Raw genomic sequence first — 288,358 nt, 5'->3', positions numbered from 1 at the left:
GAGAATATCAATAGTTTTAATTCCCTTTCTCCAAGGTGAATTTTCTTTCTTCTTCCTTTCTGTGTCTTCTATGGGATAAGACTTCCTCTGCAATGGGGAATAACAGTGTGGAACAGTTTTATTTTATTTTTTTCTGTTATTGTCTTGTCTTAAGGGAATAAATTTAGTTATTCATCATTAAATGTGATATTAGTTGAAAGTATTACTTATTTACCTATTTATTTATTATTTTTTGGTGATGGTCTTGGATCTTGAAGTCAGGGTCTGAACACTATTCCTGACATTTGTGTTTAAGACTAGCATTCTACCACTGGAATTATAGCTGTACTTCTAGTTTTTTGGTAATTAATTGGAGATAAGAATCCCATGGACTTTCCTGCCTGGTGTAGCTTTAAACTGTGATCCTCACATCTCATTCCCTGAGTAGTATGAGCCACTGACACAGGCTAGTTGATGAATTTTGATAAACCTCCTTTATCATGTTAAAGATATCCCTTTCTATTCCTAGCTGATAAATAATTATTCTCATAAAGGGGCAATACATTTTGTCAAGTCCTTTTTCTGATTATATTGAGATCTCTTTCTCCTTTTTTCTCCTATTGTGGTACATTATGTTGGTTGACTTTCCCATATTGATCACCTTGGATTAAAGAGAGATTTTTAAATGTTAAAAAGAATATTAACAAATGCATTTTCAATGTACATGTTAATACCATGAAGCAAATATGATGACTTATATGACTGGCCCTAGGATATTTAATGAATAAGTACATGATACAATTGCTCAGCTATGCAAAAAATATTCTAAAAATGCCTTCCTTGCTCTCCCAAAGCATAATGAGACCATTCCAGACTATTTCCCAAGTTCTAGGTAAACTGTATTTTTGATTCCTGGAATATTTTCAGTACAAGTTTTATTTATGTCTTATTTGGTTTTAACATAGTCCTGGCACACTGTTGACTGAGTAAAGAAAGCAGTCTTGATTTGTGTTTGCTTTTGACATATGTCATGATATACATGTGCTTATTGGACTGGTTCCATCTCTAAACTTCTTCCTTCAATTTCCAATGGCACAGAAGGTTCCACTTACAATTGCATATGCTCACACATTATTACTCTCCTTTCCTGTTTCAATCTTATCTGCAGTTGTTGTTATAATGATTATCATATAAACAGTCAAAATTAATTCAGACAGATTCTTGGTTTTGTGAAAGGATTTCTAGTGCTAAAAATACATATGTAATCATCAGGCTGCTAGCTGTAGGCAGAACTAGTTATATGTGTGAGGATTTATCTTCTCATATTAGGAAGCAGTAGGCACTGAGTAAGTATACAGATGGCTCTTTTGCAAGTGTGTCCCTACTTTTTAAACTTATGAAATTGAAACAATAATAAATTCTACAAGTAATATGAGTTTTAATTAAAGTGATGAACTTACATTTTCTGTTTAGTCATCATTTATTTTCCAGACCCTCCTTTCATTTTTCTAGTGGAAAGAAAAAGCCTTAGACAAGATAAACACACGTGTATCTGGTCATTATACATTGCATGTTTAGGTATGTTCTGTTCTTCTGGTCTCTCAGGCTATAAGGGCAAGGAATAAATAACATCATTATTTAGTCCCAAAGCTAATATGGGACATTTCAATAAGCATTCAGGGCATAGAATGAATTAAAATATTAAAGTTGTAAGGGAACATAACCAATTTGTAATATCTTCTGTAAAGTCACTTTACAATATAATTTAAGAAGAAAATTACTTGTAAGGTGGACTGTAGACAAAACAGTTACACACTGATGAATTAGTAATCTTATGTGATTGTTTGAATATGGCGACTCTATCTTTAAGTATAGGTCTTATCTGTCTCAATAAGAAAAACTAGAACTATAACCGGCTAAGTAATCATTTTATGATTTCTCTAACATATATAATTGTTAGATATTTTTCTCTGAAATATATAATCCAAATTCTACCTTCTTAGTACCTATTTTCATTAAAACTTCTTAAATTGATAATTACCTAGAATTTTTTTTAAAAACCTTAATTTTTCCCTTCACAGTTTCCTCAGGATAACGAGGCTTCTAAAGCCTGTTGATGTACTTTCAAAAAAATGCTTTGCAGCTTCTATTTTTATTGTACTTAATTGTTATAATTCATTATAAGAATATTACCAAAAAAAAAGAATATTACCAAAGAAAAGTTGTTCCACATAATAATGATATTTATTCATTTCATTTCATAGAAATAGACTAAATTAAAAATTAATGTGTTATGCAATCATGTTAACATTTTTATGATATCTCATATTCATAATTTACCATTTGTATTCCACGTGACTAGATGGGAAATATCTGTACTTCTGATTTGTATTTTAGTCATATTTTAGCACCCTAAATACGAATGATATACTGTACTCAACCTCCCCTAAAATGTAAAAAAAAAATATTTTCAATAGAAGAAAATACTGCCAACTGAGTTATAAAAGGGAAGATTTCAACTGATTCTTCCAATCTCACCACTATATATAAGAGGAAATTAGTAAATACTGAGAAAACTTTAAAAAATCCATATTCAGGCAACCATTTACTTGATGGCATATTTATAATCTGTACATTGGCAAATCATATGACCAAAATACTGATCATGGTTCATCTAAAACTGATTTTTGGTAATTCTTTCAAATTACAGAATAGGTAAAAGGAACTACATAAATAAGGCTAAAACTTACTACAGTTTTCTAAAAATTGCACTTCTGAGTGTATGGAACATGGATAGGGTGGAGTTATTTGGAAAGCACCAGGTTATTTCTTCAGACTGAAGAAAAGAGAACATAATCTTATTAATAGAAAGTATAAACTTGAACATGGTAGTTCTCTAAATGTTACCATTTTAGAGTAAAATAAAGATATCAGAACAGTCAATTATAAAAGGAAACAAAGTATATTCAAAAAGCACAGCAATTAATATAATTTATCAAATAAACACCTGCCTACATTAAAGAAAAGTAAAAAGAGTTTTGAAATTCTACAAATTGTTCTGAAGTGGATTTTCATTTGTTTTATTTACTCGTGCTAGCAGACAGGATTTGTCACACAAAATAAGTGGACATAAATTCAATTGAAAAATAAAAACATTAGAGTTCTCTAGAGAATATTTTGTAGTTATACTATCTCCTTTAATGAGTAAGTTATAAATATTCCAAAGGCAATCCTATTATAAAATAGTAAACAAAAATTTGAATTATAAACTTCTATTGCAAATGATGTATCTTTGTTTAAAAAACAGAACATTCACATAAAATCTTCAAATATAAAGACAAGATTAATAACATGATTGTGGTCAGTCAACTGATATTACCAACCACATATGTCTGAACTTATCCAGGGAAGAAATTTATTACATATGTATCAATTATATAGATATGCATATATTGCCAGTTAACAACACAGTTTATGTGTACAATGCAACTTGATTTATAGATTCACTGTAATAAACAACCATAAATTCTGAGACAAAAATTAGCAATGCTGAAAAATGTATGATATTAAAAATATATATAGCATTGACAATGATAAATATAATACCATAGCATAATATAACAACATGACATTACAAGTTCAGGCAATATGCATATTAATGTAGTTTACCTGAAGAATAAAAAATAATCTGGAAATGATAGGGTTTATAAAATCAATATATCAGCTAGGTTAGTGTTTTCTTTTTAGAAACAGGATGTTACACTATAAAATAGGGGAATGTGAGAATATAATTTTTTAAAATACCCAATTGAGCATAAAAGAAGATAAACATAAGTCAGTAAAGTTAATAGCAGTATAAATTTCCTCAATATGTCACCAGTCGGAGACAAAAAAATTCATTCCTTTTAAGAAATAATGAAGAAAATATATCAATAAAATAGACAAATTGTGAAGGGAAAATAACAAGTTGAAAGAAAATCTTTCATGTATGAAACAAATTATTAAAATTCCAGGTTAAAATTGAGATATGTTAATACAATATCTTTTTATAAAGAAGCATCTCAAAGGAACCTATTAAAAGGGAAGTCACAGTGTTAAATCAGCAGTAGAAAATGCATAATTACTTAATCCAGAGTAAGATAAAATAGTACAATAGTACAATAATCAAATAATCTGTAACAGTATAATAATAATCTATAGACTATCCCTAGGAAAAAATTTTGATTCATTCATCTACTGAGGGGCATCTGGGTTGGTTCCATATCTTAACTATGGATCAAGAAAATGTGGTATATATAAACAATGGAATTCTATGCCTCCATCAGAAAGAATGGCATTGCCCCATTTGTTAGGAAATGAAAAGACTTGGAAAAATTATATTAAGTGAAGTAAGCCAGGCCCAAAGAAACACAGGTCCCATGGTTTCCCTTATTTGCAATAACTGGTATATGTCTGAGTCAAGCAGAAAAGGTCAGATAAGTTGATGTTAGGGAAATGAACCCTAAGATATGTATTCAAATGTTTTTTTTTCTTTCAGGTGTGTTTCTAACACATTGATAAGATTATTTCTTTGTTGTTTTATATGTCTCTCCCCCACGGTATAACCCCTGCTTTCACTATATTTGATGTTGTTATAATTTATGGAAGGGAAGGAAAAAAAACAAATCGTTTAAATAGGGATACAGGTGGACTAATTGCAACAATGAGACCTACAAGTTGTTATGTCGAAAACGGACTTTACAACTTTGGTAGGGGCAGGGGAGGAGGGTTGGGTGGGGGGGCCAGGGGGAGGATGGGATGGGAAGGGGAAACAAAGGAGGAGGCTACAATGCTTGATAAGAAATGTACTCCTTATCTTGCCCATGTAATTGTAACCCCTCTGTACAGTATTTTCACAATAAAAAAAGAAAGAAATGTACTCACTACCTTGCTCATATAACTGTAGCCCCTCTGTACAATATTTTCACAATAAAAAACTTATGTAAAAATAAAAAAAATTATCAGTTACAAAGAAATCTGAGAAGTTGAGAAGGTAGTGAAAAGTGACCTGTAGTCAGCAAGTGCACAGAAAGTTAAAGGTTTCTTCTCATAATCTATCTAACCAATGGTTAGGGTGGGTGGGGTTGGGTCTGAAATTTAGTGTCTTGATCTCTTCAGTAGTTGCCTTTAATGTTTAATGAGGCAATTTTGTCTGTAGGAAAAAAATATGGACAGTATTTCCTGAGTTTTCTTCTTAAATGATATTCAAAAGAACTGATGTCTCTCTCAATCCTAGCAGTGGCAGGAGCCAAATGTCAAGATTTCAGCACTGACATGCTTAAAGTGATTATAAATCACACCTGGCCATGCACAGTGTGTCATTGTAATGCCAAATATATACCCACATATGATTTATTTATTTAAAAACTCCATGCCCTATTAACCAGAAAAATTCACAAATGTATCATATTGCAAACCACACATTAAGGAATATGTCTGATAGACTTAATTAAAAAAACAAAAGAGCTAAGACATGTCTTGACATGGAATGAGTAAGGTTTATGATAGCAAAATTTGGCTTTAAAAGACACAAAGGCCATTTTTCTTCCAAACCTCTAGACCAAAAAGGAAATTAAAAATGTGTCCCTGTGATGTTATCTCATTTATCTCCATAACAGTACAATTAAATCAGCGTAGTGATTTTCACTTTATATACACAAACATTGAGACTAATGGATGCAAAACTAACTTGTTCAGTGTTTCCCAAAGCATGGCAGAACTGACTATAGTTATATCCCAAGAGATGTTGCTAGTTCTTGAGTAGATTGAGGATGTTATCAAACTCATGTATAGAAAAGCTTAGTAGTGAAAGTACAGACTCCTAGGACACATTGCATTGCTTGTAAACCAGATCAGCAACATCTTAAGGTATAACCTGGCAAGTTCGTAAACTTCTACTTCATCATCTGCGTAGTATGCTTAATAAACTGTAAGCTATATTGGATTTTTTCTGAGAATTGCTTGAGTTGTTTATACAATTGAAACATATTTTACATGCATAACTCTGTGCTTGTCATTGTTAAGTAGCTTAAGCATACCTAAAGGATGACTAATTTCACATGCTGAGAAAAAAGTACTGAAAATACTTGCTGTACACATGTCATTGGTCTGCATTGCTTCTACTAAATTTCATGCAGCCTTTTGTTGTTGTTGTTCTGCTCCCATATTGTTGGTAATACATGGAGAGAGAATGTTTTGGGTTTTGCCATAGGCATTTCAGTTATAATTTAAAAACAGGGGATATTTTGCTGGAGGCCTTTGTAAGTTACAAATAACCAATATAAGTCAAAAATGTTTTACAACATGATAGTATTACTCATCATTTTCTGATACTTCCCATTTTTTTCTAAGATTTGTAGTTGACAAACTGTGCATAGATGATGGAGAACAATATTAATAAAAGGGATAACAATTGTCCAGGTAGCTTTGATAGTAATGTATCCCATGGGTATAATAAGAAAAGTTTGTGAATCATGTTTAAGGTAAAACAGCATAACATTCATCAGATATCCTGGTGTTGCTTCCTGTTTTATATTTCACAGGGACGTCTATAGTCTTTAGACTTACTGTATTATTCTGTATTCTTTATTTGAAAGGAAATTTATCGTGACATTAACTTATTTATGTGACTAAATGTACTTGAAATGGTAAACAGAATAACTAAACAAAAATTGTTAAAGGAATCTTCAAATTATATAAATAATATGGTGAATGTATATTTCCAGTTTTAATTATAACCATAATCATAAAGCAGTCACATACATTACCCAAATTAAGTCACTCTTCGGATCATCCTAACTGTATTCTATTCATTTGCTATCTCCATAATCTCCTTTAAAATAAGAAAACAGGTCAGGTTTCACCATGGTCATAATTTAACATCTGATTGCTGTCATGAAGGCACATGTCTATTTCAAAGGAGTGGCTGCCTTACAATATTGAATCTGAAAAGCATCCTAGTTCATTAGTTCTGGCCAAGAGAAAGACTTGGTTCATTAGTCAGAGGAATTATCTCATTCATCATACATAGTAATATGAAAAGTGGATATCAACTGCTATTATTTTCCTAAAGATCATTTCCTGTATAACATTTTTTATCATCTGTTGATAAACCATTATTTTTGGGACATCTCAGAGTGGGTTTATGAAGAGATTTATTAATTTGACAACACAAGTTGCCAATTATGTAGAATTCACTGGAATAGAAATACAAAATGTAAGAGTATTGATTAATATTTTACATTTTATTTTATTGCAGTTGATACAAGGAGATATTTTAATATATACCAAATGCTGCACATTGAACCTTCATGCACCTTTCTGAATACATATTATTCCATGAGATGAGAACTGTCTCTTTAATCCTCTTTTAGTCAGCTATAAAATATGACTTCCAAAGTTTAGCTGTAAGATATCAAAACTACGTGTAAAACTCTTATAATAAAAGTACTGTAAGTATTCAGAATTTTAAATATTGACTGAAAAGTCAAATAAGTATTTTTTCAAAGAACATTACCAGTATATGCTGACTACAGAAACAAAATATTACAGAAATTTCAAAGAATTTAAAGCTATGTTTTTGTATCTAGACTTTGTTTGTGGATTTACTGTATTTATTTATATTTATGTACTCTGAAATATTTTGCATGCATATGACTAGCCAAAACTGTAACAATGTATGTGCGATTTTTTGATACAATGAAATTGGTCATAGTAAAATTTAAAAATATTTCCATTTAATCTTTCTACACTCTTCCATGCACTTTAAGTCATCCCAGGATTATTTTTTACTATATTTTACAATGTATATGGTAGATAATATCTGTTATATAGCATTGCTCTAGAAAAACACTACTGGGGATATATATATATATATATATATATATATGAAGGAATATAAGTAAACATTTAATACAGATACCTGTTTGTTTCAGCATAATTCACAATAATCAAGCTCTGAAGTCTGCCCAGGTGCCATAAAACCAATTCACAGATGAAAAATGTACTTACACACAATCTAGCTTTATTCTACAATAGAGAAAAATGAAATAATTTCATTTGCAGGAAAACTAGTAGAAATGTATATCATCACATTGAATGACACAAAGCAAGGTCACAAAGATAATATCAAGTTTGGGGGGGGTTTCTGTATGCAAAAATCTAGAATTAAAATACCAACCACAATATAATAGTATCACATGAGGACGAATGGGTCCTCTTGACTGGACTGCAAGCAAGAAGAAATAGGAGAAATGATAGGATTATAAAAAGTAACTATGATTGCAGATACATATGTATCTATGTATATACATAGATTAATATACATATATATTCAGTGCACATTCTTTGCATTCATGAATATATCTCAATAATATCTCAATTGTGCAACTAATACATAATAAAGCAACAGATTACTTACAAAAACATTCTCAAAGAACTTTACTAAATAAGTAAGGGATTTGTACAATAATAAATTAGTTAACAAATAATCATTAACAGATATTATTATTATTATTTCAACATATCAGTTCAATATACCTTTATTTTTATTTGTCTTGTTTCCTCATCTTCTCTCCTGTCTTTTTTGATGTGTAATCATATCAATGGCAATCATTTTATACAGGTATACTTTAAATAGAAACTTTATTTCATTTATTGTTATTTTATTATATTCTTATAAATGAATGTTTGCCATTCTGGACAAATTTGTGATAAAATTTATTTTCATTAATTATATTTACTTGAACAGTCAGACTAGCCATGAGTTTTCTTTTTTCCCATTTGTTTTGATAAATATTTTCATTCTCTGACTTATAATTTAGAGGCAATAGGATTAAAAGTATTTCCTAGCTTTGTGGAAACTCTTTGAGGAACTAACAATCACTGTATCACCAAATGATTCCAAGGGGCCTGGAATGCCACCTTAGAGCATTTGTGCAGAGTAAAACATTATAGTCTTTTTTTCAGTGATTTAGTTATTATTTGTTTAATTAATACAGAGGGGTTACAATTACATGAGCAATGTAATGAATACATTTTTTATCAAGCATTGTTGCCTCCTCCTTTGTTTCCCCTTACCATCCCATCCCCCCTCCCAAAGTTGTAAAATTTGTTTTTCCACATAACGTCTTATGGAATTCATTGTTGCAATGGGTCCACGTGTATTCCTATTTAAACAATTTGTTTTTTTTCCTTCCCCTCCACAAATTATAACAGCATCAAATATAGTAAAAACAGGGGTTATACAATGGGGCAGGGACATACAAAGAAACAAAGAAATCATCTTATAAATATGTTAGAAACAATAGCAAGAAAGAAAATCCATCTGAGTCCTTATCTTGGGGTTCATCTTGTCTAACATCAACTTAACTGGCCTTTTCTGTTTGTCTCAGACATATACTAGTTATTGCAAATAAGGGAAACCATGGGACCTATGTTTCTTAGGGCCTGGCTTATTTCACTTAATATAACTTTTTCCAAGTCTTTCTATTTCCTAATTTTTAAATGGAATAATTTGCTTTCTGCTTTTATTTTCCCAAGGCATTGAATACATTAATGCTATTTTAAAGGATAATAACAAGGATGCTATTTATCTCATATTGAAAGGCAATGAAATTCATTCTGAGTTGAAAAACTGAATTTTATTTATTTAATAAGGGTAGAAATGACAACTGCATTGACAACATCCTGATAGAAATATCGGACACATTCATTAAAATAATGAAGGAAAAATTATTCATCAGTCTTAAAATATACTAATCCCAGTAGATGATAGCTTAAACATTAACACTTTTCTCTTTTTAAAACAGATTGAAAGGCATCTAAGGTAACTTAATTTACCTGAGAATTTAAAATTCTTGATGAGTTATTTCTCAAGAAGCTTAGAGCTTCTGGAGTTTTCTATCAAATCAAAAGGGCATTACTGTTATTCTTTGTTTGAGAGGTGCACACCTCTGTAGATATTTATTGTTCTCAAGGCTACATTGTTGATTCTATTGTCACAAATACATGGTCAATAAAATCCATAAATTAATAAAGGGTAACGTTTGTCTAATGACAAGCACCAAAGCTTCTCTGCAGTATTTTGTCTCCTACAGTGTGCTCAGTACCCTCCTTCCATTATTTCATGGGCAGTTTTAATTAAGTGGCAGTTACTAAGAGACAGGTGATTTTCCCGGGTGATAGTAGCAAGGCACTCTATTTGTTAGCATTTGCTTCCAGAGTTTCAAAGTGAATGTTATTTGAACCTTATCATAAGGAAGAAAGAACTGATTACCAAAAAGCAGATCCTGACTACTCTCAGTAATGCAATTGTGACAGCAATAATACAGACAAAAATGTGTTCATACCCTCTCACATTCCCATCACATCCTTGCACAAAACAATGTTACACTGTCTCAACAAAGAGGAAAAGATCATTCTTGGGTGCCAAATGTGATGGTTAATCCAATGTCTTCATTATTAGACTTGGTTATATTGTTATTAAGATGATGTAATTGAAAATTTTATTTTACATTTCTTAAAAAAGGAGTCATTTTTTGAACGCTTAGATATGTATTTTAATGTTTTTATTCCTTTCATGCACTTGTTTCTAACGCATTTATAAGATTATCTCTTTGTAGCTTTGTATGTCCCTCCCCCACACACAGTATAACCCCTGCTTTCACTATATTTGATGTCGGTATAACTTGTAGAGGAGATGGGGAAAAACAAGTCGTTTAAGGATACAGGTGAACCTGTTGCAACAATGAGAAATACAAGTTGTTATGTGGAAAATGAGCTTTACAATGTTGGTGGTGGGTGGCCGGGAATGGGGAGGATTGGGGGGGGGGGAGGCTGGGAAGGGATGTGAAGGGTAAACAAAGGAGGAGGCTGCAATGCTTGATAAGAAATGTATGCATTAACCGGCCCATGTAATTGTAAACGCTCTGTACAGTGTGTTCACAAAAAAATAAAATAAAATAAAGGAGTCATTTTTGCCTCAAGATTCTTGTAGGAACAGAGATATCCTTGGGCATTCACCATTGCTGATTCAAGATCTCATGTACATTTTGTTGATTGATGTTAGCAGAATCAATATGAAAATTATAAGGCATCTTTCCAATAAAAATATGTCAGAAACAATACAACATATGCTGTAATGAAGAAAGATGAGTATAACAACAGAGTACTTTTTATCCATAGGGTAGGCTATGGATATATATGTAGAATACAATCTGTTCATTATCACATGTCAATCATAATACAAGAAAAGATTTGTTTTATGTGGGTATGCCAAAGACACAGTAGAACTTTCTTTCACTAAAGTCAGTGATATAATCAACCCTAAATCTTTAGCAATTCTGAAATAATATTTGTATTTAAGATTTAGAGAAAATAATTATGATCAAATATATCTTAGTGAGTGAAAAGAATTAAAATAATTAAAACATCATAATTATTTTGTAGATAAGAAATGTTATTTGTATCAATGTGTTCTTTTTTCCATTTAAATGATACTTCACCTACAAAATAGAAAATTTTTACTCCAAGCCCAAAGCACAAGGGGATAATGATCTGAACACTAAATTATTTTTTTGTAGGTATGGCTTAAATTTCCCACCCCCCAAATTGAACCTGTGGTGATTTCAGATATATGTAAACAAAATTCTAACTTCAAATTTCATTATATGTGGAATTTTTTTCATAATATAATTGCAAACTGAAGTATTTTAATTAAAAATCTATTTATAATTAAGGTTTTATGTTTATATTTTAAGTAGAAAATAGTCAACTTGACTCAAAAGCAAAAATATAATTTTAGCTCCACACTTGTATTTATTTTTTCTATCTCATTAATAAACTTTCTGATGGTCACTGGTGGCTCATGACTGTAATCCTAGCTACTCATGAGACTGAGATCTGAGGATCATGGTTCAAAACCAGCCCAGGCAGGAAAATCCATGAGACTATTATCTCCAATTAACCACCAGAAAATTGGAAGTGGTGATGTGGCTCAAGTGATAGAGTGATAACCTTGAGCTGAAGAGCTGAGGGACAGTGCCCAGGCCCAGAGTTTAAGCCCCATGACCCATATATGTATATCCTGTTTGGGAAATATTTTCATGACATTTGGGGATTTGCATAATATTTTACTTCATACGTGATAAATATTTTATAAAAATGGTTTTATATTGATGAGGATGATGGTTATTTGTTTTCAAATATTCTGTTATTCAAAATAACTACTATAAATAATCCTGATTATTACATTGTAAATTTACTAATATATATGAACAATAATTTCTCATAACTTTGTTGGCTCTAATAGAACATATGTTTATAAATTTTATATATTTACAAAATATATTTCCCAGCGTTATTGCATTTTTGCACTCACTACCAAGATTCAGGAGAAATTCTGTACCTTGCAAATGGACATATTACTAACTTTAGCCAATCTATAAGGTGAAAAACAACATCTTGATGAGGTTTAATTTGCATTTATCCTACAGAGAGTAAAGGTCAGTATAGTCTACATGTTTCTGAACTATTTCTATTATTTTTGTTCAATTTACTTCTTTTTTAAGTTGAGTTTAATTTCTGTCCTTACACATTTCTTCCAGGCACTTCCACATTAAGGAGTGGTCACCAACTAGGCACTGATGGTTCACACTGTAATCCTACCAAGGTGAGGCTGAGATAGATGGGTACAATCTCATTTCAAGGTCAGCCTGGGCAGAGAAAAGTTGGAGAGACCACTCTTCTCAATGAAAATCTTGTTAACCTATAACCACCTTATCTTTGATAAAGGAGCTAAAAACTAGAATGGAAGAAAGCCTCTTCAGTAAATGGTGCTGGCAAAATTGGTTAAACACCTGTAGAAAACTAAAGCTAGATCCTTATATATAATCCTGAACCAGAATCAACTCCAAATGGATCAAAGACCATGAAGTCAAAGCAGAAACCATGACAACATTACAGGAAGGAATAGGAGAAACTCTAGGTCTCCTTAGCACTGGATGAAATTTTCTTAATAAAGACCCAGAAACACACACACACACACACACACACACACACACACACACACACACACACACACACACACAAAGAAAAGATGGATAAATGGGATTGCATGAAACTGCAGACCTTCTGTATGGCAAAGGACATAGCAAGCAAGATCAATAGAAAGCCCACAGATTGGGAGAAGATCTTCACTTGCCATAAAATGGACAAGGGTCTCATATCTAAAATATACTTAGAACTCAAAAAATTAAATCCCCAACAACAAATCCTCAACAAGTTGGCTAAAAACTTAAAAGACAAATGTCTTTAAAGAGGAAATAAGAATGGCCATTAGATACATGAAGAAATTCTCAACTTCTTTAGCCTTAAAAGAAATGCAAATCAAATCTACATTGAAATTCCATTTCACCCCCCTTAGAATGGCTATAATCAGGAAATCTAATACAACAGTTGGAGGGTATTTGGGCAAAAGGGAACCCTACTGTATTGTTGGTGGGAGTGTAAACTGGATCCACCACTTTGAAAGCAGTATGGAGGTTCTTCAAAAGATAACACATATAGTTCTTTTGATTTCTTTTATTATTCATTCTTTTCATAGTTTGAATTACAAGCAACACTGGTTCTCATTTCATGATTTTCTGCCCATTTGATTCTTTTCTCAGAGTGAATACTTTAAATTTTTCACAAGAATTTAATAAATTCTAACAAACCTAAAGTTCCTCAATATAACTATTCTGAACCAAAATTTTCTAAAAAATTGTCAACTCTAGGTTTGATTTAGAAAACATAAGATGCAGAAGATAATTCTGTGAGGGTTTTTGAAACACAATGTATGAAACTCAAAATGTGTCCCAAGTTACATCAGAAAGATAAAGGAAAAAAAGCACAGGATCTTTCCTTCCTGGAAATCAGAAATGTTAATAAGAATAATAATAGCAATTACTCTGAAAACATCAAAGGTGCTTTAATAAATTAATCTACAATTAAATCAAACAATATCCACCTAAGGAGTATTTTTATTTTGTAAATTGTAGCCCTTTGGGGCGGGGGGGGGGGGGGGGGGGGGGGGGGGGGGGTCCGGTCACTGTAGGGCCTGAAATCTGGGCCTGGGCCCTGTCCCTCAACTCTACAGCTCAAGGCTAGCGCTCTACTACTTGAGCCACAGCGCCACTTCCGGCTTTTTTTCTTTTTGCTTATGTGGTGCTGAGGAATCGAACCCAGGGCCTCATGCATGCAAGGCAAGTGCTCTACCACTGAGACACCTTCCAGTCCAATTGTAGCCCTTTTTAACTGCCTTCGTTATAGAACTGAACATCTCTGTCTAACCAAACCAAATAATAAGTGAATTTACCCTCATAAAATTAGCAATACTGACCATAAGAAAAGGATATTACAAAATGTGCTTCATGCTGCTCTAGCAATCGATAGTTAACTAATGAAATTAAAAATTAATTATGAAGAGAGGAAATGAAGATGGTGGAGCAGAGGCTGGGGGCTAAGCAACCTCTCCTGTAGAAACCAGAATTAGTACTCCAGTGGAAAATCTAAACCTAGAGAGACAAGAGGAAAAACTTAAGCAGCTTAGTTAAGGACACAGATTCAAGCAACCCAGGTCGGCAGCAGCACCCTGCTGCTGCTGGCCACCATATTGGACACAGAGAGCCCAGGACATAGGCATCAGAGCAGATTCTACTCACCACCAGCTAGGAGCAGAAATCTTCACTTGGCGGACCAAAGACAATAGGCAAACCGTGATCACAGATGACCCAGAAATCAAGGGGTAGTCGTGAGTACCCCAAAGCATCCTCACTCCATGGTGGGAAGGTAGCCCCTCCCCCACAACCAGAGAAAAACTCCATCTTTGTTACTGACACAGACCCAGCCAGAACAGCTAGCACAATTTGATCTGTGGCAGGGTTCAGCTCCACCCATGGGCAGAATTGTCCCTCCCAAGCAGAAGCAGCTCTGCATGGGTGGGACAGACTCTCCTTAGTGGGTAGAGAGAACCCCAGGCTATCCTACCCAGCTGCTACGCAGTAAGCAACTCCAGCCCTTGAGCAATTGGATACTTGGTACACATAAATCCTGAAATTGGCTCCAGCTGGGCTGATTGAGCATCTCAGGAGTTAGCCCATCAGGGTAAAGCTACTGATCACTGACAGGCCACAGCCTAGAAACCCCCATAGCAACTCCAAGCTAGAGGAAACAGCCACCTAGCTCTTTTGTTGTATTGTTGTTTTAATAAGTTTTTTATTGTGAAAATAGTGTACAGAAGCCTTACAATCACACGAGTAAGGTAATGAGTACATTTCTTATCAAGCATTGTTGCCTCCTCCTTTGTTTTTTCCCTACCATTCCTTCCCTCCCATCTTCACAACTACATTCCCCTCTCTTCCCCCTCCCGTCTAAATTGTAAAGTTTATTTTTCGACATACATCTCATTTTTGCAATGGTTCAACCTGCATCCTATTTAAACAATTTGTTTTTTCCCTTCTGCTCCCCAAATTATATTCAAAGTAGATCGATCACACTCCCACTGAACTAGCCTGGGAGAAGGTACATAAACTCCCGGTGAGGCACCTTGCTCAAACTGATTTAAGAAACCAAGCCAAAAGGCAATCAAAAACCACAAGCAAACCAGAGACTCCACCTCCAAGAGACTGTCTATGGACACAAGGGAGACCCAAGAACTGACCCCCCCACCAATTTTTTTTCGAAGAACTTGTTTCTACCTAAATTTTTAACTGTTGTCTCATTTTCTCATTTATTTTATTTTATTTTTTTGTATTGTTGTTATTGTTGTTGTTTCTTTTTCTTTCTTTTTGTAATATTCTTTTTATACTCTTTTTTCCTTTTGGTCCTTTTAGTATTTTTTCTTTTTCTTTTTCTTTTTTTTTTTTTTTTGCATTACTTAATTGCTGTTCTGTTCATCCCCAGATATATACCTGTCTTCCATTATTAGACCTTATCCTTCAATGTGTGCATACTTAATTCAGTTATTTATAACTCAATTCACAAACTCCCAGCCTTAACCCCACTAATTTAGAATTATTTCTTTATACTTATATTATTTTTAAGTGTTTTTTTATTTTTATCTTTCCTTCATCTCTCTTCTCTTTCCTGTTATCCCTGCCCTTTCTCTGAATCGTTCTCTCAATTTGCCTCCCTATATTCCTCCAATCTTATTTTCTCCTCACAATTCTCCTTAAACATATTAAGATATGGTCTGCTGACCCCTTACTCGAGTTTTCTTAGCTCATTGATCCCTAGCTCTTTGTTGTTGAACTAGATTGTATCTGTTGAACTAGATTGTATCTATACCCATTTTGACTGGATCAAGCAATCTGTGCAACTTGCCTGGAAATAGTGTTCTAGCTCAGAATGGGCAGAACAAGCAGAAACACAAGAAAAATGGCAAATTCAGGTATTTCAATTGCCACTCATGACGATCAGGCCACAGAGCAGTCAATGAATAACCCAGTGGAGAGTTCCCAACATGCTCTACAAACAATACTGGTAAACATGGTGAATTAAAAGTTTGAAAGCTTGCAAAGGTCTCACTGTGAGCTTGATAGGGAAATGCATAAGCATGAATAGGCTAACCAAAGATTAATACAGGAATATCATGAGCATGATGAGGCTAACCAATGATTAATACAGGAATTTAATAAGGGTGATGAGGCTAACCAAAGATTAATATGGGGATATTGTAAGTGTGATGAGGCTAATCTAACTTTAATAGAGGAATTGCGTGAGGGAGATGAGAATAGACAAAGATTAATTGAGGCATTCATGGAATCCACAAACAGAAGGCCAGAGGAATCCAGGGAGGACACAAAGGGAATGTTGAATGAAGCCCAATAGAAGGAAAGGGAGTCCAATGAATCCATAACCAATCAATTAAGGGATTTGAGAATGAACACTGAAAACCAAATTAAGGAATTAAGAAGTCCATGAAAGATCTAGAACAAATCTCTAACAAAGAATTTGAAACCATCAAATCTGATCAATTAGAAGGAAAGGAAATAAAATAAAAAAACGAAGTAGAAAGTCTTGACAGTAGGTTAAATCATGAAGAAGATCGAATCTCCAGGATTGAAGACAGCCTAGATATTATAGAGAAAAACAAACAACTGTTCAAGACAAATAAAAGAAATATGATAGATCTATCAAGCGTCTAGAAGACACTATCATATGGCCTAATTTGAGGATACTGGATGTAGAGGAGCACATAGAGACAGAAGTTAATGGTCTAGGAAATTTACTTAACAGGATCCTAGCAGAGAATATCCAAAACAAGCAAAAAGAAAGGCTATTCAAATACAAGACACTTTTAGAATCCCAAATAGACCAGACCAGAACAGGACATCCCACCATCAGATTGTGATCCACATAGGATCAATTCAGAACAAAGAAAGGATCCTTAAACCTGTCAAGGAGAAAAGATAAATCACCTGTAAAGGGAAACCAATTAGAATCATTTCATATTTCTCAGGAGAGAAAATGATATCAAGCAGCTCCTAGAATGATTTATGCCACACCCTAAAGACAAAACTCTCCTTCATAACAGAAGGTCAAATAAAAACCTTCCACAGCAAAGAAACAATGTATCTCCACCAAACCATCCCCACAAAATTATTTAAAGATATCTTACATATAGAAAAAAAACAAGAGCACAATAAAGGTCAAGAAACAGCGCCCAAACAGAGAATCCAAGAAGCATAGGAAGAACACAGTTGGCACAGCCCCCAAAAGGTGAATAACATGGCAGGAACTACCAAACACCTCTCAGTTCTAACTCTCAATAGTAATTGATTTGACTCTCCAATTAAGCAACATAGACTGTCCATGTTTAGTTAGATCAAAAAGCAAGATCGTTATAAATATGTTAGAAACAATCACAAGAAAGAAAAAATGTTTTGAGTCCTCATCTTGGGGTTCATTTCACCTAACATCAATTTATCTGACAGTTTCTACTTGTCTCCAACATATACTAGTAATTTCAAATAATGGAAACCATGGGACCTATGCTTCTTGGGGCCTGGCTTACTTCACTTAATATAATTTTTTCCAAGTCTTTCCATTTCCTAACAGAGATGATTTCTTTGTTGCTTTGTATATCCTTCCTTCACGGTAAAACCCCTGTTTTCACTGTATTTGATGTTAGTATAATTTGTGGAGGGGAAGGGAAAAAACAAATGGTTTAAATAGGGATACAGGTGGACCCACTGCAACAATATGATCTCAATAGATGCAGAAAAAGCATTTGACAGGATCTATCACCCCTTTATGATGAAAGCTCTGGAAAAACTAGCAATCCATAGAACATTTCTCAATATAATAAAGGCTGTGTATGACAAACCTACAGCCCAGCATTATACTTAATGGCAAAAAGTTAAATCCATTTCCTCTAAATTCACGAATAAGACAAGTATGTCCACTCTGTCCCCTCCTCTTCAATATAGTATTAGAATCCTAGCTTAGGCAACAAGACAAGATGCAAATATAAAGGGGATCCAAATAAGGAAAGATGAAGTAAAACTCTGCCTCTTTGCAAATGACATGATCTTGTATTTAATGAACCCCATGGACTCCACTCCCAAGTTTCCTGAGCTGTTTGGCAACTGTCAAATTATCAGGGTAAAAAATTAACCCTCAGAAATATATGGCTTTCTTGTATGCCAATAATGAGAAGAGCACACCTGTATCCTTAAACGACTTGTTATTCCCCTTCTCCTCCACAAATTATACCAACATCAAATATAGTGAAAACAGGAGTTATACTGGGGGGGAGGGACATACAAAGCAACAAAGAGACAATCTTATAAATGTGTTAGAAACAAATGCATGAAAGAAAAAAAACATTTAAATACATATCTAAGGGTTCATTTCCCTAACATCACATTATCTGACCTTTTCTGCTTGACTCATACATATATTAGATATTGCAAATAAGGGAAACCATGGGACCTATGTTTCTTTGGGCTTGGCTTACATAACTTAATATAAATTTTTCCAAGCCTAAGGAGCCCTAGAGTTTCTCCTATCCCTTCCTTAGTACAGGCAAAATTTTTCTTAATAGAGATCCAAAAACACAACAAATCAAAGAAAGGTTGGACAAATGGGATTGCAGAGCTTCTGCATGGCAAAGGACATAGCAAGCAAGATCAGTAGAAAGCCCAAAGACTGGGAGAAGATTTTCACTAGCCATTCAACAGATAAGGGTCTCATATCTAAAGCATGCTTAGAACTCAAAAGATTAAATCCCCCTGTGGACAGAAGGGAACCTTACTTCATTGCTGGTGGGAGTGTAAACTTGTTCAATCACTTTGGAAAGCACTATGGAGGTTCCTCAAGAGACTTCACATAGAGCTCCCCTATGACCCAGCTTTTGGGCATTTACCCAAATGTTTACAAACAAGACCACACAAAGCTACCAGCACGACTATGTTTATTGCAGCATTATTCACTATAGCTAAGATATGGAACCAACCCAGATGCCCCTCAGTAGATGAATGGATCAAGAAAATGTGGTATATATACACAACGGAATTCTATGCCTCCATCAGAAAGAATGGCATTGCCCCATTTGTTAGGAAATGGAAAGGCTTGGAAAAAATTATATTAAGTAAAGCAAGCCAAGCCCAAAGAAACATAGGTCCCATGGCTTCCCTTATTTGCAATATCTAGTATATGTATGAGTCAAGCAGAAAAGGTCAGATAATGTGATGTTAGGAAAATGAACCCTTAGATATGTATTTAAATGCTTTTTTCTTTCATGCATTTGTTTCTAAAGCATTTATAAGATTATCTCTTTGTTGCTTTGTATGTCCCTCCCCCACAGTATAACCCCTGCTTTCACTATATTTGATGTTGGTATAATTTGTGGAGGAGAAGGGGAAAAACAAGTTGTTTAAGGATACAGGTGGACCCATTGCAACAATGAGAAATACAAGTTGTCATGTTGAAAACGAACTTTACAACTTTGGTGGGGGGGGAAGGATTGTGGGGAGGCAGGGGGAGGCTGGGAAGGGATGTGAAGGGTAAACAAAGGAGGAGGCTGCAATGCTTGATAAGAAATGTACTCATTATCTTGCCCATGTAATTGTAACCCCTCTGTACAATATGTTCACAATAAATAAATAAATAATAATAATAAAAAAATAAATCCCCCAACAAAAAATCCTCAAAAAACAACTGCTTGATTAATAAGTGGGATAAAGACTTAAAGAGAAACTTCTCTGAAGAGGAAATAAGAATGGCCATTATACACATAAAGAAATGCTCATCTTCTCGAGCCATAAAAGAAATGCAACTCAAGAGAACATTGAGATTCCACCTCACCCCAGTTAGAATGGCTATAATCAAGAAAGCTAGTAACAACAAATGCTGGAAGGGATGTGGTCAAAGGGAACCCTACTGCATTGTTGGTGCGAGTGTAAACTTGTTCAACCACTTTGGAAAGCAGTATGGAGGTTCCACAGAAGACTCCACATAGAGCTCCCCTATGACCCAGCAATCCCTCTTTTGGGCATTTACCCAAACAATCACAAACAAGGTCATACAAAAACTACCAGCACAAACATGTTTACAACATTATTCACCGTAGCTACGATATGGAACCAACCCAGATGCCCCTCGGTAGATGAATGGATCAAGAAAATGTCACACACACACACACACACACACACACACACACACACACACACACACACACAATGGAATTCCATGCCTCCATCCCAAAGAATGACAGCGCCCTATTTGTTAGGAAATGGAAAGATGTGGAAAAAAGTATACTAGGTGAAGTAAGGCAGGCCCAAAGAAACATAGATCCCATGGTTTCCCATATTTTCAATAACTAGTACATGTTTAAGACAAGCAAAAAAGGTCAAAAGTTATGTACATATGACCATATAAGCTGATGTTAAGCGAAAGAAACTCCGGGACAGGAACACAAGTGGTTTCTTTTCTCCTTCTTGCTATTGTTTTTGATGTACTTAAAATGCATTATGTGATTCTCTTGTTTCTTTTGTATGTTCTTCCATGATGGTATAACCCCTGTTTTCACTGTATCTGATTCTGCTGTCCTGCATCTTGTATATACATTTATATAATTTGAGGGGAAGGGATATAACAAAATGCTTAAATAAGGATACAGGTTTACCCATTTTAACAATGAAATGTACAAGACACTATGTTAAAAATGAACTTTACAATTTCAGGGGGGAGGGAGGAAGGTGGGGAAAGAAGGAGTAGTAGGGGAAATACAAAGGAGGGGGGTAACAATACTCAATAGGAAATGTACTCATTACCCTACTCATATCACTGTAACCATCTGTACAACATTTTTACAATAAAAATATATATGGAAAGAAAAAATAATTATGAGTGGCTGGGCACTGCTGGCTAATACCTGTAATTCTAGCTACTTAGGAGGCTAAAATCTGAGGATAGCTGTTCAAAGTCAGCCTGGGAAGGAAAGTCCATGGACTCTTATCTCCAATTAACCACCAGAAAACCAGGAGTGGTACTTTGGCTCAAGTGCTAGAGAGCTCACCTTGAGCTGAAGAGCTCAAGGACACTGCCCCAGCCCACAGTTCAAGCCGACGACTGACAAAACTAATAATAATACTACTAATTATGAGTGTTGAGTATCACACAAAATAAAGACAGTTGTCAGCAACTAGAATTGCATTTTAAACTAAATTTGCCAGATTATTGAATGCCTGATGTTTAGTTCAAATGTCTGATTATAAAAGGTAAGGAAATATACTAAGTATGTTAAATATAGGAAGGATTTTTATTATATTTTAATTTTCCTTATATTTTACAACAAATCAATTTATAAGTACAATGCATTTTGATTCATGTCAACTCTTCATCTTACGGCAAGCCTTTAAATTGCCAATAGTCCAGCTACAGGAAATTTGGAGTGTTATGAGGACCCTCTTTACTCAATAAACAATTTTTAACAGAAAGACTTAAGAAGTGGTAAGATTACAATTTGAAAGGAATATAGTGGACATATTACTAGTAAAAATGCATGAACATGCATGAACATTCTTTGTGTGCTTACTCAAGAAAGTAAACTGTGTGCAAAGTCTATATGTAAGAATTAGTTTGATAAGTTTATACACCCTTTTCAAAATTACAGTAGTGACTGACGTTGATGAATTCTTAGGTCAAAATATTTTCAATTGAATAGTATAAATATTACAATTCATTTTAAAGGAATGTGATGGGGAGACTATTTCATAGAATAATAGAACAAACAAAATATTTAAGAATCCTTTACAATACTTTATGTGCAATACTTTATGTGCAATACTTTGTCTTTAATATTGAGATTTTCTTTTTTCTCTTTTATTTATTTATTTATTTTAATTTTTTTTGGAAAGGATCTTCCTAAGTAGTCTAGGCCTTCTTAAAATTTGCAGTCTTTCATCTTCAGGCTTCCTACTGCTGGATGACAGGTCTGTGCTACCATATTCAGCTGGAATGTTCCATCACAACATGCTCTTTTTTTTTTTTTTTTTTTTTTACTGTGCTTGACATAGGGTTTGAACTCTGGGCCTGGGCACTGTACCTGAATTTTGTTTTTGTTTTTGTTTACTTGTTTTCTCAAGGCTCGCTATTTGAGATATATCTCCACTGTGGCTTTTCAGTTCGTAGTGACAAGAATCTCATAGACTTTCCTGCTCAGGCAAACATTGAACTGTAGTTCTCCGATCTCAGCCTTCTGGGTAGCTTGGATTATCGCAGTGAACCAATAGAACCCGGCTCCATACACATAAAGTTTGTCAAAATTTTCTTTAGTCAGATCTTATCAGCACACATTATTTCAGATTTAGTTACCCTAACGTTTTTGGTTCAATCGAATTTAATTTGGTTTTTTGGGTAATAGTACATAAAAGATATGCATGCATGTGTATATATATATATATATATATATATATATATATATATATATAAATTTTGTGTCAATAGTTCACTGGTGACATTTTATTATTTTATTTGCCAATTTTTAAAAAGTTCCTTGAGGATGAACTTTATCAAACAGGATATAAAAATGTTCATCACCACTCTCATTTGCTACATAAAGTTATTTTCAGGAAAAAGCAGAAGATAAGCACAAGTCATATGTCAGGTATATTTATTGTTTTTCTTTTTAATGAAATGAAAATTAATGAGTGAGAGATATCAGTTCAGTGGCAGAACACTTGCCTAGCAAGTACAAGGCTCTGGTTTGATGCCTAGTTCTATCAAAACAGAGCAAGCAGAAACAAAGAAACAAAAACAACCTCTTCAGAGCAAACAACATTTTACACACTTTAATTGCATTTGTATTCTGCAAAACACTTTATCTTTATTTTGGTTAGCTGTGTTTATTTTCTGTAAGAGTTACATTTAGTATTGTGATTCTGAAATACTGATGATTTTGTGATTTTGAAATGTTTATCATTGGTCATGACTTCTTGGATATCTAGAATTTAAAATGTCATTTTTTACTTGTCATTTTCTTCTAAATGTAAATGAAGAAACAAATTGATTGTGAACTCTGAATCCTTTTCTCCCTTTCTCAATCTACTTACTCTATTTTTTTTTTACCTCCAACACATTATGCTAATTTAAACTAGCAAAGGATGACTATTAAAATATAGCCATGCATTAACATCCACGTTAATAGCAGATGACTACCGATTACCTCTTGGTAGTTAAAATCTAATAACTTTTCCCTAATCTTATCTATGTCATAATTCAAGATATTATCACTTTTAACTTAGATCCATGAAAGTCTCCTAACTGATCTCTTTGACTCAATCTCTGTCACTTATTGCCAATACTCCAGTTATTTCCAAAGATGTTTGTTCTTTTAATTTGAATATACATTTTTGCCTTTTCCAAGAATGTATCCTTAACAATTACACCATCCATGGTATAAATGAATGATAAATGAATGAATGAAGTGATATGGTAAACTGTTATGTATAATCCATCTCTATATTATAGTCTCTTTAGTAGCAATAGTACCATGAATTACTTTTTGTATTAATAAATTCAAGAAAACAAGAAAATCCATTTGTACATTAATTAATTTGATTATTATAAGAATAATTATGCAGATGATTTATATTTGAAGATTATCTATTACTTGGGTTATTTTCATAAGAAAACTAAGAAACTGTAGAGTTATTTTTTAAACTTTAAAATGGGATGGAGCAATGTGATCTATACCAGACATTCTGCATGAAATAACATTGCAAATTCATGGCTGATTTAGTAGCTGAAGAATGCCATTTTCTCCAGCCTCACTATGATCCTTGGACCATGGAAAAATAACAAAAATAGCTTTGGAGAGAAAGACAAAGGAATTTTATCTTTACCATAAGTTTGATATGGTTGTTTTAGTTCCCAGACATGTGGTAATGTTTAAAGTAAAACAAAAAACTCATTTAAGATTTTATGATTTCCATAAGTAGAAAAGCTTGGAATACTTTAGGGAAAATAAATTACTGCCAACCTATCAGACTTTAAACTGTTAATCAATGTAAGATTGGTTTCCTTTATATTACTTGAAATACATTTCCTGAAAATTGTTAATATTCTGATAATTCATTTTAATACTGTTGAAAAAGTTACTAAGGCAGAAATAGTCACTAGTACTTTTGAATAAAAGCTAAACAGCAAAACCCAGTGCAAGGTATTTGTGAAATGTCTATATTATTTTAAAAGAAGAAATCATATGTGTTTTGAGATCACGTCTACCTAACTATCCACTACGATCAATTTAAATAATTTTCAAAGTTATAATTGAAATACTGATGGATGTACCATCAATTGTAAACAACCAAAAAGCCCATCATCCAAGCCACAGTCAATTAAACCAGTGTACATAATGCAGCAAGAAAGATTCTTTCAGATGCTTCATTTTCAGACTATTCATGAGCGTAATAGACCATGCTATTTCAATGCAAACTGCAGTCAGCTCTTTATTATCCTCACTAATGGTGCAGATAATCCAAAGTGTTAGATAATCCCTAAACCATTTATTGTGCCATAGAAATAGACCTTTTAAAGTTAAAAAAAAGTCTTTCTGAAAAATCAAGGTTAGTTTATCCACTAACTGTAGACGAGACCTTTTTGTCCTTGCAGCCAGAAGACAGGAAAAAAAGGTTCTCATACCTTCTGCTTAGTAGCTCCACATATAGTATAATTAATCTTATTTTATTCGATACAGCATGATTTTAAAAAATATTTTCATACACAAATTCTATAGAATTTTGTATTGAGTGTGACTACATTTTCCTTTTCCTCAATTTTTTAAGCACCTCTAGAAATTGGTAATTTAAGCAGATTTTATTATATAGTGTCACAAGTGAGTTTCAGTATCATTTCCATACATTAATACCTACACTATATCTGGATCAAACTGACCATCTCTTTCTTCCTATCCTTCCCCTTCTTAAACAGTTTAAACACTTTAATTGTTCTACTTTCATAGATGCATTTAAAGTATATTCACCTTATTCACACTCTGCTGGCACTTCTCACTGTTTTATTTTTTTCAGCGTATATTAATTATACAAAGGGGTTCTATTTTTATTCCATGGTAATTTATACATGTATATGCTATAATATAGTCAGATTAACTTCACTTACTGATCTATCTTTTCTGATTATCCCTCACCATTTAAAGTTAAGTAGCTATCAAGAAGTTTCCTTATGCTTTCTTCTCATGCAGTAACCATGTATTTTGATGATTGTCCTCCATTAATCTCTTTCTCTCTCCTCACTCTCATTTCCCCAAACATATCCCTAGTCACATGTATGTTATATAGATATATACACATATATATCTGCATATATTGTTATGTATTTTTCATGTGTATGTATGTCATTCCACTCTAAATTTAACAAAAGAGTAAGGATATGTTATACTTGGCTTTTCTCACTCAGCATTACAAACTCTGACATCAACCAAGTTCCTGTAAATATTATAATACCATTTTTATTTGTGGCTGAGTACTATTCTAGAGAGAGAGAGAGAGAGAGAGAGAGAGAGAGTGTTCTTTTTATCTATTTATCAACTTTGAGGATCTTAGATTTATATCATCATTTGGCTATTGTGAACAGAGCTGCAATATAATGGCTATCTGAAGGTTTCTCTTTTGTATATTGACTGACATTCTTGATGTATGTCCAAGAGTGGTACAACATTTTTAACGTGTGTGTGTGTGTGTGTGTGTGTGTGTGTGTGTGTGTGTGTGTGTATGAGAGAGAGAGAGAGAGAGAGAGAGAGAGAGAGAGAGAGAGAGAGAGAGAGAGCAGATATTGGGGCATGAACTAAGGACTTCATGCTCTCACTCATGACTGCTTCTCTACCACTTGAACCACACTTAAACTTCTGGTTTTAATGAGCAATAAGGCTCTCATGGATTTCTCTGTAAGGTTGGCTTCAAACATCAGACATTACTCTCATGAATAGTTTGAATAACAGTCATGAGCCACCATCACTCATCCTGTTATGGTTTTTGATCAGAAATTTAAGGATTAAAGGTCGGCAAGACAATTTCATTTTATATGTTGAAAAGAACATTTTTTAATAAATTTTGCCTAAAGGTGTTCTGACCAGTTGAGTTTTTATTTTTTTTTTTATTTTTTTTTTTTTTTTGTCGGTCGTGGGGCTTGAACTCTGGGCCTGGGCGCTGTCCCTCAGCTCTTCAGCTCAAGGCAAGCGCTCTACCACTTGAGCTACAGCGCCACTTCCAGTTTTCTGGTGGTTTATTGGAGATAGGAGTCTCACGGTCTCTCCTGCCCGGGCTGGCTTTGAACCGCGATCCTCAGATCTCAGCCTCCTGAGTAGCTAGGATTACAGGCGTGAGCCACCAGCGCCCGGCCCAGTTGAGTTTTTAATCCCATATTCAGTGAGAAAAATGAAGAGTAGGCCATCAGCACTTGGCCTCACCTACTACAGGTTAAGAAACCATTCATTCAAAATGAAATTTTCCTTATTTATCTTGGTCTCCTTTGATCTGAGAATTGTGCTAGATCATAGTACATATCAAATACATATTTGTTAAAGATCCAGATTGATATTAGTACTTTCTAAAGATTTAATAAAGCAGTCTCAGTTATACAGTTTCTAAGAAAAACATATATTTGACTTGTGTTAATGATCACTGAATATAATACTTTTTTTCCCTTCCATTTTCTGGTGGTTAATTGGAGATAAGAGTCTCATGGACTTTCCTGCCCGGGCTGGCTTTGAACCATGTCCTCAGATAGCAGCTTCCTGAGTAGCTAAGATTATAGGCATTAACCACCAGCACCCAACAACTACTTTTCTTTTTATTGAATACAATAAATTTCATGTTCCTAAAGGACGAAGGAGAAATTATATGTGGTTCATTCTAAAGCTCTTTCACACCCAGATCATCACTAAATAATGCATAAAACAGTAAAGGGGTGAATCATGCAAACTATGTTTAGAACCAAGGATGTGTGTCACTCCCCTCTGTGTATCTAAAACTCATACTATGTAAGTTATAATATAAAGTTAAAAAATCTGGTCTACAAAATGATATTTGGGGAATTGAGAGAAGGAAGTACAAGGGAAGCTAAAGGCTGAGCTTCACAATGTAAAACTGTGATAAGATTTTTTTTTTTTAATTTGGGGATTAAGTAATATTTTATGTCAGTGTCTTTAGGTTCTGATTGAGTCTATGAAAAGCTCTTAGAGTAAAATATATGGCTAATCTTTAAAAATCAACTTTATGATAGATGTATAGGTACAAATATAGGCAAGTTTTCAAAAAAAAAGGGATGGCAATAAATTTTATCTTGGATCAGTAGCAGTTAAAACTATGTAGACTTGTGTATATATTCATCACTTAGATTTCTCCATGCAACTGGTAGCAAGGTTATAATTCAAACCAGCAGAAGCCAGAAAACTCAAATGCAAAGATAATCCATAATTTACACCATTGCATTTCATTTCCGTTTCCTGATTCCATTTGAAATTCTTCCAAAACTCTTGAGTCAAAGCTGTGTCTGGAAAGAGTAATCCTGAGTAAACCTAAGATCCTCTGTCACTACTTATGAAAAGAAGATTCCACAAGCCCGCAGAAGTGTGGAGTAATCCATTCCAGCAACATAATGTGCAGGACTCTTATTCAGTGGGAATAAATCCAACTGCATTGTACAACCACAATATATCTACTCAAAATGGAAGTTATTTTTGGCAGGACTTGCTCATTGTGGGGGTTATTTCCTTTAGCAATATATTTAGCAATTCATTTATGACTATTATAAATAAGTAAAACTAAGTGCAACCACAAAGATAAAAATCATTGGAATAATTGCTAAAGTATTCTGTAAGATAGACATCTCTATGGATTTCTTTAATAGGAAAGTCATTTTTCCAGTAAGACAGGGTTTAAGAAATAGATGTCTTCCCCTTCTTATTTAATCATATTAGCAATCTAAGTAAAACCTTCCAAATGCTTTCTGAAGTTATTGATTTCTCTTGTAGAAATCTATTGAACTATATCATAGACTCATTAGCAGGTAATGCTGTGCCTTACAAATTATGTACTAAAGGAATTTACTAGTGAGGGAAGAGAATCAAGATGTACTAGCCATTTGCTCAACTAATTGTTACTACTATGTGCATGTTAGTGCATTCAGCTTCTGTAAAACAGTTTTTAATGAGGCCATTAGTCTTTTCCTTATATTATTCCCCTAATTCCCTTCTATATTCTGTAAAACCCTAATCAGCAAAAATCAGTCACAAAGCTACTTTTTGAAGTAAAACAGTCAGCTTCAATGTGGTATCAATGGACTTAAGTATTATAACTTTAATGTGTGGATGCTGAGCCTCTCAAAGGCAGTCAATGTAATTTCTTTGTTTAGTAAATAATAATAATGAGCTTAATAAGGTACTATGCATATTTGATGAGATTTTAATGTTAAGCATATTTCCTAGTAAAGAAACATACCAGAAGTCATCTTTCAATTCTCGTAATAATTTTTCCTAGAATGTTGTTAGGAGGAGCTTCCAAGTGAATGCTAATTAACTATATATCAAATCCTTTCTGGAGAATCCCACACATCCAAAAGCATTAGTAGTAAATGTGAAACAGCTATACACAGTAATTATGCTTTAGACATTACAATCTATAGATGATGGTCTAAAAGTTTAACAATCCAATGAAAATGGATAACTTCTAATCAGCAATTAAAATTCTAAACTCAAGGATAAGAAAGAAACCCATGCAGGACTCTCCTAATTCAAATTTTCAAAAGAATTGAAAGAATTAGTATTCTTATGTCTGAATGTTATCACTGATAAAATAACCATGAAGACAGCATAAAACTCATATAAATATTATGTGTTTTAAATAACATGAAGAACTCACAATCTTCTGTACTATGTCTTAATTTCAATAATATTAAAACTTTAATTTTATTTAAAATATTCCAGTGGAAAATTTCCTGTGAATTTTTAAGCATTCATTAAATCTGTTCATTACAAGCTCCTCTTTTTATTTAAAAAATTAATATGTATATTTTTATCGTAAAGATACTGTACAGAGGGGTTACAGTTATATGAGCAAGGTAATGAGTCCATTTCCTATGGAGCAATGTTACACCTTCCTTTATTTTTCCCTACCATCCACTTCCTCCCCACCTCCCCACCTCCTCCCAACCCTCTCCCTCCTTACCCCCTCCCCTGAAAGTTGTAAAATTCATTTTCAACATACTGTCTTGTACATCTCATTGTTATAATGGGTCATCCTGTATCTTTATTTCAGCATTTTGTTATTTCCCTACCCCTCCCCAAATTAGAAAAATGTATATACAAGATGCAGGACACCGGAACAGTGACAACAAGAGTTGTACCATGGGGGAAGAACATACAAAGAAACAAAAAAAAAAATCACACAGTACATTATAAGCACATTAAAAAGAACAGCAACGAAGACAAAACATCTTGTGTCCCTATCTTGGGGTTCATTTTGCTTAGCATCAGGGTATATGGTCATATGTACATAGCCTTTGACCTCTTCTGTTTGTCATAGACATATACTAGTTATTGCAAATAAGTGAAACCATGGGACCTATGTTTCTTTGAGTCTGGCTTACTTCACTTAATATAATTTTTTCCAAGCCTTTCCATTTCCTACCAAATGGGGCAGTGTTACACTTTCTGAGAAATCTAATAATAACAGCTGCCAAAAGGGAACCCTACTGCATTGTTGGTGGGAATGTAAAATTGTTCAGCCACTTTAGAAAGCAGTACAGAGGTTCCTCAAAAGATTACACATAGAGCTCCCCTATGACCCAGCAATCCCACTTTTAAGCATTTAGCCAAACTATCACAAACAAGGCCATACTAAAGCTATCAGCACAACTATGTTTATCACAGCATTATTCACTATAGCTAAGATATGTAACCAATCCAGATGCCCCTCAGTAGATTAATGGATCAAGAAAATGTGATATTTATATACAATGAAATTTCCTCTTTTAAACACTGTAATAAATGGAGAGTGTATATGGAATATGTGTATGTGTGTTTGCATCAAAATACAATATAGAGAAGTGTAATTGTGTTCTGTAATGACCATTCTGAAAATTAATTTTAGAAGTCAGAATCATAATTTTACTATGCCTCAGTTACATTTCATGTATTTCTTCCATTCTTGAGATATGATCTTTATTGTGCTACTCTGCTGATAAATATGCGTGTGTGTATCTCTGCCCTATTTTTATTTACTTCAACCCAAGCTCATGGCAAACTGCCCTTTCATCTATTGAAGACTATATATATGGAATATATATATATATATATAAATGAAATAAATATATATAAATGAAATATAAAATACACATACATATATGAAAATCTTGTGGAATGGTCTGTAATTAATCGATTGAAATAGAGAATATCAAACTGAGAGAAAAGTATGTTCATTACTCTCATTTACCTTGGACAAAATAACAAAAAAGTATATAACTAAGAGTAAAATTTGATTAACTATAACAATATTAAACAAAACAAATATGTTGGAAATTAGTGTTAGTACTAAAAATTTAGCCACTTGAGTCTCTAGCAGATTTTAGTTTAAACTATGTAAATAGTATGTCTAAAACTAAGGATTCAGGTGGACCTGTTGCAACAATGAGAAGAACAAATTGTCATGTCAAAAACGAGCTTTACAATGTCCGTGGGGCGGGGGGAAGAGGGGGAAGGATTGGGTGGGGGGGAGGGGGGAGGCTGGGAAGGGAGGTGAAGGGTAAACAAAGGAGGAGGCTGCAATGCTTGATAAGAAATGTATGCATTATCCTGCCCATGTAATTGTAACCCCTCTGTACAGTATGTTCACAAATAAAATAAAATAAAATATTTAATAATAAAAAATAAATACAACTAATATACTTCAATGAACAAAATCATAGATTTAATAAAATAGGTAAGTTAAAAGCACCCCAATAGTATCGTCAAACATATTTTTGTAGTAAAACATACTCCAGTATTTTTGCCCTATTTTGATTGCTACTAGAGCAGATGTTTCAGACTTGCCTAACTTGCTCAAAATGAACTCAAATCCTTCAACTATGTTAAATAGGCTAACCTCTTACTGAGTGAAATAATTTATTCTGTTTTATATACTGTATTCAACAGATGTAAGGGTAGTTTGCCATGAGCTTGGGTTGAAATGAATAAAAATAGGGCAGAGATATACATTTCTGTGTGAAATTGAACTAGAAATCTGAAGGAATCTTGCCAGGAAACATTCTTAACACTATAATTCTTCTGTCATGTGAATCTGAAAGATCAATATGTTACTTCTAGGAACTAAGAACTTTGTTCTTTATTAGCAACAACAAAAATTATTTTAAAATTCTATATCATAGGGAAAGTAAAGTGAACTGGATTTTAAAATCCATCCTGAAAAAATAAAAGAAAATCCATCTTGAAAAAAATTTAAACCTATAAAAAATCAATAAATAGTCATACAATTAGTTTATGTAATGGCAATTTATTAAAACGCAAAAAGCTAAGATAGAAAAATTACTTAGAGCCCAGTGCCAGAAGCTCCTGATGATAACAAGAGCAACTCAGAAGACACAGATCTAAGGATTTAAGGGAGAAGCTACACTGAGCCAAAAAGTCTACAGGACTCTATCCTCAATTAGCTCGCCAAACAGCTGGACTGGATGTGTGGCTTAAGTGGTAGAGTGACAGCTTTGAGCCAAAAGCCTGTTTTATCCTATAAATTCATACTATAAATTCTATTTTCATTAAACATTAATTTCCTCATTTGCATCTTGTCTCTGAAGAGACCATTTGCTTGCCTTTTCTAACCTCTTAGTTTTCAGAGTATGAGAAAGCAAATTGCATTTTCCTTCCAAATTTTCTGCCTGCAAATTTTGTATGGCAACAAATTTTTGAAAAATATTGCCATTCTGCTGTGTACAATCTCTAAAACTAAATCATAAAAATAATTTTTCATCTCTATATTGACTTAAACATTTCATTTGAAATTTCAGTATGTATTATTAGTGTGAATTAGTGCACAAAGAACTTTAATTATGATATTTGTAGATATGCATATAATAATCATTGATCACATTCACTTCTTCTGTTACTCTTTCTTAAGCTCTCCTTGTCTTACATGCAGCTTTCTTACATAATTTTAATGACATTTTTATAATATACATATATAATTGCATATTTATATATGTATATCTGTGTTCATGTGTGTATATATGCACATATGTGTATACGTACATACACATATATGTACATATGTACATATACATATATACACATGAACACATATATACCTATATACAGATACATATGATATGTGTCTATATATACACATATATGTATATATTATGACATGTATATGTATACATGCATATATAGATGTGTACCTATACAATATATATATACACATATACACATATATACAAATATACAGATACATGTGGTATAAGTATCTATATATACACATATGTATATACTATGACATATGTATATGTATACACATATATATATATAGTTGTATATATACACACATATGCATAGAGCCATATCTATACATATATACATATATGTAACATATATACATATATTTTATATATCCCACATTTACATCTAATATATGCATATATATTGTATAATTATACTATATATTACATTATTACATAATTTACTATATACTATATAATATATAATGCACATGTCTGTATTATATAATACATGATATTATATTATTAATGTGTTATATATGTATATTATATATTAGAGAGAGAGAGATGGAACTATTCTAGCTAAACTTAAAGCTCCTGTTAGTATCTTGAAAATGGTCTTACATTGCTTCTTTCCACAGTGAGCCAGTTCTAAAACCAATGAAATGGACCTCGTTTTTCTCCCTTCATCTTTGCTCAACTCTCTTTTGAGCATACCAGGATGAGTGACTGGACCTGACATGTGGTATATCTAGAGTTAGACGTCTGGCCTGGAATCCTGTTACACCAGCAGGGGAACTGAAGATTTCTGAGCTAGAAATCAGAAGCTTTAAATTGAGTGTTAGTTCCATCTTTTCATAAAACTCTAAATGTCTTTAATCACTCTAACCCACATTTGTCTTCTACAAAATAAGTTTGATATCTAAAACATAAATAAAATAGAATTAAAATAAGTTCTGACCATATTAACTTTTGTTTTTCTTCTCTTCCTGGCAGTTCCCACCCTAAATAGTCTTTTATTATTATTATTATTTGCCAGTCATGGGGCTTGAACTCTGGGCCTGGGCACTGTCCCTCAGCTCTTCAGCTCAAATCAAGTGCCCTGCTATTTGAGCCACAGCACCATTTCTAGTTTTGTGGTGATTTATTGGAGATAAGAGTCTCAGAGACATTCCTGCCCAGGATGGCTTTGAACCTTGATCCTCAGATCTCAGCCTCTTGAATAGCTAGGATTATAGGCTTGAGCCACTGGTACCTGGCTTATAATCATTTTTATATCATGTAATATGATTATAAATATGATTATAAAATTTTTAGGTCTAGGTTTTGTCTGTGAGGAAAAAGATACAATATTTGGCTTTCTGACATTAGCTTATTTTGCTCAACATGATGATCTCTAATTCCTTATTCCAAATGACATAATAACTTGGAAATCTAGTCTGATTTCCTAGTTTGGCTACTGTGAATACCACTGTAATGAACATGGGTTATCTCTAATGTTTATTGATATACAGTCCCCTTAGATATACATTTCACTATATTATTAGTATACCCAAACCATTTGATAATCCAACTTGTAACGATTGCTTGTCCATGTGACAAAAATCATTATATATTCATGTGTTTGAAATACTCAACTGAATAAAAATAAAAGTTACTATTTATAGCACCTCATTATCATCAACCAAATGAAAATTGAAAAAACAAAACTGTAATGATCATCGAATCTGGATAGCCACTGTATTATTTCGCCAGGAAGAAAAAATGCTTGTGAAGTCCATAGTAGGAAAAAAACAAGTGTTTTCATATTTTATTTATTTTTCTTCTATTTCCTTTGGTATGTGTTTCTGTTATATGTATGTTGAGGGAGGAGTTCGTCAAGTGTAAGCTGCCCACTTCTGTACTACTTCCACTTTTCTTTCTTGTGTGGGATATTTCACTACACCACACAATGCTTTTTAGTTTGCGGGCCACAGAGGTTTCCACTTTTTGGGCAGGCTCCTTTGTTTCTGTTGTGCCTTCCCAACTTGGGTTTTCCTCCATATAAGTCTAATTTTAAAAGGAAGGGAAAATATAAAGGAGCATGTAACAATGTTCCATAGGAAATGGACTCATTACCTTGCTCCTGTAACTGTAACCCCTCTGTTCAGTATGTTTACAATAAAAATATATATTAAAAAATAAATAAAAGGAAGAAACCAAACAGTAAACTCTGTGCTTTAGGGAGTGAAATGATGGAATCAGATTCTTTACATGCCATCTCACTTCTGACCTTTCAGACTCTGCCTACTAGTTTATCACCATGGATGAAAGAGGTTGACAATATAAGAGACCTGGGTCCTATTCACAAGAGAGTTTTCAGGCCTCCCAGACTGAAGAGGGCCCTCAGATTTTTCGCATTTGTCATTCACAGGATTAGTGTTGTTATTACTGCAATCCCCAGGTCCCCAGATCCCCAGGTCCCCAGGTACTGGGTATTGCGCTCACCAGAGTGATGGTGCTACTAACCACTAAGCACTTCCCTATTGGTACTCCTGACACTGCTTCAGTTTCTAGCTTGGCTATATCAATCTCCCTTCACCTTTGTCCACAATCACCAGTTCGCTGATCATGACACTCTGTTCCAGCATTCCCTGCCTTAAAATTGGCTCCTTGTTTGTCAATTGCTCAGGGTAGCTTAGTCTCAAACTTGCCTGGATATTGACTCAATGTCAGCCAGCAGTTGCTGAAATCTGAACGGCTAAATGCCTAATTCTTTGTTATTGAAAAGCTTCTCTCACTTAGTAGGACAGATCTAGTTACCACTGACTTTTACTTCTGAAGGTATTTTCACTTTCACTAAAGATTCTGTCTCTCCCACCTTTTTGCTCCAAGAGTCTATAGCCAAGTATCACAAGTAAACTGAGTGGCAATTGCTCCTTATTTTCAGGAATCCTGAATACCTCTTTTGGACTAGAGGTCCTTCCTCAAAAAAGGCCTTACAAGATCTCATTGAGATATGAGGAGCAAAATGTCCTTGCTGGACAGTCCTGCTGGGGAAAAATTATCCCACAAATCAGAGGACTGTGTTTAAAAACTTGTGGGAGATGTGATTTGTCCCACAGTGATTTGTCCCACAGTGATTTGTCCCTTCAGTAGGCTAGACATACAATTTGTTTCCTACTTTACACTATTACCCTCCTCCTTTACTAGAATTTTCAACTGTGCTCTCACTTTCATCTGGATTGAGATTCTCTTCCTCTCTTGTTTTTTCAAATATAGTCTCTTCTTTGTTACCCAGATTCTTCTCATTCATGGTGCCTTATAGACTGTGTTTCTAGGTTTTTATCTTGTTGCTTATATGTTTCTTATTAGCATTACATAAGCTCAGTTTTACATTCTTTTATTAGAAATTTGATCACATTCAAAATTATAGTTATTCTTTGAGTGTTTAAAAATTTACCTACTGGAGTTCCGGGAAGATGGCAGAGGAGAAGCTGGAATCTGAACAAGCTCTCGCATAGAAAGCAGTTTTAGAGTTCAGTGAACAGTCCTAAGCCAGAGAATCACACCAAGTATTCCATCACAGGACAGAGAGTTAGTCAAGAGAGGGGAAGCCAAGGAGACACATCTGAGCGCCTGCCAGCAGCTGCCGCTGTAGCGGCAGGGTCGCGGCGGCGACCATCACCGCGGGGTCATACCTGAGACACAGAGAGTCCGGGAAGAAGGAGCCAGATGCAGGGGACAAGCAGATTCTACTCAGCACCAACAAGAACCGACAAGGAGCGGACATCTTCATCCTGCAGTTTGCAGACCAGAGACGACCCAGGATCCAAGACTCGGCATGAGTACAAGCCCGACGTCCTCAATCTTTCTCAGGGAGCAGAGGAGGGAAGGCCACCCCTCCCCCCCCCAGCACCAGTGATCTCCATCTTGAATACCGACAAAGCTTGGAGGAGCTGCTAGCTCCAGCTCAGGCCTTGGAATAAAACGAGTCATTTAGCAGGTCACAAGAACTTAATGGCGAAGTGACCTGCCAGACTCAGCTCCATCCAGGGAAAAGTCACCCAGCTCAGGCGCCAGCCATTGGAGTGGCTTTCCTCACTGGGTAACCAGAGCCAGAGGCTGCCCCTCCCTCTAGCAGCCTCCACAATCAATTGGAAAACAGAAACCCTGAGAATGGCTCCAGGCTGGGCACTGTGAGTTTTTTCACAAATAGCCCCAGGGAAAAGCTACTGTTTGTTGAAAGACCTCAACTCTACCCAGAACCTAGCCTCATCACTGCATCCCCCTCTTTTGTGATTCTCTAAGCAGATCACCCTCCCAGAAAACTAACCTGGGAGGGGGATCTCAAAATCTTGGGTAAAACAGAGCATTTTTCTGCCTCTTCCAACAAACCGACTTAAGAAACCAATCAAGCCACAGGACCTCAAGCTGACCAGAGACTCCAACAAGAGGCTGGTTACAGACAAAAGGGAGATATAGGATTCTTCCCACCCCTCCCCCCCGAAAAAAAATCAAAGAACTTTTGTTTTCTTCTTCTTCTTCTTCTTTTCTTTTTTTGATTGTTTTTTGTCTTTTTTGTTACCTTATATATATATACAAAAATTTTTTCACTTCTAAAACTTTTATTAATCTTTAATTTTTGCCTCTTCTGAAAAAATAATTGTTTTCCAGTAACTTTTTTTTTTCTCATCTTATAATTTTTATTTTAGGAATACGTGAATGAGCGTTTTCCTTTCTTTTCTTGTCTTCTTTCTCTTTTTCTTTCTTTCTTTTTTCTTTTTTTTTTTTTTTTTTTTGTCGGTCGTGGGGCTTGAACTCTGGGCCTGGGCACTGTCCCTCAGCTCTTCAGCTCAAAGCGAGCGCTCTACCACTTGAGCTACAGCGCCACTTCCGGTTTTCTGGTGGTTTATTGGAGATAGGAGTCTCACGGTCTCTCCTGCCCGGGCTGGCTTTGAACCGCGATCCTCAGATCTCAGCCTCCTGAGTAGCTAGGATTACAGGCGTGAGCCACCAGCACCCGGCATTTTTTCTTTCTTTCTTAATTATCTTTTTGTTTTTTGTCTAGCTCTACTGAACTTCTGATCTTTTCTTCTCCCTTTCCCATACTTTCTACTTTTTCCTCTCTTTTGTTCTTCCATATGTGACTTAACTCTTGTCCTGCACATCCTCAGATAAACCCGTAGTTCACTAGTAGACCCTATACCCCATTGTGTACACACTTAAGCCACAAATTTATTACTCAATTCAAAACCTCTGAGACTTAAATTCATTAATAGCAGTACTACCTCTTTATACCTATATAATATTTTAAGCATTTTTTTAAAGTTTTTCACATCTCCTTTTTGTCCCTCCCTTTCTCTCAACATATTCACATTCCTCTCTAAATAGATGGTTTTTTAATCGATATAATAACATTAATTTTTACATTTCTATTTTTTTTCTGATCTCTTTTCATTCCCCTTTCCCTTTCTTCTTTTTCTCTCTCTCTCTACTTGCATCCTACCCAACCCATTTCCTGAATTGTGATTAGGACATAGTTAACTCTCCCTGTGCCTCCCCACACCAATCTATTCCTATTTTTTACCCACATCTCACCCTAATCCTAATAATTTCTGGTTTTCCAAATTCTTTTCTGCGGTTCGAAGTCCTTTAACATATAGTTGTTTGATGTTGAATAGATGTATCTGTTGAACTAGATTGTATCTGTAGACTATTGACTGTACAAATGCAAACTTTGGTTGATGGTTGCCTTAAGATAGTGTTCTAGCACAAAACTGGTGCTATCTTCATCTCAAATGGGCAGAGTAAGCCAGAGAAACACAAGAAAAATGGCAAATTGGGGTATCTCAAATCTCAATCTTGATAATCAGGGATTAGAACAGATAATGAATAATCCAGAGGAGAGTTCCCAAATAGCTCTACAAACACTACTGGCAAACATGATAAATGAGAAGTTTGACAATGTACAAAGGACTCTGTATGAGCATGATAGGGAGAGAGAGGAGGCATCCCAGAAGTTTATACAGGAATATCATAAGCATGAGGAAGCTACTCAAAAACTGATACAGGATTTGCATGAACAACTTGAGAATACTCAAAGAGAAAGGGAGGAATGGTGTGAGCAGGCTGAGAACACTCAAAGAGAAATGCAGGAATCACACAAACACGAGGAAGCTAATCAAAGAGTAATACAGGAACTGAGAGACCAGGTAGAGAACACACAAAGATCACTAAAGGCATCCATAGAATCCATTAACAAAGAGCTGAAGGAAGTCAGGGAGACCACAAAGGGAAAGCTGAATGGAACCCAACAGAAGGAATGGGAGTCCAAAGAAACCATAACCAATCAACTAAGTGATTTGAGGACAAACACTGAACACCAAATTAAGGAAGTAAAGAGATTCATACAAGACCTAAAACAGAGCTACAACAAAGAACTTGAAGCCATCAAAGCTGACCAATTAGAAGGAAAAGAGATAAAAAACAAAGTAGAGAGTCTTGACAGCAGGTTAGACCATGCAGAAGATCGAATCTCAGGGATTGAAGACAGCCTAGATATTATAGAGAAAGAACATACAACCATCCAAGACAAGTCCAAGAAATATGATAGATCTATTCAACACCTGGAAGACACCATTAGAAAGCCTAATCTAAGGATAATGGGTGTAGAGGAGCACCTAGAAACAGAAGTTAATGGTCTAGGAAATTTGTTTAACAGGATACTAGCAGAGAACTTCCCAAACATGCAAAAAGATAGGCCTATTCAGATACAAGAAGCCTTTAGAACCCCAAATAGACCAGACCAGAATAGGACATCCCACCATCACATTATAATCCACACAGGATCAACTCAGAACAAGGAAAAGATCCTTAAAGCTGTCAGGGAGAAAAAGGGTAATGACCTATAAAGGGAAAAAAATTAGAATCACCTCAGATTTCTCAGCAGAGTCAATCAAAGCAAGAAGAGCCTGGAATGATGTATGCCATGCCCTAAAAACGAACAACTATCAACCAAGAATACTGTACCCAGCTAAACTCTCCTTCATAACTGAAGGCCAAATAAAAACCTTCCACAGCAAAGAAAAATTGAAACAATAAATCTCCACCAAACCAGCCCTACAAAAGATTCTTAAAGATGTCCTACACATAGAAAACCAACAAGACCACAATAAAGGCCAACAAACTGCACCCAAACTGAGGATCCAAGAACCATAGGAATAACCCAGTTTTCACAGCCCCCAAGAAGGTAGATAACATGGCAGGAACTCCCAAATAGCTCTCAGTCCTATCTCTTAACGTTAACGGACTGAACTCTCCAATTAAGCAACATAGACTGTCTAGTTGGATTAAAAAACAAGACCCTTCTATCTGCTGCCTGCAGGAGTCACATCTTGCCCGTAAAAACAAACACATTTTCAATGTTAAAGGCTGGAACAAAATCTACCAAGCAAACGGCCCCCATAAACAGGTGGGAGTTGCAATCCTAATATCAGATAAAATAGACTTCAAATTAAAATTTGTGAGAAGAGATAAAGAAGGTCACTACATACTAATTAAAGGATCTCTCCTTCAGGAGGATATTACAATTCTAAATATCTATTCGCCAAACAATGGAGCACCCAAATTTATCCAAGAAACACTACTTTCCCTCAAATCCCATATAGATCCAAAGACATTAATTGTTGGGGATTTTAACACACCACTCTCCCCACTAGATAGATCAACTCGGCAAAAACTCAACATAGAAACCGCAGATCTAAACAGCTGCATAGATCAACTAGACTTAACAGACATTTACCGAACATTTCACCCAGCAGCATCAGAATACACGTTCTTCTCAGCAGCACATGGGATGTTTTCTAAAATAGACCACATTTTAGGCCACAAAGCAAACTTGTCTAAACTCAGAAACATTGAAGTTATACCTTGCATTCTCTCTGACCACAGGGAATAAAATTAGAACTCAACACCAAAAGCCACTAAAGAAAGTCCGGTATTCCATGGAGACTGAACAACACACTGCTGAATCATGAGTGGGTCATGGAAGAGATTAGAAAGGAAATTCAAATGTTCATGCTATTCAACACAAATGAACACACAAATTACCAGCTTATCTGGGACAAAGTAAAGGCAGTACTCAGAGGCAAGTTCATAGCTCTGAGCTCCTACATCAACAAATTGGAGAGATCTGAAACTAACAATTTAATGACACATCGAAACCTCCTTGAAAAAGAGCAGCAAGATAAACCCCAATCCAGTAGACAGAAAGAAATAATCAAAATTAAATCAGAATTAAATGAATTAGAATCCAAAAAAACTATAGAAAGAATCAACAAAACAAAGAGTTGGTTCTTTGAAAAAGTTAACAAAATTGACAGACCCTTAGCAAATCTTATCAGAAAAAGAAGAGAACACACCCAAATTAATAAACTCAGAGATGAGAATGGAAACATCACCACGGAAACAACCAAGATTCAGAACATTATAAGGGAATACTTCTCTAAACTTTATGCTAATAAGTTTGACAACTTGACAGAAATGGACCTCTTCCTAGCAAATATTGACATGCCAAAACTAAACCAAGATGAGTTAAACTATCTTAACAGGCCCATATCAAGCATTGAAATAGAAACAGCAATAAGAGACCTCCCAGCTAAGAAAAGTCCAGGACCAGATGGTTTTACAGCGGAATTTTACAAGGCCTTCAAAGCAGAGCTCACACTAATTCTCCTCCAACTCTTCAATGAAATTGAAAGAGAAAGCTCACTACCGAACACATTCTATAAAGCCATCATAACCTTCATCCCAAAACCAGGCAAGGACTCATCAAAGAAAGAGAACTATAGACCCATTTCTTTGATGAACATTGATGCAAAACTTCTCAACAAAATTCTGGCCAACCGACTTCAACAATTCATCCAAAAAATCATACACCACGATCAAACAGGATTCATTTCAGGGATGCAAAGCTGGTTCAATATACGCAAATCAATTAATATTATTCATCACATCTACAGGAGCAAGAAAGAAGAACCACATGGTGATCTCAATAGACGCAGAAAAAGCATTCGACAAGATCCAACACCCCTTTATGATGAAGGTTTTGGAAAAATTAGGAATCCATGGAACATTCCTAAGTACAATAAAGGCTGTATATGACAAACCTACAGCCAGCATTATACTCAATGGTGAAAGACTAAAGCCATTTCCTCTTAACTCAGGAACAAGACAAGGATGCCCACTCTCTCCAATTCTCTTCAATCTAGTATTAGAATGCCTAGCTACAGCAATAAGACAAGATGCAGACATAAAGGGGATCCAAATAGGGAAAGAAAAATAAAACTCTCCCTCTTTGCAAATGACATGATCTTGTATTTAAAGAATCCCATAGACTCCACTCCCAAATTACTCAAGCTGATTCAAAACTTTGGCAAAGTAGCAGGGTATAAAATTAACCCCCCAAAATCAATGGCTTTTCTGTATGCCAACAATGAGAAAAGTGTGGCTGAAATTAGGAAAGCAACTCCATTTGTAATAACCCCACAAAAAATAAAATACCTAGGAATTAACTTAACAAAAGAAGTGAAGGACCTCTATCTTGAAAAAGGAAATCAATACAGAACTTAAAAAATGGCAAAACCTCCCATGCTCCTGGATTGGCAAGATTAACATCGTGAAAATGGCAATACTTCCCAAGGCTATCTACATATTCAACGTGATACCTATCAAAATTCCACCCTCATTCTTCAAGGAAATAGAAGAGGCAATCCAAAAATTCATATGGAACAATAAAAGACCTCTAATAGCAAAAACGCTCTTCAACGGAAAGAACACTGCTGGAGGAATATCAATACCAAATTTAAACTCTACTATAAAGCCATAGTAATCAAAACAACTTGGTATTGGCATAAGAACAGACCTCAGAACCAATGGAATAGAATTGAAAACCCATCTAATCATCCATAAGGGAGCTAAAACAATAGAATGGAAGAAAGACAGCCTCTTCAGTAAATGGTGCTGGCAAAATTGGTTAACTACATGTAGAAAACTAAAGCTAGATCCTTATATATCACCCTGCACCAGAATCAACTCCAAATGGATCAAAGACCTTGAACTCAAAGCAGACACTCTGAAAACATTACAGGATGGAATAGGAGAAACCCTAGGTCTCATTGGCTCAGGCCGAAATTTTCTGAATAGAGACCCGGAAACATAACAAATCAAAGAAAGGTTGGACAAATGGGATTGCATAAGGTTGCAGAGCTTCTGCAGGGCAAATGACATAGCTAGCAAGATCAATAGAAAGCCCACGGATTGGGAGAAGATCTTTAGTAGCCATACAACGGACAAGGGTCTCATATCTAAAATATACTTGGAACTCTAAAAATTAAACCACCCAACACCAAATCCTCAAAGAAACAACTGCCCAATAAATATGTGGGCGAAAGACTTAAAGAGAAGCTTCTCTGAAGAAGAAAGAAGGATGGCCAATAGACACATGAAGAAATGTTCAACATCCCTAGCCATAAAAGAAATGCAAATCAAAACATTGAGATATCACCTCACTCCAGTTAGAACAGCAAAAATCAAGAACTCTAACAACAACAGATGCTGGAGGGGATGTGGACAGAAAGGAACCTTACTTCATTGTTGGTGGGAATGTAAACATGTTCAACCACTTTGGAAAGCAGTATGGAGGTTCCTCAAAAGACTTCACATAGAACTCCCCTATGACCCAGCAATCCCACTTTTGGGCATTTACCCAAATGTTTACAAACAAGACCACACTAAAGCTACCAGCACAACTATGTTTATTGCAGCATTATTTACCATAGCTAAGATATGGAACCAACCCAGATTCCCCTCAGTAGATGAATGGATCAAGAAAATGTGGTATATATACACAATGGAATTCTATGCCTCCATCAGAAAGAATGACATTTCCCCATTTGTTAGGGAATGGAAAGGTTTGGAAAAAATTATATTAAGTGAAGTAAGCCAGGCCCAAAGAAACATAGGTCCCATGGTTTCCCTTATTTGCAATATCTAGTATAGGTATGAGTCAAGTGGAAAAGGTCAGATAATGTGATGTTAGGAAAACAAATCCTTAAATATGTATTTTAATGTTTTCGTTCCTTTCATGCATGTGTTTCTAACGCATTTATAACATTATTTCTTTGTTGCTTTGTATGTCCCTCCCCCACAGTGTAACCCCCCCCCCCCCCCGCTATCTCTATATTTGATGTCAGTATAACATGTGGAGGAGATGGGCACAAACAAGTCGTTTAAGGATTCAGGTGGACCTGTTGCAACAATGAGAAGTACAAAATGTCATGTCAAAACCAGCTTTACAATGTCGGTGTGGGGGGGGAGGGGGGTATGATTGGGTGGGGGGAGGGGGGAGGCTGGGAAGGGAGGTGAAGGGTAAACAAAGGAGGAGGCTGCAATGCTTGGTAAGAAATGTATGCATTATCCTGCCCATGTAATTGTAACCCCTCTGTACAGTATGTTCTCAAATAAAATAAAATAAAATATTTTAAAAAATTACCTACCATTGTTTGAATATATATTTTATTACAAATATTTTGACATTATAATATCTTTTTGTCTATGACTTGTTGGCAGAGTTTAATGTGATTAGAGCAGCAATGAGGCAATATGTGTTTGCAGTTTAAATTCACATTGCACAGTTTGAATTGGAAAAAATCATGTTATTGTGGTGTGATAGTTGAATGGGTATATATCAGCCCTAAAAGAAGGAAATGGAAATCTATAATTAATTTTTATGTGTTATAGCTTGCAGTGCTGAAATAAATATCTGTCATTGACATAAATGTTAAATGGTTACATGTCAGTATCTAGAGCATTGGAATTAATGTCCTCAATTAAATATCTATATGTTATGTAAGACCTTTAGTGTAGACATTCCTTATAATTCAAAATTCTTCTAAAGAATATTCTTATCTTAATGAAGATACTATCTTTTTTTTTCCTTCTTTTGAAAAGATTCCTTCTTTTGAAGGGGTCAAGGAAATGAAAAAAGTTAATTTACATGAAATTTGCAAATTTTAAACAGTAAATGACTCATAAGTCATCCCTCATTTCCTTTTAGATTTCAATTTCCTAGTACAATTAAAATCTGTTGCACCCCCCAACCCCCATGTCCCTCTCATTTTTAACCCTCATTATCAATCACTCTTGACCCATTCCAGTCCATTGAATACTAACAGGAAAAAATACTATACATAATCATAAAATTCAGCAGAATAGTCTGCTATAAAACTCAAGTAATTAAAATGTACTATTTAGGAATTCTAATTTTAATTTTATCACATAAAAAGTTTTTCTGTATGGTGTTAATTCTAATAGTTTCTTATTCTTATAGAAGAAAGAGTCCAATGTTGGAATAACTTAACTGCTGAATATTCCATCTCACTAAGCATTACCAGAATATCATAAACCTGTAATAAAATTGGAGACATCTTTTAGCATTGGTTTTCAATGATACCAGTTTTTGTAATGGTGTGGAAAAAACAAAGGTTAAATTTAGTGTTCAAATATTACATAAGATTTTCCTGGAGTCAGAATGGTTTTCAAATTATTTTTTTTAAGTAAATAAAACATCTGGGAGATGGTGACTCTGACTGTGATCCTAGTTAGTTGGGAGGCTGAGATGTGAGGATTAGGATTGGAAGTCAGCCCTGGCAGAAAAGACCATGAGAGGGCTGGGAAGGTGGCTCAGTGGTAGAGCGCTTGCCTTTCATGCTTGAGGCCCTGGGTTCGATTCCTCAACACCACATAAGCAAAAAGAAAAAAGCCAGAAGTGATACTGTGGCTCAAGTGGTAGAGTGTTAGCCTTGAGCGGGAGAGCTGACCGACATTGCCCAGGCCCAGATTTCAGGCCTCACAATCGGACCCAAAAAGAACAAAAAAAGAAAAAAGAAAAGAAAAGACCATGAGAGTCTTACCTTCAATTAACACCCCCAAAAGCCATCCAGTGGAACTGTGGCACATTGGTATAACCCTATCCTTGAACAATAAAAGCTCAGGGATAGTACCCAAAACCTGAGTTCAAGCCCCACAACAACAACAAAAAAAATGCAATAACCATAAAGAGGTGATAATTTTAATTTTGCTGATTCTACACAGCAAATGTAAATTTAGGCACATTATCAAGTGTAAATGATACGTTATCAAATGTAAACTGTAATTTCTTCTAATGTACTTTTCTTCTCAGATAAATACCTATATAACTTTATATCAGTATACATATAAACAGCAACACATATTCAGGTTTCCAACAATTTCATCCAAATACACAGAAAAGTCAGGATATTATATTCTAGCTGACATTACCAAAACATTTTCCTTCCACTTCTTTCCTTATTTTCTGAAAAATCAGACAGTTAGACTGGTAATATCTGCATATACATCCTGGCAAACACATATGAAAGTTGCTTTACTACTTTAAACACAGGACAAAAAGGAAATTGCTATGACTAAAAACAAGTTTTGAAAAAAATCCATAAATAATAAAATATGTCTGAGTTGTTTTTAAGCCCACAGCATTTCCACCAACTGAATCAACAAACACATAATTTAAAAGATATTTACTTTTATCAAGCAAATAAGAATGTTAGGTTCCAAAAGAAATTGAGATTGGCTCTTTCACATTGTAATATAGATACATATCTATATATGAACATTTCTAATTTATTAGCTGAGCATTTCTTTATTCACCATATATCTTTTTTAGTTTTAGGGTTTTTTTATTTTTATTTTTATTTTTATTTGTGGTTTATTATTATTGTAGTTTATTATCTTTATTTTTAGTAACTATATATATTCATTGTTCCATTTTTCATGAATATTTCCAGCATATCTGAATACAATGGGAATATATAATGGTCTGAAATATCAACTAGTTTTTGTATGGACTGGACATTCTAGAATCACTGCACACATATTTTCTTATGAAAGCTATACAATAATTTTAAAATGTTGGTTCCAATAATATTGATTATATATTAATACTGTGTTGAAAAATCTTTCTAAATAACCAATATTTTGTAGTGCAAAGAGTAGATGAAGAATCTATTTTAATTGAACTATTTCTCATTACTTTTGCCTTTAGTTATTTATATATGGGAATTGCTCAATGCTTTGTTTTGGCTTCAACTCAAAATTTAAAGCAAGAGTGATATAATAGAAATGCATATTTACATTGGCTTTTGATTCTCTTTTTCAAATAGTATAAGTTACATTACCACATTTCTCACTCATAACATATGCGAAGTAATGAATATTTTCCATAAGGTAATTTATAGTTCTATAATTCTCAAGATCCAAATACCTCTTATTCTATAATGAAATAGAAGTAGACATCTGTTCTAAGCATTACTTTGTGTCATCTGTCCTGAAATAATTAGTATAGTTTTAATATAAAGTTATCCATTTATGAAAGCCTGTGAACTAGAATTTAATTTTGTCTCATCTTCAAAAATGTTCACACAACTGTGAACAAATATATAAGAACCAATATCTAATAAAGGAGAGGGTCATGTGCACATTTGACTTCAGTTACATGAACACATTTGACTTGATAACAAGTCCTCCAAATTCATTTTTTCACCAAAAATGATTTTGATGACTGCAGACCCTATAGATAACTGATTAATTTTAATAATTGAAAATTATGATGAAAGTCCCACTATATGTCTGATGCATGTAATAATGCAATTTTTATACTTTGTAAATTGTGTTGGAGTGAGAATTGCAGATGTTAATAAGAAAAAATGAATAACTGAGGTAGATAAGAGCAGATTGCTGCACTTTTCTCTAAAATGATAGAAATAATAAACGTAAAATTCTGCATTTAGACTGTTTTTCTCCTCAAAATCTAAAAACAAACAGAATCATTAAGTATTCTTTTTTTGTTTTGTTTTGTTTTGTTTTTGTCAGTCATAGGGCCTGAACTCTGGGCCTGGGCGCTGTCTCAGATCAAAGCTGGTGCTCTACCACTTGAGCCACTGTGCCACTTCCAGCTTTTTCTGATTATATGGTGCTGAGGAATCGAACCCAGAGCTTCATGCATAAAAGGCAAGCACTCTACCACTGAGACCCCTTCTGAGCCCCAGAATTATTTTTTTCTTACATATTCATCAGAGTTAAAATATGCAAAAATAAAGTGCTATTCTGATTATTTCTCTGATAAACCCTAATCATTACCACTGCTGTTCCTTCACCATATTAAGAGGTCCATTAAAAAATGGCATCTGGGGCTGGGATGTAGCTCAGTGGCAAAGCGCTTGCCTAGCAAGTGCAATGTCCTGGGTTCGATCCCCAGTACCAAAAAAGAAAAGACAAAAAAAACATACAGTTAAAAAATGGCATCTGTATCCTTTCATTGTTTATTGTTTCCTCACTAAACACTGATATCAACTCTTTCTTTGATGCTGATCTGATGCTGGTGTATCTCTATGTGATGTGTGATAAGACAAGGGACATTTGTAAGATAAATAGTTGATCAAAAGGCTACTGATGTTTATCTACAGCACACCTACAGTAGATTATTAATAGGAACATTTAACAGAGACCTGAGCTCACGTTAATCAAAATAGCTTTCTGAGTTCAAAAGCTCTTTGGGGAAAGTTATCAATAAAGAATTTTATTGCAACATGAAATTGTGCCAGGCCATTAATATAAAACAAATACAGATAGCACTTACAGATTGAAATTGGAAGTGGATGGATGTCATTATGAGAAAATGGATTGAAAAAATTGCTGAATCTCAATAATCTAATTCTTTCCAGGCTATACTTTACAACAGTGACTGACAATGCTTACAAGAGTGATTTGTAGTAAGTTATAGGTGGATGTACAATCCTTTCATTCTAAACATTTTTTAAATTTAATTTAATTGTAAAGATGTTGTACAGAGGGGTTTCAGTTACATGAGTAAGGCAATGAGTATATTTCTTGTTGAGCATTGTTACCCCTTGTTGTTCTCCCACTATCTCTTCCCTCCCCCACTTCCCTCAGTCCTCCACCCGCCCCCCCACATGTTGTAAAGTTCATTTCCAATATAATGTCTTGTGGGTATCATTGTTGCAATGAGTCATCCTGTGTCCTTGTTTCAGCATTTTGTTATTCCCCTTCCCCTCCTCAAATTACATAAATGTATATACAAGATGCAGAGTACAAAAAACAAGTACAGTGACAACAGGTGACATACCATAGAGGGAAGAACATACAAAGGAAACAGAAAAATCACATAGTACATTAAAAACAACAACAATGAAAGACCTCTTGTGTCCATATATTGGGGTTCATTTCACTTAGCATCATCTTATATGGTCATATGTACATAGCTTTTGAGCTTTTCTGCTCACTTGATAAAATTATCCTAGATGTATACTAATTATTGCAAATGAGTGAAACCCTGGGACCTATATTTCTTTGGGTCTGGCTTACTTCATTTAATTTGATTTTTTTCCAAGTCTTTCTATTTCCTAATAAATGGGGCAGATTGGTCATTCCTAATTTTTTCCTTATCGCCTTATTTGGGAAATTTGTCTTAGATTGTCTTTCAGAGATAGAAATATCTCTTAATGTTATATACTTTCATAAGCTTATCTATCACAGTCTGTTTTCTATTCCTACCACAAAATAATGGAGACAAAACCATCTATAAAAAAGAGGAGTTCTTTTTTTTTAACCATTTGTGAGGCAAGGCAATACAAATATATGATGGTAACAATTCATGTTCAGTATCTGATTAGGGCCTTCAGGGTGCATCTGAGCATGACAGAGGATGTCAACAGACAGTAAAAATTAGCCTTTGAAAATTGCCAATTCCTCAATAACACATTAATCCATTCAGTAATCATCTCTGACCTCATGACACACCTTCAGAGTAATGCAGAGTTAAATACTGTTAATATATAGATTTGTGAATATAAGATTTGTAGGACACATTGGATCTATAGCAATACCTAAATCAGCAATTTTACACTTTTTAATTTGTTATTGCTTTATTCACTATGTTCTTTAATCTTAAATTAGATATAATAGTGTCTCTTTCATCATTAATCTCTATCAACTATTATTATTTCACAAAGTAAGAATCTTTATATGATTGCAAGTCATGAAAGTCCAATTCAACTGGCTTCAATAGAAACTAGTATGGCTGTGTTCCAAAGAATCATAGACAAATATATAACCTGTATTAAAGTCTAACAAGGAACTTAAGTCTAAATGCCATTGAGAACATTTTTCTCTCGTAACTTTAATCTGTACATGTCTTGTTACTGCAAGAGAAGGTCATTTATTTCTTCAAGATGTTGATGATGAATATTTTGCGCTGTACTGTAGGCCCTAAGAAAGTCTCTCTCTCTCAGAGAACCGGTGGCTCATATTTGTAACCCAAGCTATTAAGGAGACTGAAATCTGAGGATCAGGTTGGAATGCAGCCTGGGCAGAAAAGTCTGTGAAACTCTAAAAAACTACTCAGAAAAAGCTGGAAATGGTGCTGTGCCTCAAGTGGTAGAGTGCTAGCCTTGGAGCAAAAGAAGCTAAGCAACAGCACCCAGGCCCCGAGTTCAAGACCCAGGAAAGGCAAAAATAAATAAATACATAGATTAATAAATAAATAAATAACTATCCCTCCACCTCTCCTCTTTATATTCTCTCTCTCCTCTTTCTGTACCATTTGTATTATAGAAGATCCACTTAGGAATGCAATGTACATTACTTTCAGAAAGGGAATGACAGTTTATTTTAAATAGCTAATTCTTGGAGAAGCAAGTTTATGGATACAATTTCTAAAAAAAAATATGTAAAATCACATAAAGCACTATTCTACAGAGAAAATGTCTAGCTTCTGACACAAATATTTGCCATTTAAGCCACATTAGCTTTGTGTGGTAATACTTTCAGTTTTATCATGTCCATTTTGTATTAATTACCAAAATCAGAAAGTTTCAACAATTTTATTGTTCTCATAGTTTTGTAGGAAGAACTATCATTTTGATTTTTCAGCTTTTTTCTTGTTCCAAACATTCTATAGTTCAGCCTTGCTAAAGGTACAAGGTGAGTCTTTAGGTTATTTTTTGTTTGGTTGTTTGTTTCTATTTAAGGGTAAAAATCAACAGGATCACTAAAAAAATTGTGTATACCAATCTAAATATCTAATTGTCCTATCTAAAGCAGATTGTGCTTTAAGTACTTCAATGGCTCTCTAATATTTGCCAGGCCAAATAATGACATCCTGAAACTTTCCTTCTTTTCCATTGTAAAATCATTATATTGTTTTATCAAAGAAAATGTCATTTACATATATATATTTATACAACATACTAAATATATCATGTTTGTGTGGCATGAGAAAGAGAGGAGGAGGGAGAAGGGGGAGGGATCACAGGGAAGGGAAGAAAAGGAGCTTACGAGGAAGAGAGGGGGATAGGAGGAGACAGAGGGAGAACGAGAAAATAGGAAAGATCCTCAATGTCAAGGATCATTCCAATGAATTCTTGGTCCTTTGTTGGATTTTGTATTTTGCATTTACTATAGTAAAATACAAACAATTGATATTTATTGAAATTCTATCAAAACACGATGTATTCTGGCCCTAGAACTATTTTAGACAAAACTGTCTTAGCTGCAGAATACTCTAACCACAAATTGATCTTGTAATTATAAATGCTGTATGTAGAACTCAATAGTTTTTTAATGTTCAAATTAAGACACACTAATTACACAGTCATGCTAAATAACTGCCATATAATTTAGAGTTACACCAAAGACTTCTGCTCAGACTTTGATGCTTGTAATCATGGGGAAGACTTACTTACTCACTGCTGGTAAATGTTAATTTGATGAACAAATGGTAATTATCCAAGAAAAGATCTGCTAATGAAAATGTTGAATTCACATAATTTCAGGTATGTTTTTTCTTGACGTATTTCGAAGAATGTATCTTAGCTTTCATTTCTTTTGTTAATTTTTTTAATATTCTATAACAATAAAATAAAATAGATATATTTAAATATTGTTTATTAAATTCATCTTTTAATTTGTATATCAATTTTTTCTCTTAGAAACACAATTTGAGTATTGTTCGAGGTACAACAAACAAATTTCTTCTCTACCCTAATTTGCAATTAAATCTTACATGATTTCAATGTCTTTCAGTGGGAAAATATTGATAACAATAGTACAAATATGAAGAAAATTTGAATGAAAATTTGAAAACATACCATAGCCTCTGAATCTTAACAAGAGCATTAATAAAAAATTAAAGAGGTAGATAAAAGCTTGTGGAAATTTCTAAGCAATATCCAAGACTATCCATTCTCTTTTCCCATGATTTTCATTAGGACTAAATTTACTTAAAATATGTGACTCATCTTCTATCAAATATTGTTTTTAACTAAATTGTTATTTGATTCAAGATGGAATAAAATGAAACCAGAAAGAGAGGTTTGGGAAAGGCTGACAAAAATCTTTGTGGACTACATAGAAAACAATGAAAATGGAAGGGACAGAAAAGGATGTAAAAAATAATTTTCAGGAAAATATAAGAAAGTTCCTTGAGTAAAATAAATTGTAAGAGGAAAAATACAAGGAAATAGAGAAAATGATCATTGTTAATTTCCCTTGCATAGAAATGAATGCATAACTCAGGAAGTCAGTGAAGAATTACAGATCATTTGAACAGTATGCACTCTAAATACTGCAAGAACTCTTATAATCTCTCTCCAATCAGTGGTAGGAATAGGAAGAGTCCAGTCATCTTAGTGTATTTATAAATGAGAATGGAGATTTATCAAAACAGATAATTATTCATCACCAAAAGCAGGTAATTATTAGCATCTTATTCGATTGTCTGAAGGAACATATATATATATATGTTTCTATATTAATTGTGGAAATATATATTAATATTATTCTTATCTTCTGTAAGGTCCACCCTGGGAAGATGAAGCAGACTCCTCTCTCCTCTTGGCTAAGTCTTCATCCAGTACCTGTGTCACCTAGATAACTGGCACACATGGGCAGTCACTTCCCCCTCCTGCAAGGTCACATCCTGGGTTGCCCCCATCACACCTCCCATCCAACTGGTGGAGGGTCCCAGGCCTTGAGGTTACATCCTCATCTAGTGTGGCCACACCTTTTCTCACCTGGCCACCTCTTCCCTACTTAAACCCAGGCTGTTCCTCAGCCCCTCTCTTTTCAACCAAGTGTTCTCCACCAGGCACGCAGGGATAAGCAGTTCAGTAAAATAAACTACTATTCTTGCCTGAATACGGTGGTGTTCTCTTCATCAACTATCTAATTAAACCTATCAATTTAATTTACCTTACATCTTCAGTGTTTCATAGTCACACCCATAGGTTTTATCCTTGTGGTTTGCTTTCTTGTTATTTTTGATGATACTAGGGTTTGAAACCATACTCATAATGTTGATCCAAACTTGGCTCTTTAATTTTTCTTGTTATTTTTTTTTGCGATAGGATCTTGCTTTCTGCCTGGATGAAATCACCTAGGTTAGATTTCCTGGTAGTTAAAACAAAAGGTGAATGCCACCTCTCCATTGAGAAGGGCTTATAAAAACAAGTCTAGGCTTGCCTCATACTTCAATCTTAAGGCTCTCAAGCTGTCTAGGATTATAGGCATGAGCAAACAGCACAAGGCTTAGTTTTTGCATTTTATCAGATCTACTTGGATAACCATTATACAATCTCTTTTAAAAATAAATTCCAAACTTAATTTATTGCCTGTATGAAAAAATGTTTTGATTATTTTATATTTCTGTAGAGCTTTGGAATTGCCTCTCATTGTGTTTTAAATCACAATTGTTAGAATTAATCTAGATTTATCTTTCTATCTCATAACCTAATATCTTTAACTTGGCCACAAACTCTGTATCTATTTGTCCCATTTGTTATACTTTTACTTAAGAACTCTTGGATGGCTTGTAAATTGTAGAAATCATATGCTTCCTATTAAAGTTTTTTTTTTTTATACTGTGGCAGTCAGTTGTCAAAAGCAAAACAAAACAAATGGACAACCTATTAGGTTTTTAAAGAAGAGATTGCTGAGTAAGAACCACCCCACGAATGTGGTATTCAGGTAAGGGGTCGGTTTATTCATCATTCCGGCTGGCACCAGGCCATGTTAGCACTCCAAGCAGCTGGGAAAGGCCTGGGAAAGAGAGCATTTGTCCCTGGGCTAGGCCTTATCTAAGGTAGGGGTGGGGAAAGGTGTGGCCACATCCAATCCATATGTGACCTCTTCCAGGTGTGTCCATTGCCTAGGTAATGCAGGTGCAGGGTGGAGACTTTGCTGGGAGGAGGGTGGAGTCTGCTCGCCATCCAGGAGCAGACCTTACACAACCATTTGTGTGTAGAAAGAAAAAACAAAACAAAGCATGGTGGGCTTCTGTGTTTCTTCAGCTAGTTGTTTCAAAATCTTTGTGGTGTATTTCATAGTAATTCTCACCTCTTTTCCAGAGTGAATACTTTTTCTTTTTTTAAATTAATCAATTTATTTATTTATTTTATTGTAAAGATACTATACAGAGGGTTACAGTTACATGAGTAAGGTAATGAGTACACTTCCTATTGAGCATTGTTACCCCCTCCATTGTTTTCCCCCTATCATCCCTTCCCTCCCTACCTTCCCCGAGGTTCTTTATTTTTTTGATTGTGATTAAGTGATTACATAATTTCCCGAATTTCACAGTATTGTGGAATAATGATGCTCATTTAAATTCACAAGTTCATTCTAACTTTCCTGGAGCAAATTGTCTATCACAGTCTATAACATATAACGGTGTACACATGTTATACACCATACATGTGATCAGCAGCATGGGGATATTTAGTAGTGGTTTGACCAGATGAGTGGGAGTTCTTTGTATGAATACTTTTTCACTGAGCTCATGTTTAAGTTCCTTAGCTTTTCACTACACAAATATTTGCTATTTTTTAATGCTATTCAATCGCTATGTTGGAAATTTCTTCTAATCTCAGAGGATTAGCTATTCTGAATATTGATTCAATTAGCATGCATATCTGATAGTTCTCTTAAAGTGCTTAACAAGTTGCTTTCTTACCCTATCAATTTTGAGTCTTCCTCCATATTTCCTTTCCTTTAGGACATTATTTCTCATATGCATAAAAGGTGCAAAAAGATCACCAAGTATTCTGTATTAGCCAGGTAAATAATCTGACTAAAGGAGCCATGGAGAGAGAGGAAAAGAACAGAGAAACATCTAGCAGATGTGAATCTGTTTCCTTGAGTATAATATTCTCAATTAGAATTTCTTAGTGATTTCTTTATAAACAATGCCTATATTACACATATGTTGACTCCTTGAAAAGTAACCACATTCTGTTATTTCTTTAAAATTAACAATCATCAATAATATATGTAAAGCATTATATCTTAATACAAGGATATTGTAATCATTCTAAGTTTTCACAGCTGCTAATATATTTATTATATTCAATATATATTAGTTTAAGTATAAACATGATTTTCTAATTTTTGCTCTTTTTTTAAAAAAATGTATATATCTTTAAGAAGTTATAAGGAGTTTTAATTCAAATCAATTTATGAGACAGTTTATGTTGATCAATGCTACCATTTTCATAATTTTCTGATATCTTTTTCAACCCAATCCATCACCTCAATTGACCTGGATCAATTTTCACACACACACACACACACACACACACACACACACACACACACACACACACACACACACACACACATACAATTTTTAGGACATTTACCCCTTCCTCTATTTCTCCAGACTCTTCACTCCCCAACAATGTGTGATTTCTAGGTAGCAAAAAACCTGAATTTTGGTTAATATGTCTCAGTTTTAATAATAATCATGTTTCCATAGTTCTACTACTGATTAAGTCTCAATATAATAAGGATCCTTATGACTTGTCAATTTTTCACTTGAATATTTCACTTATTCCCCAATGCCATTTTATCTCTTTTTATGTAAAGTATAAAATTACTTCAATATAAAAAAATACAAGGCTCAGAATTTCATTTGTAAAATCTGTGCATGTACAAAAATTCCACATAAAGCTTATTTTCAAGTAAAATTCAAGAATAAATTTTCTTCTGTAAAAAATAAAGTAGTAAAAACTTAAAAATTAGGTGTTGCATGCTACAGACCATATCTGCCACTTGTTCTATGTTGTTGTTTTTGTTCACCTTTTTTAGGAGTAGAGCTCAAAGCTAGAAATCAAACTGAGCTTTTCTCATGTGAAGTGCTTTATCACTGAGCAACATCTTTCTCTTTAAAATAATTGTTGGTGCCCCATTTGTTAGGAAATAGAAAGACTTGGAAAAAATTATACTAAGTAAAGTAAGCCAGACACAAAGAAACATAGGTCCCATGGTTTCCCTTATTTGCAATAATTAGTATAAGTCTAGGATAACCTTACTAGACAAGTAGAAAAGGTTAAAAACTATGCACATATGATTATATAAGATGACACTAAGCAAAATGAATCCAAGATAGAGACACAGAGGTTTTTCTTGCTATTGTTTTTAGTGTACATATAATGTACGCTGTGATTTCTTTTGTTTCTTTCGTGTATGTTCTTCTTTCACCCTGATAACAGGTATAACCCCTGTTTTCACTGTATTTGATTCCGGTACTCTGCATCTTATACATTTATTTTTTTTTATAATTTGGGGTGGGGAAGGGAAATTACAAAATAAGAATACATGTTGACCCATTGTAACAATGAGATGTACAAGACACTATGTTGAAAAAGAACTTTACAACTTGGGGGCAGGGAGGGAGAATCTGGGGAGGTGGAGAGGGAAAGGATGGAAAGGGAAAAACAAAGGAAAGGCTAACAATGCTCCATAGGAAATTAACTGATTATATTACTCATGTAACTGTAACTCCCCTGGACAGTATCTTTACAATAAAAATATAATAAAAATTTAAATAAGTGTTGGCTTACAGACTGTATATAAATATGTGGAAGTTGCTCAATTCTGAATCTTGCTCATAATTTTCATTTGTAACATTTCTTTTCCAGCACCATAATAAAGATTGCATATTTTATTATTACTGTCTAAGATTGAAAAAAATTAAATTATATTTGCTATTGATTTAGAAAAGCACTGACATTTTTCCTTATTGTTCACAAATAACATAGGCCTGGAAAAGTATATTACTCAATGTAGCAAAAGAAGAAGATGGATGATATAAATGGCTCCTTTCCACAGTGATATAAGGCAAAATATTATTTTACTATTTGTCTATATAATTAAATTGATTTTTTGAAGTGGTAGACACTGTGTGTTTGACAGTCCTAGGGCTTGAACTTATGGCCTGCAGCTAGCTGTCTTTGAACTTTCTTGCCTAAGCTTAGGTACTTGACCACTTGAGCCCCAGCTCCTCTGCTGGTTTTTGGATTTCCTATCCAGGGTAGTATCAAGCTACAATTCCCATATCTTAGACTCCTGAGAGGCAATATTACAGGCATGTTCCACAAGAGAATGGCTGGAATGGTAAATGAGTTTGAAGTATACATACATACCTTTAAAAACAGGTCAATGAGCCGGGCACCAGTGGCTCACTCCTGTAATTCTATCTGCTCAGGAGGCTGAGATCTGAGGATCCTGGTTCAAAGCCAGCCTGGGCACGAAAGTCCTTGAGATTCTTATCTCCAACAAAAACACCAGAAAACCAGAAGTGTCACTGTGGCTCAAGTGGTAGAGCACTAGCCTTGAGCTGAAGAGCTGAGGGACAGTGCCCAGGCCCAGAGTTCAAGCCCCACCACTGACAAAAATAAATAAATAAATAAATAAATAAATAAATAAATAAATAAATAAAAACAGGTCAATGAAAGTAAACAAAGAAAGCAAAAATAGATCCAAATCATTCAATTAATAGTAGATCATTTTAAACAAGCCCTTAAAAAAACTGATATTTATTATTTACTTCCATAACTTAGTCTTCCAAGGTCAATAAATGAGGGATTTAAATGGTTAGGCAACAGTGCCTAGTAACAATGTGAAAATCTAGAAGTTCATACTGAAAGCTTCTACAGAAGCAATCACTAACTTTGAATTGATAAAGAACCAGTATTTTAGTGAATTTTCTCAACAATTTCCTATAATTTTGACTACGTAATTTATCAAACATTTATTAGTTTGCAAAATATCCCCACTAGAATACTGGGAAAAAAATCATTACTTTAGAAAAATAAAGGCAATTTATATTTTAGTCCATAGTTTGCAATATAAAATTCTGATGGGACCCTGAGCAGAAGGAGACAATTTTTCTTTGAGTCTTTGCTCAGAACTTCCTAACCATACAATGTAGACCAATAAGCCACTCTCTAATTTCTAATGTTTTTTTCTGTCATGTAAAAACAGTAATAGTCTCTGGCTTACAAGGCTACTTTAAATTTTAAATAAAACAAATGGTGGAAAATGCTTAGAGTATTATTTGACTGCCAACATGACCATTTAATTTTTGTCAGAACAAGTAACAGTGGTACAAAACTTTCATTTATAATTTGTCTTTGAAGAACACATATATAATTACTGATGGAGCCCTTTGCAACTTCCATTAATATACTTGAGTAATAATTCAGAGAAAATTAAATTCAGACATAAATGTGCAATATTAAACCCAGTTTGGTTTATGAGCTAAAGTCTATCACAGCAATCTAGTTTAAGGATTAAATATTTTTGAAAATTCTTTTATTCCCATCATCAATGAAATTTCATATTATTTCTTTCTTTCTTTCTTTCTTTCTTTCTTTCTTTATTTTATATTTTGTGTAGGTCATGGGCCTTGAACTCTGGGCCTGAGCGCTGTCCCTAAGCTCTTCAGCTCAAGGCTAGCGCTCTACCACTTGAGCCACAGTGCCACATCTGGTTTTCTGGTGGTATATTGGAGAAAAGAGTTTCACGGACTTTTCTGCCGGGGCTGGCTTTGAACCGCGATCCTCAGATCTCAGCCTCTTCAGTAGCTAGGATTACAGGTGTGAACCACCAGTGCCCGGCTATGTTATTTATTTTTAATATAACTTTAAAGACTTCGCTTCCAAAGAGGACTCCATTTTGGACGTTACAGTGATCACCAAACTAAAAATAATATGCCTCAATAAGAACAATCATATTATAAATCCAGATGTTAATCTATGAAATGTGTCCTGTTCTACCACAAAAAAGTTCATTTAAAAGAAAAATATAGGCTGGGAAGGTAGCTCAGTGGTAGAGTGCTTGCCTTGCATGCATGAGTTTGATTCCTCAGCATCACATAAGCAGAAAAAGCCAGAAGTGGCCTTGTGACTCAAGTAGTAGAGTGCTAGCCTTGAGCTGAAGAGCTGAGTGACAGCGCCCAGGTCCAGAAAGAAAAAAAAATTGTTTTCTTCCAGTTTTTCCACTGGTATTTTGTAGAAAAGACCAATTCTTTCTTCATGCAGTTCTCTTGAACCACTAATTGACTTGAATAGATGATCAGACAAGCCATGATTTAGTGCTAATTCAGGTTAAGGGTTTTCAGTGTTATGATCGTGGAAGAGCAATCCTCACTCAGTAAAAATCCAAACTTTGAACTTTGAACTGTTCCTAGGTTAGTGTTATGCAGTATGATACTCTCCTATGATGCTGGGGAGCTGCAGGAAGCCACTGTTCCCATGTGCCTCACAACGATAAGATAAATGCAAGACACTCAGTTTAGCTGGCTATGATGTTCAGTAGGTAAGATGTCTTAAATGCATTTTTATCTTCCAATAATTTCAACTTAAGATAAATTTATTGGAACAGAATTTCCAATAGATAGAAGAAATAAATTTTGAGATTTTGCACAGCAGGTTGACTATGGCAATAGACATTTATTAGATATTTAAAATATGTATGACAATAAATTTCAATTGTCAGATAAAAATGATAGGTAAACAGGGGATGGATTTTGTAAGCAGATTGATTTTTTTCTCATTGCACATTTTGGATATCTATCCAAACTACATTATTCTCTATAAATATATGAAATTATGACATGTCAATTGAAAATCATATTGAGATATATTGTTTTATGGAAGGAACCAATAAACCATTTATTGTGAAATTTAATTTTTATTACATCACTAAACTACCAGTTACAAGCCGCCCAAGCTTTACCCATGACTAAGATAAGAAAATATCCTTTATATCAAATATGTTTGCATTAATAATTTGTCAGAAATGTATTTTGAACTATCTGTTTATCCCAAGTAGTATTTTTCATAAGTTCCTGTTCTTGTAAGTAGGAAACACCTATGTTTTTATGGAAATATTACTCTTTTAAATCTGTCATAGTTTGTTTCCTGTCACAAACTTATAGCAGATTGATGAGACTACTATTCTGAAAGTACTAAGGTGACATGACAGAGGAGGAACAACGGACTCTCTAGATAAGAGTATGTTACTGACATTATAATGACAAAGATTTGGAACAAGTAATGGCATACAACAATGCTTCCCATTTATACTACAGTAAGCCTGTTGGCCCCCAAAGACAATTCCTTTCTCCAGCCCTTTTTGGTATGGTTCTAACAGTAAATATAAATAAATAGTAATTCACATGAAATCACATTTCACAAAAGGATTCTGCTCCTTTGACATGGCATACATGCTATCTTTCCCATCAGAGTCTGCTTGAAAATTGAGTTAATGTAAAAAAACTGACTTATCTGTAGAGTAGTTTATTAACACTCATATTTCTGCAGTTATGTTAGGCTGAAAACTGACTCCAAAAAGTATATCACTATCCTATGAGCTCTCATGAACTAATGTTGGAAAATGATTCTGTGTGAATATGATTTGGTTAATAACATTTAGAAAAGATCTTCCAATATTGTCCATGCAAGTTATTCCAGTGATAAATGTCCTCAGGAGAAAATTTGATATCATGAGAAAAGGAAAAGACACAGAAGAGGAGGAAGCAATTTAAAAATAGAGGGAGAGACAAGATGTTTCTGCTAACAATACATTCATCTTAGATGACTAACTTCCAGATTATTAGCAAACAAATGTACATTTCTTTAACCAATAAGTTGATAGTGATTCTCTATAGTATATAGCCCAAGGAAACTAATAGAGAAAATAGAATATATTCTGCAACTGCTTTTTTTTTCCCTTTTGATTGTCCAAATGAAATTGAAATTTTGGAGAAAATACTAAAACTAACATGAGTTCATTAGATATTGAATAATTTATTCAGAATTTTAAATGATGAGAATTCAGTCTAAGTTGACATTTGTAACAACCCCTCCCACCCATAACTAATTATATATTTACCTAATCTGCTCTTAGGGACCTTTTGGCAGAAACATTTGAAAAATATGGTATTAGATGACTAGAGAATCAAGAAGAAAATAAATAATGGTATATTTGTTTGCTTATAAATATTTAACTATTTATTATAAATCATAACTACTGAAGAGAAATTGTTACTCCTGTTAAAGAAAGTCTGATGAAATAAAATGAGTTCTGGTAAATAGTGTCTAAATTCTAAACATTCTCCTAACTAATTCACACTAAACACATAATTCTACTTAGCACTCCTAAAAAGTGTAAATGAGTAATCACTACTAAAAATTAAATGTAATCATTCTCTTATTTGGACCAGGTTTATTAGTAGATAGATTGCTAAAAGTTTTGGTTAAATAGTACCAAGAAAGAAAAGTCTACTTGCAATCAGTATATTTAAACCTCATCTTTTAATTTTTAATCAAAGCTATCATAATACAGAAAGGTTCAATTAAGTATATGTAGGACAAATAAATGGATTGAAGTTGAGGTTAATCAGGTTAAAATAAGAGTTAACTTCCTCTTAACCAATCTTTAACAAAAAACATCTATGATTCTTTTGGGATAATAACTCTGATAGTTGAAAAAATAAATGGTTTCTGCTAATTAACACCACTTGCCCCAGAAAGTACCAAAGTTTAATGTATGGTATAAGGTTCATGAGGGATGAACAAGTTGGTTATCAAACTATATTTTGTAATAGTAATCCTCTCTTAGAGATTCATAGTAAATATCACTAAAATATTCTGAAAATTAAAATCTAAAATAAAAAACTGTCAAGAAAACCTAAATGTATTTATTTGAGCACTGCTTTTTATACAACTGAAATATATGTTTATGTATGTTTTACATATAATAAAAATGTGTTTTATGCAAAATTAAAAAATGAGAAAAAACCATGGCTATGAGTAGCATCTTTATATCTCTTCTACTTAGCTTACCCTCTTGACGAAGTATTGAGTAATAATAACTTTACCATATTAATGGTAACCCTTACTATAATTGTAACCAGCTAAGGCTCAAAAACTGAAAAAAGTTAAATATTTCATAAGACTGAAGTAAATTGATTTAACACAAAAATGCCTAAGACATATTGTATTTGGATCCATGGAAACAGGATTAAAGCTTTTATGTAGAATCTCAAGCAAAGATACTCAACTGTCTAATATCATTTCACATACTCTATCTTCTTTAATTAAAAATTATGTACACACAAAATCTCACAAAACTAGAATGTGGCTTTTTTTCTAACCAAAATAAAATACTCCCAATATATATTCCTAAAAAATATCTGTTACACTTATTAAACTGGATGAGTTTGCCCAATGGTTTTATCTGGTATACCAGTAGTAACATTTGTGTTATAATACAACACTGGACTTTGCTGAGAAAGACCTCATCAAATGTCCTTTGTCACTTTTTGGCCAAATGATCATCATCAGCTGCATTCTTTTCCTACTTACTATTATATAGATATAATACATTGAAGAGAAAATATAAAAAACCATACAAAACCTAAAGTAGAACCTAAGAGACAATTGTGCACATCTGCTTCTGCGGGTGTTCTTTCATTTTTTCTCATTTATAATTAATGAAAAATAATGGTGCTGACATAAGTTAATTACTATGAAAAATTACAGTTTATGCTATTCATTATAATAATGGCAAATTACTTGAGATTTTCAAACACTGTTCCTAAGCAATTAGAAGTGTTCGTAAGGAGTTCACCTGTGAAATTTTTTCATCTGTTTTTGCATTATGTGCAGTGAAAGAACACTCAATGTTTTTCATTTGCAGCAGAGATAACACAGCCAGAGATATTAATCATAGAGTCCCGTACCTGGAAACATTTTAAACAAATTGGGATTATGTAGTTGAAGCAGGGGTCAAAATAATACACAAAGGTATTTATTACAACCAAACTTTTCTTTACAGGTTCAAAGGGACTATTAAATCTGTTTTGCTTAGTAACACTTTGGTATAACTAATTAGAATTATTATCTATCCCAATTTACCAAAAAATATTAAATTACTGATTTTCAAAATTAGAATTAATACCTTTCTAATTAGTGTATGCAAATTAGAGATTGTTTTCTCACGAATTTGCTTTTCTTATAAACCTATAAATTCTAAGATGAATGCAATAATCCCCAGGTTATTAAAAATAACTTATGACTAAAAACTACTAATTAAGCCTAATATGCCTGTGGAAAATGGGCAAAGTGAAAAATATTTCCATGAAATATTTAGTATGCTGTATATTCAGTAGAAAACTAACAAGAGAGAAGCCCATTTGGGCATGTTTAGTCCATTGATGAAGTGGCTATCCATATACATCTATTTGGTTCATTTTTTTCTCAAATGAATAAAGAAAAAAATAAATATCTGAAGTCAATGGCAAATATATATATATATTCTAGATTATTTAAAACATTTTTTATAATTTCAGTGATCTATTGATTTAAGAACAAAGTGTTATTATGTATAAAGATAAATAAGCCTTTTGAAAACAAAGCTAAAACAATAATGAGTGAATTCTGTTGTTACTTTGTACTAATGGCTTCTAAAATAAGTTTTGATGAAATTCATTAGAAACTACTTAAAATTCCTTCATGCATTCATCTTCAATACCCGTTTATTAGACTGGCAGTATATTCTACAGAAGTCTGCTTCCATCTCAGTTTTCTGGTACTGTCTATTTCCTTTATTCCAGAAGCTTCCATGTACCCTTCTCCTACAATGTATTTTCATCAGACTGAATTTGTTTAAACAGAAGCTGAGGGAAGATATTCATCTTTCAAATTTTAGATAAAAATTTTTCCATTGACAACCTCAATATTTCTATAAATATTCTAGCATTAAATAAACAAGTACTTTCCTCATGGTAATTTCATGCTGCACAGAAGTTATATATATTTTAGTGTACTTGACAAAGTAGAAAGAGGCGTTAGAGGAAAGGAGGTAGTATTTACTCAGTTCCCTCTACTTATCTTGAGTTAATGAAATATTATTTTACTACTCTCACCCTCATGACAATGTTACAGTGTTATCACAAAAAGGAACAAAAATTAGTGAAACTAAGTATTGAAGCATTGCTACATATATTTTTATGTTTACTTTGAGATGTTTCACTCAAAACTATGATTATTTATTTATTTATTTATTTATTTAGGGCTGGTTGAACTTAGTACCTGGTCGCTATTTCTGAACTTGTTTGCCTCAGGCAAGCACTATTCCACCTTGAGCCACAAGTTGTTAAATGGTTAATTGGAGATAAGTCTTATGGCCTTCTAGCCTGAGCTGGCTTTGAACCCAGAGCCTCAAGATCTCAACCTCCTGAGTGGCTAGGATTACGGGTGTGAATCCCCAGACCCGGTAAAACTTTGGTATTTCTACACTACCAATATTACCAAAAAGTGGCCACTTGAAGTGTCATATTTCTAAATCTTGGTGAGTACACAGTCACATGACATCATCTAGAATTCTCTATCATTCTATGGCAGGCATCTGACCAGTAACTTTCAAATAGACAATTCTATAAGCTCTCCTCCCATTTGACTTCTGGCCTTTTGGAATCTATTCTGCAAGTTACCATAATTTAAATATCCATCAATGACACTATTGTCATGAAACAGAAAATAAAAGTCAAGTCTTCCCTTCTATTTATTTAAACTTCTATTTATTGTTTTCAAAAGAAATGCCTCTCATACATTTTATTGTTAAAGGACTGATTGTTCTTTTAGATTTTGAGTCTGACTAGGAAGGTATAATAAGAAACAGGGGCTGAAGACAACAGCCTAATGATCATAAGGTTAAGATAAAGAGTTAGGCAAGTGAGTGAGGGATTACATGAAGGTAGGCAGGCAGAATCAGAGCCAGTTTCATGGAAAGAACAATTTGTAGCTCATAAAGATTATGGAGATGCCCTACGAATGATATGTGAGAGGTGGTCAAAGGGATAATCTACTAAGAAGAAACGAGGGTTTATTAGAGTTTTCAACCCAAATGGGCATATAAACTGCAGCTTAACTAAATATAAGGAATTGAAAGGAATAGAGAACTGAAGAATGAAATATTGACTTCTAAGTTTGAAGGCATCAACACTGAAGGAAGCCATGTGGAAGACTAGAAAGTGGTGGCAAGCTAAATGTCAGAGCAGAGGAAAGTGGTAACTCACATTGCCATAAAAGGAGTAAATCTCAAAATTGACTCAAGCAAAAAGTGCTACATTGTATTGCCTTTATTTATAAAGGGTTATGAAAAATGGAGATCAAAATGTATTCAAATTCTAGTTATTTCTATTTTCTTGATTCTTTGCAGAAATTATGTTCTAATAAATTTCAGTCTCTAGTAGGGAAGTGGCCATTAGATAACTTATGTATATCATTCAGGTGTTAATAAATTTTAAAAGTTACATTGAAAGTGTTACACACAAATATATTCTAGTATTTATAGTTTTTATAGGTCAATATAATTCTTATATTTACTCTTGTTTAAGTAGGGATACAGGTGGACTTATTGCAACAATGAGATGTGCAAGACGTTATGTTGAAAAATGAACTCTAGAACTATGAGATGGGGAGTGTAGTTGTGGAGATGGGAAGGAAAGGATGGTAGGGGAAAAACAAAGGAGGAGGAAACAATGCTTGATAAGAAATGTACTCATTACCTTGCTCATGTAATTATAAACCCTCTGTATGGAATTTTCACAATAAAAAACTAATTTTTTTTTTAAAAAGGACCTGTCCCTCAAGCCTTCATTTCCAGCTTCTCAAAATAACTACTTAGCTATCTCTTGATAAATAAATGGATTGATTCATAAAAAATATTTACTCTGATAAAATGTCATAGTATATTAGCATGTATAATTATTTTATGTATGATATGAGAATAGAACTTGCCTCAAGAATCTGACAGGAAGGAGAAAAACAAAGGAGGAGGTAACAAATGCTTGATAAGAAAAGTACTCATTACTCATGTAACTATAACCCCTCTGTACAGTATTTTTACAATAAAAATATATATGAAATAAAAGAATCTGACAGGAAAGGAAGAATGAAGGAATGAAGAATTGTGTGAAAAACCCGTTAATTTACATATAAATGTAAGTATTGCATTCACTACTTATAGGAATTTTTAAAAATTAAACTACCATTTAACTACAATTTAACATAACCATTTACTTGCTGGCATCAATAACATTGGAAACAAAGCACACTGTTTTTCTATTTATTATAACTGCTGAAATATAACAATAATTTGGAAAATATGAGATAAATTCTTAAGGCAAACACATAGTAGAGGAATATTTTCAATACAAAGATATTTTCAATATAAAGATAACATTCTAGTTTCTTTAAATTTGTGTACATAGTAGTGTGTTATATTATTATATTTTTGTACATGTAAACAAAGTTCTTTGATAAAATTTACCCCAAATGTCACCCTTTATCCAACTTTTCTCCCTCCTGCTGGTCCTCTTTATCTTTGCAAAAAGTATTTTTACAAATTTATCCTGATTCAGTTTATCAGCCCGGCTCCCATGGTTCACGCCTCTAACCCTAGCAGTTCAGGAGGCTGAGATCTGAGGATCATGGTTCAAACCCAGCCGGGGAAGGAAAGTCTGTGAGACTCTTATTTCCACTAAACCATCAGAAAAGCAGAAGTGGTGCTGTGGCTCAAGTGGTAGAGCACTTGCCTGAGCTGAAGAGCTGGGAGGCAGTGCCCAGGCCCAGATTTCAATCCCCATGACCAACAAAAACCATACAAACAAACAAAAAACAGTTGACCTCCTTTGTAGATTCTAATGGATTTCCTTAACTTGATGAGTTTTACTGGACTCATTAAGTCCATCCACAGATAGTTAATTTAAACCAATCAAGGAATTCTATTGTTTGCAAATAATAAAGTGCAGTTCTATGTTGACTCCAAAAATATTGATGAGTATACATCTAGAGTAATTTTAGCAAAGGAGCAGAATAGCTCAACAGCTATGCACATATGACCATATAAGATGACGCTAAGCAAAATGAACTCCAAGACATGGACACAAGAAGTTTTCTTTGTTGTTGTACCCAATGTTCTACATAATTTATGTCTCTAATTCATCAATGTGGGATGTTTTATCCATTTGTTGAATCTTCTTTTCATCAGTATTTTTTAGTTTCTGTAATATAGTATATATATATATATTTATATATATATGCATTTATATATATCATAATCCTGGTTAAGCTTATTCTAAATTTTTAATCCATTTTATATTACTATCAATATATTTTTAAAATTTTCTTAGTTGATAAAATGTTACTGAGTATTGCATGGTAATAATATTTAATCTTGGAACTTCACTAAGTTTGCTCATTTATTCTAGTAGTGTACATATCTATAGATTCCACAATTTAGGTTATACTGCTATGAATAGAAATAATATTGTTTTTCTTACTTGAATGACATTTTTTGTCTTGTTTGAATGCATTGCCTTGATCTTCCACCATCATCTTGAGTAGAAGTGATGAAATTGAATGTTTTGATCTTGGTCTCATAGAAAATACTTTTTATTTTACTTGAAGTATAAATTTCACTGTTATAATACTTAAGTTTTAAAAGAAATAATTTATATGAAAGTGATATGAAGGTTTTTTATATTTCTATGTGTTCTTGAAATTATTTTTATATTATTTTTAATATACAGTATATTATTTTTATATTTTATAAAAAAATTAAAATATATATCAGATGTTCCATAAATATACTTAAAGATACATTGACTTCATAAAAGTTTATTAATGAGCCAATACCAATTTTTTGCTCTTTAAAGGTCATTCATATTCATGATACCTAAAAACTTCCTAAAATCCAGTGGCATACAATACATTTGTGCTTTAAAAAAGTTTTGAAAGTGAGAACATATATTAAATCCTTACACATATTTTACTAGATTATAAATATTTAATTTAGATTTTGTTTCAGTTTGTTGTTTTGTATATTGAAAAGTTCTCAAGATAATATGTCAATAATATAGGACATTAATTGAAAGATGTACTTCATGTTAGAACAATTGAGTGAAAACACATACATTCAGCAAATAGCCTATCAAAATTCCTAAATCCTCCTAAATTTTACTTTTCCTCCTTTTAAACAGCTATTTTTAAACTTTTTTAATTTGGTCTATGATATTATTATAACCTCAATTAATGTAAATATTTGAATACATAATGTCCTAAAATTTACTTTTAGACATTTAAAGTAAAATGTGCATGAGATACTAATTTCTTTGAGATTTGTACTTAGCCTAGTTATGCTTGCAAGTTTTAACAGAATGATATTTTAATTTAGCCCAGAAAAAAATTGTAAGCTGCCAAGATTTACATATTTAATTCCATTGCCTTATATTACAGTGATAAAATCAGTTTGAGAATGCAGGAGAAACAGATCCAAGGAAAACATTAAAATTCAGAAGAAAATTAAACCATGTATTTTATAGCAACAATTGATTGTACACTCCAGAGTACTGAGCTCATGTGTTTGGAACTCTCCAGGCAGAAAAACACAATGGTAGGAAATGGCTTTAGTGTTTAATCACTATTGTTTCCTAATTTTTTAAGTGCAAATAAGGATGAAATGTTCACTTCTTCCTTTATCATGACTTAAAATACAGATGTCATATTTTAAAACATTGATATTGGAGTTATTGCCAGATACCTTCAATGGCAGTGATGGTGTATGAATTGATGGTTGTTTCCTTCTCACTGTATAAATAATTAGATGATCTGTTTCTATCATCTCACATCTTCTTAAGCAACAGATAAAAAAATAAAAATGTAGGTTCTTATTATAGTAAGGCTTCTGAATAGATAAGAGATATATAGTTAGTATAAAGGCAATTAAATATTGTAGTATTTTTTTCCTAAAACAGTGCATGTTTAATTATGGGGAAAGTTTGAGGAAATGATTTATATTATCACCATTCCCTTCTAAAAATATATATTTTACTTTTAGAGTTTCTTTTCCCCCTCTAATTAGTGAGTTCCACTCCTCAATATTTTTTTAAATTTTATTGTCAAGGTGATAGAAGGATTACAGTTACATAAATAATGTAATGATTACATTTCTTGTTTAACTTGCTACCCACTCTCTCATATTTCTCCCTCCTTCCCTCCTCCCCCAGTCCCATAACCCAAGTTGTATGGATCATTTCCAATGTATTGTCTTGTGAGTATCGCTGCTGTATAGGTTCCCACTTTGTTCTTTGTCTCACCATTTTGTTTTCCTCCTCCCTTCCCTAGTTTAGATAAGTGTACATAAAATACCCAGGGTACCAAAATCAAATTCAGTAACAACAGGGGATAAACCATAGGGGGGGAAACACCAAAGAAAAAATAAATTACATAGTACATTGAGTACAACAACAAAAGAAAAACTTGTGTCCATGTCTTGGAGTTCATTTTGCTTAGCATCATCTTTTATGGTTATATGTACATAGCTATTGAGCCACAAAGTAGCAAAATGGATTAACAAATGTAAGAAAATCAGGTAATAAGAAATAAGATTAGAGAATAATGTGTTAAAAACAGACAAAGCTGAATACACATAATTTGTTTAAAAATTGGCTTAAGGAAAGTGATTTGTGCTTTCAAGAATGGCAAGGACATACTTGGAATTCTGTGATCCCTGTGGTGAGAATTCAATGAACAGAATAATCCAGGTCACCTAATTTTCCCTGTCAGTTAATAAAATTAACAAAAGCTATTAAGACTCATAAATACTTACCAATATATTACTATATTCTGTCTTAATTTTTCATGTTTTCCTCAAATAATATTTAGAATATTTTTCCAAGAAATTATTTTAATTGTAAATAAATAGGAAAAAAGTTCATCTAATAAAATAACAGTTTAGATATTTTTCTTGTTCTTTAAACCTGCTATGATATCTATATCATAAATATAGGACCTGAAGAATACTCTGAACATTAGTGAAACAAATTTGAAATTTACAAAAATGATAAAAGGTAAAATGAGAAAGCCTTATATAAATGGCACTGACAGCTACTGCTACATTTGATGTATTTTCTTTGTGACCCTTTTCCTTACATTTGTTTATACAGGTGTTATTTTATGCTTGATTCTTTCTTTGATAGCATATCATATATATTTTTCCCATGAAGAACTTCACAGAACAGGAAATATTTGTTCAAAAGAAATACGATAGTCCTCTCCAATTTTTACCTTAGGACCTTACGCACAAAACTTGTTATCTATGAATACATACAAAGAAACATGAATTCAATAGAAATCTTTGGGAATTTAACTTGTTAGCTTTGTGCTTTCATATGCAACTCTGTTTTTCTTGTGTATAGATGAGACCACTTCGATATGAGTATGTTGCAAAGAGTAATTGTGAAACTTTATCATCCACAAAAGTGTAATAATTTCACCCATGAGTGCAATGTGGGAGCAAAACCAACTTGTCCATAAACAGACCTTCCCATTTGCAGATGCAGTATTATAAAATTATCATAGATACTAAATCAATTATGTGATTGATTTGCAAAATCTGTCACCTACTATAATGTACAAAGTATTATAGGATATTAAAGTCCAGAGGAGACATGAAATAAAATTTACACTACCTCCTAAAGTCATACCTGTTGAATTAAGTACAGTAGAACTATATGGCTATTCAAGGATTATTAAATAATTAAACAAAGGTGCTCCTACTTTATTTGTGACTTAGTATTCTTCTTATTAAGTAGTTGTACAAAGGATTTTAGTTCCAAAAATCAGATTATGAGTATAATGCATCTTGGTCAATGTTAATCCTTCAATTGTTCTACCCCATCTGTAACTTCAAGTTTGGTAGTTCAATTTTTACATAATGTACATAGAATATAATGACTGCATTTCCTCACTCTTCTTCCCACATTTTGTGCGTTGTTCCCAATCTTCTTGCTCTTTCTCCCCATCGCTTGACAGAACATGTTTCAGATTCCTGGAATTTCATTTTGTTAAAGAGTTTGTTAGCTGGGTACCAGTGGATCATGCCTGTAATCCTAGCTACTCAGGAAGATGAGATCTGAGAATCCCTGTTCAAAGCCAGCCACAGCAGTAAAGGCCTTGAAACTCTTATCTCCAATAAACCACCAGAAAACCAGAAGTGGTGCTGTGACTCAAGTGGTAAGCACTAGCCTTGAGCTGGAGAGCTGAGGGACAGTGCTCAGGCCCGAGTTCAAGCCCCATGACCGACAAAACAAATAAATAAACAGAAGTTAGTTCCACAGAGGAACTATGCCTTTGTACTCCTCTCCTGCTCCATCCTTTTGTCCATTGAGTCAATTTGTGTGTAAATGCTTACATATGTATTGATTTGTGTCTGTATATGTTTTCAATTTAACTTCCACATATGAATGACAGGATGCATTATTTGTCTCTCAGACTAATTTTCTTCACTTAATATATTTTTCTATGCCTATCTTATCCCTCAAATGATATAATATTATTTCAGAACGCTGAATAAAATTATATTGATATATTACATATATACATATACATATGTAACGTATATATATATATATATATATATATATATATATATATATATATAACATTTTTTATATAAACATTTTCTCAATCCACTTTGTTTTAGGGTGAGATGCCATGTTTTAAAAAGTAAGGAATCTGAAGAAGTGGGGGGTCAGGTGAAATATAATAGCCCAGATATGAAATTACTCATCTCTCATTGTCAGTCCCTGGGTTCTCTATTATTTCAAATGAGGATTTACAACTGTCTTGATTCAATCATAGTACTGACAATTTGTATTGGCTGCTTGGAACATGATTTCCAGGGAAGCTCTAAAAGGGTCTTACAAATGCTTGACTAAATTCAGGTTGAGAGAAGGATAAATACAAATACTTAATGAACTTGACTTACATGAAATTTAAGAGGATCAAAGTAAGTATCTTTAATAAGGGCACCATTTCCTGGGTGACTAATAGATAATGAGTCAATGGTGTGCCCATTCATGTTACTAAGGACATAGTATATTCCTTCTATACAATACACATGGATTCTCCCAAAAGTGTAGGTTTTGCAAGCTCAGAGATACCAATGGGATGAGTTTAGTTTAATCTTTCTGAAACAAAACCCTCTGAAAATAAAACAGAGCTCAACACTTAGCACATGAAAACAGAAAGTTTTGGGTAGGGAGATGAGACTGATAAATTAATATTTTTGTTGTTAGTGAAACAACATTATTTTCTTTTCTTTTTTATGATCCTGTGGCTTGAATTCAGGTCCTGCCCTCTGGCCTTGACCTTTTTGCTCAAGGTTTTCACTCTACTACTTGAGCTACAGCTCCACTTCTGGAATTCTACTAAATAATGGATATAGGAGCCACACAGATTTTTCTGTCTTGGCTGGCTTCAAACCATAATCCTCTGATCTCAGCCTCTTGAGTATCTAGGATTACGAACACAAGGCCACCAGCACCTGGCACAACAGTGTGTGCCTTTTAAAAAAAACACAATAGTTTTAAGATTTTGTATATATTGAAATAAACCTATATCCAATGAACAAAACTAAAGTATAGGAAAGAGGGTATCAGAAAACATAATTTGTTAGGCTCCTTTACTTTTTTCATGATACATTATATTTGCTGGATCCTGATGAACCATGAAGCATTAACTTGGCACAATTTAAATGTTCTTGTAATAAGAGAGAGAACTTCATGAGTTGTATAGTTTGCAGAGGTTTAAAAGTAGCTGACTAATATTTTTTCCTGAGTATCTTATATTTTATATAAAATTGGGTGCAAAGGATACAATATCAAATACAGCTTCTATAAAATGCTTTCTGTATCAGATAACATATTTCTCCTGATTGCTCAGATTATGTTATTTTCTTTTAGAAATGGTTGTGTATCTTCATTCTGCACTTAATATAGACCATTTTCCTTTTGAATCATATAGCTAAAAATCATGTAAAACTTAATTTTGAAACAATGAAATACTTTGCTGCATTTATCACTTGGTATATAACAGACTGATTAAGCTTTCAGCAATCTTAAAATTGATTTTCTTTCTTCTGTGGGACATGTTTATTTATGCCTACATTTCAGTATTTATATGAGTGTTCTATTTTTTATTAAATATATTTTTATTGTAAAGATAATTTACAGAGGGGTTACAGTTACACGAGTATAATAATGAGTACATTTCCTATCGAGCATTGTTACCCCTTCCTTTGTTTTTCTCCTACCATCCCTTCCCTTCCCACCACCTCAACTCTTCCCTTCCCGATATCCATAGTTGTACAGTTTGTTTTCAATATAATATCTTGTGCATCTCATTGTTACAATGGGTCAGCTTGTATCCTTATTTCAGCATTTTGTTATTTCCCTACCCCTCCCCAAATTAGAAAAATGTATATACAAGATACAGGGCACTGGAACCAAACACAGTGAAAACAGGGATAGACCATGGGGGAAGAAAGTACAAAAGAAACAAAAAAAATTACAGAATGCATTACAAGTACATTAAAAACTACAGCAAGAAAGATAAACGCTCTTGTGACTCAACCTTGGGGTTCATTTAGCTTAGTACCAACTTATATAGTCATATGTGCATAGCTTTGAACTTTTCTGCTTGCCCACTTTTGTGCATTCACCCAAACAGTCACAAACAAGGCCATACTAAAGCTACTAGAACAACTATGTTTATCATAGCATTATTCACCTAACCTAGATGCCCCTCAGTAGATGAATGGATCAAGAAAATGTGGTATATATACACAATGGAATTCTATGCCTCCATCAGAAAGAATATCACTGCCCCATTTGTTAGGAATTGGAAAGTCTTGGGAAAAAATTATATTAAGTGAAGTAAGCCAGGCCCAAAGAAACATAGGTCTCCCTTATTTGCAATAGCTATTTTGTTTTCAAGTTAAAAAACTTATGGTTCATGATGAAGATGAAAAACGATCTATCTCCCTTAACACCTTCTATTTGATACTAATTTCTGCAAGCTACCCTAAATTTATTTTGGAAGCTACTTCATAGTGTGTGTACCACTGCAGTATTCTAACAGTTTTAATAGTGATCCTAATCAATTCCATGCTTTCCAAAGTTCCCTAAAATGCTTCCCATAAGTGCATGAAGATTAGTGTAATATTAATTTTGTTGTTTTATTTCCTCAAGATGAAATGAAAGCTCTTTACTTTGCAGCTGGCTCAGCCTTCTAGATAAATGGCTCTTTCTTTCCTGCCAACCTGTACATACTCATTAAGTTTATAATGTGGAGCCGATTTAGTTTGTAAGAAAAAAAAAAGAAAGAAAAAAGGTAAGTGAAGAAGTAAAAAGAGAAAGTTCATGATGCCCGGGGTACAAAAATTGCTGTCTTTGGCAGGCAAAAGAATAAATTGAGCTCAGCTGCTAGAATAAAAAGCATCATTCAAAGTGTAACCATTGAGTCTTAACCCTGGACACAGTTTAATCCGGATTTTTGTTCCTTAAATAAAGAAATGGTAAGGCAAGTGTTAAGTCTTAATGTCAAAGCTAACCAAGGACATGCACTAATATATTTTGTTAACATTAGGAAATGTTTCTTTACAAAATAACAAACAATAGAATACTGGGAAGTAGCACCAACTCCACAGAGTATTCAGAGCCTTTTGTTGTTGACTTTGTTAATAAAAATATGCTTCTGATAATCTGAAGGAGGGGGAAGCCCATGAAATTCAAACTGATGTTTATTTTATTTAATGGTTTAGGTTTCTTTTCACAAGCGTGTGGGAGAACACAAATATGAATCAATCAAGGGTTCAGTAGCTCTCGCCAATTTTAGAATACTTGAAGCATAGGAAAATATCTAGCAGAACATTTTTCACAGACAGATATATTACCTTCCAAACTTGCAGAATAGAACATAAAAAAAGAGAGAAAGGAGAGAAAAAGAGACACTTTCATTTAAAGGAAATCTAAAGCACTATGTAGAGAATGTCATTATTTCTTTGAGAACTTGTAGTTACTGATCAAGAAATAATGATATCTGGAGGAAATACGTAGGGTTTGGAGAGATGGGGAATATGATGAAAAGGTGATATTGATCAAGCTTTCATTATACTCGTAAATTGATGGGTTGAGTTGAAGTTCCTTCATACAAGTCCTGAAAGATAATAAAGAATAGCAATATATAATAATTATCATAGCAAATTAAATAACAGAATTTATTTATTAAACTCAAATTGACAATGGTCAAAAAAGAAAAGGATAATTTATTGCTTCTTTTTTGTTTGTTACTGATTCTTCTCCATTTCCTTTCCTTTCCTTCCTTCCTTCCTTCCTTCCTTCTTTTTTATATTTGCTGTTATTGAGGTTTAAACTAATGTGTGTTCAATGTCTCTGATCCTTTTATCTCAGTCACTCTAGACGTTAAATAATAAATATTTGTTTCCCAGAGATGTAAAGGAGGCTTCTAAAATATGTTTGAGGCTAAATAAGCCTATTCTAAGAGGCTGCTGGATAAAAGAACTGCAAGGTAATTAGCCAATTATTCTTGCCACAAAATTCACCACCATCATCTCACACACAAGTGGGTAAGAATTAATCTGAATATCCATATAATTCATTATATATATATACATATATATGTATATGTATATACATATATTTAGAGAGAGAGAAAGAGAGAGAGAGAGAGAGAGTCTTATTCAAAAACCAGTGAAACTGGTTCAGGAGAAGAAAAATTCTTCCATGTTTGAAAGGTGATTCAAAGCCTGTAATCGTACTTGCAGACCTGGTCAATGAAGAGAATGGAGAGAAGAAACAAAATTTTGTAATTTTATTGGAATGAAAAGAAAATACGAAAATCAGTTTTTGAATTCTACAGTTTGTAATCCTAACTTATTAAGCTTACTTATTTATTAAGTAAATTGCAGCATGATAAAGAAATAAAAACTAGGAATTAAGGTTCACTGATTTGTATTTCCAAAGGACAGGTAACTCTTCTTACTCACCAATCCCCTTCAAATCTTAGTGAAAGTATGATACACCTGAATAAGTACAGAAGTATAGAAAATAATGTGACATGAAGAATAGTAAAGAGACAGTTGTAATAATCAAAGCACAAATCTTTTAACAAATGCCTACAAAACAGAAAGTAAATTTGGTTGAGGTAATTCATTTCTCTACCTTTTTTTCCTTTCCAGGAAGCAAATAGAGCTGAGACAAATGGTTTTTGTTTGTTTGTTTTAAATAAGTTTTTATTGTGAAAATCCTGTCCACAGGGGTTACAATCACATGAGAAGATGAGTACATTTCTTTTTTTTTCTTTTTTTTTTATTGTGAAAATACTGTACAGAGGTGTTACAATTACATGGGCAAGATAGTGAGTACATTTCATATCAAGCATTGTTGCCTCCTCTTTTTTTTTTTTTTTTGGTCGGGTCATGGGAGCTGAACTCTGGACCAGGGAGCTGTCCCTCAGCTCTTCGGCTCAAGGCTAGGGCTCTACCACTTGAGCCACAACGACACTTTCGGCTTTTTTCTTTTTTGCTTATGTGGTGCTGAGGAATGGAAACCAGGGTCTCATGCATGCAAGGCAAGCGCTCTACCACTGAGCCACCTTCCCAGCCCGTGCCTCCTCCTTTGTATTTCCTCTACCATCCCTTCCCTCCCATCTCCACGACTACATCCCCACCCCCAGCCTAAATTGTAAAATTCATTTTTCAACATAGCATTTTGGACATCTCATTGTTACAATGGGTGAAACTGCATCCCTATTTAAACAATTTGTTTTTTTCCCTTCTGCTCCCCAAATTATACCAACAACAAATACAGTGAAAACGGGGTTATACCGTAGGGGAAGGACATACAAAGCAACAACAAAAAATCACATGGTACCTCATAAATATGTTAGAAACAATAGCAAGGAAGAAAAAAAACCACTTGTTTCCTTGTATTCATTTAGATTGACATCATCTTACCTGAACTTTTCTGCTTGTTTCAGATATATATTAGTTATTGCAAATAAGGGAAACCATGGGACCTATGTGTCTTTGGGCCTGGTTTACTTCACTTAATATAATTTTTTCCAAGTATTTCCATTTACTAACAAATGGGGCAATGTCATTCTTTCTGATGGAGGCATAGAATTCCATTGTGTATATATACCACATTTTCTTGATTCATTCATCTACTGAGGGGCATCTGGGTTGAATCCATATCTTAGCTATGGCAAATAATGCTGCAATAAACATACTTGTGCTGGTAGATTTAGTATGGTCTTGTTTTTGATCATTCGGATAAATGCCAAAAAGTGAGATTGCTGAGTCATAGGGGAGCTCTATGTGGAATATTTTGAGGAACCTCCATACTGCTTTCCAAAGTGATTAAACAAATTTATACTCCCATCAACAATGCAGTAGGGTTCCCTTCTGTCCACATCCCCTCCAGCATCTTGTTGTTATTAGAGTTCTTGATTATAGCCATTCTAACTGGGGTGAGGTGTTATCTCAATGTTGTTTTGATTTGCATTCCTTTTATGGCTACAGAGGTTGAGCATTTCTTCATGTGTCTATTGGCCATTCTCTTTTCCTCTTCAGAGAAGTTTCTCTGTAAGTCCTTAGACCACTTATTTATTGGGCAGTTGTTTCTTTGAGGATTTGTTGTTGGGGGATTTAATTTTTTGAGTTCCAGGTGTATTTTAGATATGAGACCCTTGTCCACTGTATAGCTAGTGAAGATCTTCTCCCAATCCATATGTCCTTTGCCATGCAGAAGCTCTGCAACTTCATGCAATCCCATTTGTCCAACCTTTTTTTGATTTGTTGTGTTTCTGGGTCTCTATTATGAAAACTTCTGCTTGTGCCAAGGAGACCTAGGGTTTCTCCTATTTCTTCCTATAATGTTTTCAGGGTGTCTGCTTTGAATCCAAGGTCTTTGATCCATTTGGAGTTGATTCTGGTACAAGGTGATATATAAGGATCTAACTTAATTTTCTACAGGTGATTAACCAATTTTGCCAGCACCATTTACTGAAGAGGCTGTTTTTCTTCCATTCTATTTTTTTGCTCCCTTATCAAAGATTAGATGGCTATAGGTCTGTAGGTTCATTTCTGGGTTTTTCAATTCTATTCCATTGGTCCTGAGGTCTCTTCTTGTCCTAGTACCAAGCTGTTTTGATTACTATGGCTTTGTAGTAGAGTTTGAGATCTGGTATTGATATAAAGATCTAGCTTTAATTTTCTACAAGCAATTATCCAATTTGCCAACACCATTTACTGAAGAGGCTGTCTTTCTTCCATTTTATTTTTTTTTAGCTCCCTTATCTAACATTAGGTGGCTATAGGTCTGTGGGTTCATTTCTTGGAGGTATCTTCTGGTGCCAGTACCAAGCTGTTTTGATTACTATGGCTTTGTAGTATAGGTTGAAATTTGGTATTGATATTCCCCCAGTACTGTTCTTTCTGTTAAGGATCGTTTTTGCTATTCGGGGTCTTTTATTGTTTCATATTAATTTTGGGGTTGCCTCTTTTATTTCCTTGAAGAATAAGATTGGGATACTGATAGATATCACATTGAATTTGTAGATAGCCTTGGGACATATTGCCTAGTTACAGCAATAAGACAAGATGAACATATAAATAGGGAAAGATGAAGTAAAACTCTCCCTCCTTGCAGATGACATGATCTTGTATTTAAAGAATCCCACGTACTCCACTCCCAAATTATTCAAACTGATTCAAAACTTTGGCAAAGTAACAGAGTATAAAATTAACCCTCAAAAATCAATGGCTTTTCTGTATGCCAACAATGAGAAGAGCACGGCTGAAATAAGGAAAGCAATTGCATTCATGATAGCCCCTCAAAAAATAAAATGCCTAGGAATTAACTTAACCAAACAAGTGAATGACATCTATGATAAAAACTTTAAAAACTTGAAAAAGGAAATCAAAACAGAGCCAAATGTTTTTGAAGAAGGTACTTGAATTATCACTACCAATGTCAAGAGAACAAGTTATAAACATGGAAGAGTTAGCTAGTGGTCCACATCCATTTTTGCTACATTTCTCTAATCTGAGCTTCTGACTTGATTATTGTAAACATTAATCAACTTTTAGACTTACATATTAAAGAAAAACAAAAATACATACAAATAACTAACACTTCAAGGTTATCTCTTAAAATCAAGGGTAGAGCTTAGTGTTCTATCATGGATATTTTTCATTCAAGACAAATAGTTTCTTATTCTGGTTTTGGAGCAGCATAACACACTTTCCTTCTTTTCTAAATTCTGAACTCTAAGAATAGCATCTAATTCATTTTTTGCATTACCACTTTCATATATTTTCACACTTATTTTGCCATTGTTTTATTCTTTTCATCCTAAAATTCTAGTAATTTGCTAGCACCGATTGAAAACGTAGTTATTAATATGTTACATATTATTAATAATAACTATATGCTAATATAGTTGTTAATATATCTGAGAAATTCTTTCAACTGCTTTTTAACTCAGTACAACATGTATTTTACCAGATCCATAACCCATGAGGGTCTTCTAAGTTATCTGCAGAATATCAGTGTTACAATAACAATATTATGGGCATGGTATAAATGTTTGTATACAACAAACTAAATGTCTCTCTTTAATATTTTTCATAAATCTGACTTTCTCTTCACAAGGCAAGGAAATAATTTCAGTCCAAAGATAGTCCTCAACTCCCATCCCCCAAAATTGATGGTTACTTCTAGGGAAATTTATCAGTTAGCAATCCTACAGATTTGATAAGAACAAAATAAATAAATTTGAGAAAACCCACATAAGCCATTCAGAAAACTCCACATAATTGTTTATTATAAACACTCTTGAAAAACTAATACTCAATGGTACAACAAGAAACATTACAGACTTGGAAGAATCTACAATGCTTTGCTTTTTTCTGTGTCAATACAAGGACATAGGACATAGACCTGGTTGTATGCCTGTGATATAGATTTGTCTTCATGTATTTACCACTGAACATAAGAAGAAAGAACAGGTAGCAAAACTCAAGCCTTATGGATGTTGAATTTGATAAGGTTATCAAAGAAATAAAGACTAGCAGTATCTTAGAAAGGATCTTCATGAATATGGATGAATTTGACATGTACAATACCTAAGGCTCCCTATAATCATATGAATACTATGTGAACTATTCATCTGTAAGCAGTTAATATTTTATATAGTTTATGGAAAATAACTTTAATATGGAAAGCACAAAGAAAGAACAAACAGGTCACATTTGCTATTTTGCTCAATATTTTCCAAGTATTATGCATAGTGAGTGATAACTCTTGAATGCTAAAGACATTTCAGATTTAGGTCCATATATATTTATAAATGGAATATATGGGATAAAATCTTATTTTAGGAAAAAAAGAGAAATGTTTCTGTGTCACTTTTCTTTCCTTTATATCAATGTATTTCAAGATTGAGAAATCTTGTGCTTTCAGTCAACTTATTATTCACACACAGATGTGTTTAAGTATTGGTTACAAAAGCAGGAGGCTCCAGTGAAAAGCAGAACAGATGCAGTTGTATCAAAAGAAAAGTACTTAAAAGATTTAGAAAATACATTAGAAAATACTAAGCCAATGAAAATAAAATCACCTATATGATAGTTAAAACAAAATTATTAATATCATGAAAGTTAAAAAAGAAAGTTTTAACTTACATGATGCCCTGATTGAAGTAAAAATTGGAAGAGCAAAACATAGGCAGAAAAATGCTGACCTTTCTTCCTTGATCAAACTACAGTCAGATAGGCTCTGACATGAATTTTTTAGGTTTTTATAAAACCACCACGCCTATATGTCATTTGACATTTCAGGAATAATTGTTATTAATCTTATGCATAACCCAAAAAACTATGGTGGACAAAACTTTTATCAAATAATAAAGGAAAAATAAACTCTTTCAGTGACACTTCCATTTTGAATTACTTTCTGTAATTTTGGGAGAATAAATGATAATAAAAGAAGTTGGTCACTGGCAATTTTATTTTGATTGATTCACTATGGTGTGTGTTGGGGGTGGGGGAGTCACATGTGTGCCAGTCCAGAGATTTTAGTTCAGGGCCTAGGAACTGTCCCTGAGCTTTTGTGCTCAAGTCTAGCACTCTACCACTTGAGCTACAGCTCTACTTCCAGCATTGAGGTTAATTGGAAATGAGAATTTCACAGATTTTGCTGTCCAGGTTAGCTTCAAACTGTGATCCTCAGATACCAGCCTCTTGAGTAGCTAGGATTACAGGTGTGAGCCACCAGTGCCCAGCAGATCTTGATATTTTAGTTATATTTTTCTGTTCCAATCACTTAGGTGGCCTTTTTTACTAAGTGCTTTCATCTGTCCTCATGGCAAGTTTGCGGATGGGGCACCTGCATGACCAGATAAGGTTGAGAAAAAATCAGAAACATTTCAGTATGTATTATAACACTTAGGATGGAGTCAATTCAATGCATTTGGATTAAAATATCTATGTGAATTTACACGGTTGATAATTTTTCTGTTTTATATGTTATTCCAACGTAAAGTTCACCATGCTGGCCATCCATTCGAAGAGGAATTATCTTATCTGTCACCAGGAAATACAATTTTATGAACTATCTTTTAAGTAAACCAAACTAAAGAGATATGTACTTTATATTTTGTTTTGCATTCCAAGTTCAACTTTATTTGTTTTGAATTCAGGGAATCTATGGAAGTCCTAATTTTCATGAGTGTCTACAGATAATATATTTATGTTCTGCCTTTTTGAATGAGCTATCTTTGAGACTATGTTGACTCAAACATCAGGACTTTTTCTTCTCATTTCCTTTCTTTTGAATGCATCAGTTGATATTATCTATTTTGTGTATTTCTTTTTCTCTTGACAGAGTGTTTTTCAGTTTGGGAGTGTGCTGAAATTGTTCTTCAATAATAAACATAACTAAACACTGTGCAATTCTTCAAGAAAATAATTGATTTAGTTGGAGACAACAGAAAGACATAGCAAAAAACAACATAAATAAGGTAGCAAACTTTCTGAGGAAAATATGTTGTTAGAACTGAAAATGCTATTCCTAAGGATTTGAGTATTTTGCAATATTCCTCTAAAAGATAATCTATAAAGCAGTCCTTGAATTGGGCCAGAGGAGTAAGAATTATAAAAAGGAAGTCTTTAAAAATGAAGAACTGAATGGTATATTGATAAAAGTGAAAATATTTAAGTCAGAAAGCTAATACTTAAATCCTAAGAAAGAAGCTCAAATGTTAAATGACACTAATGTCTAAAGAATCTTGAAAGAATAGTGGAAAACAACTCAATAAATTTGAACTTATTAGCATGAACAATTTAGCCTCTTCCCTGCATGACTGAGAATGAAATTAAATATTCCAATGAAGTTATTATATAATTATATATTAGTAGTTTGTATTACTCTGCAAAAAATCTGTTTTATACACATGTCTGAAAAATACTTTATTTGTAATGAAATAATATTTTAGTGGAAAAGTTTTTCACTTTCAGTTTTGTTATGATTGTAAGAACTTATTTTATCTGACCTAAGATGAAAACAATATAAAAATATTTTGTTTTTGCTGTGATTAACTATTGTTTAAAAATATAGTGTATTTATATATCCTTATTTAATATTTTAAAAAATTGGAAAAAGCTAAATGTTTTCCTTAATTTAAAATATGAACATAGAAACTATTGTCAGGTATTAAACATTTAAAAACTTAAACACATTATTAGGTTTTTAAAGAAGAGATGGCCGAGTAAGAAGTACACCAAGCACGTGGTATTCAGGTAAGGGGTAGGTTTATTCATCATTCTGGCTGGCACCAGACCATCTTGGCACTCCACATGGCTGGAAAAGGCCTGGGAAAGAGAGCATCTGCTCCTGGACTAGGCCTTATCTAGGGTAGGGGCGGGGAAAGATGTGGACACATGGAATCCAGATGTGATCTCTGGGAAAGACTTGAGAAAGAGGGTGGTGTCTGGATTAGGCCTTATCTAGGTTAAGGGCAGGGAAAGGTGTGGCCAGGTAAAGGGAGGTGGGACCAGGTAAGAGGATGTGGGACAAGGTGGGAGAAAGGTGTGGCCACATCAGATCCAGTTGTGACCTCAGCAGATGCAGACTTGACCTCTTCCAGGTGTGCCAGTTGCCTAGGTAACGCAGGTACTGGGCGGAAACTTTGCTGCAAGGAGGGTGGAGTCTGCTTGTCATCCAGGAGCAGAATGGACCTTACACACAATTAGAATTGTGTGATGATAATTAAGAGGTACTAGATAAGAATATTTACTTGTAACATTTTTGTAAAATGTTTATTTTATTTATTGTAAAAGTCACATACAGAGGAGTTAGAGTTAGGTAAGTAAGGTGCTATTAGAGTAAATTAGACTCTGCCAGAAAACCACATGGACATCCAGGTAGGAAGAACAAAGGAAAGGTTGATTGCCAGTAAAGGGACCCCAAGACCACTCTCACCAGGAGAGAGGAAATGAGAGGTGCTGGCTATTGTCTCAGGTGACATTTTATAACCTCCAGGATTTGGGGGATCTGGCTGCCTTCCATGGTCAAAGGTATCTCAAAGGGCTGATCGATCAGGGAAAGGAAAGTAGGGGCTAATCATTTACTGCCTTTATTACATGGGCCTAGTGTTGCTTAGAGAAAGAGCATGTTAAGCTATGAGGGAGGAAGCTTCTGGTTTAACAGGTACTGAACACATTTCTTTTTGCACAGTGTCATTCCCTCTCACTTTTTCTCCCATTCCCCCATCCTGTCCCCACACCCCTCAAATTGTAAAGTTCATTTCCAACATAGTATCTAGTGAGTATCACTGTTCCATTGGTTCATCCTTTTTCCACCATTGCCATGGTTCCCCTTCCCTTCGCCAGATCAGATAAACTTATATACAAGACTAAGGGTACAGGGGAAAAGAACAAAAACAAAAACAAACAAACAAAAAACCCATAGTGACAATAGGGAATAAACCCAAGGAAAAAAAGAAATAACTTCAAATAGTACACTAAAACCCTCTTGCTTCCATTTCTTAGAGTTCTTTTTAATAATCATCATTTTACTATTGAGTATTGTGATCCTTTGCTAAGAATATCCTAGACATATTCCTGTTGTTACAAATGAGGGAGACCATGCAGCCTACATTTCTTTGGGTCTGGCTTTTGTAAAATATTTTAAAAATACCATTCTTCTTGAGTAATTTCTCCTTGGCTTTACTTATGAAAAATATAAACTTCTACATTTCATACTTTATTGGTAAGATCGTTTGATGAATGAAAGTTTAAAAATGCAAGCAGAACAACTAAAGCCAAAAATTTTGAAGAAAAAGAAAACAATGCTTGATAGGAAATGTACTCAATACCTTGTTCATGTAACTGTAACCCTCTGTACAGTATTTATACAGTAAAAAAAACATTAAAAATAAAAAAAGATTTTCTGATTAATTCTGAGTTTAAAAGATTCTGTCATCCTGTCTTGCTAAGTGGAGTAGCAGAAATTTTTGGAGTTATACATTCTGTATTAAAATTAATTTATTGATAATGATGAAAATTTGTATTAAAATGATAATGTTGGAGTTAATGAGGATATTAGTCCTTGGCACATTTTTTATCATCATGGAAGTTTTGGAAATTCTATCTTCCTGATTTGTATAAGAAAAACTTGAAAAGAAAGAGAGTAGATTAGATAGATAGTTATAAGGAGGGAAATAGTTATTAAATAACAGGTTTGTTCCAAGGTCAATGTATTTGTTTTGTTAGGAATTCAACTTCTAACCATTCAAAGCAATGGAGATAACTTTAGATCAACTCATTTGTCAAAGACCACACAACTTTGTGAGAGACAATTAAGAATTCCAACTCATCTCCCTGACTTTCAACATCTATAGGGATTCTACTATAACATACTCCCAAGATGAATCAACCACCCTTTGTCATATGCAGTGGAAGCTTCTGGACTGAATGAGTTCTAAATATTATTTAAATAGAGTAATATGGATAGACTCATGGATAACAATGATAAATAATTATGATTTTGATGTCCTTTCTATGTACAACTGGAGAACAGTTGAGGCAAAGATTTATAATTTCCTTAATCAGTTTCCTTAGTTTACCTTCTTTGCCATGAAAATAACCTGGTTTACTTAAGGGAATATATCTGCATTTTTCAACTTTTGTTGTAGAGTGGAGGACTCCAGTTACATGAGTAAGTAGCCAATTAGATATAACTAAACGTTCTTGGTTATGAAATCAAGAAAGTTCTTGATTAAATCTCTTCAAGGAGTTTTAAAGAACAGAGAGTAGAACCTCCGTAGTCATGGAGGTTCTTTTTCTTGTTTTTCTCATTGTCAGGAAAACTGAAACAAAGACCATAAGTAGGGAAATTACCTTGGAGGTAGAAGTCAATCTCCATACTTTAGGAATAAGTGAAAGAAATATAAAAGGATATTAGATACCTAGATTTCAGTCAGCATTATGGAGATATTTCATCAGTGGCAGGCTGGCTTCCTTTTTCCAACTGAATTATTCAATTAAAGGACAAAAATATGCATTAAGTGTTCTATCCAGCTTTTTAAAAATTCTATGCTTTATAGCCTAAATAGGAAGCTTAGATCATATGTCACAACACATGAAGAGAATTAAGTAATTGTGTCCAGAGAAATATAAAAGTCATGTTTTCTTCAATATCTAGACCTGTGTGTGCATGTGTGTATGTGTGTGTGTGTGTTTATGTGTGTGTGTGTATGTGTGTGTGTGTGTGAGAGAGAGAGAGTAACAGAGAGAGAGAGAGAGAGAGAATGAGAGAGAATACTGGAGTTTGAAATCAAAATTGAAATCAAGTCTTGGATACTCTCCCTTCACTTTTTCCGTGAAGCTACCACTTTGCTAATTGATCCATACCTCTACTTCTAGTTTTTTGCTGATTAATTGAAGATAAGTTTCACAGACTTTCCTGCTCTGGTCAGCTTTGAACTATAATCCTCAGGAATCAGCCTCCTGAGTTGCTACAATTAGAGAGATGAGCTACTAGATCCCAACAGCCATGAATTTTTATAGGGAATAAGAGGAAACATTCCATACAATTTAATAACAATATATCACTATTTAAATAAGGAATATATCAATATTTTACATGAAAAGTCTTATAAAACTAATTTTTGCATAATTTTACATTAAAATCTTTTAAACCACCAGTGGTGCTTGCCTATAATCCTAGTTGCTGAGGATCACAGCTCAAAACCAGGCCCAGCAGGGAAGTCCTTAAGTCCTTAAGTTAACAACCAGGAAACAAGTGGTGCTGTGTCTCAAAATGGTAGGGAAAAAAAACAAAGGAGAAGGTAATAATGCTTGATAGAATAGAGCCCAGGCCCTGAGTTCAAGCTCCATAACCAACAACAACAAAAGTCTTTTGAAATCTTTCTTATTGATATCTTTAGTTAATAGAGGTATTTTATTAGTTATTTTGATAAATATATTAGCCATATCTTCTATTTTGAAGTACTTTTTATTGTATGCTATTCAAATACTTAAGTATGCATTTATTATATATCAAATAGCTATAATTATTGATAAGGTAGACTTTTAATATAAGCTCAACATTCATTACCTTATTGATTGAAGGTTTAGTACCTGAACTAATATAGTTTTTTCCCATTATTTAGTTTAATGGAGACAGAAGAAACCATATACAATATGACTTTAGTGAACTATTTTGCTTTCAGTTTTAAATAATATGTTTGAAAATATTTTCTTACATAGTATTCCCTAAAACAATCCAAATTATAATCTTCCAGATACATGATAGCATAGGATTTCCAAAAATACATTCAGAAATTTTCATTGTTTTGGAATTAATATTATCTCTTAAAAGGCACAAATGTACAATCTTCCACTAAAACAAAGATATTGAATGCTGAATAAATACACTTTATTACGAAAGCTGATAAAATATTTTGTGTGTTTGTTTAACTTTTCTTAGTCTGACATTTGAATTTGTATGGCAGCTTTGTAAGTAGCTAGGTTTATACACACAAGGCACCAGCACATAGTCTTGCATACAGTTTTAATGTGAATATTTATCAGAGAAATTTGCAAGACTCATTCCTTACCAAAGTCAAGCTATCATTTTATCCTAAAGGTTGTATCTAAACATTTAAGATAAGCTTTGGGAAAGACAGGAAAGGCTATGACATTGAATGAATAAATGAGGCTCTAAGAGACCTAAGTTAATTTTACACACCAAGCCTCTCTGTTTTCCTTTACCTAAACATAGATAAATAAGACATTATCCACAGGTATTCAGCTTCTCTCCATCTACACAAAGTACTGCTAATATAGCTGAACATGTTTTTTTTCAACTTTCAGGCCCAGTTTCTTAGTGAGATCCCATGTCAGTAGCTGGATGCCACTGATTGCTTATTTTGAGTATCTCACATCTTCTTTTATTTATTAATGTTACTTTAAGTATACCCAGGTGATTTAACTTAGCACTGTACTTACACAAAGAAAAATATTTTAAATAGGATTAAACATGTTTTCTTTCCGTTATATATAATAAACACATGGGAATTTAACATGTATTTTCTCAAGTTTAAGTATATAATTCTTGCCTGAATAAAATAATGGCTTTAGTAAGATATATATTTTTTAACCATGACTCAAATTTTTAAGGTTCAAGTTACTAAAATATGTGTAAGGATCCTAGGATTACACTGATATCAACATAAGGTAGTATAATGCTTTTATTTTCTTAAACTAACCCTTAGTCCATTTATGAGCCCTAATGAACATGTTAGGGATTGTAAAACATAGTGATACTCAACACTGTTGAATAAAGTTGATACTCTCTTCTCAAAACTGTTTTCTACCACATGAAAATTGGGTTCATTTGTTAAAACATGGAAGCTGGTTCAAAGTATTTTAGAAAGTTACCAAAAAAAATATTTGAACTAATAAAGAATACCCCCTTTTAATGATTTTTCAGTTCCATTTTTTTCTTAAGTGACAGGGAAATGTTTGGAGGAGCACTAAGCCATACAGCAATTGTTTCAACACATTGTTTTCTTCTTTGACATAAGTACCTGAAATAATTCTAGAAAAGTAGGAAAATTTTCCTTTGAATTTCCATTAGTATTTCTATTTGCTATTATTTTTATCAGCCATTTGATTGGGACAGAGAATTTCAGTATCCCAGGAGGAATACTGGTTTTCTTTCAGCACTGCTGTTTATTATGTTATTTCTAGACAACAATTCCATAAGTCTGATATATAATATTAATTTGTTTCGTAGGAGTTGATCAATTAACTTGAGAAAACTCTATCTAGTGTTGATTCAATCACATAACAAGTGTAATTTAATATAAATGGTGCATAAGACATTGATTTTGCCCAACTGCTCTGTAGAATTAGTGTCACTAAAAAAGGCAGCCAAGCTGAACTAACAATATTACGCATTTGTGCAATTTATCTCTTGCTATAATGAACAGTAAATGATATAATGACCAACAAGATTAATGATAAAACAAACATGCTACTTAGATTCATGCTATAGAAGACCAATTGGCAATCAATAATTTGAAGATAAATTTAACCAGTAGAAGTGTAAAATCAAGACACTGGAAAAAAGCAGCAGAAATCTTTCCAGGTACATACATATTCATTGCTGTAGTCTTTTAAAAATACATCCAACATCCAAAATTGAGTGTGTTATAATTTATCTACTTGACTTTCATTTTTGTGTGACAGTACTGGAGTCTGAATGCAGAGTCTCATGCTTGCTAGGCTGGCACTATACTACCTAAATCATGCCTCCAGCCCTATTTTCTGCTGATTATTTTTGAGCTCAACCTTATTTTCTGCTGATTAATTTTTAGAGAGTCTTGCTTCCCAGCAGAATACAGGCCTGAGGCCTCAAAACATTTACACTTTCCCAGAGTTGCTAGGATCACAGTTGTGAACCATTATATCCAGCATATATGAAAGGAGACAAAGTCTCGAGGATGTTCTACCAAGGGCTGGTCTAGAACTGTGATCCACCCAATTTCAGCTTTGCATGTAGCTTGGTAAGACAGACACATGTGTCATCTTGAATTGTAGATTGAGAAAAATTTTCATTAACATTCTGTCCAGATTAGCCTTAAAGTCCCATCTTTTCTTTCTCAGCTCTAGGGAGAGCAAGAGTGATCTTTGTGAACCATCAACAACTGGATATACTTCTTGCTTCTTGGTCAGTTTCTTTTCAAGAAACTGCATTATGGTAAGCAATAGACTTCTTTAGATTTATCTTCATTGATAAATTCCCATATGATTAGTGGAGCCTCCTTCCTGATTCTCCTACAATGACTCAGAGCAGTTAACTGAAGGAAGACATGTGCCTGTGGACAAAGAAGCATGGGAGGTAAATAGAAGAAACCTCTTAATAGAAAATATTGAAAACAACAAAAATTGAATTAGATGTAATAGTTTTGCCATTATGTTTCAAAACTTCGCTCTTGCTCATATTTTTGTTTTCTCTCATCATCTACACTTAAATTGTGAAGTGTATGGCAACTATAAACTGGACACTTTCAACTTTCAAGTTTTGTTTTCCTAGAAGGAAGGAGTCCAGAGCACTTAAAAAGCTCACAGTTAGTGAAACTGTTCTGTTTGACTCTGCGGCTTCCATGGAGTGAAATAGCTGAACGTTAACACTGTAGTTCTTTTCTCAATATGCCTGTTTGTTACTTGAACTACTGCCAACTGTTATTTCCTCCTCAAACAAGAATTGTAAGTCTTATTCCCATGGTCATCTATACTATAAAAATACTACATTTACATTGTAGCTCTGTTCACAGTCAAATGAACCATAACTAATTTTATGAGATTTTTTTTTATAGAATCAAGCATGCCTTATTAATGTCTGGTCTGTTTTTTATAGAATTGCATTCTTTTTTGACACCAAAAGATTTGGATTGTTTGTTTTTAATCCAACACTGTAGCCTGAAGAAGAGAAGCTATACCAGAGAGAGAGAGCTATACAGACTTTCACTTGAAAAATCTACCACCACAACCTAATGCCACCATACCTCATGACACAATCCTTTGTTTTACTACAACTGTCATTGCAAAGATAGCTCATACAGAGATATTACATCCTCATGATTGTAATCCATTTCCTTAAAAATTGAGTATTTGTCTCTATAAAATTTTTGACCTTGACTTGCCAATTATAAATGATTCATTATACTTTTATTTATTTTTTTACATTTTTGAGAAAGTCTGTGATTGTCTTAGCTAGTTTTTGCAGACAGAAACTAAGGGACTGGATTAGTGACTCTTGCATCAAGTACCTGTTTTTGACCCAGCACTGGTTTCTCTTTGGTTTGTTTTTGTTTTTGTCAGTCACGGGGCTTGAACTCTGGGCCTGGGCACTGTCCCTCAGCTCTTCAGCTCAAAGCTAGCACTCTAGCTCTTGAGTCACAGCACTATTTCTGGCTTTCTGGTGGTTTATTGGAGATATGAGTCTCATGGACTTTCCTGCCTGGGCTGGCTTTGAACCCTGATCCTCAGATCTCAGCCTCTTGAGTAGCTATGATTACAGGCATGAGCCATTGGCGCTCGGCTTCTCAGCAGTATTTTTTAAATGAGAGTCAAAACTTTTCTCATACAACGTTCAGTAAGAAGACCAAGGAAGATGATCATTTTCAAAAGAATGTAGGCTGCTCAACTTCATGCCTTATTGTCTATTCCTGTTCATAACATTTAGCATTTGTTTGTGTCCAAATCTAATGCTGATTCTGAAGGAAAAATGTATCCAAATTATTTTCAGTATGGTTATAATTACCCAATTATTCATATTATTCAATGGAAAGGTTCTCTATTGAAGATCTGGCTAACTCCAAAAATATTTAATAATTAAACTAAAATGTTTAATTTGAATCACAATGTATAATACAAAAAAATTATCATACTTACCCATTCATAATTCCCACAAAATATGTTTTCTTTTGCAATTACATTTGTGTTTAAGATATTGATATTAAGTAATCATAAAGCATTATGTATATACATCTATGAATATAGGTACATATACAAACATATTTATACACATATGTATGCAAATATGTTTCTGTATATATGTATATGTACATATATATGTGCATATGTGCATATGTATATATATGTATATACATATATATGTATGTATATGTGTTTATATATACACATATATGATAGTATCAAAACGCCCTTTAAAAATCGTAATTTGGGGCCAGGCACCAGTGACTCACGCCTGTAATCCTAGCTACTGAAAAGGCTGAGATCTGAGGATCACAGTTCAAAGCCAGCCTGGGTACGAAAGGCCGGGAGACTCTTATCGAAAATAAACCACTCAGAAATCCGGAAGTGATGCTGTGGCTCAAGTGGTAGAGTGCTAGCCTCCAGCTGCAGAGCTGAAAGACAGTGCCCAGGCCCAGAGTTCAAGCCCCATAACCAACAATAACAACAACAAAAAATCATAAAATTGTAATTTGGTACTTCATAAACCCTAAAACTAGTTTGTATATTTTCAAAAGAGGAAGAGTAATGACATAAAATGACTTAATTGGCTTGGCACCAATTGCTCATGCTTTGAGGCTGAGATCTGAGAATCATAATTCGAAGCCAGGCCCAGCAGAAAAGTCTTATCTCCAATTAACCACTCAGAAAAAGCTGGAAGTGGCACTGTGGCTCAAGTGGTAGTATGCTGTGTGGTAGCCTTGAGCTCACAGACATAGCCCACACCCTGAGTTCAAGCCCCAGGACCAAGCTCCCCCCTCCCTCCCTCCCTTTCTCCCCCCTCCCCCCCTCAAAAAAAAACCCAAACACTTATTTGGATTGATAGTAATGTTTTTTTTTCCCCATTCCATATCTTGTAGGAAAGCCTGAATATAATTTAAGAAGAATTGACATGCATTTAGAAATTTGATAATAGTACACCCATTAACAACATACAAATAACATAAATAATGTTGTATCTCAGACCAATTTCAACCATGAACTGCAGGAAATACATAATTGGATTATATTATCTTCACATTACCGATTTTTCACAGTGCTTTCAGAGTTTGCCCCCTTCCTTATCCTGTAACTAGTCTTATCAGCAAAATGAAAGCTGGCTCTGCACTTACTGCTTCTTGGTAAATCTGAAATAGGCATTTGTCTTTACTGGTGTATTTTTACTTCGTTAATTTCATTGAAGGGTATGATGGATTCATGTCATGGAATGACTAGCTAGCCTTTGAAATTGTCCATATTAATCTGTATAGATCTCTTTGTGTAGTGTAGGAAAGTCAGCTGAGAATTTCAGGTCTACCTCTACCTGTAACCTAATCACAGAGTAGGATTAACTCGAAAAGAATGCTTAAGTTGAAAAACAAACTCTACAATTTAGGCAGGAGTGGGGGTAGGGATGTAGTTGTTGAGGTGGGAGGGAAGGGATGGTAGGGGAAAATCAGAGGAGGCGGCAACAATGCTTGATAGGAAATGTACTTATTACCTTGTTCATGTAACTGTAACCCCTCTGTACAGTATTTTTACAATAAAAAACTTAAGAAAGAAAGCAAGAAAGCAAGCAAGCAAGCAAGAACAATGTGTAGTAGTTCTTTTCAAAAGAAGTTAATCCAGGTGTGCAGGATTACCCTTCCTGTATGAATGGCCTCTTTATCTCATTCAACAGAAAATGCTGTCTCAACTTCTCCAAATAATTATAATATAGCAAAGCATTAAAACAGCTTACCATGATACATGTAACTCTCAATATACCTTCAGAGCTGATCATTCTACACTGCTCTAAGTAATGTATGGAACTTCTTTATTTCTACTTTCATATTTTTCAAAATATGGACAAGATATATATAATGTATTTGTTCACTGCTCCCTCACCACACATTTATTATAAGTCTTACATATATCAGACATACTGATGCTATTAAAAAGTTTCATGTAGCCAGGGGCCGGTGGCTCACGCCTGTAATCTTAGCTACTCAGGAGGCTGAGATCTGAGGATCACAGTTCAAAGCCAGCTCAGGCAGGAAAGTCTGTGAGACTCTTATCTCCAATAAACCACTAGAAAATCGGAAGTGGCGCTGTGGCTCAAGTGGTAGACTGCTCGCCTTGAGCTGAAGAGTGCACAGCCAGTGCTCAGGCCCAGAGATCAAGCCCCATGACCAGGAAAAAAAAAAAGTTTCATGTTTTTTAAATCAATAAATTACATATGTATTTGAAATGACTCTTACCAGAATAGTTCTCAGTATAGAAGGCATTAATAATATTTGATAAGGGAAAACACATAACTAAAGAGTTGCATTATTATTTGTACAAACAAATTTATGAAAAGTGATTCAGCTAAATGTTTTTTTCTATATCCATCTAATTAAATGATTCAACTAAATGGTTTTTTCTATATCCATCTTATTATCCTAAAAATACACTTTCTCAATGCATATTTCTTAATTTTTGTACAAAAAGCTAAAATTAAATTGTAAGACAACAATTTATTTAGGAAATAATTATTTCTTCTCATTTTTTTCTCTCTTTTTTCTTTTTTCTTTTTTCAGGGACCTGGGCAATGTCTTTGAGCTAATTTGCTCAAGGCTAGCACACCAATTGAGATACAACTACACTTGCAGGTTTTTTTGCTTTTTTTTATTGTGAAAATACAGTACAGAGGGGTTACAATTACATGGGCAAGATAATGAGTACATTTCTTATTGAGCATTGTTGCCTCCTCCTTCGTTTCCCCTTCCCATCCCTTCATATCTCCCACGCCCCCACGCTCCCCCCAGGTTTTTTTGTTTTGTTTCATATTTTTTTTTAAAGATTAATTGAAGATAACAGTCTCACCAATTTTACTTATCTTGGCTAGCTTTGAACTGCTATCCTCTGACCTCAGCTTCCTAAGTAACTAAGATTACAAGCTTGTGCACCCATCAATGATGACATTTTTCAATAGTGATATTTAAGAGCAGAAAATTTTTTTGGGGGGAAGGGGTTGGTCATAGGCTTGAACTATGGGTCTGGGCACTATCCCTGAGCTCTTCAGCTCAAGGCTAGTGCTCTACCACTTGAGCTACAGCGCCACTTCCAGTTTTCTGGTGGTTTATTGCAGATAAGAGTTTCACAGACTTTTCCTGCCTGGGCTGGCTTTGAGCAGTGATCCTCATATCTCAGCCTCCTGAGTAGCTAGGATTACAGGTGTGAGCCACTGGCACCTAGCTTCTTCTTCTTCTTCTTTTTTTTTAATGACCAGATCTAATATACCACCAGACTGTTCATTCTGTGAAGGAAGAAAGATCATAAATCTACCTCTTTGCTTTGTGGGCACTCAGGATCTCCAAAATTATTAAGTGAGGAGTAGGGATGGGATCCAATGAGATTTCATGCATTGGATCTGACACAAAGTTTTCTTTACCTGAAAATCATTTTTCATAGAAAATATTATATTTTATTAAAATTCAAAAACACTTATTTAAGTCACACATCTTTTTTCTTCATAATGTATCAAAATGTCAAAAATGAAGACAATACTTGAGATTAATGTAATTCTGTGGTTTATAAAACTACCATTTGTAAATGCTCAGACCACACATTCAAATATAAATTTATGTTAGTAATGGAATAATATTTTAGCCTCAATGGGCAGCCCTACGTTTTTCTTTTTTTGGGGGGGCGGTCTTGGGGCTTGAACTCTGGGCGCTTTCCCTCAGCTCTTCCGCTCAAGGCTAGCGCTCTCCCACTTGAGCCGCAGCACCACTTCCAGCTTTTTTTTTCTTTTTGCTTATGTGGTGGTTGGGAATCGAACCCAGGGCCTCATGCATGCAAGACAAGCGCTCAACCACTGTGCCACCTTCCCAGCCCAGCCTTATATTTTTCTTGTCTTTTCTTTTCCTTTTCTTTCCTTTCCTTTTCATTTCTTTTCTATTTCTTTTGGTGTGTGTGTGTGTGTGTGTGTGTGTGTGTGTGTGTGTGTGTGTGTGTGTGTGTGTGTGTACACGCATGCTTGAGCAAGCATGCTCTTTTGGGACTTAGCCTCAGGGCCTGGGTGCTCTCCCTGAGCTTTAGTTTTAGCTCTCTACCAATTGAACCTTAGTCCAATTTCTTGGTAGTTAATTGGAGATAAGATTCTCATAGACTTCCTGCTTATGTTGGTTTCAAATGGTGATCCTCAGATATCAGCCTCCTGAATAGCTAGGATTATGGGTTTGAGCCTGGATTCTACTTCTTCATTTTAATTCATCAGAATATGTATGTACTGAGAGTAAATTTTAACCTTAAAAATTTTTAATAGAATGACATTGCCCCATTTGTTAGGAAATGGAAAAACCTGGAAAAAATTATATTAAGTGAAATAAGCCAGGCACAAAGAAACACAGGCCCCATGGTTTCCCTTATTTGCAATATCTAGTATATGTATGAGTCAAGCACAAAAAGTCAGATAATGTGATGTTAGGAAAATGAACCCTTAGATAGGTATTTTAATGTTTTTTTTTCTTTCATGCATGTGTTTCTAATGCATTTATATGTCCATAATGCTTTGTATGTCCCTCCCCCACAGTATAACCCCCACTTTCAATATATTTGATGTCAGTATAATTTGTGGAGGAGATGGGGAAAAACAAGTCGTTTAAGGATTCAGGTGGACCTGTTGCAACAATGAGAAGTACAAATTGTCATGTCAAAAATGAGCTTTACAATGTCGGTGGGGGGGAGGGGGGAAAGGATTAGGGGGAGGGGGGAGGCTGGGAAGGGAGGTGAAGGGTAAACAAAGGAGGAGGCTGCAATACTTGGTAAGAAATGTATGCATTATCCTGCCCATGTAATTGTAACCCCTCTGTACAGTATGTTCACAAATAAAATAAAATAAAATAATAAAAAAATTTAATTAGCACATCTCTATAATATTCATATAACATAGTCTAATATTTTAATATACATTACATGTGTAAGTGTCATCAAGGCAATTACTACATCTATTACCTCAAACATTTTTCTATTTTTCTGAGTGAAGTATTGAATCCATGGCCTACCTCTTCAATAGCTTGAATTAGAGGTATGAGCCTCCATAGATAGCCAGCATTTATTGTTTCTTTTTAGTGAGAACATTCAAAATTCTATCATTTAGATATTTAAAAATGCACAATAAGATATTATTAAATATATTTCACCTCACTGCAATATAGAAAATTAGAACTTTTTTTTAAGATCCACCAGACCTAACTTACAGAATACCATGCAGATAACAACTTTCAGAAATCAATCCAGATTTATTGGAAGACAATAGAACATTCTAGGAAATAGAACTCTGGATGAATTAATTTTGATATCAGGGTTTATGATGGAACTCTAGTGTAAAAATGTGAATACAATTTGATTTATATTAATAATATAAAGTTGTATTATAAAAATGCAGACATGTCAGGAGCATTGGCTCACACCTGTAATACTACCTATTCAGGACGTTGAGATTTAAGGATCATGGTTTGAAGCCAGTCCACACAGAAAAGTTCACATGTCTCTCATACCTAATCAACAACCAGAAAAGGTATAAATAGAGCTGTGACTCAAATGGTAGAGTGGTAACCTTAAACAAAAACCTCAGATCAGAGCCCAGATCTTGAGTTCAAGTCCCAATACTAGCACAAAAACTATAGTCACATTTATTAATTTATGCTTTATTGTTTGTTCACATGCCATGTGAGAGAAGAACAATAAATCAGTAAAAGAGAGTATGTCATGCATACAGGAAACATTTTCTGAAACTTTTGGAAGGTTACAATCTTTGGTACCCTAAAAATATTAGAAAAAAATTACAAGAGAGAAGCAATGAATTATAATGAACTAATATCACAGACATTGTATTTTTAAAAATTTCTCTACCTTGAACATTGAATATCATGAAATATATTATATAAATAATAAATATATTATTTATTTTATCATCATATTCTCTGCAGGCAATAATATACCCATGCAAGTGGACATGATTTTCCTCAAGGAATGACCATTCCTTCCTGCATTTACATTGAGAACAGGTAAATAGTGACTATATGAAAGGTAATAAATAAGGCTTTATATCGGCAGATCAAGAATTAGCCATTTTACTTTGGATGTAATCTTTGGGGTTTAGTCTTTAGGAGGGTGGATGTCTGTGTTTAGAGTGGAAGTTGTCATGATGATGATATTTTTCACATGGAAACTGCAGATCAAGAGCTAGGATGTATTCAAGTTTTTTTTTCTTTCATGCAATTGTTTCTAACATATTTATAAGATGATTTCTTTGTTGCTTTGTATGTCCCTCCCCCATGGTATAGCCCCTGCTTTCACTGTATTTGATGTTTTTTGATATCAAAAAACGAACATTACAACTTTGGCCTGGTGGGGGAAGGGTGGGGGGGGAATAAAAATAAAATAAAATAAGAGCTAGGATGTAACAAGTGTGCCATAACTCCTTTTGAAATGCATTTGGAAGCCAGAGCCAGACACTAGTGGCTCACATCTCTAAGCCGAGTGACTCAAGAGGACAGCAGTTTAAACTCAGCCTGGTAAGGACAGTTAATGAGACTCTTATCTTTATTTTTTTTCTTAAATAAGTTTTTATTGTGAAAATACTGTACAGAGGGGTTACAATTACCTGAGCAAGGAAATTAGTACATTTCTTATCCAGAATTGTTGCCTACTCTTTTGTTTTTCCCCTACCATCCCATCCCTCCCTCCCACCTCCTCAACTACACCCCACACCCTTCCACCTCCTTACACCCAAACCCCGCCTATATTTTAAAGTTCAGGTTGACCCACTGCAACAATGAGATGTACAAGACGCTATGTCGAGACTCTTATCTTTAAATAAGCACCAAAAAAAAAAAAGCCAAAAATGGTGCTAGGCTTGAGCAAAAAAACTCAGGAAGAATATACCTCTCTGTTGGGAATTACTTAATGATTAGCTTTAATTTACCTGGAAAAAATTTATCAATTGAGTCCAGGTCCCAGTACATTGGGACAATATTGAAACAATACATTAGGACAAGATTTGGAAAAGTTAAAGTTCTTTTTTACAGAAGTAAAATTAATAAGTAGGTTCAAAATAAGTTTTTCAGTGTTCACATAAGATAGAGGATTTTCACTTATGTGTAGTTTTTAATTTTTAATATATATTTTTATTGTAAAGATACTGTACAGAGGGATTATAGTTATATGAGAAAGATAATGAATATATTTCCTATTTAGTATTGTTACCCCCCTTTGTTTTTCCCCTACCATCCCTTTCAGCCCCACTAAACTTCCCTTTCCCCACCAAAGTTGTGAAGTTCGTTTTCAACATAGTGTCTTGTACATCTCACTGTTACAATGGGTCAACCTGTATCTTTGTTTCATTCAGTTTTTTGTTATTTCCCTTCCCCTCTCCAAATTAGAAATATGTATATGCAAGGTGAAGAGCACCAGAATCAAATACAGTGAAAACAGTGGTTATACTTTGGGAGAAGAACATACAAGAGAAACAAAAAAAAACATAGTACATTATAAGTACATTAAAAAGAACAGCAACAAAAATAAAACCTCCTGTGTCCCTATCTTGGGTTTCACTTCAGTTACCATCATCTTATATGGTCATATGTATATGGCTTTTGACCTTTTCGGTTTGTCCTGTAGACATATACTAGTTATTGCAGATAAGAGAAACCATGGGACTTATATTATGTGTAATATTTTAATATGAAATAATCATTAAATATTTCATTACAGTTTTGGAAATCAGATCCTTAGTGAGGTTTAATATGGTTGTGTTCATTTTTAATAGGGAAAACTAAGGCATGGAGAGCTTCAGTGGTTTTTTCTGTCACTTAACCAATTTAGGAAGACAATGTCTTCTTATTCAAATTTCTGGATTATTCACACTATATTTTGTCTATTATAGTGTGCTATGTTACCATAGAGTCAATCAGACAATTTTTCAGTTTCATTAATGTAGAATAAAATGATCCATACTCGTGTGTGTGTGTGTGTGTGTGTGTGTGTGTGTGTGTGTGTGTGTGTGCTGGAAGAAGAGACAACTTGCTTCTATTAGATCAAAAATAGAATATTTTCACCTGAAACTCCCAGTAAGAGAGAGACAAATGGGATAGACTGATGTTTTCACTCTGTGTGACGGGGTCCGATGGAGTTAATTAAGCACACTCTGGGGCTCCAAGCTAGAAAGTGCACTTGGATGAAGTTCAGAGGAAAGTCCTTGAAGCTAGCGTGGAGTTGGCCCCAACATCTTTGTGTTGGCCAATATAAATATTATTATGGGTCCTATTAATCAGCTACAGTTTTTAACTCTGTGACCTTCTGAAAGCAGTATAATTCTACAATGTTGTGTGAAGTATTTCTGTCCATTTGCCAAAATGTATTCGCCATTAATTTCTTACAACGCTTTCATGTACACTTTAAGAACAGTAAAGAAATTTACGTACTTTCTATACTCTGATGATTCACTCAATTTCCATATAATTTCTGAAAGACAGGAAAACATTATCTCTATTACATAACCATACATCTTTTCTCATAAATATGAACCTGAGCACTATTTTTTTCTTGGATAATTTTGCTTTGATAAACATACCTTCACTGAAATTACCAATCTGAAAGCAACACATTAATTTTGCTTATTTTAAGGCATTTTTTCATATGTTGAGGAATATCTATAATATCATGATGCTTTATATAAAGCCAGACAATTTTTATTTCAATAGAATTTCATCATAATTGAATTGTGAAAAAAGGTTATTTTTATCAACACAGCTGTAACAGTATTTAATTGGAATATTTCTATTATGGTGCAAAACTTTCTTGAAAACTAATGAATAAATAGTTTTGTGGCCTTGAAATCTGGGCCTTACATTCTCACTTTTTTCTCTCACATTTGAACCATGTCTCCAGTTTGGGCTTTTTATTGGCTAATTGGATATAAGAGTCTTTCTGATTTGTCCCTCTTGGCTAGCACCAAACTTCAATTCTCAAATCTCAGCCTTTTGAGTAGCTTGAATTATAGGCATCAGCCACAAACATTCATTTATAAGCACGTTCTAACTACCAGAATCATTTAGTAATTACATCCAACTTTGCTTATTTTTTCTTTGAATCATTAATTTGCCTAAACACCTTGGTAAAACTTGGGTAATCTCTCATGTTACACACCAATAACATTTCTATACATGGACAAATGCATGTAATCTCTCATGCTTCACACTGACAACGTATCTTTTCATGGAGAAAATAACACAACTTCATATTTCTATCTCCCAAGTGGCAAAATCCATGTAACAACTGGTATTGAAGCAAGATAACTTGGCATTATCACTTGGTAATGTTTGAAATAGTGATCATAAAAAAATTCACCATTGATTTTTACATGCTTCAATTCATTTATTTTAAAATAAACCTATGTGTGTACTTTAAAAATCTTTAATGGATAAGATGCATAATATTTGGTTTGAAATATAAACAAACTTCAACAATTTTCCTGTATGTAGAGGCTAATATTAGCAAGCCCTAATTATATCATGATCGTCCTTATGTTTTCTAAGATTTTCAGAAAAAAGAGTATAAAGTTATATTATTTTTATTCAACATATTCTTGGCCATGATGTTTCCTTTTTCTTTTGAAGTTAATTTTAATTATACCTGTGGTTTGAAGTCTCTTTATACAGACGTGCCTTTTTTTGTTGTTGTTCATGGGGCTTGAACTCTGGGCCTGGGTGTTGTCCCTTAGCTCTTCAGCTCAAGGCGAGCGCTCTACCACTTGACCCACAACACCCCTATCTATACAGACATTCTTATGGTCATATATGGTAGTTTTATCTTCAGAAATTGTATAATTCATGAGAAGATAGTGTTAAAATTTCAGAAGTAGATGTTTCTAAAAAATGCCAACATATATACACATCCTCTCTTTCTCTCTTTTATATACATACACACATACACATATATACACACACACACCTCAATGAACAATTATTGTATTTGATTCAAGAGTACATCAATAGAGAGGCGAGAATTTATGGCAGGTATATTATTAATAATGTTGTTATGCTAACCGTCCATCTGAAGACAATTCAATAAAAGTTACTCTTTTGTAAAATTTAGGTCAATTGCAAATTATACACGAATGCAACTGTGTTAGTATATTTTCTGCATCTGTAAAAGTGATATGAAGTCATTTATTTATTTTTAAAAAGGATTTGGGCTCATGGTTCCAAGCTTGGGGTAACAGATTAGGCAATGGCCTCCTTAGTGCAAGACATATGGCAAAAGGGGATGAGGACACATGACCATCAAAGCAAGAGCACTCAGGAGACAGGCATTAATCCATTCATAACGGATCTTTCCTAACACCCAAACACACCACACACACACACACACACACACACACTAGTAATGTCCACCCTCATCATCCTTGAAAGGAGGAATAAGGGCCCAACCTTTAAACTCCTCACCAAATTTAAATGCACTTGCTCACACCAGAGCACTAAACTTTGGCATATTTTAGGGAATATACACTCATTTTGAAGCCAATTTTACAAAATACATTAACTTATGAAATTTTCAATGTGAAGTTATATACCTTTCATCTATTCAATAGATAAAAAGTTCCATTCTATAGTTTTACCAAAATTTCAAGTCTTTTTGTCTACTACAATATCTCTAAGTCAATAATTTACTAAAAATACCTTAAATCAAAAACTAAAATGACTCAAGGACATAATAGATAATATGTAGCTATCTGATAAGACCTTTAAGAATATAGTTATAGATTTAAAAGGAAATGGTCTGGAAAATATTCATAAAATAAGTCCCTTTTGGAAAATGCAAGAATTACACATTCTCATAATTTTTGTTACGTTTGTTTTTCTTTTGCTATCAATAAGATCTTTGCCATATTTGGATACTAAATTTCAAAATAGATGTTGATACAATCCTAATCCTCAGAAAATTAAAAAAATCGTTTAAATAGGGATACAAGTTGACCCATTGCAACAATGAAATGTACAAGTCATTATGTCGAAACGAACTTTACAACTTTGGGAGATGGGAATTCCGCGGGGAGGATTGGGTGGGGGGCGGGGGAGGATGGGAAGGGATGGGAAGGGATGGGAAGGGGAAACAAAGGAGGAGGCTACAATGCTTGATAAGAAATGTACTCATTATCTTGCCCATGTAATTGTAACCCTTCTGTACAGTATTTTCACAACAATAAAAAAAGAAAAGAAAAAAACAAGGAATCTTTTTACTCACATTTCACATTTTTTTAAAAAGTAAATTTCTTATAAATATTACATTAAACAGAAAGCTGCTACAAAGGCAGAAAAATTAGAAAGTAGAAAATAGGAAAAAAAAGTGCAACAAAATATCAGTGACATAACACGTTAAATGGATTGCAATTAATATTTGTCAGTAGTCCCCCGAAATGGGGGAAAAAGTTGAACATATATTCAAAAGAATTAACTTGAAATTACAAAAAGGTAGAAACATGAAAGAATAATATTTTATCATGAATTAAAAATGAAAGCAATTAAATGCAACTGATATTTTCTTTGCATTATTTTCCCCATATACTGCTGATTTCTTAGGTGTTCCTATCTATAAAGGAATGTTATCTTAATAAATTTATTGCAGTAAATTTGTTAAGGGAATGATGAAGCAGTAATCTTCTTAGAAGATTTTAAGTATGTATTACTTTAAAAAGATACTCTTTTGGTTGTATTTAGGCAAAAATGTACATCTATTTTTACTTAAATACAACATTATGCTATACATATGATTCTTAATTCTTGGGGTTTTATATACCTTTTTAAGAAAATAACATGCCATTTACTATAATTTCTGGTTTAAAGTGCTTTTTAAATATGTATAAATTCACAAAATAGGAAATCCAAATTATTATTAATCTTAAAAATTGAGTAACAAATTATGTGAAAATCAAGGCACATTTCTTATCAATTGACATGCTACAGATTAAACAAATCTGGCAATTCTCTTATGTGAAAAGATCAAGGAAACTGACATTGCTCATAGTAGAAATAAGAGTTGGTTCCATGTGAAGGGTAACTCAGAGCACTTTCTTTGATTCAGCATTTTTTTCAAAACTAGATAGCCCAAGGAGATAAGTTCATACAAGTGTGTACATATAACAGCATTTTCACAATTTATAAACATGTAAATGAGTCTTAGATAACAAAAAATAACTTATATTACAGTGTTATTAAAAACAAACATGCCTCATGATTAAAATCACTGAAAATATTAAAATAAGTAAAAACATTGAAATCTTGGTTTGTGAAGCAATAGCTTGATCATGAAAGATAATCTTTACATTCCACTATTGCAATCTGAATTACTCCTTTTATTCCCAATGTGTAGCTACAAAATACCTCTGTGGATGTCAAATGGAACTTATGATTATACTATATTTGACAGTAATCAAGGGAGAAAAATATAACAAATATCTGAAATTTTAGATATAGGAAATTTAAGTTTTTCTGAATCTAGACATTGAATATGAAAGAATTTTTCAAGTCTGTAAATGAGACATAAAATTTTATAAACACAAAAACAAGAAACCATCAGAAGCCTAATATATATGTATTTATGTGTCCACCCATCTATCTTTTATCTATGTAATCATCCATCTGCCATCTATCCCTCTCTTACTTCCCTATATCATTATGTATACGTTTTCTACAATGTGAACCAACCAAGAAACATGGTAACAATCATTGGGGATATAATGCAATATCTATATGATTAGAGCAATATTGTATCTCAAATTATGTATTACTTCAGTTACTTCAGATCCACAAAGTGACACACCATAATTATAGAGAATAAGATAAATGGGCCTACCACATAATAATATTATTCAAAGCTTTGCTCCAGAATTCAGATAAATAGCTGCTCTATGTTTCTCACAATCTAAATAATATGATCAAACCAGATTTTTTAAATTATAGATTTTTATTATTTTAATTGTTGTGTAATATGTGCACTAATTGCTCAGACTGAAGACAAATTAGTTTTTAAAGCTCCATTCCAACACTATGTTTACCCATACAGAAGAAGAGAAAAACTGAGAATATCTTACAGAAATATAAATAAATTATCTTGCAATAGGAGCAAGGAAATTTGTGATTTCAGTTGGAACTTAACTGAGCATCTGGCAAAATACAAAAATAATGAGAAAAAAATCTTAAAATTTAGAAAAAGTGGTAGAATTGAAATAAACAATGACTAGGATATCAGTATTTTGCTTCTTGTTAGTATGTGGCTGGCACTTCTCTGAAAAGGGTCTGTTTGCCTGCTTTAGGATATCTACTGGGAATTTAATGCAAAGAAAAAAAGGTAGACTCTCTTTTTACCCAGTAATTGGCCTCTTTAAGTCTTTGATTTTGGAAGGGTGAAGCAGAAATAATTTGTACCATGCATAATCATGAGGCAAAGTAGATAACAACACTTGTCATGTTATTAAGTAGTCACTGGATTAATTTTAAGAAGCAACTGAAAGTACTTTTAATGTTAACTTGTTCAGAAGAGTGTTACTTTGTACCAGTCACTCAATCCTTGTTCCTTCATTTATAAAATCAGAAAGTAGATAAAGGATTATTTCCTTTAAATTCTTCATTCTGCATCAAAGCCATTATTTGGAAAGTAAATGTAAGCTACATTGATTCTGAGAATAAAATTTATCTTAACACAGCAAATTTTCATATGGGCTTAATTTTTTTCGTTCCACTATTCAGAGATCATAATAGGAGCATAAAAACCATCCCACTGGCTTTATGTCACTTTTTGGAAGGCATTTAAAAAGAAGAGCTCAAGGCTTGACTTGCAACTCTGTTTGGATATTTTAACTTGTAAGTAATTAGTCCGTTTTGTCAGATGACAAAGAAATCTTTTGCTAGTGCAGAAGCATAGCAGTCATAACATCAGCAGCAGCAGCAAAGTTCATGGCAGCAACTCCAGTGGAAGCAATAGCAGTTACAGTACAGCTACTAAAACTTAAACAATACAAGAGCTCCGGATATCATGTCCTGTGCTCCTCAGTTACATCATTCAATTCTTTTGAAAGTTGATTTTTTTTATGTCTTCATCACCTTACAGATGAAGAATAAAAGGGTGAAAATAATTCTCTTAAAGATGCAGTCATTAGCTGGGTGCATTCTAGCTACTCAGGAAGCTTAGATCTGAGGTTAGCGGTTCAAAGCCAGTCCAGGCAGGAAAATCCGTGAGACTCTTATCTCCAATAAACCACCAGAAAACCGGAAGTGGCTTTGTAGTTCAAGTGGTAGAGCACTACCCTTGAGCTGAATAGCTGAGGGACAGCACAAAGGCCCAAAGTTCAAGCCCCATGATGGACAAAGTAAACAAAAAGAAAGATGCAATCATTTACATAAAGTCATAAAATAATAAGGAATAATCATATGTTTTTTGGAAATTATATTGTAAAAATTTTATTGTTATTATAAAGGTGATGTTCAGAAGGGTTATAGTTATGTAACTCAAGTAAAGAGTACATACTTTTTGGACAATGTCACTCCTTCCCTTTTCGCTCTCCCACTTTTTCCCTCCATCCCCACCCATAAGTTGTATAGTTCATTTTCAAACTAGTGTATTGTGATTAGCACTGCTGAATTTGTTTACCCTTTGGGGATAATCGCTTTTAATCCTATAAGTTTACTTTGGACAATATTGCTTCTTAAAATGTTTTCTTCTTTCTTACATAAAAGAATAATTTAATCCACACATTATTAGGTCAGTATAGTGTTCATTTTCAATTATTTATTCTCACACATGTGTTTTCATTAATCTGTACCATTTGACCAACCACATTAAGATGTAATACAATCTGCAGAAGAGCTAAATATCTAATAGCACAATCCAAAGTTCCCAAAGGGTATATTTGATTAACATTTCATAAGACAAAACATCTGAGCACTCACTCATATGTTTTTTTCATCTTTATAATTGTCACATAATTTGACTTTTTGTTGTTAAATTATGTAGTAATATATCTGAGTTGGACATGTTGCCTATACCCAGGAAATATTCGTCATTGACTCTGATGTTTTTAATAATCTCTCATGCTGAGAACTACTTGCATTGATTTAAAGGGATTGGTCTCTTGTAATAACTTGTAGAAAACATTCATTTCTGTTTCCACCCACTTACATTACAGCTTTGAGATATTGCTTTTAATTAGTTTATGCTTTGATAGCCATAACTATTCTACATACATCTACATGAAAATACAATTCAGCTTGTAGTTCAGGGAGAAGGGCGCTGGTAACTAAATCATATAGCTATTTTATGTAATAGAAAATGATAGTAGCAAAATATCACTGGAATAATTAAAAATTCACATGTTTAGTGTCATCCAGATATAAAAAGGTTATAAAAGCAGAATATTTATAATTTTTGAATAAACTTTAATATGCTGCATGAAAGAACTTGTTGATATACTAATTGCAGTGTTTCTCAACATTGAAGATATGAATATTTAGTGTAATCTTAGAAGGAGGACATACTGAAGAAAATTTTACTCTCTTGAGTAAAAAAGTATTGCCTCTATAGAACCCTTTCACCAAATAACGCACAAGGCAACAAAGAATTGAACATTTAATATTCTCAAATACAATATGCATATTTTCCTTTAAAATGATAAAACATGACAAAAAGCAGGTCAATACTAAAATACTAGAAAATACCTAAAATACTAGAAAGATGAAAATCCTTCACAAAAACATTTATAAAAATGGTCTCCCTTAACAAAAATAACGGAAGGGATGACATGGTGTGCATAAACTGGTATATTGCAGTGAAATCTTTTTCTACAATTACCTAAGCATAAATTTTTAAATGAATGAATTTTAAATGAATAAATAGTAAGCATAAATAAATAAAATCAATTTGAAATAAATCAATAAATAAAATCACTTGGAAATAACTAGAAACCCAAAGTAATCTCTCTTCTGTGGTAGCAATGTCCACTTAATTCAAAGAAGTGATACTTAAAGCAATTATATTAGTTGTATGAGTAAATCCTTTCATATTTATATAACAAAACAAAATTCACCCAAAGTGACTTCTTGCATGATATTCTGTATTTTTTCTTTAGTTTCAGATTCTGTTACCTAAAATTCAGTCAACACTGTAAAATATATTAAGATAGGATTGTTCTTCTTTCAAGAATATTTTTTTCTACTTAAAGAGTTCAGAGGTGTTAGTTTCTGATGAAGGTGACAAAATAATCAGATGTAAGAAAGACAGGGTCTTCAACAAACAGTGCTGGCAGAATTGGCTATACATGCTTAGAAAACTGAAGACATCTATATCTATATCTATATCTATCTATCTATCTATATATATATATATCACCTTGCATCACAATCAATTCCAAATGAATCAAAAACCTTGAGGTAAGAGCAGATATCCTGAAAACATTTAAAGAAGGGATAGGGGATACACTATGACAACTTGGCATAGGGCAAAACTTCCTAAACAGAGATCTAGAAACACAACAAATCAAAGAAAGACTGGAAAAGTGGGATTACATTAAACTGCAGAGTTTCTGAGTTGCAAAGAACAAAGCTAGCAAAATAACTAGAAACCCCACAGATTGGGAGATCTTAACTAGCTATACAACAGATAAGGGCCTTATATCAAAAGTACACCTAGAGCTCAAAAAAATGAAACCCCCAATAACAAATCCTCAAAGAAACAACTACTCCAATAAGAAGTAGATTAAAGAATTAGAAAGAGACTTCTCTGAGAGATGAGATTAGCCAACAGACACATGAAGAAATGTTCAATATCATATTAAGTGAAGTAAGCCAGATCCAAAGAAGCATAGGTACCATGGCTTCACTCATTTGTAATAATTAATGTATGTCTAGGATAGTCCTAGCAGAGAATTACAATAGCTCAACAGCTATGTACATATGACTATATAAAATGATGCTAATCAAAGCAAAATCCAAGATATGGAAACGAGCGCTTTCTTAATTGTTTTTTTTTTGTTTTTAGTGTACTGTGTGAAGTTATTTCTTTCTTTTCTTCTCCTTCTCTCCCCCTGCCCCACCCCATTTGGATTATCCCCTGTTGTCAGTGTTTCTTTTTTTTATATATTTTATTTTATTTTATTTGAGAACATACTGTACAGAGGGGTTACAATTACATGGGCAGGATAATGCATACATTTCTTACCAAGCATTGCGGCCTCCTCCTTTGTTTACCCTTCACCTCCCTTCTTGTCAGTGTTTCTGATTGTTGTACCCTGTATGTTGTATACATGTTTATCTGATTTGGGCAAGGAAGAGTAATAACAAAATAGACAAGGTACAAAGGGTGAACCAATGCAACAGCAATACTCACAAGACACTATGTTAGAAATGAATTTTACAACTTGCCAGGTGAGGGGTGGGGGAATGAGTCAGAGGGAGGGAAAGTGGGAGAAAATGAGGGAGGGTTAACAATGTTCCACAAGATATGTACTCATTAATTTGTTTATGTAACTATAACCTCTTGTACAGCACCTTTCCAGTAAAATAAAACTAAAAAAAGAGTCCAGAGGTGTGGAGGAAGAAAGTTTCTATGCTGATCATAGAAAATAAATGAATGTTAATTAAAACTTGTGAGTGTAACTCAGTAGTAGAGGGCTTTCCTAGAATTATGTGAGTTTATGAGTTCAATTCTAAACACTGAAAATAATAGAGAACTATTTAAACAGACAGTTCATCTAAGTGAAATTTTAACTATGTGAATTGAATGAGTCTAAAGGAAGAAAGAAAAGTTTGGTTAAACAGGAAACACATTTGTTTTGCTAAACATTACCACTTATTATATTTGTTGTTTCTAATTTATACTTCGAAATATGTTGAACAAAAAGCACATACTTCATTTTGATTCTCAATATAGATATCAGTGCTATAATTATAATCTCTCTCTCCTGACTTCATAATATATTTCATTATGTTACTTGAAGTTAGTTGTACAAAGGGGTTTCAATTCAACAAGTCAGGTTATGAATACAGATGACAAGAATCTTCCTCAATGTCACCCCTTCCATCAGAACCTATTTAAACATACAAAAAAAATGCTAACAAAGTAATCATTATAATATCTCCTAATGTATTCAATGTTCACAGTTTTTCCACAAATCTTAAGTTTTTATTAGACTAAATTTAATTAATAGAATCCTAGTAGAATAAAGAAACTAGCAAGGACTTGGGAGTTTGGGATTGGTGTTTGGAACTGGGATTTGGTTCTTCTGGTATTAGAGGAAATTTTTAGGGGCTTGGGAATGTGGCTTAGTGCTTGCCTAGCATGCATGAAGCCTTAGGTTCAATTCCTCGGCACCACATAAGCAGAAAAAGCTGGAAGTGACACTGTGGCTCAAGTCGTAGTGCTTGTGCATTGAGCACAGAGGCTCAAGGACAGTGCCCAGGCTTTGAGTTCAAACTTAAGAGTAGCCAAAAAAAAAAAATAAAAGGAAAATTTTAGTACAGTGGTTAATGTGTTTCTGGAGAATGCTACAGTCCAAACCTGAAGTGATAATCTGAAGATTCAATATCTTTGAATCAAAAATTGAAAAATAATAACAGGTTGCCTTGCCTTTCAATGTCCTAAAATGTCACTTAATTCTCAGTGTCACAGCAATTTAGATCTAAGCCCATGTATTTCTGCCTATCTACATTAGAATTAAAATACTTTTTTTTTTTTTTTTTTTTTTTTTGCCTAGACGCTATTCCTGAGCTCTTCAGGTCAAGGCAAGGCTCTATCACTTGAACCACAGAGCCACATCTGGTTCTCTGGTGCTTAGTTAGAGATAAGAGTTTCACAGACTTTCCTACACTGGCTAGCTCTGAATCTCTATCCTTTATCTCAGCCTCCTGAATAACTAGGATTATAGGTATGAGCCACCAGAGCCCAGCAAGAAGGCCGCTGGAACTCAGAGACCTCTAGAGTAACTGCAGTATACTTGTTTATTATTAGCCACATCCTGGAATATCAGCATGTCTCCATTTTTCTTCCTCAAAATGTCATTTGTTTGGGAAAATTACCTTCATAATTGCTTTAGAACTTTTTCACATATCAATGACATAGTCTTTTAAACTGATCATGTTGAAAAAGATGCACAACTTTTCACTCTTCTTTATCATTTTATACAAAGGTATTACCATTCAATGTGTCAGTTTATAAGTACAATGCATCTTCATTGATGATCTTGATGACTGAACTTGATCATCCCTCCTTTCATTTTTCTCCCCATCCCTCCCAAGACCAACAGTCCTTTCAACTTACCAGGTTTCAAAAGATGCATATTGAATATTATGATTGCATTCTCTTCCCTTTCTTATCATTTGTCTATGCCCTCTCCTTGGTTTCCTCCTCACACGTCTCAAGTACCAGTCTCCTGGTATTCATTTGGTTGGACTGAGTTCATTTTTCTAAGGAGTTGAAAACCTTTGAATGCTGCCATACATATACTACACTTTAGTTAATATGTTCATGCATTTACTAATTAGGCCCAATTTATCAATTAGGCCTAATGTTCATATAGGAAAAAAATATGCATTCTTTTTCTCTCTGGACCTGACTTATTTCATTTAATGAATGTGGTCCAGGTCCATTTATTTCTTTGTGAATGATGTTTTGCTATTACATTCACATTGTTTTACTAAATATTTCTATTTCTCTTCATCTACTGTTTTGAGATAAAGGATAACCAATGCACACTTTGAAATTGGGAGTTTTTTTCTATTTTTAATTATTATACACTATTGTGTGAAAGGCTTTCATTTTGAAATTTTCAAACAAGCATACAATGCAACCTGGTCATTTTCACTCCTTATCAGTCTCTCACAACCTCCTCACAACCCCTTTCTTACCATACTTTCATAAGATTTCAATACAGAGCTTGAATTTAGAGCCTTGGTGCTGTTTCTGAGCTCTCTGTTCAAGGCTAGCCTTGAAGTCTACCACTCTTGGACTCTACCACTTCAGGTTTTCTTGTAGTTAATAGGAGGTAAGAGTCTCCTGGATTTCCTGCTTGGCTTTCTTTTTTCTTTTCTTTTTCTGGACGTGGGGTCTGAACTCTGGGCCTGGACACTGTCCCTCAGCATTTCAGCTTAAGGCTAGCACTCTACCACTTGAACCACAGCACCACTTCCGGCTTTTTCTGCTTATGTGGTGAAGAGGAATCGAACCCAGGACCTCATGCATGCAAGGCAAGCACTTTACCAACGAGCCACCTTCCCAGCCTCTGCTTGGCTTTTTTTGAATAAAGGCCCTCAGCTCTCAGCTGTGTAGCTAGGATTCCAGGCTCTTGCCATCAGCGCCTGGCTGTCATTCACATTTTTAAGGAGTGTATATTAGTTGTGCCAAGAGGTGTTATCCTAGAGTCTCACACATGCTTATACAAATAAATGAGGGTAATTCCATCTATCGTCTTTTTTTCCTCATTTCCCTACTCCTCATTGTTCAAGAGCCATCAGTGAAATTCCTTTTGCAATGGAACAATATATTTTGATATTTGACATCCTCTTACCCTCTCCCCATTCCTACAAAGGGACTGCTTATCAATACACTACTGAATTGCTATTTAGTATTTTCTTCATTGCTCCCCTTTACAAAGTGACTTATTTCCTGGATTTAATAAATTAACTCTTTATTCTACATGAAGAGATATGCGCTTGTGCACACACACATACCTCTTTACCCTAAGATTTAAACAATTTAAAGCATAAGGACATTTGCTCTCTGTGTATTGTCCAGTATAGGTAGATATTTTAGTTTTTTTTTAATAAACATTTATGGCAATATAGCCATGCATACTTTTCTCACTGATGGTGAATGCAATAAAAATTTAAAATCACTATTCTCTTCCAAAACCTAGCAAAAGTTGAGGATTAAATAACTACTTGACAATTTTATGCAGTCTTAGTGACAAGTAGTTCTTGTAAGTCTTCTTTTTTTGTGATTTATAACCACATACCTCATCCAATATTACTACAGCAATCATTCAGTTAGAGCTACTGGCATCTTCTTTGATGACTAAGTACGACAGAATCTAAGTTCATATATTTTTTGCTGCCTTCATGTATGACATTACTAACAGACCCCAATGCTCCTGACAAGCATGCAACTGCTAAGGTATCCCCATTTGTTTACATTATAAACCCTGGGAATGTATAAAGAAGTCAAGCCAAAAAGTGCATACTGCTTGCTTCATTGCACTAAATGTTTTCCTGTTTAACCCTATGAAATCACTTGGGAAATAATGCTACAAGTGCATGAAATATATATTGTTTATCTTAATTTTAGGGTAATTATGTTACAATTCTGGTGTTTCCTTATCTCTAGAAGAGGGATAAATATGTTCTGTGTCCTAATAAATTTAAGGTGGTATAATTGTGTAGTATTTCTAAAAGGATAACATTTCTGACTTGGACATACCATTCATTTTGATTTGGAGGTGTATTTTATATAGCTTGACATTTCCTCATGTGATAGCTAACCTTTGGAGAGACAAAGCAACCAGTTTGGATTAATTTAGGCCTAAGTGGAGTTAAATGTATGTTACCATTCAGTCTGATGCAGAAGTATTTACTCTTCGCACTGTATAATGTTTAACATTATGTTCACCTACTTTATATCCCGATCAAGGATATGTATCCATAGGTGTGCACTGCCAAAATAATTGATCCTATCTCATTTCCTCCCTTACTACACTAATACTATACATTGAAACTGCCTTTTAAAATATTGTATATTAGCTAAGCATAGTAGAACATATAAACAATGATAACCAAAAAGCAAATAACATGTTTACCAGACTATTTTTAATTTAACTTTATGTGTGATCCTTTTTATACAATACATTGTTTTCACGCAACAACCTCCAATGCTGTACATTGTGCAGTATTTTCAGATAGTCCTGATAAAAATTTCTTTTTAATATTCAGTCCACATACTCATCACTTAATTACAAAGAATTTATTTACATATGTGTGATAAGTATACAACCATTTCTAAATTGATACCCTTATTTACTTTTATTCTAGTTTTTATATTATGAAACATTAATAGTGAATTGTTAGGAAATGCTATTTTTATTGCTATTTCAATGTTATTTTTTCATTGAAGTTTATATAGAGTTCTAGATTTATAGGATTAGAGAGGGAGCATAAAATTTTATGTTTTATTTATTCTTTATTTTATAAATACTGAAGTGGTGAATCTGAAAACTTTATGAAATTATATGATATTATATCATACAAATGTAAGTGCTAACAAGTTACAAGAGATTATAAAGTCATGTACTTGGCCTATAAATCTTGTTTTGACATACTTAACTTCATTTAGATATAACATACTAAATTGATGCTAATTATAGAAATATAGTGATAATTTTAAAGAATAGCTTAAGCAATTATTAATCAACAGCGTGATAAATATTGAGGGTTCTTCTTGTTTCTAGCTAATCTAATAGCTATAGGTAAATAAAATGTGGAATTTATCCTGTAATTCATGTTTATTTTCTTGCAATTTCTGTTTATTTCAACTTAATGTAACATTTCCTAAGAAGTTTATACTTTTTTCTTATGAATTGACTTTTAAGTTTCAAGCAGACAACATTAACACAATTTATAAGCTTTATGAAATGAAAATTTGCTAAAGTAGTACTTAACAGAAAAGGAAAGGAAATTCAAACTGAAGCTTCTGCACTATTTCTCATGCAAAACTATATTTAAAGCCACAAGGTCACTATACAAACTAGATGTCCCTTAATACATAGTACATATTTTTCTAATTTTATGCATTGAAATGACCAAATAATATCATTTGTTTTCATGAATACTTATTCCTATTATAAGTATAGATTAAATCATATTTAAAGAATTTAGAATGTCCAAAGCATGCTATGATATTCAAGTGGGAAGAAAATGTAAACTTTATCATTGGGTGATCATTTCATTTTTCTAAAATCTTTCTCTTATTTTTGTTTAAACTACTTTTTTTTACATCTTGTTAGGTTAATGATGTAGTATTTAAAACATCTTAAGGCATTTGAATTCTACGGTTATTTAATTTATTGGAATTTTTGTTGTAATATTTCTACTTTCAGTTACATAAAACTCTATTTCCTTGCTGAATTTATCAGTGTTGCTGACTTTCTTATTAATATCTTGACTTGGTTTCCTAATATCATTTATTTATTTATTTGAATGTTCTGAAATCATTGATCATGTCTATGATAATTTCTATGAATTCTCAGTCTGACTCTTCAGGCAATTGATTAACTGAGGATTACAGTCTGATTGCTACTCAAAAGCCAAAATTGGAGCTGTGGTTAAAATGGAAGAGTACTAGCATTAAACAAAAACAATAACAAAGGATGGCCAATACACACATGAAGAAATGCTCAACCTCTCTAGTCATAAAAGAAATGCAAATTAAAACAACATTAAGATACCACCTCACCCCAGTTAGAATGGCTATAATCAAGAACTCTAATAACAACAGATGCTGGAGGGGATGTGGCCAGAAGGGAACCCTATTGCATTGTTGGTGGGAGTGGAAACTTGTTCAACTACTTTGGAAAGCAGTAAGGAGATTCCTCAAAAGACTCCACATAGAGCTCCCCTATGACCCAGCAATCCCACTTTTGGGCATTTACCCAAATGATCACAAACAAGACCATACTAAAGCTACCAGCACAACTATGTTTATTGCAGCATTATTTACTATAGCTAAGATATGGAACCAACCCAGATGCCCCTCAGTAGATGAATGGATCAAGAAAATGTAGTATATATACACAATGGAATTCTATGCCTCCATCAGAAAGAATGACATTGCCCCATTTGTTAGGAAATGGAAAGACTTGGAAAAAATTATATTAAGTGAAGTAAGCCAGGCCCCATGGTTTCCCTTATTTGCAATAGCTAGTATATGTCTGAGTCAGACTGGTTTGGAACTGTGATCCTCAGAGATCTTAGCCTTCTGAGTAGCTAGAATTACAGGCATGAGCCACCAGCACCAGGCTGTAAAATATATTTTTATTGTTATTATTACTTGTACCATTTTTGAATTTTTTATTTGATATATTAGATATAATATCTGGTTAAATTATTAATTTGTTCAATAGTACAACATTTAATTAAGACAGGTGCTAACCAGCCAGGTGCCAGTGGCTCATGCCTGTAATCCTAGCTACTCAGAAGTCTGAGATCTGAGAATCACAATTCAAAGCCAGACTGGCAGCAAAAGCCGAGACTCTTATCTCCAATTAGCCACCAGAAAACTGGAAGTGGTGCTAGGGCTCAAGTAGTAGAGTGTTAGCTTTGAGCTACAGAGCTGAGGGACAGCGCTTAGGCCCAAAGTTCAAGTCCCACAACTGACAAAAAAGCCAGCCATTTGCTCAGAAGAAAATAGTAATTTATTTTATTTTATTTTTTTAATTTTAATTTTTATTTTTTGTGAACATACTGTACAGAGGGGTTACCATTACATAGGCAAGATAATGAGTACATTTCTTATCAAGCATTGCAGCCTCCTCCTTTGTTTACCCTTCACATCCCTTCCCAGCCTCCCCCTTCCACCACCCCCCACCCCCCCAATTCCCCACCCCCACCAAAGTTGTAAAGTTCGTTTCGACATGAAAACTTGTACTTCTCATAGTTGCAATGGTTATGGAGGTTCCTGAAAAGACTTCACATAGAGCTCCCCTATGACCCAGCAATCCCACTATTGGGCATTTACCCAAATGTTTACAAACAAGACCACACTAAAGCTACCAGCACAACTATGTTTATTGCAGCATCATTTACCAGAGCTAAGATATGGAACCAACCCAAATGTCCCTCAGTAGATGAATGGATCAAGAAAATATGGTATATATACACAATGGAATTCTATGCCTCCATCAGAAAGAATGGCATTGCTCCATTTGTAAGGCAATGGAAAGGCTTGGAAAAAATTATATTAAGTGAATAAGCCAAGCCCAAAGAAACATAGGTCCCATGGTTTCCCTTATTTGCAATATCTAGTATATGTATGAGTCAAGCAGAAAAGGTCAGATAAGGTGATATTAGGAATATGAACCCTTAGATATGTATTTAAATGTTTTTTTTTCTTTCATGCATGTGTTTCTAACACATTTATAAGATTATCTCTTTGTTGCTTTGTATGTCCCTCCCCCAAAGTATAACCCCTGCTTTCACTATATTTGATGTTGGTATAATTTGTGGAGGGGGAAAAACAAGTCCTTTAAGTAATTTATTTTACAATGACCTCTTCCCTCAATAGACATGTGACAAGGCTGTGTTTGACAGAACAAGAAGTCTCTCGTTGTTTTTCTCTCCTCAGGAATCAGGGACTGCACAGCACTGTAGCTCTCCTTCCTGGTAGCACACTCACTCTGTCCCTGCATACTAACTGAAAGTTTTTACTTCATATTCTGTACTCCTATTTACATTCAGTAACTGGAGTATGCTTTGTTCCCTATTTCCTTTGTACCCCATCCTCCTAGATACATGGGAATATAAGTCTTGACATAAAAAAATCTGCTAAAGTGAAGCATGGGAAAAGAGCTCTAGAGCCACATAAAAGGGGGAATTGGCTTCAAGACCTACTGAATAAAGTAAGAGGCCTCAAGTGGGAAAATAATTCACAGAAGCAGAAGACAGGGAGATCAGGATGAGTTAATAAGCAATCTTTTTGCATTCCCAATACTCACTTCTACCAAATAAAAAATAAAATCTTATAATAATATTTCAATATACTCAATATTTATATTTCATTTGCTAGATTTTGAAAAATGTATGGAATACACAGCCAAATAATAACTTCAAGAAAAAGGTACTAGAATGAGAAAAAAATAATTTCTAACTAGAATTAGAAAACAATAATTTCTACTTTTATGGTAAGACTACCATTTTCCCTCTGTTTTCTTGATTTAACTAGTAAAATTTTGGCAATCTATAAACCCTCTTCTCATCATTTAATGTCAATGAGATGAGAAATATGATCTTGTTCTTTAAATCCTCCCCATTAAGTGCCTCCACAGCCAGATTCTGATGTCAAACTCCTTTACCCAGCATGAATACCTTTCAAATACAAAAGATAATTGGATAAGTAGACAGTAGCAATTTTATTTGACATACTGCTAAATGTACAAAAGATGAACTTACATTTCATCATTTTTATCTTTGGTCCATCTGATTCAAAAATAGGAAGTAGAGCCGGGCGCTGGTGGCTCACGCCTGTAATCCTAGCTACTCAGGAGGCTGAGATCTGACCATCGTGGTTCAAAGCCAGCCCGGGCAGGAGATAAACCACCAGAAAACCGGAAGTGGTGCTGTAGCTCAAGTGGTAGAGCGCTCGCCTTGAGCTGAAGAGCTGAGGGACAGCGCCCAGGCCGAGAGTTCAAGCCCCACGGCCGACAAAAAAAAAAAAAAATAGGAAGTAGACACCTCACCAAACATGGCCTTCAGTGTTTTTCTTCTGTGTAGAATTTCCAGGAAAATGATCCTGGTTGTGAGGTCTTTGCACTCAAGCATGATTATGGAAGTTTTCCAACTCAGAAAGGAAGAATGTTAAGTCTCAGTAACTCAAGAATATTTATTTTATGGTTAAAAGTTCAACACTACCAAACTTCCATCCAGGAGCGTAAGTGTATTTTAGTGCAACAGTGTTTATAAAAACATGACACTTCCTTTTTTCATCCCCAATTTCTACTGTAATTAAACACAACAACAACAATAACAACAAGAAGAATAAGAATAATAAATTGTTACCTTGATGCATATGGCACATACATAAATAAAAATTCAAGTATTTGCATAGTAATTAGTTATAGCTGTATTTTCACAGCTGCAGGATACTGACAGAATACAAACATTCAATATGAAGAATAATTTATCTTTCACACACACAAAGTCCATCTCAACATATGTATGTATATAAGATTCTCTTTCCTGTTGCTCATTCAATTTTATTCTATTATTTACATGAGGGGATCACCATGGTAAAATTCAAACCATAACAACATTGTTAGTGCTTGATGGGGAAAACAAAGCTCATGTGAAACTTAAATGTGCTTAACAAAATTCTCAAAATATTTCAAAATCATACTGCCATAAATAGCATTGCAAAGGCATAGTGAGAAGCAGAGAGGAAATTTCAGCAGAGGTCTGAAAGGAAAAAGTGTCTTCTATATCTTCCTTTTGGTTTCTATTCTCTTTTCACTTGTAGTACATTGAAGAAAAAAAGAGCTTCTTTTACACTGAGATGTTTTCTTGTGAGAACATTTTAACCTGTTTCATAGGAAATATTAGGTCTTGCAGAAATAGTTTTGCACATGCACTTACATATGTTTAACAAAAACTGTAGCATGCATGTGTATGCATAGTATAGGTGTGCTTGTTTCTGGATATGAGTATTTGTTATTGATTTCCCCAGATTCTAAGCATAAATTCAATCTATTAGTGGTCAAACACTGAAGAAATATTTAGTAGTGGTAGTAAACTTATAACAAGAAATGTAGTTATAGACATGGAGGGACAAAGGGTAAACAAACAAATGCAGAAGTGGCATTCAATAAACATTGTGTTGAAAATGAACTATACAACTTGTGGTTAGGACAGAGGGAAAAACAAGGAGAGAACAAGAGAAGAGGTGACATTATCCAAAGAAATGAACTCTTTACTGATTTTTGTAACTGTAACCCCTTTGTATGTTACTCTTATAATAACAAAAATAATAATAATAAGGAAATTTAGTTAATTCAAAATCATATGCAGTGAATATGTTTACATAATTTAAAGAAATTTTTGAGTTTTAAAAGTATTCTACTGGTGCCTGCTGAACTAATCTAGAACAAGATTCTCTGGAAAGAAGAGATAAAACTGAAGGAGATAAAACAATGGAGATTGCAACCAGGCACAACTGTTTGAAGTCTTCTCAACTGTGGTATTAAGTTTGAGGACACAGGTAAGTTTTTGTATCCTATGGAACCCAAATTCTAGATAAGTATGAACCGATAACAGAGAAACTAAATTTCAATTTTTAAAAAGAATAAGTTTATATTTTAAATGTGCAGATTAATGTCAAGAAAATAGTATATAAGAATATTTCAATACTCATCCAAAGGATTTTTCCAAAAATGTTTTTTTGTAGAAAAAATAATAAAAATGTTAGTGTGCTTAATTAAATGACTTCATATAATAAATTTTTGATTTATGAATAAGTAATCTTTTTGAATAAAACTATTTGTAAAATAACAAGCAGAATATATTCCATAATTCAATAAATTACCAGACATAAAGGACAATATATAATTTGTCTAAGAATTATCTCTGTCATTTTTGACTTGGATTCTTAGTAAGTGCATTGGATTTATGAGTTAATTCACTTAGGCAAAGCTTTTAAAAGAGCTATTTCTTCACAGATGAAACATATCCTTACAATACTTTCTTAAGTAATCCCTTATCATGTAACTTGTCTGTCTAATGCAAACTCAGGCTATTGATAATATGGAAAAGATACATTTATTTTACTTTAGTGAATTCTCCTTTGCTTACGTTTGAAATGTTTTTTTCCTACCAGTTATGTAATTTTCAGATTTAATACTTATAAACAGGCCTTTTCTTCACTCTTATTTCACTAATCCCTGTATATGAGTGGTTTGTAACTATACTACATCTAAAATACACTTCTTGCTGCCATACTTCAGAACTGAGTATTTGATAATTTACTAGGTATGGTTATCCCATGTGTACAAGTATATACCCCATAGGTACATCAAAATCACGCACTAATTTTTCTTCAAATTCCTTGCTCCTTCATTACATGGCATCAATAAAATTAGTCAATTATAATACCTGGAACTTTTAAAAATTTTTCCTTCCTCACAATATGCCTATGAATTGGCTATCAGTTCTACCGATGCTTCCTTCTTCACAACTATTCTGAATGCCCTACTTCCATCTCTGTTGGTGCTTGTTATGTCAGGAAATCTTCTCTTAACAAACCACCATTCTAGTATTCTAACCAGGGTATATCTTTATTTTCATGAATTTAGAAGGCAAATATTTCTGGAAGTAATTAAGAACTGGAATAAAAATTTGGTCCTCATTATGCCACAACTTCAAGTGATTTAGGCTCATATTGTTGAATGTTGGGTAAAGTAAATAAATAAATGCAATACAATAAAAACATAATATAGTATATAAACCTCACCAGAATCTGATTCCTGTCTGCCTTTCTAGTTATTACCTTATGTCATGCTATAACACATCTAAGAAAGACAATTAAAATTATGAAGTCCTCTAAAGCTACTTGAAATCCTAATAATAAAATTAAAAAGAATCATCAGTGATGTTTGAGGAATGTCCCTAAATGTCCTTAAGGGAGCTGACTCTCTGGATGGAAGAGGTTTTCCTTCCCTAATGGCAGAGTAAGCAATGCAACATTCCAAAATAGAAACAAGAAACCTGGTAGAAAAACCACAAAAGTAATTACATAGTCTCTGGAAATTGTCTTAAGGACATACATTAAGTGAAGTATCACTTGTTCCAGGAAATATTCCAAAATTACTTGAGAATAGTAAGACTCTTGACTATCTGAGAGGTAATCTCATCCCTCCTATACACTTAGTCCAGCTTTGTGGAGATTATACAAGACCTCAAAGTAAGAGCAGATACCCTGAAAATATTACACAAATGGATAGGCATATACTATGGCTCCTTGGCACAAGTTGAAACTTCCCAAATAAAGATCCAGAAACACAACAAATCAAAGAAAGGCTAGACAAATGGGAATACATTAAACTGTAGAGCTTCTGATTGGCAAAGGACATAGCTAGAAAGATAAATAGAAAGGTCACAGATTGGGAGAAGCTCTTCAACTAGCTATATAACATATCAGGGCCTCATATGAGAAATATACCTAGATCTCAAGAAATGAAACTCCCAATAACAAATCCTCAAAGAAACAATTACTACATTAATAAATGGGCTAAATAATTAGAAAGAGACTTCTTTGGGGAGATAAGAATAGCCAATAGACACATGAAGAAATGTTCAACATCTCTGGCCATAAAAGAAATACAAATCAAAAGCACAGTGAGATTCTACCTCACCCCAGTTAGAATGGCTATAATCATGAAAAGAAATAATAGCAGATGCTGGCAGAGAGGTGGCTGAAAGGAAATGCTCCTATACTGTTGGTGCGAATGTAAACTTGTTCAGCCACTCTGGGAAGCAGTATGGAGGTTTCTCAAAAGACTAATGATCTATGATCCAGCAATCCCACTCCTGGGCATTTACCCAAATGATCACAAACAAGGCCACACTAAAGTACCAGCATAACTATGCTCATTCCAGCATTATTTACCATAGCTAAGATATGTAACCAACCCAGATACCCATCAGTAGATGAATGGATCAAGAAAATAGGGTATATATACACAATGGAATTCTATGCTACCATCAGAAAGAATGAGATTGCTCCAGTTGTGTGAAGAAATGGAAAGACTTGGAAAAAATCACGTTAAGTGAAGTAAACCAGACCCAAAGAAACATAGGCTCCTTGATTTCCCACATTTAAAAAAACATTAGTATATTTCTAGGATAGTCCTAATGGAGTATCGCAACAACTCAACAGCTATATACATATGACCACATAACATGATTCTAATCGTAATGAACTCCAAGGTTTGGAAACAAGAGGGCTTTTTTGGTTTTTCTTTCTGATTTTTAATGTAATGTGTGGTTAGTTCTTTTTTTCCCATTTTTCCCCTTTGGCTCATCCCCTTTTGTCACTGTTTTTGATTTTGGTATAATCTCTTGTATATATATTTATCTGAATTGGGGAAGGGATGGTGAATAATGGGAATGGTGAGACAAAGGACAGAGGATACTATGTTGGAAACAACTTGTGCGGGAGGGAAACTAGGGGGAGGAAAAGTAGGAGAAAATGAGGAAGAGGTAACAATGTTCAACAAGAAACGTACTCGTTACCTCATTAATGTAACTGTTACCCCTCTGTACATCACCTTTACAATAATTTTTAAAAGAAGATAGAAAGAAGACTGAGCTCTCTTATGCACACTCTCACTACATGTCTATACAAAAGGCTATCATTTATCTCATTGGGAGTGGCAGACATCAATATTTCACATCTCTTTCAAACCTAACTTGAAGAGACTAAATGCTTAATGTGTGCTAGTATTTTAAGGTTTCAGAAAGGACTGAATGAGCAGCTCTCTAAAAGACAGGGTTGTAGCACAGTGGTTATCATGTATTTAGCATATATAATTTATACCACTAAAAGAACGTAGATACCAAGAATTGGAGTTGCTATCTACTGACGGCTATGTCATTAATATATTTATGAACTAAGATCTGATTGGATTACCTGGGTAGATTTTTTTTGACAATTCATATTCTTTTATCTTTTGAAGTAGCTGAGTTTGTCAAACATATCACTTCCAGAAAATCTTTAAAATTCAGTTAGTTGCTGTTTGTACTCAGGGCTACTCTAATGATTAATATGAACAAATAACCATGAAACATTTTTTGAAACATTTTTTAGAACATTATCTTTGTAGATATTTGTGACTTAGGTCTATAGAAATCTGGATGTTTTATTTTGTAAGACTTTTGATAGCAAAGGCTCAGTCAAGGAAGAGGGTTGTGAGTTGATTTCTCTATAATTTTTCCCCATTATATAAGTAGACATTGATATTCAAATTTTTTTGCAATCTGTCACAATACTTCCTTCATGCTCCTTTATTTGTTCTCTGTAAAATGTTCTGATAGCTAATGTCAGAAAGAGACTGCTGGAATTCATAGCAAATGGCAGAGTATCTACATTGTGGAAGCTCACTGATTGACAGTAGAAACTTACAGAAATTCTGTGTTTTAAAATATGTTTCTTTTGTTTAGATTTTTCCTCAAAGAGCATGAGTAATTCTAGAGTCCTGCTGAGTATCATCCACTCAAAAAGAGCACTGATGAAAATGGACTCCAAACTTCCATTGACTTAGTAATTTATCTTGTCCAAGGGTTGTAAATAGCCTTTAGAATATTATGAGCTCTTCTTGTTATTTATGTTTACTATTGAAAAACTTTCCCTGCAATTCTTAAGTCTCTAATTTCCTAATGTATGCTTGGCTTTTGAATTCTGAAAAGTATAATAATCTCTTATTCCACCCACAAGCTTTGTAATTCAGTGTCATTTATGGGATTTTTTAAAAAGTATTCTTATCATCTTTAGAAAGCAGTTGTCATTTAACAAAGCAGTTTATGATTACAATATGTTTTGATCACTGTTACTCCTGTCAACATCCTCATCCATCCCTCCAAACTACCCCTTTCCTTACTCTGTTTTTTTTTTTTTTTCTGTTTTGGGAGGGGGGGGTCGGTCGTGGGGCTTGAACTCTGGGATTGGGCGCGGTACCTGCGCTCTTCAGCTCAAAGCTAGCACTCTACTGCTTGAGCCACAGCGCCACTTCCGTTTTTTTAGTAGTTTATTGGAGATAAGTCTCATGGACTTTCTTTGCCTGGGCTGGCTTTGAACCGTAATCCTCAGATGTCAGCCTCCTGAGTAGCTAGGATTACAGGCGTGAACCACCGGCGCCCACCCCTCACTTTTCTTAATTTCATAAAATATGCATTTATTTTTTTACTGCACCCATCCTCCTCTTCATTTATTACTATTCTCTCAGACATCTAGGAAGCTTTGGGATGATAAAGGAAATTGAATATTAGAAAATCAAGAAGGTAAATATTAAATTCCTCCTAAATTCCTCCCAAGATAAACAGTAAATGCATCTATGAGACCCTAACATATAAAAAGACTACCTCTAAAAGTTAAAGAAAAATTAAGCCATTTGAAAGAGGTTGCATATTTTTAGAAGACTTTTCTAAAATATAAAGTCTTTGATTCACGTGTGCAAGGATTTCTCATTAGTATCATACCTACTTTGACACATACTATGTAAGATATTGAAGATTCAGTTTGTCAATCCTAAATAGTACTACTAGTTATATAACATTTAGTAGTGCACTGGTATCACAAGGAAAGTTTTTACAGAATCAGAAAATTCTTTAGAGTCTCAAGATTTATATTCCAATTTAATGTTCTTGTTTAAATTCAATATAATTCTAATGAAACAGCCTAGTGCATGGTTTCTTGTTCCTGACAAGACTTACTTTGGGATTGCTAAATCTTGTACTCTGTGGGGATTTCTGCTGTACTAGAATATGCTTAGCAACATGTCTGGCTTCTAACTCTAGATGCAAATATGAACTTACTTAAAATTTTAACAATGTTGAAATAGAGATAAACATTACCAAATCATCTAGTCAGTCAGAAAAGATCAGTGTCTTATTTTATAACAATATTTACTATCATAGTATAAATCCAGTGGCTTAAATAAATATAAATTCATTGTTGACTAAAATTTGAATGTTTGTCCTATGATAAGTTCATGTCAGAAAGTATTTGCAAAGAGAGATATTGGGGTTTGGGACCTAACAAAAATTGTTTGCCCTCAAATTCATACTATGTCATCAAGTCCTTTATTTTGGACTCCTCAGACTCTGGTAAAGTCATAAATTCTGTTTATCATGAATTACACAGTACCATATATTTGTATAATAACATGAATGTCAAAGGTACTACTCATACAATACATTATCACATGGCTGAGTGTGAACTAGCAGGGTCTGTGAAAAATTGTATTTGGTTGAAATAACGATAGTGGGCTTCAGGTTCTAGGTAATGCCCAGGATCATCTTCTACGCATATTTGTTTTGACAAATATAGTTGATTTTAAATCTAGGGCAGAAGTTTCCATTTTCCTTGTAACTATTGCCAAATATTGTGTTCTTCCTCTGGAGGACACCTTTATTCCTTTGATGTATCACCAGCACAAGCAAATCATAAGTGTTCTGGTTCTTTCAAGCCAATAGGATCTCTGTTTCATTCTTTTTTTTTCTGGTTTTTTTTTTTCTGTTTCATTCTTTGTGTCTTCCTCTAGTCAATATTATGGAATTTAAAGATAAGATACAAAAAACACAGGAGCATTTATCTCATGATCATTTCAAATATGCTACAACTTAACCAAAGAAGTAATTATTATATCACACTCAGAAATACTACCTACAATTAAAATTAATATACTATACAAGGAATTCACAAGAAAAGTTATTTATCTTGGTATGGCCGGTATTTTCTTCTTAAATTTATATGCTGAAATGTAAACCCTCAGGAGATAGTTTTAGGATGTGGGTCCTTTGCAAGATGTTGTGAGGATGAAACTCTCGTTAATGAGATCAGTACCCTTATACATTCAACCTAGAAAAATAATTCTTTCTACTCTATGATGGTACAGAAAAATGACATAATCCAGGATGTTGCTTCTCACAGAACACAATCATGGTAACAATGTGAACATTCCAAAAAACAGAAATACAAGAAATAAATTTCTGTTCCTTGTTATAAATCAGCCTTATCAAACTTTTTGCAGTATATCTAACAAATTAAGATAGATCCTAAGAATAATCTTTGAATTAACCCTACTGCAAAGTACCAGGACTGAATATTAAATTTATAGTATTTAATGGAATAAAAGGTTAGATTTCAGTGTGTACAATAGAACATGTGTAATGATAAAATGATATAATAATCATATCTATAAAATAAACACTGTAAAAGGCAAATAAGTTGAACACCATTACAATAAAGGTGCAACATTTTCAGATTCACATAAATTACATTAAATAAATTCACATTAAAATAGTATATATGAAATTTAATGTAATGCTTGCTGTAATGAAGCCAGGTACTGGAGGCTCATGCCTGTAATCCTAGCTACTCAGGAAGCTGAGATCTGAGGATCATGGTTCAAAGCTAGCACAGGCAGGAAATTCTATTTTTTTCATTTTATTTATTTATTTATTTATTTGTGAACATACTGTACAGAAGGGTTACAATTACATGGGCAGGATAATGCATACATTTCTTATCAAGCATTGCAGCCTCCTCCTTTGTTTACCCTTCATATCCCTTCCCAGACTCCCCCCCAATACTCCTCCCCCACCAACCTTGTAAAGCTCGTTTTCGACATGAGAACTTCTACTTCTCATTGTTGCAACAGGTCCACCTGTATCGTTAAATGACTTGTTTTTCCCCATCTCCTCCACAAGTTATACTGACATCAAATATAGTGAAAGCAGGGGTTATACTTTGGGGGAGGGACATACAAAGCAATAAAGAAATAATCTTATAAATGCGTTAGAAACAAATGCATGAAAGAGAAACACATTAAAATACATATCTAAGGGTTCATTTTCCTAGCATCACATTATCTGACCTTTTGCGCTTGACTCATACATATACTAGATATTGCAAATAAGGGAAACCATGGGACCTATGTTTCTTTGGGCCTGGCTTACTTCACTTAATATAATTTTTTCCAAGTTTTTCCATTTCCTAACAAATGATGCAATGTCATTCTTTCTGATGGAGGCATAGAATTCCATTGTGTATATATACCATATTTTCTTGATCCATTTATCTACTGAGGGGCATCTGGGTTGGTTCCATATCTTAGCTATGGTAACTAATGCTGCAATAAACATAGTTGTGCTGGTAGCTTTAGTGTGGTCTTGTTTGTAAACATTTGGGTAAATGCCCAAAAGTGGGATTGCTGGGTCATAGGGAAGTTCTATGTGAAGTCTTTTGAGAAACCTCCATACTGCTTTCCAAAGTGGTTGAACAAGTTTACATTCCCACCAACAATGAAGTAAGGTTCCCTTCTGTCCACATCCCCTCCAGCATCTGTTGTTGTTAGAGTTCTTGATTTTTGCCATTCTAACTGGGGTGAGGTGGTATCTCAATGTTGTTTTGATTTGCATTTCTTTTATGGATAGGGATGTTGAGCATTTCTTCATGTGTCTATTGGCCGTCCTTCTTTCTTCTTCAGAGAAGCTTCTCTTTAAGTCTTCAGCCCACTTATTTATTGGGCAGTTGTTTCTTTGAGGATTTGTTGTTGGGTGGTTTAATTTTTTGAGTTCCAGGTATATTTTAGTTATGAGACCCTTGTCTGTTGTATGGCTAGTGAAGATCTTCTCCCAATCCCTGGGCTTTCTATTGATCTTGCTAGCTATGTCCTTTGCCATGCAGAAGCTCTGCAACTTCATGAAATCCCATTTGTCCAACCTTTCTTTGATTTGTTGTGTTTCCGGGTCTCTATTCAGAAAATTTCGGCCTGAGCCAAGGAGACCTAGGGTTTCTCCTATTCCATCTTGTAATGTTTTCAGAGTGTCTGCTTTGACTTCTAAGTCTTTGATCCATTTACAGTTGATTCTGGTGCAGGGTGATATGTAAGGATCTAGCTTTAGTTTTCTACATGTAGTTAACCAATTTTGCCAGCACCATTTACTGAAGAGGCTTTCTTCCATTCTATTGTTTTAGCTACCTTATCGAAGATTAGATGTCTATAGGTCTGTAGGTTCATTTCTGGGTTTTCAATTATATTCCATTCCTGACGTCTGTTCTTATGCCAATACCAAGCTGTTTTGATTACTATAGCTTTATAGTAGAGTTTGAAATTTGGTATTGATATTCCTCCAGCAGTGTTCTTTCCGTTGAGGAGCGTTTTTGCTATTCGGGGTCTTTTATTGTTCCATATGAATTTTTGGATTGCCTCTTCTATTTCCTTGAAGGATGAGGGTGGAATTTTGATGGGTATTGCGTTGAATTTGTAGATAGCCTTGGGAAGTATTGCCATTTTCACAATGTTAATCTTTCCAGTCCAGGAGCATGGGAGGTTTTGCCATTTTTTAAGTTCTGTGTTGATTTCCTTTTTCAAGATTTTAAAGTTTTCATCATAGAGGTCCTTCACTTCTTTGGTTAAGTTAATTCCTAGGTATTTTATTTTTTGTGGGGCTATTACAAATGGAGTTGCTTTCCTAATTTCAGCCACACTTTTCTCATTGTTGGCATACAGAAAAGCCATTGATTTTGGGGGGTTAATTTTATACCCTGCTACTTCAGGCAGGAAATTCTGTGAGACCCTTATCTCCAATAAACCACCAGAAAACCGTAAGTGGCATTGTTGCTCAAGTGGTAGAGTGCTAACCTTGAGCTGAAGAGGTCAGGCATAGTGCACTGGCCCAGAGTTCAACCCCAATGACCACGACTAACAAAAAAAAAGTTTGGAATGATTTTATTCTCCATAAAAAAATCTTGTTGTAATATGGCATTATTTGGAGATACAAGCTTTAGTAATAGTTAAATTACAGAGGTAGAGTTCTCACAGTAGAGATTATACTCCTTACAAGTAGAAACTAGTAATTTAGCTCACTCTCTTTTTACTGTATGAGATATAATGAAACTTATTGTTTTAATTTGAAGGAAGACCCTAACTATAAACTTTCCCTCACTATGTTGATACACTGAGTGAAAATTTCTAGGCTCCACAACCATGAGAAATACATTTCTGTTGTTTATAAATCCCACATTCTATGACACATTGTTATGGAAGCCTATTCTTAAATCTGTTATCTATGTATATATATATATATATACAGGTATGTATATATATACATGTATACATATATATATATATTCCAATATCACAGTATGATGTATGTAATAACTTTGAAGTAGTTCATCAAGGTAAAAGTGAAATAACTTCAAGCACAAAAGTTCCATGTTTTGGGCTGGGAAGGTGGCTCAGTGGTAGAGTGCTTGCCTTGCATTCATGAGGCCCTGGGTTCGATTCCTCAGCACCACATAAGCAAAAGAAAAAAGCCAGGAGTGGTGCTGTGGCTCAAGTGGTAGAGCACTGGCCTTGAGCTGAAGAGCTGAGGGACAGCGCCCAGGCCCAGAGTTCAGGCCCCACGACTGGACCCAAAAAAAAATTAAAAAAAAAAAAGTTCCATGTTTTCTCTCCTCTGTAGAGGTTAGACCTATATGATAAACATGTATGTAATCATACACAGGATCTTGCATTTATCTTCCTAATAGATAGATATGTGTGTGTAAGACAGACAGACAGACAGACAGACAGATAGATAGATAGATAGAAATATAATACAGAATATATGTATATATTCACATATATCTTATTATATAAATATATGTGATAATGTATATAATGAGAGGAGCAAGAGGGGGAAAGTTAGAGGGGGAAACTCCTTGTAATTGTAGGGTCATTTGAGGAAAATAGAAAGGAAGAGAGAATGTTACAGAGTGAATAATACTGAAATAAAAAGATTAAAAAAATGAAACTCACTGAAAGCTGTTGAATAATAATATGTAGTAGATATAGAGAAGGCTAGAGTAAATGTTTAATACAATTCAAGTAAATTAATGCATATGAATTGAACATATGCATATGTTGTAAACAAATATCTCACATATACATACACATACATGCATACAAAAGTAATGTATGAAATTAACGTTTTGATGGAAGTAGTAGGGTAAATGGAGAGGAGGAAGAAGAATGAACATAGTCAAAGCATTTTGTACACATTTATATGTGTTCAAAGCTACAATAAAGATTTTTAGGATTTACTTGGGATAAGGAGATGAGGAAGAATTACAGAGAGACTGATTTGGTCAAGGTATATTGTACATATATATATATATATGAATATATATCATAAATGCAATATACATAGTATATATATGAATATATACAATATACATAGTGTATATATGAATATATACAATGTACATTATATATATATATATAAATGAATAGGTCACAATGAAACCCTACAATGAGGCAAATGGATGATAATAAAAATGTAAAAAGTAATAATGAAGAAAATATGACATACCACATGAAATATATTATCTTGATATAAAAACATTTTGAAAATGGATATCACATAGCTTTCATAAAAAATAAGGTATGTAAATAAATCATAAACTTATGAATTATCAACTCCCTTCTAGTAATTCACCTTTTAAATACATAAAATACTTATAAACTTGACAGTATTTGAAAATAGTCTACTTTGAAACAAAATTTAAGTTTTAAAGAGTTCACTAGAGTAAGCCAAATGTAATAAGTTGTATCCTTACACCAACAGCCACAGAGGGAAGACAAGGGAAATGTTCCCAAATACCTATATAGCTACTTCAGTCCTTCCATTTCCAGAGACCATTTGAAACAATAAGCAAAACCCAATGAAAGTAATCACAAACTTTATTAGGAATCCTAGGTTTATTGGTGGTTCAGGCAGATAGTTCCAATAATTGTTTACAAATTTACTGTGGCAACATTTTTTAAAGTAATGATATATCATGAACCCTACCCCAACCTAACAAAATCCCTCTATGTCCTGCTTTTACTCATTTGGCTTTCTCCTTTTCTTTCCCAATTTTTCAATCCCTTAAGACTAAATCTTCTCTTACCATGTAAAACATTTAAATCAGAGAACATCTCCTCATTCCCTACCATGTTCCATTACTTGTATCTGAGCATACAGACATGATTGCATTTTTCAATAATCCTTTGTTTATAGGACAAAAGCTTATTTACATACAAAATACTTTCATATCACAAAATGCATTTTTTTACAATATAACCTTTTTGTTTTTTACAGATCCTCATCTCTTAACTACTAGTTCCTTTCTACCATGTTTGTTTTTTACCCAAACTATATAAGACAGAATAAAATCAATAAATATCATCAGTCAATATGTGACTGCAATTCTTATGCAAACTGTACTTTCATTTGGATTTTATGCATTTAGCCCTTTGGACTTACTTAAGTGTAATAGTTATAGAATGTTACATTCCATTAGGCTGACTACAATAACAAAACTTCCAAATGATCCTGAACAGTAAATCTATCTTAGTACAAACAAGAATAAAAAAGAATGGACAAAAAAATCCTGAAAGCTCCAAATCTTTACATGTCAACCATGTATTTTAGAATACACAGGACAAGTTGATGTATGATTACTTGTCATACTGGACACAAAAGAGAGGATAAGTAAATCTCCACTTTTACAAAACATTTGCAAGATAATAGCCTTGAAAAAGAGAGTAAATGTAAAATAGCAGTCCCCTGTATGGATAAGGAATCAGGAAGGCTCACCAAAATCAGAAAAATAAAATCAAATCACTTGATCATCAGTTCTACTGACTTGGCTTATCAAAATATGTCATCAGATTTTGGTGACAATGCAGGGTTCCAGGAAGTCCTCATTACTTTACACAGCTATAGAGGTTAGTTAACTAGGAGCATACTTAAGTGAGCTTTTCATAGGGGGAAGATGGAAATAAAGATGACCCAATCTGCAAGCTTGTATTGAGGTCTCTTAACACAAGAGTGGTCAGTCTTATAAAAGTGGATAATGTCATTAACCCTTTCTACGTCAGTATAGATATGTTTAGTAATCAACATAATAATTCATCTTAGTTCTGTCTGGAAGCTACATAGTCAACAATTTAGGAAGTAACTAGGTTTTTAGAGCTTTGCAATAAGTTAGCACAAGACTTTTATCATTTGAGAAAGACACATTTGATCATCTCTGAATTGTTCTTCCTCTGTTTCATGTTCCTCTTTTAGAAGTTACATATATTTAACATTTTACTGAATCTCATTTTTTCAACTAAATTTTACTTTTATTTTGATCTCCTTTGAGATTTTTCTTGTAAATTCAAGCTTCTTCAATTATTTGTGGTTTTTCTTCCACAAATTTATCATTTATTTCTGTACATGTTTCTTTACTTCCAGAAGTTTTTTTTTTTGGGGGGGGGTCCGGTTGGGGGCCTGAACTCTGGGCCTGGACGCTGTCCCTCAGCTCTTCAGCTCAAGGCTAGTGCTCTACCACTTGAGCCACAGCGCCACTTCTGGCTTTTTTCTTTTTGATTATGTGGTGCTGAGGAATCGAACCCAGGGCCTCATGCATGCAAGGCATGCACTCTACCACTGAGCCACCTTCCCAGCCCCTAGAAGTTTTATTTTTTGTTTTGCCAGAATCTTTTTGTGTAATAACTGTTGCTCTTTCCAGTGTACTGTGTCCCTCAAATGTTGGATTTCATGAAAATTTCCATCATATTTTTATCTTCACTAATGGATCTTCTTGGATTTGTTATAATTATGAATTTGTTGGCCTACTTGCTGCTCTAGCTCTAGTATCTTGAGATATACTAGATTTATTTCCTCAGTTTTCCAACACTATTGTATGTAAGAGGCCATTCTCGCGAATCTTCTAAGTAGCAAAGGCTAGTAGTCTTTTTGTTGTTTTTATTTTTGTCGGTCATGGGTCCTGAATTCTGGGCCTGGGCACTGTCCCTCAGCTCTTCAGCTCAAGAATAGCGCTCTACTACTTGAGCCACAGAGCCACTTCTGGCTTTTTTCTGCTTATGTGGTGCTGAAAAATTGAACCCAGGGCCTCATGCATGCGAGGCAAGCACTCTGCCACTGAGCCACCTTCCCAGCCCAAGGCTAGTAATCTTTAAGTATAAATGACAGCACATAGAGTATGAAGGATTTCTTGTGCCTAAATTCTATCCTCACAAAGATGCCCAATACAAGTTCTATTTACTATTAACCCAATATTTCACATTCAGAATTCTAAAGTACTTAAAACCTCAAGTCCTCAAGCTACACGTCTCAAGAGGGGCAAATAGGTGTGTTAGAAACCCAATAAATATAAACCATCAGATTGTCTTCTCTTAGACATGTAACAATTGGAAACTCAGAGTTTTTACTAACAAAAACATTTACTAACACAAAAATATTTTTTTTCTTCTTAAAACTTTGAGAAAGTTTGGATATTTTAAGTTTCTGATATTTTCTTTAACAATAGAATGGGACATAATGAGTATTTCTTAATGTACAGACTATTACTCAGACTATATTTCTGTATTGAATGTGCCATTACTTTTCTTTTTTCAGTGTCTTTGCCATTTATCCTTATATTAAGCAGGTAGAAAGCTCTCCCTCAATACTAGTTACCACAGCTATATTTTTTTACGTATGCACAAAGGTTAAATGTATACAAATCAATAAATAATTGGAAAAAATCTTGAAAAAGAGATGGAAAATATGCACTCTAAATATAATCTGTCATCTCACTGCAATGAAAAAGTTTCATCCAATGGATAAAACTACTATGGGAGTTTGTAGTTCTTTATAGTAGTTGCTTTAATAATAGATAATTATAGCCTGTCTACATATTTCTCAGAGCTTAAATTAGTTATAATTTCCTTCATTTCCTGTCTCTAGTCATTTTAGAAATTCATTGAAAAAATTATAAACATCTGTTTCATTGCGCCGAAGAGGTGGTTATGATTATTTTTTTCGTTTAATACAAGTAAGATAGTCTGTGTTTAGCTCATTTCTTCTGTGTGTATATTCAGTGGGATTATTTGATATAAATAGTATTATACATTTAAATCATAATTTGCAAAGTCTAGAGAACCTATAGAATGAATTTTTATTATGGTTAAAATGATCACATATGAAGACAGTGTCTGTTTTATATAGTGGCTCCAATTACTATCTACAGAATATTGACAGGCACCTACTTGTCTTTAAGATGGAGGCATTCAGAGCATTTTTTCCTGCTTGCTTTCATGTCAAGCTTGGTTTTTGCGTTTGGCAGCTGCTCAATCTTATTACTACATAGTTGGCACCAAACAGCTGCCTCCACTGTGTGAACCATATGAATATCACCCAATCCCAGAGTCTCACCATCTTATGGTATATTAGTGCACACTTTGTGCAATGAGGTGTGCAAGCATAAACACAAAAATGTGTGAAGAATTTTATAATCTTGGATTCTCTCTCTCTCTCTCTCTCTCTCTCTCTCTCTCTCTCTCTCTCTCTCTCTCTCTCTCTCTCTCTCTTTCTCTCTGTCTCATACACACACACAAGCACACACATACAAAATATCCTTACAATATTTCTTTCAGGATACCAGCATTTCCTTGAAGCTGTTTTTGTGTATATTTATTTTTCTACTTGTAATTTTCTTGGCTGGAAAATGAAAAGAGAAAATAAATTTCAAAAATAATTAAGATGAACTAACAGCATAATTATCAAAGAACATGCTCTCTGCATCTGGAATTAAGAATGAATTGTAAATCTACCTTTATTTTGCAAGCATAATTTAAAATAATGAGCAGGGAAGACATAAGGTTAAGTAGAGCTTTATCAAGATAGCACAGAGGCATATGGAGTTTTACCCAGTTGATGATAAGGTGAAATGAAATTTCTAATTCAGAGTCATATCTCCTTCTGGTACCATAAACCAAACATTTATCCGTCTGCCCTCTTAGAGGGGTGCAGACCTTTGGCCCACAATAGAATTCACCTTAAGTATGTTCACTAACACACAAAAAAACAGCTGTTCCTCCTAATCACACTACAATAAATGTGCTGTGAGCTTAGCAAATATATCCTGGCTCACAAAGATGCAGCTAGAGTAAACAAGCCCAATTAGCACTTTGTAACGAGTAACCTTGATTGACCATTCATTCATCTAATCCTTTTCTTCTACATGATTATGTTAAATACAGATAGGTCAACATAATTTTAGGGAAAATATAGGATTTGTAGGTCTACTACATGATTTCAATACATATATATTCTAATAAGAGTTAAGATGGAAAAAGGAATATAAATATAAATGTGGATAAATATCAATAATAAATATCAAAATAGTATAAGTTAATTTGTAAAAGTAAGTAAATGCCTATTTTATTATTTTGTTATTACAGCTGGATTTAGCTGGTACCAGAGAATAAAATGATTGTCTTGGATTTTTTTAATTCTGTGTTTTCTGAAAACACTTAATGCCTTAAAATTCATTCATTTACCTCATAAAATTGAAGTATAGGTTCCTGCTTAATGCATTTACCTTACTGTCATAAAGACTATGATCACATATTTAGAATAACATTTATATAATTCTTGTCCGTTTATCAACCTATTTCAATAATCAAAGTGTATAAAAGTGTGATAGAATGAATGACATTGATCAAGATGCATTTTACTTGTAAAATCGACATACGGAACTGAATCTTCTTAGAGTACAACTTCTTTATGATAATAAAATAAATTTCAAAAGGTGTGTTACTTTACTAAAATATGCTTTATATCTTGGTATTAAAAAAACAGCAGCAAGAGAAATAACTTGGTTATTTTTTTCCTCTTCATGTCACAGTTCCTCAAGATTCTTTCCACAGCACCAAGTCTTTCCTTGAAAATGCAGTCTTGTTTCCAAAGCTCTTCTCTCACACAAATGGAAACAAGCCTAATATCCTCATGCACTTTCACTTGTACTCTAGCTGATGTATATTGATTCTGGTTCTTATTGAATCTATCCACCCCACCACTGTGTGTGTGCTATTTTGCATATACATACTTGTGTGTGTGTGCGTGCGTGCGTGTGTGTGTGTGTGTGTGTGTGTGTGTGTGTGTGTGTGTGTGTGTGTGTGTGTGCTTGCCTATTCCTAGGTCCTGGGCTTCTTATATTTAAGTTTGGCATTGTTAATTAACATATGGAGAAATAATTTGTTTCATAAATAGCTTTTAATTTTTGTAATTGTTTTCTGCTTAAACACTGGTGAAAATAATTCAGTGTTGACATGTGACAAACTTTTTCTATAGTTCTTTATAGTTTAAATCTTATCAATTTCTACTCTCATTATTATTAACTACTTTAAACTTATTTTAGGTTTCTTTTGCATTTCTTTCCCTGGTCTTAAGGTGAAATTTTAGTTTACTAGAAGTTTAGAGTTATCATGGTTCTGAGTCATGATCCTTATATCTCAGCTTCTCAAGCAGTTAAGATTATAGGCACAAGCCACCAGCACATGGCTGGAGCTCTTTGTTAAAATCTCTCTATTTTGCTCCTAAGTAATTTGACTGGCTCCTAAAATTGTCCCATTTTAGTCTCTTAAAATGATGATGTGCTGTCATTTCTAATTCTTCTATGGCCTTTCTATTTGTCTGAGTATAACAGAGTTGTAGTTGTATACATCTGACACTTCAATTTATCTCTCTTATTTCTGTAAGAATATAAATTTCTCAGAAATACCTTCACAAGGTCTGCACATCTCTGCTAAGTGCCAGATTCAGTTATTTCTCCATAGATTATGATTGTTACTTTTTAGAGTCAATTGGTAGAAAATGAGCAAATAAATCAATATTTAAAATATGGCCAAAAAAGCAACTTAGGAGATAGCAGGTAAATAAATGTAAGTAAAAATTTTATTTACACTATTTTAAATACATGTGGAAAATTTCATGATTTTAAGCTGATTTTAAATGTTATCTTAGAAAATAAAAATGATATACACCTTGATAGGTATATAATTGTGTTGATCACAATTATATCATTTTGTATTAGGATCAGTTGTCTACAGAACTGAAATGGCTTACTGTCTTGGAAAAGAAGGTTTAAAATACTAGTATTTGACATAAATAACCTATTCTAACAACAATTAAAATATATTTAATTTGAATAAAAATATGATAATCTAGGCAAACAATGAAAATAGGAATTCCCTTAATTATAGTCTAGCAAAATTAAGAGCATATGTTGGGTAATGTTTTAACTTTCAAGTATGAGTTATAAATTATTTTAAGCCTTCAGAGCAATGATTTTCAAATATTAAGTTTAATAAAAGTAAAATAATTTTTACTCATGAGTATTTTAGGCTCTAATTTTGTTTCTAATTTTAATTATTGTTCACATTCCTCAATTACTATTAGCAGATTGTTACATGCATGTGGATGTTATTTAAAGGTTTCTTTCTTAAATGTTCATAATTTAGACTTCCATTTTATTTCTCAATTGGGCATAATTAATGAGACTTTACCACAAATACTGCAGTCAAAAATTATTGCAACAGATGGAGAGAGTAAGGATGGGGGAAGTGGGGGAAATATATTCAACATACATATGTGAAAATATAACTGCATAATTTGAGTGTGTGGAGGAGACTGGGAAATATAAGAATAATAATGGAAGAGTGACATTAATCAAGATGCATTTATGCTTATGTGCATTTATTTATTTACAAACTGCTTTTTTTGATTGAAACCACTTTGTTCAACTATTTAAAGATTATAATATTTGTTTTTAAAACCTACAAAGTCAAAAAAGTCATCATACTCAATGTATATGCTTGAAAATGAATTCAGGAAATGTGAGAGGATGAGTATAGTTGGGAAAGATGGGAAGGGAGGAGAGAATGATACAAGGATGGCAATGATCAAAATTAATTGTAAACATAAACTGACATGTTGAATTGAAATCCTTTTATACAACTATTTAAAGGTAATAACTATTTTTAAAACATCAATAACAGAAGCTTTAGAATATTGAAAAGTATGACTTTAGACAAAGCATGGCATAGTATGACTTCTAATACATTATTCCTATTCCTTTTGCCAATTGGAAGGTATTTGCCGAAACACAGTTCTTACCATTATTCATGAATTTAAATTCAGTAAGTGAACACATTAAATTATTAAATATTGGAGATAAATGTAACATGGTAGGGAGAGAAAAGTAACTATCTTAAAGCAAGAAAATGTATTTAACTTTACCCTTAACAAACAATATAATAAAAATAGAGATAATAAACCAAAGATGATGCTCATCAAGTAAGGCTAGGTCTAATGTGTAACTAGCTCAAAAAAAGTAAGTCCATTATCACTTCCAGACATGATTGGAAACACAAACAAAGTTAAAATCACAAGGAAAACTGAGAACCTGATATGATGTTATGTTGTCAAGTAAATTAATTGTGTGATTTTTGTTAATAAAATAGTTTTAATCTTCATCAATAGGAAAAAAAGAATAAAACAATAAATGCAAATTAAAGAAAATGGTATATGATTATTAATGTATGCCTATAAATCCAACATTTCACAGTGAGGCATAAGGTTCATGAATTTGAGGAGAGCATTGGCTACATATAAGATTTTGCAACACCCCTCACCAACTAAAATTAAAAAAAAGAAAAAGGACCAAACTGAACTATTTGGATGCTTCATTAGCAACAGAAGTATTATTTATTATTATTATTATTATTATTATTATTATTGCTGCTGTTATTATTATCTTATATTTTGGAATGATAGATGACTAAAGCTGAGGACCAGTATGTTTAAGTTCTGGTGAAGGCCATCTTCTGGGCTGCAGAATGCTGACTGTGATTTTATCCTTATATAGAGGAAATCAGAAAGAAACAAGCTCTTTGGGGTGTCTTGTAAAACCCTTATTCTATTTAGGAGAGCTCTGTCCACATGATCCCATCAATTCCTAACAAGCTTATGCCCTAATATTTATCACAGAGTTGGTAGAATTTCTTTTTTCTCTCTCTTTCTTTGTTTTTGGTTGTTGGTAGTACTTGAGCTCAGGGACTGTGTGCTATCCCTGAGCTTTTCTACTCAAAGCTAGCACTCTACCAGTTTGAGCCACAACTCCACTTCCCACTTTCAGGTGGGTAATTGTAGTTACAAGTCCCATGGCCTTTTCTGACCCAGCCAGCTTGAAACTGTGATCCTTAGATCTCAGCCTCCTGAGTAGATAGGATTACAGACAAGAGCCACTGGTATCCATTAAGCTGGTGGAATTTTAAGATAAATTGTGGAAGAGCAAGAATATCTGCCCCATGACTATGATTTAAATTATTAGTATTTTATCCTGTCTTCATATGTATATGTTTCATCTCTCTAAGTTAACAGTAGATTTTCCCTCATATTTTTAATATAGTCTACATTTAGTTTCTTACTAGTTTTGGGGAATTTGAAAGTCATCAGTATATTTTTATCTTTTTCAAAATCTTGTAAAACATCGTTTTTCCTCATCTTTAAAATCTCAAGATGACAATATGCCTCTTTGTAAAACAATGGATTAAGATCAGTGAACTACAAACTGTTAGCTGTGAGAAAATCCAGCAATCACTGAGGGTAGGTTGACATTTTCTGGCTTATCTTCTTCAATAAGTTCACAAGTTTACATACTACAAAATTCTAGGTTTGAGGAAAATTATTTTTACATATTTTAATAGTAAGAAGATAAAAACTTAAGTTTTGTGTGAGTCTAAAGAGTAAAACCCAAGGATAAGATATAATTTTCATGATCTCTTTGACTAAATGGATGTAATTTAAAAATATCTTGGTATATGAGACAGACAAATAAATGAAGCACAATAGAACTAGATGGATTATTACTAAAATTAGTTTTTGATATCTTTGCTCACATTTGTTTTCAGTTATAACTAAAACTATTAATAACTTTCTTCTAACTTTAAATTGGCATTCATCCATATATACTTGATCCACATATTTTTAGAAGAAAAAATGCACAAGCGGCTGCAAAAAAGTTAAGTAGTCATAGTAGTTAATCATGCAATTGATCAAGGTGTATAATTTCTAATACAATCTCTAGTGAATATGCTTTTCCTTTCCAGGTTATTGACTTTCAATTTAAAAAACAGTAGAATCCAACATAAATTAAGTAGTTGCAAGTGAATAACTGGAACTTAATTTTTTTTCATCTGACTCTGTATTACATGTATTTAAGATTATTTAATTAAATTTTCATTAGTGTCACAAATTGGCAAACACATGCCCTGAGAGCTTAATGGAAATGGAATTATCTTCAATAACAGTATTGAAGTTGAAAATAATCTCACTTTACACGAATTTCATGAAGGGAAATATTAAAGGCTTCTTACTAAGAATAACTACATAACTTGAGGTTAGAGATGGGAAGGTTAAAGAAAGGGAAGAATGATAGAATTGTACTAATAACTTGATTTTTGGAATTAAAACCTTTTTGTATAACTAATTAATAAATAAGAATTTTTGAAAAACCTTTTTTATTAATAAGTTTTTTTATTGTGCACATATGGTACACAGGGGTTACAATTACATGAGCAAGGTAATGAGTACATTTCTTAATGAGTACAATGCTGCCTCCTCCTTTGTTCTTCCCTTACTATCCCTGCCCTCCAATCTCCATGACTACCTCCCCACCAAAGTTGTAATCTTTGCTTTTTGACATAGCATCTTGCATATTTTATTGTTGTAATGGGTCCACCTGTATCCCTGTTTAAACAATGTTTTTCCCCTTCCCCTCCCCAAATTATACCAATATCAAATACAGTGAAAACAGGGGTTATACCATGCGGGAGGGACATACAAAGCAACAAAGACATAATCTTATAAATGTGTTAGAAACAATTGCATGAAAGAAAAAAAAACATTTGAATACATATCTTAAGGTTCATTTCCCTAACATCAACTTATCTGACCTTTTCTGCTTGTATCAGACATATACTAATTATTGCAAATAAGGGAAACCATGGGACCTATGTTTCTTTGGGCCTGGCTTACTTCACTTAATATAATTTTTTCCAAGTCTTTCCAAATCCTAACAAATGGGGCCATGTCATTCTTTCTGATGGAGGTATAGAGTTCTATTGTGTGTATGTATATATATATATATATATATATATATATATATATATATATATATATATATATATATATATATATACCACATTTTCTTGATCCATTCATCTACTAAGGGGCATCTGGTTGGTTACATATCTTAGCTATGGTAACTAATGCTGCAATAAACATAGTTGTGCTGGTAGCTTTAGTATGGTCTTGTTTGTGATCTTTTGGGTAAATGCCCAAAAGTGAGATTGCTGGGTCATAGGGGAGCTCTATGTGGAGTCTTTTGAGGAACCTCCATACTACTTTCCAAAGTGGTTGAACAAATTTCCACTCCCATCAACAATGCAGTAGGGTTCCCTTCTGTCCACATCTCCTCCAGCATCTGTTGTTATTAGGGTCCTTGATTATAGTCATTCTAACTGGCGTGAGGTGGTATCTCAATGTTGTTTGGATTTGCATTTCTTTTATGGCTATAGAGATTGAACATTTCTTCATGTGTCTATTGGCCATCCTTCTTTCCACTTCAGAGATGTTTCTCTGTAACTCTTTAGTCCACTTATTTATTGGGCATAGTTTCTTTGAGGATTTGTTGTTGGGGATTAATTTTTTTGAGTTCCAGATATATTTTAGATATGAGACCCTTGTCCGTTGCATGGCTAGACCTTCTTCCAATCTGAGGGTTTTCTATTGATTTGTTGTTTCTGGGTCTCTATTATGAAAATTTCAGCCTGTGCCAAGGAGACCTAGGGTTTCTCCTATTTTGTCCTGTAATGTTTTCAGGATGTCTACTTTGACTCCAACGTCTTTGATCCATTTGGAGTTGATTCTTGTGCAGGGTAATAAATAAGGATCTAGCTTTAGTTTTCTGCAAGTGATTAACCAATTTTGCCAGCATCATTTACTAAAGAGGCTGTCTTTTTTCCATTCTACTTTTTTAGCTCCCTTATCGAAGATTATATGGCTATAGGTCTGTTGGTTCATTTCTGGGTTTTCAAATCTATTCCATTGCTCCTCGGGTCTGTTCTTGTGCCAGTACCAAGCTGTTTTGATTGAAAAAACCTTTTTATGCCAGGCACCAGTGGCTCATGTCTGTAATCCTAACTACACAGGAAGCTAACATACGCTTAGAGATGAGGATTGTGGTTCAGACAGCCAAGGCAGTAAAATCCATGAGACTATTTTGTCCAATTGCATTAAAAGAATCAAAAAACAAAAACCTGAAAGTGGAGTTGTGGCTCAAGTAATAGTACAAAAAAACCTCTGAGTTCAAACTCTAGGGATGTCATTAATTTATATATGTGTGTGTGTGTGTGTGTGTGTGTGTGTGTGTGTGTGTGTGTGTGTGTATCCGTGTCTGTGTCTGTGTCTGTGTGTGTATAATGCCCCTTTCTCTTCCCTTTCCCTACATCCCTTGCACCCCTTGCACCCCCAGCACCTTCCATTTGGTGCAGCCCCTGCACTTCTCCATCTTGTGCAGGTCTACAGTTTGCTCTCCCCCCAATAAATTCTTTCCTGTCTAAATCATGTGCAAGAACCTTACAATAAGGAGCTTATTTTGTGTGCGTGTATGTGTTTGTTTTTGTTTGCTTTTGTTTTTGGTACGTTGTGGGACTTGAACTCTGGTCCTGGGCTCAGTTCCTGTGCTCTTCAGCTCAAGGCTAACACTATACCACTTGAGCCACAGCGCCACTTCCTGTTTACTGGTGGTTAATTGGAGATAAGTGTCTCAGATCTAAAATATACTTAGAATTCAAAACATTAACTCCCCCAGAGAATACAAGACAGTAGGTTGAAAACAAACTTTACAATTTAGGCATGGAGGGAGGGGGGATGTAGTTGTGGAGGTGGGAGGGAAGGGATGGTAGGGGAAAAACAAAGAAATAAAAAATGAATGTAACACCCCTAACAGCAAATCCTCAAAGAAACAAATTCCTGATTGATAAGCAGGCTAAAGACTAAAAGAGAGACTTCTCTGAAGAGGAAATAAGAATGGCGAATAGGAACATGAATAAATGATCAACTTTTCTAGCCATAAAAGAAATGCAAATCTAGGCAACATTGATATAATCAAGAAATCTAATAATAACAGATGCTGGAGGGGATGTGGCCAAAAGGGAACTCTACTGCATCGTTGGTGGGAGTGCAAACTTGTCCAATAATTGTGGAAAGCAGTACAGAGGTTCCTCAAAAGATTATACATAGAGCTCCCCTATGATCCAGAAACCCCACTTAATGGACATTTACCCAAACAAACACAAACAAGGCTATACTAATGCTACCAGAACAACTATGTTTAATGCAGCATTATTTACCATATCTAATATATGGAACCAACCTGGATGCCCCTCAGTAGATGAATAGATCAAGAAAATTTGGCATATAGCATATAAATATATGAAATATGTATGGTATATATACATATATATGGTATATATATTATATATAATGTATATACATAATAGAATTCTATGCCTCCATCAGAAAGAATGACACTGCCCCATTTGGAAAAAAATATATTAAGTGAAATAAGCCAGGCCCAAAAATCATAGATCCCACGGTTTCCTTTATTTGCAATAACTGTATATGTCTAGGACAAGCAGAAAAATTCCAAAGCTATGTACATATGACCGTATAAGATGATGCTAATAAGCAAAATGAATCCCAAGATAGTGACACAAGTGGTTTTATCTTTCTTACTATTTTTTTAAGTACTCATAATGCACTACATGTTTTTTGTTGTTTCTTTTGTATGTTCTTCCCCCATGATATAACACCTGTTTTCACTCTATTTTATTCTGGTGCTCTGCAACTTGTATATACAATTTTTTTTCTAATTTGGATAGGAGAAGGGAAATTACAAAATGTTGAAATAAGGATACAGGTTGACCCATTGTAACAATAAGATGTACAAAAGACTGTTGAAAACAAACTTTACAATTTGGGGGAGGAGAAGAGTCGGGAGGTGGGGAGGGAAGGGATTATAGGGGAAAAACAAAGGAGGAGGTAACAATGCTCAAATAACTATAACCTCTCTGTACAGTGTCTTTACAATAAAAATATATACAAAAAAAGAGTGCCACAGACTTTCCTGCCTCGGCTGACTTTAAACTGTGATCTTCAGATCTCAACTTCCTGAGTAGCTAGAATTAGAGCTGTGAGCCACTGGCACCAGGCAGGAAAAAATTTCTTAATAAGTGAAATCACAAATGAAGGTCTGGACCTACAACAAAATGGTGATACAAAGAACCAATGCAACAGCATATACACAAGACAATATTTTGGAAATGATATGTGCAAGCTGGGGGTGGGAGAATTGGGAGGCAGAAAAATTAGGGAATGGGTAACAAGTTTGACAAGAAATGTACTTATTATACCTTATTTGAACCTGTAACCCTTCTGTACATCCTCTTGACAATAAAAAATAAATAAATAAAAATTTTAAAAGAAAGGATTGGAAGTTCAAGTGATTATTTTTTAATGAGAATGCATTAATAGTTACAAAGTAAAGTATTTCATTATGGCATTTCTATACATGCATACGTTGAGCATGTTCACTCTTTATTCTTCTTTCTTATATTTCTTCTTCCTCCAAAATTTACATTCCACATTCCCAATAGTCATCATGCTATGTTCATGTCTGTGTCCCTCACTTAAATTGTATGTGTGAGAGAAAACATATAATGACTGTCTTGCTGAGACTAACTTAACATGATATTTTCTAATTTCCTCCAAAAATCCTTCACAAGCTGTGTTAGTTCTTACTGTAATTGACTAAAACTCCATTATATATACATGCTACCTACTGGGCAAATAGATGTTTGATGATTTGGTTATTTAATTAATTTGTTTGTTTCCATTTGCTAGAGTGTTTTTTGTTTTGTTTTGTTTTGTTTTTTGTTTTTTTGTTTTTTTGTTTTTTGTCAGTCATGGGGCCTGAACTCTGGGCCTGGGCACTGTCAGCTCAAGGCTCTACTACTGGAGCCACAGCTCTACTTCCAGCTTTTTCTGCTTATGTGGTTCTCAGGAACAGAGGCACAGAAGCATTGTACTTTTGTGTTTGTTCCCCAAGGATATCCTCTTTTGGTCCCATTGTGTGTGAATTCCTAGAGTCTTGTATAATTTATCACGTCCCGGTGAATTTTAGATTTTCTCCAGCATAGGAATTGGTTATTTTGAAGAATGCAACAATAAACATGGACATGTGAGTTAGATGTTGGTGGCTCACACCTGTAATCCTAGAAGTTTGAGATCTGAGGATTGCAGTTACAGCCAACCTGGGCAGGAAAGTCCATGAGACTCTTACCTCCAATTAACCACCAGAAAACTGAAAGTGGTGCTGTGACTCAAATGGTAGAGCACTAGACTTGAGCTGAAATGTTCAGGGACAGTACTCAGGCCCAGAGTTCAAGCTCCACAACCAACAAAAACAAAAACAAAATAAACATATACATTTGGATATCAGTAATTTAAAGTCAGCTTTTATATTATGAATAAAAACAAATTGGAGTTTTATTAACTCCTATTATAGAAAGCATGAAGAAAGTATATATCACAGCTAAAATAATATATCATTAGGACAACTTTGAGATTATTCCAGTGAATTTTTATTACTATATCATCAGTATAATTGAACTAATAAGAAAAACAGATTTTGTTATAAGATGTTTTTTTTTTTTTGTTTTTTTTTTTGTTTTTTTTTGGTCGGTCGTGGGGCTTGAACTCTGGGCCTGGGCTCTGTCCTTCAGCTCTTCAGCTCAAGGCAAGCGCTCTACCACTTGAGCTACAGCGCCACTTCCGGTTTTCTGGTGGTTTATTGGAGATAGGAGTCTCACGGTCTCTCCTGCCTGGGCTGGCTTTGAACCGCGATCCTCAGATCTCAGCCTCCTGAGTAGCTAGGATTACAGGCATGAGCCACCAGCGCCCGGCCTATAAGATGTTTTTAAGGAAAGAATATTTTCTCCTTAGAACTTAAAAACATTATTTTTTCACCCATTCCTGTTGTTAGGTTTCAATTTCAAATGAAAGTTCAATCTAAAGAAACAATTACAACCTATTAATTTACTATTTCTGAATTAATTTTCTGCTTAATTTGTTCCAATTTTCATCTCCTTTCAGCTAATTCCAAACTTTGACCGAGTAGCTTCAGTCTGAAAACACATTATTGGTTAATGTAATGGTTTGCACATGCTCAGTTCATAGGTAGCATGGCTATGTGGAAGCTATTTGTAACCAAGACCATGATATCCATAAGTGTATTGGAGTTAGAATGCAAGCATCATGTACACTTGTCAGACTTTGGCTTCTTTGAATCATTAAAAAATGATTCATAATAGTTTTATGCAATTATATGTCCATTTAAATGAATATAGATTGTTATTTTATATTGTACTTAATTATCATAATGAATACATGCTGCCTTTACCCATAATAAATAACATGCACCAATAATAACACTTCAGGATCTTTCATAATTACTGAATCTACATCCCATTAATAAGTGCATGTCAAAAATATTAAGGATATCCTTATCCGGCATTCATATGTATAAATGCAATTAATCCACTATATCAATATCTGTGGTGTTTTAATAAGCATGCTTAAAATAAAATTAATAACCATATGTTCCAAAAATTGATTTACAACCCAAAGCATGAAAATATATATCATATTAGTATGAGATATTTCTACTTCAACATTTTAAATTAGAAACTACCTATAAAGTAGATTGTAATCTAACAAAGAAGAAGTCAGTCAAAGTGCTTTAAAGATCGAATTGTTGAATATAGGTTCGGGTGAAGTAACTGTTCCCAACATGGGGTGGGAATAAAGACATGTACTTCTTGATATTTAAAGTAATAACATTTTTTAAGATTGAAAATACTTGAAACGTTGTAAAGAAATGAATAAAATAACACTGTCCAATACTGTTCACATAATGCAGACATTAGTGCATCTTTCCAAAGAATGCTTAACTTTTGTTTGGTCCATACAAAAATATAATTGGGCTTTTCACGAAGATGGCTCCGAAAGCGAAGAAGGAAACTCGTGCCCCTCCTAAAGCCGAAGCCAAGGAAAAGGCTTTGAAGAAGGTAGTACTGAAAGGTTTCCACAGCCACAAAAAGAAGATCAACACTTCACCCACCTTCGTTGACCCAAGACACTGCGGCTCCGAAGACAGCCCAAATACCCTCTCAAGAGTGCTCCGAGGAGAAAGAAGCTTGACCACTATGCTATCATCAAGTTACCCCTGAAAATAGAAGACAACAACACACTTGTGTTCACTGTGGATGTCAAGGCCAACAAGCATTAGATCAAACATGCTCTGAAGAAGCTCTAGGACACTGATGTGGCTAAGGTCAATACCCCGATCAGACCTGACCAAGAGAAGAAGGCACATGTTCAACTGGCTCCGGATTATAATGCTTTAGGTGTTGCCAACAAAATTGGAATCATCTAAACTGAATCCAGGTGGCTAATTATAAATATACATTTTTTCCCACCCAAAAAATATGTAAATGGCTTTAAATAATGGAAATAACATTCAGCAATTTAAACAGAAACAGGTTATTTATCAGTTAACAGAACTTCTCAGTCATGCCTTTCTGTTGAGGAACCTCTATTGTGTTTATGCATATAACTATGAAAAACAGCAGGTATGGTTCTTGATTTAAGGAAATTAATGTTGTTGACTTACAAACGTCATTGATTACAACATTAAATTACCAAGGTATAATATTTTAGAGTTTCAGATGTTCAGTATATATAAATTCAGTATATAATCTTGATAATAGGTATCTACTGTTCTACTATCTAGTGGAGGCATTTCAAGATTTTTTTCATAACTAAAATTACTAAAAACAAGCACACACGCACATACACATAGAAAATTATACATATTTGGGGCTGGGAAGGTGGCTCAGTGGTAGAGCACTTGCCTTGCATGCCTGAGGCCCTGGGTTCGATTCCTCAGCACCACATAAGCAAAAAGAAAAAAGCCAGAAGTGGCACTGTGGCTCAAGTGGTAGAGCGCTAGGCTTGTGTTGAAGAGCTGAGGGACAACACCCAGGCCCAGAGTTCAGGCCCCATGACAGGACCCAAAAAGAAAAAAGAAAATTATACATATTTGCTATTCATCCAGATTGATAAGAAATTTGTTTTAAAGCCTTCAATCAGTCTTTCTAAAAAAGATTCCATAATCAAATGTCTAACAACTTTTCAATACTAGATACCCTGTGATATGTGCACACCATAACTGAATCCTTGAATTCTTCCCTCAGAGACAGAGAAGAATAAGCCAACACAGTAGAGGGGGATTTCATGTCAAGATATCCTATGGTAAGTCTAAAAGTCTTTACCAACAAAATTGAGTAAGACATTAAAAGAAAAAAGAAACTTCCACTTTACTTAGTTTAAAAAAATATATGCAATTATTGGAGCTCCTATATTATGCCCTACTCCATGTAAGTGATGGTAATGAATGATTTGGTGAACCAGATAGATATTGTTCTCAACTTTGTAAACCTTATTTTTATGCTTTCTTATTACCTGTGAATGGTAATTCTATGAAAGAGACTCATAAAAATGTATAACAATACTAAAAAATAAATCTAAAATATCTTGTTAAATACAAGAAAGAATACAAAGGAAGAAATATATGAAAATTCCATCTCACCCCAGTTAGAAAGGCTATAATCAAGAAATCTAATAATAACAGATGCTGGAGGGGATGTGTCCAAAAGGGAACCCTACTGCATTGTTGGTGGGAGTGTAAACTTGTTCAACAACTTTGGAAAGTAGTATGGAGGTTCCTGAAGGAACTACACTTAGAGCTCCCCTATGACACAGCAATCCCATTTTTGGACATTTACACAAAGGATCATAAACAAGGCCACACTAAAGCTACGAGTGCTAGGCGCAGGTGGCTCACGCCTGCAATCTTAGCTACTCAGGAGGCTGAGATCTGAGGATCACAGTTCAAAGCCAGCCCCCGAAAGAAAGTCCATGAGACTATTATCTCCAATAAACCACTAGAAAACCAGAAGTGCTGCTGTGGCTCAAGCGGTAGAGCACTCGCCTTGAGCTGAAGATCACAGGGACAGCACCCAAGCCCAGAGTTTAAGCCCCACGACCGACAAAATATAAATAAATAAAAATAAATAAAGCTACCAGCACAACTATGTTTACTGCAGCATTATTCACCATAGCTAGGACATGGAAACAATGCAGATGCCTCTCAGTAGATGAATGGCTCAAGAAGAATTCCATTATATATATAATATATATATGAAACATATATATATATATATATATACATATATATAATGGAATTCTATGCCTCTATCGTAAAAAATGACGCAGCCCCATTTGTTAGAAAATAGAAAGACATGGAAAAAAATAATATTAAGTGAAGTAAGCCAGACCCAAAGAAACATACATCCCATGGTTTCCCTTATTTGGAATAACTAGTATATGTCTAGGATAATCTTACCAAGCAAGCAGAAAAAGTCAAAAGCTATGTATATATGACCATATAAGATGATGCTAAGCAAAATGAACCCCAAGATAGGGACACAAGAGTTTTTAATCTTTGCCACTGTTGTTTTTAATATTCTAGGTGTTTTGTTGTTGTTGTTGTTGTTGTTGTTTTTGCATGTTCTTCCCCCATGGTATAACCCCTGTTTTCACTGTATTTGATTCCAGTGTCCTTCATCTTGTATATACTTTTTTTTTCTAATTTGGGGAGAAAAAGGGAAATAACAAAATGTTAAAATAAGGATACAGGTTGACCCATTGTAGCAATGCCATGTACAAGACACTATGTTAAAAACAACCTTTACAATTTGTGAGGGGGTGGGAGGAATTAGGAAGGTGGGGAGGGAAGGGATAATTGGGGAGAAACAAAGAGGTTAACAACGCTCAATAGGAAATGTACTCATTATCTTACTCATGTAACTGTAACCCCTCTCTAGAGTATCTTTACAGTAAAAAAAAAAAAAGAACCATGAACAATTCAATAAAAAAAAATCCCAGTTACAAACTTAGATTATTGGTGCTATCAATGAGACATTGCTCCAAATTCATGTTGAAATTTTGACTCAAAAGCAAGTAAGTCTAGCCACAAAGGCAACACCACATGAATGAACATTTTAGACTAATCCATTGAGAAAGAAGCATTTCTTTCTATGGACTGACTCCTTGCTTCCAAACTGTACCCTCTCTGTTCTCCTGTCTTTCTTTACCTGTAGCCACCATAGGTTCAAAGTAAAAAATTTATGCTTTCCTTCCCCCAGATCTCATTAGGAAATGAAAATGTTACGTAATTCCAACTGCCAACTGCTGACTAACCTTGTTGCTGGTAGTTGTGAAACTTGTCTCAGGCCCCAGTGCTTTCCTATTTCACATCGGCAAATGTTCAATGAGCTCTTTCATTGCAAGGAAACCTCTGTCATCAGGATTTTATTTTCACGTTTAAAAGTAAGAATATATTCATCTGGAATAGATATTTTTTTCCAATCAAGGTCTGACTCTATGATATGCCTCCTTGTATTTAATGAATGACAATACAATGACTCTCATATATAATAGAAAATCCCACAAGAACTCACTTGACTAATTCTTTATTTTTTCATGTTCAACCAGAACAGAAATTGTAGTAATACATAATTTATAGAATGTAAATGAAAGTAATACATAGGAAAGCAGAATTATCTTCCTCTTGTCATTTTCCATTTCACTTTTTACTATATCATATAGCACTAAAAAAAAAGAAAAAGAAAAAAACCTATTGCCAGCTCTATTTTGAAAGAGTTAATAAATCTTATTTATTGTTTGACTTAGACTTAGCTACTAAAGCAGTGAGAGGTTTTGAGATAGGATCTACTAAGTATTTTCAAAGAGCCATGGTTGAAATCTGCTCTATCAAAATTACATATCAGATCTATATCTGAATTACTTAGATCTGCTTTACTTAGATTTCTTCTGAAGAAGGTGATGATAATTTTTCCACCTGATTTAACCATGTTGTCTATGGCATTGTGAGAGAGCAAAAACCTACTACCATTGCTTACAAATCTCCCACTGAAATTGAGAGTAAAACACTAACACTGGTATTTTGAATAGTCCTTGTGTATCAATATGTTATAAACTTTTAGGCAAGTATCATTTAAAAATAAAAGTTCTCTTAGATGAGAGAAATCAAATGGCCACCCAAATTTGTTGGTAGTTGAGATGTGGTATGTAGAAAGGCTCTGGTTCAACAATTAAATTTTTATTTTTAATAATTTTTATACTGTACAGAGAGGTTATAGTTACATGAGCAAGGTAATGAGAACATTTCTTTTCTAGCATTGTTGCCTCCACTTCCACCACTGCGCCCTTCACCCTGCCTAAATTGTAAAGTGTCTTATACATCTCATTGTTACAATGGGTCAAACTGTATCCATATTTATGCATTTTCTTTATTCCCTTTCTCTCCCCAATTATACCTATATCAAATGATAATGAGACCTATTTATTTTTCAAATCTGTGCTTCCCACCTTGAGAGTGTGCTGATAAAGTAAGTTGTGAATGACAACTTTGGAGGTTTCTATTTTGAGGCTTTTATTCTAAGTGAAAGAGTCCAGCAAATACCTTAGTTAACAAAACACTGGATATGTTAGCAATTTAAAAATCCAATGCTGTCTAAAACCAGAGTACCAACAAACAAATTCTCAGATCTATCATCCATTTGTCTGATACTGTGAAATGAAATCTTACATTATTTCAAAAATTTAAGTTGACACTCCATCACTCATCTCTATCACTGAAGCACTGTTAGTATTGATACAATAGATTTAAAGGACCTACTAAAAATGAGTTTACCATCTCACTTCTTCTATGTGATTTCAATTGGAGCCATAATACTCTTCCTTCAAGTTAAAGGCAACTGTGTTCGGTTATAATTAATTTTTCCTGCCATATACTTAAAAAATATATTTTTGAGCCAGGTGCCAGTGGCTCATGTTTGTAGTCATAGTGATGCAGGAGGCTGAGATATAAATTCAAACCCATCCAGACCAGGAAAGTCTATGAGAATCTTTTTTTAATTTTTTTTGTCAGTTATGGGACTTAAACTCTAGGCCTGGGCTCTGTCCCTCATCTATTCAGCTCAAGGCTAGTGCTCTACCACTTGAGCCACAGCGCCACTTTGGGCTTTTTCTGCTTATGTGATACAGAGGAATCGAACCCAGGGCCTCATGCATGCAAGGCAAGCACTCTACACTGAGCCACCTTCCAAGCCCAAGTCTATGAGAATCTTATCTCCACTAACCTAACAACAGCAACAGCAACAACAAATCCAGAAGTAGAGCTGTGACTCACGTGGTAAAGTGTTAGCATCAAAGACAGCACATCACCCAGACCCTGAGTTCAAGCCCTAGGACTAGCACATGCACACACACACACACACACACACACACACACACACACACACACACACACACACACACACACATATGCATATACTAACACTATATATATAATATATTCTATATATGCTATATAGACTAGAGATATATTTTATATAGTATATATACTGTATATATTATATACAGTATATATGCTATATATACTATATATATACAGTGTATATGCATATATTATACAACCTGTTAAAATAACTGCATATAGAAAATGGCTATTCCTACTTTTAATTTAATAATGTTAAGTATTGGGTTTTCATTATACTGAAGAAGATCAAATGAACTTCTTCAGTTTATCTCCAGATGGCTATTCAGTGTTTCTGCAGCAACATGAATGATTTGAACAAGCTGTTTTCCTGCAAAAGGAATTTACATACAATAAACAGTAGAAGCAGAGGTGTTTTTAGCTAACCTTATTTGTCTCAGCAAATTCTTTGGACAAAAAGTAATGGCTGGAGGTCCAATATCTTGTCCATATGTGATTACCCAGTGGGTCAATGATGGCTGTTACCCTGGAAACAAGATCCATTAAAAAACAAAACAAAACAAAAACAAAAACAAAAAAACCACGGAAGCTGGGAAGGTGGCTCAGTGGTAGAGCGCTTGCCTTGCATGCATGAGGTCCTGGGTTTGATTCCTCAGCACCATATAAGCAAAAAGAAAAAAGCTCAAAGTGGCGCTGTGGCTCAAGTGGTAGAGTGATAGCCTTGAGGTGAAGAGCTGAGGGACAGTGCCCAGGCCCAGAGTTCAGGACCCAGGACTGGACCAAAAAACAAACAAACACTAATAATTTCCACTTTGTTAATCAATTACTTGTATTGCCTCCTACCCACACCCACAAAGTCTTAAATCCCATATTTCTTTCAATAGGTTTAAGTACTATTTAAGCTTAAACTATCAGGGCTTTCCTTTGAGTTTTGTAATTTGTGTATGAATCTCAAGTTTTACATGGTAATACATTTTATGTATTTTTTCTACTGCTAATATTTCTAGTGTCAATTAATGACAAAATATATTGCATTTCCAGTGGGAAAAGTGGAAACTTAAAACTTCAGGACAATTTGTAAGGAGTATTGAAAGTGTATCTGTCTTTGGTGTTGATTAGATCCAGAAAGTTCTACCCCAAAATACAGGGCACATGATCATTTGAGAAAACAGAGTGAGGTGGCAGCTTTTTCTCACCTTCTCTCAGAAGCAGCTCATAAACTCCAGAAAGGTTTCTTTCCTTTTCCTTTTAATTGAAAACTGCCATAAGATCTTGATTCATGATATTTCACAATACCCAAAGAAAGAAAATAACAGGATTTTTTTGGGGGGGAGGGTCCGGTTATGGGGCCTGAACTCTGGGCCTGGGCGCTATCCCTCAGCTCTTTAGCTCAAGGCTAGCGCTTTACCACTTGAGCCACAGCACCACTTCCAGCTTTTTTTTTTTTCTGCTTATGTGGTGCTGAGGAATCGAACCCAGGGCCTCATGCATGCAAGGCAAGCACTCTACCACTGAGCCACCTTCCCAGTTAAGGACTTTTTTCCCTGAAGATATAGAGATACACAAAAAGCAAAAAACAACCAAAAAACCTAAGGAAATGAGACATGGTTGTTTTCGCCAGTTATCACTTCCACTACCCACTCAAACTTCTTTATAACTGCCCCTTTGTCATCACGCATAAGAATGAAAATAGGGGCTTTCTTGTTTCATTGGATCTAAATTTCCTAATGAGGATTCATATCACAGAAAAATTATATTAAATAAATGAGTATGCTTCACCTGTTTTTTGAGGCTCTTGCTTGTGATGGGTAAGATTTTTCTTTTCCCTGTGTTGACTGTGATAGTTGAGCTCTCATCCTAAGTAAGGTATGAAGGAAGCCTGTTGTTTTCTAAGTTAAATGGTGTTTTCATGGCAGAAAGGGACTGGTCAAACTCTTTCCCTATAACCACTGCCTTATTTGATTTGAAGCCAGATAATATGTCTAAGACAGGAGCTGTTCTTGAAGTTATTGGGACCCAAGTTTAAAAGTTCAAATAAATATATATTAAAATTTAGGATCTCTGAATTAGCACTGAGAATAATTCCTGAAGAGAAACCCAAAGACCAAAACAGAAATACCAATGATAAAAATTTAATGAGCAAGATGGCTCTCAGTTATTGATATAATTTCATTTTTGTAAGCTTCAGTACAGCATTCTAGATCTCTCAGGTAGAATCAAAGACATGGTTTTGGTAAAATAATAAGCACATTTAACTGCAAATTGAATGAACTTTGTGAAAAAGCAAGCATATTATGGAACTGACTAACTAACCTCATTAGCTTAAAAAGGTGATTTCAAAATGATCATCCAAATCAAAACTCAAGGATAATGTTTTCAGTTACTGGATAAAAACTTAGTAAGATAATAATTTCAACAGATAGGGCCTCTAGAATTGTTTCCTGTTTTGAACAGTACATTCTTGAAAAAGTAAACCCTGGCAGAAAAGTAATGTGACACTGATAACTGTGAGAGCAGAGAAACAAAGAACATTTGACAGATAGACCAGTCATTTTTGTTTCCACTCTGTGAAGCAATTCTTATGACATCTTCAATATTGTGATCAAAACTGGATTCTTGCCCAGCATTAGTGGCTTTTGCCTTTAATCCTAGCTACTCAGAGGTTGAGATTTGAATATTACCATTTTAACTCATCCAAAGCAGGAAAAGTCCATGAGACTCTTATCTTCAATTAATCACAAAAAAAGTTGGAAGTCCAGCTGTGACTCAAATAGTAGAGTGCTAGTTTTGAGCAGAAAAGCTCAGGGACACCACATCTAGGCCCTGAGTCCAAGTCTGAGAAACATTATGTACACAAAAAACACCCCAAGAGAATAGGCTCATAATCTTATCAACCGAGGGAATCTCTACAAAAGAGACATATATAAAAACTTGGAATCATTATGATTAGAGTAATAGATATATGAATATACTTTCAATTTCTAAGTTTAAATTTCTGATACAAAGAGAAACATGATTTTAGTGGTACATGTGTGTATATGTGTGTGTGTTTATGACTAGCTGTGTCTAACCAAAGAGAACATACTAATCAAATAATAAAGTTAAATGATGGTAACTAGAAAAATATTTCCATAGCTATTGAATTTATTTTTACTAAATTGTATTTTTCTGATTCAAAGTATAAAGTTGAAGTTTTTCACTAATAATTTTCAAAAAATTATGTATAAAATGTGTTCTCAAATGATGAATCTCATCATCTAGAAAATAATTGATGAACATAATAATTTTCATTTTCAGTTTTTACTTATGTATAATTTGTACTTACATAACATATTATGCAATATAATTCTTTAAAATGGCAGGCAAATTTGTGTTTCACAAATCATCTCAAATTATTTCCTTTAAATTCTGATTTGAAACCAGTTCATTTTGTTGAGTATCCATCCGTACATGGAATAACACAGTTTTGTGAATAAGTAGATTATAATCTATACAATACTAAATATTTGCTAAGATTAACAATTATAAGACTTTTATAAGCATGTTCTACTTTCAAATTAATGATCATTCTTACTGAAGTTATTTTTTTAAATCAGTTCACATTGGACATGTATTTTTAATAAAAACTAGAAAATTTGAAAAATTAGATAATTGTTTTACATATGAAGTTGCACTTCTCTGACAAAATTTCTCACTATATATTTAGAAGGAGAAAGTATTAATTCACTAAAGAAACAGTTCAGGCAGGCCAAACATTAGTAGTGTGTAATTATTTATCTAAACTAATAGGTTTCTTTGAAATAAAAAGGAAGGTACAATAAATTGTTAACTAAATTTTATTAGTGATAATATTTCTAAAGTTGTTAAAATATTAAGATAAAAATTTATCTGAAAATATAAATATCACATGCATTATTAATGCACATTTTACAACTAGTGTTAAGAGACAGCGGGAATGTAAGTACTAAAGACATTTTGATGTAATTTATTTTATCATATATTGAACTTAATTTCTGCAATTCATACTATATTCTAAGTTATAAGATTTCCTACTTCTACTTAGTATTAGCAAGTTATGCTTTTTATATGGAATTTTAGCTCATTTGAGGAAATAAAAAATTTCATGAAATAAAAGTTATATGAAAGTGCCTAGGCCCTGAATTCAAGTGCTTGACCAACAGAAAAAAGAAAGGAAAGAAAGAAAAGAAAGAAAGAAAGAAAAGAAAGAAAGAAAGAAAGAAAGAAAGAAAGAAAGAAAGAAAGAAAGAAAGAAAGAAAAGAAAAGAAAAGAAAAGAAAAGAAAAGAAAAGAAAAAAGAAGGGAGGGAGGGAGGGAAGGAGGGAGGGAGGGAGGGAGAGAGGGAGAAAGAGAGAGAAAGAGAGAAAGTGCTAACTGGGACAAGCCACCCAACAATGAGCATCTAGACCTCCTGGACAAAACTAGTCTTGGCAATGAGGGATCATGGTGAGAGTAAGAGGGTCCCAGCGACTACTGACATTATCCCCTCCCAGGTTTCAGCACCATAATGTAAGGGTCACCCAAAGGAGGCCACCACATGTTTTAGATAGGAAAGAATTTAATGGGGAGAGAGCATACTGCTGGCCTGCAAAGGATGGAGGTAGGCAGGGGGTGTACCAGATGGAGGTACAAGGGATGCAGGAAAGGAAGGGAAAGGGAAAAAATGAGGATGGGTACAAGGGATGCAGGAAAGGAAGGGAAAGGGAAAAAATGAGGATGGGTAAAAGGGAAGGAAGGGAATACAATAAGGGATGCAGGAGGCAAGTGGAAGGGTGCAAAAGTATGCAAGGGGAAGGGAAAGGGAGAAAGGGGAGAAACTAATAATGGAGATTGATTATATAAGGATTGGGCAGGGAGAAGATGTGGCCACAACAATGACCTTGTCTGGGGGACCTCCCACTGCTCCCAGGTGCACCAGTTACCTGGGTTATGTAGGTGCTGGGTGGGGACTTCTAGAAAGGGCTACATGTGTACATTGGGAGAACAAAGGGAGGGGACAGTTTTCCTCCCCTCCCTCCCCAGGCAGACCTAGCAATAAGTACCTATTTAAAAAAATTAAAGAAAGAAAGAAGAGGATAAATATATCCAGTTGAGAAACTTCAAGACTGGTGGTTTTGTAATAGTGATTAAATACTCTTAATTTATTGAAGATCAGAATTACAGAGTATCTGGACATATGGATTTTAGGCTTAGTAAGAAAATAAATGAAAAGCAGAGATACTTTTAAAAATATCCTCTTAGCTAAATTCACTACCACTCTACTTAGCAAAAGAAATCCACATTCTCTCAATTATCACTTTTTTTTAAATCATTGAATTTGTGTACTCACTGGTGTACTAAGATTTATGTATAATAATTAGTAGACTACATCATAAAGAATTTAACTAGAAAGCCTAAAACTTTGTGCCTAGTCATGGTATATGTTTGTATGAGTGATGACAGCCTTTAAAATTAAATCCTTAATCTGAATTCTGGTAGGCTCCCTGTGTAGTTTTTGGATTTTTTTAAGTCATCAGAACATTATTAGCATAGTTATTAACATTGATCTCCTGTTAACATCTTTGCTAATATTTTATGCTAATATTTCCTTTATTTCTAAGACAAATATGAGGGTTTAAAAATACTTTTAAAACCTAATACCTCCCAGGCTAATTTCACTTTTTTCAAATTCATTGTCTAAGTAATTATAAAAATTTCACACCAGGCCATTCACCTTTGAAATCTTGAAACTTTTTTGCATGCATTAGCATTGATCTCTTCAAATAATACTACATAATGATATCCAAGCTAAAAGCAAACACAGTAACAAAGAAATTAAGCACAGACATATATCTACTATGATGCACATACCACTTTTTCCTAAACCGAAGGAAGACATAAAACAAGTATTTCAATCAAATCTATTTTTTTGCCAAGTGTAAAAAGAAGATTAAAAAATATTTCTTACATTTCTTTGTGAGATCTAGGGTACTCATAAGGTAAATTTGCATTATCACTGATTTACTTATCATAAAACAAGAAACCACTGAAGTTTTGTACAATTTTTAATTTATCCTAAGCTATGTTTTAACTTTTGCCTATACTAGACACAACTAGAATCACTGAAGATAAGTCAGATATGAGGATAAGTTCTTATATTATACAGAAGGGAAAAAGAAACATCTTGATAATTTTGCACTAAAATTTTATTAACACAAGTGATTTTAAAACTATTTAGGTGACAAATTATTTCATTATATCTGTTTACCTGTACAATAATGAATATGTTTTATATTAAAAGTGATTTATGCTAAGTCCTTACTATTCAAGAATGTACCCTTAAGACGTTCGTTGACTTCAAGAAACTTAAAGTTTCTTGGACATGTGGGCAATAGTGATAGTAGCAATGGAAGGGCAGGGGAACACACAAGCTACAGAAAATTCCTCAAGGAAATAAACATGTTTATAAGAACATTAAATGCTTATTAGACATTATTTAATCTTGAAAATGATCATGAGGTTTTTCCAGACCAAAATAATTAATGTTAAGTGAAAAGAATAGTGACACAGCATGGTGGTTTTGGTACAATACTTACAATGATGTTTTGAAAATAGGTATACAGAAATATACAGTGGTTCCATTAGTTTTTAGTGGATCTGAATTTTTTCTATCATCTAATGACATTATTGCCAATATAACATTTTAGTGAAACTCATCTTTTGCATAGTTTTGATGAGGCTGATGTAAACAATATATAGGTATTTATGCACACATAGCATAGTCAATTATCTATAATGCAAAATACATATATGCATATATATACATGACTATATGTTTACAATAGGCATTTACTCTGTTTTGTCATTATTTTAGAGTGCATTTATTTCACTTGCTTAATAAGATATAGCTTATACATTATATGCAATTGTGGACTTATTACTGTAAATCCCCATGTATTATTAATATATGCTAATTTAGAAAAAATTTAAAACTCAAGACAATTACTGAAATAAATAAAGACCCCTTCTCTCAAAAGAAAGCATATTTATAACAGATTGGCATGGCACATGGATAGAGTCTAATATATTTTTTGTGTAAACATGAAGAAATAATTTTGTAAAAAGTAAAAATACAAAGAACTAATTCTTTTTTAAATTTTAATTTAATTTTATTTTATTGTAAAGATGTTGTACAGAAGAGTTAGAATTACATACATAAGGCAATGAGTACATTACTTTTCATCACTGGCACCCTTCCTTTGTGGTTGTTCCACTATCCTTTCCCTCCCCACCTCCTACACACTACTCAACAACACCCTACTCCCCACCACGCCTGAAGTTGTAAAGTTCATTTCCAATATCCTGTCCTGTGGGTATCATTGTTGCAATGGGGCACCCTGTGTCTTTGTTTCAGCGCATTATTATGTCCCTTCTCCTCCCAAGATTAGACAAATGTATATACAAGATGCAGGGTACCAAAATCAAATACAGTGACACCAGGGGATACACAATAAGGGGAATAAGATGCAAAGGAAACAAAAAAATTACAAAGTACATTTAAAACAACAAAGAACACTTGTGTCCATATTTTGGAGTTCATTTTACTTAGCATCATCTTATATGGACATATGTACATAACTTTTGATATTTTTTGTTCATCTGATAAGCTTATCATTATTGCAAATAAGGGAAACCATGAGACCTAAATCACTTTAGGTCTGACTTATCACACTTCATATGATTTTTTTCCAGGTCTCTCCATTTCACAAAAAATGGGGAAGTGCCATTTCTTCTGATAGAACCATAGAATTCATATATATACATATATATGTGTGTATATGTATATATACATATATATATATCACATTCTTAATCCATTCATCTATTGAGGGGCATCCGGGTTGGTTCAATACCTTAGCCATGGTGAATAATGCTGCAATAAATTTAGTCGTGTTGGTAAACTTAGTATAACCTTGTTTGTGAGCATTGGGGTAAATTCCCAAAAGTGGGATTGCTGGGTCATAAGGGAGCTCTATGTGGAATCGTTTGAGGAACCTCCATACTGCTTTCCAGATAGTCTGAACAAGTTTACACTCCCACAAACAATGCAGTAGGGTTCCCTTTTGGCTACATCCCCTCCAGCATCTGTTGTTATTAGAGTTCTTGATTATAGCCATTATAACTGGGATGAGGTAGCATCTCAATCTTCTTTTGATTTGCATTTCTTTTATGGCCAGAGAAGTTGAGCGTTTCTTCATGTATCTATTGACCATTCTTATTTCTTCTTCAGAGACATCTCTCTTCAAGTGTTTACCCCACTTGCTGATAGAGCAGGTTTTTTTGAGGATTTATTTTTTGAGGATTAAATTTTTTGAGTTGGAAGTATATTTTAGATATGAGGGCCTTGTCTGTTGTATAGCTAGTGAAGATCTTCTCTCAATCTGTGATATTTCTTTTGATCTTATTAGTTATGTCCTTTGTCATGCAGAAGTTCTGTAGTTTCATGCAATCCCGTCTGTCCAACCTTTCTTAAATTTGTTGTGTTTCTGGGTCTTTATTAAGAAATATTTGACCTTTGCCAAGGAGCTGTAGAGTGTCTCCTATTCCTTCCTGTAATTTTTTCAAGGTGTCTGCTATTACTTTGATGTCTTTGATCCATTTGGAGTTGATTTTGGTATAGTGTAATATACAAGGATCTAATTTTAGTTTTCTACAGGTGTTTAACCAATTTTTCCAACACCATTTACTGAAGAGGCTTTTTTCCATTGTATTTTTTGGCTCCTTTATCAAAGATTAGGTGGCTATAGTCTGTGGGTTAATTTCTGGGGCTTTGGTTCTATTCAGGTCTGTTCTTATGCCAGTACCAAGCTGTTTTGATTACTATGGCTTTGTAGTAGTTTGAAATTTGGTATTGATATTCCTCTAGCACTGTTCTTTCTTCTTAGGATTATTTTTAATATTCAGGGTCTTTTAGTGTTCCATATGAATTTTTGGATTGCTTCTTCCATTTCATTGAGAATAAGGTTGGGATATTGATGGTATCACATTGAATTTGTAGATAGCCTTTGGCAGTATTGCCATTTTCATCATATTAATCCTCCCCATCCAGGAGAATGAGAGGTTTTTCTACTTCCTTAGTTCTGCCTTAATCTCCTTTTTTCAGGTTTTTAAAGTTTTCATCAGAGAGGTCCTTCATTTCTTTAGTTTAAGTCAACTCCTAAGTATTTTATTTTTTGTAGAGCTATTACAAATGGAGTTACTTTCCTGATTTCAGCTGTGATCTTCTCCTTCTTGGCATACAGAAGAGCCATCGATTTTTGCTACTATTACGTTGCCAAAGTTTTGAATCAGCTCAAGTAGCTAGGTGTGGAGTCAATGGGATGCTTTAAATATAAGATGTCATCTGCATGTTTCCATCTCCTGTTATTGCTCTAATGCTCTAATCCTCTAATGCTAAATTGAAGAGGAGTGAAGAAAGCAGACACACTTGTCTTGCTCCTGAGTTTTGAGGAAACGGCTTTAGATTTTCACCATTAAGCATAATTCTGGCTCTAGGTTTGTCATACATGGACTTTATTGTATTGTGAAATGTTCCCTGGATTCCTAGCTTTCCAGAGCTTTCATCATAAAGGGGTGTTGAAGCTTGTCAAATGCTTTTTCTGCACCTATTGATATAATCATGTGATTCTTATTCTTGCTCTTGATGTGATGTATTGCATTAATTGATTTGCATATATTGAACAAGCTTTTCATTGCTGGAATGAATCCTGTTTGATCATAATATATGATTTTTTTGATAACATGTTGATGTCGAATGGCCAGAATTTTGTTGAGAAGTTTTGCATCAATGTTCATCAAAGAAATAGGTCTATAGTTCTCTTTCTTTGATGTGTCCCTGTCTGGTTTTTGTATGAGGGTTATATGGCTTCATAGAAATAGTTTGGAAGTGAACTTTCACTTTCAATTTCATTGAAGAGTTGGAGGAGTATTGGTGTGACCTCTGCTTTGAAGGCCTTGTACAATTCAGCTGTATATCCATCTGGTCCTGGGCTTTTCTTTGGTGGGAGGTCTCTTATTGCTGTTTCTATTTTAATGCTTGATATGGGTCTGTTAAGTTGATTTACTCATCTTGGTTTAGTTTGGCATATCAATATTTGTGAGAAATCCTTCCATTTCATCCAGATTCTCAAACTTATTGGCATAAATGTTTGAGAAGTATTCCCTTATAATGTTCTGAATCTTGGGGTTTTTTTCTGTGATGATGTTTCCATTCTCATCTCTGAGTTTATTTGGTGGTATTCTCTTCTTTTTCTGGTAAGACTTGCTAAGGGTTTGTCAATTTTGTTAATTTTTTGAAGAACCAATTCCTTGTTTTGTTGGTTCTATGTTTTTTTTTTTTTTACTCAAATTGATTTAATTTTAATTATTTGTTTCCATCTACTGCATTGGAGTTTGGCTTGTTCCTTCTTTTCAAGGAGCTTCATGTGCATCATTAAATTGTTGGTTTGAGATCTCTCCAATTTGTTGATGTAAGAAGTTGGAGCTATTAATTTTCCTCTGAGTTCTGCCTTTGCTGTGTTCCAAAAAAGCTCGCAGTTTGTGTGCTCATTTTTGTTAAATATCATGAATACTTGAATTTCCTTTCTAGTCTCTTAACTGACCCATTTGTGTTTCAACAATGTGTTGTTCACCCTCTGTGGGGAAATCTGTGGGAAACACAAATAGCAAAGATGGCCCTGAGAGGAAGTTGAGTGGGCAGAGCCAGATTTGTTTATGTTTAGTGTGTAAACAACTTATGGAAGCTTAGGTGTATGATAAGGTGTGGCCTTTTAGTGATTGGTTGGTTCCATTTTTTCCCCTCCTACACAGTCTTTTGTTTTAAAAAGGGGATGTTCCCTGTTAATAAACGAATTCCTGCTTGACTTGACTCCCGGCTGCACTGCGGCTGATTGTCTCCTGGGCTAAGGGAGACTGGGGAACAGAGCGGCCGCACTTACCTCTCCTCAGTCCCCGTCCTTACAAAGACGGAAGAAGACCCAACAAGTCTCCATATGTTACAGGATTTTCTTTGGTGGCATTTGGTGTTGAATATTCCCTTGTGATCTGAGAGAATGCAGGGCATAATTTCAATGTTTCTCTATTTGGAGAGATTTGCATTGTGTCCTAAAATGTGGTCTATTTTGGAGAATGTTCTATGTTCAGATCTTCTGTTTCTCTGTTGAAATTTTTCCAAGTTGATCTATCCATTGGGGAAAGTGGTGTGTTAAATTCATCAACAATTAATGCCTTTGGATCTATGTGTGATTTTAAGGAAAGTAGTATTTCTTAGAGAAATTTGAGTTCTCCAGATTTGGTGAATGGATATTTGCAATTGTTATACCCTCCTGTAGGAGAGATCCTTTTTTTTAGTATGTAATGTCTGTCTATGTCTTCTCACTAATTTTAACTTAAAAACTATTTTATCTGATATGAAGATTGCTAATCCAGCCTATTTGTGGGGGCCATTTGCTTGGTAGATTTTATTCCAGCCTTTCACTTTCAGAATATGTTTTTATTAGGGAAGGTGGGTCTCTTGAAGACAGCTAATAGACGAATCTGTTTTTCGATCCAATGAGAGAGATTATGTTGTTTGATTGGAGAGTTAGTCCATTAATATTGAGAGTTAGGATTGTGAGGTGCTTGGTAGTTCCTGACATGTTGTCCATCTTCTTTGGGGCTGTGTCACCTAGATTCAGCCTATGTTTATCAGCTTGTTTGGGGGCTATTTCTCTGCTTTCATCATCTTCTAGTTGATTCTCTATGTGTAGATCATCTTTTTTTTTGTCGGTCATGGGGCTTGATCTCTGTACATGGGCACTGTTCCTGGGCTTTTCAGCTCAAAGCTAGTGGTCTACCACTTGAGCCACAGCACCACTTCTGGTTTTCTAGTGGTTTATTGGATATAGGAGTCTCACCATCTTTCTTGCCTGAGCTGTCTTTGAACTGTGATCCTTAGATCTTAGCCTCCTGAGTAGCTAGAATTATAGGCATGAGCCACTAGTGCCCAACTTGGATGGGACATCTTTAAGTATCTTTTGTAGTGATGGTTTGGTGGAGACATACTGTTTCAGGTTTCTTTGATGTGTAAGGTTTTTACTTTTCCCTCAGTTATGAAGGAGAGTTTACCTGGGTACAGTATTCTTGATTGATAATTGTTTGTCTTTAGGGTATGGTATACTTCATTCAAGGCTCTTCTTATTTTCATTGTCTCTGCTGAGAAATCTGTAATTATCCTGATTGGTTTTCCTTCATAGTTGATTGATCTTTTCTCCCTGACAGCTTAAAGGATCCTTTCCTTGGTATCTATTGATTCTGTGTAGATCACAATGTGGCGGTGGGATATTCTGTTCTGGTCTCATCTATTTGGGGGTTGTAAATACATCTTGTATTTGAATGGGCTTATCTTTTTGCATGTTTGGAAAGATCTCTTCTTGGATTCTGTTAAGATAATTTCCTAGGCCTTTGGAATCTGTTTCTAGGTTCTCTTCTACACCCATTAGCCTTAAATTAGGCCTTCTGATGGTGTCTTATATATGCTGAATAGATGTATCATATTTTGGATTTGTTTTGAATCCTTGTCTGTTCTTTCTCTATATCTGTTATCTTCTATCCTAGAGATAAGGTCTTCTGCATAGTCTAGTCTACTGTTCAGACTTATTACTTTGTTTAAATTTATTTAATTAATTAATTAATCAATTTTTATTTCCCTTCCTTCTAATTGCTTAGTTTTAATGGCTTCAATTTCTTTGTTGAAAGTTTGGTTTAGATCTTGTATGAATTTCTTTGCCTCCTTGATTTGGTTTTCCGTGTTCACTCTCAAATCTCTTAGTTGAGTTGCTATACTTTCATTGGACTTCCTTTCCTTTGGTTGGGATTCATTCAGCTTTCTGGTTGTGGGTTCCATGAATTCTTCTATTAATCTTTTGTTTGCCTCGTTGCACTCATGCATAACCTTATGTAGGCTTTCATTTATTTTCATTCATCATGTTTACCAGTAGTATTAATAAAGCATTTTGAGTGGTAATCTCTGGATTTTTTTTTTATTAAATGCTCTTTGCCTGTTTATGATGGGGGTTGTTGAAATTCCTTGACTTGCCATGTTTCTTGTGTTGCTTTGGCTCATTCTGCCTATTTGGGAATGAAAGCAAATCCAATCCCTCACCTTTTTTGTTAGTGAATGTATAGCCAATTACACACCAGAACATAATTCTTAGAAAGCACCTACACAGAGCCCTGTAGTTGCACAAACTTTGGGAGTTTACAATCAACAGTGGGTATTTTCACTTTTTCTCACCTTTTTGAGAGTGAGAGTGTATCCTATTCCACACCAGAACAAACATCTAAGACTAGCACTTACCCAGAGCTTTGTAGTAGCAGTCTTTGGGGGTTTACAACCAACAATGAGACTTTTCACAGTATTACATCTTTTTGGGGAGTGAGAGTATATCAATTACACACTAAAATCACAATTCTAAGACAAGTCCCCCACCCAGAAACCTGTATCTTTACACTGATTTTTGAGGTTCCCAATCATAGATAGATATTCTATTATTTATTCCTGCTTATCTTTGTAAGGGGGGGAGTATTGCATTTCAGAAGTGGGAATTATAAGCAGTTTTTATCAATGCTATATTGTGAGGTTTAGAATGGATTGGGCAGAAAGGATAACACCATGAGCCACTTTGGCATAGTCACATTGACTACAGATTTAGTTTAGTTCAATATTTCACACTTGGGGATCAACACAGTAAAGAAAGTGAAGAGGGAATGAAGGAGTAGGAATAATTGTAAATGGGTGAGGTGCAGTTAGAAGAAAATTAAGATATACAATGAAATATAGGAGGAGAAAAATCAGGTTAGAGGGATGTAGCAAAGGAAAGGAACAGAGGGAGGAAAGTTATGACAACTTAAAGAAGACAACTTAAACAACAAAAAACACAAAAAAGAAAGAAAAAAGATATGCATAAAAATAAGAAATTAGAACAATTATGTATGAAGTAATAATACTAAAATTAAGAATACTAACATTGTGTAGTAAGGAATCGGGTTATCAATATATAGTCTGAAATAAGTCTATACACAGGTAAGAAGAAAGCCTAGTGGTCACCTTAGGTTGTGTATCCAGTTGTGAACAGAACAGCAATGAGGAAGGAAAAAAAAACAAGATTGTAGCAAAAATAAAAAACAAGAAGCCAGGCACGGTTGGCCCATGCCTGTAATCCTAGCTACTCAGGGGCTGAGAGCTGAGCATCTGTTCAAAGCCAGCCCAGGCATGAAAAGTCTTTGAGGCTCTTAGCTCCAATAAAACACCAGTAAACCAGAATTTGAGCTGTGGCTGACGTGGTAAAGCATTGGCCTTGAGCAGAAAAATTGAGGGACAAAACCCAGACCCAGAGTTCAAGCCCCACTACTGACCCCTCCCCCAAAAAAAGGTGACAGGAAAAAAAAGGTAACAGAGTTAAACTAGTTGCAAAAATAAAAAGAGGAGGAGCAAAAAAATAATTAAAAACAAAGAAAAAAATTTTTAAATGTAATTGTGGAAAAAGGAAAAGGAAAAAAATGTATCTTCTACGTATTTAAGTGACTCTTAGGTTTCCCCTAAGTCTGCTTTCCAGTCTCTTGATGGTGTCTTTGATTTGCTTATGGTGGTCGATTTTCTTTGTTTCCTGGTCAGTTTCTCAAATCCGCTTATTTGGGTAGGCAGAAAAAAATTCTGCTTTACAGGCTTGGAGACTTTGCGAGATACTTCCCAGACTAAAAAGCATGATCTGCTTTTCTTTGTGCTGCTGGGAGGAGATGGCTGGAGACTAGCTTGTTGCTGCTGGGACTGAGCTTGGGCATGGTTGGTGTTTTAGCCTGTCTGCAGTCAGCCGTCTTTTCCAAAGTGAGGAACCCCCTTTAGGCTACTAACCTGTATCCTATCTTGGCTTTTATAGCCTGTCCACTTTTTATTCAGTATTTTCCATGAATTTTAGTGAGATTCCTGCAGCTGGCTAAGGTGCTGTTTTGGCTGAGGTAGGCATGGAATACCTTTCTTACCTGCAAGGGGACATGGCTGCCTCTCTGGGCTCAGCAGGTATTGAAGGCTTTTCTGTCTTGGCCAGGGCTAAGTGAGGCATTCTCTCCTCCTGGGCAGGGCAGCCTTCCCCTGGGTGGAGCTGATTGTTATAAGTCCAAATCCTTGCCCTGGAGAAAAATGGTGCCACCTGCTGCTGTTTTGTGTCCTGAGTTATCGGCTAGCCATTATGGTGGAGTCTATGCCATTATCCAGTATGGCATATTTCTCCCATGGTGGAGGGCTTCCCCCCCCCCCCCCACCAACTGCCTTCATTGAGCTGCTCTGTGGGAAAGAATGGGAATACTCACGGTTTCCCTTGGCTTTTCTGCCTGTACGGATCCGTGCTGGTGATCAGCAGGATGTGGAATTCCACTGCTGATCATCCAGTCCATGCTGGAGGTGGGTGAAGAGATGGGGCCCTTGGTCTCTGGTGGGTTTGCTCCAGGTTTGTTGGAAGCCATGTCAGCCCTTTGTGCTCAAATCTGTCTTCTGTGCAAACTGCCTCAAATTTTCCTTGCTAGGCAGAATCGCTGAACTATTAAAGCTTACTTGTTGTGATTTCCCCATAGTGAATTATTCCCTGAACTGTGAAAATTTGTTTCTTGTGGAGAGCTCACATATAGCCTAGATACATCTCTGTAAGGTATATTAAGTAGGTAGGTTTCATTAGGTAGCAAATGAAGAGAACACCATGACAGGCTATTCAGGCAGAAGAAGTTTATTTACCAAACTGCTGCCCCCACCATGCATGGTTGAGAGGCATGGCTATAAAGAAAGGTGCAACCCACCCCAGGCCAGGACTTATCTAGTCCAGGGACAGGAAGAGATGTGGCCAGGTGGGGGAAAGGTGTGGCCACACTGGATCCAGACATGACCTCAAGGTCTGGGACCCTCCTAAGGACAGATAGGAGGCATATGACCAGAGGTAGCCTAGGATGTAACCTAGCAGGAGGGGAAAGTGTCTGCTTCCAGGTCTGGCAGTTACCTTGGTAACAGATACTGGGCAGAAACTTAGCCAAGAGGTAGGGAGCTGTCCCTTTGCAGACCTTATAATCTCCATCCATCTTCCTCCAATCTCCAATTTTAATTTTATTCATTTTTTATATTTATTTTACTATGATCTGTCAGTAGTTGTACAAAAGAGTTGCCATTTAATGGTTTATGAATATGAAATATCTTGGTCACTGTCGCCACTTTCACGTCATCTGTCCCTCCTCTATAAAAGCTATTTCTATTTTTTATGCTTTTTGATTTTGGACATTGTAGTAATGTGCTTTACATTTTAAATATTTGATAATTACAAATATCAGAAAATCTTATTCCACAGGTAGGTTCACCAGTTTCTCAATCTGAAACTGATCAGTATGGTTTAAGTAGCAATTTAAATGTTTTGTACCTTGGTTTCCTCTACTGTATTTGCATATTGTCATATAGTTTTCAAATAACTAAGCATTTGTGCCACAGTAGAAACTGAGAACATAATATTGATACTAGTTACTTTTTTGTAATATTTTAAAGCAACTTACAATTGGTAAAAGTATCTATGCTGAGAAGATGAGGCTCCATTTAATAACTTACTTAATATTACAAAGCAAGGACATCATAGATAACAAAATCTGTAATTTTTCATAAATCCCAAGTTTTTCCCAGTATCTAATGTGCCTTTAAGTTATCTCTCTTACAAGATGAAATTAAGTAGAAATATCATTTGAGGGCTCATTCAGAAAAAATAAGAAATGTGAAGAGTGATTAAACTATGATAAAAAAAAAAAAGAAGAGGGATCCATAGGGGAATCTAAACAGGATTAGTAGCTAAATGTGTGAAGTTGATCACCAGAAGCTTGCTCTTCTTGCATTATGTCGAAATCTATCTTCCCCACCATTCACCCCAGTCACTACTTTAGTGAATAGTTTCATACAGATTTTTGACTCAAGTGTTTCAGAATGTTGAAAGTGACTTAACTGTGGTAGTGATAGTCTCCTGATTGTTCTTTAACAGTCTATAATATAGGAGCTCCTTAAATTCAGCAACTACCTCTTTTGTGAATCCAGAGAGATAAGTAGAATAAAAAGTGTTTAGCATAACTTTTGAATTATAAAAGCCACTTTCTAGTCAATGAATCAAACTGTTCTATTTTTTTTTCCTTCTAAAGAAATAGTCTGAACCTTTTGAAATTGTGGCAATAGTGGTGAGGATCTATTCGTACAAAACTTTAAAAAAGGAAAAAAGGACCTCTGAAACTCAATGCAATCATTTATTCAAGTGTTAATAATTTAAACTCTGCTAAGAATCAAAACATGTGCCTGATACAGAAAAAAAATAATACATTATGTAAGATTCACTAAGATCTCTCCTCCACGTCTGTAAAAGAAACATGGCAAGTTCAGTAACAGTGTCAATGCCTGTTTGTATTTAATAATCAATACAATTGATAAAAACTCTTGCACAGATTACAACAAATAAAAAAGAGGAAAGTCACAATTACTAACAGGATGGAGAGAAAGCATACAGAGCCACAGACAGATGAAGTGTAAAAGGAGATACAAGGAGCAAATATAGGCATAGATAAGCAACATAAATGAAAAGAATCAATACCTGTAAATCTAAATGTTCACTAAAAACACCCAGGATGAAGTAATGAATTTTGAATAATCATACATAAAACTTTATAATTGGAAACATTCAGTACAAATGCTACTATAAGTAACAAAGAAATAATGTATATGTTATAACATTTCTTAAAGTGAAATAGAAGAGCCACCACTTTTCAGCACAAACAATAACTACACTAAAAATCTTACCAAAGGAATAAGAACAGTACCTCAATTATCTTCAGGCTCAAAATATTATAAAAATATTTTCAAATAAATTCTAACCCTGTATAAAAGGATTATTTTATCTACTGAGGGTTAGTTCAAAAATTCAACTTTAGTTCAATTCATAAATCAAAGGTATCAATAGAAAAAGGTAGCAAAATAAGGTAGCAAAAAGCACTTGATAAATTCAGTATGTATTTATTATAATTTTAAATGGAGAAAAAATACTACAGCCAGGTGGTTTGTCTACTTCCATAATCCTATCTACTTAGGAAGCAGATATAGGATTATTACAGGTTGAGGCCAGCTCAAAAAATAGGTATTTGCAATAAAAACTCTATGTCAAAACCAATCAGAAATGTTTTTTGGGGGAGGGTGACAGAGGCTTATATCTGTAATCTTAGCTACTGAGGAGGCTGAGATATGAGGATTTTGGTTCAAAGCTAGCTTCAGTTCTTGTCTCCAACTGAGTACTAAAAAAGCCGGATGTAAGTGAAGTTATTCTCAAGGGGTGAAATGCTACCTTTGAGAGCGAGAAAAACAAAAACAAAAACAAACAAACAAAAACAAAAAACTGAAGGACAGCCCTCAGTCTCTAAGTTCAAGCCCCAGGACAAGCACTAACAACAATAATAAAACAACAGAAATAATAAAAAAAAACACCAGGAATTGGGGTTTATTTATATCAAAGGGGGTGAGTAGTGTCAAGGGGAAAGGAGAGGACAAATGAAAAGGAAAAGAGGGGCAGAATATAGTCAAGTAAAAATTACAACATATATCCTACAAAATTGAGAAGAATGAGGGAAGAGTGTGGGTATGACAGGGATGGGTGAGAATGTTGAAAAGGGTTACATTGTCCATGACGCATTCATATACTACTTTGATAAATGGCAACTCCTTTGTACAACTATTTAAACATAAGTTTTTAAAATGAAAATGAAAAAAAAAATAATCGGACATGCAACCATACCCTGTAATCCTAGCTATGTGAATGTCAGATGTAGGAAATCTCTGGTCTGTTCAATCTGTGGAACCAGCTGAGGTGAACAACTAAAGAATAAAGAAAATAGCCGGGCGCTGGTGGCTCACGCCTGTAATCCTAGCTACTCAGGAGGTTGAGATCTGAGGATCGCGGTTCAAAGCCAGCCCGGGCAAGAAAGACCTTGAGACTCCTGTCTCCAATAAACCACCAGAAAACCGGAAGTGGCGCTGTAGCTCAAGTGGTAGAGCGCTTGCCTTGAGCTGAAGAGCTGAGGGACAACGCCCAGGCCCAGAGTTCAAGCCCCACGACCGACAAAAAAAAAAGAAGAATAAAGAAAATAAAGTACATATATACCATGAAATATCACTGCTTGAACCTGGATGACCTAGTCAGTACAGTAAGACAAGAAAAAATAGCTAAAAGTTATTGTTTGGAAGCAAAGACTTAAAGCTACTTATGTTCATACAGAATATAATTTTCGATGTAGAAAATGTCAAAAAAGCTAGAAGATATTTAAAAAAATAAAACCAAGACATATTTAGTAGGTGTAAGCCAAGTGCTAAAATGCGCATTTAATACAATCACATTTCTGTGGACTTTTCATGTAAACATTGGAAATGGAAATACAAACTAACTTTAGTTAAAACACAACTGAATGTGATACCTTAAATTATATATATGAAAATGGATATAAATGTATGCATATATTTATTTTTTAAATGATAAAACATTAGTAAAGTAAGCCATAGAAAAATTAAATAATGAGATGCACTGTTTTCTTGGTATAAAAGTCATAACAAGCATGTCAATATGTTAAAAAGTAATACAATTCGTTACAACTTTGGTGGTGGGGGAAGAGGGTTGGGTGGGGGGAATGGGGGAAGGGGGGAATGGGAAGGGGAAACAAAGGAGGAGGTTACAATGCTTGATAAGAAATGTACTCATTATCTTGCCCATGTAATTGTAGCCCCTCTGTACGGTATTTTCACAATAAAAAAAGTAATTTCTGGATTTAATCAAAGTCTTATAAAAATTTCAAAAGGACTTTGTATAGACAGAGACCAGCTGATTTTGTCAGTTATGTGTAAAAATTACTCAAGCTAGTCAAATAATTTCAAAAACCTAAATTTCAATGTGAGATTCCCCTATGGAAATAGTATTTACCTGTAAAAGCATCAGAAACATAACAATTTAAGATTAGCAAATTGTAGGTATAATCATTAGAACAAATAAGAAATCTGAAAAGACTACAACTGAGTACATGCAAATATAATTACTTGATTTATTTAAATACAATAATTTGATGAAGGAATAATCTTCAGAATAAATTTTGTTAGAAAACTTTGACATCCTTATGCAAACTATTCATATATGAAGACACATATACACACGTACAAAACACAAAGACACACAGACACAAATATATATATGCATATATATATATATATATATGGAATAATGGTGACCTAAGCATTATAACAACAAAACTGTGGTTGGAAATAAAGTCAGTGGGCTAGATCCAGCCATGTTTTCTCCCTGTCAACCAGACTAAAAATATTATTGTTAATATTTAATTTTACACTTTCAAATATGAAAATATGATGGTAAAAATAAAAGGAAGAAAACCAAAATATTCAATAAAGACTAGGTTGTTTGCATAATTTTTCAAAAAGTGCCAACCTCCCTATAGGAAAAGAAAATTTTGACCCTTTTATTATAGATCTAATTATAGATCTAATTTTAAACACATTGTTCTACAACCTGTAATACAACATGTGATAGAATTTTTTTCTTTATTGTGATTAAGTGATTACATAAATTTCACAGTATTGTGGGTTAGGGATACTTATGTAAAGTCACAAACATATTTTAGCCTTCACAGGTGCTTTGTCATTATCATGACAATTTTTAATATATATTTTTATTTTAAAGATACTGTAAGAAGGATTACAGTTACATGAGCAAGGAAATGAGTACATTTCCTATCCAGCATTGCTACCGCTACCCCCTCCTTTGCTTTTCCCCTATCATCCCTTTCCCACCCAACTCCTCCCTCCTGCCCCAAAGTTGTAAAGTTCATTTTCAACATAATGTCTTGTACATCTCGTTGTTGCAATGGGTCATCCTGTATCCTTATTTCAGCATTTTGTTATTTCCCTTCCCCTCCCCAAATTAGAACAATGAGTATACAAGATGCAGGACACTGGAATCAAATACAGTGACAACAGGGGTTATACTATGGAGGAAGAACATACAAAGAAACAAAAATAAAAATCACACAGTACATTATAAGTACACTAAAAAGAACAGCAAGAAAGATAAAATCTCCTGTGTCGCTATCTTGGGGTTCATTTTGCTTAGCATCAGGTTATATAGTCATATGTACACAACTTTTGACCTCTTCTGCTTGTCCTGGACATATACTATTAGAGATAAGGGAATCCATAGGACCTATGTTTCTTCGTTTGGGTCTGGCTTACTTCACTTAATATATTTTTTAAAGTCTTTCTATTTCCTAACAAATGGGTCAGTGTCATTCTTCCTGTTAGAGGTATATAATGTGATACACACACACACACACACACACACACACACACACACACACACACACCCCACATTTTCTAGATCCATTCATCTACTGAAGGGCATCTGGGTTGGTTCCATATCTTAGCTATGGTGAATAATGCTGCGATAAACAGTTGTTCTGGGAACTTTAGTATTGCTTTGTTATCATTTGGGTGAATGTCTAAAAGTGGGATTCCTAGGTCATAGGGGAGCTCTACGTGTAGTCTTTTTATATCATTTATTTATTTATTTATTTATTTATTTATTTATTTATTTATTTATTTATTTATTTATTTATTTATTCTGTCTTGGATCTTGAACTCTGGGCCTGGCTGCTGTCCCTTAGCTCTTCAACTCAAATCTAGCACTCTACCACTTGAGCCGCAGTGCCACTTCAGGTTTTCTGGTGGTTTATTGGAGGTAAGAGTCTCATGGACCTTCTTGCCCGGGCTAGCTTTCAACTATGATCCTGAGATCTCAGCCTCCTGAGAGGCTAGGATTACAGGCGTGAGACACCTGCGCCCAGCTATATGTAGTCTTTTGAGGAACCTCCATACTGCTCTCCAAATTGGTTCAACAAGTTTATATTCTCACCAACAATGCAGTAGGGTTCTCTTTTGCCACATCTCCTCCAGCATCTGTTGTTATTAGATTTCTTGATTATAGCCATTCTAACTGGGGTGAGGTAGAATCTCAATGTTGTTTTTATATGTATTTCTTTTATGGCTAAAGAAGATGAACATTTCTTCAGGTTTCTATTGGCCATTCTTATTTCCTCTCCAGAGAAGTCTCTCTTTAAGTCTTTAGCCCACTTATTAATCAGGCGGTTGTTTCTTAAAGTATTTGTTGTTGGGGGATTTAATGCTTTGAGTTCTAAGTATATTTTAGATATGAGACCCTTGTCCATTGTATGGGTAGTGAAGATCTTCTCTCAATCCGTGGGCTTTCTATTGATCTTGCTAACTATGTCCTTTGCCATGCAGAAGCTCTGCCATTTTATGCAATCCCATTTTCCAAACAGTCTTTGATTTGTATAACTCGAAATTTTTTATGAAATAGTTCACACAGAAAATTGGAGATCATCTTGCTGAGTTAAAGACAAAATTAAAGAAAAAAATCATTTACATTCTTACTCATTGTGGGTTATAGAACTAAAATCATGGTACTGATGCTAATTACACTAATGGAAATGAGATATGAATGTGTAAAGAAGAGAACCATGTAGCTAGCTGGAGTTAGTGAGACAGGAATAGAAAAATGAGAGGATAATGTGGAGTAAGAGAATGAAGGTACATTACATGCAATATATATTTACAAATACATGCAAATATACACACTTATATAACACATACATATCATATGTATGTGTGTATAATTTAAACCCATCAAATATTGTTTGTAAAGAGGGAAAAAGGAATGGATAAATGAAATAAGGTGGAAGATGTGAATGTGTTGAAAGTGCACTGCATATATGGGACATCATACTGAAGTGCATGATGTAGTACAAATATATGGTTAAATGAAAAGACAAAATCAAATTTGAAAAATAAATAATAAAATAGATAATTGGTTCTAAATTATTTAATATTATTTATCATTTGGGCAGTGTAATGTTAAGTTATAACTATGAAAAGTTAAACAGATCTCTAGACATTCACATACAATGAGGCCAAAGGAGGATACTCTTAGGAGAGCAACACAAAGGTGCAATACCTATATACATCTCATCATATCAAATAATATTCATAGAAATGAATGCCAGGAAGCGGAAACAAGAGGTCTTATTTTTGTTGCCATTTTTGTTTCTTTTCTTTTTGTCTTGTTTGTTCATTTATATGTCTTTGGGAAGATAAACAGGGCACAGAAATGGAAGGACAAAGGGTAAACAAATGCAGTAGTGGTACTCACTAGACACTACACTATGTTCAAAATGAACTGTAAAACTTGTGGGTGGGAACAGGAAGGAAAAACTGAAAGACAGCAAGGGAAGGGGTGACATTGTACCTGACTATGTAACTGTAACCTCTTTGTGTATCACCTTTACAATAACAATAAAAATTAAACCTAAAAATAAAATATAGTTGATGGGAAAAATATAACTATGGGCTTTTTTAGAATGATAAGCCTCATCACCTCGTTAAAAGTTTATTTATGACAAAAACAAAAGGTGACAAAGACCTGGAGCAGTTGAAACTCATTAATTCATGGTAGAAATGAAATATTGCAGACACTTTAATGGACAGCTTTAAAGGGCTAATTATAACTCTTGATCCAACAAATTGTGCTTTTATAGGCATATACTTGATAGACACATAATCTCCTATCAGCGTTTAAAAACAGCAAGCAAATGTATATGGAAGTTTAATTCATAAATGCTAAGAACTTGAAGTGACCGAGCTGTCTTCCAATAATTTCACATGTATTTAAGTATGATATATGTATTTACTTAAATATTATTTAGCAATAAAGCGAATGATCGAACCATGACAAAGGAATCTTAAATGTAAATTAAGTAAAGAGACAAGTCTTAAATATTACTTACTATATAATTCCATATGACATTCCAGAAAAATAGAAGTATACACAGAAAGTTCTAAGTGAAATGCAAATAAACTAGAGGACTTCACAAAGGAAGAGGGAGAGAGAAAAACAGTAAGCAAAATGAGCCCCAAGATAGGGACATAAGTGTTTTCTTTTTTTTTTTTTTTGCTTGCTATTCTTTTTAGTGTACTTATAATGTACTTTGTGATTTTTTTGCCTCTTTTGTATGTTCTTCCCCCCTACGGGTATAACCCCTGTTTTCACTGAATTTTATTGGTGCCTAGCATCTTGTATATTTGTTTTTTTATAATTTAGGGAGAGGAAGATAAATAACAAAATGCTTAAATAATGATACAGGTTGACCCATTGTATCTCTGAGATGTACAAGACACTATGTTGAAAACGAACTTTGAAATTGGGGGGGAGTGAGGGAGATAAGGAGGGAAGGGATGGTAAGGGAAAAACAAAGGCAGAGGTAACAAGCCTGGATAGGAAATGTACTCATTACCTTACTCATGTAATTGTAATCCTTTCGTACAGTATTTTTTACAATAAAAACATATATAAAAACCTGAATTTGATAGGAAAGCCATACAAATGAGTCACTAGATGATAAAAATGTATTGCATTTTAGAAATTTAATAATACTTAAACCTTTAGTTCTTACATAAATGTTGCACAGTTAAGTATACTGCAAATGGTTGGGAAGTAGGTTTCTCTTTGCTGAAGTAGAAGGTAAACAACTGAGGAAGTTAGAATGATACAAATGAAGTGATAGCACGTAAAAATATAATGATACTTATAGAGACTTGGGCTTGACTATAAGCAAATATTTCATTGTTCTCTCAGCTAAGAGTACGTGGATCCAGTGGCATATTCTAGTAGCACTGAAAGTAGAAAGCAAGCAAGAGATAGGATTCAACATTGTCTAATAGAATGAACTGGAGACCCTGGGGAAATTCTTTGATTCTAAGACTGAAGCCAGTTATATAGTGCCCCAAATAAGAAAGTGCTAAAAAAAAAAAATCAACAGTGATCAGGATCCGGCAATGGAACACAGTCACAAACTAAAAGAACAATCATTGGCCAAAGCATAAAGTCTTTGAGTCAAGAAATAAATAAAAAAAAGTTACTTTGTATCCTAAGGTATAAAATAATACCCATGAGTCCTTACTGGTATAAAAACAACGATGTGAATAAATAAGTATAGACAAATATTTGTGGTAAAAATATAAATAATTTATGTAGCTATTTCATGCTCCTGGAAGAAAGCAATTCTACTCATTCCGTATTCTTGACTGAACAGAGTAATATTTTCTGAAAAAGTTAATAGTGTGAAAAGACAGAAAAAGAACATTTTCTGTATGTGTGTGTGTCTGTGTGTCTGTGTGTGTCTGTATGTGTCTGTGTCTGTCCTGTGGATTGAACTCAGGGCCTAAGCTTTGTCCCTGAGGTTTTGTGCTCAAGGCTAGCACTCTACTACTTGAGTTACAGCTCCAATTCCAGCTTTTTATGTTTTTGGTTTGGGGTATGGTGGAGATAGAGAAGTGTGGTTAGTTGGAGATAAGTCTCATGGACTTTCCTTTCCCAACTGGCTTTAAACTTTAATACTCAGATATCAAACTCCTGAGTAAGAGTAAGTCATGTAAGTCACCAGAGCTTGGCTATAAAAGAACAATTTTATATAAGAAAAACTGTGGCAGCCAGTTAGTTTGGGTTAATATGAGCAATGATAACATGATTAATTATGTGAATAACATGTGAGATGACATGGTATTTTGCCTCAATGATTTCCCTCTCAAGTTCTATAGTCCCATTTTCATTAGAAGGAAATATCAGACAATTTCAAATTGAAAAATAGTCTCATCCCATGTGCTCACACAGCAAAATCCCTAGAAAATACACTTGTAAGGAGAAGATACTAGAACCTGTAAACAAACAAACATATGGTCTGTCAAAAAGTAAATGGATAAAGTGTCTTCCTATATTCCCTGCACTGATACAGAACATTAGAAACAGCATGAACTCTTGGAAAATGCATGATGTTTAAGGGCATGATTCTAAGTGGAAGAAACCAACATGAAAAATTTATGTATTATATGATACTGTTTAAGTAGCATTCTTAATGAGGCAAACATTACAACACTAAAGAAGAGATCAGTAGTTATTAGTAGAGCGTTGGAAACAGGTATGGAATTATAAAACAAAAACTCAAACTTCTTAGCATTAATATATTATTGTGTGAATTGTGATAACACTATTATATGACACTATACATGACTATATAAAGTCAATGAAACATTGAGGGACACAATAAAAACCAGATGAAGGAATGAGATATAGTTCATATGTTATAAAAAGAGTGGCTTCCTTCACTTAACATGATTTGTTCAGGATTTTCCTGATAATTACAGTATTTCATTCTTTCTAATCACTGTGTAAAATTCCACTGTGTATAGGTACCACATTTCCATAATTCTGTCTGCTTTACCTTACATATGGTATATACAAGAGTATATGTTTGGGAGGGTTGGGGGAAGGGCACAGAAGTCAAAAAAGGTGAAAAAGTACAGCAGTGTAGCTCACTGGACATTGATGCAAGTGAACTACACACCTTGTAGGTGGAGGGGGAAATTTACTCATTTCCTGACTCACATAACTATAATCCTTCTGCACATCACTTCTATAATAATAAGTAATTCTTTTTTAAGAAAAGAATGGTGAAGAAGATATGTTAATACACCACAAAGATTTCTGACCTAACTTGTGGATTAGAAAAGATAGCTGGAGAAGAATCCTTAGAGTCACTGGGAAGAGTACAAAATGATGAAATAAATAAATAACAGCACATGTGAGACTTAGAAGAACTCCCAGAGACTAGCATTTCCATAACATAAAGTGATAGAAGTGAGAAAGAGAGCTGAGCTGAGATGCTTGAGAGGTGAGAGGCAGCCATCCTCTTTGAAGATTTTATAAGCCATGGAATAGTATGTGAAACTATCGATGGGTAAATTTATTTTTTTAAAGGTTAACAAACTTGGATGACAATACATCTTACTCCATGAAGACATGGCTTAAAGCAGAAATGCCCACTGGGCTTAATTTATAAAGCAGTGAAGTACTGTCAGGCAGTTTTATGCCAGTTTATATGAGAGGAAATAGATATATTTTTATTACCAAACACTGTTACAGTGGCAACCAGGCTCAGATCTAAAAATTAATCACCAATATCACATATGCCATGCATAATTATGCTCATAAATATTAAAGTATGAATATATAAAATGTACACATAAAAGTGTGTATATAATCCAAAATCTGGGAAACCATGAAACCTCATGTGTTAAAGGAAGCTAAATAGCCATGTTTCCCAGTTTACAACACTATTTCTCAGTGCTGGGGCACGAAATAATTTAGAAGATACCCAGATGGATATTTAAAATTTTAATATCTATTAGTTTATTCTAACATGTAATAGAAAGACAATCTCTTACTAGCATGTCAATGCTTGAATTATGTGGACAGGTATCTTTAAAGTATTTTTAAGTAAATACAACTAAAGTTGAATTTTTTTTAATTTTTTTGTCAGTCGTGGGGCTTGAACTCTGGGCTTCGGCGCTGTCCCTGCACTCTTCAGCTCAAGGCGAGCACTCTACCACTTGAGTCACATAGTCACTTCCAGGTTTCTAGTGGTTTATTGGAGATAAGAGTCTCACGGACTTTCCTGCCTGGGCTGGCTTTGAACCATAATCCTCAGATCTCAGCCTCTTGAGTGGCTAGGACTACAGGCGTGAGCCACCGGCGCCCGGCTTAAAGTTGAATTTTTTTAAAAAGTTTTAAAAATATCAGCAATAGAAGTCCAGTCTGGGAAAAGCTGAGATTTCAAAAGAGAATGAGAGTTTAAAATATTCACTTTATAAATATTTGAAATGTTTACCAATTTCCTAGTGAACACATTTCCTGAAGAGAAATATTTGCTTAAAGACAGTTCTTTTCATTCTAAATCATCTCAAGAAACCCTTTATGTTTAGCCTGGATCCATTGATCTGAAACTTTTGATCATGGGTCATGTGACATTTTTTAGGCAACACAAAGTGACTTGTGCATTTGATTTCAGTCTGGGTAGTAGGGATGTGAGGAGGTTGCAGTGCTATTGGTTAAGCAGGGAGGACCACAAGGTGGTGTTAATATCACTGCTTCATTTACCTGCCTCAAAGGAGAACAAATGCTAATTTGAAATCAAATTAAAAATTGTCCCCACATTTAAAGGAGCAAAGGAGTTCTACATGGCAGAGGACTGTTAGAGAAATGCTAAAATCCCCACAGTGGAATATACCAACAACCCATTTCCTCTCTAATCCATTCCTAATAGAGCTCCTCTTTCTTTTAGCTACCATTTAGTAATCAAAGTCCATTTACTCCAATTAATCAATACTTACTGCTTTTCCTTAAGTCAAACGAAACTCTATTCACCTCCAAACTCTCTCATATATTTATATGAAGAGAGAGATTTCAAGTGCAAGTTATGGTTATGACTCCTGTGCTTATAATGACTAGGAAAGTAATATTACTTAGAAAATGCCTTATTATCTAGCATATTTTCTTCCTAAGAGAAGCACAAGTTGTGCTTCTGAAATCACTCCATAGCCTAAGTTAGATTTTTAAAAGACACATTTTCCCCATAGATCAACAATAAAACCTCTGTCATTTTTATCTTGAGATGGTCTTCTCTGTCAGTTTAGACTGCAATAATGTTATTAACCACTTAAAACTGGATTTCAACAAATATGGCCATTGGAAATGAAAGGCCAGTGTTAAACACACATCATACCCCTTTTTTCTATTACTTCTTAGAAAAGAACTTGCCTGACATTTCTGCTACCATTTCTGACTTTTCTTCTGTTCTGTGGGATGCCGAAAAGTTCAAAAGCATCAGCTGGAGAAGAGAAATGAAGATGATAGTAATCAGAGAAGCAGCAGTCCAACCCCCTCTGCCCTCTTCTTCCTATCTCTAGCCTCAAATAAACTTGAAATAGGTACTAGGGATGGGACAAACAGTTACCTTCAAATAAAATTTTGATTTCTCATTTAGATTAGAGGGGAGATTTTAATATCTAGGATACAGTTACATTGTAACAAATATTGATTAGTTGAATTAGATTTTTATAGGCACTAAAGTAAACATCTAGGCTTCTCATTAAAAAAATAAAACAAAACCTTAACTCACAAAACGGTGAGATTATAGACTGCATTGAATTTTTCCATTGCCACATGGTCATGGTCCTGAACATTTCATGATAATTATTCACATTTATTGCTATGGTTACTAATTATTGATTCTTCTAATGGCTAACAGATGAGACAATAAAGCCCTTGCAGTGGGGCCAGAAATGTGTCTTCACACTTTTCTAGTTTGAAAAGGAGAATTCAGCCATGAATCAATTGTAAAAGAAGTCAACAGTGTATAAAATATTACTAATGAATACTTATTTTTATCTACTAGATAGTCTACTGTATCATAGGCGCAGCTATAGGTTAGGGACCATGACTTTAATAGCAATGGAAGAACATTAAATTTTCAAAATACATTTCAGAAGATAAAACCTTTGCTTTTGTCCATGTCTACATATGACTACCTTCCACTTCAAGTATGAAGAGGTAACAATATTAACTTACAGAAGGAATCTGAGTATCAATTACATTAAATTTAACTATTCACAATATGGTATTTTATGAAATAGAAAAGAAAATGTATGCAAACTAATGTCTGAATACTTTTTCATAATGTGTTATGCCAGTCTTACACAGGAGTCATTAGGAAGCTCTACTATTCAAAATTCCTATCATCCTGCAAAAGTCAAATTTCCTCTTCCTCCACATCTCAGTTTTCCCCATTTGGAAGTGTGCAATTTTGACTAAGTGGCATTTCTTTGATCATTAAAAAATATCCACAATTACATTGTTTAACTTAGAAAAAAATTAGTTGATCTATCTTAAGGAAGTTTTGATGTGTGCCTAACATGTAGTTTACACCTCTTTTTCTTTTACACTATGTTTCTGGACACAAGAAAAACCATGCTACTGAGCAACACTACAACCTGAATAAAGACATTTAGCATGTTCAGGATGCACGGTACAGAACACATGCTTCTTTCTCACCTCATTTTTGCCTAATGGCACTGCCTCTTTAAACATCAACATAGCATTAATCACAGTATGGAATACAGATTCTTAGGAAAGTCTGGTAGCCCTCTCCTGTGAATTCACATAAAGGATGTTCCTCTCATCCAAGTAATTCCGAAGGTGACAAATATTACAGATGCTGAATTTATGGGAGTGCTTGCTCCCTGTTTATTAACTCATCCATCTTGTGAGAAATAAAAGGCCCAAACTGTGAGACAAGTGGGCTTTTCTTATCCTGTCAGCTCAATGATGTTTTAAAGTAATCAATATCTATAATTACTAAATCCTGTCAAGGCAATTTAACTCTTCACTGCCTCACTGTGGTCTATCCACTTCCTAGCAAAACAACAAAAATTAAGTTCCAAGTTAATTAGAAATATTATGGTCTTGGTCATTATAGATATTTATTTCACCAAACTTATGCTCATTTGCCTACATCATATATTATTTTTCTTCCTATATGTTTTGGTAACCATTTTCTTAATGCAGAATCCATGGCAAATAGATACCCTGCTGACTTGTAAAGTGTTTGACTGGATCATGCCACACCTCTGGTAATCAAGTGAGATCTAGATTTCTTGGTCTAGTCGATATAAACACTGTAATCTAACAGACTTGAATGGGACAGAATTAAAAATGTCTATGATTTAAACAGCCTTTAAATCATAGTCTTCAAGAAATAGTCTATTAATCTGCTAAATAAAAAAGTTAAATATATGATAGAGTAAATTAATGAAGAATAAATCTTACAAATGATAAGGAAACTCAAAAATAAATGTGTCCTCTCTGAAATATATGTACATTATTGTATCATTTTATAAAAGAGATCAGAAAGAAAAAAATATAGATCTCCAAGTCAGAAAGAAAAAAGAAAGAAGATAAAAAATCTGAAAGATTCTGCAAAGATATATACATTATGAACAATTTTTAATCAATAAATAATACAATGAGAATGGACAAACCAAAACTGAAATAAGTATTGGAAAATCAAAATAAAACCACAAACAAAGAAGCTACTTAAAATTGAAAAGTTATTCACTTAGAAATGTCTAAATTTCTTCAGTGTGTAGATGATGTAGGAGGACTAAATAATGGGTGCATGAGGGAAAATTTAGGGAATTTGTAGCTTTATAATGGACCTTACACTTGCCTATACTTTATCTCTAAGAAAAAGATTATCCTTGTTACATTTTATAACAAACATACTTGTTTACAGATGAAAACTATTGTTCAAGCCTGGTATCAGTAGCTCATGCCTCAGGAGGCTGAGATATGAGTATGGTGATCCAAAGCAAGCCCAGGCAGAAAAGTCCCTGTGAGAGTTTTATCTCCAATTAACAAACAAAAAATGCCAGAAGTGCTATGGCTCAATAGTTAGAGTGCTAGCCTTGTACACAATAAGGCTCAGGGACAGCTCCTGGGCCCTGAGTTTAAGCCCCACATCTGACTAATATATATACTTCAAAAGTTTCAAAAATATTTAGTACAAATACTCTTACAAAGATTGTTTTTGATTAATGGTGTCTGCTTGAAGATATGATGGAATTGAGACTAACAGAATATTGTCTCACAACAGAGCAAGGTCACTACATAGACAACTAGATAATATTTTAGTGAAATATTTTAAAGAACCATGTGTATATAGTGATCATAGATTGGCATACTTACTATTTTTAATGTCATCAAATGAAACTAATACAGAAAAATGTGTGAAAACACAAATTATCAGCAGCATGAATAAAAATCAGGCATTAAAGAATGAGGTTGGAATGTTGATAGGTATCGCATTGAATATGTAGTTAGCCTTGGGAAGTAAGTCAATGACAATGAAGTGATAATATAGAATATAATGAGCAGCTATAGACAATTGACTTGAACAATTAAGTAAAATAAACAAAATCCTTAAAATTTTGACCTAGCAAATTTGACAGAAAAAATAATTAGAAACATTTGAAATAGTCCCAACATCTATTAAAATGTTAGTTACAACCATTTATTTACTTACTATGTAGACTCAACTGAGCCTCTCTGCTGAGAGCCTGTTTTAAAGAAATATGTAAGTTCATTCTAAAATATATATGGACATTTTAATGATGTAAAATGAGATATTATTTTTTCTCATTCCCCATACAAATTTATGTTCTCAGTTTCAAAGATCATATGCGACCAAAATCTAAGGGATCATAGGGCTATAATGCTTTTGTGAAGACAAAAGACTGGGTAGAATTTTCTGTTCATCTTCTACTGATTTTTGCTTAAGAGGCTACCTAACCTTACTGATGTGACTTATGACACTGTTGCTTCCATATTTTGTTGTTGTCTCGTGATTCAAACATGGACAAGGCATTCTGTTCTATTAGAATTGCTGAGATAATTAAGGATGATTTCTCTACCATCAGGTTATTGAATCAGGCCTGGAACTTTTCTTTTACAATGGAATTACTTATTTACAGATCCTGGAGATTAAGATGTGGCATACTGAAAGCTTATTATTCCAACTATACGTCAATAACTTAGTTCACAAATTCACCCATTCTAAAAGATGAATGCATTAATTTCTTGCAAATTGAATATATTCATTTCAGTCAAATTGAAGCATTCTCAAACTCTATAATTAGCATATAATTAACTCAAGGTCCAAAAAATCATACCTAAATTTCTCAATTCAGATTCATCTAAATCACTTATATCAGCCGTCAGTATAGATGTTCATATAATTTATCCTGAGGTAGTTTTTCATGACAAACTTGTGAAATTCAAGAAACAAATAATTGGCTTCCAAAATGTCTTTGCAAAAGAAAACAATGACAGATAATTCCATCCAAAACAGGAAAACATGGAAGGAAGAAGAGGTTTGCTGGTTGCAAATAACTTCATGTTTTAGTCAACTAATCTCCCTTTGCTTTTCAGGACAATGCATGATGCTTACATATTCTGACTCTGCCCTGTAAATTTTAGGGTCCGTCTTTATTGTTTATTTTATTTGAAAGCAACTCGTTTCTTCTTTTTCTACACAGTCTTTTAAAATACAGTCTTACACAGTCTTTCTTTGTAGGCAGTTTAGAATATCTTTGTAGTTATGATAATCTGGCTTCTTAAGAACTGTGTGGGGATTTTCATTTATGTCAGCTTCCAAGAGTATATTAGACAAGAGTTCTCTATGAATCCTGCCTAGAAAATCTCATTGCTACACATGAGGGAATTTATGGGAATTAATATTTCAAAACAACATTTTTATTAGACTGAATATTCTGGACTTTGGTTCTTCTGAATTAATAAAGTTCCATTGACTCCAAATATACTAAAAGAATCAGTAAAAAAGCTCTAAAATTTGAAGTGTCCTTAGAACTGCGGTCCAAAAGGTCTGCCAAGATCTTTCTGATAAAACCTAATCATGTTTGCAGGCTACAAAAATAAAGGATCTAAGTCATAGCCAAATCTCATCATAGCACCAAACTAAGATACAATGAAAGATTAACTTGCAGCTAAGTAGAAAGAAAATAATTACAAAACTTATTTTGGAAAAATATAAAATCTCTTGAGAACAAAGAAGTTAATATATAAAAGAAAAAATGGAGAAAAATACGGAAAAAAATACAATTTAATAATGGAGAAAGTAATGAGGGTTTACTGAGCATATCAGTAGTTGTAAAGATACAGCAAAACCTAATCTAAATGCACACAAAAATAGATTGAATTTAAACTTGTACTTGGATTAAAATGACTGCTCAGAGACCCAAGGAATATCAAACAACTGTCATCTATATCATCGAGGTTAAGGAGATGAGAAAGAGAATGGAAATGAAGAAAGAATAATTTCTGAAACATTTCTGAATTTGATGAGAGATTAAAGATGTTGAAAAGACTTAAATAGAATAAACACAATATACACAACCTTTCAACCTTTTTTAGTAAATGGCAAAAAATAATATTAATATTATTAAATCTTTATATTATATTAATTATATTATATTCATATTATGTTATATTGTTACATAATATGTTATATCACATATACAATACATATGTATTTCATATAAATATATAAATATATTTTATACTATATTATATGTTAGATATTACATATACAAGTATTACATTTCTATATACTAAATTTCTATATATTATATGTAATAAATATATTTATTTTATGTCATTATGTTGTTATATATTACATATTATTTATATTTATATTATTTTAAATATTTCATATTTATATATTTATATAATATGTATTATATTTGTATCACATATAATTATATTACATTATACAATTATATATTAAGCATACTAGATATTATTATATATTTTCTATAATATAGGTATTATATATTATATATTGATTATTATATCATATTATATTTTAATATAAATATGCTGATAGATATGCATATATACATTAAATATAAAGTTTTCAAAAGCAAATGTTGTATCAAATGGCATTAAACCAAACAGTACAAAATAAAGGTGACATATGTTTATCATATACTATTTTGGATACACCAATCTAACCAATTTTGTATGTGTGAATAATATAGATATAACTCATATATATATATATGAGTTATAAACTAAAAAGATCAAATTCCATTTTAAAAACATTACAAATTTTTCATGAGGGCATGCATTAACGTGAGCACTCATTGCAATAATTAACAAAAGTGTAACTTTGACTTCAGATGAAAGCCCTTGTTTCTTTCAAAAGTAGTTTGCTTATATTTTTCTTCATCGATTTCTCAAATCATATTTGATGATTGAAACAAAAAATAATGATGTGTAACAGTAAATAACATGTGATGTTGAAGGAGGTAAAAGGAAGAACTTACATGAAAATGAGGGTCCAAAAGTCACTCATAGTGGTAAATATTGTAGTAAATAGCATTTTATGGTAGTAAAGAGAAACACTGTGAGAATTATGCAAAGATATACATTCTAGTAACCTTATTGGTCAATGTTATTTGATCATTTTATTTGAAACCCAGAATATCAATTGAGTAAGAGTTTCTGTTTACATGGGCACAATGAAAGCATATCGGGCTAGTATTTTATTTAGAGTTTATTTAGTGATTACTTATAGTAGTTCTTCCTACAGCATAATAAAGTAACAGTATTCCTAGAGATTAAGAGGGAACTATAATTTTCTATATTGTATATCTATATGTATATGTCTAAATATAGTTACTTATACCTGTATAATTTAAACATTCAAAATCAAACTTGCATTGAATAACATAGATTAATTATTGATCATGAATTTAACCTTTAAAAAGGTACTGAAAGTGACAACTGACCCAAAAAGAGTCTTTTATATATGCTAAGTTTACGTGTGGACATATGGTAAAAATAACTCATCTATACAGTGCATTTGTCATACTAAGAGTAGGCTTAGAAATATTTTTAAGAAAAATTGAGAAACCTTTATTCTTTTTATTGTGCTTAATTCCAATAATTGTAATGAAAATACTGCTGTAATAATCACTGAAATCAAATAAATCTGGGGAAGGAATAAAGCATAGATGCAGGATTTATTGAGTTACAGTAAGTACAGTCTCATTTCTTTTAAAAGTTACAATATAACTGTTAGAAGGATTTGATAACCAATTGCAAATTACAAGAAGATGTATTAACTACATTCAATCTGTCTTATTTCTCAAAAGGCTAATCATGTTAAATTACAAGTCTCCCTGAATATTCTCTATCAACATTGGGTGTTAACCCTATAAGATACAGTGATGGTTTCATAAAAGAAATATATTACAAGTCCTTCACTATTCTGAAATGAGATTCACAAGCCTATTGACATATTGACACAACTTCACTGATAATGCACTGATTATGGAGAAGAAAAAAACTCTCATAAATTTCAATATATGAGTACTCAAATATTACAGTACTAGGACATGTACGGAATGAATCAGATATCTGGATCAATATGGAGAATAACCACAAATATTACTGATGCAAATGCACACTGAAACCAATTTGTAAAGCTATATAATCTAATTTTTCTATTGATATTTAATGAGAAAATCCAAAAGAAAACAAAACATAATTTTAAGATATGTGTAATAATGAAATTTGAAACATTTATTGTTTAGTGTTATTCTAACACATATTTTTGTAATGATAAACAAATTTTGCATCTAGAATGTGATGGGCATTACAGTTCCTTTGAAATACTCCTGGTTAGCTTTCATTGTTTGCTACTACATTGCTGAAATATTACTACATGATCTACAATGTTGAGATCTCTTCTGTGTTAATGTTGAATATGGTGTGGCACCACACACAAAGTGCCTGGGAACTTCAAATGTGTCACATTTGTGCTCTTATCCTGTGTCCTCTGCTAGACATCTGTTGAAAAAATTTGGATCACTGTGTACTAGCTATCCTCATTTAGTTTGCTTCCCTCAAGCAACAGTCACAAAGAGATAGGGAGAAATATTTTATATTCTCAATTCTTTACAGTTTCTTTAAAATATTGAATTTGAATTGTCCTTTTAATAATTTTTAAATATATGGTAAATAGCAACTCTTTGAGAGCTTGAAATGATGAAGTAGTAAAAAAAAATTATACTTCAGACAATTTAAAGTATTTGCTATGAGTATTCAAAGGTCAAAGAGAGTAACTTCTTGTTATTAAGCTTTGTAAAACCTAATTTGTGTCCTATGGCCAAAGTGATGAGAACAGGCCAAGATATCACTTGTAGACACTGCCAGCCACAGCTTTTGTTATCGCACTTGTCAAAATGACGCAGTGGGATGGAAGATTTATTAGAATTTTCATTCCAGAGAAATCCCTGTTGTGAATCAAATTATTCATTTTGAATCAAATAATATTTTAGTGATAATTTTGAAATGGTTTAAGGGTTATAATTAAGACACATGCTATATATTTTGTCAATAAATTCAGAAAATCCAAACAAAATCAAATAAATGGAAATATAAGTTAAGTTGATTTTCCATTCTTTTTGTTGGATTTTTTACTGTACTCATTATACTCTGATATTTCAAGCACTGAAAGCCTTATTTACAATCTGATAATAATTTTCTTTTGGTTCTATCAAAAATTGTTAAAGATTTCAATAAAAGATGCATTTCAATGGTGAACGATACTAAGGATTTTGAGATTTCCTGTCGTATTTTGTATGTGTATCTAAAGTCCACAGCCAAAGTCTACAGAAGACCAAAAGACTTAAGAAGTTTTAGCAATGTTTGTTTGTCACTTGGCTGTGAGTGTTTTTCCAAATGTGATAAATGAAGAGGACCTTGGTTCTCTAGGGAAGAATTGAGTCAGTGGGTAAGTGGTGGCCCAAATCCTCCTGTAGTTCTCTGGGAGTGAAGCCTGGAATCACTGTAACTTCCCATTAGAAGCCAAGCAGGTATCTTTGCTCATTTGATCTTCTAATGAAGCACAAAATTTGTGCACTTTAAATATTACCATTTCGATTTGAGTACATCACAGGGGCTTAAATATATACAAATGCACATGCAAGCATACATTTGCTGCTTTGGGAGATTTATGAAAGGGAAATATTCATACTTCGATTTAATGATGTCTTAAAATTAATTAAATTGAATTTAAAACATATATTTAAATTTAGAAAGCTATATATTTAAATTTTAAAAAATCCCCTAAACCTATCTGTAGCATGACAATCCATTTGTATTTCAGCAGACAACCTATGAAAATCAAATCCCATGTTTATCTGCACAATACCACCAATGAGAACAGATTAGAAAGATGTTTTGGAGTTCTCTTGCTCTCACACATATTCAATAGTGACCCTAAAGCAAACATGTGTTTCCCACCTCCTAAATAAATTTCCCTGACACTCCATTTGCTTCACTAATATTAAAAACACACCTTACAAAGTTACAATTCATTAGATTTCTGATTGCTTAATATGGAGGACATCTGGGAATGGGGTTGTTTAACATCTGGGATGCATCACGTCATTAGTCAAAAGAAAATGTTGATGAGTCCCTGAGTGTTCCACATGGCTAGACTTCACAGGCCCATCGACCATTGCAAGGTTGATTTTACACACACGCATACACATACACACATACACATGTTCATGATTCTTCACACATTCATTCACCAAGAATTAGAAAAGAAAGAAAAATATAAAAGTTGCTTTGTTATGCCCCTCAATTACAATACAGTAGACATTCATCAAATACTTTTTAAACAGGCTATAACAGAACGTATGAAGTGTTTACATACTGTATTTGGAAAACAGCCACATTTTGCTGAGGGTCCTTGGTCCATTGCAGTGTTCACAAGTGTGGCAAATGTGGTTTAGACTTGGCCATTTTCAGACCAGCCTCAGGAAAATTCCTCTTAAAGATAGACTGAATTAGATGTCTATTTACTAAGGTAATGCCACAAAGGAGAAATATCTAACAAGGGACTCCATTAAACTTACCACTTCTATGCAGCATATCCTCACACTGCATGATGGTGCTACTGACTCTTCTGTCTCTTGCTTGCCATGTTTTATTCCTCAAAGCCACAAAAAATGAATGATAGAAAAAGGACTGTCACTAGTATTTTGCCTTTTGTTTTTAACTTAACAGAGTAAAGAAAATGAACTTTAAAGGAGCCATAGCAACTTATAAAAATAGTTTTGAATAAAACCTACTTTAACAGATTGGTAAAAACTATTTTAATAGAAGAGTAGAAATGCAAGCTACTAACATTATTACCTTGTGATATTCCATTTGGCAAATGCATGGTGTCTTAAAAATTGGAAACTAAATGTCTCATAGAATGGAAATGAAACAAAACAGCAGTAGCCACACAGTACACATTTTTAACAAATCAGCAGGAACACTTTCAACCATAATTTTAGTTTTTATTCTATTTTTCTCCATCAGGGGAATCTGTTGGAAACTTCACAGGACAAATCTGGGCTACTCTCTTCTCCTTGTTGTTACTCTTTGAAAGGGATAGTTTAAGCCTCAGAAAAAATAAATCATCATCAAGATGTATTTAAAACCCGACTCAATTCTGAATAAACCACAGCATCATCATAAGTACATATTGTCCCTTCAAGATTAATCTTATTTTAAGCAGTAATTCAGATATGTACATGACACTACATTAAAACAATGTACTCACTAAGTATAATTACAATGTAAATATGTAGACACATTGTCTTCCAAATATAAATTTAACTATTATATTCTTGATAATTTGCTTTCCCTCTTACATTTAAAAATCAATAATATAATCAAGGTACTGGTGGCTGATGCCTGTAATCCATCCTAGTTACCCAGGCAGAGATCTGAGATTCCTGATTGAAGTCAGACCAGAAAAGGAAGTCCATGAGACTGTTAGATTTCATAAACTACCAAAAAAAAAAGAGTTAGAAATGTAGTTGTGGCTCAGGTGGTAGAGTGCTAGCCTTCAGCAAAAGGAACTCAGGGAAAACATCATGCTCTGAATTCAAGCCCAGGACCAACACAATCTATCTCTATCTATCTATCTATCTATCTATCTATCTATCTATCTATCTATCTATCTATCTATCTATCTATCCTTTATGCATCTATTTGGTCAGAAGTAACAGTTGGAAAAACAGTAATACATCCCTTCCCTCTCTTCCCTCCCACTCCTCATTTCTAGTCTTCATTGTTTATTTCCAGTCTTTTTTTAGTTAGTTGTCAAACTATATAAAATAACCAGGCAGGAGCTGGGAAGGTGGCTCAGTGGTAGAGCGCTTGCCTTGCATGCCTGAGGCCCTGGGTTCAATTCCTCAGCACCACATAAGCAAAAAGAAAAAAAGCCAGAAGTGGTACTGTGGCTCAAGTGGTAGAGCACTAGCCTTGAACTGAAGGGCTGAGGGACAGCGCCCAGGCCCAGAGTTCAGACCCCACGACCGGACACACACACACAAAAATAATAAAATAAAAAATATAAATAAAATAACCAGGTGTTATTTTCTCTAAATCTGATTTAAGTAGCAAAGTTACAAAATAGAACCTTTCCTTTGTAGATTTTCTTTTTTTTTTTTAATTGTGAAAATACTGTACCGAGGGGTTACAATTACATGGGAAAGATAATGAGTACATTTCTTATCAAGCATTGTAGCCTCCTCCTTTGTTTCCCCTTCCCATCCTTCCCATTCTCCCCCTACCCCTCTCCCACAATCCTCCCAGCTACACCCCCTCCTTCCCCTACCAAAGTTGTAAAGTTCATTTTTCGACATAATGACTTGTACATCTCATTGTTGCAATGGGTCCACCTGTATCTATATTTAAACGATTTGTTTTCCCTCTCCCCTCCATAAATTATACCGACATCAAATACAGTGAGAGCAGGGGTTATACTGTAGGTGAGGAACATACAAAGCAACAAAGAAATAATCTTATAAATGTGTTAGAAACAATCGCATGAAAGAAAAAAAACATTTGAATACATATCTTAGGGTTCATTTCCCTAACATCACCTTATCTAACCTTTTCTGCTTGACTCAGACATACACTAGATATTGCAAATAAGGGAAACCCGGGACCTATGTTTCTTTGGGCCTGGCTTACTTCACTTAATATAATTTTTTCCAAGCCTTTCCATTTCCTAACAAATGGGGCAATGTCATTCTTTCTGATGGAGGCATAGAATTCCATTGTGTATAAATACCACATTTTCTTGATCCATTCATCTACTGAGGGGCATCTGGGTTGGTTCCATATCTTAGCTATAGTAAATAGTGCTGCAATAAATATAGTCGTGCCGGTAGCTTTAGTGTAGTCTTGTTTGTAAACATTTGGGTAAATGCCCAAAAGTGGGATTGCTGGGTCATAGGGGAGCTCTATGTGGAGTCTTTTGAGGAACCTCCATAGTACTTTCCAAAGTGGTTGAACAAGTTTACACTCCCACCAACCATGCAGTAAGGTTCCCTTCCGGGAGAGTTTTACTTCTTCTTTCCGTGTTTGAATTCCCTTTATGTTTGTGTCTTGTCTTATTGCTGTAGCTAGGCATTCAAATACTAGATTGAAGAGAAGTGGAGAGTGGACATCCTTGTCTTGTTCCTGAGTTAAGAGAAAATGGCTTTAGTTTTTCACCATTAAGTATAACTGGCTGTAGGTTTGTCATATACAGCCTTTATTGTATTGAGGAATGTTCCATGGATTCCTAATCTTTCCAAGACCTTCATCATAAAGGGTGTTGGATCTTGTCAAATGCTTTTTCTGCATCTATTGAGATTACCATATGGTTCTTATCCTTGTTGATGTGATGAATTTTATTAATTGATTTGCATATATGCTCTTAACCTTGTTGATGTGATGAATTTTATTAATTGATTTGCGTATATTGAACCAGCTTTGACATGATCTGATATTTAAAGAATCCCATAGACTCCACTCCCAAATTACTCAGGCAGATTTAAAACTTTGGCAAAGTAGCAGGGTATAAAATTAACCCTCAAAAATCAGTGGCTTTTCTGTATGCCAACAATGTAGATTTTCTTTAGGGAAGCAAAAATAAATGTGTCGCTTAGTAGTTACAATTTCATTTAAACGTTCTCAAGAGCTTACTCATCTTCAAAATACATAAAATGTTAATCATGGTCTTAAGAAAATAAAGAAACATGGAATTGTGCTGAACTAAGAAATGGACGCTGTAGACTTTATTTTCTGACCAATCAACTAATCACCATTCTCACTATTTTGCTTTATTTATACCAGTATGGAAAAATATTTTTCCATAAAATTATTTAAGCTATATTGTGAATGTGTATCATAACTCCTTTAAAAATCTTTATGCTAATTATGATTTCTAAGATTTGAAAGGTGAAACATGCCTTATACTCTATTGTTATTATGTTTAAGTTATGAATTTTAATTGCATGAAAGGTTAGCTTACTTTGAAGGTTAATGATTTCTACCTTTCATATACTCTTATTTACATTTATTTATTTAACATATGTCCTAAGTTGATAACCACATTCTATCAAACATATCACTTCTAATATACTTCATAATACAATTCCATAAATATCTTTTTATCTGTATTGTAAATTTCAGTCCCTTTATCTTCATTCCTACTTGAATACTTACATTTTTAATGATTCAATGATTGATGTTCTTGACTATTCTTTGACCATAATTCTTCCAGCATTATAGATAGTCATTATAACAAGAGAGGAAGTGAATTATAAAGAAAGAAGGAAGAATATAGAGAGGGAGGGAGGAAAAGAGGGAAGTGCAAAGGAAAGAAAGGAAGGAGATAAGATGCTTTATAACCTTTGTTTTTCATTATATTTGATGTTCGTATAATTTGTGGAGGGGAAGGGAAAAAATAGTTTAAATAGGCATACAAGTGGACCCATTGCACCAATGAGATGTACAAGATCTTATGTCAAAAATGAAGTATGCATCTTTGGCGGGGGTGGGGAAGAGATGGGAAAGATGGTAGGGGAAACGAAGGAGGAGGCTACAATGCTTGATAAGAAATGTACTCATTATCTTGCCCATGTAATTGTAACCCCTCTATATGGTATTTTCACAAAAAACATTTAAAAACACATGAAGAAGATTCCCTTTGTTTCAAATAGGTTCTCCTTCATAAGGTTTTTAAAAATTATATTTAAAAATTTGTACAAATGAGTTGTTATTTAACAAAACTTGATCATTATCACCCCTTTCATTATTCATATTCATCCCTCCCCTACTCACCTCTTCCTTCACTCTTCTTTTTTTAAACTTGAATTAATTTATTTAAATTAAAACAAGATGGTGACGCTTGAACCTATCACCTATTTTTTATTAATTAATACGTTTTTTATTGTGAAAATACCAGAAGGGTTACAATTACATGAGCAAGGTAATGAGTACATTTCTTATCAAGCATTGTTGCCTCCTCCTTTGTTTCACCTTACCATTCCTACCCTTCCGTCATCCGCCACCCTCCACCAAAGTTGTAAAGTTTGTTTTTTGACATCTTGTACATCTCATTGTTGCAATGGGTCCACCTGTATCCCTATTTAAACAATTTGTTTTTTTCCCTCACGAATTATTGGATTGTTACCTACATTCTCCCTCTCTTCTTCATTTGATGACCCATTTTCTCTTGACCTCAGCACACAGCTTTCCAGTTACTGGTATTTGATTTTGATAAAATTTGAGAAGTTAAACTGAATTCTCTTTGAATCTAATACCTTTGTATACACTTGCATACCACCCAATGTGTTTACCTGTAAATTGATGAGCTAAATCTAGATTCCATATATAAGAGAAAACATGAAGCCTTGGTGTCTCTAAGCCAAATAGCCCAAGAAATTATAAATACAATGGTAGTCAATTCATTAATGAAGTCAAAATCCCCATTTTCAAGTCACTCCCAACCAAAGCACCAGCACTCAGCATTGTATTATTAGGGTCTATGCTTCCAATACAGGAGCCCTTTGGGGGCTTTTCAGAATAAACTTTGGAAACTTTCCATATGTATATATATTTATTAATGCTACATGAACAGATACATATGTAAATGTATATAGCATAAGGAAGAAATATATAGACATATATACATATATGTGTCTGTGTGTGTCTGTGTGTGTATGTAGCATAAGAAAGGAAATGTCTAACTTGTATAACAATAAATGTAACAAAGATATTTCTGATATGGTTGAAATAAATTGGATATTTAAATATTTGTAGAGAAAGTTAAGTAAATATGAACAATGGTAATATAATTATATGGTTATAGAATGGGCTTAATCAATAATTGTGATAGCTGAGACAAACTGATTTTAATGAAAGAATAGTTCATGCGTACAATAATTAAAATTTTAAAGTCTGAAAAATTAATTCCCACAGTATTTAGCTTTAATTTTTCTGTAATTATTTTCTCTATACTTTTATTAGTATAGAGCACTAATATCTATTGTGAAACACTGTGAGTAAAAATTCAAGCATTGTTTTAACAAAATAAAAGTGCATAATCAAGTTGTAGATGATATTATATTTGGCAATATAGCATTTAACAACATCAAATGGGTACTTAGCTTGACATTTTAATTTAATTCAACTTTCATTCATATTTACTCATGTATCTTAATGACTCAATTATTTTATTGATAGTGCATAAATTGTCAAAATATAGTAACAATAGGCCATATTATTAAATAAAATATTAATTTTAAGGATTATGTAGATTTCTTTTGATCATACAGAAAGAGGCAGTATAATCTCTCTGTAAGTATTTAGTATGAGTAGAGACAGAATTACTGAACTGGAAAAATGGGCATTCACAGAAGTTATGTATAGGACTTTGACTGAGCTCATTTGCTAACAAGTATTGTAGACAAAGAATTAGTGAAATTTACTGCCACAGGGTAACATTTTTTAGCCATACTTTGAGCCTGTACTTAAGAAAATTAGTTATCCTTTTTTCCTCTGAGTTTTAAAAAATCATTTTCTATGGTCATCTATGGGCATCTATGATCTATAATGTTGGATTTTGAGCTATACATCAATATACATCACTTGCTACCTGACAGCAATTGTGTGTAAATAAACCATCACAAGAGACCTGAATTTACAAGCTGACTAACGCCCATTCTGTTTCTCTCTAGTTTCCTCCCATCAAGACCACTGTGGGTTGTCAGAGCCTGTAAGTCCAAAGCTTCTCTGGACATAGTCCCTTCCTAAAGGCTAAGAAATTCTGAAGGAGTGGGAGGAGAAAAGGAAAAGAGAGAGGGGAAGGGAGAGAGGGTAGAGAGAGAGTAAAGATTGTATTTGGTACTAGTGTCTCTTATATCAAATGGGATAGACAATTTTCAGAAAATTATCAAGTGTGAGATCTTCCCTTGGATTTGATTACAGTCAATCATCTTGAATATTTTACACTATTCCTCAGCCTGAAAACTAAGTAGCAACATAAAAGAGATGTCATACCATGAATAGCCTGTGAAGTGCTGAGAATTTCTTCACCCTTAGTTCTCAGGCATCATAGAAGGGATAAGAAAGCTTCTGCTTATTTCTTAGAGAAACATAAATTTAGCTGAATGTTCATCTATATAACTTGTTAGAAGGGAATCCCCACTGTTATCTGAAGAAGCTGTGCTGTATAGAAGGAAAGTGGAGAAGAAAACCTGGGTGAAGGGCCTATGTGAATGCAAGTCAGTATTCAAAGATGTCCCCAAGCAGCACCCTCTTTTGCTTTACAAAATCAAGTTTGGACAATGTCTTTCTTGGAACATCTAGGACAGAGTCAAACAAAGATTCCAGACCACATATTTCATCTTCCCCCTGCTTCAGAAGCTAATTTTGATCTAAGTCTTAGAAGAGGGGGGCGGGGTTCTAAACACTATGAATAGTAGGCCTGAAAAGGCCACTTATGACTATCAAGCACTAATCAGAGTTATTTTATTTTCCTTGACTAATAGATCCCAAGGGGGTAACAAAGCTCAGAAAAGTTGAAGAAAGTAATGAGATGGTTTCTTGAAGACTAGACAATAAGAAGAATGATCACGTTGCAAGGTCAAGCTAAAATTAGTAATGCAGGAAAATATAGAAACATTATTTTCAATGTAGACTAGAGAGTACTAAGAATAAATGTGTGAACTAGTTAGTTTTTAGTTTTATTTTGCTTCTTGTTCACCCATGTTTATTGCAGCACTATACACAATAGTTGATATGTTGTTGACATAGGATTCATGAACAGATGAACGAATAAAGAAAATGTTCTACTATATATAATGGAACATTTCCAACCATTGGAATGAAATTCCAGTCTTTTCAAGAAAATGAATAGTATTATGAGAGATAGAGCAGACACAGACCCTCGAGTTTATATGTCTTCTACATATGTACAAGTTAAAAGAAGTTGACATGGATGGAAACGAGTGACTGGAGTTGGCTACTGCATTCTGTATTCATGAATTGAACTTTCACATTGTGCCCCATTAGTATTACAATAATTATGTGAATAAATAAGACATTTGAACAACAATAATAGTTTTTCACTTTTGTTCTTTTACTGTTGAGTAGATAATACTGACTATAGAATTGTTCAGAGAAGAAAATCCATTGTGTAGAAACAGGAAACTTAAGCAAATGTACCAGAATACTTATTGGACTTTAATCTATAAACACATCATTTTGTACCCTGGGAATAAGGCTACTTTAAAATTGGAAACTTCCTAAAAATGCTGTTAAATAATATAATAGTAGGCTTATGCCTGGCTTTTTGAACTCTTACTTGGTAAAAATGCTGAAAAACTTATCTGTGGAGTTTGAGCTGCAAATCTAATATGAGGCAATTAACAAAATTTGAGCCATTTAGGAATAGATTAACATTCTCATAATTAAGGAGATATAAAGCAAATCACGTATCCATTGTTTATTGTTTCCTTTTCTTTGTTTTTCTCCTATAAATATACTGCAGTCAGTTAAGTAAGTAGTCCATGTAAATGACTAATGCAAACTGTGTCATGTGATTGTCTGATGTGCACCATTACCTGGAATCATTTATGGACAGAGTAATCACAAAATATCTTTCCTTCTTCATTGCTTCTGTCCTTGTGTAAAATGTGTTTCTTCTGTCTCCTTAATATGTCCAAAAAGCTAGGCCTCCTAGGAATGGTTTAATAGAAACATTTTTAATTTTCACATAAATATAACCTTGTGTCTGATCATAGAATGTGGACATCTTAGAATTATAGTGTCCAGGTATGTCCAGGATATATCACTGCATTATATGATGTGTTTATGCTACAAACGCTCTACAATAGAAAGAGACTTATCAATTAAAATAATGTTGAGTACAGAAATTGATAATATGAGATGACATGAAAGGGGATTGGAAGTTATGTATTGACATGTTATATTTCCAATGTAACTTGTCAGGTTTCCTTGTCTCTCCCATTTTTTTTCAGTCACCCTCATTTAAGAGTAGCTCCTTTCTTCCTAGAAAGTTCCCTTTCTCTGGGAGAATGGGCATTAATTCAAAAGTTTTGAAAACACTCTAATATATATCGGAGCTATGTTATGTGAGTAATGTAGCTTAACCTAAAAATATAATCAATAGATACAAAATAGCTTTTGTTCCTAAGTTTTTCCATAAAACACAAAGGATGATCTAAAGGGCACTCTAGAGAAAAAGTGTGCCTTAGTTTAATTATTTTAAAACCAGGCAACTAGAAAAAGGAAAGATAGCCATGCTCATTTCTATTTTACAACAACAGCTATATCATGCCAACTTAACCATTGAGACAGGGTCATAGAAACACAAAAACTTTCTCTTTGACTGTATTATATATTATTCAATGAAGAGAGTATTAACACCAGAATAAGGACCAGAATTTCCCCAGGTTTTACCTTTAACTATATAATAACAGTAATTATTATTATCTTTAAGGATCTTTACAAGGAGGTTTTAATATAAAATATCGGTTTGTGAGTACCATGCATCTTGGTTAATGTCATCTCTTTTATCATTCTCCCTGATCTCTCCCAACTCGATGCATCCCTTCAATTTACTAGTTCTGTTGTCACATATGTACATTGAATATTATGAGTGCATTTGCCCACCCCTTCTCTCTCCATTTGTCCACATCCTCTTGACCTCAACCCATCACCTGCCCCTATCAACACATATTTCAGCTTCTTGATGTTCATTTTGTTAAACTGTAAGTTATTGGTATTCTCCCATGCATAATCATCCTCATACTTTAATATTCAATTCAAATATTTCTTCTACAAACTACAAAATAGTTTTACCATACATATAGACTTAGTTCATGATTTACTTTTTTAAATTATATTGCCTATTTTTAATCCTCTGACTTTTAATTTTTTTAACCTCTAAATTCTTCCCTAAATATCCTCAAATACCTCATGCATTAAAGGCTGGGTTCCCTATGCAGCAATATTCAGGAGTGAGATCCTCAGGAATCCATTGGCTTATTTGAACGTTGACAAATCCATTGATAGTCTATTATGTGATTGACTTTTGAGATGCGATTTAAACACCAGAGGGACCCACTTTTAAAGGACCATATTTTAGGATCATAGGCTGAGTGCTTTATTATGTCCCTGAGCCTTTTTGTTCTATTTGTTAGCTGTCATGAGATGAGCAGCTATGTTCCAACTTTCCCTCTTCACCCTCATACTTGGCATTTTTTCAACCCAGAAACATTGGGGCCAAGTAACTTTAAATTGAAGGCTCTGAAACGTTAATGAGAAAGAAACCTTTTCTCATTGATGGCAATTTACTCAGGAATTCTGTCACAGGGGTGAGAGCAGACTAATCCAGCCAATGTAACAGCTCTCTCTGCCATTTTTGTTTTCCTTTTCTGAATCAAAACAAATTGTTTCTACACAAATAGACCATTACATATAGTCTCTCATGCTGTTGCATATGTTTTTATTTTCTTTGTCTGGTGTGTAGATTCTTATTATCTTCTCATCTGGGTTTATTTGTGATACACCACAAGTTTTCCACAATAAAGTTACCACTGATTTTATTTAGTGTAGCTTTCTGTGCCTCTGTAAAAAGAGAAGCTCTGTTCATTTATTATACTATGGCTATGATGTATCATATCATGTAGACAGATTCTCTGTTGATTGAACTATATTTTCTTTAACAAAAACAACCAAAACTTCCCAACTGTACTGCACTGTTGATGGGAGTGTAAACTTGTTCAACCACTCTGGAAAGTAGTACAGAGGTTCCTCAAAAGACTACACATAGAGCTCCCCTATGACCTAGCAATCCCACTTCTGGGCATTTATCCAAATGACAACAAACAAGGCCATACTAAAGCTACCAGCACAACTATGTTTATTACAGCATTATTCACCATAGCTAAGATATCGAACCAACCCAGATGTCCCTCAGTAGATAAATGGATCAAGAAAATGTGGTACACACACACACACACACACACACACACACACACACACAATGGAATTCTATGCCTCCATCAGAAAGAATGACATTGCCCCATTTGTTAGGAAATGGAAAGACTTGGAAAACATTATATAGTGAAGTCAGCCAGACCCAAAGAAACATAGGTCCTATGGTTTCCCTTATTTGAAATAATTAGTATATGTTTAGGATAATATTACCAGACAAACAGAAAAGGTCAAAAGCTATGTGAATATGACCATATAAGATGATGCTGTGAGGAATGAACCCCAAGATATGTTGCTGTTGTTTTTAATGTACTATGTGATTGTTTTTGTTTCTTTTGTATGTTCTTCCCCCATGGTATAACTCCTGTTGTAATTGTACTTGATTCTAGTGTCCTGCATCTTGTATATACATTTTTCTAATTTGGGGAGGGGAAGGGAAATAACAAAATGCTGAAACAAGGATACAGGATGATTCATTGTAACAATGAGATATAAAGACACTACATTGAACACAAACTTTACAACTTTGGGTCACCAGGAGGGGCAGGAGTTCAGCAGATGGGGAGGAAAGGGATAGTAGGAAGGGGTAATAATGCTGGATAAGAAATGTACTCATTACCATAACTACTCTGTACAGTTATTTACAAAAAAATAATAATAATTATAAAAAATCTTCCCAAAAGGTATATTTATGGGTAGGGAGAATACCTTGTCTACTCTTTCTTAATAGTATTTAGTAAAGTGACTAAGTGTGTATTCAGTATGTAGTTGTTGAAATGAACAAGTTAATGAACCCAGCTTTGTTACTTTAATGAGAAAAATGTATTTAACATTCTAAGCCATTGGTTCACGAGATTTTAGGGAAGAAATCCCTGTGTAACTTGGCCCTTTTTTTGTTCTTAGCCTGACTTTTTCAATTAAATATTAATAATTCAATTTACAATACACTAATTACAAGCCTGGTATATCACACATAATGTATGGTTCAAAAAACTACTTTGCCCTTAGTGCTCACAGTCTCAATTAGATTCCCCAAAATGCAGCTAATAAGTACAAGGACATACTAAATCAAAACAGTTTAATTCTCACAAAGCCCTGTTTTCTATTTTGGTAAATGGCAAAGTTCTATTTTCTTTTAGCCATTTTATTTTCTTTTTTGTCAGTCAAGGGACTTGAACTGCAGTTTGGGCTGCCCGTGAACTCTTCGGCTCAAGGTGAGCACCCTCTCTTGTTCTTTCTCTCTGTCTCTCTATCTCTCTGTCTCTATTTCTCTCTCTATATAGATAGATATACATATAGATATGTCTATATCTATATATAGATATAGATTTCTATATCTATATCTATGTATATATGGGAATTCTATATCTCTATATCTCTATATATGTATATATGGGAATTCTATGCTTCCATCAGAAAGTATGACACTGCCTCATTTGTAAGGAAATGGAAAGATTTGGAAAAATGTCATATTAAGTGAAGAAAGACAGACCTAAAGAAACATAGGTCCCATGGCTTTCCATATTTGCAATAATTAGTACATGTCTAGGGTAATCTCATCAGATGAACAGAATAGCTCAATAGCTATGTACATAAGACCATATAAGATTATGCTAGGTAAAATGAGTTCCAAGACATGGACACAGCGATTTTTCCTTGTTGTTGTTGTTTTTAATGATGTGATTTTTTAAATATGTTCTTTCCTCTGTGGTTTATCCTTTCACTATATTTGGATTTGGTGTCCTGGCATTGTATATACATTTATTTGAATTAGAGAAGGGAAGGGGAACAACAGAATGGTAAGAAAAGGGACAAGGAAGGAGGGGGACCAATGTAACAGCAATATAAACAAGACAATATGTTGGAAATGATCTGTACAACTTGGGAGTGGGGAGTGATGGAGAGGGAAATTAGAAGAAAAATTAGGGAAGGAGTAACAAGTTTGACAAGTAATGTACTTATTACCTAATTTATGCAACTTTAACACTTCTGTATATCATCTTGACAATTAAAAAAATTAGCCAGCAAAAAAAGAAAAGAAATAAAAAGAGTTTCATGGAGTTTCCTTCCCGGCCAGGCTTTGAACTGTGATCCTCAGATCTCAGCATTCTGAATAGCTAGGATTACAACCATGAGCCACCAGTGACTGGGTCTTTGAGCCACTAATTAGTATATAAGTCTATGTACTTCATAAATATTAGCTTTTTAGTTCACAAGTATGGACATGGATATTTTCAAAACATGTATGCACTGTTTTGTTTTTATGTCAGTATAAGAAAAAGCAGAAGTACTTATATGCAACATATGTGTGCACTCTTTTCTTCTTTGTTCCTTTCAGTGATAGTTCTAACATGGTTGCAAAAAATCTATATGCAACAAGACAAAGACATCTGTAATTGTTTTTAATAACATAACTATATGTTATTAAAAGACAAAAACAAAAGCTATTTTAAACCAAATGTAAAATTTGCTACTTTCATTTTTTATGCATTATGTTTCAGTAGTTGTGCAAAGGAGGGGCCATTTCACAAAGTAGTTTATAAATACAATACATTTTGAACAATGTGACCCCTTTCAACACTTTCACCCATTCCTCTGAACCCATGGGTTTCTTTACTTTTCTTAATTTCCTCTCTCCTTCCCCTTGCAAGCACCTGTTTCCTGATAATTGTTGAACTTTTGATTTAGCTTTCTAAGGAATCACACTATTTGAGTTCTTAATCTACTGTGTCGGTGAAAGCAATTGTGTACACTTTCATATCACGCAAAGTATTTCCTTACATGTTTATAAACCAATTCTATCTTCTACATATGAGAGAAAACACAGAACCTTTGTCTCTCTGGGCCTGACTTCACTTGCCTAATGTAATTTTTAAATGTATTTCTATTTTTTTTTTTTACAAATAGTACAATACCATTCTTTCTAATGGATGAGTAAAATTTCATTGTGCATATATAACACATTTTCTGAATCCATTCATCCAATGAGGAGCCTCTTTTGGTAGGAAAGTAAACTTGTTCAACCACTGTGGAAAGCAGTATGGAAGTTCCTAACTAAACATAGAACTACTCTATGATTCATCAACTCCACTCCTGGGAGTCTATCTGATAGATTAATGACACCAGCACAGCTATGTCATTGCAGCACTATTCACCATAGCAAAGGGATGGAATTATTCTAGATGCCTCTCAAGTTGCACGTTTCTTATATAAATACACACACACACACACACACACACACACACACACACACTTTGTTATTACTTTAAAATTATTTTTATCTTGTCTTTGATAACATAGAAAATACAACTGTTTATTGTCATCTTATAAAGGGTTTAGGAATTATATGACTGATAAGAGATACTGGTAGCTGGGCTCTAGTGGCACAAACTTGATATTCTAGCAATTCCAGAGAGGCTGAAATGGAGGTTTGAAGCCAGCACAGACAGAAAAACGGATGCAACTCTTATCTACAGTTAGCCAGCAAAATACTGAAAGAGAACATGTAACAGATGGTAGAGTGCTAGCCTTGAGAAACACAGTTCAGGGACAGCAGCCAAGCCCTAAATTCAAGCACCACAACCAGCACCCACACACAGAAATAATAATGGTAGGCAGCATAGTACACTATAAGTATGGAAACACAACATTCACATACTATTTTATAATTCCATTGTAACTTAAACTTCTAAATTGTTTCATGTCAGTCACCAATGGCTCATGCCTATAAACGGAAATACTCAGAAGATTGACATCTGCGGATGTAGTTCAAAGCTTGTCAAGGCAGGAAAATACTTGAGACTCAATTCCAATTAACCACTAGAAAAGTGTAAGTGATGCTATGGCTCAAAGCAAAAGAGCTCAGGGACAGCACCCAGGCTGTGAGTTCAAACCCCCTGACTCATGACAATTTTTTTTTTTTTGGTCGGTCGTGGGGCTTGAACTCTGGGCCTGAGCGCTGTCCTTCAGCTCTTCAGCTCAAGGAGAGCACTACCGCTGGAGCAACAATGCCATTTCCGGTTTTCTAGTGGATTTTATTGGAGATAAGAGTCTCACAGACTTCCTGCCTGGGCTGGCTTTGAACTGTGATCCTCAGATCTCAGCCTCCTGAATAGTTAGGATTACAGGCATGAGCCACCTGCGCCCTGCTAAAAATAATTGTTTTATATATATTTATTTTCATATTGTTCCCAGTAAGTTTTTTGTTATTTTTCATCTACTTATACTAGTTATACTGTTTTTTGTTATTCTAATCTACTGATAATATTTATTCTGTTCACATACATACACATACTTACATTTATACACTTCTCAGCCAATGACATTGCCAATAAAAATTAACCATCAGAAGTTCAATACTCAATTCAAACTATATCTGGTCTACTGATTTATGGTATTTTTGTTTTTGTTATTTTGTCATTTTTGGCAGCCTAGAGTTTGAACTCAGAGTCTTATTCTTGCTTAGCATACTTGCTGGTTGGCACTGAACCATTTGAGTCATACCTCCAGCTCTGCTTTTCATTGAATATTTTGAAAATGGAGCCTAGTGAATTTTTCTGCCTGGGTAAGCACTGAACCACCATCCTTTATATCTCCACTAGTATTGTGAGTGTGTGCCATTGGTGCTTGGCTGTACCTATTGTTCTTAATATATGCATTTCCTGTCTCTGATCCCATTTTGGTAGAATATCTCCTCATATTTTAATGTTATACCATCACTTAAACAGTTTTTGCAAGACTATGTACACTTACTGTGAATCCTCACCTTCATTATCCACTATTTTTAGGGTATTTTTCATGACCGTTTAGGACTTTTGTAGTTACTTTCTGTTTTATTCCATTTGCATATATTTTAAATAATTTGGTCCTGAATTAGTTATTAATTGCTCTGAACATGCTAAAAATTTCTACTCATACAGAACTACATACCCAAACAGTATTTTTCCAGCAGTTCCATCCTTAGGTATATGACAGTGATTAGAATAGCTTTGAGATATCCAAAGTCTTTAATAACTGCTCCAAAATAAAGATTCATTAGAGATAATGAAGATAACTCAGGATAAAGTGCATTATCTTGGGTATAGTATTTCCAAACACTCTCCTGTAGTTAATTTTTATAGAATTGGTGAATGAAGAATAACACTATTTCATTTTAAAATGTACATAGAATACAATCACTTTTTTTTTTATAAACTATTTCATTAATCTGGAGAAAATAGGATTTATAATCTTTTAAGTTTTTATATTTGTTTTAGATCTCCTGCTACATTTATACTTTTAAACTAGTTTTAATAAAATTTATCATAATGAAAATGTGATAGTGATGTGCTTGACAGTTACTTTTTCTGCCAGCTATAAAGTGTTATAATATTTTATTGAGATATTTTGGTTTACTTTTTGTTAAGCTTTGATTGAAGTCAACTGAGTTAGGAATTTTCGTTTATTAAAAATGATTAAAGATCCAATCTGAGGATATACCTTTTTTTGGGGGGGGTCAGTCGTGGTGCTTAACTTCTGGGCGCTGTCCCTTAGCTCTTCTGCTCAATGCTAGAGCTCCACCACTTGAGCTAAAGCGCCACTTCCGGTTTTCTGAGTGGTTTATTAGAGATAAGAGTCTCATGGCTTCCCTGCCTGGGCTGGCTTTGAAAAGTGATCCTCAGATCTCAGCCTCCTGAGTAGCTAGGATTACAGGTATGACCCACTGGCACCCAGTTACACCAAGTTTTAAATTTCATTAAAAGAAAAAAATAATATGCTAGAGCTACAAACATAGAATTAATCACTGTACTTAAACACAAATTCTAATAGCTTCAGAAAGTTTGAGTAAATTGAAGAACCAAAAGAACATTTGAGTAAATAAAGTATTACTATTTTTATTTTGTTTCGATTATGTCCTTCAAATTCAAGTTTGGGGAAAAACATAAAAATTCTTGTGTTGATGATGTTTGAATTAGGGATTTTGGATTAGATAGTAAAATGCTTTTAATGTGGTTTTATAAAAAGAAGAAGAGAGATCTTAGCTGATCTGCTATCTCATTCTGTAAGATGCCCTCCTCCATTTTCCAGTCAACTTCTCTTGGCCAAATGAGAGCTATTTCTCCTGATGATTTCTTGCTTCCTCTTCCTGCCATCTTCCCTGAACGTATCAGTACTTGGTAGAAGAACTTTGTCATAGAGTCATTCAAACTGTGGCAAAAGAGAGAATGTGATTAAACTAAAGTTGCCTATTCCTGAAATAGTGGTTTTTATTTCTCATCTCACTTTCTTGCCTCTCGTATTCCTCTTCCATTGAAAAATAACCCACCAGCACATTATTTAACCAAGAATTTTAATTTAGGCCCTGCTCCAGGAATAGTTACCCATGACAAAATTTTTGGCACAAGTATAAAGGATAGTACAGTGTAATCCAGTCAAGCCTATAAACAAGGTGTTCTGTGATGCAACATAAAACCCATTAATATCCAGAATATCTTCAGATTGTAGGAACTACTTGACTTACGAGGAAATATTCCTCTAAAATGTTTTTAATATCATCTGGATGAAAAAAGGGAATATACAGATTCCTAAGTACCATAGTGTATTTGTTTGTTTGTTTTCTCATCCAATAGTAATGGGAGAAAGGTGATCATACCCTTGATGTGCGTTTTCTCCAAATTCCTTGATTATTGGTTGTAGAATGTGTTAAAAAAAATGAGATACCTTCTGTTGAATAGTGTCATCAATGTTAATGATAAGACATTGTTACTCAAAGTACCTTTCAACAGGACAAGTAGAATATCAAAAGATGAGAACTATAGAATAAAATAAAGGGGCCAGGACAACAGCCAATGCAGGTAGGAGTGACAGCCTTGGGATTATTACACCTGCTGATGGAAGACGAAAATCTTTTTTTCCAGATTTATGCTTAATTCATAATGAAGCAGCCTTTGGAAAGCATCCAAAACTCTGTTATAACGTGAGTTGTCCATTCTGAATGGAGAAAAACAATGACAGGGACCAATATAAATGTTTAAGATCTTTCTAAAATGTTAATTATTTTAATATCTAAAAATTTTTAATAGTTCACATTTCTATATTCTTTAGAGAAATTAGGGTTTTTTTGATGGACATAGTTCTCTTATACTAGCTATTATTTCCTTCAAAGATAAAGCATCCAGCACAATTTGAAAATGCTATTTCCTACACTATGTTATCCTAAATTAATTTGTATAATATTACTTTTCTTTACCAACTAATTAAAGCATTTGTTAAACTTGTATAATTTTAAAGTAACAAGGAAACCTAATGAAGTTCTATTGAATTTTTTCCATTAAGTTAACATTATAGACTTTTAATGAATGCCTTAATTAGATACTATTATTAACAAGGTAGATGCACAAATGAAAATCAGTCTCAATGTGTGCATTATGCCTCATTGGCATTCACTGCAGGACACTGACCCAAAACCTTAATTAAAAATACGTCTGATTCTCCTGTGTGTTCTTTCCCTGTTTAACAACATTCATAAATTCAGAAATACACTATTAAAACAATATAGAATTACCATGAAAGTCTAAAGTTTCAATTTGCTTTCCACGTATACCAGCTTTTCTCTTTTATCCTCCAATGTCTCATTTGGGTTATTCCATTTGATATACAATAGATAATATTATACCCAACTTCAGTGCAATTCATCACTTCCTCTCATTTTGTGGCTTTTAACTTTAACTTTTCTTCATTTATTTATTTTGAATTTCCTTCTCAAGATTAGGTTAGTTTCTGCCCAACATTTCCAGTGAATATTCTTAATGTGGTTGCTCTGATTTTGGCATTGATATGGCAATCATGAAATGTACATTCTGTATGTTCTTATAGTCTCCTTGGTGCCCTCATACATTCCTTAAAACTCTTCTTTTTCCTCAATATTATTTCAATTAAATGTTTCATTTATCTTAGTGACTGTTCTTCTTTAAATTAAAAACATCTGTAATGACAATGACATTACTGAATTGACCCTTTCATTCATGATTGTACTTTGATCTCTTGTGTCTAAATCCTATACAAATTATTGGGGTATTTTGTAAACACCTGTGGAAAAATATCAAATACAAAATGGATTCACTCATTCAACAATACTTACTAATGTCCTAAGTTGGAGATCTTTTCATAAGTGGGGAAATAGTAGCAAAGTAAACTTATCCTTTGCAACTTGCAGTATAAGCTTCAGAACATAACATTAATTAGCATACTACTGGCTCTTCTATTTGGCTTGAAGGTCTTTATCAACTTGCTTTTGTTTAACAGCTCTTAGAATAATCTGTATCTATCTGATTATTTCCCTCTAACTGCTCCCTATTTGCTTTTCCTTGCAAGTTGTAATATTCATAGCCCAAATAGTGTCAAGTGAGTATCAATGTTGCTTTGTTCATCCGTTGCTTTGCAGTTTCTGAGATAATGAGGGATGGGGTAACAATGATTTAAAATAAATGTACTCATTGCCTTACTTATGAAACTGTAACCCAACTGCTCATCATCTTTTCAACAATATATATATCTATATATATCTATATATATCTATCTTTATTTATTGTGAAAATACTGTACAGAGGGGTTACAATTACATGGGCAAGATAATGAGTACATTTCTTATCAAGCATTGTAGCCTCCTCCTTTGTTTCCCCTTCTCATCGCTTCCCATCCTACCCCCGTCCCCCACCTAATTCTCCTCCCCCCTCCCCCCTTTTGTAAAGTTTGACTTGTACATTTCATTGTTGCAATGGGTCCAACTGTATCCCTATTTAAACGATTTGTTTTTTTCCCTTCCCCTCTACAAATTATACCGCCATCAAATACAGTGAAAGCAGGGGTTATACCTTGGGGGAGGATATATATATATATATACACACATATGTATACATATATATGTATATATATATATATATAACAAATAAAACAAAAAATATTCCATATCCACTCAGAATAAATGGAAAACATAAGTTCTTTATTCCTACCATTATGCTCCTCTTCCTTTATCTCTACCCACAATGAGATCTAAGAGATTTTAAAAAAGAGAGATTTAGAAAGTTCCAAATAATCTCTTTTATATTTTTGTCACTTTTTTAATTTTAATTTTAATTTTTTGTGAACATACTGTACAGAGGGGTTACAATTACATGAGAAGATAATGAGTACATTTCTTATCAAGCATTGCAGCCTCCTCCTTTGTTTACCCTTCACATCCCTTCCCAGCCTCCCCCCCACCCAATCCCCCCCCCCCAACCAAAGTTGTAAAGTTCGTTTTCGACATGACAACTTGTACTTCTCATAGTTGGGTCCACCTGTATCCTTAAAGACTTGTTTTTCCCCATATCCTCCACAAATTATACCGTATTTTTGTCATTCTTGACTTTGAATCTGCTGTCAATCACTGAAAGCATTTTTTTTTTGTTCTTCATTTTCACTATTGCTGATGAATTCATGCTCACCTCTTTTATTCCATAAGTATGAGAGTTCATTGTCATGCTTTTCCTTACAAGTGCCACATTCGCAATCATAGATGCCACTGAAGGAGTCAGGGGATCATATGAAACTCATATAATCTAGTAACTTAACTGCATAAATTATAAAATCTTATTTTCCCGTGACTTTTAATCTCATGACAAATTATTTACCTAGACATATAGCTTCCTCACAACTTTAGATAATGGACACATGGCTAGTATTACATCAGATTAACAAAGTCAAGCAGCTCTAACAGTACAATACTGCTTCAGTTTCAAAAGTGAGGGTCATATCTCATTTACATTTTTTACCAGGGCATTTTCTTTTTAATTTATCCTTCTTATTCTTACATCTCAGGATTTAAACTCAGGTTTAAATTTCATTTAAAATACCTTCCATAAAATATCAACTGAACTTTTCACACCCTTCTGAGTCCTGCACCACTGTGACATATGCACACCAAGATTAGTGCTGGTAAAAATAATAATGGAAAAACCCGTCACTTGTCCTAATAAAAGCCCTTATACTATGGTAGTCAACTATGATATTTTAGATCTTTCATTTCCTCAAAGACTATAATTTTCTATAGATGCCCATTTCCCAATCTTGGGAACCTATAGTCACATTCCTTTCCATGAAAAAAAGAAAAGGGAAATAAACTTACAGATGGATTTAAAGTACCTAATCAACTGGATTTAACATAGGAATATTATTGTCGTTTATCAGGATTAACCCAATGTAACAGCATGAGTTTTGAAGACAGAAGAGAGAAAGAGAGAGGGGGTTGGAATGACAGGATATGAAAAGTGCTTCTGTTTCCTGACTGAAAAAAGGAAGGAAGGGGACCAATATTCAAAGAACGTGGTGATCATTAAATGATGCTAGAGATGCCTAGAAATACAGATGTAGGAGGGGCTAAAACTCCAGGAAAACCACATCGTTCAAAAAAAAATAAAGAAATTGTTATAGAAATAACACAGTAAATCCCACAGAGAAATACATCCCTTAATTTTGTGTATTTATTTTCATAAGTCTCAGGCTTACAACAAAGAAGTGCATACCTTTTACAAACATTGAGAGAAAGCATTTTAAAAGCCAGTAGGGAGGGAAATGTCTACTATACTACTTACTATGTCCCAGATTAATTTTATATAAATCCTATTTGCCGAGTCTCAGATTAACTTCTGGCTGGTACAAGGAGAATCCAAACAAAAGAGAAAAATATGAAAAAATGAATTGATTTTGAAACTGCCACTTACAGAAGGCAAGATGAGACCTGCACTCTGACCTATGACTTCACATTGGTTAATAATGCCTATTATATTGTACTTGCCACAAATCAAGTTATTGAAACAATAAAAAATATTTTTTAAAATTCTGCCAACTAGAAGGTCCTGATGAAGGTGTGGCTTCATTTGCTGGCTTGCACATACATCATATGTGTGTATATGTGTATGTATATATACACACTCTCAATATGTCTGCACGTGGTCTATCTTCTACACAGCTGTGCAAGTGTGTGTATTTTGCGTGTGTGTATGTGTGTTTGTGTGTATTTAGAAAGAGAGATTGAATGTCCTTTCTTCTCTTCCTCTTGTTTATAAAGATACCACTCTATTAAAGTTGGAGTTTGTAGTTATGTGCTAATTTAACCTTCATTATGTGACTTCTGAAAGTCTCTGTCTCCAAATACAGTCACATTGGCCATTAGGAAAAATGTGGTTCATTTTTTTCTAAAATTGAAAAGTAACAGTTGATGTAGGAATGTAAAAAAAACAAACAAAATTTTCAATATTTCAGGAAAGATGCTAAAATTTCTAGCATAGAAAATTCTGAGAAGAGCTATACAACACACAATAGAAAAGGAAACCCAAATTACCAAAACACCGGGTCATACCATATTTCTTTTTAACCTGAAAGTGTTACTCTGTGTCACAATCCTAATCACTGTTACAGTGAGTGAAGAATTTCAGATAGAAACACTAGAAAGTAAAATCTATAAATTTTATTGAGTGAATAGGTTATTTTGATACTTTGTTGTTGTTACTGTGCTTTTTACAGTTTGGCTTCACATTTGTTTGTCTAGCTCTCTACTTCTTTAGCAACATCTCCAAGCTGACATTTTAGTAGTCATTCTGGAAATACCATTGTGTACCTAGCTATACACCATAATTCTCTAGGACTCAGCCTCCTCAAAAACTAAGATTACAGACTCAAGCTTCCAGTGCTCAGCAAGGTTAAGAAAGTCTTATTTGCAATAACTAGTACATGTGTAGGACAAGCAGAAAAAGCCAAAAGCTATGTACATATGACCACATAAGATGATGTTAAGTGAAATGAACCCCAACCCAAGATAAAGACACAAATATCTTTTTTCTTTCTTACTATTGTTTCTAACATATTTATAATGTATAATGTTATTATTTTTGTTTCTTTGTATGTTCCTCCCCACACAGTATAACCCCTATTTTCATTGTATTTGGTGTTGGTGCCCTGCATCTTGTATATACACTTCCCTAATTCGGGGAAGGGAAGGGAAGAAAATTGCTTAAATAAGGATTTAGGTTGACCCATTGTAACAATGAAATGTACAAAACACTACGATGAAAATGAACTTTATAATTTCAATGGCAAAGTTGTGGGGGGGGTAGTTGTGGGGTTGGAACGGCAGGGATGGTAGGGGGAAACAAAGGAGGAGATAACAATGCTTGATAAGAAATGTACTCCTTACCTTGCTCATGTAACTGTAACCCCTCTGTACAGCATTTTTACAACAAAAAATACAAATATATGAATAAGTTTCGTAATCAGAATTATAAAATTGTCTATGTGTTTCTTAATATATGCAGTCATCCCACAAAGTGTTACAGAAGCTGGGCACTGGTGGCTCACACCCACAATCCTAACTATTCATGAGACTGATAATCTGAGGACACGGTTCAAAGCCAGCCAGGACAAGAAGTGTGTGAGTCTTATCTCCAATTAATCACAGAAAAAGCCAAAAGTGGCAGTATAACTCAGCAAAAGGAGCTTTGGGACAGTGCCCAAGTCCTCAGTTCTAGCTGCAGGATCTCCAGATAAATAAACAAATAAACATATAGATAGATAGATAGATAGATAGATAGATAGATAGATAGATAGATAGATAGATAGATAGATAGATGTGTTTCTTCTCTGTCAGAAAGCTTTTGCTTAATGACTCTGTAAAATAATGACTTTGATGTCTACTGTATTTACTTGCTTATCTTCATTAAATTATTTTGATGTAATTGAATAGTAAATATATATTTACTTTTTTCTTTAGTTATATCTTCATGAGCAATGCAAATGTGTCTGTCTTGACATTTATATATCCATCTCATATCTAGAAGAATACATATAGGCATACATGGAACTAAATTTTGAATAAGTACTCGAACTACAATTTGGGGGTGCACAATATTGCATCTCACACTTGATAGGCAAGTGCTCTCCTACTTGAGCCATATACTCATATGTTTTTGCTTCAGATATTTTTCAGATTTTTTTTGCTAGGGAAAACCTCAAACTATATGATTCCATTGTCTATGCATCTCTCATAGCTGAGATTACATTTCATCATACTTGGTTTTTTGGTTGGGATAGTTTCACTAGTGCCTTTCTCTGGCTAGCTTCAATTGTAATGTACTGGAACTGAATGAATATTTTCTGAGTATATGGCATTATACATGTGTACCACCATATCTGGCTTAGAATTATAAGGGATGAATCATTTATTCTGATCTTATACCTGTGATTATTTACCATTAAGAATCCTGCTTTATCATAACAAGAATACTAAAATCAAAGTAAGAAAGTAGTATTTTATGATATTTTAAATCAAGAGAAGCCCCTGAGAATCTAAAAATTTTACTTTTTTTTAGAAATTTTGCATTGGGATCCTAAAATATTTACATGCAAAAGAATCAGATTGGATTATTGTCTTACCTCACATAAAAATGAGTAAATTAGAAGGAAGTTAATAATTCAACAATATTTCATGGGATACATCTCTAGCACAATAGCACAAAAGCACAATCACAGTACAGTAATGACATATGTTCAAGAACATCTGCTCTCTTCAATGGAACATCATCAAGAAATTGCTTCTTTCTCTAGTGGTTGCAATATGTCCACATGCCAACTGAACTCTGATTTAATTATCATAAATATTGTGACATTATAATTACAATTCACTACTATTAACTAGCAAAATGCAAGGATAAACCAAATAGAAAATGTGGTCAATAAATGAAAGCACCAAATAACACATAAAATATTTCCATTTAAAGTATGTTCATCTTTACTTTTGACTATGAAAGTACTTATTGATAGTAATTACTGATTTTTCCCTAATAAGTATGTAAAACATGCAGATATCGTTAAGTAATGCATAACCTAATATGTTCATACAATGTCTCTGAGAAAAAAAACATCAGCTAAGTAAATGTTTAAGGTTTTATTTCAAGCTCCACATAATTGTATGTGCTTTTCTAGGCTTACAGGGTATGACAGAGAATGAGCTTTATTTATGATTCATACATCACAAGAAAAACAAAATCTCAAGCAAAAACTATGAACAGGTATACATAATTTGTTTTAAGATTTGCAACAATAATTTCATTATTACATTGTAATAATTCCCATTAGTGAATTGGGTGGGATAATAAATTAACTTTTTTACATGACAAGTTTGTAAGTGAAAGCAATCTAATTAGATCAACTTTAATTATCTCTGGAGGGAAGGTACCATTATTGATTGTTTTGTAAAAAAGATTGTAAGATAATTCATTAAAGTTGTTCTCTTATTTGTTAACTTTAACTGAAAAAGGCTTTGTTCTGTTAAAAACTCATTCTACTTCTACAAATTTATTAACAAATATTTCTTTCTTTCCAATGAAGTCCTTATGATAGATTTTCTCTTGCTAAAAGAGGATTTGTATATTACTGTCTCTTACTTAGACCTCAAAGTAAAATGTAAATATGGATATGCCACATAAATTTCAAATCTTCAAATTATTTGTAGTTTTCAACATACTGAAGAGCATAAAAACCCACAAGTAGGCTTGACACGGGTAATGAAACCTGGCCATAGTTTCTTACTCTTAATAAGCAATCTAAATAGATGAAATCCAATATGGAATACTGTTTATTTCATTTTTATAAAAAGCCTTATTTTGTGTTAGACATTTTGCTCTTCATGTACATCATTCTCTTCATTTTTCCAGTTTTAATAGAAAGAGCAAGTATAAAAGAGAAACTATGATGAGAATAATAACTTTAAAGCTCAAGGGTAACAACATATAACCAACAAAGATCATCTGAGAATTATCAAAGTTTATTCAGCTAATGCTCTGCAGCTCCTAATATTTTATTCACCCCTTCAGGAAAAAAATCAATAATATTGCTTATCCAATACATGTAAATTTGAAAAGTAAGTTAACACATCAGCTAGCATGTTTAGTACATGAGTTTTTGTTTTTGTTTTTGTCAGTCATGGGGCTTGAACTCAGGGCTTGGGCACTGTCCCTGAGCTTTTCAGTCAAGGCTAATGTTCTACTACTTTAAGCCACAGCTCTACTTCCAGTTTGCTTGATGGTTAAAGATAAGAGTCTCTTGGACTTTTCCTGCCTGGGGTGACTTTGAAAGGAATCCTTAGGTCTGAGACTCCTGAGTAGCTAGGATTACAGGCTTGAGCCACTTGCTTCCTGCTGAAGACAATGAATTTAATTACCTCTTTTACTTTAGAAGTTTAACACTTCAATGATGACACTAAAATAATCTATGCAATATATAAATCTTGTTTACAAGTCATATTTCAATAGAAACAAGATACTGAGAAAACCCGTTTCTTTGCAAAGATGTCATGTAAAGAAAATATAATTTTACCATATGTCAGGAAACAAGCAATATGAAAGCACACAAAGGAACTTCAATGCAATATTTCTTGTATTTTACTCTTTTCCTAAGCTAATAAATTCTTATTTTTTGAGAATTCTCTATTTGTTGCTATAGTGAGAAGACATATATTGATTTCAAAGATAAAATTAGTAACTCATAAAAATAAATCCATTTCTGCCAGTTTAAAAACCAGACTTTCATCACTAAGGTATACTTAGCAATGAGTAGCTCTGGTAACTTCATAAACCAAGGTTCCTGGATCCAAGCATTGGTTCATTTTCAATGACAAAAACAAACAACAACAAAAAAATAATAATTGGATTCAAGTCCTGGTTTTGCCACTTGCCAATTTTATCCCTGTTATCAATTTACATAATTTTGAAATTATATACATACATGATATAAATAAAAATATTTTTAAATTAAATAAAATATGTATATGATAAACATAGTAGGTATATAAATAACACATAAGTATGTAAATTATAAATATAATATAAATAGAAAATAAAATAAATAAATATAAATATAATATAAAGTTATATATGCATCACTTATATAATTAAAAGAAATTCTTTTTGTTGACTTTAAATGCCAGTTACTTTGGAAGTCACATTTGTGACTTTGTGATTGTGCTTTGCGATAAAGGACGCCTCAGAGAGAATCCATCCAAAGAGTGAAAACTCTCCTATGAATAGTTGTATTTCATTATCTTATCTAGTAATAGTGCCTTTCAATGATCTTGTATTGTCCTCTGGACAAGTTTATTTTCTCTTTCTTCCTTGGTCCTCCAAGAAACTATAGCCTGGAGAATTTTCCTTTCTCTAGAAAACACTACCTTTTGTATTCTGATAGCTAACAATATGATTAACCTTACAGAGAGAGAGAGAGAGAGAGAGAGAGAGAGAGAGAGAGAGAGAGAGAGCGCACATATACGGACTAGTGAATAAAACAGATTTCTTTAATAGTAATATCTAACATTCAATCTCAAAATCCTTTCTACTTGACTTGGTGACACAATTTTGTCTCAGAGATTGTTCTACACAAAACCTCAGAATACTAATTGATGTCTATGTGTGCAATTTGATGTTCCTGAAGAATACTATATCTTTACTTTTGTAGGATTTTAATTATAGTCTCTGAATGATATAAGTCACAAGAGGAGATAAAGCTTTGGGCTCTGCAGAAGGATTCTTCTGTTTTGTGAAAGCTACATTAGGTCATTTCCTCTTTCAAATACCTTACATTTCCTTTTTAATTTTCAGTCTCATAGCTTGCTTTTAGTACATTGTGTACCTTCAACTCGCTTCAACTTCTTAAGCCCTTTAAAATTCCAAGTTCTTCGTTATCTCATAGTGAAAAACATTTTTTCATATTAGTTGCTTTAGAGAAAAAGTACTCAACAAACACTTTGAGTCCATAATTACAGAATTTCAAAAGACAAAATAAATTTTCTGAAATATTTGAATTCTTAGTAATGTGACTAAATTGTAGTGTTTATGTTAAAGCCCTGAATATAAAATATTATGTAGCTGTATATTAAAAATTTGATATATGTAAAATTCATAAATATGAAATATTTTCACAATGATAACTAAAATGCATTGCACATAGCATAAAGCATTTGTAGATACTCAAAGTGATGACATTGCAATTTTAAATAAGCAAAGGTAAAAAGCACTAGCTATGAGAGTAATTATACTTCACACTAAATGTACAATATTGTAGACATTCATGAAACAGACTCAATAATATATGAATAGGTTCAAGAGGTATATGATAAAATGACCAATTTAATGATTCAAATGAGGAAAATATTGATTAAATCACTAAAGAAGTATTCATACTGGGAATAACTAATTAAAGTTATTTATCACAATAATTAAAAACAAATAAAAATTATATATATCAAAACACCAAGCTGAGTGTATCCCAGTAAAACCATGAGCTTCTCAAGTTTGACCATATAAGCCACCTATGAGCAATTTTTCTTTTTTTTTTTTTTTGCTTAATGACTTCTAAAAAGGACATTTTGATTAATTCCACAATCATAAATAATAAATAAACAAGGGCACAAAAAACAGAAATCAAACAAAACCTGAGAAGAAAATAAGTGAATTATTTTGATGTTGTAAACTATACCTACCAAAAATCTATAACAACATCACACCAAATATTTGAATTTTAGAGGCATAAGATAAAATCAGTAGCAAGGCAAGGTGTTCAACCTCAACCCTATATAAGAGTTCTGGAGAGCCTAACTATATATGTTAATATCCATGAAAATTGTTCTCAGTAAGTGTAATTGTTTCTTTGGGAACAAGAAGTAAAACTGTCTCTTCCACAGGATGGTAAAATCTTATATATTTTGTAGTTATATTTTGTAGTTTCAGAGTACTAATGTAAAATTAATGAAAGAATTGAAGAGAGAATATAAATCAATTACCAGAAAAACTCACTCCAAAAACTGGAATATACAGATATACTTCCTATATAATTATGGTAGCATGTAAAATTGATGTATTAAGAATCTACCAAGAAGTGATTATTTCAATTGTGGGTAAGATTATAAGGGAAACGGAAGTTACTCACATTGCTAAGGATGGTGTAAGCTGATCAGTTGATTATGGAAGTTTAAGATTGACTGGAATAGATGGTATAATAAATATACCACTGAGAGAAGATTGAATGGACTCATTTTGTTCCAGGTAATAAAATGAGAAAGGCTGTCTACAAAAGCTATACAGGTGCCCACTGATTAACTGCCTGGGAAATGTTAGACTATTCTTCATGCAATCCCTATTTTAAAAGATTTCTTTCACAAAATTTACTATGCTTTGTGTCACAGGTTCCATTTACCTGTGTAAGTATAATTGGAGAAAAAGCAAAAGAATTGGAACTTAGTCAATAGGGTAATGAGATGCTAACATCATGTTCAATAGGTTACTTTGTTCTGATGATGACAACTGAACCAATCAGACTACACTGTTGGTCACTTATATTGAAAATGTCTACTAAGAAGAAACAGTAACAGCAATCAGTGAGTTTTTACATCAGAGACCTGAAGTAAAGAGCAGAGAAAAGCTGAAGAGGGCAAGCTAAAAATGAAGCACTGCAAATAGGCTATGTTCTAAACAAAAGCCCATCAAAGTGGCCTGGTTTCATGAATAAGAATGTAAAAATTAGACTCTTCTTTCTTTGGACCATATAATTTAAGAAGACAATATAAGAGTATTTTGAAAACAAATACCAATGAAAAATATGAGAAATAAACCTCACATGTATTTTTGAACAGATATCAAGAAATATTATGAGAATAACAACACATGTGGAAAAACAGGAAATAAACTAATAATCTAAAAATATCTGCTATTATGCAAGAAACTACAAATGAAAATAGCTAAAATAGTTATTTGGTTAGTTATAAACATGTCTATTTAGATAAAAAAATAACTAGATTTAAAATACTACTGCTATTAAATTGGTCATTTTGTTTGAGGGTGATAGAATTACAGATCAACCTAGGTTTAGGCCAGGAGAAAGTTAATGCCTTTAAGTAGCTGAAAAATCTGTAGATAGAAATGTTAGATATAATTGGCACAAGGAGCTTGAATTAAATACTTGTCTACTTTTTGCTTTTAGTTTTAGATATCCATTATCCACATGTTAATAAGATGACTACAAAGGTTTCAGATATATTTCATAATGACCCATAAAAATAGAGATTACCCCTTAATGTCTCTGTCATTAATTTCAGTTGAAAAGGTTTATATTGATCACTTGTCATATCTAAATTAATCTCCATGGTTACCAAAATCGAATAGTCTCATTAAATGTCCTGGTCATTTCAAGCATATTCTAAATCAAATTGAGTATTTTGATCAAAATATTTTGAAGAGTATTGGTGGTGAAAAAGAAACATATAAATAACTAAATAATATATTTTTGGTATTAAGCTTACTAGTGGATAAGAAATATATAAATTTGATATTTTGTGTGTGTGCACCAAACTATACATGGCCCCAATCATCACTTTGTTTCTTGCTATTCTTATGGAAACATTAAAACAAAATGTCAAATCTTTGCTATTTCAGCATATCACTCAAAATGGTGGCATAATCTTCAAATGACCTTTCAAATTCTCAAAGTTTCCTATAGAAATTCTTATTTCTTAATCCAAATTTAACTTTCAGTCTAAATTCTCATCCATTTTAGAAAACTAGAGCTCTATTTTATATGACCTATGACTTGATTTATTCAGAATTTTGTTTCTTCAGTACACATTCTCATCTGTAAAATGTATAGTATAAACAAATATCCCCCAGTGTATCTCCCAGTGATGCTTTGGATTTTCAAAAATGTTGCCTTGTGCTCAGATTGAGACAAAATCTCTTGGCATTGAAAACTTTTATTTTACTTGCTAAGATAACTTTCTCCCTATTCCTTTATTTTACAAAGTTTACATGAACCGAAGTATAATTTCAAATAGGAAAACAATTCATTTTATGTTTTCACCAATAGGACTGACCTGTGACAAATAATACCTAATGCAAACAGTTTCTTACAGAATTCAATAGAAGCTAAAATAAGGCACAACTTTGTTCCATCATAGGTAAAAAAATTGTACAAATACTGTATATCTCCTGATAGAGCAAATTTGCTATTTAAGTTAATAATCTTCCCTTAGCTAGAGACTGACTAAACATTACATTGACAATACAATGATTGAATTTATGTTCAAGCTTAGTCACTGAATCATACCAATGTGTGTCAGATTGTCATTTTTACCTTGTTTCCATTATACCTCAAACAAAAATTATACATTTTTGTTTCAGTTTTATAACTATTGATAAGAAGATATTAAGAAACCATTTAATTATTTTAATAATTACAAGAATACTTAAATCATTTATGAGTTACAAATGTATTTTTCTACATCAGCAATCTACTATTTTCAAATGGGAATTGAAAAGTAATCAATAAGTATTTTTCTTTTTTTTCTTTTTTTTAAAATTTATTTATTTATTTTTTAATTTAATTTTATTTTATTTGAGAACATACTGTACAGAGGGGCTACAATTACATGGGCAGGATAATGCATACATTTCTTACCAAGCATTGCAGCCTCCTCCTTTGTTTACCCTTCACCTCCCTTCCCAGCCTCCCCCATCCCCCCACCCAATTATAACCCCCTCCCCCCCCCAACACCGACATTGTAAAGCTGGTTTTGACATGACATTTTGTACTTCTCATTGTTGCAACAGGTCCACCTGAATCCTTAAACGACTTGTTTGTCCCCATCTCTTCCACATGTTATACTGACATCAAATATAGTGAAAGCGGGGGTTACACTGTGGGGGAGGGATATACAAAGCAACAAAGAAATAATCTTATAAATGCGTTAGAAACACATGCATGAAAGAAACAAAAACATTAAAATACATATTTAAGGGTTCATTTTCCTAACATCACATTATCTGACCTTTTCCTCTTGACTCATACCTATACTAGATATTGCAAATAAGGGAAACCATGGGACCTATGCTTCTTTGGGCCTGGCTTACTTCACTTAATATAATTTTTTCCAAACCTTTCCATTTCCTAACAAATGGGGAAATGTCATTCTTTCTGATGGAGGCATAGAATTCCATTGTGTATATATACCACATTTTCTTGATCCATTCATCTACTGAAGGGCATCTGGGTTGGTTCCATATCTTAGCTATGGTAAATAATGCTGCAATAAACATAGTTGTGCTGGTAGCTTTAGTGTGGTCTTGTTTGTAAACATTTGGGTAAATGCCCAAAAGTGGGATTGCTGGGTCATAGGGGAGTTCTATGTGAAGTCTTTTGAGGAACCTCCATACTGCTTTCCAAAGTGGTTGAACAAGTTTACATTCCCACCAACAATGAAGTAAGGTTCCTTTCTGTCCACATCCCCTCCAGCATCTGTTGTTGTTAGAGTTCTTGATTTTTGCTGTTCTAACTGGAGTGAGGTGATATCTCAATGTTGTTTTGATTTGCATTTCTTTTATGGCTAGGGATGTTGAACATTTCTTCATGTGTCTATTGGCCATCCTTGTTTCTTCTTCAGAGAAGCTTCTCTTTAAGTCTTTCGCCCACTTATTTATTGGGCAGTTGTTTCTTTGAGGGTTTGTTGTTGGGTGGTTTACTTTTTTGAGTTCCAAGTATATTTTAGATATGAGACCCTTGTCCGTTGTATGGCTAGTAAAGATCTTCTCCCAATCGGTGGGCTTTCTATTGATCTTGCTAGCTATGTCATTTGCCCTGCAGAAGCTCTGCAATCTTATGCAATCCCATTTGTCCAACCTTTCTTTGATTTGTTGTGCTTCCGGGTCTCTATTCAGAGAATTTCGGCCTAAGCCAAGGAGACCTAGGTTTCTCCTATTCCATCCTGTAATGTTTTCAGAGTGTCTGCTTTGAGTTCAAGGTCTTTGATCCATTTGGAGTTGATTCTGGTGCAGGGTGATATATAAGGATCTAGCTTTAGTTTTCTACATGTAGTTAACCAATTTTGCCAGCACCATTTATTGAAGAGGCTGTCTTTCTTCCATTCTATTGTTTTAGCTTCCTTATCAAAGATTAGATGGCTATAGGTCTGTAGGTTCATTTCTGGGTTTTCAATTCTATTCCATTGGTGCTGAGGTCTGTTCTTATGCCAATACCAAGCTGTTTTGATTACTATGGCTTTATAGTAGAGTTTGAAATTTGGTATTGATATTCCTCCAGCAGTGTTCTTTCCGTTGAGGAGCATTTTTGCTATTCGGGGTCTTTTATTGTTCCATATGAATTTTTGGATTGCCTCTTCTAATTCCTTGAAGAATGAGGTTGGAATTTTGATAGGTATTGCATTGAATTTGTAGATAGCCTTGGGAAGTATTGCCATTTTCACGATGTTAATCTTGCCAATCCAGCAGCATGGGAGGTTTTGCCATTTTTTAAGTTCTGTGTTGATTTCCTTTTTCAAGATTTTAAAGTTTTCATCATAGAGATCCTTCACTTCTTTGTTTAAGTTAATTCCTAGGTATTTTATTTTTTGTGGGGCTATTACAAATGGAGTTGCTTTCCTAATTTCAGCCACACTTTTCTCTTTGTTGGCATATAGAAAAGCCATTGATATTTGGGGGTTAATTTTATAACCTGCTACTTTGCCAAAGTTTTGAATCAGCTTGAGTAATTTGGGAGTGGAGTCTATGGGATTCTTTAAATACAAGATCATGTCATCTGCAAAGAGGGAGAGTTTTATTTCTTCTTTCCCTATTTGGATCCCCTTTATGTCTGCATCTTGTCTTATTGCTGTAGCTAGGCATTCTAATACTAGATTGAAGAGAAGTGGAGAGAGTGGGCATCCTTGTCTTGTTCCTGAGTTAAGAGGAAATGGCTTTAGTTTTTCACCATTGAGTATAATGCTGGCTGTAGGTTTGTCATATACAGCCTTTATTGTATTGAGGAATGTTCTATGGATTCCTAGTTTTTCCAGAACCTTCATCATAAAGGGGTGTTGGATCTTGTCAAATGCTTTTTCTGCATCTATTGAGATAACGATGTGGTTCTTATTCTTGCTCCTGTTGATGTGATGAATAATATTAATTGATTTGCGTATATTGAACCAGCTTTGCATCCCTGAAATGAATCCTGTTTGATCATGGTGTATGATTTTTTGGATGAATTGTTGAAGTCGATTGGCCAAAATTTTGTTGAGAAGTTTTGCATCAATGTTCATCAAAGAAATGGGTCTATAGTTCTCTTTCTTTGATGAGTCCCTGCCTGGTTTTGGGATGAGGGTTATGATGGCTTAATAGAAGGTGTTCGGTAGTGAGCTTTCTCTTTCAATTTCATTGAAGAGTTGGAGGAGTATTGGTGTGAGCTCTGCTTTGAAGGCCTTGTAAAATTCCGCTGTAAAACCATCTGGTCCTGGACTTTTCTTAGCTGGGAGGTCTCTTATTGCTGTTTCTGTTTCAATGCTTGATATGGGCCTGTTAAGCTGGTTTAACTCATCTTGGTTTAGTTTTGGCATGTCAATATTTGCTAGGAAAAGGTCCATTTCTGTCAAGTTCTCAAACTTATTAGCATAAAGTTTTGAGAAGTATTCCCTTATAATGTTCTGAATCTTGGTTGTTTCTGTGGTGATGTTTCCATTCCCATCTCTGAGTTTATTAATTTGGGTGTGTTCTCTTCTTTTTCTGATAAAGTTTGCTAAGGGTCTGTCAATTCTGTTAAGTTTTTTGAAGAACCTACTCTTTGTTTTGTTGATTCTTTCTATAGTTTTTTGGATTCTAATTCATTTAATTCTGATTTAATTTTGATTATTTCTTTCTGTCTACTGGATTGGGGTTTATCTTGCTGCTCTTTTTCAAGGAGGTTTAGATGTGTCATTAAATTGTTAGTTTCAGATCTCTCCAATTTGTTGATGTAGGAGCTCAGAGCTATAAACTTGCCTCTGAGTACTGTCTTTGCTGTGTCCCAGAGGACCTGGTAATTTGTGTGTTCATTTTTGTTGAATAGCATGAACATTTGAATTTCCTTTCTAATCTCTTCCATGACCCACTCTTGGTTCACCAGTGTGTTGTTCAGCCTTCATGTGATACCGGACTTTCTTTGGTGGCTTTTGGTGTTGAGTTCTAATTTTATTCCCTTGTGGTCAGAGAGAATGCAAGGTATAACTTCAATGTTTCTGAATTTATAAAAGTTTGCTTTGTGGCCTAAAATGTGGTCTATTTTAGAAAACGTTCCATGTGCTGCTGAGAAGAACGTGTATTCTGATGCTGCTGGGTGAAATGTTCGGTAAATGTCTGTTAAGTCTAGTTGATCTATGCAGCTGTTTAGATCTGCGGTTTCTCTGTTGAGTTTTTGCCGAGTTGATCTATCTAGTGGGGAGAGTGGTGTGTTAAAATCCCCAACAATTAATGTCTTTGGATCTATATGGGATTTGAGGGAAAGTAGTGTTTCTTTGATAAATTTGGGTGCTCCATTGTTTGGCGAATAGATATTTAGAATTGTAATATCCTCCTGAAGGAGAGATCCTTTAATTAGTATGTAGCGACCTTCTTTATCTCTTCTCACGAATTTTAATTTGAAGTCTATTTTATCTGATATTAGGATTGCAACTCCCGCCTGTTTATGAGGGCCGTTTGCTTGGTAGATTTTGTTCCAGCCTTTAACCTTGAAAATGTGTTTGTTTTTACGGGCAAGATGTGACTCCTGCAGGCAGCAGATAGAAGGGTCTTGTTTTTTAATCCAACTAGACAGTCTATGTTGCTTAATTGGAGAGTTCAGTCCGTTAATGGTAAGAGATAGGACTGAGAGGTATTTGGGAGTTCCTGCCATGTTATCCACCTTCTTGGGGGCTGCGAAATCTGGGATCTCCCTAAGGTTCTTGGATTCTCAGTTTGGGTGCAGTTTCTTGGCCTTTGTTGCGTTCTTGTAGGTTTTCTTTTTTTTTTTTTTCATTCAACATATAATTCTATATATTAAAGTATTTATTAATATACATATAATTTAATGTAATTCCATAGTATACGATTGAATTTAGTAAATGGTTAAATTAATATTACTTCTATTATATATAATAAAATATGCTATTAAATAGTTTAATAATATATAATTAAATATATTAAAATATATTAAACACTAATGTAAATTAAACATTAACATTAATTGGTAAATTATATTGAACATAATTTATAATACAATTAAACTTAATACATTCATATTTATAATGAAATATAATACATAATAATCTTAAATTTAGGACATTGGAATTAAATATTAAAATGTTTACACTAAGATTTTCACAAATAAAATTTGTGAACCTATAACATTAAAAAGAGAACTATTATTGATGATATTATATTAATTTCATATTATTTTAATATGATGATTTTGAAAATCTTAGTGTAAACATTTTAATATTCTTGTTGGTTTTCTATGTGTAGGACATCTTTAAGAATCTTTTGTAGGGCTGGTTTGGTGGAGATGTATTGTTTCAATTTTTCTTTGCTATGGAAGGTTTTTATTTGGCCTTCAGTTATGAAGGAGAGTTTAGCTGGGTACAGTATTCTTGGTTGATAGTTGTTTGTTTTTAGAGCATGGCATACGTCATTCCAGGCTCTTCTTGCTTTGATTGTCTCTGCTGAGAAATCTGAGGTATTTCTAATTGGTTTCCCTTTATAGGTGATTACCCTTTTCTCCTTGACAGCTTTAAGGATCTTTTCCTTGGTCTGGGTTGATCCTGTGTGGATTATAATGTGATGGTGGGATGTCCTATTCTGGTCTGGTCTATTTGGGGTTCTAAAAGCTTCTTGTATCTGAATAGGCCTATCTTTTTGTATGTTTGGGAAGTTCTGTGCTAGGATCCTGTTAAACAAATGTCCTAGACCATTAACTTCTGTTTCTAGGTGCTCCTCTACACCCATTATCCTTAGATTGGGCCTTTTGATGGTGTCTTCCAGGTGTTGGATAGACCTATCATATTTCTTGGACTAGTCTTGGATGGTTGTATGTTCTTTCTCTATAATATCTAGGCTGCCTTCAATGCCTGAGATTCGATCTTCTGCATGGTCTAACCTGCTGTCAAGACTCTCTACTTTGTTTTTTATCTCTTTTCCTTCTAATTGGTCAGCTTTGATGGCTTCAAGTTCTTTGTTGAAGCTCTGTTTTAGGTCTTGTATGAATTTCTTTACTTCCTTAATTTGGTGTTCAGTGTTTGTTCTCAAATCACTTAGTTGATTGGTTATGGTTTCTTTGGACTCCCATTCCTTCTGTTGGGTTCCATTCAGCATTCCCTTTGTGGTCTCCCTGACTTCCTTCAGCTCTTTGTTAATGGATTCCATGAATGCCTTTAGTGATCTTTGTGTATTCTCTACCTGGTCTCTCAATTCCTGAATTACTCTTTGATTAGCCTCCTCCCGTCTGTGGGATTCCTGCAGATCTCTTTCTTCCCTTTCGTGGGATTCCTGCAGTTCTCTTTGAGTGTTCTCTGCCTGCTCACGCCATTCCTCCCTTTCTCTTTGAGTATTCTCAAGTTGTTCACGCAAATCCTGTATCAGTTTTTGAGTAGCTTCCTCACGCTTATGATATTCCTGTATAAACTACTGGGATGCCTCCTCTCTCTCCCTATCACGCTCATACAGAGTCCTTTGTACATTGTCAAATTTCTCATTTATCATGTTTGCCAGTAGTGTTTGTAGAGCTATTTGGGAACTCTCCTCTGGATTATTCATTATCTGTTCTAATCCCTGATTATCAAGATTGGGAATTGAGATACCCGAATTTGCCATTTTTCTTGTGTTTTTCCAGCTTACTCGGCCCATTTGAGATGAAGATTGCACCAGTTTTGTGCTAGAACACTATCTTAAGGCAACCATCAACCAAAGTTTGCGTTTGTACATTCAATAGTCTACAGATACAATCTAGTTCAACAGATACATCTATTCAACATCAAACAACTATATGTTAAAGGACTTCAAACTTCAGAAAAGAATTTGGAAAACCAGAAATTATTAGGATTAGGGAGAGATGTGGGTAAAAAATAGGAATAGATTGGTGTGGGGAGGCACAGGGAGAGTTAACTATGTCCTAATCACAATGCAGGAAATGGGTTGGGTAGGATGCAAGTAGAGAGAGAGAGAAAAAGAAGAGATGGAAAGGGGAATAAAGAGAGACCAGAAAACAAATAGAAACGTAAAAATTAATGTTATTATAGAGGTTAAAAGACCGTCTATTTAGAGAGGAATGTGAATATGTTCAGAGAAGGGGAGGGACATAGAGGAGATGTGAAAAACTTTAAGGATGGGAAAGGGAGAAGAAAAGATCAGAAGTTCAGTAGAGCTAGACAAAAAACAAAAAGATAATTAAGAAAGAAAGAAAAAGAGAAAGAAGACAAGATAAGAAAGGAAAACGCTCATTCACGTATTCCTAAAATAAAAATTATAAGATGAGAAAAAAAAGTTACTGGAAAACAATTATTTTTTCAGAAGGGGCAAAAATTAAAGATTAATAAAAGTTTTAGAAGGGTAAAAAATTTATATATAAATATATATATATGTGTATAAGGTAACAAAAAACAAAAAACAAGCAAAAAAAAGAAAAGAAGAAGAAGAAAAAAAAAGAAAAAGAAAAAAAAGTCTTTTGATTTTTTTTTGGGTGGGGAGGAGTGGGAAGAATCCTGTATCTCCCTTTTGTCTGTAACCAGTCTCTTATTGGAGTCTCTGGTCAGCCTGAGGTCCTGTGGCTTGATTGGTTTCTTAAGTCGGTTGGTTGGAAGAGGCAGAAAAATGCTCTGCTTTACCCAAGATTTTGATATCCCCCTCCCAGGTTAGTTTTCTGGGAGGGTGATCTGCTTTGAGAATCACAAAAGAGGGGGATGTGGTGATGAGGCTAGGTTCTGGGTAGAGTTGAGGCCTTTCAACAAACAGTAGCTTTTCCCTGGGGCTATTTTGTGATAAAGCTCACAGTGCCCAGCCTGGAGCCATTCTCAGGGTTTCTGTTTTTCAATTGATTGTGGTGGCTGCTAGAGGGAGGGGCAGCCTCTGGCTCTGGTTACCCAGTGAGGCAAGGCACTCCAATGGCTGGCGCCTGAGCTGGGTGACTTTTCCCTGGATGGAGCTGAGTCTGGCAGGTCACTTCGCCGTTAAGTTCTTGTAACCTGCTAAATGACTCATTTTATTCCAAGGCCTGAGCTGGAGCTAGCAGCTCCTCCGAGCTTTGTCGGTATCCAAGATGGAGATCACCGGTGCTGGGGGGGAGGGGTGGCCTTCCTTCCTCTGCTCCCTGAGAAGGAGTGAGGACATTGGGCTTGTACTCACCCCGAGTCTTGGATCCTGGGTCGTCTCTGGTCTGCAAACAGCAGGATGAAGATGTCTGCTCCTTATCGGTTCTTGTTGGTGTTGAGTAGAATCCGCTTGTCCGCTGCGTCTGGCTCCTTCGTCCTGGACTCTCTGTGTCTCAGGTATGATCCCGCAGCGGTGGTCGTCTCCACGACCTTGCCGCCGCAGCAGCAGCTGATGTGTTTCCTTGGCTTCCCCTCTCTTGTCTAACTCTCTGTCCTGTGATGGCACACTTGGTGTGATTCTCTGGCTTAGGACTGTTCACTGGAACTCTAAAACTGCTTTCTATGCGAGAGCTTGTTCAGATTCCAGCTTCTCCTCCGCCATCTTCCCGGAACTCCCTCAATAAGTATTTTTCTTAATGTCTAAGTTAAGTTCAGGTTCAGGCATAGGTCGCTTATTGTAGTAATTCTTCCCTTTTTTCTCTTACTTCCAAAAGTTATATGCTTACAAAAAGATATCCAAATGATATATATATATATAAATTTTTTTTTTTTTTTTTCTGGTTGTGGGGCCTGAACTCTGGGCCTGGGTGCTGTCTCTCAGCTCTTCAGCTCAAGGGTAGGGCTCAACCACTTGAGCCACAGCGCCACACTTCCGGGTTTTTTTTTTTTTTTGCTTATGTGGTGCTAAGGAATCGAACCCAGGGCCTCATGCATGCAAGGCAAGCGCTCTACCACTGAGCCACCTTCCCCACCCTCATATAAAATATATTTAAAACAAAATATTATTTAAAGTGTTCTGACCTAACAAAGTTACTAGTGCTTTCAAAACTGATTGAAATACAAAAAGTGGATCATGGCTTATCACTGAAACTCAGAGGAACAATATATGAAATATTGAAGAAATGTATAATCTAGTCTCTTCAAGGAAGTTGATTTTTATTGTTTACGGTGTCAGCCTATTATGTGAATACCCATCATAATAAGAAGCTCAGAAATAATCATTTTCTTTGAGAAGCTCTGCAATATTCATGTACTTAGTGGGTTGAAATTTCAATTCTTCATGCCTGTTACCTATTAATCATAAGGGAAGATAGCCATATATTCTTTGTGCTTTTTTCTCTTCACTATGTCACTTCATCAAAAATGTGTGTACCATATGGCAAATTTTTGAATCACAACTCTTGTCATGACTATCCAAAGTACTGTACTTTTATCATTAAAGTTTCTTGGCCAAATTAAATATTCATCTTACCATTTCCCCATTGAACTGTGTAAACAGTAGAGTGAGAAGTGGAAACTTTATTTATAAAGTACGATTACTTAAACAAAATCCTCCAAAGCCGGGCCCAGTGACTCACGACTATAATTCTAGCTACTCAGAAGGCTGAGATCTGAGGCTCGCGGTTCAAAGCCATCCCGGCAGGACAGTCTGTGAAACTCATCCCCAATAAACCACCAGAAAAACGGAAGTGGCATTGTAGCTCAAGTGGTAGAGCACTACCCTTGAGCTGAAGAGCTGAGGGACAGTGATCAGGCCCAGAGTTCAAGCCCCACAACCTACAAAACAAAACAAAAGGGCTGGGAAGGTGGCTCAGTGGTAGAGCGCTTGCCTTGCATGCTCGAAGCCCTGGGTTCGATTCCTCAGCACCACATAAGCAAAAAGAAAAAAGCCAGAAGTGGTGCTGTGGCTCAAGTGGTAGAGTACTAGCCTTGAGCTGAAGAGCTGAGGGACAGCGCCCAGGCCCAGAGTTCAGGCCCCACGACCGGACCCCCCCCCCCCAAGAAAAACACAAAAAACAAAAAACCTACAAAATACCAGTGATAGTTTCAACACCATAGCAGAAAATTTCTTGAATCCCAGCCAAATAATATGTGCATGTGTATAAATGACTAGAAAATGAAAAGATGTGCAAAGAATCTAACAATTGCCATCTGAAATATTTTATGCTAGGGCTTTAAGAGCTTCTGAGTTTCTATTTTACATTCTGCTCTATGTCCACAAAATAATTTGAGAAATGATGACAATGTCAAGCTGAAAATATATGAAAAAAATCTTAGAAATTCTTACACTCAAAATATTCTCTTCCGTAATTCAATTTATACTAAATTCAATTTTTAATGAATGCTTAACTTGGAAATGATTTTTACAGATAGTTACCCCATTCTTAGTACTGTTATTAAATTTATGAACATATTAATATTTTGTACCTAACAAAATTCCTTATTGTTAGCTGTGTAAGGTGGTTTTATCCAGTTTATTGTTGATTGTAATAAATGCTACATGACATTATAATAGTCTACTTATAATAACTTAATTTTGTAAGAGGAAATACTTTGAAGCTAATACTTGCTAGGCCTGAATACATAAATACATACTACTGCCATCATATATACAAGTTTTATGGAATCTTCCTTGATAAGTGTCACATTAATATTGTCAATGCATAATATTTGTCACTAATATAAAAATTTCATTGACCTTATGTTAAATTGTTTTTGTGAATTTCTATAAATTTTTGCATTATTGATACTCTTGCTATCAAAGTTTTCATACAAGACACTCATTTTTCTTCTCATGTACTTGGTTTTTCCCTGTTAACTAGCTTTCATTATTATTACATTTCATATTTGTAAATAATGTTCCCTTTCACAGGTTGCCTTAGTAACTATCATTGTGATAAGACAATGACTACTATACAATATACTCTGAGACCAATATTTCTTTCTTAAAATTTAAGTTAACTCTCTGCCTTCAATGCCAGAAATATTTCTGTAGTACACTTCAATTGTAATGATTTTTTTAAAATATTATTTGAGGTGTTAGGGAACAAACCCAGACCTGTGACACTTATACTCTCCCAATGCACTATAAGAACCTATAAACAATTTGCCAGTTAGTCTTTGTTCTGAGGCTGAAGAATAATCTGGGATATTTGCTTGTGTATTACATTTTATGTTCCATACTTCATTCTCAATTCTTGGATTTTCTTACTAATGGTTTTGAAATCAGACAATAATGAACATACTATTTATCCCTTTCAATGCTAAATTCTATTTATCTTATTTGCTGTTCTCGTTATTTTGAGCCGGAAACATAATACAATATTGAGTCCAATATTGATAAAAATATTTTTGCCTTGCCTCATTCTCAAAAGGAAATATTGCATCATTTCAAAATTGCAATATTCTTTAATGTTTCATTTGTAGAAGCATCATGACCACTGAGAAAGTTTCATTTCAATTATAGTTTTACACAGATATACAAATACACAAATACTAAATATAATATGTCGATACATACATATGTAAACATACATATATGTGCATTGTGTGTATCCATACACACACAAACACATATATATCTAATTAGGTTGTCATATTTATATATTCTTCAGGCTTCATATAAAGTTGCTTTCTTTACCAATCTAAAATTTAAATTCGAATGCAGAAAAACCCACAAGATTCCATCTTCAATTAACCCAGAAAATATTGACCTACCAGTTCAACTCAAGTGGTTGAGCACGAAACATGAGCAAGATAGCTGAGAGAGCCGGTACTGGTGGCTCACTCTATGATCCTAGCTACTCAGGAGGCTGAGATATGAGAATCTTGATTCTAAGCTATCCCAGATGGGAAAGTGTATGAGACTTTTATCTTCTATTATCCACCAGAAAAGTGGAAGTGGTGCTGTAGCTCAAAGTGGTAGAATGCTAGTCTTAAGCAAAAGATCTGAAGGACAGCACCCAAACCCAGAGTTCAATCCCATGGCTGACAAAAGAAAAAAGAAAAAGAAAAGATTAGAGAGTCACTGACTGAATTTAGATTCCTATGTTGGTCATTAAAAAAAAAATCATTGATAAAAAGATTTTTTTGTTGGCTGGGATGTAGTTCAATGGCAAGGCACTTGCCTAGCAAAAGGAATGCCCTAAAAAGAAAAGACAAAAAAAAGAATAAAATAAAAAATTTTAAAACAATTTTTCATAAATTCACAGAAGGTTAAAAATTAGTGCCCTACCATATAATATGACCTGAAATTTAGGAATTAAACCTTCATAGGTCTAGTATTCCTGCCCAATCATTAAGCATTTGTGTTCTTATTATAGACTCATTTAAGTACTCTGGGAGGAAGAAAAACCCAAGCATTAAAAATAAAATAAATAGAAACTTGCTATGTTCTACTGAGGTAAAGATAAATCTTTAATCACAAGAAAAATACTTAAATTTGTAGCCCATATAAGATGTTTAAAGAATGTTTTCCCAAGTTTACAAATGAACAAAATTAGGTGAAGAATATTGAAATGGGAGTTTAAATTGATGTATTTTCCAAGATAAAGTGAAAGTTCAGAAGACACGAGGCAGTTAGGACATTGATTTCCATTAAGAAGAGAAGTGCAGTAAGAATTTGATTCACAGATGTCTAATTATGGAGGCTTCTACTGGTAAAAGTTACAGATGGGTTGTGAATTCCATATTCTGCTTACTGCCTTCATTCAACCTGCAGATTTAAAGTTTCATGGAAAGAGTTCTATGTGAACTGTATGAAAGCAGTGTGTATTCCCAGAAATAATGTTAAGAAGTTAGGCTATGGTCTAAATTCTGCAAAGAAAATCTAAGGTCTGAGCAGATGAATTTTAAAAAAAAGCCTGAATTCTATAGATCAAATTTGAGAACAATTGATGAGTGGTGAATATTCAGAAAAGTCATTTTACGTGTTTCTATTTTTCTACCATCTGGATTTCCCAACTCAAATGAAAATCAACATCTGAAATATTTTCATGATTCAGCTTTTCAAGCACCTTCATAAGAATGCCAAAGTTTTTCTTATTATGTTTACAAAATCAAAAATGAACAAATGGCAAAATTTAATCATGATTAATTAATCCAAATGTTCAATCTATAAAAATGAAAATTTGGATTGTAAAATGTCACGAAAACTAGCTGGGTGCCAGTGGCTCACTCCTGTAATCCTTGCTCCACAGTAGGATGAGATCTGAGGGTCGCTATTCAAAGCTAGCCTTGGCAGGAAAGTCTGTTAGACTCATGTCCAATTAATGACTCAAAACTGGAAGTGGCACTGTAGCACAAGTGGTTCAGCACTCACTTTGACCTAAAGAGCTCAGGGATCAATGCCCATGCCCAGAGTTCAAGCCCCAGGACCAACCAAAAAAAAAAGTCACGAAAACCAATCATCTCATATATACACATATATGTGTGACAGTCAACTCTAAGATATCTCACCACGACAAACAGAAAGGGAAAACCATAAATTAATATATAGGAGGCATTTTAAAATGTATAAATTCATCCTAAGTGCTTATTATTTGTACTAGGAGATAAATATGATTAAATTGATGCTTTGAATGCATATATGAGGCTATGAATTGCCTGAAAATATAATCTGAAATCCATATTTGAGTTTTCTATAAGGGAAACATGTTCAACTAAACAAAAAGTTGTTTCTCAGTGGTAAATTATGTGTTTAAGGTGTTAAGCTCTGTATACCAGCCTTTCAAAAATTTTATCAGTTATTTGTCTGGATGATCATTGTAAATAATCACTTCATCAATTTGGCTACCTCAATGTAAACCATCACAAAGATAACAAAAATGACATTCCAAAATTTTAAGGCTATTCTTTGTTTAAAGGGCTGATGATAAATATGCAATAAAGTGTCTGCACTATGTTTATTCATCAAGCTATTTGGTATATCAAACATGTTATTGCTCTGTATGCACAACACAGCATGTAGTAGATATTTGGCAACTCTTCAATTAACTTGGCCAATGTAGCAGTCCAAACCAGACAATTCAGATTTTTTAAAAAGACACATGCACACACACAGACTTGAATTATCAGATATAACTGTCTATACTATGGACTGATTGAAAGCAGAAAAGGCCTGCTTGTCAAACACAGTCTCTTAAAATTATTACAACTGATTAAACAGGTCCCTCATTGACTAAATTATAAGAAGTTAAATTTTAATAGCTATAAGGGGAATCTAAGGGAAAGCCTTTGTAAGAAAATGGATTGCTGCTTAATGTTTAACACTAAATTCTCAATCTTGTTACAGTCAACTGATTCAAGTGAGTAGTTCTAATATTTAATGATTAAGAAAGATAGCTCAACCATTATTGTGGGCAGTAAGAAGATAAAATTATATCTTTATGAATTTTAGTATTGAACTACCTTTACAGTGTAAAAATATATTGTGATTGTACCTGAAAGGACAGAATACAGTTATTGATCAATGCTTTTAACAGAATATATTAAAATTAATTAGCCTCATGAAAAGTAAATGCAGCTTTATATCTGTTAAAGTTTTTCTGACATTGTAAATTTAATGGGCATTCTGTTTAGTCAGATATCATAACTATATTTGAATTGATACAAATCAGTTTTTCCTTTATTTTTTTCATTAACATATTTAAATTCCTACAGTTTAGAGGCTTTACTAACAGGAATTATTCACTGAAAATTAGTAATCTCAGATATTATAGGAAATCTATCTTTAAAATATAAATTCTTAATTTACTGTTTTTTCGATAATCAATTATATCTCATTGCAGTGTTTTTCATAGATCAGAAAGGATGGAAGATTTTTTTACCTGATGATAATATATTCTGATCAATTTCTTGCTCTTGTGTGAAATTAGCTACATTTAAACTTATTGTATATTCTGTAATTATAGAAGAACAAGTTATTCCTATTTAAACCTGAGGGAACAAACTGAATTGGTACTAGACTAAAATGGATGTACATTTGTTAGAACTATGTCATTACTTTTAAGCTTCTGTGTATGGTTTATTCTCTTCTAATGTGGTATTCTTTATTAAAATGATTTTAAGTTGAGCATTTCATTAAAATTCCATTGTTGAGTTGTCAGACTGAATGAAAGCAACTCAAGGAGCAAATATGATTAATCATTTCAAGATCTACTGAACTTTTCCAGTTTGTACTTTAATGCCAGATTTAGCACTAGACATTTTCATGTGTGACAATAGAGCTATAATAATAAAGAGCTATGTTTTTCATTCAGTACAAAAACTGATTCTTCAATCTCAATACATGATTGTAGAACTTGTCTGTGATTTGCTTTCTACATAAGTAAATGGTAAGCAAGGCTGCAACTTACTCTTCAGTAAATTCCTAAAAGGTCTAAATTTTTCTGATTAATGAACTATGTCATCTAGAGAGTTAAGAGAGTCTATTTCATAGTTTGAAAGAACAGTGAATTATTTTTCTAAGGGATATACTGACAATTAAATTAAAATGAAGCAAATATAAACCTTACTATTAAATCAACACCGATTCAATTACCATGACTTAATAGAAAAGGTAATCATTTTGCATCTAGGAAAAAATAAATAAGGCTTGGCCCAGTGCCTGTGGCTCAAGTCTGTAATCCTAGCTACTCAGGAGGTTGAGATCTGAGGATCACAGTTCAAAGCCAGCCTGGGCAGGAATGTCCATGAGACTCTTATCTCCAATAAACCACTCAGAGCACTGGCAATGGAGCAGTGGCTCAAGTGATAGAGCTCTAGCCATGAGCTGAAGAGCTGAGGAACAGCCTGCAGGCTGAGTTCAAATCCATGAACACCACCACTACCACCACTACCACCAACAGAAAAGGTTGCTCTTTGAGGCAGTTACTGTGACAGCACTGAAGTCAATAGTGAAGATGAGCCAACAGAAATTCACCCAGTAAAACTACTAAAATGACCACATTTCCTGAAAGTATACTTTGAAAATAACAAAAAAGATCAAGTCATCTGTCAAAATATGAGGACATGTTTACCGTATTACTTGTACATTTTTCTTCTTATAATTTCAATTGTATATACTTAAATGAATCATATCAATTTAGATATTCAGCTTGATATTGTATTAAAATATATATTTCCAGAAACTTACTCAGTGTAAGTAATCAATTTTACAGTAGTAAATTACATAGAGACTAATGATCATTATAGTAACAACTTTTACAATTTAATTTTGAAGAAAATAAAACTTCTAAACACCAGAAAATTCATTTTTGTATGCATAGGAATTATTCCTCTGTGTGTTTGTGTGTGTGTGTGTGTGTGCACACTTGTGTGCGAGCCATACTGGGGCTTGAGTTTAGGACTTCAGCATAGTCTTTTTGCCTTATCACACAAAGAGGGCGCTCCACCACATGAGCCACACCTCCACTTCTGCCTTTTTGATGGTTTATTGAAAATAAGATTCACATGGAGTTTCCTGCTTGGCCTGGTTTCAAGCTGTAATCTTCAGATCTCAGCCTCCTAAGTAGTTAGGAATGAAAGCATGAGCCTCCAGCACACGCTTCCCCTCCCCCCCCCCCCCCCCCCCCAGTCTTGGGACTTGAATTCAAGGCCTGGGCGCTGTCCCAGAGCTTCTTTTTTTTTTTTTTTAAACTCATGTTTCTAACTACATAATTACAAAGAATGTTAGGAGAAGATTCTGTAGTGACCGTGTTATAGTCTCAGGGACATGTGTGGATATAACCTGGTGTCATTTCTTCTTTCATGCTAACTTGTGGATTCCTTAGATCCATGCTAAATGAAACTTTCATTAATGATTATTTAGAGGACCATGAATCGGTACTTCACTACAGATATCATTTATTCTGTAACAGTGATTTATATGAAATAGACACAAAATCAGAGGATTGTGGGAGCCAGCAAGTCCTCCTTCCCTACCCCTCAGAGGCTGGCTTCCCAGCTAGGGTTGAGCCTAAGAGAACCCAATTCACTGACATTAGTTGGCGTACATCCAATCAGTCAGCTCTCTTATGACAGGGACACCAGAAGCTCTGACTGAAAAATCACAGGTATATTGTAATTTGTCAGTGTTCATGCTTGTTTCTTCTCAACTTCCTTAATCCACACTCATTGTAAGTTGTAGAAGCTATTGTATTTGGTGAAACTCACTGCCATTTTGAAATCATGTATGATGCTTCTAGCAAAGCAGTAGAGACATCGCTAAAACTTTTGTAACAATAACAACAAAAATATATTGACAGTGTCTATGTAACAACACAGGAAAAAGCCTGACATAGCAAAATAATTCAAGCTTAAATTACCAATTAAAATAATAATTTCTTCTAATGCCTTGAAATGTACATTTTTGAATTGTATTTAGTTTGTGTCTCAACCCAAATGCTTTCCTGGTACTATTAAATTTCCTTTTATAGAGTGAGTGGGATATGAAAAATAGACAATTCTTTTGTAATATTCTTAAAAGTGTTTCAATAAAATTTAGAAGCCTCATCAAATACCTCCAAAGGCCTACTGTGTATTGATTCTTTGCAGATTGCTGAAGATTTTATGTCAGAGTTTTACTACTATAGTTCACAACAAAGACCATGAAGTGTAACTTTTAAAAATATTTCTCAGCTACTGTAAACATCCTTAATAACTTGATGACTGCATTTCCTCTGAAAATAATCCCACTGACTAAATTTGATTATGAAGATGAAGTCTCATATATATATATATATATATTTGAAACATATATATATATATATATATATATATATATACTTGAAACATAAAACACAACATGTGGAATTTGTAAAACAACACAATCAGTAAATATAAGCAATGAATTATGTGATTTACTAGGAAGTCATTATATTTTTGTTTGAACCCAGAAAAACAAAACTAAAGAATACAAATTATGATGAAGTTATATAAATGATCTTTCTCTCTCTCTTTCTCTCTGGGGTATTTTCAGAACACATTAGTTTTGTGTAGGTATTTGAATTTTGCCAGAAACAGAATAATGTGACATGTAAAATTTATAATGACATGTTGCATTTTCACTCTATTATGTATTATTTGAGGGACTTTATTTATCAACTTTTCTGAATCTCAAAATATGTATATTTTTTCCATAAGTAGTGAATTCTTTTACACAGCTATAATAGTGACAGTAGGAATAAAACTGTAAATAATTAATGTCAATTGTTTCTCTTTTCATTCTTTATCTTGAAAAATCACTCAAGTCATGTTCCCTAAAGGTTTCACTGTCCCATGGAGATGAAGTTGACAGGTGATGGTTAGATATTTTTAATTAGGAGAAACCCCAAAGAAAAGAGCTTTCCATAAGGAGTAGCAGTTAGCCCACATAAACAATATCTGACACCTGCTTCGTTAAATTAGAATGAACACCTGCCATTCACCATGCTGAATGTTTATAGCTCACTAATCTCAATAGAACGAAAATAGTAAAGGTGCACAGGATTTGAAATATAATATAAGATAATATTAATTTTAAAAGTATGTTTTATTTCACAGGTAACATTAGAATCCATTTCTAGCCAAAGAATTAAAATTTTGTGTTTTCTGTTTAACTACTAGGTTCAATCTCATTTTGAATATTAATTTAAAAGGCAAGAGAACTAAAATTGACATTTGGTGAAAATAATGTTTTCAATAGGAGAAGTCATGGATAATTTTCCCCATGTTCTCCTAGACCTCTGTTTCTAGATAGAACTTTGTTCACTTGCTCATGCTCAGCTATTTAAGGGGCAGACACAGCATGAGTAAGTTGATTCACTAAAATATATAATAAGTAAAAAGTTACAATACCATATGAAGGAAGAGAGGAATTATCAAGAGTACTCTTACTAAATGAGATTGTGTTTTAAATAAAGATAGGGAAAGATTTTATGTGAAGATGTTATTTGAGAAATAATGTAAGGGAAGAGGGAAAGCTTGGCATATGGCCAGGTGAAAGAGAACTGCCAGGAAGGGGTGAAGGGGTGAGGATAATACAAAGGCCTTGAGAGGAACCTTGGCATATACAAAGAAAAGTAATGGAGTACTTGTAACAGGAAATGAAAGATAATTAGAAAAGAACAGGTAACGCTGATAAATAATTTGTAAGACTCCTGAAAATGAAGTACAGGGTCCACATTGTTCACTAAAGGAGAAAAAAATGTCATTAAAAACACTGCCATAAACTTTTTCCTTTATTTGGAAGTCTTTAAAAAAACGTTCATTGTGAATGGTATACCAAACTTAAAATCATTCATTTCAATATGACAATTGTGCATCAGAATATGTGTGATTAAATATAAGAGTAATTAAACCCATACGCAAAGTCACAAAACACAAATATACAGTTTCTATTTTGTAATTCATACATGTTGTTATTAATGGGTAGATTACAAAACTAATTGAATTCCCCTTATTTTCTTTCTCATACTCTCCATTTTGGAGGAGTGAAGGAATGGAAGCAAACAACATAGGGCTTTTTTATTGTTCTATTCTTCCTACATCATAAATTGTAGTATAAGTGTTTGGGTACCAAAGCAGTATACACAGAATTAATTTGAGGAGGAAGGAAAATATGATTTGCTAGATATATACAGTTGTATTTCCTATTTCTCCTAATTAAGTTCATATTATTTCTATCACATGACATACTTTTTGTCATTGTGTCTGTAGATTGAAATCACAATTTTGCAGAAGCTTTACCAAGATTAAAATCTCTGATAAAGTCTTCCCTTTTATTTTTTAATTTAATTTATGAAAATTAAATTTGATATATTTATATATTGTGCCTCAAACATGTTAAGCCAGTGCTCTACTTCTGGAACACCCCAGCTGCTTTATAAACCATTTCTTTATTTCCTTATTCATGAATCATGAATAGTCATGAATTATATAATGAAGATTTTGAGAATGTTTACTATATATCAATCACTGTTCTACACATTTAATCCTCTTGCCCATATCACATCATAGATAGTCACCTTCCCTATGATTATTTGCTGTAAGATTATTTGTTCTTTGAACACTAGGAAATGATAAAATTCTTATCACAATCAATTAGTAAGTCATATAAAGTAAAACACTGTACTTAGCAATATTTTTCACAGTATTTCATTTACTGAATCAGAAAGTAAAAGTAAATGTAAGGTATATTTCCAAGCTGTCATAGATATTTTATTCTATACAGTGCATGGATATCTTAAAATCTTAGGGATTGTGCTAATACATTTTAAATGTTTTTTATTTATTATTATACCAGTGCAGTCCTACTATTGACTCATATGTAATGAGACAGTGAAGTTCAATACTTACAACATATCACAGACCTAATAAGTACTATAATGAAGACTGAATTTGTCTATTGCTTATATTCATATGTATATATTTAACATTATTATTAAAATCATAGTAATATTAATATCCTAATAAATACTTGTTTACTATTTAAATACTTTAATGAAAGCTATCAAGTGAAAAATTACATATACATAGAATGAATCAAAAGAAGTTTATATAGTTCTACATGAAGAAAACGAATATAACTTGCTAAAAGATTTCATCGTTCATCAGAAACAATGAAAATTTAATAGGACAAATTTATTATGAATATTATTAATGGACAATTAACACACCACTTTACACCTGTATATATTTTCATACTTTACAAAACACTTGTATCTCCAGTGTCTTGCTTGATGCTAGTAATGATATTAAATTCATTTTTGAGACTTCTGTGGTGACAAAAAAAAGAGGTAGATTTACTAACAGCAATTAAGTAATTTTAAAAAAGAGAGAAAGAAAGAAAATTGATTGCCAGTTCCTGAATCTTTCAAGTAATTCTCCATCCACAAAAAAATAATTTACAGAAGTTTCTAGGGAAATAAATTATTTCCCCTTTATTCTGAAGAAAGCCGCACTCCTGCTGGGTGGCTGACGGCAGGTGTTAATTCTGAAAGTACTAATTTAACATAGCAGGTGTCAACTACACTGGGTATTAACTGCATGGTTGCTACAAAGTGATGACAATCACTAAATGAGCTCTGATCAGGTGGCCATTGGCACTGGAAGGCCTTCTGCTCTGTTTTATTACTCACCTGAGCTTCTTTCTTTGGTGTAACACCCGTGGAAGCCTGACTCTCAGGAGCACATGGAACAATATGCATCTACTCCTGGGAGGAAGACATGTTCTCCATCCCCACGGTCGGTTCTCTTTGCAGCCATATATGATGTGACATATCAGAGCAATTATAATCATTTTAAGGCTTTAATGATGAATAATACTAAACAAAATTGTCAGCAGCTGTTTCAAAATTAATTCCTATCCAAAAATATTGCCAACCACCTGCTCCCATACCATCCATCTTCCCACCACTTTTAAGTTATCTGGAAAAAGATGTATGTGTATCAACTTCCCACTTGCCGTAACTTATCAATAAGAGAGTGCCAGGAACAAACCAGTCACAGTGAAGCCTTCTTTCTGCCTGTATTTTGAATATCTGTATTTTTGGATGGTTTTCCTTTGGATTTGAATATATGTCTTAGACCTATGTTCCACCATTAATGACATTTTTTGAAAACCACAATTTCCAAGATTTAGTTTGTTTTTATAGCCCTGTTTTCATGCGCATTTAAATTCCTTGCTTTCATGTTGAAATGCTGATGATCTTTTTTCAATAACACTTTGATGTCAATAAGTTCATTCTGAGTTCTTAACATCACAAGAGTCTGCATTGTATTCCCTGTGTTTGTTTGGACATTTACATTTTAGTTCTTTTGTCTTTTTGTTTCAATGTATTTTGGCTTTGAGAGTTAGGACTTCTGTAACTCATAACAGGGTACATCTGATGCTGCCACATTCTTGGACAAGTCTTTTGGTAACCGAATATAACATTTTCCACAGTACCTAATTTGAATACAAAGACATTTTGTTGCTCAAGATTCTTTTGACATACCTTAAATGTCCTCACCCATTGAGTGTTAAAGTGCATCTTGTGGTATCAATATAGGAAACAGGCTCAGTTTTCATCAAAACTGTTACATTAAAAAAAAAATTTTCAATCAGCATTCCTTGGTAGACAAAAATCTATGCAAAGCCTTTCAGCTGCCAGCTTTTTACTATGCTGTTTAGTGGCTTACCACTGTATTGGAAGACTAAATGAAAGCAGAATTTCCAGTCCTTTGTTTCACAAAGATTTACCATTTGAACAAGACCACTAACAGAGCTCTTTTATAAGAGATTGATCTAAAAGAAATGAGGTAGGGTGAGCTGAGAGCGCAGATCTGACAGACAAGTGTAAAGTCAGTCAGTGGTTTAAAAAAAAAAAAAAAAACAACTATCAGGGGACTGAATCCCGTTGCTTTATTTTGGTCTAATCAACCAATATGCAGACCCTGACCTGGCATGTGACGGTGCATTTGGGATATACTTTAGAGAGTTCCTACTTCATGAGAGGAAAGTAGGCATGATTTCTTTGAAATGGAGATCTAAAAATGTAATGAAGATGTATTCTTCATATCATAAATGTGTTTTATATAAGGCCATCTTTCATCGTGGAAATTTTATTGTGTAGACAAAGAAACTCTATGGGACCCTTACTTTAAAGGACTTCTAAACATAGCTACCTGCCCCACCTCAAACTGTGAAATGAGAGGAAATATGAGAGCTAAAGTCTAACAGTGGTCATTACATTTATGGAATCATAGTATTCTAGCAAGCTTTCTGTATCCTACAAAGAAAAGTTAAACCTTCATAATAGTCTCAGAAAATGGAAAATGAAGGACAAGAAAAGCCTTTACTAACCGGTTTAAAAATAGACAGCAATTCTGCCTCTCATTACATTAAATTTTCTTGTGACAAGAGTGTGTGACATCAGGTTTGAATTTGTAGATCTAAAAAGGGAAATGATATAATACTTAAAGTACTATGTCGACTAAGTGGGACATTGCCTATTAGCTATGATCATATGGTTAGCTCTTATCTGTAATAGAGACAGATTTCATGCAAACATCAGATGCTCTATAAAATCATACTGAAAATAAATGAGATACTGAACTAATGCTAATTTGTGAAAGCTTTATTCTCCTTGAAATGTATGTAAATATTGGAAAACTAATGCTTAGATTTAGAAATCACCAAAATTCCATCTTGAACATAGAAAGAATTTAAATCTAACTAATTCAGGAAAAGCCACATAAGTGCTTCTATTTCTGCTAGAATATGAAATCATGTTAGTTTCTTTGCCAAAGCATGTTTTCATAATTGCCAATTTTATTTGTTCACACTAATAGATCAAATTTCACATGCCATTAAAGTTGCTGTAGTATTTTAAATTTTGATCAATGGAAATATTTCTTATACACCAACAATGACCTTCAATCTCAGAAATATAGAAGTTGCAGGAGACATACCATACTCCATCCAACCTTGCTAATACATGCACAGATTTCAGTGTAGACACAGCTACTCTTCCGCTAATGTACAAAACCCACAGCACAATAAAGGGATAGATGAAAATATTTAGTAGTTTATCTGTGTTGTGTTTTCTAAAGTCAGAAAGGAAGAAAATGAGATAATCTGAAATGAATTCTTATTTTGCCTTTTCCAGAAACTCTTCACAACCTATTTTAAGATTTTAAATATTTCCACCATTTTTTGATAGCAGAATATTTTCTTAGTTATATCCAATATAAAGAAAATTCTGGAAATACATAGGTGATGATCATGTATGATATTGAATATAATAGATTGTAGTTGTTGTAGTCATTGACACATCACTGTCTACTTCTGTAATGAAGATGACTTAGATTTGATATGAAACATAATGAAAAACTTGATATGAAAATATGATGGAAAAATGTCTAAAAAGATATATGATTTTGAGATATATAGAGTATTTTAAAAAGATGATAAATGTATACTTTAAGAGTTAGTTACTATCATTTTCCACTGTTTAAAACAAAGTAGTCTATTCTCTACTTTCCTAAAGTCATTAACATGTTATTTGTTTCTATGGATTTTTAATATTACCCTGTAATCTTTGTGAAAATAGGATATGTCTTCAATCAATATTTGTAACTTTCACATTAGTTTCTGTATCACAGATTTAAAATAAATGTTCAATAGACCTTCATGCACTAGAAAAGCGAGGCAAGAAAGGAGTTGGACTTAGCTTGCTCCCATCAACATAGCTGCAACAGAAGCATGAAAGTTAATTTGTGCAATGAATGGTTTTCTTCCTTTCAGTTCTAGAAGAAATGTGTCAAATAGCTACTTGTGAAGCAGAGGCTTGATAGCTTAATGAACATTATTTTGACTATAATTTTCCAAGGGGGAATATACTGCTCAGACAGATATTATATTTTACAATAAAAGTCAAGGGCAAAACTGAAAACTTAATTCAGAGATGCCACTTTTTAAAATTAATTCTTGAGAGGAATAGAACTATAAGAGCACAGAGCCCAACATTCCTAAACATTGTTCATAAGAAAACTTCTAAAGTGCTGCAAGACAGTGCTTGTTTCCATTCACTAATGTGTTCACATAACACTATGATTCTACTTTGTTTTTAGTTACCTAAGTCCTAGATAATTTGTTTATTCCTTTTTTATGAATTTATTGTCAATGGAAACTTACCACATACTTAGACTTAAAAGATATGAACTCATGATGAAAGTAAATGAAAAATTCTAAATGTTTTGAAACATTTTATGGGATATAGATTCTGATAAGAGATGAGACTCAAGAAATTCAAAGAATAGAAAATATATACTCAAATGTAATAGTTGATTTGACTAGGGCAAAACTATGCCAGATGGGACGGCTATATTTTGGTGTTGAATTGACCAAGTTACTGGCTTTCCAGATTACATGTAATTTGTTGATATTTCCATGAGGGTATTTCTAGATGAGATGAAGCCTTGCAACCTATGGTGTCAGTAAAATAGATTGCCCTCTCCAATGTTCAGCGAACATAATCTAATCTATCGAAGACCAAAATAAAACAAAAGTCAGAGGAAAGAGGAAATACTCCATATTTTCTGCTTCCCTATTTAAACTGAGATATTACACCATGTTTCCTCTTGCCTACTGACTAGGATTTATGCTCTTCATTTTCCTGATCCTTAGGCATTCTCCTTGAAACTGAAACATAGCACAAACACAAAGTTTTCTGAGTTTATAGCTTGTGGATGATAGATCAAGGAATATCTCACACAAGAATCATGTAAACCAACTCAATAAATCTCTGTCCTCTGTCTCTGTCGATGTCTCTGTTTTGACACAGTGTCACTGTCTGTCACTTTTTCTTGTAACAATTGTACATTGTTTATCTTGAAATTGTATATTGTTTTTGCTTTTATTCTACATTCTCTGATTTGAGAATAAGTTCTAAACTTGCACATTTTGTATATTGTTATTAATTACTATACTTAAAGTACCAACCTCTAAGATGAATAATAATGCCCCACGCCTCTAATCTTAGCTACTCAGGAGCTTAAAATCTGGAGGATCATGATTTGAAGCCAGCGCAGGTGGAAAAGTTATTTGAGATTCTATCCGCAGTTAACCTTTCTGGACTGAAAACATGACACAAGTGAAAGGGCACTAGTAGCAATGATCAAATAAGTTGGACAGGACTATAATTCCAGAGTACACACACACACACACACACACACACACACACACACACACACACACACACACACACACACACACACACACAAACACACACAACAGGACTATAATTCCAGAGTACACACACACACACACACACACACACACACACACACACACACACACACACACACACACAAACACACACAACCTGTACCAGGTTCCAAAGCACATATTAACTAATCTTGATAATTGTTGAAAAAATTAATATGATATCAAATGGGCAGTAAAGTGCTTAGATAAAGAACATGCTTTTGGAGATCAAATGGATCTGAAAGCATCTTGATTCAGCTCCAAAATGAGCTAATGAACAATCTACTTTCTGCCTTTAAACTATATACAGAGAGATAATAAATCAGTCTTCAGGTTATTTGTGATACTAACAATGAATACCATCTTCTCTCATGTACCCTCTCCTATTTCAGTTCCTACCTTTTGAAGACCAAATTTAACAATCACAAATAGTAGGGCCTTAGAAGTCTGAGGAGAATAAAAAATTACTTAAAGAAACTAGGTCAATCTAAACTATTATTTATTTTGTTGGTCATGGGGCCTGAATTCTGAGCCTGGGCACTGTTCCTCATCTCTTCAGCTCAAGGCTAACACTCTACTACTTGAGCCACAGCTCCACTTCTGGCTTTTTCTGCTTATGTAGTGTTGAGAAATTGAACCCAGGGCCTCATGCATATGAGGCAAGCACTCTACCACTGAGCCACCTTCCCGGCCCCTAAATTTCTAAATTCTTATGAAGAAAAATGATAAGAAAAGAAAAGGTAAAGAGCAGTTTCATTGAAGATAAAGTAGGTTGCTAATTGCAGGAATAACAGTCTCATGTGAAAAACAGGTACTGAAAAATATTTCAAGGTGTTAAGAATTGCATTCTGAGTAACAGAATATAAGAAATCACTGCCTTTATCCTGATAGCTACTTAAATTGAGCAGTTTGAATGTTGCTTCAAGTAATACTTGACAGATTCTAATTTCAAATTTCATGAAAACTGTACATAAAAAACAAAATGGATAGCCCACTGAATGCTATAGTCCATAGTAAGCATTCACATAATCACAGTAATTAAGAACCATGAAAAAATCATCAAACTCCTTATCAAATGGGATATTTAATGATTTAACATATATTTATAACTTTTCTGTTAATATAAATTAGTTATAAAAGGGGCTTATATAATATTTAAATAAATGTGTATATGGCACTTTGATCAATGAACCCTTTTATGACTCTTTTACAGTCCCATTCTACCTACACCCCTTAGTACATTCAAGTAGGGGTTATGGCATTCTTTATATACTTACACCTGAAATAATATGTATATATTGCACTACCATCACTGTCCCTCCTCATCACCTCTGCTTGTGCCTTCCATAATAAAACAAGTGAAACAGATTAGAGATTACATTAACAATTATTTTCAATTGTCTAATAACTTCTTGATACTATGCTTGATTTAATGAGTGTGATAGAAACATTTGCGGCACCTGAATTCAAATGTTTAATTTGGGGAAAGAATAATGTATTTAAATAAGGGGTAATTAACACATTGTTCAAGAGTAATTAGAATTACAACAAATACACAAATGGACTACTGAAAAACTTTGGTTTACGATTGTATATTTTATGTATACATTTTTCCCTGGGGTCGAACAGTATATATTTTAATTTAAAATTTCCATTCCACAATGAGAAAAAAAATTATAAAATAAAAATGCTCAGTTTATTTACCATAGCTAAGATATGGAACCAATAGATGCCCCTCAGTACATTAATGGATCAAGAAAATGTGATATATATATATATATATATATATATATATATATATATATATATATATATATATATATATACAATGGAATTCTATGCCTCCATCAGAAAGAATGACATTGCCCCATTTGTTAGGAAATGGAAAGACAAGGAAAAACTTATATTAAGTGAAGTAAACCAGGCCCAAAGAAACATAGGTCCCATGGTTTCTCTTACTTGCAATAACTAGTATATGTCTGAGACAGGCAGAAAAGTTCAGATAAGATGATGTTAAGCGAAATGAACCCCAAGATAGAGACACAAGTGGTTTTTGTTTCTGCTATTGTTTCTAATGTATTTATAAGGTACCATGTGATTTTTGTGTTGCTTTGTATGTCCTTCCCCCATGGTATAACCCTTGTTTTCACTGTATTTAATGTTGGTATAATTTGGGGAGGGAAAGGGAAAAAGCAAATTGTTTAAATAGGGATACAGACTGACCCACTGTGGTATTGATGGATTATATTGTTGATTTACTTTGTGTACTTTTTTGGGTGAGTGTGGGTTGGAATAAATTGCATACAGACATAAAAAATGGTTGTACTAAGTTACAACACTACTAACAACAGCCAAAAGTTTCCTTTTGCCACATTTTCACAAATACTTTACACTTTCATAAGATTTGAAGAAATATTTTATTATAATATTAACTTAATGATAGTTAAGAAATATGTTTTTTGTGTTTCAAGATAACTTAAAAATTAAATCTTAAATACTTTTAATAAAAAAGATCACTAATATTTTTCATAATAAATATATTTGTTTTCCCAAATTGATTATTCAAAAATGTATATGCATATTAAAAATGTGTACATGTATTAAAGCATTGGATTGTATAAAATAGGTGTATATATAATTATTTTAAAGAATATAGAACCTGATGCCAGTGCCTCAGTCTTATAATATTAGGAGCTCAGGAGGTGAGATATGAGAATTATTTGTCAAAGCTAGTCTAAGTAGACACACCTAAAAAATTCCAATAAACCAGCAAAAGGCCTAGAGATAGGTCAAGTGGGACATAAACCTATGGCCGAAGAAATGTAGAAGTGTGTCAGGCCAAGAATTCAAGTTCCAGTACAGCATCATACACAAATATAATAGAAGTTTGAGAAAGGAAGTATATCAAAACAAGCAAAAATATTGACAAGACACATCATAGAGGAGATCAATAGAAATAGAAGCAAAGAAATGTTGTCATGGATAAAGATTACCTGAGATAATAAGACAAGATTATCATGAATTTAAGAAGATTTAACTGAAGAAACACACAGGTTTGACATTCTGTTATAATTTAGAAAATTTGGGTTGCATAACAAAAGCTTTGAGGATGACAAATTGTGTGAGGTTAAGAGTTATAAAGTGAAATATATACTTGGGAGAAGGAATAACAAAAATTAAAATAAAAAAGTACACAGACCATTTTTTTCTATATGGTACATGGTCTCCAAATTAATTTTTTAAGCTGAGCATGTTGGTTCATGCTTCTAGTCTCAATTGCTCCATCATAGACAGAAGAAATGATTCAAATCTAACTCAGCAAATGTGTTGAGGTTTTATGTCAAAAACAAAATACAAAGCAAAAGGCTAGAGGTGGAACTAGTGGAAGAGTACATGTTTAGAATATAAAAGACCTTGGATCCAATCCTCAGAACTACTAAAATAAATCAAGAAAATAAGTAAACAAATACATCCTGTAAATTGTGCTGGACTTTTATATGTCCACCTATTTTCTCCTTTGTATGTCATAGATTTGATAAGCTAGAAGGTTTATTCAAGAAAAATGTGAATAAACTTCTTTGAGAAAAGAAAAATGTAATTACAATCTCCATAATCAGCATCCTCAAACTTAAATCTTTACTATTCTAGAAAGCTTATTTTCTAAACTTAGTTCATATATTTCTTGCTTTTATATTATGCAGATTCTTGGTTCACTAAGTATCTGAGTCACAAGTATTATGTCTTATGGGAGTTATTATAATGTGAAAGTGTCTGTATCTAGTAATTTAATGCAGTATCTTGAACATTTTTTATAGACTCACTTCATGATTAGAGCATCTTTGTCTTATTATCTTAGCTTATTTAGTCCTATACTCTCCTGGCTTTCTAAGTTAGCTTTCTATTTTTAGGCATGTTTTAAATCTGATATATATATATATATATATATAATATAAAATAGATTTGACTATATTAGTTTATTGTATATATTATATATAGTATATGTAATTATGTAGCATATATTTACTATATATAGTATATATACTTTATTTTATATAGTATATAGTATAAATATATAAATATATTATAAATATAAATATAGATATAAAACAAAAAATTATATACTGATTTTTGGAATAGTAGGGCAAATGGCAATCTGCTGATCTAGAGGTCTAGGAATTGAATACTGGACAAAGCTATAGGTCAGAATTTGCAAAATGGGTTACTAACAAGAGGTATGAAAGTACCAGAGAAAATGAGAGTATAACATGATATAACATGAATTGTTATATGAATTATATGCATGACTTAGGGATCATTTCTGATCATGTGATAGTTGAAAACATAATGACCAAATTTAGCACTTGGAATTCAGGGGCTCAATTCTGTCTCAAATCAGTATATAGAGGAAGCATAAATAAAGAAAAGTTAATGTATAATTGGCAATTCCTTCAAAATCTATGATAAATTTTATTCTAAGAAAGTTGATTAGAAATTTAATAGAAGTTTTAGAATAAATAGCAATAAATTATAACTGGTCAAATTCTTCAGTGAGTCTTTAAGCACCTTTTCTCACATGTAAAATTAAGGATTGCATAGAAATTATATTAGCCTCTTGATTGTATTTTATGTCTTCTAAATTAATACCTTTAAATCTGCATTTTCTGTGAATTATAATATCAACCTACCTCAAAATTAAGCATAATATGTAATGAGATTTTATGATTGAAAAATAATTTAAAAAACCAGATGAGAGCCAGGCGCCAGTGACTCACACCTGTAATCCTAGCTACTCAGGAGGCTGAGATCTGAGGATCTCAGTTCAAAGCCAGCCCAGGCAGGAAAGTCCATGAAACTCTTCTCTCCATTAAACCACCAGAAAACCGGAAGTGGCGCTGTAGCTCAAGCAGTAGAGTGCTAGCCTTGAGCTGAAGAGCTGAGGGACGGCCCTCAGGCCCAGAGTTCCAGCCCCACAATCAACAAAACAAGCCCCATGACAAAAGAAAAAAAAAGGAAAGAAAACAGATGAGGAAGTTCAGAGATTCATTAGATTTTCCAGGAAAAATCAGATTGATTTAGCTTGTCCCTCTTCACTCTGGGGAAGGTTTTTGCTTGCAAGACCTTGTTCGAATGAAGTGAAGATCCTTAATGTCTGAAAGCATTCACTTGAAGTCTCTTAAAAACTAGCAACTAGCCTTAGCTGATTCATAACTCAGCACAGACTCTTCTCTGGGTACAAGATACTTTTACTCTTGCCCCAAGAAAAGTCACATGTTGCAAAGAGAAGGTCATATTGATTGGCTAGTGTCCACTAATGGGTGCCACATAGTATGTCAATCTTTGTTGTAGGCAGTGACTTTCCTTCCATAATCTAGCTACAACCAAGACCTTTGCCTGGCAGATTCAGCCTATGCCAAATAATCTGGACCTATGTGTACAGCAATTTATCAAAGTTGCTACCAGAAATGGTTATAGACATGATTGCCCCATTTATTTTCTGAATTTAGGTTATTTGAATTATTACCTCTTATTTTCTGATAAATTTCTAAATTTAAATTTATGTCTGAATGTTAAAATACATTTATGTTGTTTGGTGTGTGTGTGTGTGTGTGTGTGTGTGTGTGTGTGTGTGTGTGTGTGTGTGTGTGTGTGTGTGTGTGTGTGTGTATGTGTGTGGTATTGAAATTTGGGTCTAGGTTATTCTGAAAGCTAGACAAACACCCTAGTTAACAACATTCTCAAACTTGCTTTTATGGTGATCTTAAATCTAGATGTTCCTGTCTCTACCTCCCAAGTGCTGCCCTGTGTGAATGTAGCCTACACTTGGTTTATATATTTATAACTCTAGTTTGTCTTTCATATTCAGTGTGCAATTACCATCAGTACATTTTTCTACTCAAGAAGCCACCAGCAGGACCATGAAATTTACTTTCAGGAAAATATACATATTTACATCACTTACCAAGAAAGAAAGCATGGAATTTACCACAAATTTTAGGTGTGTGTGTGTGTGTGTGTGTGTGTGTGTGTGTGTGTGTGTGTGTGTGTGTGTGTGTGTGTGTGTGTGTGTGTGTGTGTGTGTGTGTGGTAAACTGGCATTGGGGTCTATTTGTAAAGGTAGAAGTTGTGTAATGAAGGACTCTAAGAAAAAACTTGGACTACTCACATAACGAAAACTTTGCTATGTATCCCAGCTCTTTGCTGATTGCTGTATTATGTGAAAGCATTGGTCTTCTTGAAAATGAACAGCCCTTAAGCCAGTTTATGAATTGCACATACTCAAGCCAACACCAATTACACAGAAAACAGACTACCCTGTCTCTCTCCCCTGTGCTGCTTTTACTTAAATAGTCATAGATGGAAAGTTGCCAGCTTTTCTGCCCTGGGGCTTGTTTAGTGCACTCACAGATGTCTGGCTCAGATTATAAGGGTATATACTAGCCCCCATGCCAACCTCAGCCTGGGGATTTCATTGACATCATAGTGAAGTATAAAAGTTTGAATGATCAACTGAAAGAAGTCTAAGATGGCCTTGAATACTTTAAATAGATCTCATTATTATCCACTTCCCTAAATAGACTCTTCTTTAAAAGATCTATTCATCACTGTAGATATTTTGATATTTTCCTAGAAGAAAAACGCCAAAGGGTAGCAGAAGAATAATTGGTAATGACAATAGGCAGAACACTCTATTAATCTGACATTGATGGGGAATGATTGGTACACATATGTTAATTTTACAGATAACTGAAGCTTAACTTTTCATGCACTAAAACTAAGCATTTTCTCACAGAAATTTTTCTAAAACATATTACACACGTCTTTGTATTCTAAAGCATAATGAGTTTAATGTAATTTAGATTTCCATTAAGGCACAAAACATCCCTCTTTACATAAATGTCAATCTGTTTTATAATATGATGTTGCCAGATTGAATCACGCCTTAGAGAACTGTAGACAGGCCTATATTCAAATAATTTTACTTTTTTTCTGTATTCTCCAACAGTTGTGACTTTATTATTCTATGTGTAACTAGCACAAAATAGCATTGCTATTCTAATTTATGTTTCTCATTTTTTTTCTGAATCCTGAGGAATTCTACCACTAGCTTATTACTTTGGATTAAAGAAGAGTTGAAATATCTTACTAAAATTCCAATATGTTTTTCATGGAATGCAATGGATTATATTTTCACCCAGGTATTCAAATAATGTGTGTTTAGGTGGGTGCTGGTGGCTCATGCCTGTAATGCTAGCTACTCAGGAGGCTGAGATCAGAGGATCGTGGTTCAAAGCCAGCCAGGTAGGAAAGTCGTTGAGACTCTTATCTCCAATAAACCACTAGAAAGCCAGAAATGGCACTGTGGCTCAAGTGGTAGAGGGCTCACCTTGAGCTGAAGAGTGCAGGGACAGCGCCCAAGCCCAGAGTTCAAGCCCCACCACTGACAAAAGAAAAACAAAAAAACAAAAAAACACAAATGTGTGTTTATTATGGACTTCATCTCTTAAAAATGTTAAAATTATAAGAGTAAATGACGTGTCTTTAAAAAATTGGAATCTAAATTTTTATTTAAAAAAAGCAAAATGAAATTTTATATATTGAGGTTCTATTGTGGTTATCCATCTCATATCAAATCACAAAATCCTTTAAACAAACACAAAACACTTGTTTTCTTATTTAAAGATGAAGGAAATAAAACCAGTCTTAATAACTTTCTCAGTATCATATGTGGCAGTCAAGATTTTAAGTTTTCTTTATGAATTTAAAATAGATAATCTTGCCATTGTATGTTTTCTCCCTTCCCAAGGGCCATTCTCATTTCTCTTATATTTATCTTCTTTTCTCTAATAATACATAGGAAAGAATGTGGAAAGAGATACCAGAGAGATGAGGTAATTTGCACCAGGCTATAGTACTTTCAAGAACCTATCTGTACTTCTTTCCCTGACGCTGCTATACTCTTTGCTGTCCCTTCTAATCTAAGCCTTTATTCAGTACCTTTGCCTTTCAACATTTGGACTTTTCATAGCTAAATTGTATGGGATCAAAGCAGCCTGAAAACTCTAATCGAGATAAGGGCGATGGCATTGACTTTGGTGGCACAATTATCTGCCCAAGTGATTATTAACTTTCTCGAAGGTGAAAAGGAACAAGCATAAAAAATAGCATGGCCAATAGACACATGAAGAAATGTTCAACATCTCTGGCCCTAAGGAAATTCAAACCAGGCTGGGGAGGTGGCTTAATGGTAAAGTACTTTCCTAGCATGCGTGAAACCTTGAGATCAATTCCTCAGTACCACAAAAACAGAAAAAGCTGGAAGTGGCACTGTGGCTCAAGTGATAGAGTGCTAGCTTTAAGCAAAAGGAACAGTGCCTAGGCCCTGCGTTCAAACCCCAGGACTGGCAAAAAAGAAAGAAAGAAAGAAAAAGAAATGCAAATCAAAACCACATTGAGATTCCACTTTACCCCAATTAGAATAGTCATTATCAAGAAAACTAGTTATAACAGATGCTGGTGAGGATATGGCCAAATGGAACAGTACTACACTGTTGGTGGGAATGCAAACTTGTTCAACCACTCTTGAAAGCAGTATGAGGTTCCTCAAACTCTAAGGATAGTGCTCCCCTATGACCCAGCAAACCCATGCCTGGGCATTTACGCAAATAACTATAATCAAGAATACACTAAACCTACCAGCACAACCATGTTCACTGCAGCATTATTTATGATAGCTAAGACATGGAATGAACCCAGATGCCCTTCAGTAGATGAATGAATCAAAAAAGTATAGCCTATATGTACAATGAAATCCTATGCTTTCATCAGAAAGAATGGAGTTGCTTCATTTGTAAGGAAATGGAAAGACTTGGAAAAAATTATATTAAGTGAAGCAAGCCAGACCCAAAGAAACACAGACTGCATGGTTTTCCTAACTTGAAGATATGAAATATTAACAGAGTATTACAATGGCTCAATACTAGGTGCATATGACCATATAAAACGAAGCTTATTGAAATGAACTCCAAGAAATGCAAACAAGGTTTTTCTAATATGCTGTTTGCAGTTATTTCTCCCCACACCCTTTGGTTTATGCCTGTCACTGTTTTTGATTTCTGTACTCTTTATTTTGTTTATGTGTTTATGTGATTTGTGGAAGGGAAGGGGAATTGCTGAAATGGTGAGGTAAATACTGTACCAATGCAACAGTGATACTCATTAGACACTATGGGAAATGAACTTTACAACTTGGGGGGAGGGGAGTTGAGAAGGGTAGTGGGAGAAAATGAGGGAGGGGTTCAAAAATGTGCTGATTACCTTACTTATGTAACTAACCCCTCAGTACATCACCTTTAAAATTAAAAAAAATCAATGCTGTAGACAGAAGGAAAATAGCAGCTGTAAACTCAATAATCAAGAATCTGTAAAAATTTTCTTTCATCTATTCTTTATGTTTAGCTGAAAACATGAAAGAAACATTTCTTCTTGATATGATCAGATAGCCATTTGAAATCAATAGCAATGGGAAAGCAGTAAAGTAGTCAACAAACACTTAGATATTGCTAGATTTGCTTCATTTCTGGTGCTTCTTAGAGACTGTCCTATAGATTGAAGAAGCCACAAGTGACTAGCTCATCATAGGATAGACTAGATTTAATGGTCTCTGTTAAGAGTTAATGAAATCATAGTACATAGCATCAAAATTTGGTAATTATCTATTTTTCCATTTATATATTCCAGAGAAAACTGAATAAACATTGCTCACAAAAGAAATAAGATATTAATCAAACATATTCTAATGCCTGCAGTAAAAGAATATGAATAATAGCATGGTTAGTAGCAGACAACCAACATTTAAATCCCTGTCAGCATTTATATGCAGCATGCTTGAGTAATTTAATGAATTAGTACATCCTTCATGAAAGCCTGCAAACCAGAATTCTCTTCAGCAGAGCCACACCTTATTTTCAAGACTCTCCAAGCTCTGTGTGCTATTTCTCTGAATTGATATGCGAATTGAGGCTGCTGCTGCAATGTTCATTGCCTAGCTGAAGCTTCAACATTAAAGCATATCACAACCTAGTGGGCTTTTAGTGAAACACTAGACAGACATTGTCAGTTTTGATTGAGTTCTTCTTCTATCAGAGGCAATTTAGCACATGCCAACTTACCTAAACAACAACAACAAAATCCTTGTCACCCTGGCTGTAATGAAATCTTGGAAGGAAAGCTCTACAAAGAAAACAGGAGATAATACAAAACAAGTTTATCAGAGAAATGTCAAAGAGGCAACCACGATTGTGAAGGGACATTCTTCTTCTTCCACGTAATCTCTCAGCCAGGAGGAACACACTGCCAAAAAAGATAACTTAATAATAATGAATCAGGTTGCTTCCTTGCAAGAGATAGGCAAGTATTAAAAAAGTGCCTGGCAGCCAATATGGAAAACATGGCAGCACATTAAAATTGGTCATTAAAACAACAAATGGTCTTAGGCATTTAAGGAGACAAGCAACTGCATCCAAATTGCCGTATGTTAAGACAAGTGTTTGTGTGGGCATGGCAAACAAGTCTAATTGACTCCTGTGAAGGTAACTGGCTCTGAATGAGGTGTAGGGGAAGGACTAGATATAAAGAAAGCAGGGATTAGACAGTTCAGGCTTCCTTTGCATATGTAGCAGTTCCTCTTTCAAACTTTTCATTACTAGGTCCTGTTTTGATCACTTTACTTAAATCCACTAACTAGTACAGGAGGCTTGATTCCAGTTTAGGGCTGATGACTTTCTTATTTTAACTTTAAAAAATATTATAAAGGTGTTATACAGAGGTGTTGCAGTTACTTAAGTCAGATCTTGAGTACATTTCTTTCTGAACAATGTTACCCCTCCATCATATCCTCCCAGGTTTAACCTCCTAATTCTCTATCCAACATAGGGTCTTTTCCTATATAAGAATAAATTTATCTCCAATCACAGAGTTTCCAGATCAGGGCTGCATGGGTTAGAGACAGGTGCTCCATGTGGATCATTGATAGAAAGGAAAATGAGAAAATAAATAGAAATGAAAAGCATGTACCTCCATAGATGCCATATGCAAATTTTTTGAGAATTTTTATATGGTTCAAATGATTTAGAATTCAAAAAGCAGGTTTTGCCAGGCTCAAATTATCCCTATCAATTTTGATACATGTGTTCTGATGGAACAATATTAAAATTTGAAGATAATGCATTTCTTATATCTAACAGAAATTTACTTTAGAATCATTTAGTCCTCTCATTTTCTCCAAAAAATAGAACCTTTTATACCTCTGAATAAAAAGGGTGTCTTCTTCTTATCCTGCATCCTCATACTTCCAGGATTCAAGAAAACATTGCGACAAAGAAATCATCATATAATGTTAGAAACAATAGCAAGAAACAAAAACCATTTGAGTCCTTATCTTGGGGTTCATTTCACCTAACTTCAACTTATCTGACTGTTTCTGCTTGTCGCAGACATATACTAGTAATTGCAAATAAAGGAAACCATAGGACCTATGTTTCTTTGGGCCTGGCTTATTTCACTTAGTATTTTTTCCAAGTATTTCCATTTCCTAACAAATGGGGCAATGTCATTCTTTCTGATGGAGGCATAGAATTCCATTGTGTATATATACCACATTTTCTTGATCCACTCATCTACTGAGGGGCATCTGGGTTGGTTTCATATCTTAGCTATGGTAAATAATGCTGCAATAAACATAGTTGTGCTGGTAGCTTTAGTATGGTCTTGTTTGTGATCATTTGGGTAAATGCCCAAAAGTGAGATTGCTGGGTCATAGGGGAGCTCTATGGGGAGTCTTTTGAGGAACTTCCATACTACTTTCCAAAGTGGTTGAATAAGTTTACACTCCCACCAACAATGCAGTAGGGTTCCCTTCTGTCCACAGCCCCTTCAGCATCTGTTGTTATTAGAGTTCTTGATTATAGCATTCTAACTGGGGTGAGGTGGTATCTCAATGTTGTTTTGATTTGCATTTCTTTTATGGCTAGGGAGGTTGAGCATTTCTTCATGTGTCTATTGGCTATCCTTCTTTCCTCTTCAGAGAATTTTTCTTTAAATCTTTAGTCCACTTATTTATTGGGCAGTTGTTTCTTTGAGAATTTGTTGTTGGGGGATTTAATTTTTTGAGTTCCAGGTATATTTTAGATATGAGACCCTTGTCCCTTTTATGGCTAGTGGAAGATCTTCTCCCAATCTGTGGGCTTTCTATTGACCTTGCTAGCTATGTCCTCTGCCATGCAGAATCTCTGCAATTTCATGCAATCCCATTTGTCCAACGTTTCTTTGATTTGTTCTGTTTCTAGGTCTCTTTTAAGAAAATTTCTGCCTGTGCCAAGAAGAGCTAGGGTTTCTCCTATTCCATCCTGTAATGTTTTCAGGGTGTCTGCTTTGACTCTGAGGTCTTTGATCCATTTGGAGTTGATTCTGGTACAGGGTGATATATAAGGATCTAGCTTTAGTTTTCTACAAGTGATTAACCTTTTTTGTTCTTTTGTATGTTCTTCCCATATGGTATAACCTCTGTTTTCACTGTATTTGAATCTGGTTCCCTGTATCTTGTATATAATTTTTTTCTAATTTGGGGAGGGGAAGGGAAATATCAAAATGCTGAAACAAGGATATAGATTAGTCCATTGTAACAATGAGATGCACAAGACAATATGTTGAAAAAGAACTTTTCATCTTTGGGGAGGGGAGGGTGGAGGTGGGGAGCTGGGCAGGGAAGGTAGGGGATAAACAAAGGAGGGGGTAACAATGCTAGATAGGAAATATACTCATTACCTTACTCACGTAATTGTAACACCTCTGTACAGTGCCTTTACAATAAAAAAATATATATTAGCAATAAATGGGAAAAGAGAAATGATTGGCTTCCTGATTAAGGGCATAATAGAATTCCTATTAGTGTCTTACAGTTTCAATATTTTATTTAATTTTATTCAGTTCTTACATATATAGTTTATAATGTGATGTTTTTGATACATATAGCTAAATATATACATTAATATATTTATATTATATGCCACATATATATTTATGTATGCATTAATGTATATGTAGTATAATGTGTTATATATAATATATATATAGTAATGATTACTTCAGTCAAGCATCAACTCATATCCTTTCCTTCTTTTTATATGTAGGAAGAGCACCTAAAATCCACTCTTCTAACAAAGTTCAATGTACAATAACAACTGCAATCACCATACTGTACATTAGGCCCAGACTGCTGGTCATTATCACATGCAGTTTTTACTCTTGGACTTGTACCCCTCTTTTTCCTCCCCATTTCTGTCCCAGGTACTCATCTCTATAGTCTATATATCTGCAGTCTTGGAATTCCACATATAGATGAGACCATGAAATCTTTCCTTCAATTAATATTTCTATTAGCATACATTAGTTATACAAGGCAAGTTTCATTGAGAAGTCCAAATAAACATTTGATAAACCCTAAACAATCCTTTCAGCCCCTCATCATCACCCCATACTTCCCTCCTTAAATGTATTTATCTTTAGTTGTGCAAAGGAGTTGCTGCTTAATAAAGCAGTTTATGATGCAACGCCTTGCATTATAAATACCTTGATCAATGTCCCCACTTGCAACATTCTCACACAACCTTTCTTATCTACCCCTTCCCTCACTCTTCTCATAGGATAAACATTGGATTTTCATCTGCACTTTTCCTCCTTTTCTCCTCTTCATTTGTCTACCCTTGTCCTCTCGATGCCACTCAACCCTTTTCCAGTACCTATTTCCTGCATTCTTCTTCTTTTTATTATTATTTATTGTGAAGGTGATGTACATAGGGGTTACAGTTTGGTGCTTTATTTTGCTGAATTTTTATTTTGGCTTTCAAATGAATAAGTTATGCCCAGAAGACAAAGGATCTATGTTTTCCCTTATGTGTTTAAGTTAGACCTAGTTTACAAATTCATATGTAAATATGTTGTGTGATATGCAAGGGAACACAAATGTCTTCAATGACTTGGATTTAGTATTAATTTTACCTAGGTCATGCATAGATTTGTAAGTGTCAGTACTGCCTTTTGTGAAGCTGTGTGTGCATATACATACATGTGTGCCATTATGGATGCTTATTGTATCTTAACGACAATGCTGCCATGAATATTGAAGCTCAAAGGTACTCAGTTCATTTCCTTGGGAATATATACAGAAATATATGATTGGGTCAAATGATCATTCTATTTCAGATAATTTTAAAGAGCTTCCATACAACTTTACATAATGATTATAATAATGTACAGTTGTACCAACAGTGGACAAAGCCAACCTAACAAAGTGATATTTTATGGATATTATTGAATTTCCCTATAGTTTCCCTATAGTATTTCTCTATAATTAGTTATGTTGAGCAACTTTTTATATCTGCATTGGCCATTTTGATGTCATTATAATTAATAACTTTTCAGTTCCTTTGCCTATTTTAAAATCAGGTTATTTGTTTCTTTGTTAACTAAATATATGAGTTGTTATAACTACATTTTAACCACTTTACTAAATATAAATTTTGCACATTTTTCTTCTAATATATGGACTGCTTTTTCATTGTGGTTCTTTTTTTAGACATGCAAATGTTCTATATTTGACATGAACTAGCTTCTGTATTTTTGGTTTTGTTGCCTGAACTTTTGGTATGATAACAAAAACTCAAAGTTGCTTTGTCTGTTCAACGTCCTTTGTACTTTCATATTATTGTATAACTTTTTTTTTTGCCAGTCATGGTCCCTGAACTCTGGGCCTGGGCACTGTCCCTCAGCTCTTCAGCTCAAGGCTAGTGCTCTACCACTTGAGCCACAGCGTCACTTCCAGCTTTTTCTGCTTTTGTGGTACTGAGGAATCGAACCCAGGGCCTCATGAATGCAAGGCAAGCACTCTACCACTGAGCCACCTTCCCAGCCCCGATTATTGTATAACTTTTTTATTTTTGTATTTCTCTGAAAAAGGTTGTGGGTATTTTGATAGTGATTGCATCAAGAAAAACAAATAGACAGATAAATAGATATTCCAGTTTATAGATATATTTCCATCTGTGCTTTCTTCAGTTTGTCTCATCAATGTTTTGTAATGTTCAAGGCAAAACTTTTACTTTTCAAGTTCAAATAGTTTAGTAAATATTTTATCTTTTGATAAGAAATTGATTATAAATGAAACTGTTTTCTGAATTTCTTTTTTGACAGGTCTATTATTGGTGTTAATAACTACAATAAACTAAATATTGTGGTTTACATTTGTAATTCAATCTATTTACAAATTACACTTGTAATTCTATCTATTCTGAAGTTAGAGATTGGGAGGATTGTGACTCTAAGCAAATTCAAGGCAAAAAGTTCACAATATGCCACTTTAAAAAAGAAAAAGAAAAGAAAACTGGATGTAGTGGTATGTACCTATCATCCCAGAGATCATCAGAGTGTAAATAGTAAGTTGCTGGTCCAGACCAGTTCTCTTATAAAGATAAGATGTCATTCAAAATATAAATACAACATACCTCAACATAGCATAACTCAAATGTTAAAATGGCTACCTAGCAAGGACAAGGCCCTGAGTTCAAACCCAAGGTTTTGGAAAGGTATTTAACTTGGTATGATAATATTAAATTAATTTATTAGCTATAATAGGCTCTGTGTGTGTGTGTGTGTGTGTGTCTGAGAGAGAGAGAGAGAGAGAGAGAGAGAGAGAGAGAGAGAGAGAGAGAGAGAGAGAGAGAGAGAGGGAGAGGGAGAGAGAGAGAGGGAGAGAGAGAGAGAGGGATCATAGGGTTTTCTACATACAGAATGATTTCATCTAAAAAAGTATTTTTTCTCTCTTTCTATTGATATACTCTGTTTTTTATTTATTTATATTTTTACTTTAATTTTTGTCAGTCATGGGGCTTGAACTCTGGGCCTGGGTGCTGTCCCACAGCTCTTCAGCTTAAGGCTATCACTCTACCACTTGAGCCCCTTCATCACTTCTGGTTTTCTGGTGGTTTATTGGAGATAAGAATCACATGAACTTTCTTCCCGGGCTGACTTTGAACCACGATCCTCAGATCTCAGCCTCTTGAGCAAGCTAGGACTAAAAGCACCCAGCTATTTATTTTTCTTATCAGATTGCTCTTGTACACACAACCTTTACTACATTCAATAAAAGTGTCAAGACTGAAAATTCTAGTCTTTTCTTGTTTGTGTCTTTTTCCTTTCCTCCTTCCTTCCCTCCTTCCCTCTCTCCCTCCCTCCTTTCCTCCTTCCCTCCCTTCTTTCCTTCTTTCTTTCCTTCCTTCCTTCCTTCCTTCCTTCTTTCCTTCCTTCCTCCCTTCCTCCCTTCCATTGCTTTCCTTCTTCTCCCTCCTCCCTGTCCCTCTCATTCTTTCTTTTTTTTTTTTTTTTTTTTTAACATTTTAAAGATTTTTTTTATTAGAATACATTAGCTGTACAAGGCCGGGTTCATTGTAACATTTTCATAACTTTTTTGTAACATACTTTTTTTTTTTTTTTTTTAAATTGTATTTTATTTTATTTGAGAACATACTGTACAGAGGGGCTACAATTACATGGGCAGGATAATGCATACATTTCTTACCAAGCATTGCAGCCTCCTCCTTTGTTTACCCTTCACTTCCCTTCCCTGCCTCCCCCCTCCCCCCACCCAATTTTACCCCCCTCCCCCACCCAATTATACCCCCCTCCCCCCCTTCTCATTCTTTCTAAATTGTAATTACTTTGATATGTTTAATAGTCACTTGGATTTATTAAATCTAAAGATCCAAATTACACTTTACCCACTACAGTTTCAAAACCTTGAATATTTGTGTTGAGGCACTCCATCATTTTAACTCAATTCCCATATTTACACAAGTTATTTTTCATTTGTGTATGTATATAAACAGCACACAAATTATGATAGTTTGACAATTATTTTTAGCTTTATCTTGATCAGAAATGACATACTTCTAGCCTTTTAATAGTTTAAGTCTTTTCTGAGGCTACAATACATGGTATAATATTTTATACATATGCTGGGCAGTTTCAGTGAGTCACAGCTCCCAGTCAACCATGCATTTAAGAGATACAAAATTAACTAACGCTAAGTGTACTGCTTTTCTAGGTTATGGAGTTTGGAATGTTAGACATGTGATATCATGTAGAGGAAATAAGGGATTTATTTATTAGCTAAGTGAAATCCCTGGGAATAAAAGTAGATTTTTCAAGTATGTATAAGGCAGTGAGGGCAAAAAATTGACATGGGTTTTTATGATGCTTATAGGATAGATTTGATGGGGTAAATGACCATGCACATCAAAAAGGCTTGCATGGTATGACATTCTTACAGTTACCAAAGGAGAGCTTACCCAGTTTGTTTGCTTTTTTGTTTGTTTTTAATCAGCATACCCAAATGTGGAACAGAAGGAGATTACAAGAAGTAAATCTTACTAACTCTTTCAAGCATTAGAAAAATAGTCAATCCTGCAATGCTTGACCATTATTTTTACAAGTGGATTTGATTCCTTGGGATTTTCTTTATATACAATCAATTTTCCATCAATTACAGACACTTTTGTTTCATTTTTTTCTTGCAATTATGTATGCCTTTATTATCCTTGGCTTATTTGAGTGTCAAGAATTTTCAGTACTGCATTAAATAAACACCAGTTAAAAGTTTCAATAAGTAAACTTTGGTGCTCTGTCAATGCCTTTCTGGTGTCATTTGATATGATTGTGTGATATTTTTTCTTAATCTTTGCCTTGCTAACACAAAAAAAATTTTAGGTGTGATAAATACCAAAAAATTATCCACTCATCAATTGATGGGCTAGAGGTTATCCTGTCCAATGAGATAAGTCAATACTGAAAAGTCAAATATTACATTCTCTCTCATCTGCATACCCTAGTACTTAAAAATGAGCAACAAAAATGTTAAGCAAGTTCTATTTAAGGGTGAGCACTAGCAAGATGATGGAAGGAAATAAGAAGGGATATGGGACTGTGAATGTGTTTAAAACATTTTTTACAAGGGAAATAGGAAGGAATATGGGAATGTGAATATGTTTAAAATATTTTTTACTTGTGTATGAAAATAGAACAATGAAACCTGTGAAATTTGTCTCAAAAAACTGAGGATGCTGAGCAGGAATACAAATATGTATGGAAATACCATAGTGATACTTTTTGCATAAGTAATATATTCTAACATATTTGTAAAAAGAAGAAAACATTTAAGAATTGTACTTATTAATGGTAATTTGTTTACCAATTAATCTAAAAATTACTGGCTTCTTACTGTAATTGACAGAATAGTATTTTTTTCATTATTTTAAATTGTTATTTTTATCATCACTTTGTATGGCTTTGTTCAAATCCAACAATATTTTGTTTCTATTTACTGTAATTATGAATGTATGCTATCATGTAATCCCTGTAAATGTTGTATATTATGCTATAAATTATACAGAATAGTATCTCTTTTAATATTTTAAAATTTAAATTTTATCATAGAAGTGATATTCCGAGGGTTACAGTTACATAGGTCAGGTAAAGAGTACATTTCTTTTTGAATAGTGTTACCCCTTCTTCATTTTCTCCCACTCTTCCCCCTTCACCCTCAAGTTGTAAAGTTATTTTAATTTTTTCAGCACAGTGCTGGCAATGACAGTTTTTACCAAATCACTTCATTTGTAAATTATGTTTCTGTAACAAATTATTTGAGTCTATGAAATTTAAAAGAGCAGATTTATTTATCTTATGGCAGCTATTAGCTGAATTTAGGCTATTTGTAGGGATCAGAAACTATTGCATTTTTTTTCTCATTTCGGGGAACCCACAGACATTCATCAGCTTGGATGTGCAGTTACCTCTGTGTCCAACTCATCCAGCAAAGAGACTGACACCTAGATCACTGGGTGTTCTGTGTAGGGCGTGTGTCATGACATGAATTAGAAAGTCTCCAACATGCCCAAATGACAGATATCTCCTAACTTCACTGCAAGTTTAGCCAGGTATATGGGTTGTCACCAGTGCTAGAACTTAAGTGGTATGCCCACACAGTTTCTAGCACCTCCTCATACCTACATTTCACATCAGCACAATGCCGACTAAATCTGAATTCTTGAACCCTAAACCACACAAAAAATGTAGCCATCACATAACAAAGTTGAGATGGTTTGATGTCGATATAAGTTGGGAAGGGGAAGGGAAAAAACAAAATGATTAAATAGGGATACAGGTTGACCCACTGTAACAATGAGATGTACAACACACTAAGTTGAAAAACGAACTTTTACAATTTAAGGGTGAGGGGGAGAGAAGGGGCAGGGGGTAGGGGGAGCCGAGGCAGGGGAGAAGTGGGTGGCGGCGGGGGGGGGGGGGCGGGGGGACGGGGCGGAGTGAAGTTGTGGAGTTGGGAAGGAAGAGATAGAGTTGGGAAGGAAGAGATAGTAGGGGAAAACCAAAGGAGGAGGGGACAATGCTTGATAAGAAATATACTCATTACCTTGTCGTGTAACTGTAACCCCTCTGTACAATATTTTCACAATAAAAAAAACTGAAGAAAAATGAATAGAGCTATTTACTTTGTTCAAAACAAAAATGGGTCACAGAAAATTATGTACAGATTTGTGAGCAAATCTGATGGCATTATTTTCTTAAAACCCACAAAACAGAGCGGGGTGGCTTGGCTCACACCTGTAATCCTAGCTACTCAGGTGACTAAGATCTGAGGATCACAGTTCAAAGCCGGCCTGGGCAGAAAAGTACATGAGACTCTTATCTCCAATAAACCACCAGGAAACAGGAAGTGGCGCTGTGGCTCAAGGGATTGAACGCTAGCCTTGAGCTGAAGAGCTGAGGGACAGCTCCCAGAGTTCAAGCCCCAAACCACAAAACAGGGTTATTGTTGGGTTTTTTTTAAAGTTATATAAATTATGCCAACTGGAAGTCCAGTGAATAATGATTAACTCTCTTAGTAATTATCTGTTCTGTTTCCCTTTCATGAACTGTCCTTTCTTAATGATCACAAAAAAAGCATTTGGCTTCCTGTCCTTAAATTATTTTCTTGTTTAGATCTAATTTGCTCAAGCCACACATTTTTTTATGGGTTCTTTTTTGTTTTCTTTAATTTTCTTTCTTTCTTTCTTTTTGACAAAAAGACAGCCTTAACTGACTCCAGGTGTTCTTCTTGGAGCTAGGCAGGAGCAAAATTACTGCCAATTGAAACAAGTATGTCCTGTTTGGCCTCTCTTTTTAACAGAGATGAGTCTGATCAACACCATGTAGGTGACAGATTGGCAATTAACAGTAGTGGTCAGTTGTAAGGTAGAAAAAGCCAAGGTAAACATTTTCCATTAATTCTAAAGAGGAAAAGGACAATTCAATTACTCACTTATGTCTTCTTTCCCCACCCTGTGGTTTCAAATAGGTTTCAGACAGATGTAAAAATATTATTAATATCTTCATTTCTTCATGGTACTGTGATGTATTACATCACTACATGACAAGAACTCTCACAAGTATAATGTGAAAATCTTGCAGTACTTTCATACTAAGCCAAACTTTGTGTCAATGTCAGCTGGTCCAATGTACTTAAATCTTTCCTGTAGGTAAAAGATGATAATGTAAAATTATGTAAGTGCTCAGGGATCTCCCACAGATATAATTGAAAAATAAACTTATTCCTGGGGAAAAATTTAAAAAATAAAGGAAAGTTTATCTTTGATCTTTTCCCTAACTGCTTAGTGCATCTCTGTTCTGTTCCTTGTTTTTTCATCTCACACCTTATATTCTCATTGTTCTATTTTATTTGTCATTGGGACTTCAAGCTATAACCTTGTAATTACAGTGCTATTGACCAAGAAGATCTTTCACTGTTCTGTAAAATAATGGTTCCTGTCTTTATATTTATAATTTTGTTATAAATAACTTTTTATTATAAGTCTAACCACCCTAAAATATATTAAATTAATGATTTTCCATAAAACAGGGAGCATCTAATACTCTTTGAGAACTAATGAAGCATAAATGTGTATGCATTCATTTCCGGGTATATGCCTGCCTATCTAGATGTCTATTTATTAGTATACTCTCTTTCTACATAAAACATGAAGGAATGTATTCTTACATTTCAATAGAATATAATCTTCTTTATGACTGAAGGCAATGAATACTAACACCAAACTCAGTCATGTAAAAACCACTAATTCTAATTTTAAAATGCTGATTTTTGACCTAAACAAAAACAGCTCACAGATATTAGCAATTCCATAAAATGCAAAATTGGTTTTGTTTTTAGCTTTTATTTAATTCTCTAAAATCTAAATATTTATATAAGATAAAAATTATCTTCTTGAAAAATTCTAAAATAATGTGGTTAAGTTTAACATTTACACTCTAAATTTGCATTTACTAGTCAAAGTTACCAGGTATAAATATTTTTAATAATAGTATTACAAATCCCCCAAAAGCAAATAAACTTCCTGATATCTGAACATTTTTATTGTGAAAATAATGTACAGAGGGGTTACAATTACATGGGCAAGATAATGAGTACATTTCTTATCAAGCATTGTAGCCTCTTCCTTTGTTTCCCCTTCCCATCCCTTCCCATCCTCCCTCTGCCCCCCAATCCTCCCCGCCCACCAAAGTTGTAAAGTTCGTTTTGGATATAACAACTTGTACATCTCATTGTTGCAATGGGTCTAACTGTATCCCTATTTAAACGATTTGTTTTCCCCTTCCCCTCCACAAATTATACCGACATGAAACACAGTGAAAGCAGGAGTTATATTGTGGGGGAGGGACATACAAAGCAACAAAGAAATAATCTTATAAATGTGTTAGAGACAATCGCATGAAAGAAAAAAAACTTTTGAATACATATCTTAGGGTTCATTTCCCTACCATCACCTTATCTGACCTTTTCTGCTTGACTCAGACATATACAAGATATTGCAACTAAGGGAAACCATGGGAGCCTGGCTTACTTTACTTAATATAATTTTTTCCAAGCCTTTCCATTTCCTAACAAATGGGGAAATGTCATTCTTTCTGATGGAGGCATAGAATTCCATTGTGTATATATACCACATTTTCTTGATCCATTCATCTACTGTGGGGTATCTGGGTTGGTTCCATATCTTAGCTATAGTGAATAATGCTGCAATAAACATAGTTGTGCTGGTAGCTTTAGTGTGGTCTTGTTTGTAAACATTTGGGTAAATGCCCAAAAGTGGGATTGCTGGGTCATAGGGGAGCTCTATGTGGAGTCTTTTGAGGATCCTCCATACTGCTTTCCACAGTGGTTGAATAAGTTTACACTCCCACCAACAATGAAGTAAGGTTCCCTTCTGTCCACATCCCCTCCAGCATCTGTTGTTATTAGTGTTCTTGATTTTAGCCATTCTAACTGGGGTGAGGTGGTATCTCAATGTTGTTTTGATTTGCATTTCTTTTATGGCTAGAGAGGTTGAGCATTTCTTCATGTGTCTATTGGCCATCTGTCTTTCCTCTTCAGAGAAGTTTCTCTTTAAGTCTTTAGCCCACTTGTTTATTGGGCAGTTGTTTCTTTGAAGATTTGTTGTTGGGAGATTTAATTTTTTGAGTTTCAAGTATATTTTAGATATGAGACCCTTGTCTGTTGTATGGCTAGTGAATGATATCTGAACATTTTTGTGCTGATACTGGGATTTCAAAGCCAGAACTTCAATCTTGCTATGCTGACATGAATTTCTGAGTCAAAATTCCAGCAGATATTTGAATATTCTTATTCCTATCTCTCCCCTCTATTTGGAGGTAAGTTCTTTGCAGCAGACACATAGTTTTACTGCCAAATTCAATCATGGATACTTAATAAGTACCTATAAAATTAAATATTTAAATTTACCATTTGCAGAACTTTAAAAATGCTAAATCCTTTTAAGTATGTTTATTGAAAGGAAAGACTTAACCTACAGGTTCCCCATTTTGTCTTAAGATAGTATCCATTCAATATTTGCGAAGCAAAGACTAAGAACTCTGCTATGTCTACTCCATGTACTTAGAATGAAGATTGTGCTGGCTTCTTACACAGACTAACCTGATACCATTCTCTAACCAAGAATTTATTCTCATTTAATCTGTCTTCAGTAACCTAATTCAATACTACAGCTATGCCTTTGAAAATTCAACATACCTATGTTTACACTAATAATTCAGACAAAAAGTAAAACATGTTTGGTTTCAAAGAACAGCATTTGCATAGGACAAAATATCTCCTCAACTTTGCCTTTTTTAACACTTGTTCTCTTTTCTCCCTCTGTAAATGGTGTGAGAAGAGAGTACTTGTTTGATAGGAATAAGGATATCAAGTAATAAAAATGCTTGTCAAAGTTTTGAAATATTTTATGACAAATTTTAATAGAATAGTGTAGTTGCAATCAAAGATCCATGAGGTGTAAACCAACCATTCAAATATCAAAAACATGCTATTGAAAAAAGAAAAGCATAACTTAAATGAAAGAAAAAATTAAATATGCTACTCTCTCAATGCTAGTATATAATACAAATAGTCAATACGGCATAGTATGCTTAGACCATAAAGATTTAAGAAACCTAGTTATTTCTGCATGAAGCCATGGGGAATATTTAGTCAAATGAAGGAGCTAAAACAACAAAATAATACAAAGAGAAATACCTATGCAATATATCAAATGTGCCATTTACCTCAATGTGACTAATCTACTAATTATGAAGGCAAACATATTCAAGAATCAATTTTCTGATACTTCAGAACTTATTTAATAACACTGATTTGCTGTCTTTCATAGGGTGTATTTTTTATCTCAAGAATTTACATAATCATAGAATGCTTGATTAAGGAAAGAAGCTTTGCATGTAATGGATATGCATGTATGATTAGCTATAGGAGGGGATATGTAATTATGTAGTGTATAAATATACATCTTTATATCTTTAAACTTCCACAATAAACACAACAGAAGTCCTGACATTTGTTTTAACTTCCTTCTACTCATAACTTAGAAAAAACCAGCAGTATATGTAAAATAACAAAAAATGTCTTGGTCACAATCTTTCAGAGGGCAAATTCACAGTATAGTAAAAATTATTTTTGACTATAAAACTTTTGGGGATTTTTTAGAAAGATACACAGAGCTTCTGGTTCCTCGGTATTTTTATTCTATGAATAACGCAATGGATTAGAAATGCAGACTGAGTAATGATGAGATGTATGTTACAAATCTTTATAGTTTACATCTATCTAGGTACAATGAAGACAGGATCATTTTTTATTCATCTTTTCCTTCTGTTAGTTTTATCTTCTTATATAAATGTCCATAAATATACATGTTTTGAATTTGTGACCCAATCCAAATGTGAGCTTCAAACTGGTGAATTTTATAAAAGAAAAATAGCAGACTTAAACCAAATACACCTAATAGCAATCACATTTAATATCTCTCAAAAATAAACAAAATGCATACACTTAACAAAAGAGGTTAAAGACCTCTACAATAAAACAATAAATCACTAAGAAAGAAATTATAGAAGGTGGAAAGGTCTCCTATGCTCAGAGATTGGCAAGATAAATATTCTTAAAATGACCATAAATGCTAAACAAATCCAGTCCAATTCTAGTATTCTTCATAGAATTACAAAAAAGTGCTGAAATTCATATAAAAGTATAACATAAAATCTACATAGTCAAATAATACTGAAGAAAAAAAGAGCAATGCTCAAAACAATGGAAACTTTCATTTCAAACAATAATGTAGAGCCTTAGTAACAATTTAGCATAAGGTCTGACTCATTCACAAATAGAATAGATGATCAAGAAATAGGGCCAATCAAGTACTCCATCCTGTCAAGTGAAACATAAATATACAGTGAAACAAAGACAGACTTACAAATAATTGTGTTGGGGAGTCCATATATTCAGTAGCAGGACAATGAAACTAGATTCTTTATGCTCTACTAAAACTAACTCAAAATGCACTAAAATCCTTAATGCAAGACTAGAAGAAAATGTATAAGGAAATACTTAAAGACACAGGCATAAATAAGGATTTTCTTACTAGGGCTACATGTACTACATGATAGTTTCTTTGTTTCTTTTGTATGTTCTTTCTCCTGTGGCATATACAAGTTGTCACTGTTTTTTATTTTAGTACCTTGCATCTTGTATATACACTTATTTAATTTGGGGAAGGGAAGGGGAAAAACAAAATGCTGAAGCAAGGACACAGAATGACCCATTGCAACAATGATACTCAAATGATACTCATTACAACTTGGTGAGTGGGGGGGAATGGGAGAGGGAAGAGAGGGAAGGGATAGTGGGAGAAAAAAAAGGAGAGGGTAACAATGCCCAAGAAGAAATGTACTCATTACATTACTGATGTAACTGTAGCATCTCTGAACAGCATCTTTATAAGAAAATAAAATTTTAAAAAATTAATAATTTTAATAAAATAACTTATAAATTAAATAGCTTCTGTTCCTGCTTCTTGTTGTAGCTGGGATGAAAGCCATGTACATTCAAACCCAGACTTTTATTTTACTTTTTCTTTTTTGTTTTATATTTTTTGTTAACATCAATAACTTGTATGGGGAGGGAGTTTATATGCTGCTGTCCAACCTGTACAGGAGAAAACATCGATCAGAGGAAAACATGATGGACTTGTTGTTCAAATGGTAGACTGCCAGCATCATAATCACAAAGTCCTGAGTTCAAAATAGTACCATAAAAGATAAGGAAGTGCTTTCATTTGTGTGGGCTACCTATGCTAATATTTAATGTATGGTGTTAAAATTTCACTTACCACCAAAATATCTGTGCAACAAAAGAAACAGTCACTGAGTAAAGAAATAATCTTATCAGCTATTCCTCTCACTTGTAATTAAACATGAGAATATATTAAAATTCAAATATTAAGCACCAAAAGAACAAATATGCAATTATTAAATGGGATAATGACATGAACGTACAACTTTTTAAATGGAGAAATGCAAGAGAGAAATAAATAAAACTATTCGGCTTAGCATGAAGGGAATACAAGTAAAAACTACATATAATTTCCACTGCCCTCTTATTGGTGGCTATCATCAAGCAAACAAATAACAACAAATATTACAAGGATTATTTTTGAGGGAAGACACTTTTGTTCACTGCTGGTTGGTATTTATATATTAGTTCAGCTACTTTGGAAATCAGTAAGGTGGTTGCTTCCTCAAAGAATTAAAATAGAACTCATCTTATCCAATAATAGTCAATAAAGATATTGTTTACCTTTTTATTGTACCACTATTCATAAAAGCTAGTTGCTAGAATCTGTCTTTGTGCCTATCTACAGATAAATGGATAAAGAAACTGTAGGATATATACACAGGTTTTTCATTCAACCATTAAGAAGCATATAATTATATTACATGATAGAAAAAAATGGATGGAAATGAAGACCATTTTGTCAGATAAAGTAAGCAAGTCCCACAAAGACAAGTCTGATATATTTTTTTTCGCTCAACTTAAGAAGCTAGTAGAAAATGAAAGGAAATGAAAGATAAAAACCAGGGTCATAAAAGTAAAATAGGTTTCTAGAAAGTTATAAACATGAAAAAAAGCCGGAAGTAAGGAAGAATTATAGAGTAGTTGAATATGATCGACCTACATTAATGTTATGATGAAACAATGGTTGTGTGTAATTAATGTATTGCAAAAAATATGAATATATTAATGATTAATTTTATTCTGATTCTAAATAACCTAAACATATTTAAACAATACAGACATACATACTTATGGGCCAAATCTTCCATGTACTTAGATGAACATTATTTTTCAACTTATATGGCTTAAGTTTTGTGGGGTTTTTTTTTTGGTTTATTTGTTTGTTTTTCATGCCATTCCTGGGGTTTGACCACAGGCCTGGGTACTGTCTCTAAGCTTTCTTGGTGAAGTATAGTGCTATACCTTTGAACCACAGCTCAACTTCCAGATTTTATGGTAGTTAATTGGAGATAAGAGTCCTATGGGCTTTCTTACTTTGTTTGGCTTTAAATCACGATTCTCAGATCTCAGCCTCCTGAGTAGCTTATGTTACACAAATAAGCCTCCAGCACCCAGCTTAAATATTTTGCTGTATGAAAGTGTATTTTTCACAAAACATTTGACGTTACATAAAATGAGAATGAAACATTTTTATATGTTTCTGAAATTGCATATGATAATTTTAAAAAACAACTGTTAATGTAATTTAATTGTAAGGTTTATGTAAAAATGCTTTTCAAATAATATCTTGTTTTATGTTTGTTTTTGATAAAATTATACTATTACACTCACTTGCTTTCCTGTCCATTCTTGTGAACCCACACTCCGTAGATGTTAGTACACTGGTATTTTTCTGAAATAAATCTAACAAAATCATCTAAATTTCTCACCGCACAAAAGATTCCTTGTAATTTGAAAAAGTGGTAGTGAATTTCTTACCAGGTCATTAATGTGATGGAGTAATTTGGTGTTTGAGGTTTACAAAATGCCATAATTGCAAACTCTGTGATTACTGCAAGGCATAGAAGAAGCAGGAGAAGTCATTAGTCAATGAAGTGCTCATTCCAATGATCTGTGTTCAGTCCTCTGGTGCTTGTCTGTTTGAAGAGATCATAAAATAATAAACAATGAGTCAATTTTGTTCCATCTATAGTAGTCCTACTTTGTTGGTGATAATATTAAATTCAACATTAAAAAGAAGAGAGGGAAGAAAAGAGAAGAAGTAGAGAAAGAAAAGTATAATGTAAAAGTGAATAATAAATTTAAGATATATTTTACATAAAATAGTCATATGTTGCAAAAGGTATAGTTGATATCAACAGGAATTTTACTGTGCATATGGGTAACATATGTTGCTGACATTGTCTTAGTTAAAAACAATATTTTGCTACATTGATATGTGTTATAAATAGCAATTCCTAGAACACAATACCAAATTGCTGAATCCTTCTCTTTTAAGACATAGGCACATACACAATTCTGTTATATTTGGAAAACAGTTATCAATGATGTTGCACACATCTAATTATAAGAATGTTAATGAAGAACTAAACTGAAAAACTTTCATGATGATAGCCTCTTTACAGAGGCATGCAAATGATGTTACTAAGAACATATATCTACACCTGTGTAAGCCCAAACTTTGTACATGAAGAACATGCTCTGCCGCTTAATAGCCCCTCTGATAGTGTCAAATGTAAGCACTATGACTCATCTAACCATGCATTACTCACAGCTTCATTGGAGCTCCTTTCAACAAGACTATCTGGTGCTGAATATGGTCTTAATGGGCAAGTTAACATCATTTCCCAAAATCTCAGAAAATTAAAGCAAGAACCTAATTATGCAAAGCTAGGACATATTGGAATTAGTGCTTATTTATGCTAGGATTACAGAGGCTATGGGATAGCAAAGTAAAATCATTTGTGATACAAATCTGGGGTCCTTATAGATCTTGGAGATTAGCAGCATTATTATTTAGATTCCTTTATCAATATAGGTAAAATGACCCTTCTGAGATAGACACTGAATTTTGTTGCCACTGCTGACTGAAGAAAGATAAATTGTCTTGTGAGCAACTTCAAAGAGAAGCTACATTTCAATAACTCATAGTTTGCTTTGATTTTTACCAGAATAGTGCAATATAGATCATTCCTCTTAAAGCCAAAAGTCACATTGTCCATTCTCTGGTAACTGTTGGCTAGCATTGCAACCAAAAAATATATGAGTGAAAGTCAAACATCGTCTGTTGAATTTGACAAAAGTAATTGTTACAAAATACTTATTTTTAAAAGCCTAATATTTTATACAGATGTGAATGCCATTCTAAAGTAAAATATAGGACTATGAAAGGCTCAAGTCTTGTACCCATTCGTAATCATCATTGACTTCCTTGGCACACATAGATGAAATTGGGACTTATTTATTTTTGTATTGGTACTCAGGACCTTACATCCTTGCTTGGCTTTTTCTGCTTAACGCTCCACTAGTTGAGCCATGAATTCACTTTTGCCTTTTTTGCGCATCTATTACAGATGAGAATCTTATAGGTCTGTCTGCTTAAGTTGACTTTGATCCCCAATACCTGAGTATATCAGCCTCCTAGGTAGCTAAGATTTTAGACTTGAATCACCAGTGTCCAGCCATGGAGTGAAATTGATCTGTATGCGATTTCAGAAAGTTTTATTAGATCAGGACATGGAACATGGTTGTACACTCATAGGAATACTCTTTAGGTGGAATAAATTTTTAAAAATCAGTGAGCTGTGCCACTAAAAAGAAAATAATAAAAGTAGAAGTAAAGAACATTTAGAAAGAAAATGAATAAAAAAGAAAGGAAGGGAGGAAAGAGTGAAGGAAAGAAGATGGAAGGAAGGAAGGAAGGATGGAAGGAAGGAAGGAAGGAAGGAAGGAATGATGGAAAGAAGGATGGAATCTGCCAGACACTGATATGACTAATTTTGAGCAAGGAATGTTGTGATGGTCAATGTGGAATGGCAGATATCAATATGAAATGTATTTCATAAATTCTTCCATAGATCCAAGGACTATGTGAAAGTGTAAGATGGTAGATGTAGTCTTTTAACATTTTTTTACTTCCAGAAGCCTCAGAATAATAAAAGAGAAATTAAAAATCATCCAAAGTATTTGTCAAATTCATCAGTTTTCCATAATTTACAATAGTTTCTATCTATATTGAATGCATAGATCTATGCTCATCAAATGATTCTACATATAGGAGGAAATGACACTACATTGGTAAGTGTCAAATACACACATAAACAAAGATCTAAACAAACAAAACAGCTTTTCCATTTGCACCTATTTATAATCTTAGAAGAGAGCTCTTATATTTCTTTGGAGGGTCTCATATATATTGCATGTCTTGTTTATTGTTACTATATTGACCAACTTTATGTCTTTATACTATGTATTGTGGCTTTTGTCATTTTATTAATTTAAGTAAATTGTAATATTCTTGAGAATATGTATAATTCTTTACTTTCTGCCTGAGTATAAAAACATCATCTCTTATAAGTTATTGTTTATCTTAAATATTTCATAATATTTTTCTCAAATAATGAAATGTGAATTGTACAGTATGTATTAAAAACCAGTGTCTTATCTTTTCTGTGTAGTTTTATATTTATTAAGTACTTTACCTCTCAAACAGGACAGAATAATACCTTCTGTAAAGACAAATTATTTTAGATGCTCACTTTATATTTTAGAACCATATATCCGATGTGGAAAACAAAGAAAATGTCTATGTCTAAAAATGTTTACCAAATCAATTTACCATAGAATTAAGTTCTATAACTTATTTTTATAGAATTAAGAAGGGTATGTCTGATTTCTCTCTTTACGTGTATCTATTTGACATCAACAAATATTTAAATTTCAAGTTGGCTAAATATAATGGTTTCAGAATATGAAAGTCAGTTGAATACTGTCAAGCAAATACTTGCAGCAAACCATTTATTCAGTGATACGGAATTCGGTTCCATGTAATCAAGCACATTAGTATTTACTTCAAACAGGTGACAGATGTATTAGAAAGAGCACAACGATTGTGATTGAAATCCTGGATTCAATTCTCAAAGCTCAGAGATCTTCAGCAAGTTTTTCAATTGCTTTGAGCCTTGGTTACTTAAGGGAAAATCTTAGTCTCGAGATGTAAATTTATGAGTATGTGTTGCATTGCTAGCATAATTGAATAATCCAAACAAGTTGACTGATATATTATAAGTAATCAGTAAATGTCAATTCACCTCATCCTCTCTTAGGCAGATACAAGAAATCTGTGTAGGGCGGCCACATTTTACAAAAACATATATAAAGGCTAGAGTTCTTGCTATCTAGAAATGGATAAAAAAAAGAAATAAAATGCAGATAAGTGTCACTATTCCCAGGACTAGCTTAATAAACTAAGGAAATAAACTTTGGGGAAAATTGATATAAAAAATAGGTTCTTCACAATGGAAATGTAGAATCAGGGAAATGTTTAAGAATCAGCATTTAAATATGAAACACAGAACTTTCAGTCTTTTAAACTTTTTCATTATAATTTCATGTGTTTAAATTTACATCCATAACTATTGAGAGAAGAAAAATGGTATGCATTTCTTCAACTTGCCACTCACATATCCACAACAATATGAGCTTCATAGTCAATTTACCTTATTCTGAAATCATAGCAAAATTCAAGATGTCTTTTTGCTTGCTTTTCATTTTTAATAATATTCTTTATTCAATTTTGAATGTTAATTTTGTGAGTCATTCAGATTACACTAAAGCCGAATATCTACTTTTTATTCTTTCTGAATTTAATAATGTTCTTTTCAGATGACTTTGAGCATTTGGAGCATATTAAGATAAGAAGATGCTAACTAATGTCATGAACAAAATGAATTGATTTTGTTATGGATCAGAATAGGTAAGTGGATACACTGCATGTAGCAATGTATTAAAGAAATGTATATGCTGTTTCAATATAAAATAGGATAAATATCTAAAAGCATTTCACACCACAAACTATTTAAGCTTCGAAAGGAGTATTTTTAGAAATTATAAAAATATGTAGCAGACATCACAAAAATACATCAGAGATTAATGAGAGCATATAAAATATTCCTTCACAAAGAATGACTGTGTTTCCAACACTTTGACATTTTAAAATGTTTTAAACTTAGAATGTATTTGGCCAGTAAAATGTGCTTAGGTTTCTTGACTTAGATCATAAAAAATACAATGTAAATGTGCATTTCAAAATATAATACTATATTAACACAGATTTTCTTTTTAGTTAGAAAAAAATGAATTTCATTGTGTTAGTTTGTTATAAAAGATAAACCTAATTAAGTGTTACTTCTCTGACAAGTGTGACTTCTCTGACAAGACTAAAATGTAACAAAAGGAGTAAGTCACAATCAGGAATCTCCCCCCTCAACTCTGTCCTCTGTAACTACTAGACTTTTACTTTCCTCCTCTGTCGCTAAAGAACAAAGATTCACGATTATGTTTTCTTTACAAGATATATTAATTCCTTGTTCAAATTTTATGTCTCCTCACTTCAATATATTTTTGCTCTTCTGATTCCTAGGCAAGGGCATTGGATTGACTCTAGGTAATGATATATCCTGGATTAGTTGTTGTCTCCCTTAGAGTCAATCCTATTGAGTAGATCTGGCCACCACTATATTAACCAAGTGTTGGGAGAGTACAGATCCACTTGTGCTTCTCTGCTGGAGGGGACAAAAATATTTCCCTAAATATCTAGTTAAACAAGAACACTAGAGAGAGCACAACTGTGCAGAGTGATGTGAAGGAGAACTAAGTAGTTTTCATCAGTGGTATAGACAAAAAATAATTTGATGTAGTTGAACTGGTAGCAGAAACAAAGACAGTTAGAAAATAAAAATATAAAAGCAATGAAGGAATATAAAAATGGAAGCCTCTCACTCGTATATTTCAACTAAAGTCTTTTCAACATACTAAATAAAACTAGTGTCACAATCTACATTTCCAAATACACTTGTCTAGAATGAGCCATCCTTATTTAACAAAATGATTTTCTTCTATAAATTCTCATAGGTATATAAATTATAATCTGGTAAAAAAAAATAAACGCAAGTAATATAATTTATCATACATTACCTATTTTGCATTATGAATAAAAATTATTAGATAAAACATGACAATAAAATTTGTTTTGTACATTTTAATGCAGATCTCAAATAGTTGGCTGTATAAAATTCTCTGCATACCATTAGCATAACTCCATTCCCCTGTGAGTCTCCAGCTGAAGTAAACTCCAGTCAGTTCCCTTATCTCTGCTTCCAACAGAAGAGAAAGATTGCTAATCTTTCTATACAATTACATGTACAGAAAAGATCAAGCCTTGTGCTAAAGGAGTCTGATAAACTTTCGTGCCAGAAAATTTATCTTTGAGGGTTATCAAAAGTCTTAGAGCCTACCCTGAAATACGAGAATTTAAGTACTCTCTGGACTGTTTTTGAGGAAACAACATAAAGTGGTCTGACAATGGCATAAAATGTGTATAAACTACACTGTTCTCACCACAATGAACCTGGATTAAGAAAAAAAAGTAGCACAATTTGTAAATCACAGTTAGAGAGAATATTTAACTCTACAAATCTGCTTACCTCATTGTAGGAAATATCCTAAGCTATTAGTCAAATAATTCTACAAAGCAGTCTTTGGTCAATTATCCAAGAGCCTTGACTCTCATGCATTTGCATGCATCCTGATCACCAGGAGATCTATCCTCCATTTTCTGCATCTAACAAGTTCCCAGGTGATTTTTCTGCTGCTGGTTCCCAGTCTACACTTGGAGATCGAGCAAAGCTGACATTCCATTGAGTTCAAATATGAATAAGATATTTAGTTTTTAACATTCATGCTGCCTGCTACTTCATATGTACAAAACCAAATGAAAACTCCAAGAACAGCAAACAATAATAAACAATGAAATAGAAATATTCCTCCTGGGTAGAAATCAGGATTAATATATGGTGTTTTTGCAGATACTAATAGGTTATTAACTCCCTGTTATTTTAGTGGGACAATCTGTTATGAAGAATGATAAGAAAGCCAGGTACTGGGGCTCACACCTGTAATCCTTGCTATTTAAGAACCTGAGATCTGAGGGCAGTGGTTCAAACTAGCCCAGGCAGGAAAGTCCTTGAGACTCTTATCACCACTAGAAAATTAACCACTAGAAAACCTATGGTTTGAGAGAAAGAACTTAGGGAAAGACCCAAGAGTCTGAGTTCAAGCCCTACAGCTGTCACCCAAAAAAATTGATAAATGTGAATTAAAACCATAGATGCCAGGTATTTTACTAACAAAAAATACAAAAGACAACAGAAACTGATGGCCTACACCTATAATCCTGGCTACCATGGAGGCAGGAATCACTGGTCAAAGTTCAGCTCAAACATCAAAGCCACCTCAGCCAGTAGCTGGGCACAGTGGCAAGTGTCTATCCTCCCAAGCTATAAAGCAAGCACAACATCTGTGTGTAGCAGCATACACCTGTGCAATAAAGGGAAATGCGCATAGGAGGCTTGCAGTCTAGGCCAGCCAAAGAAGAAAGCAAGACCCTAATGTTAAAATAGTCAATGAATAAAAGGCTCTGGTAGAATGGTACAAATGCTGAAGCATCTTCCTAACAACAATAAGAACCTGAATTCAAACCTTAGTACTTTAGTAGACCACACCAGGCGCCTCCTGACTCCACTGGACCAATTAGAACAAAGTAAGTCCTGGCTACCTGTGACCTTGGACTAGGCCCTCAGTTGCAGGGAAAGAATCCCAGGAGAAAACTCAGGCTAGAGGAAGCAGCAGTTCAAAAATAATTTTGCAAACATCCAAACAATGTCAGAAGGAAAGAAAAAACCAAGAAGCTGTAAAGCCCACAGATCAGTTAAATTGTGAGCTGACCTTGAAATTCAGAGCTTCTTGAAAGAATGGGAGTACAACTTGAACCTCAGAAGAATGAGAATTATGCAATCTTCATAAAAATTTTATGTCTCAATCAAAGTGTCATGAAGCAGTGCTGGTAAAAATGTAAGGACATACTATGGCATCTTCAGGATTAATATTGGACTGCTTTTCTGTTTCATGAATTATTTTATTGTTATTATAGAGGTGATGTATATAGAGGGGCTGCAGTTACATAAGTCAGATAAAGAGTACATTTCTTTTTGAACAATGTCACCCCTTCTCCCTCACTCTCTCCCAGGTTTTCCCTCCCATCCACACACACACAAACTGTATAGTTCATTTTCAACATAGTGTCTAGTGAATACCGCTGCTGCATTTGTATACCCATTGTCCCACCATTTCTGAGGCCAACCAGATACTAAGGAGTAAATTGCTGTCCTATCCCTATAGACAGGTGCTGCATAGGATCCTGGGTTATAGCTGAATCAATACAGCTCAGACACTCTATGTGAAGATGCTACTGACTTCCCATCTCCTGCATATCAGTCTTAACACACTGGATCCATTACTCCCTTGAAGGGGATGATCTGGGCCCTCCACCTTTGCTGTTTAAGAAGGATCTACAGACAACGGGAACATATACACTCCTCCAAGAACTGAGCCCACATGATTCCACTCATCTTCCTAGGAGTCCTGAGCTGCTTGTGGCAGTGAATAACCTCTTCTGACTTGTACCTATTTCCTCAAGAAAGACACTTGAGGCAAAAAAAAAGAACTGCCAAAATAAAATGCGATTATACTAAAAAAAAAAGTCACATTTTAAATTTTACCTGAGGGGGGAAAAATCATCCTCTTGGCTCAGACTCCAAAGTGTTATTTCATGGGTCTAGACTGTGCTTCCAATTTTGATTCATGTGCAGTTAAGTAATCGAGGGAAATGTTGACTCAGATGGCACTGAGTTGGAAAGAGTCAGGTTATTTTTCTATTGTATTGAAAAAGAAATATGTCTGGGCAGGCAATGTTGTGTGGATGTAGGTATTAGTTTTAGAGCTCCAACAGATGTGTTTTGACTTCTATGTCTTCTGATTTCTACATGTTAAGTCACCAATCACACTTTGTTCATAAGTCCAAATATCATGACATACTTGTATGAAAGTTCACAAAGTCTCAATAGGGATGGGTTCTTTAATCGTTGGCACTTTTGTCAAAACCATTTATTATTTTGGAAACTAGACACCATTGGTCTTCCTCAATCATTTATGATTAAAGAATGAAATTGAATTTTGAGTTCATGCAGAATGAAAGTGATTCTCTTTCTACTTACTGTATCCTTCACATTGTATCTTCACACGGAAAGACGTGGCCAAGTCGAGCCTTCAAAATGCAAGAAGAACTTACTAGAATACTATCAAATAGGAATGGTTCTTTCTTTCTCTGCATAGACAGTACTGCTTATCTTTTAAGTGATATGAAATAGATTTGTTAAAATACCATTGGGGACTACAGAATTTAATGAATAAATCCACATCACTTTTATCAAACTACAAAAAGAAATTAAAAAAAACTTGATTCCATTACTTTTCTCAGGTCTGTTATAATTCAAAATATATTTCATTATAACAATGTTTGGAAAACATAAACTTTTAATTCTAATATGGCATATTGCATTTCAGAGGGCATGAATTCAAAATTCTAGTTCATTTGATCTCTCAACTCTTAGGAAAGAAGTTGTTCAACATAACCCCATTCAGAAATAAATTTTCTCCTTTCTTTCAAGCAGTTTAGGGTTGTGTTTCACATATATTCCTTGATATAGTAGGAGTTTCCTGAATAATTGAAACTAAGAATGCTTTGTAGCTCTCACCAAGGATATGGGATAGATTGAAAAGAGCTTTTAAATGACTATTGAATTCTTACATCCCTGTAAACTCCCTCTGGTTGGCTAATAGACAAAAGCTGGTGAAAAATATTTTTCTCTGTTGTCAAGCCAGCATTATGTACTGTGAACACTGTTTCAAGTGGACTTTTTAGGAGATCATTAAGAATTTTTCAGTATGCCTTGTTTTATATGATGTTTAATTACAATGGAAAATTAAGAGTTTCCTTCTGGCTTGTTTAGTGACCTAAATCCTCTTGAATTTCACTTTCTCATATGAATTTAATATTGTAAAAACTATAGGTAAAAACAAAACCCATATTTACCACATGAAAAAATAATAATTATGCACAGTCACCAATCAGTATCCATGACTGGCATACTATGCAAGGACTCAGCTCCATCGCTCTAAGTAGACAAATGATATGCTTTAATCAGTTTTGTTTTCATAGGCTTTAGATCCCCTTTCTAATTAGCATAATGAACAAATAATTTCTTCCATCTCTTCCTTGTCTCCTGGAAGAGTTCATTAAACTGATTGCATTTATCTTGCTGAAGAGAAACTTACGTTCCACCCTAACCCTGATTTAATCTCATGAAGTTTAACTTAAGATAGTGAAAATGCTTTTTAAATATGCTCAGTTTTTGAGCTTTTCAGTCTGAATCCTTTTCTGTGCCAAAAGAATTTTCCTTACTAAGCAATTCAGGGAGTCAATATAAAAACCTCCATGAAGTAAAATGTCAGTTTGTAAATCCTATGGTTTTGTAGTTTATATGAATACCTTAGATTTTCTATATCTATAAGGTAGTAAGGTTGCTGCTTGCTGACAAGGATTGTACAGGATAAATGCTAAAAATAATTTCCTAGAATAAAGACATGCTCGTGCTGTTGTCATTGCCATTAACCAGAGGATGATTGAAACTCATTTTTGGTGTTACTTGAAATGCTCCCTTGTTTTAACTACAAATATTGGACACTACTGAGAGCTATTATATTCATATTTTTGTTTATATTTTGTTTATATGTGAAGTCATATGATTCTTAGATTCTGGCAAGAACATTATTTCTCACTGGTACTTCTAATTTAGCCAACATTATTCTTACAGTAAATTGCATTTTAACATTAATTAGGCAGAATTGCCATTTAAGCTACTCTGGCAACTTGACCTAATTCACCATCTTAAATCAACATAATGGAAACAGATATTAGACATAGCAAAACAATTACATAACATTTTGGCTCATTTTTCTCTATTGATAGGAATGAATATTTAATAATTAATATATGCAATAAAGGGAATTCTGAAATTAAAGACTTAAGGGTAATCATTAATGTGCATATTCAAAAATTTAATTTACATAATATATTTGAAAATATGACTATGTTTTCATAAACCATTAATCAGTTAAGAAAAAGTTAGGTTATTATTATTTAGTAACCACATAAACTTGTGTACAGTTATTAGAGAAGTATTTCTTGGACATGATGTGTTTTGAAATAATTTTATAAGCTCTGATTATCCATTATAAAATGAATAATAGCTTGCATTATAGTTAAATAAATATAATTTTCATATGGATTAATTTAAATATTAGCCTTGCAGTACAATATCATCTTATATACTTCTTTTATTTTAATAAGCACTAAAACTATGATTCCTAATTTCATGGCATTTATAATCTTGGAAATAGAAATACTTCACTGTAATGATAATGATCATAATAGGTGGATGGATGATGGATAGATAGGTACATAGATAATTTATTAGGAAGTATTCATAGAAGCTATACCTGTTTGTGAAGATTTAGGGAGAAAGAAAGTGAAAGGCAATATAATAGTAACAAAGGGCTCTATCCTGTGATACTCAAGCAATCTGAAAAGGACTTATAAAACTGTCTCGAGTTGAATTAAATGGACATGTCAAAGTCCCATTTGTACAACTAATTGATGCTAATAAAACATGGGGGAAATATTAGAAATGATACTTTATAGAAAAGATTTATTTTGAAAGCTGATTTTATTCAGTTTGAACACTGTGAAACTAATAGGAACAAGTGAAAAATGCTAATTACATCTGTAATTAAAAGAAATATGTTTTCATGAAGATTTCTTTTTTCAAATTTGTTTTGATTGTCCCTGGTGACTCATGACTGTAATCTTAGCTATTAAGGAGGCTGAGGATATGTGGATCATAGTTCTAAGATAGCCCAAGAAGGAAAGACCCTAAGACTCACCTTCAATTAACCACCAAAATGCTAGAAGTGGAGTTTTGGTTTAACTGGTAGTCCTAGCTTGAGAACAAACAGACCCTAAATTCAAGACCAGGACTTGTACAAAAAGAAAGAAAAGAATCCTACTTTTCAAGATTTTCCAGGTATCTAGTTCACTTTAGAATTCAATATCAAACTGAAGTGAGGTTTATGATGCATAGATCCAACTAATATAATTTTATTGGTTTAATAAATGAATAAATATACCATAAGCCTTGTAAGTCTGTGTGTTAGGTTCTGATGATGTAATCCACTGAGCTTGAAGTTGGTATTTTAACGGCAAAGATTTCCAGACTATCACTGACAGATATTTTCTATGACACAATAAAAATGAATTGCCAAAAAAGTAAAATAGAAATACAGAGTCAGATTTTTCATTATTAGACACACTGAGCTTGATTTTATTCTGTAAACCTGCTAATGTGGTTCTCAAATTATCAGTTTCTGTTCCTTATTTTATCACAGAGACAATCTGTGGACTGGCAAAGGGCTATAGATAACATTTTCACTAAGACTTTTTGGTCATCTGTGCTTTATGGGAGCAGAGATGAGAATCCCAGCAAATGAACTAATATGTACACTCCAATCTTCTGTGAAGACTAAGTAGACTTCTGGCCGGGCGAATCTGCCTAGAAGGTGTGAACATTAGGTGGAATTAGGAAAAGTCCCATGATTGGACTTCCCTTAAAGCAATATCCAGTTCCATAAAGGAAGATTGGTGTACAAGTATAGTTAGAAGCATTGTGACTCATATTAGCTTTGTGTTAGAGTTGAGATTTATGACTAAAGAAAAAGAACTTTTGGGATGGGGTGAAGTAAGATTTGGGTCATTCCTTGGTGACAATTGGGAGTGTAGGTAACATGTCGAAGAAAGATCCAAGTTTTTATCTTCGTCAATGAGATGGGTGATAGTTCCAGTGACTTGAAAATACTCAAAAGCAAACAGCTCATAGGAAAAGAAAATGGTATTAATTTAGGGCAGTTTCAGTTAGAATAACTTCTGTAATATTCAAGCTAGATGTACAATTTATTTTTTAAATGTGTGTCTAAACAGGAAATATTTGAACCAGAGTAACATCTATGCATTTTATCAATTCAGAGAGCAGATGAGATTAGTAAGGAAGAATATGTAGTTAAAGGAGATAGCGACAGGAGAATAAAAAAAACATTCAGTATTAATATGTTCTCCAGGAAAGGAACAGTTTCACAGTAGACACAGAGTTTTCAGTACTAAATGCTCTTAACTGTCTTATAAGTAATGTATTTATGTATCATGGGCTGAAATAGGGTCTCAGATAGATTCTCATAGGTTTTCCTTGGACTGTGATACTCCCACACAACTGAAATTATACTTTCTTTAACTACATGCCTATTTCCTTTGTTGAGATAGAGTGTCACTAACAATTTGACAAAACTCCTAATCTCTACTTAGACATGTGTTACTCCTAGGCCTGATCCTCAAACGTGTTTTGAGTCAGTGGTTTTTCATATTGAGGGCATGGCCCAAAAGCAGAATAAACTAACTAGACTCTAATATTCATATATGTCATCCCAGGAACTCAGGAGGCAGAGATCAGTTGGCCATTCTGTACTACTACAGACATAAACACAAGAAGACACCAACTCAATCAAATTGCTTGACACAGTGATGAATTTTTGCCCCTGTCAGCCCAGTATGTGAGGAGCTGAATTTTTGCCCCTGTCAGCCCAGTATGTGAGGAGCTGATGTAGGAGGATCACATTCTAAGTCAGCCTGTGAATATCTGAAGATCTTGTGTGAAAACTGAAGAAAGCAGAAAGGGCTCTGGGTGTGGCTTAAATGGTAAAGTACCTGCCTAACAAGAGCCCCGTTGCAACAATGAGAAGTACAAGTTGTCATGTCAAAAACGAACTTTACAACTTTGGTGGAGGGGGGGGAGGTTTGGGTGGGGGGATGGCTGGGAAGGGATGTGAAGGGTAAACAAAGGAGGAGGCTGCAATGCTTGATAAGAAATGTACTCATTATCTTGCCCATGTAATTGTAACCCCTCTGTACAGTATGTTCACAAAAAAATAAAATATATTAAAAAAAAAAAAGAGCAAGGTCTTAACCAGGCACCTGTGGCTCACACCTGTAATCCTAGCTACTCAGGAGGCTGAGATCTGAGGATCACGGTTCAAAGCCAGCCTGGGCAGGAAAGTCTGTGAAACTCTTATCTCCAATAAACCACTAGAAAACTGGAAGTGGCTCTGTGGCTCAAGCGGTAGAGCGCTGGCTTTGAGCTGAAGAGCACAGGGACAACGCCCAAGCCCAGAGTTTGATCAAGCCCTACTGCTGACCAAAAAAAAAAAAACGAAGTGCAAGGTCTTGAGTTCAATACCGAATACCACTATATAGAAATAGATAAATAGCTAAGTAAATAAGTAATTAATAAATAAATGATTTTCAAGGAAAGAAGAGCAACTCCACTCAGTGGAGATTTATTAAAAAATGCCTTCAGACTTTCAGACATAACCAGGCTCCTCCAACTAATTTTGTACTCTCTTGACAAACAAACCATTTAGATTCTCCCCTTATGAATTAACATGCATGTATACTAGTGTCAGGCTGACTTTGTCTCTGTTACAACATCTCTGAAATGCTATAAGATTTAATGTGACAATCCATTTGTTTATTTATAAAGCTTCAGAGAACAAGAGACATTATGAACAATGAAATATCTCCCTAACTCCTCTATTTTCTTTGTTATGTTTTATAGGCAGGAATATTCATACATGGAATTATGACAGAAATTTTAACAATAAGAAATATATAA

At 33.9% G+C, this 288,358-nt stretch overlaps 1 long non-coding RNA gene and 1 pseudogene across 1 annotated transcript; both read left to right on the top strand.

Annotated features, from left to right (window-relative positions):
• The first annotated feature begins 83,384 nt into the window (after positions 1-83,384).
• LOC138832811 (uncharacterized) lies at positions 83,385-282,179 on the top strand. The gene is made up of 6 exons (XR_011373696.1): positions 83,385-83,429; positions 89,329-89,422; positions 97,137-97,214; positions 147,965-148,022; positions 278,292-278,382; positions 281,865-282,179. It is a non-coding gene; the product is annotated as an uncharacterized lncRNA (long non-coding RNA).
• On the top strand, positions 146,705-147,144 carry LOC138832810 (large ribosomal subunit protein uL23 pseudogene; annotated as a pseudogene).
• Positions 282,180-288,358: the final 6,179 nt, after the last annotated feature.

The sequence above is a fragment of the Dipodomys merriami genome, unplaced genomic scaffold, assembly GCF_024711535.1.
Source record: "Dipodomys merriami isolate MVZ:Mamm:240054 unplaced genomic scaffold, mDipMer1.0.p SCAF_20, whole genome shotgun sequence".
Lineage (NCBI taxonomy): Eukaryota > Metazoa > Chordata > Mammalia > Rodentia > Heteromyidae > Dipodomys > Dipodomys merriami.
The sequence above is the reverse complement of the archived record's forward strand: the minus strand, read 5'-3'. Positions and strand labels throughout refer to the sequence as shown.